Raw genomic sequence first — 285808 nt, forward strand, 5'->3', positions numbered from 1 at the left:
CCTGTACCCGTGAAAATCTACGAAAGCAAATATCTCACCTCTACGGGGAGGAAACCTTCCAGCTGACAAGAACCTACGAGAAACTAGAAGTCCGAAGAGCCACCATCTTATGTGATCTCTTGTTCCTACGCAACTGCCGAGACAACAACTTAATTCCCACATGCTTCCAACTTAAATTCCATTCTAAAACCCCAGCTACCGAAAGGATCCTGAAACGAACTGAACTATCCCTAATCAGAAACGAACTACACAAGAAAAGATACCTACTAAACCAAACCAACAAAGATCTGCTCACTCTTCACCTCAAACTCTGTAACAAAATCCACCCTGCACTCTGGGACAAATGCAAACAACTAGCCGTCTGGAGAGCTGAAACGGAGACCTCACATAAGACAGACACACACACCAACAAACTCCACAAACTAGAGAAACGCCAGAAGCCCAGCCACCCTCCACAACAACCCATGAAACAAACAGTACATAACATATCAGACAGGATCCTCACCACAACTGAAACCAAAGTACTCTCCAAAGGTTTCAACTTTGCAGTCGCCCCGAGACGCATCCCCACGGAAAACATCATATGCGGAGTCGAAGCTAGCCTAACCAAAATCAACCCAGATGAAGCCAATATAATCAGACTTGAAGTCACCAACATCCTCTGCTCCAGCAAACCACCCAGAAGCAATTTACACAAAGAAGAACAGAAAGCACTCACCAACCTGAGGAAAGACAACAACATAATCATTCTCCCAGCAGACAAAGGTAATGCCACTGTTGTGATGAACACATCGGACTACCAAGCAAAACTATCAAACCTACTCCAAGATCCTACCTACCAACCTATAAAAACAGATCCCACCACCTATCTGGAAAAAACCACCAAATCCAAAATAAAAGCCTCTCCTATCAGTGAAGAAATCCAGCTAAGAATCATCCCCAGAGAAAAATCATCCAGATGCCCCAAACTCTACGGCCTCCCCAAGATACACAAAGAAGGAACACCACTCAGACCAATAGTCAGCTCCATAGGCTCACCTCTACAAAATCTCGCTAAATTTCTCGCCAAGCAACTTCAGCCCTATGCAGAATCCATCTCTTCACACGTTCCAAACTCCTTCCAGTTCATAGAAACAATAAAGAAGCAAAACCTACATCCTAATGACCTACTTGTGAGCTTCGATGTTGTATCTCTCTTCACACAAGTGCCCATTAATGAAGCCTTGACAGCCATTCAAAACAAATACAATCCCCCCGAATACATCTTGGACCTGACCAACCACTGCCTAACCAACACGTACTTCATCCACAATGGACAAAGATACAAACAGATAGAAGGAGCACCTATGGGATCACCCCTCTCACCGGTCATCGCAAACCTGTACATGGAACACTTTGAAACCAATGCTTTAGACAAGTCAGAACACAAACCCAAACTTTGGCTCAGATATGTTGACGACACCTTTGTAATTTGGCCACACGGGAAGGAAAAACTGGATAGCTTCCTCACACATCTCAACAGCCTACACCCCAAAATACAATTCACTATGGAAATAGAAGCCAACAACCAACTTCCCTTCCTTGACGTCCTAATCTACAAAAAACCTGATGGCTCCCTAGGACACACTATCTACCGGAAAAAAACACACACCAACCGCTACTTACATGCACAATCACACCACCACCCTGCACAAATAAACTCCGTAGCCAAGACTCTCATCTCCAGAACCAAACGCCTGGCTGACAAAGACCACTTGACAACTGAGTTACAGAATCTCTCAAATGTGTTAATTGCCAATGGATACCAGCAAAACAGGGTTACGAAGCTAATCCAAAAAGAAACACCCCCCAAAAACCAAGACACAGAAGAAAACAATGGCATGGCCCTCCTTCCTTATATCAAGGGCACTACAGATAAAATTAGCAAAATCCTCCATAAACACAATATCAAAACAGCCTTTTGCACCAACCAAAAAATAGCCAATATCCTCAGAAACCCCAAGGATAAAATCCAGTTGGAAAACCAAGGGGTCTATGAAATACCCTGCAAAGTCTGCCCAGCCACGTACATTGGACAAACAAACAGACGAATAAATGCACGTATCGCAGAACACAAGAATGCCGTCAAAAAAGAAGAAAAAACTTCCTCTCTTTTCCAACACATGAAAGAAACAGGACACGAAATTAATTTTGCAGATTCCAAATTGCTCTTTAACATGGAACATCACCACAAGAGAATAATCATGGAAGCCATCGAGATAGAGAAACACCCTCACAACATGAACAAGCGTGACGACACATCCCGCTTGCCAGACATCTGGAAATTAGCCCTCCCCACAAAAACTGACACCAGATCCAGAGGCACACAGAACGCTATCACCAATCAACCACACCAGACCCAAACCCAGACCCTCTCCACAGATAAATTACAGACACCATCCAGTAGCCAAACCATGGTGGCACCTCCGGATGCTGCACCCCCCTGCAATCCCTACACAGATCTGGCTGACACAGGCCACAAAACCACAGCTCGCCCCTATACACGAAGCCAAGCCAGAGCACAACTAAGTGCAGTACAGCCATCTTCTCAGAAAAACTCTTCACAAAGTTCAAGAGGTCAAGACACAAAGACTTTAGCAACTAATCCACACCTAATGACCCACCTAAGTGATACTCAGGATATCACTCAAGAAATCACTCAAGATATCCCTCAAGTAATTAAGGAACAAAAGAAGAAAAGGCACACTAGCCTGGGAACTTCCTCTCTGCCCAGAACATTGGAGGCTATACACCACACCCCCTCAACAGTATTTATAGGAACTCAAACACTGAGATCCTGCTCTGTTCCAGTAACAAGAAGCCGAAAGCACCAGCCTGAAGATGACGAGTGAGACCTCGTCGAAACGTCGCCTAGACACCCCAACTTTTACACGGGAAGACACCCGAGGACACCAAAACCTGCATTCCTGTACCCGTGAAAATCTACGAAAGCATATATATATATATATATATATATATATATATATATATATATATATATATATATATATATATATATATATATATATATATAAAAAAGAATGAATCTTAGGTCCAATTTTTCCACATTTTGCATCAGTTCACATTTTTTTATAGTCCTCACAAAAATTCATCAACATTTTATTGAATCTGTCCTAATACACACCATTTTGCATGCCATTTTCCCCAATAAACACATTTTTGCAAAGCAATATCCCTAATATAACACATTTCTGGAAGCTATTTCACCTAATACATGCATTTTTACCCACATTGTACCCAGGTATATGCCTTTCTGTATGTGTTATGTGGCTGGAGAAACGCACTGCGAAATTCAGAGATGCGTGAAATTTAAAGTGTGGCTGTGAATTGGGTGGGTTTGCCTTTAAATTTGGACCGAATCTTATTTCTTTCCCCCAAGGACTTGAGAGCAGCTTGCATGTGGAGGAGAACAAAATGAAGAAGCTGCAGCAGATATAGCCTCAAGGTCACTTTCCTTGGAAGACAAAGGAGAGGCAATTATTAGTGACAAGGAGCTGTGGGTGATTTCCTGCTACTTGTTCAGGAACATAGGAAGCTGCCTTGGACTGAGCCAGACCCTTCAGCCATCTGGCTCAGTATTGCCTGCACTGACTGGCAGCAGCTCCCCAGCAGTTCAGACCAAGAGTCTCTCCCAGCCCTACCTGGAGATGCTGAGGATTGAAACCCGCACTCAAAGGGGACCACCCTTCCCTAAAACTAAGTCAGAACTTAGGAAGCTGCCTTAAACGGAGTCAGAACATTGGTCCATCTAATTCAGCATGGTCTACACTGATTGGCAGCAACACCCCAGGAATTTAATCAGCATAAATTTGCAGCCCTGCCTAGGGATGCAATGATTTGAACCTGGGGCCAGTCATTGAGCTACAGATGCATCCAGTGTGCATAGGAAGCTGCATGATACTGAGTCTGACTGTTGGTCCATCCACCTCTGTCTACACTGGTTGGCAGAGGTTCTCCAGAGGTTCAGGAGGGGAATCATTTTTAGTCCTACCTGGGGACTGAACTGGGAACCATAGAATCCTAGAGTTGTAAGGGAACCCGAGGATCATCTAGTCCAACCCCCTGCAATGCAGGACTATGCAGCTGTCACATACGGGGATCAAACCTGCAACCTTAGTGCTATCAGCACCACTCTCTAACCAGCTGAGCTATCCAGGCTCAAACCTCCTGTGTGCAGAATATGTGCTCTAGTGCTGCACTATGGCCTGCCTGCAAAAAATAGAGTATGCTCCCAGTCCTCATGGTTCTGAAGATAGGGCTGAATTAAATAGAAGCATGGGACTCTGCCTTATACTGAGTCAGGCCAAGGCTCAGCTTTGTCTACATTGCCTGGCCACAGCTTTCCAGGAGTCTTTCCCTCCAGCCCTACTTAGAGACGCCAGGGACTGAACCTGGCCTTTGCCACACGCAAAGCAGTCGCTCTAACGCTAAGCTACAGCCTTTCCTTCGTGACACCAGTCAGAAAACCCACTTGGATAAAGTGCTTTACATCTTACTGAACTCCCCATGATCAAGGGTCTGGAAACCAAGCCATATGAGGAATGGTTGAGGGAATTGGGCACATTATCAAATATCTAAAGGGCTGTCAAGAGGGAACAAGCTTGTTTTCTCCTGCTCCAGAGGAGAATCAGTGGATTCAAAGGAGATTCTGACTAGACATCAATAAGAACTTTTTGGCAGTAAGAGCTGCTCGACAGTGGAATGGACTTCCCTGGAAGGTGGTGGACTCTCCTTCCTTGGAGGTTTATAAGCAGAAGTTGGATGGCCAGCAGTCATGGATGATCTAGCTGAGGTTCCTGCATTTCAGGTGGTTCGGCTAGATGGCCCTTGGGTTCCCTTCCAGCTCTGTGTCTCTATGATTCTTGCCTCCCTCTCCTTGCATTCCAAGCATGAGGGATTAGCCAGCCTGAGCTGAGTAAAATTAATAAATGTTGAGAGAGGGAAAGAGCACAAAGAGGGAAGTCGCGTTGATGGGGAGGAATTCTCAGCTTTCCGCAGCTGGCCTTTACTTGCAAACAATTCATTTAGATTATGAAAGCAAAAAAATTGAGGACAAAACAAGCGAGATTGTTTGCTTCTCAAAGAAAGAATAGAAAAGAAATGGCATTTAGAAGGGAAATTATGTAGGATATCGTCTGCCCCCCTCCCTTCTTCGCCCAGAGTCCTTGGGAGGGGATTCCTGGGACTCAGCAGAAGGAAACATAATTGGATATTAAAATTAGACCAACTGACCAGAGGGGAGGGGGGAGGGAATCTGCAAGGAATTTTTCTTTGTGAGTCCGCTATCAGGAACACAAGGGCAAACTCAAGCATTTCCCCCCTCTGTCTTAGGTTAAGTGACCACTTATGACCTGGGTTCTGCTTCTGAATCTGCCCCAAAGTGCTGGTCTCTGCCAGTGCTGTTGCGCCTGCCCCCAAATCAATGGGATCCATGCTGTGTGGGCAGCATTTTTATATAGCATGGTCACTAGTGTGGGATGTGAAAAACAAAAGCAGTCAAGTGCAACATTCCTAGAGTGAACATGTTTACACATGGGGAAGAATGCTTGTCCAGCCAGCAGGTAAACTTCCTGTTTCCTTCTGGGCTGGGACAGACTTCCTCTGCATGTGACTAGAGGTGGGCATGGCCTCACCTGTGCAGGTAACAACAAAAGCACAGGGCAGGGCAGCCATCTCTCTCTTTTTTTGACTACATGTGTCGAAGAAGCAATATCTGCTTAGCCAAAGATACTCTCTTGGCTTCCAGTCAAGAGAGGACAAAGGGACTATCTCCTTATGAGATAGTTTCCAGGTCTATGTTACTTTTCTAAGCTAAGTCTGCCTTCTGGGATCCAATTGTGAACAGAATGTGAGTGAGTAAATTCTTTTTATACTTTTATAGAGGGCTGTGTCGTGTCTTATTATAGAGGCTTTAGCGAGCCTGAACAAACACATCCGCTGTGAGTTTAAAAAGGGGAATGTTATTCTGCTAAATTGTGAACTTGTTAACACAAGTTGGAAAGGCTATAATCAAACAATATATCCTCTCCTGCATCCCTGAACATTCCCAAAATTAGGTGACACTGGATGCTTCTGGGTGGAGCTAGGAGTTTCCTGTTGCCATTCTGTTCTTTTTTAAAGAAGTTACACATGTTGCAAAAGTTATATAATTTCACCACAGTGAACAGCGAGACAAATAACATCATTCATGGCAGAAGATTAACTGCAGAGGAATGGAAACAGTGCTGCCTGTGAGGAATACAAAAAGGAACAGGAAGCAATGCCTTCTTACAACCCCAGGGCTAATTCCTGTCTCCTTCCATAAAACGTGATGGTGATGGGGTTATGGCCATCTCTGTAAAGTTGGATCCTTCATGATGTAATTGCTCTTGGAATGGCTCCCCATATGGCCAGTCCCATCCCCTGGGCTATATTATCTATGTGTATGCCCCCTGCAGTGCAGACACCCATGTGCATGACAGGAGCTGAAGCCAATAATTGATTCTGGCAATTGAAAGTGACTAAGGAAAGGTTGGGGAGGGCAGGAGGTTGCTGGGCTGCCACCCTTAAGGCCACGGCACTTTGCTTCCACCAGACATCCTCAGTCACCTTGAACTCCCAGATGCTTTGGGCATGAGTTCTGTGAATAGAGTCTGTTAAGGTTTCTTGTTATGGTAGTTCCCGCCCTCCATTTGGGCCTGAGTGCTCTGTGTGCCCATTCAAAGATTATGAGGTCTGCAAGCAGTGATTTAAGCCACGAAGCGACAAATTGTGTAGGATCACTCTCTTTCACTCTATCTTCAAAAGAACGCAAATGTCCTATTTTTTATTTTCTGCATCTATATTTTCTTTTTCTAATCTCTGATCTTTTTGTCATGGATTGGGCTTATTTCTTTTGTTGCTGTAGTTGTTTCTGTTAAAGAGTCAAGCCTCGTGTTACGTGATGTGAGTTTCGTTTCCATTGGAAGCATTAGTTATTTCCAAGTGTTTGTTTTTTTACTAAATTCCTTTATGGTTTATTCTTACACTGCAGATTCTTCTTTTAAGATGTTACCATTTTCTTGCTCCAACGAGGAAGAGACCTCTTCTGAGGGCAGCGCCATCTTGGCTGCAGCCTGCATTAGTGACCTTGTTGAAGTGAGCCTTCTCTCTTTTATGTTCAGCTGTTCTGAATCCCTTTGCATTCCCCTTTCCTTTCTTCGAGGTTTTGGGTTTTTTTAGACAGCAGGGATTTTTTCCTCCAAGCTGTTTTCCTAGGCCTTGGAGCAGAGCTTAGAGTTTAACTTTTGGCGTGAGTTGATGGTTCTGCGACAATCTGAATTGACAGCAGCGAGCATAGAATGACAAATGTGTCAGTCTTCTTCCTCTGGGCTCCTTTTGGAAACCAGCTGGGTCAAGGCACAAATAGCTGCAGCAGAAGCGGGGAGCGGCAGGGCAGAGTTTTGACACCTTCTGGAGCTCCTCGCATTGCAGAATGCCAGGCTTAGTATGCCAGGCCAGCAGAGCAAGCCAAATCTGTGATTGGTGCTGACACCTGAATTTGAGCGGTGAGGTGAAGCAAGGCTGGACACAAAAAAAATCATAATTATCATCTGTGAAAGGATCAGATATTTCAATAGATGAAGCTTTGATGACTCTGAGGAACAGCATGAGAGACCAAATCCCCCAGCCTGACCTGAAGGAGCTGAAGTGAATATTTGCCAGCCTTTGAAAATTGACTGGACTGTTTAGTTTTGTCGAATGTGACATTTCAAACTCAGTTTCCCATTTTGAATGTGAAACGTGTATCTCAAAATTTGAAAACTGAGTGTTTGGGACTCGTTGGCATCTTTGGCTTTCCATGATTTTTGCAATTGACACATTATAATATCACCAAGGCAACTATCTGTAAACAACAATAAACGTCCATAAAAACGGCAAAAGTAGTTTCTTTCCCAAATAGGTTTTATCTTAAACAATTGCAAACGCAGTAAATAAAGAGTTCCATTGTAATATATCAGTGGTTCAGTGCTCAATTCTTCTCTTTCCAAAATAGATTTTATCTTGATCAATTGAAAACACAGTAATAAAGAGTCCATTTGTGATATACCAGTGGTTCAGTGCTCAGAAGTCATTCCGGTAATCAGAGGTTTCGTCGCTAAAGAGCTTAGACATCGAGCTGTCAAAATCAATTGTAACAGAATTGTACTGAATTAACAATTAGAGTAAGGAAAATTAAAATTAAAAATACTTTGAGAATGCATAATTAAGACATACCTTTGTAGTGAATAATATGTAAGAGAAGACAGCATGTAAATGACTTAAAGCAGGGGTATATCTACTGTACAAGAATAAAGGTGAGACAATAACTAGTCTATTCGCACATACATGGTTAATACCCCCAGTCCCACTAATACAAAAAGATCTGTATAGAAACTTACCTGTCCCCATCTGCATGTTTCCATTGGGAGGAGCATAGAAAGAGGACGATGTCCTTCAGTTTGTTAAACCTCCTTAGGAAACATGGGTAGGGCTCACAAATTTAAAGACATAGTGGCGAAAAGTCCACAATTACAGCTGCATGTAATTGCATTAATCCTGCGAACTCTAATGTTGAATTTAATCCATGTGGAACTAGTGGATTGAGTTTATAAAAATACTTGGGTTCCATGTGGGAAAGTAATCTGGACACATTAACACCAGTTAATGAGTGAGTTGAAGATATGTGCTTTACAACAAAGAAGTGAAAGTCATCAGAAGTGTGGTTTTGTTCAATGAAGTGTTCAACCGGTGGAGCCTCTCTGATTTTGCTTCTAATGCGGAATCAGTGTTCTAAAATAAGAGTCTTAACAGGGCAGGTGGGCACCAATGTATATCAACTGACAAGTGCATTCGATTGAATAAATCCCATTTCTGGTGCCACAGTAAGTGTACCCATTCGATTTCAGAATTGTGGAGCTGTTAGGGACATGATAAGAGGCAGTTTCAATAACTTGGTTACAGGCTAAACAGCCTCCACACTTTGTCCCAGTGGCAGATGAGAAATTTTCTGTGGTCTTTTAAAATCACTGTGAACCAGAAAATCTTTTAAATTGCGGGGTCTGCAGAACCCTATCAAGGGAGGGAGATCACAACCCACAATGTGAGATACAGTGCCCCAGAATCTGTTTATGATTTGTCTTACCTCCATCATCCTAAAAAAGAACTTTATATTCCCACTGGTTTCGAAAAGGAGAGATTGAAACAGGTTTGGCACTGCTTTTAAAAGCAATGGGGCAAGACTGTGGCAGGATTCTCCCCATTGTGTTCTTGGTGGAATGAAAGCAGCTCCCACAATTCTGACTGTAAGGGCTGCCGGACAGTGGAACGAATTCCCTCGGAAAGTGACAGACTCTCCTTCATTGGAGACTTTTAAAAAGAGGTTTGGTGGCCATCTGCCAGAGATTCTTTAGCTGCAACTCCTGCATTATATTCCAGCGTTGGACTGTGTGACCCTTGGAGTCCCTTCCAACTCTGCAATTCTGTGATTGTAAGATACAGCAAAGGGTGTTGAGCTAGCAGGCGGGCGAGTGTTAATACTAATGCACACCCAAGGAATAAAATGCAACAGTTGCACAACAGCGCAATCCGTTGCACCACAATGCTACCAGCAACCAACTTGTGTATTCTTTTGTGCAACAGCACCCCACTGTCACAAAATATTTCCTCAGCACAACAAGTAGACTGCTAAGTGACTTGAACTGTCTGGGATACAACCCAAGCTGCGCAGGAAGGATGGTGAGGGAAAGGTCCTCTGGGTATGGCATTGTTTTCTTGACTGACCTAAGCCGTGTCCCCAGAGCCAGGTCATGGCAAAGCAAAGCAAAATCCTTGCTATTGTACCCTGCCACAAATTACGGGCTGCAGGTGATCTCAGCCTCCCTCCCCTTTCTGTTAGGAAAAAGGCTCTTCGGTGGTGAATCTTTCATAGCCTTAGCAAGCCCCAGCAGCTGCGGTTGCCATGGCAACTGGCAGAGGCCTGCAGGGTGCCAGCGAGCCTTGTTGCACAGAATCAGTGGCAGACAGCTTCAACTCTGGATCTGGGAGGGGGGATGAGATGGGGAGGCAAGGAAGTACAGGAACTCCACTACTATGGCAAGATAATACATCTCCTCTCACCTTGCAAGGCTGAAATGTGCCAGCCTCAGAACCCTTCCTTGACTCAAACGCTCCCAAACTTGATGTCCAGACCACAGACTGGTTTGTAAGGGCAAATGGGGCAATACACCACCCGTCTCAGTTTGCCCTCAGCCAGCCAACACCTGCCTGCCTTCTGGCAGTACAACCAGCCCAGGATGTAGCTATGGCTGTCCTTTCCCACTGGCCACATTCACACCATAGTACAGTGGTACCTCGGGTTAAGAACTTAATTTGTTCTGGAGGTCCGGTCTTAACCTGAAACTGTTCTTAACCTGAGGAACCACTTTAGCTAATGGGGCCTCCCGCTACCGCTGTGTGATTTCTGTTCTCATCCTGAAGCAAAGTTCTTAGCCTGAGGTACTATTTCTGGGTTTGCGGAGTCTGTAACCTGAAGCGTCTGTAACCCGAAGCACCACTGTACCTTTATTCCAACGGAGGCTCTGCCATAGGCGCCAACTCTCAGAGGCCCAGCTCTTTCCTCCCCCCCCCAATATTTTTGGGGGGCAGAGCATGCCAAGTGCATAGCCAAGCATGGCTTGGCTTCAGTGGCCAGCTCCTCCTCCTCCTGCCACGTAAGGGAAAGACAGGGAAGCAGGCCCAGCCAGTGGCAGCAGGAGGAGGAGGAGGCTGAGGAGGTGGCTTAGTACCAGAAAGAAGCTGCCAACCATTGAAGGAGCTCTGTTGCCACGTCTGACTGATGTTTTGATGTCTCCTGCATGATATTGCCCCTCCCCAATCTCTCTCGCAGGTTGGTTCCTTTGCTTTTTGCTCATCTAAACAAGGGATGAGGAACCAGTGGCCCTCTGGACTCCAGCTTCCATCAGCCTCAGCCAACATAGCCAAAGGTCAGGGATGATGGGAGCTGTGGTCCCAGCCCTGATCTAAACCCAGACCCTCCAACATTTCTCCAGTGAAATAGGACGCCCTATTCCGTAGTAGTGTTGTTGTTGCTGCTGCTGCCCCACCCATCTGACTGGGCTGCCCCAGCCACTCTGGGTGGCTTCCACCACATATAAAACCATAATAAAACATTAAACATCAGGGGGGGGTCCTATACAGAGTTGCCTTCAGATGTCTTCTAAAGGTTGCATTGTTTCTTATCTCCTTGACTTCGGGGGGGGGCACATAACTCCATACCCTCCAACATTTCTCTGATGAAAATAGGGACATCCTAAGGTGGTGCTGTGGGTTAAACCACTGAGCCTAGGACTTGCTGATCAGAAGGTCGGTGGTTCGAATCCCCGCGACGGGGTGAGCTCCTGTTGTTTGGTCTTAGCTCCTGCCAACCTAGCAGTTCAAAAGCACGTCAAAGTGCAAGTAGATAAATAGGTACCGCTCCGGCGGGAAGGTAAACGGCATTTCCGTGCACTGCTCTGGTTTGCCAGAAGCAGCTTAGTCATGCTGGCCACATGACCCAGAAGCTGTATGCTGGTTCCCTCGGCCAATAAAGCAAGATGAGCGCCGCAACCCCAGAGTGGGTCACGACTGGACCTAATGGTCAGGGGTCCCTTTACCTTTAAGGAAAAGTGAGACATTCTGGAATCAAATCAGAAACCGGGACAGCTTCTGTTAATCAGGGACTGTTCTTGGAAAATAGGGACACAGAGGGTCTGTAAACCCAGTAATGTCTATGCTATCTGGCTGTGGCTTCCCAGGGTCTTTTATTCCACTTGCTACCTGATCCATTTAACTAGAGATGCCAATGGTTCGACTCCATATAAGACAGGTCCTTATATTCTCATGTTCCTATCCGATTGGTCTACTTCCGGAAATCTACTCCCAACAGCTGTTCTCAATCTGGATAGAATCTTTCTTCTGTCTTTCTTCCTCTTGGTGCTTGAAGCAGAATATCAGAACGCTTCCTTTGCTCTCCCCACCCACCCACTGCCCCACAGCCTAATTAACTTTCTCCATCTGTCTCCAGAGGGGCTGCCTCTTTGGTCAGGCTTCTAAATAATTGACTTTTCATCGGCTAGGCAAGGACGCAGTCAAGATCAGCAGCTGGCTTCATCTTAGCTGCCTCAGCCAAAAGTCACCATAAAGTCATTTTCGACATTTATGCTCCAGACTACAGGTCAGGTGTGCATTCATTTTCTGCTGCCATTGTATTAATGACTGTGCATTTATTTGGGCATTGCTCCTGCTGTTGCGTGTGTGTGTGTTATAATATATAACTTATATATTCTGCACACAGTCATATTTTATAGCTCAGTTGATTAGAGCATGGTGATGACAATGCCAAGGTTGCAGGTTCGATCCCCTGTAATGGACAGTTGCATATTCCTGCATTGCAGGGGGTTGGACTAGATGATCCTCAGGGTCCCTTCCAATGCTATGATGGTCATAGAATGGTTGGGAGTGTCCCAAAGAGCCATTTAATCTAAGCCCCTGCAATGCAGGAATCACAGCTAAAGAACCTCTGGCCAAATGGGCTACATGACCATTAGGGTCCTTTCCAGCTATACAACTCTATGATTCTGTGATCCAGTGAAATATGTTACTCATGGAATCCTTACTAACTGTACAGCTTTAAGTGAGCTTATCATAAGACCTCGAAGAAAATATCTTGATATTTATAACTAAAACAAATCTTTTTAGAAATGTTAAAAGGTAAAGGGACCCCTGACCATTAGGTCCAGTCGTGACCGACTCTGGGGTTGCGGCGCTCATCTCACTTTATTGGCCGAAGGAGCCGGCATACAGCTTCTGGTTCAAGTGGCCAGCATGACTAAGCTGCTTCTGGCGAACCACAGCAGCACACGGAAACACCGCTTACCTTCCTGCCAGAGCGGTACCTATTTATCTACTTGCACTATGATGTGCACTATGATGTGCTAGGTTGGCAGGAGCTGGGACCGAACAACAGGAGCTCACCCCGTCGCGGGGATTCGAACCGCCAACCTTCTGATCAGCAAGTCCTAGGCTCTGTGGTTTAACCCACAGCGCCACCTGCGTCCCCTTTAGAAATGTTACTACCCTCCAAAATGAAAACAACAATTTTTCTCCCAGGGAATCTGAATGAAACAAGCCAAATTTGTACTTGTCTAATTTTAGTTGACATTTAGTTCCGTTGCTTTTCTTAGGTTGCTGTTCCTTTGTGTTATGGAAGTGTATGTTCTTGCGTTCCTAAATACTTTTTAATTTAAAAAATCAGGTCTATGATGGATGGGCAGCGCCAGCCTCAAACAGTAGGGGAGATAAGGATCCGTCCTGGGCAGATTATGTGCTCCCCCCGCCCCCCCGCTGTTATATATAGAAATCCAAAGCTGAGTTTCTGATTCCAACAAAAGTTGCCTCCCTTTGAGCCGAGCAAATCCCCGCAGTGGCTCCTGCATGGTTTGGAGAAACTGATGGATGTCGGAGATGATGAAATGACCAGCAGGCCGTGGCAAAAGGTTGCCTCTCTGCAGATGCGACCGTGACCGGAAGACAGAGGCCCATTGATTCTGCCGCATGAAAGCGGTGCTGTTATCGCTCCCAGCCAGAGCTGCGCAGGGCGAGAGGAAGGGAAGAGCAGCGAGATGGGATCAGAGACTCGGAGCCCCGAAATAGATGAGGTCAGAGGAATAAATGAAGAGCAGCGGGTGTGTGGCGGGCGGGCGAGAGAGAACAAAGGCCACCTGAAAGGGGCGAGAGGCGAAAGAGGCGCATCTAAGGCTCTCATCGGAAGCCTGCCTTGGCGAGGCTTCGGAAGAGATTTCCTCTACCTCTGTGGATTTTAAAGTGGAGCTCTAATTGGGCTCTGTGCACCTGCTGCCAGTCCTCCTCCCCGGGCTGAGCAGCGTCCCTCGCTCTTTCTTGCCTTCTCCTTTAGCTCTTCCAGTCTCCCAATAAGGCTTTAATGAAATCTGCCCTTAATTAAATCCAGGCTCATTTGCATAATTACTAGGAAATTGAAATTAGCCTGGCGACGTGGCTGGAATGCATTCTGTGTCCATCTCTTGACCCTGATGTGTGTGTGTGTGTGTGTGAGAGAGAGAGAGAGAGAGAGAGAGAGAGAGAGAGAGAGAGACTGTCAGATTCAGCCATATAAAAGGATGACACTGAGAAGAGATTTTCCCACAACACACCTAGGAATTCCTGCTCTTATGAGAGAAACCTTGGAGGGGAACTAATGTAGCATAGTGGCTAAAATTGTGGTCAAGGGATATCCTGGTAAGGGTTGGACCCAGGGTTGGGAAATCCTTCTGCCAAGTTCTGCTTAGTCAGTTGTCCACCTGGTGCCATCCTACTTGGATGGACATTTCCAGATGATGATGCTCTTCAGCCCCATGGTGCCTTCGGTGTGGGCTCCTCAGGCTCTGATTTTATCCCCTATGCTGCTTAACATGAAAGCACTGAGTGGGGTTATGTGGAGTTTTGGAGTCCATTGTCAGCAATATGCTGATGACACACAGCTCTACTTCTCCTTTACATCTGCAGGCAAGGCAGTGGAAGTGCTGGACCAGTGTCTTGCCTCGGTAACAGACTGGATGGGAGCCAATAAACTGAAGCTCAATCAGATAAGACTGAGACACTGTTAGTGGGTGGTTCCCTAGATAAGGTGGATGGGAGGTTGTCTGCTCTTGATGGGGTTGTCCTCCCTCTGAAGGAGCGGGTACGCAGCTTGGGGGGGACTTCTGCAACCTTTGTTGTCAATTGAGGCTCAGGTGGCCTCAGTGGCGTAGAGTGCCTTCCATCCGGTTTGGCTGGTGACCCAGCTGCACCCTATTATGACAAGGATGACTTAACTTCTGTCATCTATGCTCTGGTAACCTCTAGGTCAGATTATTGCAACGCGTTATTTGTAGCACTACCTGTGAAGAGGTCCAGAAACTTCAGCTGGTGTAGAATTTAGGGGCTGGGTTGCTCACTGAGGCAAGACGATTTGAGCATATTGCACCAATCCAAAGCTGCCAATCAGTTTCTGGGCCCAATTTAAGGTGCTGGTTTTGACCTGTAAGGATCCAATTTGCTCCCTAAATGCAGGGGAGTTGAGCTGCCCCTTCCACAGCTCTTTTCCAATTCAGATTGATCCTAAGCTGTTCCTTCCTTCCTTCCTTCCTTCCTTCTCTCTCTCTCTCTCTCTCTCTCTCTCTCTCTCTCTCTCTCTCTCTCTCTCTCTCTCTCGCCTCCCTCTCCATCTTCTTGATTGGAGTCCCAAAGAGAGCACCCAGCATTATTACCTGCCATTCATTAAGATCCTTTTGGCCTAATCCCTGAATCAAATGGGGATCACGGAGAGCTTGCTTCTCCCTTGCCCTTTCTGCAGGGCTTGCATAACATGTATGGAATGAGATTTGGAAATGTGAGAGGAGGCCAATGTTGCAAGTTTGTACTGCCCCTCCCATCCTGCTTGGGCTCAGAATTCATGCAGTCTCTCCCCTTAACACTGATCCACAATTGCTCCAGTGAGCCCATCTCTAGGTCTCCCGTGTTGGTTCAGGCTGGTGGTTTTGCTGTGCCTCCGCTCTGTGTTCGCCTGCAGTGTCGCCTGAGGCCTCTGGCAGCTCCCGGTAGAATTGGCTCAGCTGTCGCAGGGCCAGGCATGGATCAAGGAAAACACGGCATGCATATTCATGAGGAGCCGTGTCAGAAGCCTGGCACACACCCTCCCCTGCTGGGTCTGTGTTGCTGAGTCTCCCGGGATCCAGCCTTTACAGAGTGCACATCAAAGCCCTCTCTCTGTGCAGGCCGTGGGCAGCACTTCATGCTGGAATGCAGCCCCCCATCACTACACCCCCAGGCATGCTCAAAGCTCCTTGGAAGCCAACATCCTTTGACCTGGAAAACAGCCTTCTCCTTCCAGCTGTGTAAACGGTCAGGCTGAAACCGGTAGACAGGGAACTTGCTTCAGACCTGGGCCATATTCACACCATACATACCCGTGATGCCACTTTTAACAGTCACATTGTTCCCTACAAAGGCTTCTGGGAGCTGTAGTTTGTGAAGGTTGCTGAGAGTTTATAGGGGACCCTTATTCCCCTCCCAGAATTTAGGGAGAGCGATTGATTGTTAAACTAGAGATGGATTTAGGGCAGCGCAACTGGTTCTTCTGCACTGGGTGCCTAGGGGACACCGCAGGGAGTCCCAACTATGACCTAGTGAATTGAGCAGAATGTGTCAAAAAGTGAAAATCCAGACACTTTTGCCCAAAGTTGTTGAGCGTTCTTTGCAAAATCTCAAAAAATAAATAAATTGCTGTCTTTGAGCTATTTTTGAGAAAATTCGGAAAACTCTGTCTTCCAATATGGCTGGACATATGGCAACCCCATTTAAAGTGCAGTCAAACCAACAATTCATGTTTTGCTAGATAGGCGCATGATAGGAGCTGAAGCTCACAGTGTTTTCCTGTAAAGTTGCTAAATATGTGAGAGATACTCCCACTGTGCCCTGACAGGAGGTGGGCATAACTATGTATTCTCCTACCTGCCTGGGCACACCCTCTTCCTCTTTCCACTCTGCCAGCAATGTGAGAACATCTGGATATCCGATCTCCAAGCTCAGACTACCTTTGAAGCTAAACCTAATTATGTGTTTGCAACTGAATTACCATGTTAAGCCTGCCTGAACAAAGCTGTTGCATCTGCTACTCTTCAACAGGCGTTCTGGGTGAGTAAAGAGGACATTCCCAACATAGGGAGCCAGACCATAGATCCATCTAACTCAGTATTGTCTACACTGGCCGGCAGCAGCAACCCCGGGTTGCAGAGGAGGCTCTTTCCCAGCCCTACCTGGAGATGCCTAGGATTGAACTTGGGACCTTGCATGCAGGGCAGATGCCCTGTCACTGAACTACAGCATTTCACATTGGCATTAGTGCTGGGGAACAGAATAGCCCAAATCTTCTCCCCTATGCCACCATCTTTCCACCCTCTTGCATGCACGAAGATAGACAGGTCCATGTTTTTACCCCCTTTTTATTTTTTAGCAATTGTCCGCAATATAGAATTAATTAAATAACATTTAAAAACCTCCTTTTCACAAGTCAAGAGAATTCCAGAATATTTACAAACGTTTGTTCCGCGCTGTCGCGTGTGTGTGTGATGGTGAATGTTTCTTTGCTCCATTTTTAAAATCTTTTCTCTTTCTCCTCTGGGAAGGAGTGGAAGAAGTTGCCTATCCGGGGTGTGTGTGTGAGAGAGAAAGAATATGTAAGCCCCACGTTGGCACATAACCTTGATGGTGGCTTGGCAACACCCCTTCCCTCTCCTTTGCAGGAGTACACTATAAGAACGGCGCTTACACATCCGACCAGTTCACAATGCTAAGTCACAAACACAACCACGTAAGGCAGTGAAGCTTCCCCAAAGGTGTGGTTTTTCCAAACAACAGAATAGTCCTTGAAAAGGGCTACCATCACCCCATCCCAGAGGAGGGCTGGCCATGAGGCAAGGTGAAGGGGTGGAGTCTGGGCATGGTTTAGGGAAGCTTTTAATGTTTAATAGGTTATTGTATTTTAGTGTTTTGTTGGAAGCCGCCCAGAGTAGCTGGGGGGACCCAGCCAGATGGGCGGGGTATAAATAATTAATTATTATTGTTATTATAAAGAGTGGCATTGTGGGAAGCAGATGGAGCACATTAAAGAGGCTGGGCCGGCCCTACCATTAGCGCCTGCCATCTCGGCTGGACCTAAGTCATGGTTTTTGCTTAGTGTTATGTCTGAACCATGGTCTTTGTACAAAAAAGCCATGAACTATAACCAAAGTTTGCTCTTGGCTTGCACCTCATGATCTGACTGAGCAAAACAAACCATGATCCTGGGTTCTGATGTACGGTTAAGCGAAACCATGGCTTAGCTCTGTGTAGGGTGGCAGCAGATAGGGATGGGGAAATCAGTCAGTTTTGGTTTCTCTTTTGCTATCTCCTTTTCCCAGCCTTAAGTTCAGTTTTCCACATCCGTTTACAATTTATTAATTTATTTTTCAAGCCTTCGTGAAAATTAATTGGCACTTTAGTGCAGATTTCTTCTCACATACGTTTTGTGTGTACTATTCTGCCTAAGATATGCGTTTTATTTTATTGCAAATCAATTTTGCTTACTATACAGTGCAATCACATCTTACCAGCATCTAACTCATGTGCAATTTCAACCCTTTGTGGGTGATTCCTACATTACAGGAGATTGGACTAAATGACCCTTGGGGTCCCTTCCAAATCTACAGTTCTATGAAGGGAGGCTGGTTGAAATTGCATGAGTTAAATCGAAGCAATGGGGATAACTTAAAAGCTCTTTTTGTGTGGAGATGCTATGCATGGGAAGAGCTTTAAAGCTCTCCTCCTTGCTTGGGGGGCAGCTCAGTACATCAACTCTGGGATGCTCTCGTGAGGCCATCCCAGCTCCTGCGAGATCTCACAGAAGCACACCTGTAGTCAATGTGCTGAGCGCCTCTTGCCTCAACAAGACAGAGAGCTTAAAACCTTTTGGGAGGCCAGATCTGCTTGGGGTTTCTTGGCACAAAAAGAGCTTCTAGGCTGCCTCATACTTGTTTATCTCTCTCTCCCTCCAGCTATGGGTTGGTTGTACCCTTGGAACTGAACCCTGGCATAAATTGCCATCGTACTGCAATGCATTTTTGCATGTTCTTTACACTAGTACATGCATTTATATGCACACATTGGCCTGCTATATGCATTATCCACACACATTACTTGGCTGGAGAACAACAGAGCACAATTGGGAGAGGTGTGAATTTTGAAGAACGGATGTGTTTCCGTTTACATATTATTTCAGAAACCGAATTAAGCAAGTTCACGTCTAAATGCAAACTGATCAAATTTCTTCCCATCGCCTTTCAACCATAGCAAAGCTTGACTATAGCTTAAAGCAATGTAGGAACCAATCCAACAGCTCTCTGGAATAGGGTCCCTTTTCTTATGAAGAGCAACAACCAAATGCTAAATGCCACTCCCCCATATGATTTTGGTATCTTCCTTTTGGGGGAAAAGCCTTTTCTCCAGAACTGAAGGAGCCTCATCAGAATCACACATTTGGGGAAGTTTCACTGCCTCAATGCTACAACAGGAAATCACCATTATCTTAAATGTGTTTTCTTCTTTTAAAAAATAAAAAGCATAGTATTTTCCATAACACACCCATCTTCCACATGAGGTGTTTTTTTTTGTTTGCTTTCCAAAAAATTATTACCATTGTAATGTTTTTGTTTTAAATTAAAAGAAAGAAAGCTTTCCTTCTCAATTGCGACAAAAACTGAGGTAATGCATGTTTGACACGGGGAGGGGAAAACCTCTTATATGGTGAGGGGAACAAGTCCAAAAGTGGACGGGCAACAGAAGGGAAAACAAAGACCAAGAACAAGGATAATGGAAAACATGTCACACTCGCGCGCGCCCAACAGACCCCATTCCCAACATCCCCAACCTTCCCCCTCAATTCCCCCCCTCAAAACAATTCGAAAAATAAAAATAAACCAAAACAAGGTCTATATGGTGTTCTTAATCCTTATCTACATTATTGCACAAAAGATCAAGGACAATTGGAACCTAAGGCAAAAAGGAGACGTTGCGGCTAATATCTAAAAATTCTGTGCAATGCCTATTTCTAAAAAAAGTCTAGCCTCGGCTGCCACTCCACACAGAGACAAGATGGCGGCAGTGACGCCAAGGAGAAAGGGAGGGGAAACAGCTGCGCCCACTCGGGAAGTCAAGACATACGGATTAACAAGCGGGGACTACGAATTGGCGAAGAGAGGAGTGGCGGGGTGTGCCAGGTCACACCGAAGGAGGTCAGGAATCGCCTGGTGCACCCCCAACACGCAGAGCTTGCCTGAAAGGAGGCAGCGGTAAAGGCAGTTAAAGTGGTGTCTCTCACATACATGCTCTTCCACTCTCCCACAACCCTGGTCAGGGTCTGGGCTAGAGGGTGGAGCCACGGTAAGGTTGCGCTTGGTCACCTCAGGCTGCTGTGTTATCCGGAGCTTACAGACAACTGGGGTTGTGGGACGAACGGGAGTCGGCACTGATGACACAGAAAGTGCACCCTTGCCTTTTTCACACACACACACACACACACACACACACACACACACACAATCTGGTTAAATACCAGCTGCTGGGCAGTGCCCCCTCGAGTTGGGAAGGGGTGGGGAAGTGGTGGCGGGCAGCCACTTTTGAGATTTTGTAAACTGCTTGTTGCTTCGGAAATAGCGTTTTAGCCCTTTGTGTGGAAAGGATGGAACCCTGGGGAGATTGAGACACACACAAGACACACCCGGCAGGCCCGCAGTCTGGCTCGGAGGAGAGATGAGTGTGTACAACTCAGCTCAGCCCAGGGCCATTCTCACCTAGGTTGGGAAATGGAAGGCGAGGCAAGCGGATGGGGACGAAGGAAGGAGACGCAACAACAGACTTGGCTTTATCAGAGAGACACTGCAAAAGGCCTGCCTTCCTCTCCAGAGTTGACCCTCCCCAAAGGAACAGCACCAAGGGGTGACTACCATGACTTCTGGGAGCAAGGCCTCCCCACAGCTCAAGGGGTTCAAGTCGACAGCAAAGGGAGGTCAGTGTTGGTCTAAGCCCTTGGTGAAAGGAGGGCATCTTGTCGCTAGGAGCCCCGTTGTGGAAAGGTCAAAAATCCTTGCCATTTGCCTCCTAAGCCCTAGTTGAATTGAAAACAGATCCACTCCTCTGTGACTTGCCACAACGCACAGGCACGGCCTTTGGTCTTCATTCTCAACTGATTTCCCTACCCAATTGCAACCAATGGGTTATGGGGACATTTTGCCATGGGCAATGTTGTTTTAGCACAGTCTACACTTCAGTCATACTGCGATGACCCCCCCCCAAAAAACCCTCCCTACTTTTCTTCCCCACACCCTACCCTGTCCCAAAGAATATATCTGTACCAGAATCCTGATTATAAAGTCAGCCCAGAGAGATGGGCAGTATGAACTGGCAGCCCTTGGTGTCATCTGAGGGTCTCCATTAGGCACAGGGCATTGCTCCCTCTAGGATGGGCTCTAGTCCTGGCTCCTGTAATGTTTAGATGTCCATGTTTTCCAGCATACTAGAATCCTAAGCCGTTGTTCCAACTCGGGTTTTATATAGGATTCTTCTCTTTATATAAAAGCTAGGCCAGTTAGAAAACCATAAACGAGTTTAGCAGGCCTCAGTTCAAGAGCTTCTTTGATACTCAATACATTCTTATGAAGCCACCCAGTCTTACAGTTCCCTAGGGGTATACCCTACATACCCTGAAACTTTCTGCCCAATTGCTCCTTATTGGACTGGTGTTCAACAAGACCAGGGGTGGGCAAGTTGTGGCCTTGGGGCCACATGGGAATCTTGGCCCAATTTCACATGGGTGGAGGTGTAAGATGATGACAGAAAGAGAGAGGAAATGAGAGAGCAAAGGGGGCAGAAGAAAGAGAGGAAGAGGATGGTAAAAAGAGAGAAAAGAGAGCAGCAGAAAGAAAAGGTGGAAGAGAGATAAAAAGGAGGTGACTGAAAAAAGAAAGACAGGGAGCAACAGAAAGAGAGGGAAAAGGAGATGGTAGAAAGAAAGATAGGGTAGCCATATTCACCTTTGGCCTGGCCCTGCCTGATTTTGACTCCTGTTCCACCCACTTTCAAGGTGTGTCTCCCCCCACCTCAATAGAAGGAATGCAGTTCTTGACAAGGAAAAAGATTGCCCACCCCTGAACTAGAGAGCCCTATCTGAGCTGTGAACTCCCAGTGCGCTGCAGGAAGAAGCTTGTGCTCCCACACAGAGCGCCCTTCCCCTCACACGGGCACCTCTTGCAGTGCGCATGCCTGGTTGTGATCACAGGCGGGCGGTGGCCGCACAAAATGGCTTCCCCTCTGTCCTCCCCATCATTCGGCCCAAGCACCCAAGCCTTTTCCTCAGGGGCGGTGGCCACGTGGCCAACAGTGAACAACTGACCCGAACATCCAGACTGTAGAGACACATTTACATACAGCCACACACACACACGTTGACACAGGAAACACTTGCTACATCAGTGGCACCAATGGCATCACTGTGATATCTCTGTGGTCCCCGGATTGCCCTGACTCTGCACTTTGCTCACACCTGGGGGGTTAGCGCCAGTCAGAAATAAAAACGACTCTCCCCGCCACTTCCTCAGGAAGTGATATATTAGCTGTGCTACGTGTCGGTCTCAGCTGGGATCCCTGTCCCGCCCCCCTTGCTATTGGAATTGGAAGCTGGATCCAGTATAAGTGCCAATTGAACAGACAGCCCTCCCCCAGCACACTGAGCTCACCAGCCTCTTTTTCTGGGAGTTTGTTCTGACTTCACCCCCTGGCAACCAGGCATAGGGGCGCTGTAAGCCAGTTGATGCCCAGCAAAGAGGCTCCAGATGACTTAAATAACCAGCCCCAGCCTCTTTGCTTACCACCAACTCTATCCCAGCAGGCCCAGAAAGAAACTGCTTGCCAGATCAATGGGGCTCTTCTGCCCCCACTTCTGCCCCTCCACCCCAACCCAATCCATTATTATTATTATTTTCATCGCAAGGATCCCCACTCAGAAAGCATCTCAACACTACTCCTGATGGGCAAAAAAGGAAAGCCACCAGCCAACTGGATTTCCCTCCCCTCCCTTCAGAGACAAAGTCCCGATTCCCTCAGATGTTCATCCTTGAGGTGCTATGGGCTCCGTCTTCTCCTGCCACCAACTCAGCAGTCCCTTAATCCAGCCCTCAGCTCCTAGTCTTCAAGTGAATGAGGAGAGAAGGCCTTTCTTCTCCTGTGGCCTCAGACAACCATGGACATCCTTAGGATTACTGAGGAAAACGGAAAGCCACATTTTCTATCCTCTTTCCCCACCACCCCTGTTTTTCGTTGTTGTTGTTTTTTTGCTTCAAAAGACATGGATCCCGGTCCCCAAAATGGATTCCGTTCGCACGCAGCCTGTCCCAGAGCAGGAGAGGGCATTGCAGTGCTGACATCTGAACTGCAGGCCGTGAGGCACCGAGGGGCCTGCCACGCCCTCGTCAGACGCAGATCTCGATGGCTGTGGCCAGGACCATCTGGCCTTTGCCTTTGTCCTGCCGCCCATCAGTCCTGCTTCCCGCCCCAGGAGAAGGGAGGCCAGACTCTGAGGCAGACAACCGGGAGACGCTGCCTTCTGTCAGGATGGTCCTCTTGAGGGGGGTCGGGGTGCAAGTGCTGGGCGTCTCGTGGCGGTGAGGGCCGGCTGAGAGCTTGTCGCCGGTGTGCTTGCGGGAGCGGTAGGAGGGCCGGCGCCGCACCTCCGACATCAGGTCGTACTTGATGAAGAAGAAGACCTCCTTCACAGGGCAGCGCTTCTCCGGGTCCAGGGCCAGCAAGCGCTGAAACATCCGCAGCGCGTTGTCCGTGAAGCGGCGCCACTGGGAGGGCAGCCCCGCCAGGCGCCCCTTTTGCCACCTCACAAACTCCTCAAAGAAGGTGTCCGAGGCTGAGGCTGCCTCCCAGGGGAAGTTGCCCGTCAGCACGCAGAAGATGAGCACCCCGAAAGCCCATACGTCAATGCTGGTGTCCACGGTGAAGCCCTCGGCCCGGCCGGCCTGGCACACCTCGGGCGCCGTGTACGGGATGGTCCCGCTGATGCGCTTCACCCGGCACCCCACTTTGCGTGTCATGCCGAAATCGGCCAGCTTGACACGCCGGCAGTCGCGGTCGAAGAGGAGGACGTTTTCCGGCTTGATGTCCCGGTGGACTAAGTTTTTGCTGTGCATGTAATCTAAGGCCAGGCCAAGCTGCTGCACACAGCGCTTCACCATGTCCTCAGGAAGCCCCACCTGCAGGTAGAGAGAGAGAGATACCATCAGCTAGGAAAGGGCAGCTGGAAACGCTAGGAATGAACATGGCCTCCCAAGAACACTCAACGACTCTAAAGGCTCCATTTCCTGTTGTTATCAAAGTGAGCCTTGGCAACTCGGGGAATGACCAACGATTCTCCTGAAGCTGATCTCAGTGCTCAAGTCAGGATATAAGGGTTCAGGCAATTCCTGGGATCGAATGTGAAACCACTCTGAGAATTGCAGCTCAACTCCTTTAACAAACTATAGCTCCCAGAATTCTTAGAGGGAAGCCATGCCTGTTTAATGCGGTATCATAGAGCTTTAGATGTATGGGTTGAATGTGGCCTGAGGGACCCAAACAGCCAAAAAGCCAGTGGAACTGAGGCCTAGTTACCTGTGGCGGAATGATGTCAAAGAGGTCTCCGCCAGGTGCATATTCCTGGGCGAACACATAACAGTCCTCCGTCTCAAAGACCACATCAAAGACCTTGATGATAAAGGGGCTCGAGGAGAGTGTATTGGTAATGCTGAACTCCCTCAGGAAGTTCTTCAGCTTCGTCTTGTTCTTGTTGACAAACTTCAGCGCCATCTTGGTGCCTGTAAATGGGGAGGGAGAAGTGGGAGGAAGGACGGAGAATGCTCAGAATGTCACACTTTGACTTACGAAAGCAGAACAAAATGATTTCAGAGTTTACCGCCTTGATGGAGCAATCGTGCTAACTGGAAAGGAACTTTTGATGGGGCTGAAGGTTCCCCACAGGTTGTGGCATGTGTTATGGTCAATCCCTGAGAGAGGACAGGGTGAATTGGATTGAGGGTGCATAGAGTCTAGACCAGGCTTCCTCAAACTTGGCCGTCTAGATGTTTTTGGCCTACAACTCCCATGATCCCTAGCTAGTAGGATCAGTGGTCAGGGATGATGGGAATTGTAGTCTCAAAAACATCTGAAGGGCTGAGTTTGAGGAAACATGATTTAGACAGCTGTACAAAGGTAATGTTTAGATTCACTGCTCTGCTCACATTTGACTCTGGCCCCACCACTGGAATGTGCCCCCTGGAATATTGCCCAGAAGGGAATGTGGCCCTCAGGCTGCTTTAAATGAAACATACAGGTGGAAGAGGTAATTGCTTCAGGAGCCAGGTATCTCAGGAGTACATAAGGCAGGTATGGGGAATGTGTGGTCCTGCAGATGTTGCTACAAACCCCATCATCCCTGGTCAATGACCAACCTGATGGGAGCTGCAGATCAGCAACACCTGGAGGGACAATGGTCCCTCACACCTGACCTAAGGCATGGGTGTCCTCTAGCTTGGACTCTACCAGCAGAGGGCACTGCTAGGCTCACCTGTGCTCTTGTGGGAAACAAGGTCCACCTTGCCGTAGGTCCCTTTTCCCAGCTCGCGGATGAGGTCATAGTGTTTGTTGATGTCCGTGCCGGACAGCGTGCGGATGGCCAGTGACTGCATGTCCTCCGTGATGAGGGGGACCCCACAGCAAGCCAGCTTGCGTGTCGGTTCCTGCTCAATAGAGCCCGCACTCATGGTCACACTGGAAGACAGAAAAGGAAAGGCATTGGTCAACCATCACGCCTTCCTAATACCTTCTGGGATGCAGGAGTCGAGTCTGTGGCATCCATCCAAAACCCAGGCTGCGATTCTCTTTTCCCCTCTACTTTCACTCAGAAACCATGAACTCTGAAATATCACAATTCTGCAAATGCCAATGTTAACATGCAAGTTAATGAAATAACATTTGGGAAACCGGAGTTCAGAACCACGGCAGTTCAGATGCTCATGTAGGTTTTGTACATCCGCGCCTGGTTCAAGCTGAAAGGTGAGTGAGGACACAGAAAACTGGTCCCAGTTGTTATAGAAACTACTGAATGGGGTTTTAGATATGTATACCAAAGCCACAGCTAGTTAAATATACAAGTGTGGGTGTCAGGCTAGCATTGCTGTAATTATTATAAAGTACAAATACAGAATATCCACGGCAAATACTCTTAAAATAGTATATCACCTTCCCTGCCTCCTGGTTTTGTTTTTTTTTTAATCTGCTGCACGTATATCAGATGTGGGGGATTTTTGGCCCTCTAGATGCTGCTGAACTCATCCAAATTGTGGCCATCGGTACATATTGCTGGAGCGAGTTTCATAGTTTTTAACTATGCGCTGCATGCAGAAGTACTTTCTTTTCTCCTGAATCTTTCAACATACAGATGCATTAGATGTCCGTGAGTTCTAGAGTTATTGGAGAAAGAGGAAAACTTTTCTCTATCATTCCACTCCCCCCCCCCAATCTGGCATAATGCATACATTTTGTGCCAGATCCATGCGCAAACGCTGCTTCAGAGAAGCATAAGGGGAGGGATATGGATAGTCTGGAAGTAGCAGGAGACAATTTGCACTTTTCTGAGCGGAACTCCCCTCCCCCTCCCAAAAGGCATCATTAGCCATTCCCCTTTCAGGATACAGTGCAGAAGCGCCATACATCTCCCTGCTCTAGATACATCAGCCCTCATGATGTCACCTACTGCAAACAGCACTGCCTGCCTCTCCCTGCAGATTTTGCCTTGGCGGCTCCCCGCCCCCCAACCTGCAAGGCTCGCCACCTAAAAATTCAAGAGGGTCTAGCTTGATATGAGTGAAGTGGGATCTGAGGTTAGTCCCATTGTGCCTCCCTCTGAGTGGAAGCATAGTGCAAGCGGGAGCCCTGCAACAAAATGTTGCAGTGTGGAGCCCACCCGGTCATAGTTCCGCCAGCTCCATTCCATTCTCTACTCCCCATTTCCCCTTTTCCTTCCCTCCAGCAGCTTCTCCATGCCCACAGAGCGCACTCACTTCCCAATGGGCTGTTTGCAGCCCCTCCATATTGGTTCTCCTCCCCTCTTACAATTTGGGTTGTGTTTTCTTTTGGGGTCAGCGAATGGACGCGCCGATGCTCAATCCCAGCCATATACAATTCATTGGTTCCTCCCAGTCATATGAATGGGGAGCTCTTCTGTCCCCGGGACATTTAGAAATAACGTCTCGGTGTGAGCAAGGAAACGGTCCATCCAGACATGGAGTTGGGTCTCTCTGGTCACTTTATATCTACGCCTCCCATTGCCCACCAGCCTTGTCTGGCCATTGAGTTTACACTGAGCTATTCTGGGAAGACTTGCTAATTAAGCAGATATAGATTTATATAGGTACTAGGCCTTTGTTGTACTGCTTTCAATGCCTATTTAAAAACTTGGGCAAGCATACCCAGACACATAATTCTATCATGTACATTTATTTTTAAAATCTGGCCCTGCTTGACAAGGATCCTTATCTGAGATGCAGCAACTAGGCCTATACATTGCATTCCCAAGTCAGCTGCACCTAGATGTTTGGATCGGGGCACAATGACAATTACATTCCGGCATCCTCCCCAAGCCCACTTCATCCCATACCATGAATTGGGATAAATAGGGTGGCGAACCCAGGACTCTGCTGCATAATTCATTCCGTTGATTCATTATTATTACTTTCTTCCTCCAGCTCAGACTAAAATTGCTGTGTTTAACTGCTTCTCATTGACTAAACGATCACCCCCCCGCCCCCCGCTTCCTCGCTCTGTTGTCTGTGGCAGGTATTTATAGGCAGTCGCTATGTCTCCCTCTGGTAACAGCCGCTTCTCTCCTCAAAAGACCTCGCATCCCTCTTAGGGGACGGGGCAGTGACCCAAGGCTAGAGAATGCATGCTCTGCACGGCCAAAGTCCTGGGTTCGATACCAGGTATTGCCACCTGAGATAAAGGCACAGTTAGCAGACCCTAACTGTGGCCAAGACCCTAGACACCTGCCAGAGGAGATGATAATGGGATTGACAGACAGAGTACCAGAACACAGGGACCTGACTTTTTCTGAGCCAGACCAAATGGCCACCTACCTCAGTACAGTGGTACCTCAGGTTAAGTACTTAATTCATTCTGGAGGTCCGTTCTTAACCTGAAACTGTTCTTAACCTGAAGCACCACTTTAGCTAATGGGGCCTCCTGCTGCCGCCGCGCCGCCAGAGCACAATTTCTGTTCTCATCCTGAAGCAAAGTTCTTAACCCGAGGTAATATTTCTGGGTTAGAGAAGTCTGTAACCTGAAGCGTATGTAACCTGAAGTGTATGTAACCCGAGGTACCACTGTACTTGCACTTTGATGTGCTTTCGAACTGCTAGGTTGGCAGGAGCAGGGACTGAACAACTGGAGCTCACCCTGTCGCAGGGATTTGAACCGCCGACCTTCTGATCGGCAAGTCCTAGGCTCTGTGGTTTAACCCACAGCGCCACCTGTGTCCCTAGTGGCGTCTGCAACCTGAGGTACCACTGTACTGCCCTACACCAGAGGAGCGGGGCCTTTCTTTGGTTCCACAGATAGGTTAGGTTGAGAGGCAGCGACTGGCCCTCGGTCACTCAGTGAGCTTCATGGCTGAGTGGAAATTTGAACCCGGGTCTCCTGAGTCCTGGATCCAACCTTCGAACCATGAAACCTGTCCCAATTCAACAGGGAAAGATCTGCATTTCTGGTATCCACCCCTGCTGAAACACTGTCCCCTTGAGGACATATTTAAAAGGCGGACAGAAAATCCGCACATGCTAATTTATATGTATAGATGCAAATCACGGCCAACTTCCAGAAAAGCTGCCCTGTAACTACTTTGGGTGGAATTATGATGGAAACAGGATGGGAAATTGCCAGTGTTTGATTATTCATCCCATGTCTGGAAACAAAGTCAATCCAGCGCATCTGGTCAGTATGAGATGCTGTTATTGCTTTCTGTCCTCAAACGATAAGTGATTGATTACGGGTCTTCCTTCCCCCCTCCCCCCATGGCATTATTTGCTTTGCACTGAAACGAATGGGATGGTATTACATCACGACAATGCAATTTACATGCTTTAGGTGGTTAATTATGTAGGGGATATAATTTTGCCATGGCAGACAGCAAGACGGATAACATATTTGGGGGCGGAAGATGAACTGCCGCGGAACAGAGACACTGCTGCATGTGATGAATACAGGGAAGGAGACAAAACAATGCTTTCTTACATCCCTACCTGTAAACAATGTTTAAAAGGGGGGTAGGAAGTTTGTGACCTGGGGCAGAATACACCCCTTAGTAACACCCGTGCTTTTAGGAGATGCCTTTAAAAAAACAACTATTGGGTGTAAGTTTCTACAATTGTTATTTTTCAAGTTTCAAAGCAACATTAGCAATGGGAAGCTCACTTTTCTTTTTACAGCAAATAATAATAATAATAATAATAATAATAATAATAATAATAATAATAAATTATTTATACCCCGCCCATCTGGCTGAGTTTCCCCAGCCACTCTGGGTGGCTCCCAATCAAGTATTAAAAACAATACAGCGTTAAATATTAAAAACTTCCCTGAACAGGGCTGCCTTCAGATGTCTTTTAAAGATAGGATAGCTACTTATTTCCTTCACATGTGAAGGGAGGGTGTTCCACAGGTTGGGCGCCACTACCAAGAAGGCTCTCTGTCTGATTCCCTGTAACCTTATTTCTCGCAATGAGGGAACCGCCAGAAGGCCCTTGGCGCTGGATCTCAGTGTCCGGACTGAACGATGGGGGTGGAGACGCTCCTTCAGAGCAAACCTCTGGCGAACACCTGTCCATGTATCTTAAAGTAACTAAGCCTTGGTACATGCAACTGCAGCAATCACATCTTATTCCCCTGTCTATCCCACCTCCACTTCCATCTCCTTCCTCTGCTGTCTCCTCTATGTCTATTTCTAGATTGTAAACCCCTTGGGGGAAGGGCGTGGCCTTCTCATTCTCTGCTAAGCATCATGCGCGTTGACACTGCTGAACAAATTAATCAGCACTATCCTCTCGATTCCTGCATACATGAATGTCAGCGCAGAACTGTGAACGCCAAGGCTTTGTCGGTGCATAACCTCCAATACACATGACCCTGTGAGCTAGGTTCATTTTGAATTCTTAAGTATGGATTGTGTCCAACTGAGTTCTACTCAGAGTAAGCCCATTAGAATCAATGGACCTCTATGCATTTGGCGGTATTCAGCTAAATACTGGTGCTCAGGCAAAGATGGATGCCAGCACCACAGGACTTCCCCCCTCTCTTCTTCCTTAAAGGGTTCCAAACCACCCAGAAATCTGCTCTGGAGGATTGGGAGAACCCCCAGGGGGACAGATTCATAGAATTAGAGAATTGTAGAGTGGTAGGGACCCCAAGGGTCATTTAGACCAGCCCCCTACAATGAAGGAATCTTTCACTTAACGTGAAAACCACGTCAAAACCACGACCCTGAGATTAAGATTCTCATGCTCTACTGACTGAGCTATCCATTTATATTAGGAAGAACGTTCCATTGCACAAGGAGAAATTGTTGCACTGATGGAACATACCTCTTAGAGCTACGCTGAATACAACCCACTGGACACAATCATGCTTTTCTTGCATTTCTTTTCCAAAATGACAAACTTGTTGCTTTTGCTTTAAATCACAGCAGGATTTTTGCAAAAGAAATCAGGAACGCAACACTTCACAGGAGGACTGGTGTTAACAGCTTCCATGTTGTTCTGTGCAGCTTTAAGGAAGAAACCAATGGTGCAGTAATCTGAATGTTACATGTGCACACGATTGTCCTTATTTCTGTTGCTGGAATATTGGACAGTATGTCACTTCTGATGGCTGCCCCGTGTTTCCAATGGTGAGACGTCCTGCCCTCCGGCAATGTCTACCCCAGCCAATTTTCACTTGATTGCTTCGATACAGCGCTGTTCAATCTTGTTGGCAAGTCTGTGCTTCAAGGCGAGTTCAACTTATCGAGACAATGTACCACTCCGGCAAGAACTACAGGTCACAGGCAGACACATCCCACTGGGGAGTAATGCGCACAGTTGCGCAATTAAGCCCCTACGCAGCCCCTGCCATTTTTTGCATAATACGTTTTTGAGGACAGATTTGATTCCGACGGTACTACCCTACCAGTTCTCTGGCTGCACATAGAGAACAGTGGCTTCTGTCGGTTATCAGAGAGCATCAAGATTCTGCCAAAAGCAACGCAATCTTCATTGGAAGCTGAAGTTCATACAGCAGTAACATGGGTGGGAGAGCATAAAAACATGAGACAAACCCTGCTGCTGGGTCAGACCAAGGGCCGATCTAGTCCAGCATCCTGTTCTCACAGTGGCCGGTGGGAAGTCGGCAAACAGGACTCGAGTACAGTTAGTATTAGTAATAATAATAATAATAATAATAATAATAATAATAATAATAATAATAAATAATAAAATTTTATTTATATCCCGCCCTCCCCAGCCAAAGCCGGGCTCAGAGCGGCTAACAACAATAAAAATAACACAGTTTACATAAAATCACAACCAATTAATTGAAATACACTCTAAAAATCAATTCATTCTAAAATCAATTCAAAATCAAATTAATGGCAAGCATTGGGCTAGAGTTCTGTGAGGATTGCCAAAGGAGGGGGTCAGGCTGTGCCTTGGCCAAAGGCCTGTGGAACAGCTCTGTCTTGCAGGCCCTGCGGAAAGATGTCAAGTCCCGCAGGGCCCTAGTCTCTTGTGACAGAGCGTTCCACCAGATTGGGGCCACGGCTGAAATGGCTCTGGTTGAGGCCAGCCATTGACAGCCTCATCCTCCATGAATTGGCCTGATCTTCTTTCGAAGCCATCACTGCCTACTGTGGGACTTAGTGCCACAGTTTAACTGTGCAATGTGTGTCTTTGCTCTGTGCCGAATCATCCAACATTCAGCTTCATTTAACAACCATGAGTTCCAGTGTTATGGGAGACAAGAAGTGTTCGAAATTAGCCAGGCGCCAGGCACACTTTGCACCTGGCTATCAGCCACTAGAAAGGGACGCAGGTAGCGCTGTGGGTTAAACCACAGAGCCTAGGACTTTCTGATCAGAAGGTCAGCGGTTTGAATCCCCGCGACGGGGTGAGCTCCCGTTGCTCGGTCCCTGCTCCTGCCAACCTAGCAGTTCAAAAGCACGTCAAAGTGCAAGTAGATAAATAGGTACCACTCTGGCGGGAAGGCAAACGGTGTTTCGTGCGCTGCTCTGGTTCACCAGAAGCAGCTTAGTCATGCTGGCCACATCACCCGGAAGCTGTATGCCGGCTCCCTCGGCCAATAAAGCGAGATGAGCGCCGCAACCCCAGAGTCATCCACGACTGAACCTAATGGTCAGGGGTCCCTTTACCTTTACCTTTATCAGCCACTAGGACCAAGTGAAGATGCCTGGGCGCCAGGATGGTGCCTGATGTCTCCACCATCTGGAGGTGCATGCCTGGGGATCACTGGATCTTGACTGTTTCCACACACAAATACCACATCCTGTAGAATTCTATCGGCTATCAAAATGAATTTCAGGACCCAAAATGCTTTTTCTGTGCAGCCAGAACAGGAACATTACAGTTAATGGTTGTAGCTTGTCTTCACTTACCCCACCCCACTGCCCTGTTCACAATTGTGAAGAATATTCTTACATTATGAATGGTCTGTGTCACCACTAAGAAAACAGAAGTAGGAATAGGCCAATATATAAACAGACTGCCGCAGAATCAAGTTACTTTTCATCTTTAAGTTCTCCACGGTCTTAACCCAGCTCAAGGTTGCCATCTGAACTAGCCAGATGTTTAACTGATAATCAATCTCAAGTCAGTCCATCATTTGAAAAATAAGATTTTAGATCCATCTGGTCCAAGAATGACAAGAAGACATTATATTTTGGCAAGTGTAACCTTGGTTTAAGGAGCCATTTGGCGCCTAGCTTATATACTGTACAGTGGACGTTCGGGTTACGAATGTGATTTGTGTGGGATGCACATTCACAACCCACAGCATTCGCAACCTGCAGTGGTGCGTCTGTGCGGGTTGTGATTCTGCGCTTCTGTGCATGCACGACCCCCGAAACCCAGAAGTAACCCGTTCCGGTACTTCCAGGTTTCGGCGGGTCCATAACCTGAAAAAAACGCAACCTAAAGCGACTGTAACCCAAGGTATGACTGTATCTGTGTTTCTAACAGTGGAGACAAGCTCTTCTCTAGCCAGTTTCCCCATACCACACATTGTTTAATATGCCACTAGGGACACAGGTGGCGCTGTGGGTTAAACCACAGAGCCTAGGACTTGCCAACCAGAAGGTCGGCGGTTCAAATCCCTGCGACAGGGTGAGCTCCAGTTGTTCAGTCCCTGCTCCTGACAACCTAGCAGTTCGAAAGCACATCAAAGTGCAAGTACAGTGGTACCTCGGGTTACATACGCTTCAGGTTGCATACGCTTCAGGTTACAGACTCCGCTAACCCAGAAATAGTGCTTCAGGTTAAGAACTTTGCTTCAGGATGAGAACAGAAATCGTGCTCCGGCTGTATCCGGTTAGTTATCAACTAACAGCACCTTCCCAATCCTTCTACAGCAGCCTTGGCATGATAAAATGTGTGCAGGAAGCAGCTCTTACTCTCCACGCAAGCTGTAAAACCAGATGATTTATTTCCTTAGCATGGGGATGCTGCACACTTCAGCTCTGCAGTTGCCCCAAGCCCTGGGTGCATCCGCTCTGCCAATAAGTAATTGGCAGCTCATTAGCAGCTCATTGCAAATGCTGGAGGCCACGTGATCAGGCTTTGTGCCCTCAGGGCAGGGAGGGCCAGAGAGTTTGCACATCATTTGCTAAGTCCAGCCGGCCTCTTGAAAGAAACAGGGGGAAAATTACAGTGCAGGGAACAACCACCCCATTATTACGTGGCAGAACATAGAATAGAATCATAGCTGGTGTTAACACAGAAATCAATACCATTAGCCCACAAGAGGGTAGACAAGGGAAAAGGTTTGTTTATGGGAGCAGGGGCTCCAGAATTTGTTAGAAGGCACGCCTCTCTCCCCACATCAAACCTCTCAGGTGAAAATGTGCATAAACATCACCTAGGAGGAGCCTTCTGGGTGCGCAGTGGGGTTGTGTGTTTGATAGGGGCTGCATTGGTGGCAATGGTGAAACGTGATCAATTGCCCAGTCAAATGATAGCCAAGTATTTAAACCATTAACTGATTAGAACAGCAACAAAGAAAATGAAGCTACTTTAAAAAGAGGGGGGATACAGCTCATTGGTAGAGATTCTGATCTGCATGCACACAAAGACCCAGGTTCTGTCCCCAGCATCTCCAGGTAAGGGCTGGGAAACTAGTCTCTGCCCCAAAGCCTAGAGAGCCGCTGCCAGTCAGAGCAGGCAATAGAGACCTAGATGTACCAATCATCTGATTCAGGATAAGGGAACTTCCTCCATTCCTAAAGGGAAGGACCACAGCTCAGTGGCAAAGCATCTGCAGAAAGTCCCAGGTTCAATCTTGGCATCTCCAGGTTTGACTGGGAATGTCCCCCATCTGAGCCTTGGAGTTGCTTCCAGTTAGTGTGGGCAAAATTGAGTTGGATGGGCCACTGGTCTGACTCAGGATAAGGCAGCTTCCTATATTGCTAAAGGGAGGGGGTTGTAGCTCAGTGATAGAGCACCTGTTTGGCATTCAGAAGGTCCCAAGTCCGGTATCTTTAGGTAGAGCTAGGAGAGACCCCTGCTTGAGATCCTGGAGTGTCGCTGCCCATCAGTGTAGATGGACCTGATTCTGTATCGGCAGCTTGCATTTCCTTCTGCCATGGAAGCCAAGGCAGTGCACTTGAAGGTCTCAGGGAGTCAGTCGCCCATCCAGACATGGGCAAGACTCATACCTGCATGGCTTCAGCAAAGTGAGTGGCCTCTTGTGTCCTCATACAATCCCTAAAACCAGGTAATCCCAAAGTCCAATCTCAACAAAGCACAGAGCTGGGGTGGATGAAAGTCCAACGGATATGGGTTCAGCCCTGACTCATTGGCACTCATCCAGGCATAGCTCCTTCCTTTTTCCTTGCCAGGGCTCCGTCCCAGAAAACAGAAAAGAAGAGAGTGCCCCTTGGCATATGCAGAGTATCTTTCACCAGCGAGTGATCTCAGCCATCCCTCCCAAGTTTAGTTTGTGCAAGACACGTGGCTTTCCTAGATCCCTCCCTGGAAAGCACAAGCTTTCAGTGACCCACTGGGCAAAGTTCCCATAGATCCTGCAGATATTCCACTCCAGGTGCACAAGCTGCTCTCTGCTGGCTCTCAGCACTGGGAGAGTTTCGCCCAGCCAGCTCTGGGACTTAGCAGAGCACCTGCCCATTTGGAAAAGCCAACTGTCCAAGGTGCTACTTCATTAACAGGCTTCAGGCAAGAGCATCCTACATCATTGCCTTGACTGGGCTTGCTTTGGTTTAAAGGCTGGAACGGCACCAGGGAACATGGATGTTGCTCTCTGAAGGCACCATCAAAGCGGGTCTACTACTGTTCTGCCTGAGCTGTGAAACAGAGGGTGCCAGGTTCAGATCTGATCTCTGCTATGCTCTTAGGCAAGACTCTCTCTCTCTTAGCCAGGGATGGAGAACCAATGGCCCTCCAGATGTTGTTGGCAAGGGGTGATGGGAGTTGTAGTCCAGCAATATCTGGGAGGCTGCCTTCTACGGCTTTCTTATATCCGTTGTTTGACGTGCTGTTTTATAGGTATATTTTAAACCTTTGCTTTACAGTGGTACCTCGGGTTACATACGCTTCAGGTTACAGACGCTTCAGGTTACACACTCCGCTAACCCAGAAATAGTACCTCGGGTTAAGAACTTTGCTTCAGGATGAGAACAGAAATTGTGCTCTGGCAGCGTGGCAGCAGCAGGAGGCCCCATTAGCTAAAGTGGTGCTTCACGTTAAGAACAGTTTCAGGTTAAGAACGTACCTCCGAATGAATTAAGTACTTAACCCGAGGTCCCACTATATTTCCTTTTGGTAGCAATCTTTGTACACTGCTGTCCAGACTCTGAGGCTGAAGTGGAAGCTGGAGAGGAGGAGGCCAGGAGACAGGAATTTGGCCTACTGCCAAAGCATTCAGGGAGACTCCCCCTTCTGCTGCAACCACCTCCCTTCCCCTCTGGTCTCCCAGAATATGCAGAGAAAGGAAAAGAGCAGAGGAGAGATTGGTTGGGCACAGATGGGGGGGAGACGACCCCAGAGAGGAGAGGACTTAAGCAGCTGTGTGAAGGCAGGGACCTTCAGTCCTCACAACTGGCTCATTGGGGCAAGACCTACTGGGGAGAGTTGCAGGGATCAATAGCCCTGCACTGTTTTGGTTTCTTGGAATAGAGTTATCTTCACAGTTTTTATTGCTGAGCTACACCTGACACACACACAAACAAAGGCAAACGAACCCCTACAAAATATCAACCTTAATGACCACATCAAGCTCTGGCTTGCCACAGCCGAAGAGAGGCATCCCTGTTGAAACCAGGCAAGAGGAGAGGGTGATGTGGCCAATTAACTGATTAGAAATGGAGGAGGATAAAAACTCATCCACTCATAATTACAGGAGCATAGCAACCCGGTCACTCTGACAGAGTACAGGCAGCCGGCTCCCACCTTGATCAACGTACAACGCTGTCTTTGCTTGAATCCAGAGTTCCAGAATACTTCTCACCGCACTGGCCACAGGGAGGGTGTTACTGTTCCATGCAAAGAACAGGCTCTCTAGTGGTATGCTTCTTGGTCTGACTTGCACTCTGGGGTCTCAGGTAAAGGCAGTTTCCCATCACTGCTGCCTGCAGTTTATTGCCTTTAGATGATGGGGGTTGAATCAGAAACATGGAAACCAACACTGACACATAAACGGAGCACTGTGCATTTTGGAAAGTTCTTTGTCTGTTTTCCATGCATTTGGGTACCTCTTAAGAGGCCATCACCAAATTTTGCACAACGGTTCTGGAGACCAAGCAGCAGGTTTTCATCTATGTTTAATTGCAATCGGGCACCATTTTGAATCAAGATGGCTGTCTGAGCTTTTCAAAGTGGCACTTATCTGAAAGCCTGGTTTCAAAAAGGCACTGCTTTTTTTGGGGGGGGGGTTGTTTCTTCAACTGCCAGGGCACTTTTCGCTAGCAGAACATAGAAAAAATAGGATCCAACAGCAAATAGAATATTTTAGTCATATCCTGCTTCTACGGCGATCTCTAGAGCCAGCCCCAGACATTTCATGAGGCAAAGGCCAGGATGGCAACCCTGCCTCCTCCAATTCTATGTGCAGAAATTGGCCAACTGGGCAGTTGAAATCTGGCAACAGGACTGCATCCTCCAAGCACCTGAGGCAAGAAAGCCTGCCCAGGATCTGCTGCCTGAGGCAGCTGCCTCACTCCATCTAATGGTAGGGCCAGTGATTTGTATTCTGTAGGTCACTTTGAGCTTGTCTGGTGTTAAGTGACTCAAACACAATCAATCAAGATGAAAATCTGTGTCCCCTTTTTGGGTGTTGTGTAGGCAACCACCATACTTGATACATACCCAGGGTATATTTTTTTAGGTAGACAGCTACGTTCTACTCCGAGTTGACCCAATGAAGTTAATGAACCTAGTGATATCCATTAATTTCAGTGGGTTTGCTTTGAGTAAGACTACAACCATTTGACCTCCTTTTCTGCACTGTGATAGTGGCTACCCTATTCAACACACACTGAGGGAATATTGCTTCACATGTAACTGATTTTATGTTGCTTATTGCATTTTTATATCGCCACCTCTCTGTGGAACTTCAGTGGCATGCATTCAAAGCAAAAGTGACAACCGGGAAAGGACAGGAGATAAGCCCCCTCCCTTGCAATTAATTTGAAGGGAAACGCTGTGGTTTATTACACCCGTCACATCTGGCATGTTAACGCATTCAATTTGCACGCCGGCTATCTGTACCCAGGATACCAGGGATCTCACGGAGCGCAGCAGCCTTTGCTTATAGACGGCCAAGCATTCTGCATACCAATTTCCCAGGGTGCATTGCTGCCTCTGCTCATCCCAAACCATGGCAACCCTGCACCTCTTGCCCAGTGGTTACCAGGGTTACCAGTTATCCAGTCTCCTTTGAACGGACTTCATTGAAAGGCATCTCCTCAAAGGCAAAGAGTGTCTTATCGTCCCTTTTTCCTCAGCCCTGCCCTCTTTCTCTTCAAATCTCTAAAAGCAAGCCCACCCTATTACACACGTTCTCTGCTCCTTTTCCCTTGCCTGGGATTCCAGAATTCCCAGTGTTTGCACAGCAACTTCTTAAAAAAAACAACACCCAATGTGCTTCTGGCTGCCTTCCAGACTTCACTTTTCTCCAGCGCTGCTTAATGATAATTTATGTTGCTTTGTCGGTAGCTCACTCACTTCATTCTTGAGCCCCTTCAGGATTCTCCCTGCCAAACACCGGCTGGCGCTGATGATTTATTACAGTTTATTTATATTAATCGCTGCACCACATTTTTTTAATTGCTGTTCTGTTTATGTATATTCATATATGGCTCCACCCCTTCTCTGACATAGTTCCTCTTTGGTGATCATCTACACTTTATTATTTATTTAATGATATTATTAATATTATTGCCATCATTATCATCACTGCTACCAATATGTTGTTATATACCATCTATGTACTGCACTTCAAAAGAGTCATTGCTCTCTTCTACATGACTGTCCTCTGGGGATTTGAAGTGTGCTACCACTTCTGTCTTCTCCAGCCCAAATATTCCCACTTCTTCTGACCATTCCTCGTATCTCTGACCATATTTGCGGCACTCCTTTGAACCTGTTCCAGAGAACATCATATGTCTGCAGATCATGCCCTGGGACCTATATATCCCCTTGCAGTAAAGAAAAAATACCCTAAACACAGGAAAATATAAAATATCTGGAGCAAAGACTCTCCATTATCACTGGTGGTCTACCTCGGATAGCAACCTTACTGTGCATTTTGAAAAACTGGGGCACTACCTGGGCTTAAGTCTCCCTGGATAAATCACTAAAAAATTGTCCAGTAGCACCTCTGAGACCAGGACGCAGGTGGCGCTGTGGGTTAAAGCCTCAGTGCCTAGGACTTGTCGATCGAAAGGTCGGCGGTTCGAATCCCTGCGGCGGGGTGCGCTCCCGCTGCTCGGTCCCAGCGCCTGCCAACCTAGCAGTTCGAAAGCACCTCCGGGTGCAAGTAGATAAATAGGGACCGCTTACCAGCGGGAAGGTAAACGGCGTTTCCGTGTGCAGCTCTGGCTCGCCAGAGCAGCGATGTCACACTGGCCATGTGACCCGGAAGTGTCTCCGGACAGCGCTGGCCCCTGGCCTCTTAAGTGAGATGGGCGCACAACCCCAGAGTCTGTCAAGACTGGCCCTTTCGGGCAGGGGTGCCTTTACCTTTACCTTACCTCTGAGACCAACTAAGTTTGTTCTGGGTATAAGCTTTCATGTGCATGCACAGTTCTTCAGATACACTGAAACATGGATAAATCACTGTCCATTCTGGGAATACCGCCAGTGAATCAGGAGATGCACAGAGGGTCACTTGCAATTAGGTAAATGTAAAGGGACCCCTGACCATTAGGTCCAGTCGTGGCCGACTCTGGGGTTGTGGCGCTCATCTCGCTTTATTGGCCGAGGGAGCTGGCATACAGCTTCCAGATCATGTGGCCAGCATGACTAAGCCACTTCTGGCGAACCAGAGCAGCGCATGGAAACGCTGTTTACCGGTACCTATTTGTCTACAGTATTTGCACTTTGACATGCTTTCGAACTGCTAGGTTGGCAGGAGCAGGGACTGAGCAACGGGAGCTCACCCCATCACGGGGATTCGAACTACCGACCTTCTAATCAGCAAGTCCTAGGCTCTCTGGTTTAACCCACAGCGCCACCAATCATATAATTGGAGGGAACCCAAGGGGTAATCTAGTTCAACCCCCCTGTAACTGTAGGCAGATGTGCTCTGCATGGGCAATGGTGGCTGGTCAACCAGGGCTAGTGGGGAACGGCCCCACCAAGCTCAGCCTGCTCTCAGCCAGATCCCCTCCTGCCTGCCTCCTTGAACACAACTAGTCCAGGGGGAATCAATGGCTGTCGGCTTCCTCCTCCTCCTCCTCCTCTATGTTGCCTTTGCAGAACTCAGCGATTGAATTCATAATTTTGCCACCTGAGGTGCAGAATCCCAATGCTGCCTTGGTCCCAAAGCTAATTAATGACTCCCCCCCCCCCCGCCAAGCAACATGGCACAGTTTCCTTCCATTCCAGCAGGGCTTGTTGCAACGCAGGAAAACTCCCCAAGGATCAGACACCTTAACCACCCTGCTGCGGTCCTTACAGCCCATTGCCGGAAGCGCCCGCCTCCCTCTGCCTCGCGGGTGGGTTGCCTCTGGGACTCCAGCCTCAGCTCAAGGCATGGTCAGATGGAATTACATCTCCCCTCTGCTTGCTTTTCAAGAACGCACTGATGGCCGACAGAACAGAATATCCCACCTGAAAGTAAATCCCCTCTTTTTGGCTGTATTGATGGCTTCAGCTAAATCCAGCTCTGCCACACAGTTGGGAACAATGGCCAATTAACTCTTCCGTCCCTCACAGCATCTCTTCCCTTCTGCCTTCTTGCCGGCTCTGCGGGTGGCCGATATCAGGTCCATCTAGCTCAATGCTGTCCACACTGACCGACAGTGGCTTTGCATGGTTTCAAATGAGGAACATTCCCAACCCAACTTGGAGATGCCAGGAACTGAGCCCAGGACTTTCCGCATGCAACGAGGATGCCCTACCACAGAGCTAAAGCCCAAAGACATAGGAACATAGGAAGCTGCCTTGCGCTGATCTAGTCCATTGAGCTCAGTACTGCCTACACGACCTGGCAGCAGCTTTCCTGGATTTCAACAGGGAGCCTTTCTCAGTCGTGCTGGAAGTTGGACCAGGGGCTTTCTGCCTGCAAAGTGGATGCTATAACACTGAGCTACCACCCTTCTTTCAAAACCTAGAATCACCATAGAAAGTTCCTGCATACTGAGTCAGGCCACTGGCCCATCTAGCTCAGTACTGCCAACACTGGCTGGCAGCAGCTCTCAAGTTTCACACAGGAGGACATTCTCAGCTGACATGGAGGTACCACAAAGCAGACGCTCTATCACTAAGCTATGGCTCTTCATTCCAAGCTTTGCCACCAACTCATCTTCCTCCTCCCACCCTCCCTTTGCTGCCACAGACTGTTTGTTTTCCTTCTTGACCTTTCCTTTCCCCCATCCATCACCTTCCCCCTTCCCTACAAGCAATCTAAGCAAGTCAAGAGTCACCTCCATTCGGAGCCTCCAGTCCTTAGTGGCAGAGCAAATCATCACCATAAGCTGCCCTCCCAGGTCCCCCGGCGCTGTGCAGAGACCAGAGATATCCAAGAATTCCAGAAAAAAATGGAGACAGGAGTGGAAATCGCCAATGTTTGCTTATTCGTCCCACATCCAGAATGGAAATCAATCCAATGGATATGGTCAGTATTTGCTGTTGTTGCTTTCAGTCGACAAGCAATATGCCATTGAGAGTGCCCAGCCCCCTCCCATTGGCATTGTGTTTGCTTTGCAATGGAATGAATTGGAAGGAATAACGTAACTACGTGATTAATTCAATAAATTATGTAAGTTATGTAATTTCACCACAGCAAGCAGTGAGACAAATTGTGGGTTTTTTGGCAGAAGACGAGCTGCGGTGGAATGGAAGCAGTGCTGCATGTGATGAATACAGACCGTTGCTGAAAATGATGTGTTTTTACATCCCTAAAAGAGATTAAATTCAAAAAGAACATTGGCAGCAGGTGTAGTGGAGGTGAGGGCTGGGAGCCATGTCCCCACAAAAGCCAACTTCCAAGCTTTACTCCCACCAATTTCCCCTCTCACCAGGGGTCCTGTCTGTGGAGCATTGTTCTGATCTGTTTGCAGTGAGATCAGACAGAGGTGGGCTATTTAAAGTGCATTCATTCTGAGACATTTGCAGTGTCAAGGAGCTGTCGAGAGAGCCAGGTCATCCACAGGGCAGGCACACACACGCAATTAGCTTTTTCTTAGCAGAACATAGCAACACAGTAGTCCTCTGATTCATCATATTCCAGCCAAGACGCTGCTGAAACTGAACACTAGCCCCCATCCTTCCCTCTCTAGCCTCTCTTTCTGGTTCCTTCCCAAGCAGATGGGACTGTCCTGCTGCTATGTAGCAGGGGTAACCTCTGTCTGAGTCTGCGCTCACACTGAGACTCTCTCTCAGCCTCTAACCTTGTCCTGGAGTGGAAGGCCCTGACCCCTCCCACTTTCTCCTTGGCAGACTGCTCTTCAGCATCCCACCATCAGGATCTGGGATCTAAGTCGTTGTCTTCTGTGCCCTTCCTGGGGGGCTCTTGGGCGGGTGGCCCTCACCACTCTTCCTCATCCAGCCAGTCCCTAACATGCAGGGAGGTTTAGTGACCAGGGTTGGTGCTAAGGGCTCCTCTGAATCTGGCACACTGGCCCCGGGTACCAAGGTACTACAAAGTGCACAAAAAAATGAGCAATTGAAATGTGCTTGAAAACAGACCAGAAACCAGGGACCCAAATGCCCGGGATTTACACACAACTGGTCCAGCTCAAAAATTGCCAATTTCCAGGGTTTGATGGGTTGGTGGTTTTTTTTTCTAGATGCTTGTCAACTTTGGCTGGAAAAAGCTTGACCTACAGAAATTAAAACCACTTCATTAAAATCATGGGTCATCCAGGCCCTAAATTGGAAATGCCTCCCCTCCCCTCGCCCCACTCCATGCTTTGTTTTGCTTCTGAAAGAGACCTTCAATCTGTGCCTCCTGCCCACTTTCCCCAAGATAGTGTTGTATCTCCCCCTGGATAGATATATGTGTAATTTGGATATGTTCTGCAATAGATTGCATTAAAGCAGAACAGAACAGCTGGTGGATCTTTTCCACCTGCAGACAGTGATGTGATCCAGGGACCCAGATTCCCTAACCACTGGCACATACCTGATACCTAAGTTTCCAAGCGCCCCCCTCCCTCTGCTTCCAAACCTTGGGGAGAAGTATTGCTAAAATGACCAACTTTTTAAAAACAAAAATCGCTGGCCCACAATTCAAGCCGTGTTGCACAGCTGGGCCTAATCACTCTTAAAATTTTCCCCCACAATCCTCTAGGGCAGCGTTTCTCAACCTTGGGTCCCCAGATGTTGTTGGACTACAACTCCCATCATCCCTGAACTCTGGCCTTGCTAGCTAGGGATGATGGGAGTTGTAGGCCAAAAACATCTGGGGACCCAAGGTTGAGAAAGGCTGCTCTAAGGCAACGTAGGAAACTAAAATGGTGGCTGGACTCAATTGTTCAGTGTTGCCTGACACCAGTAGGTCGGCCCATGGGTGAAGGAGGGAGCGGCTTTGCCAAGGGCACCCTCAAACCTGAAGCCACCTCTGCTGACTCCAGTCAAGAGAAATTAACCAACAAACTCTGTCAGCTTCAGCATTTCCCATCTCTCCTCTCAAAACTGCAGGGCGGTGGGCTGCCAGGGGGCTGGAAGTTGATCCCACCTCCGTCAAATGTAGACTTTTCCCAGTTCTCATGCACACAAACCCATTTGTACTTGCGGTTTTGCAGGTATATTGTGAGAGACTGAGGGAAACCCAATTAAGTCAGTCATGAAACTGCGACAGGAAGAAAATAGGACTGGATTGCGCAGTGCTGGGGGGGGGTGTTATCCGAGCAATAAAGGTCTGGAAAGTGCATTATGTCTACAGAAGCGCAGCATTTGGGCAATTCTGAAAATGAGCATGCAAATGAGCCTTTAAACTCTGCCTCCTCAGTCTCTCAGCAGCTTCAGTCCTAAAACACACACCGGGAGTAAACGTCTTTTGATGCAGCGGGGATTATTACTCCTGAATAAAGACAGAGAAGATTAGAATGTACATGGGCCCATCTGTGCCACACATTTACAGTGTGCGTGATCCTATGCATCTCTCTGTTGTTTTTCCAGTGCAGGCTGCTAAAGACGGTCCTCTATCAACAAGCCTAAATGGAGATCTTTATCCCAGCTGGGAACTGTATTGGATTTGAATTGATTTCCTGTATGTGCTCTTGTTGTTTCAAACTGTTTTTATATATGCAATTGTTCTGTTTTCATATAGGTTTCTATTATATTGCAAGCTGAGCTTGAACCCCGGGAAGAACAAGTCTCTGTGGGAAGATGATTCCTGTGTCCAGAGGGTAGGTCAGTTGCCTGCACTGGGTGAAACTGCAGAAGGTACACCACACTTTGAGATACTGCTGGGTCTATCTTTGGGATTAGAACTCTTAAATCCAAACTTTTTTCAAAGAGGGCCAGATTTGATGAAGTGAAGGGCCGTGGGGGCCGACCAAAGGGCCAACCGAAGTTGTTGACCTTTTTATAGGACTGAAGTTATTGAGGTTTTTTATGATTTTACCCCAAAGTTGTTGAGCTTTTTGTAGGATTGAAGTTGTTAAGGTTTTTTTTAAGGATTTTACCCCAGTACATAAACTGCCGCAGGGGCAGGATTCAACCAACTGGTAGGCTGGATTAGGCCCCCCAAATGGACTTTGGAGGACATGCCTGCTCTAAGTGTTCTCAGTGGCTAGGAGGACCTTTTCCCAGCTTTGTCTAATACGCCAGCCATAGCCAAATCTGAACCGGAATCGCTTGGTCACCATAAACTGCTGGATCAGGCCAATGGCCCACCTAGTCCAACGCCCTGTTCCCAGAGTGGCCAACCAGATGCCCGTGGGAGACTGGCAAGGAGGACCAAGCACAAGAGCATTCTCCCTTCCTGTGGCTTCCAGCAGCTGGCATTACTGCCTTCAATTATGGAGGCAGGAGAACATAGTCATCATGGCTAGTTACCATGAATAGCCTTACCCTCCATGAATTTGTCCATCCTCTTCTAAAGCCATCTCAAGTTGGTGGGCATCTCTGCCTCCTCTGGGAGTGAGTTGCATAGCTGAACTTTCTTTTATCTCTGTCCTGAATCTTCCAACATTCACAACCACTGCATGATGACAAGTTCCAGTGTCATGAGAGAGGGAGAAAAGCTTTTCTTCATCCACTTTCTCAATGCCAGGCATAATTTTATAAACTTCTATCATGTCACCTCTTATTTAAAGTTTCTCTATGCTTAAAAAAGTCCCAAACGCTGCAGCCTTTCTTCATTGGAGAGTTGCTCCATTCCCTTCGTCCTTGTGGGTGTTGGGACCCGTGCTTTTTAACTTGTTCATAAACAATCTAGCAAGGGCTGAGCTCAGTGGCGTAGCATGGGTTGTCAGCACCCGGGGCAAGGCAAGTAATGTGCGCCCCCTAACCCGTGTATTTTAGCAGAGGGCAGAGAGCTGCGAGTGCGAGTGCGCACCCCCCCAGATGTTGCGGCCGGCCCCCCTGCACCCCCCACGCTACGCCACTGGCTGAGCTGGCCAGTTTACTGATTATACTAAATGGTTCGTTACTAAATTCTAATGAACATGGCCTTTAAGGGCCATTAATTTCAACGGGTTTACTTTGAGTAAAACTTAGTTGAATGCTGCTGAGTGGCATTTATCTTGGAGTAAACATGCATAAAAGGTAAAGGGAACCCTGACCATTAGGTCCAGTCACGGATGACTCTGGAGTTTGCAGCACTCATCTCGCTTTATTGGCCGAGGGAGCTGGCGTACAGTTTCCAGGTCATGTGGCCAGCATGACTAAGCCACTTCTAGCGAACCAGAGCAGCGCACGGAGACACCATTTACCTTCCCGTCGGAGTGGTACCTATTTATCTACTTGCACTTTGATGTGCTTTCGAACTGCTAAGTTGGCAGGAGCAGGGACCAAGCAATGGGAGCTCACCCCATCGCGGGGATTTGAACCACCGACCTTCCGATCGGCAAGCCCAAGGCTCAGTGGTTTAACCCACAGTGCCACCCGCGTCCCTAAACATGCATAGGGCTGGGCTATAATTCAGTGAATCTGCAAACTACCAAACTTTGATAGAGATGTCCTTGTTGAGATAAGAAAACGAAGCTTATAAAAGGTAATAATTTAATAAGCTTCCACTCACATCACGTGGGGGGGGGGGGAGAAAAACAGCTCGGGTATTTTCTGCCTCATCCCCCTTTACAGGATAACACACCAGAGCAGAAGAGCTTCAAGTAAAAAGCTCCCCTGGGAGTTGTAGTTCAAAACATCTGGAATGCGCCAGGTTGGCAAAAGCTGATTCAAAGCATTGGGGGACTGATTCACTAATTAATTGAATGGTTGCTTACTAACTGTAAAAAAAAAAAAGTGGGTGAAAGCAGGAGGAGATCTGCATGAAATTTAGAAAGAAGGACCATAATTTAAACAGAAATGCAATTGACCTTGCTATATTAAGTCCCATCAGGAAAAAAGGCAGGGTATAAATAAATACATGATGATGATGATTAGGAAAGTCTGCAACCCGATGATCAATGTGCCTGCACTTTCTCCTGTCCCACTCAGATGCTGCTAACTGCCGATGGGAATCTTGTTTTTTCAATTAATTCTTATTCACATTTAACAAGGATACAAAAATACAAACGAAATGGAAGAAAACACAAAATAGCAGTCTAATTAAAAATGAGTTTCTGGCAGTGCGATAAAACCAAAGGTATTACTGAAGTATATGAGGTGAGGGGCATGATTCACTTCCATACATCAACACAGCCTCTCTGAATATGATTTAAAACATACCTAAGAACCTAAGAACATACCTAAGAAACTAGATCAATCTAGTTTGGCACCCTGTTCTCACAAGGGTCACCCAGATGTCTGCAGGAAACCTTCAAGCTGGACCCAAGCACAGGAGCCCTCTAGCCTCTCTGTGGCTTCCAGCAACTGGAATCCAGAATCATTGCTGCTTCCAGCCATGAAGGTAGAACATAGCCATTCCAGCTAGTAGCCAATCACAGCCTTATCCTCCAAGAATTTGTCTGATTCTCTTTTAAAGTTATCCAAGTTGGTGAATGACTGACCTACGTTTCGTCAGCCCAGAACATTGATAGACATCTTCAAAGCCCCTCCTGCTTTCCTTTCTGATGGTTCTATATCTCCAAACCAAACTTGGGCTGGACCAGCCCATGCCCACCCAACTAAGGCAACATTACAGACCTAATTGTTAAGTTGTTCTGTGTTGGAAGTATCAGGGTGCAACTCAGCTTGCACCGTGGGCTGATGCATCTAGATGAGAGAGAGGAACCTCCAAGCTTCCAAGACTGTCCTTCTCATGTTGACCCGCTGATCTTCCTTCAGTGTTAGACTGACATTCCTAGGGTTGCTGACCTCACTTCCTACTCGCCTTCCTCCTCTTTCTCTATGCCTCCCTCATGAAATCACAGACATACTTGGAGCTCTCGTCGCTTGAGATGCAAGAGCAAGCATGGCTTACTGCATCTCCCCCTTAGCTGTATAGATTTACAGATCTTTCCTATTAAATATGTATTTCCAATAATTAATATTAGCTTTGTTATTGTCCTAAGCCCAGAGCCTCAGTGTGATTGTACCCAAGGTCAAGTCTGCTTCACCAACAGAGATTCTGTATTCAGTTCAGGCTGCATTCACACAGCAGTTCGTACCTCAACGTTTCTCTAACTGTTGATTTCCACATTATATTCGAGATTTGACAAAACAAAAGCCACTTCTGGAAAGCGAATGGAATATAGTTCATGTTAATGCTCATTTCCATGTTATTTGATTCCACAATAAATCCACTTATAGCACCCCTGACCAGGAAAATCATGGGAGCAAAGTGACAAAATTTGGGGCAATATATCAGCGTACAGTTCTTTCCTGCTGTTTCCATGGGGGGGGGAGGGAATCATAGGGGAACAGAAGAAGGCATGTGCAGAAAGTGTGTGTTGTGGTATCGGCGCAGAAAGCATCAGTGTTGTCCAATGACATTCATTGTTGTGTCACACCATGCCCACTGGTGTGAATGAAGTTTGGCACAACGTGCGACTATATCGGTCAAAAGGCCGCTGCAGTGTGAAGGAAGCATTAAGAAAGGGGGCAAAAGCGGAAGCATGATAACCAGCAAAACTAAGGCAATTTCCCCACATCCGAATGCAGGCTCAGCTTCTGCAGTGAATTTCGCTCTTTCCTTCTCAAACCACCCTGAGCTCCTGGGACGGGCTAGATTCCAGAATGAAATAAATGTATATTCCCATCTTCACCATGACTCCATAGCTGAGTTCACTTTGGATAGAACTGAGCTGAAAGAAGCCATGAAAGGTAATGGCAGAAATCAGAGCCCTGAAGTCCCAAGAGCCCTGGAGGGCAATTAACTTTTCTAATGGAGACTGCAAAGCCAAAGCACAGCTGCTGCTTTTGCCCAGGAAATGATACTACTGAGCCTTATAGGTGTGTGCGCGGTCACCCTTGCTCAGAACTCTAGCACAACAGCTGACATTGAGGGAAAGGAGACAAAGGACTCCTAGAATTTGCATCGGTTTCTCTTCGAGAAAATGCAGCTTTGGGCTGTATTTGCCCGGTTCTGTGATCTGTGTTGTAACTTAGTGTGCTGATCTTTTGTGTTTCTGGATTTTATGCTGGGTTGGGTTTTGTTTTAAGCTTTATCGTTTTAAGATTTATTGCATCCTTCTTAGAACCTGATTTTGCACAACACCTAGAGAACTTGTTTTATGATGCGTCAGACAAATTGGAGAGAAAAAACAGTCCTGAAAGGGCACCAGGAGCTGCCTGGACTAGAGCAAAGGGCTCCCAGTTGTGTGCAGGGCTGCCCACAAAGTGAGACACTTTGGGGTTGGGGCATCTTCAAGGAAATGGGTTTCCAAGGCACTGAAGTGACTCTGCCTCCCCAGGCTGGCTATCTCACCGACAAGAAGGGCTATATAAAGACTTCCTGTTCAGAATGAGACCTTTTCTTATTCTAACTCCTTTGCTTGGCTTCAGCCTGCAGCTTAACTCCCATCATCCCTGAGGATAGGCCATGAGGGCTGGTACTCCTGCAATTTGGAGTCCAATAACACTTACAAGGTCACAGGTTCCCCAAGCTTGGCCAAGACAGATCTTTGTTCTGATCCAGAATGTAAGACTTCTTTTTACATTCAATCCACTTAGTGTGCTTTACAAACACAATTAAGGTTTTGAAAAGCCAATACAATATTGTAAGTCGCTTTGAGTGGCTTTGTTAATAAAGCAACTATGTTTAATAAATACTAAACTAATAATAACAGTACACACTTATCGGAGGATAAATCCCCTTGAACTCAATGGCTTCTAGTAAGCGTGCATAAAATTGTGCGGCAAATTGCTTTTTGAATTCCCCAACGCAGATCGTCCATGTATTAAATTCTCCAAGTTTTCACGCTCTTTGAAAACGATACCTTTTATTTATTTATTTTAGTGCGGAAGATGCTGTTTCTCTGGCAGAAAGTGTGGATGCTCTAATTTCCTGTGACCAAACACACCCAAGAGTGATTGGCAACAGCTAATGCCTATCTTTAAGAGACCAGCTAATAACCGGAAGCCAGGCTTCCAACCAGATCTTTCAAATTAAATAGTCACATTTCTAGGGAATAGAATCTGTGTTAAAAATAGCTGCTTCCTGGTTTACAAACCACATCAACAACAGTCACACATTTTGCATTGCGTGTGGTTGTGTGTGTGTTTAATGAAACTGGGCTAGGTGCAGAAGAGTGGTCACTACTTCTGCACAACATTCATACACAACGGTGCCAGGGTGGGGGAACCTCAGGTCTGCAAGTCAAATGCGGCCCCCAGTCTCTTTATCTGGCCCTTGGAATTCTCTCCAGGCTACACCCTTCACTGGCCCTGCTTCACAGCCTCCTTGGGAGTTTTTTCCTGGCTGAAGGGTGTATTAACATGCCTCTAGTTTGCTTGGATAGAGGATAGGGGTGGGTTCAAACACCAGCCTACTATACACAGCTAAAATTCACATTCGTTGCTCCACCCACTTTTGCCTCTGGCCCTGCCCTCCCCTGGAGTGTGGCCCCTGGAAGTTTGCCCAGAAGGGAATGTGGCCCTCTGGCTGATAAAGTCCCCCGCCCCTGACTGACCTGGCTGGTTTAGCAAAGTGGGTAAGAGCATTATCTAAGAACCCAGAACCCCCTGGATCAAATTTCAACTCAGCTGTGAACACCCATCATCCCTTGACCATTAGCGATGCTGGCTTGGGTTGATGGGATTTGGAGTCCAGCAATATCTGGACTATCTCTGCTCTATCAGCACAAGAGGTAATAATTCTGCTGAAGTTACCCAGGTCTGAGTCCATGGGAGACCACCATTGAGTCCTGCCTTAATTGAAAGGCGGACAATAAATTAAACAAATATAACGTATAAATCGGAGATTGTGCTAGACTACCTTAAAAGAGCATTGTAAAGGTTACTAAGATACGATAAGCGAAGCCTCTTTATGGATGCTATATATCTGAAGTACCAATGGTTCCACCCATCATTAATACTGGCAAAGCAAATTAATTTACCCAGGTGTCTTCTGGGCATGTAAAAATTAAATTGGGCCTTGTGGATTAATTATGGATGACACTTCTAGTTGGAAGACTTCAGGGCCCCAGCATGTGAAGTTGACACTAGATAGGTCTGATCCTGGCTCATCCCTCCATGGCAGATACAGCCCCCCCCCCACCCGTGCAAGGCTGTAGCTAGGGGGTGGTGAGGTGGGCGCCTGCCAGGGGCGCAGACAGGGAGGGGGCGCAAAATCCACTAAAAATATGTCTATAGTTAAAAATACTGTATTGATTATTGCCTCATAAGAAAGGGTTTTTAATAGAGGGTAAATTGAATGGGTGAAGAGAGGGGGTTGGAAGAGAGGTGAAAAAGAAGAGCTAATTTGTCCGTGGCTAGGGGGCATAATGGGACACGGGTGGCACTGTGGGTTAAACCACAGAGCCTAGGACTTGCCGATCAGAAAGTCAGAGGTTCGAATCCCCACGACGGGATGAGCTCCCGTTGCTCAGTCCCTGCTCCTGCCAACCTAGCAGTTCAAAAGCATGTCAAAGTGCAAGTAGATAAATAGGTACCACTCCGGCGGGAAGGGAAACAGCGTTTCCATGCACTACACTGGTTTGCCAGAAGCGGCTTAGTCATGCTGGCCACATGACCCGGAAGCGGTACACCGGCTCCCTTGGCCAATAAAGCGAGATGAGCGCCGCAACCCCAGAGTCGGTCACGACTAGACCTAATGGTCAGGGGTCCCTTTACCTTTTTTTAGGGGCCACAATCTGAATGGTTCTGCCAGGGACGCAAGATCACCTAGCTACAGCTTTGCCCCTGTGCCATGAAGGAGCCGGGCCAGGCAGAGCAGCGAAGTAGACTCTGAGGCACCTAGATCTGGGCACCTGTTCAGTGAAATCTTTGGGGCCTGAGGCCTCTGTGTTGCCCTATATCCTCTTTCCCTTCAGATGGGGCTGGTGCCAGCCTTTGGGGGTTCTGGTACCGTGCTGAAACCACCCCCGGGTGGGGGTAGAGATCCCCCTGGACTACAGAACTATGAAAACAATAAAACTCCAATTCAAAAGCAGCAGCACTGCTAAAAAGAATCAGGAGGGTGGGTGGGCAGTGGGGTGGCAAACAGCAGGGTGACCCTAATGCCTGCCCTGGGTAACTGCTGGTGTTGGGCCTGACTTCAGAGCCATGTTGGGTATCTGGCAATTTCAATTAATACCCCAAATGGGTCGCCAAACCCCAGACACCTCCCCTGCCCGCTAACCCAGGGTGAAAAATCTCATCCTACCTAAATTCACCAGCAACTTTGCTGTAGAGTATTATGATAAGGGATGAAGCCATTTGTGATGGATGTCAACAACTGCTCTTTATGCTATTGAGAAATTGCAGAATAACGTATGCAAAACAAGAGGGATCTCTTGTTGTGCTGAATTTACATAATTGATACCAGTTGAAGATTCCTCCCCCCACCCCACCCCTTTTTAAAAAGCATATACACACAGCCACGCAAGCAGGTCATTGTTGTGAAATGGGTGCTCTTGGAAAGACTGCAGGACATCCCAGAGTGCGCCTTGAGTTCGAATAGTGCAGTGGCCTATAACCCTTGGCTCTCGTTGTGTTCTTTGCAGTCACCTAACCTCAGTCTACAAACGGGTGCGGCACAATGTCTCCACGACTTGCAGAGGATACAAAGAAAACTGGCACAAGCCAGCACTATGCCAACCTGTATATAATGTATAAAATGGGTGTATAAAATGGGTGTGGACAGAGGGAAGGTTTCCTTCCTCTCTCATAATACTGGAACCCACCGGGGTTATCCAAAGAAGCTGAAGATTTAGCACAGACAAAAGGATGGACTTCACCACGCAATGCACAATTAAAAGAACACTTTTGCTCCCACTAGATGTAGACTAGTGATGACTACCAACTTGGATGGCTTTAAAAGAGGATCAGATAAAATTTATTCAGGATAATGGCTACTAGCCATGAAAACGATGTTCTCTTTCCACAATTTGAGGCAGCATCCCAATTGCTGCAAATCACAAGAGAGGAGAGTGCTGTTGCAACCAGGTTCTGCTGGTTGGCTTCCAATTGAGGCTTCTGGTTGACCCCTGTTGAGAACATTATGATGGTCAAGGTGGGCCTTGGGCCAGATCCAGCCGCCAGGGTCTTCTTAGGTTCATAACTTTGCCAGCATCAATGTAGGAAGGGGTGAAGCAGAAGGCCCCAGGCTCAATCCCCACTATCTCCAGTTGCAAAGGAAGACAACTGGTGATGGGATAGAGCTCAGTCTGAGAATTTGGAGAGGCTGCCTGCCTGCATAGACAACACATGGCTAGACGGACAAAGTCTAAGAAAGAGAGCTTCTTTTAGTAAACAGCGAGGCTATAAAAACCCACTTCTCTTAACCAACATCAATATAAACAATGATGGAACTTGCAATAGGCCAAGACGTTATGCTACTTATATATTTATTTTACTGATTGCATTTGTATTCCACCAAGGAGCTCAAGGTGGTGTACCTGGTTGTTTCCCCACCCTTTCCGTTTAATCCCCACAACAGTCCTGTGAGGTAAATTAAGCTGAGAAGCAGTGACTGACCCATTGTCACCCAGTGAGTTTCATGGATGGGTGGGGATTTGAACCCTGGTCTCCCTGTTGCTAACCCAACCCTCTAACGACGACAACAACAACACTGATCACAGAGGAAAAATAGATAAATGGTGCTTCTGAACATTGCTATTTTGGGGTGAGATGCAATCACATTCCGGGAAATGTGGAATTCAAGCCAATTTGGTACTCTTGCACAACAAACTGCCCTTCCCCATCCCCCATGCACGCAACTGGTCTTTTTGCAATAAGGAAAGTGGTAGGGACATACGCTGGAAATTGAGGGATAACACTTGCTTGATGAAACACTGTGTAACCTCCCTGCAAACAAATCAAAATAAAGACTCGGTAAATAGCTGACACCACCCCAAAAACTTTATGCAAACCAATCAGGAGGAATGCTCAACCAAAAAGGTTGTCTGGAAGTGACCAAATGATACAACATACAGCTAATATATACGGATCCCATCATTTCCGGGAATCCATTTCTCTCTTTGGAACCAGAAAGCAGTCGACAGCCATTTATCACACAAAGAAAACAGTGGAAGAGAAGTCAAATCCAAGATGCTGGCAGCTCCAAGAAATGGGGAGAAGAGCCCTGGAGCTTTGCTACTGTGTTAAAACAACACACAAAATCTTGCAGCACCTTGCAACCCCTGTCACATGATGGAGGCAGGAGAGCAAAGAACTCTGGGAGGTAGGCACAGCCCCCTTAATTTTTTTCGAATTCGCCAAGCAGCATCAGACATTGAACATATCTGGAAAGAAAAACTCTACACAACTGCCTACCTACCTCCCGGCTGAGTTCAAATAACCAAAGGAAGAATTAACAATAATAATGCATCATGGAACCGAAGTAGAGAAGGAACTGCAGACCTCAGTACAGTGGTACCTCGGGTTACATACGCTTCAAGTTACATACGCTTCAGGTTACACACTCCACTAAGCCAGAAATAGTGCTTCAGGTTAAGAATTTTGCTTCAGGATAAAAACAGAAATTGGGCTCCGGCGGCATGGCGGCAGCAGGAGGCCCCATTAGCTAAAGTGGTGCTTCAGGTTAAGAACAGTTCCAGGTTAAGTACGGACCCCCGGAACGAATTAAGTACTTAACCTGCGGTACCACTGTACTAGGGATGGGCCCCAATTGTGTCCTCAGAACCTATCAAATCTACACTTCAGGTAAAACCAATTTGATACGGTTACTGAGGACCTGAATGGGTTGGGTTATGACCCTCACCCTGAGATGGAGGCAGATTTTATCACAGCAGAACATTCTGGGCAGTGCAGTCCACATTGTGAGAGGCAACTGGGTGGTGGATTCTAGTCTGCGGAAGCTTGTGCCATATTGTCCTTAAGGTACCACAAGGTTTTGCTCCCTCAAAGGAACAGAGCTACCCTTCTCAACTGTATTATTATTACCATCTATTTGCAAAAATTTCTATACCGCCAATGTTTTTAAAAATGGATCACAGTGGTGAACAGCAGAAGATCAACAATAAAATGGCACTAATAAAAGAAATGCAAAATGCACGACAAGTTCATACAAAGCTGGATCACTCCTCAGGGAAAAGCCTGGGTAAACAGATGAGTTTTAAGCAGGCGCCTAAATGCCAATACTTTAGTGCCTGCCTGCTGTCAATCAGGAATACATTCCAAAAGGCAGGGGCCACCACACTAAGGGCCCTGGTCTTAGTGGAAATAAGACGGACAAACAGCACTGCTAAGAGTGCCTCTCTGCTGCCAGGAACTTAGAAAGAGATAGCTCTGTTTGACATCATACTGTGTTCCAAGCCTTCAGGAATGGGTTGAAAATATGGGCAGTGGGTCTGGGGGGGTGTCCTCAGATCTTACCCCTCCACCAGATCCAAGCTAAACCTGTCCATGCAGACAAGAACCAGAAGAAAAACTGCAGGACAGGATTGCATCTTATCAGCCTGGTCATCACCAGCAGCACCACTGGAGCTGCCACTGCCCTTTCGGTCACCGGCAAATGAATCTTTCCAATAAAGCAACATGTTGGGCTTTGCCCCCCCCAAAACTTTCTACCTTGAGAGATCCACAGTCTTTTCCCCCAGACCCGTCTGCAAAGGAATGTTGTTGTGCTGCAGAGGATTCTGGGGCATGTTTGAAGATGCACACCAAGTTCATGGAGGGCAACCTTCAGCAAGCAAGGACCCTCCAGAGGTTTTGGACTACAACTCCCATCAAGCCTCAGCCAGTGCATGTTGGGAGTTGTAGTCCAAAATATCTGGAGGGTGCCCGGGTGCTGGAGGTCAATGTAGGGTTCTGGGCAGGTCTCCCTGGCCCCATCATTTCCCCACTGAAAACCCAGGACATACCCAATGGCCCTCTGTGCATTGCAGAAGGCTGAACATGATGGACAGACTACCTTCCAGAGCTACCGTATTTCCCAGGAATGGGTTAGAAAGCCATTGCAATAAAGCACTGGTTTGGAGCAGGGAGTGCAGCCCAGCAGAATAGAGCATCTTCTTCCCCTGCAATGGTCCCAGGTTCAGTCCTCAGCACCCCCAGGTAGGTAGGGAGGTGAGCCCCTTGTCTGAAATTCTGGACATACTGAGCCAAGTAGACCAGTGGTCTGACTCTGTGTATGGCACTTTCCTATGAACAAACAAACACTCCACAGTAAAGGCAGGGAGTAACCAAGGGGAATGTTTTACATCTTAAATTAGTACCACCTCTCCTTCCAGGCCCTTCTGCATATTCAGAGAGGGAGAGAGATCTGGTGAAAAGGATGCTACAGAACCATAATCTCTTTCTCTCTCTCTCTCTCTCACACACACACACACACACGCAGTACATCCATCCTACCACACACTGGCCACTCCCTGTCTGCTTCAGCAACGACCCCAAATAGGTGGGGTTGGAATGGGCAGAACACAGCAGGGAGGCTTCTCAAGAGCCCATTGAGAAAAAGAAAGCCTCGATTCCCTCCCCACCACCCACCTTGCCTTGCCATCTCTCTCTCTTCCCTCCCCCCTTACGGGGTGGAGGTGGGGAGAGAGGAAGAAGGTGCACGCCAGACAAAGCCATGTGCATGAATGCATGCGTGTGTGCTGGTGCGCGCGCGCGCGGGGAAATGCTGGTTACGGGGCTTACCTTCTGCAGATCCCCGAGCTGGGGTGTGTATGTGTGTTTGTGTGTGTGTGTGAGAGAGAGAGAGAGAGAGAGAGCGCAAACGAGAAGGGGTTTGTCGTTGTTGTCCTGCATTACAGACGCTCAATATAGTGTGTAGAGGCGGGAGGGTAGGGGGTGTTTTCCAAGCAACGCAGACTATATAAGCTGAGCCCCTCCTTAACAGAGCCCCAGCCCCATATTCAGATAGGGGTGTGTGTCTGCTTTCCCCGGAGAGATCCAACCTCTCCCCATACATACATGCACACGCACACACTTTTTGCACTTGCGGTGGTGCTGGCGGGGTGTTCACAAAGTACATGCTGACCTTGCGCTAGAAGAATCGCCACCTCCCCGCACCCGCACCTTGCCCGCCTGCTCTCGCCATCCCCGCCTGGCTTGCAGCGGGGATGATCCTGGCATCGCCTTTCCTGCCGCTGCAGGTGGAAAGTAGCAATGGGAGGAGGGGCGGCGCACGGGGTGTCGCGGGGGGGGGGCTTCATTGTTCTCAGCGGCGCTTTGTGTTAAAGGCGCCCAAGCGAAACCTCGCCTGGCTGGCGCGCTCGCCTCCCCTCCCCACCGCGCCCCCTCCCCCCCTCCAGCACCCGAGTCACCTCTCCCAACCCAAGGGGGGAGGGGGAGGTAGACCGAGAGACGTCTTCCTCCTCGCGCACGCTCCTAACCCCCCAACCCAATCGCACGCGCCCCCTCCCCAAACTACCTCCTCCCCTTGCATCTATGCAAGAGGGAGACCCACCCCACTCCAGTTCTCCCCCAACAAACCCCCTTTCCATCTCACCTGTCTTGATCCCCCACACACATGCAACCCCCCTAAAACCAAGACCCCTCCACAGTCGCTTCCAAGCGTGGGGGAAGGGGTCCAGAGCTCCGACCCCCCCCCAATACATCACATTCCCGCGATGCCCCAATCCTGCTTCTTTCCCCCAAGAATCCAGAGCCGGACCCACCTGCCTGGGCGCGGGCTCTTGCCCTCATGTCCTCGCAGACGCGGCGGCTGTGTCGCGGGCTGCCGCTCGCTCGCTCCTCCCTCCGGATCGCGCCGGGCCCTGGGAGAGCGGCGCGCTCAAGGCAGGCGCCCGAGGGGGCTCGCCGCCCGCCGCGGCCGCCTTACTACTGCGCCGCAGCCTCTTGCTGCTGCTGCTGCTGGCCACCGGCGGCGGCGGCGGCGGCTGCTGCTGCTGCTGGGGCGAGACGGGAGCGGCTCTGCAGCACGGGCGGCGAGCACCGGCGGAGACGGCTGCAGCAGCGACAGCCCGCTGCCTTCAGCTGCAGCCCCATGGTCGCCAGCGCCGCTTGCAGCCCGCGGAGCAGGCAGGCATCGTGGCGAGGAAGAAGCAGCGCCTTCCACCCAGCCCAGCCGCGCGCTCCTTCCCCGCCTGGATGGGTGGATGGACGCGAGCCCGCCCTGTGGCTGCTCCCTTTTGTTCTGCGCCTCTCTGGAATGAAGGTCTGTGTGTGGATCTTCTCCTCGCCTGCCTGGAGAGCGGGCAGGGTCTCCCCGGCGCTTCCGCGCTTCGCTCTGTGTGTGCAGCCTGCCTGCCTGCTTGCTCTGCCTGCTTTGGCGAAGCCGCCGCGGCTCCGCCGGGTCCTAAAGCTCCTCGGGTTCCGCCGCTCTTCCTTTCACCCATTTCTGTCTTGTTTTCTAGGTCAAGCCCGAGCTGCTGCGACCGCTTTGAGCGGCTGCCAAAAGGTTGAAAGGAAGAAGCGTCGGGCTTTAAGGATCAGGGTTAATCTGGTTGCTTTGATATATATATATACATATGACTGGATGCTGTTGTTGGTCTTTCTTTCTCTCCGCTTCTAGGGGGCGGGTGTTCCTGAAGCCTCGCAAGGGATTTCTTCTACACGTTTGCGTCTCACTTGTGAATGCGGCGGACGCGGGGGGGGGGGGGGAGAAAAAGGCCTCTTAAAAATACCGGACATGCTGCTTTGACATTTGGGGAACTGAAGTGGATTGTGGGTGCAGAAAATTGGGGTGCGGGTGAAACACTTCTCGTAGAGGATATTCTGGAATTTGTGGAGTGCAGTGGCGTAGCGTGGGGGGTGCAGGGGGTGCACCGGGCGCAACATCTGGGGGGGCGCCCGCTCGCACTCGCAGCTCTCTGCCCCCTGCTAAAATCCACGGGTTAGGGGGCGCAAATTACTTGCCTTGCCCCGGGTGCTGACAACCCACGCTACGCCACTGGTGGAGTGGGGGAGATTTCAGACATATCAGCACAGACGCAAACTGCCCTCTGCTGGATTTGGGAAAATGTGCCTTGGAAAGGGTCGTCCAAAGTTGCGAGTCCTCATGGCTAAAGAGAAAACTTAGGGACCAACCGAGCTGGACTTTCTTTATACTGTACTGTATCTGAATTCCAGCAGCTGTTAAAGGCTAGTCAATGCCAGCGACACCCCCCCCCCCTTCATTTTGACAATCCTACTTCGTCATTGAGCTGTGTGTGTTTGTCTTGAATTGATGTTTATTTTTCTTGGCTGCAATTGGGAAGGGGGTTGGGCAGACCTTGGTCCTGTTGATATGGAAAATATTATCCTTAAGCATTGCCGCATCAACTCTCTTGCCTCTTCCATATGCAGTGGTACCTCGGGTTAAGTACAGTGGTGCCTCGCAAGACGAAATTAATTCGTTCCGCAAGTTCTTTCGTCTTGCGAGTTGAAAATTAATTAATGCGTTCCTATGGAAACCGCCTTCAGACCAGGTCCGGGGACAGTCTGTCCCCCGACCTCTTCTGAAGGCTGGGGGGGGGGGGCGGACAAGGGCTTTTCTTCCCATCCTCAGCATTTTAAAAAAACCCCGGGACAGCAGAGGACTTCTCCGCTGGCCCGAGGTTTTTTAAAATGCTGGCGGGCGGCAGCGAAGGCAGCCCCGGGGCGATTTAAGACAGTCCCGGGAAGGCAGGCAGGGGGGAGCAAAGACTTTTGCCCCCCACCCACCTTCAGAAGAGGTCCTGGACCTCTTCTGAAGGCAGGCGGGGGGCAAAAGTCTTTGCTCCCCCCGCCTGCCTTCAAAAGCCGTCCGGGATAGCGGGAAGCGCTTCCCTGCTATCCCGGACCGCTTTTAAATGCTTTTAAATGCTGGCAGTGGGGAGCAAAACCTTTCGCCCCCGCCGGCCTTCCTGGACCTCTTCTGAAGTCCGGAGGGGGGGGAAAGGCTTTGCTCCCCACCGCCAGCATTTAAAAGAGGTCCCCGGATATTTCCCTACAGGCTTTCGTCTTGCGAAGCAAGCCCATAGGGAAAATCGTCTAGCGAAGCGACGCAAAAACCGAAAAACCCTTTCGTCTTGCGGGTTTTTCGTCTTGCGAGGCATTCGTCTTGCGGGGCACCACTGTACTTAATTCGTTCCGGAGGTCTGTACTTAACCTGAAACTATTCTTAGCCTGAAGCATCACTTTAGCTAATGGGGCCTCCCGCTGCTGCTGTGCCGCCAGAGCACAATTTCTGTTTTCATCCTGAAGCAAAGTTCTTAACCTGAAGCACTATTTCTGGGTTAGCAGAGTCTGTAACCTGAAGCGTCTGTAACCTGAGGTACCACTGTACTCTCTTTCTCTCCTCGCCCTTCTTTTGTACACTTGTTAAATGATGCATCCAGTCATTCCCGCCTTCTGATTCTTCTCTTTTTGGACCACAGACGCCCCTGTGCTTGAAAACAGGACCTGAGCCCAAAAGCAGCCTCCCCAGTTGTGATTCCCAGCAACTTGGCATTCTGAGGCACTGTTGCTCCCACGGTAGAAGTAGCCATGGACAACCATTCCCTGCATGAATTTGGATAATCCTCTTTTAAAGCCAGCCAACAGTAGTGCTATATCTGCAGGGCTTAGCTGTCATGGCCAATAGCCTCTGATGCTAACATCACCTGAAAGGTGAGCTCCCGGAAAACTCGTTCAAGGATATTGCCGATCTGGAGAAGGTGAAGAAAAGGGCAACCCAGATGACCAGGGGGCTGGAGCGACTCCCCTACGAACACAGGTTACAATATTTAAAACCAAATGTTGGAAGACTCGGGACAGACAAAAGGAAGGACTTCTTCATATAGTAAAATGAAGGAATTTGCTACCCTAAGGCCACACATGAACCAGCATTCATCATCTGTATATAATTTTATTAAGTTTTCTCTTTAAAATACTCATTTTACATCCTTAAGATATCAATGACTTCCCATTCTCTTTCTATGGTTCATTTTAACATATCATAAATCCCTGCATATTTTACAAAAACTATACCATTCAGTATTCCATTATTGCACCCATCAAAGCTTGTTTACACTGTTGAATTTATCTTAACACTGCCAGCGTTTTCAGCTGTACACAACTATTTCCCATATATTCAATAAACGTTTTCCAATCTTCTTTAAACATATGTTCTTCTCGTTCTTATTGTTAAGTCTGTGAGTTGTGCATAGGCACAACCAGCATTCATCATCTGAGGTCCTTCTCCTTGCACCATCTCCAAGACAGGTGTGAAAGTTGGCAACATAAGAATGGCCTTCTCAGTGGTGGCTCCCCATTTATGGAATGGTCTCTCCAGGGAGGCACTCCTGGCACCATCACTGCCTACTTTTAGGTGACAGGCAGGCTCTCGGCCCTTAAGCTTGGAGAGATTTAGATATTGTGCCCTCCTTCAGTGGGTGGGATTTGTTACGCTGCTTTTTAAGTATGGCAGTTTTTTAAGCTTCTTTTTTAGTTGTATACTGGTTTAATTTTTCTATTATATTTTGAGTGAGTTCACTTTTTGTAAAAAAAAAAAGTGTCTAATAAGTGCAATCAATAAAAAAAATGTGATGATGATCTTTGGAGGAAGGACCATGGCTCAGTGGGTAGAGCACTCAACTTTGCATGCAGAAGCTCCCCAGTTCAATCCCTGGTCAGAGAGATCCCTGCCTGAAATCCCAGACAGCTGCTGCCGGTCAGTGTAGACAATACTGAGTTAGATGGACCAATGGTTAGACTCAATATAAGGCAGCTTCCTAAATTCCACCAATCTGAATGATTTTTAAAAGGCATTATGTAGATTCCTGTAGGATCAGGGCTCTACCCTGACTTTTGGCACCTGATTTTTTTAAGGACCCATGCTATTCTTTGCATTGTGAATCATTTTAATTTAATTAAATCTTATGTTATATATTGATGCAACCAGCCATGGGACCGTATGGTAAAGGGCGGGTAATACATTTAGATGATGACGATTAACCACAAGCTGCCTCTAGGATGAGAAACACGATACCTCTGAATATCAGTCTGGGGCTCATGAGCAGGAGAGGGCTATTCCAGACTGGAACACTGCAATGTGCTGTACATGGGGACGTGCTTGAAGACAACTCAGAAACTTCAGCTGGTCCAAAATACAGTATCCAGATTACTGGCTGGGGTTTTGTTTAGATCTCACATAAACCTGCACTGGTAGCCGATGCATTTCTGGGCCCAGTTCAAGGTGCTTACATTAGTGTTCCAAAGCCCTAAAAAAAGCTCAGTTGGTAGACTTAATCTCAGAGTTGTGGGAATCGAACGTTCTTGCATTGCAGGGAGTTGGGCTAGAGGACAGTAGTGGTCACTTCCAATTCTAGAATTCCATGAGTCTATTCTATGAGAAAAACCCTGATGTTGGGAAAGATGGGGGGCACGAGGAGAAGGGGACGACAGAGGACGAGATGGTTGGACAGTGTTCTCGAAGCCACCAGCATGAGTTTGACCAAACTGCGGGAGGCAGTGGAAGACAGGAATGCCTAGCGTGCTCTGGTCCATGGGGTCACGAAGAGTTGGACATGACTAAACAATTAAACAACAACAACAACGAGTCTATGGGCAACCTAGGTCCCCAATACCTGAAAAATTGCCCTCCTTCCCTCCTTGGGTACTAAGATTGGCAGAGGGGCTGGCTCTGGGTAGTTCTTCCAAGCTCAAGTTCAAGGGTGTTAGGCCTGGGAGAGGGCATCCTCTGTGGGAGATCCTAAGCTGTGGAACTCCCCAATCTGGCATCTTCATTAGACAGCTTTCAGGAAATGCTGAAGACACACCTCTTTCCCCTGGCTTTTGACATCTGTGATGTATATTTTTAGGACCCACCTTATTGTAAATTGTTTTCAACTGTGTTTAACATTGTGTTTTAATTGTTGTAAAAACCGGCCCTGCGACCTTAAGGGCAAAGGGCCAGTAAACAACAAGACAGACAGACTGACAGACAGACAGACAGATAGATAGAACTCCTGTTTTGCTTGTGGGCTTCTGCCTATAGGCATCTAATTGGCCAGAATGCTAGAAAAGAGAGTCCTTTGGACTCAGCAGGGATCTTCTTATGTTCAACTGAGGGGGAGGGAACAAATTTTCTCAAGAGATTACAAGTAAATAAATGCAGAATGCAATCCAGCTCCATTTAAAATCAATTGGAGTATTAACTCCTGACTTCATGGTAAGGTGGCTTAAATCTAGATTAAAAACCTATTAAAAGACCATTTAAAAACTATCTGCTCATCATCCACCCCCACAAAATTCTTTCCGGAATAGAAAAACCTTGCATCGCTTGACAAAGGCATACACTGTCCTACACACACACACACAAACACACACACACACACTCCACCCCCCCTCCTCTTTTGTGGGTTTCTTTAGCTCTCTTTCAAGCAGCTGGAATGCAGCCAAAAGGCTCTTAAAGAGACAGGAGCGCTCAAACACTGGGCTGGGCTTTTGGGGGTGCACAGCGAACGTATGTATGTTTGTAGCACTCCAAAAGTCAAAAATCTGTTCTCTTTTAGCACTGATACGGGGAATCTTCAGGCTTGTGGGATCATCTGCTTTGTTTTTTGCGAGAATCCTGAGCTCCACCAATTAAACAGAGGCTGGGTTAGGGAACACAGTCAAGAGCAAATGATAGCTAGGAGACAGAGCAAGTTACCTACCGAAACTGTCTTCTACCTTCCACCCCACCATTGGAATGCAGCCCCCAGAAGGTTCACCAAGTCAGAATCTGGCCCTGGGGTTAAATAGGTTTCCCCCATGTCTGCACCAAGCCATGGTTTACTTAAGTTTTATTTAACCATGGTTTAAAGTGACACATGAACTCAAGCTGCAGGCTGTCCTTTGATTCCTTTCTCTACAGTGAGATGACAACCTCCTTAGTCAAGGAGTGTCTGCCTGCATAAATGCTATCGTACAGCGGTTCTCAACCTGTGGGTCCCCAGGTGTTGTTGGACTACAAGTCCCATCATCCTGAGCTCTGGCCTTGCTAGCTAGGGGTGATGGGAGTTGTGGTTCAACAACATCTGGGGACCCACAGGTTGAGAAAGGCTGGAACTTTAAAACATGTTACTTCTCCCACAAAAAAAATCATGGGAACTGTAATTTATCCTTCACAGAGCTATGGTTTCCGACATCCTTAACAAACTACAATCCCCAGGATTCTTTGGGGGAAGAAATCATGTGCTAGAAATGTATTGTGTTTATACAGCCTGTGGAGGTGGAAGAAGAATCTCCCTTTCAGGTAGTTCCTAGTAATTGTGGACTGCTTATAATTTCCCAAAGAACAGAGATGCTTGGCAACCACCCAGTGCTGTCTCCTGCTTTACCTAAGAATCCATTTAACTATCTCCTTTCCAAACATCTATTCTCACAACTGTACACCCCAGCTTCCCTGATATATTAATTTAAAGGAAGAGGAGAGATCGATGTAAGTGTGGCACTTTACAAAGATCAGGTACGATATCTGCCTGTCCTAAAGCGGTGACCGTCTAAAATGGACCTTAACAAAGAATTGCAAACCGTATCTGTGGTGCTTTTTAAAATTAAGGGTGTGTGTGTGTTGAGGAGGATTTCCATCTGGACCACAGGGCATGGGGAACTTTAACTCCTTCTTTCCCCCATCACAGATCCACCACAAATCACCTGCTTTAAGCTGCCTTTAGCTAGTGGAAGATGGTGATGAATTTGGAACTTTTCAAGGGGCTGGTAGCTTCTTTGGGGGAAGTTACCCTTACAAACCACAATGACTGTGCTTATTAAAAAAAAAAACAACATAGCAGGCAGGAGGGCAACAAAAATTGACCTCCCCATCAAAACCTTCTGGTTTCTTTTTTAAAAAATAAAAACAACAAACACAGTTGTGTTTGTAATGATATCATTAGCACCAGTGTAGTGCAGTGATTGAGTGGCAGACAAGGACCTGGGAGACCAGGGTTCAAATCCCACACTCAATCACAAAGATCATTTGGGTGGTCATGGGCCAGTCTCTCAGCCTAATCTACCTATTTGCCTACCTACCTCAGAGGGTTGTTGTGAAGATAAAAATGGGTAGGGGAGGAAAGAACCAAACACACCAGCTTGAGCTCCTTGTAATAAAGAAATGAAAAAAAATGTCTAGTTTGACCCTTAGAATTCTTTATTTTATGTAACAAAATTTATCTACCACTTGATTGTAAGGAAACTTCTAAGTGGTTTACTAAAAATAAATAAACTAAAACATTAAAGCCCTAAACGGCCTCGGCCCAGTATACCTGAAGGAGCGTCTCCACCCCCATCGTTCTGCCTGGACACTGAGGTCCAGGGCCGAGGGCCTTCTGGCGGTTCCCTCGCTGCAAGAAGCCAAGTTACAGGGAACCAGGCAGAGGGCCTTCTCGATAGTGGCGCCCGCCCTGTGGAACGCCCTCCCACCAGATGTCAAAGAGAACAACAACTATCAGACTTTTAGAAGACATCCGAAGGCAGTCCTCTTTAGGGAAGTTCTTAACGTTTAATGTTTTATTGTGTTTTTAATGTTCTGTTGGAAGCAGGGTATAAATAAATTATTATTATCATTATTATTATTATTATTAACATTATTGATAGAAACCAATTAAAAATGGTATTTAAAGACATTCAAAAGGTGATTAAAACCAACAGTAGCTAAAAAGAATTTAAAACTCATGTCCACATCCTACATAGCTGGATAGGCTTGCCTGAACCAAAATGTTTTAAGCAGGAAAAAGAATACTGTGAAGAAGGTCTGATGTCAACAGAGCTGCCTGATGTCAACGTATTGCTTCTTTCTTTGTTCATGTGTTCATATGATTTTAATAAACTCATTTCAGCAATATTGAACATAGTACCCTGTCACATTACCCACCAAGAAACACGTACCTTGCCTAAAGGTAAGCAGCATTCATCATGCCCTGACTAATTTGAGCCACCCTCCCACCCTAGCTTAGTGTTGTCTGCACTGACTGCCAGTGTATCTCCGGGGGTTTCCCCAAGCCTGCTGGAAATGCCAAGGATTCAACATGGGGCCTTCTGCATGCAAAGCACATGCTCTACTACTAACCTGACCTTCGCTTAGGACTGGAAAAATTGGAAGCTGAAATTGACAGATTCGCTCATCTCTAATCACAGGGAAGTCTTGTGGAAACCATGGATGCCACTGATTTCAAGGAGACTTTTTAGCTAGATCAGATTCAGTCTCTGGCATTGAATTTGAATTTGTTCCCAGAATTCTCCTCAGCAAATATTGATGTTGAATTTTCTCCAGGTAGTCTCTGAATACAACTTTTGCCAAAAGTCTGGAATCTCCGTTTCGCATCCAGTGATATCTGATCTCACTCTTTCTAAAACTTGACATTTCATTTTAATGTTTTCCATCGGCAGCATTTAATCACTGGCCTGTTTTGTTTTTGCCAGCTGATACCTTATGATATTTACGATGCTTGCCCAAATCAGAGAACGAAGAGATTCTGGGAAGAGTGAATCGGCTTGGGATTTTGAAGCCAAAATTTCACAAAGTACAGATTCAACTATTGAATTCAGAATATCAAGGGCAAATTGCAAATGCTTGTGAATATCCACTCCAGATCTTAGGCCTCCTCCAGATGTCCTTTTCATTGTGCACTTGTGATGATTTGCGTTCGTGTTGGTATCAGCGTGGTCACATGTGCTTTCAGTTTCGTTTGTGTCTGCAAAGGTTTTGCAGTAGTAATACTGATTTATTCCTAGTCAGTGCAGATCCTGTAACTTCCTGCTGAAATCCCAGAACATTTTATACCACGGAGATTCTGGTATCTTTTTGCCCTGCTTTTGCTGAGCTATAACACGCCATCCTCAGGACAGCACTAACGTGGTAGGCGAGGAGGAACCATCTCAAAACAAGCTCAAGCAGAAGACGTCCACTACTAATGCTTTATTATTCTGTCCAGGGCCCTTAGACAAGCAATCCTTGGGCAGTTCAGATGTTGCTGTCTCACTACCAGGGAGGGGTGGCAGGGAGAGAGGGACAGAAGGAGTCAGTTAACAGCCATTCCCATTCAAAGAGTATTGTGGCTGGCTTGGTCATGAGGTTTGCACGTGTTATGGGAATGCAAGATAGGGAATGCTCAGGACTTACTCAAAGAACAGGACTTGTGCAAAGAGGCAGATGGAGGAGAAGAAGCAAACTGCCTTATACCCAGCCAATCTATGTGTCCATCACTCTTATTGCCTGCTCTGTCTGTCACATACCCTCCAACATTTCTCTGATGAAAATAAGGACAGTCTATTCCATAACGATGACAACAACAATTTGATTATTTATACCCTGCCCATCTGACTGAGCTGCCCTAGCCACGCTGGGCGGCTTCTAACATATGTAAAAACATAATAAAACATTAAATATTTTTTAAAAAAACTTCCCTATACAGGGCTGCCTTCAGATGTCTTCTGAAGGTTGTATAGTTACTTATCTCCTTGGCTCAGGGGGTCACATAACTCCATACCCTCCAACATTTCTCCAATGAAAATAGGGACGTCCTAAGGAAAAGTGAGAGCTGGACCATAAAGAAGGCTGATCGCTGAAGAATTGATGCTTTAGAATTATGGTGCTGGAGGAGACTCTTGAGAGTCCCATGGACTGCAAGAAGATCAGGCCTCTCCATTCTGAAGGAAATCAGCCCTGAGTACTTACTAGAAGGACAGATCGTGAAGCTGAGGCTCCAATACTTTGGCCACCTCATGAGAAGACTCCCTGGAAAAGACCCTGATGTTGGGAAAGATGGAGGGCGCAAGGAGAAGGGGGCGACAGAGGATGAGATGGTTGGACAGTGTTCTCAAAGCTACAAACATGAGTTTGACCAAACTGCGGGAGGCAGTGGAAGACAGGAGTGCCTGGCGTGCTCTGGTCCATGGGGTCACGAAGAGTCAGACACGACTAAACGACTAAACAACAAACAACAACAACAAGGAAAAGTGGGACATTCTGGGATCAAATCAGAAACAGGGATGGCTTCTGAAAATCTGAGATTGTCCCTGGAAAACAGGGACACTTGGAGGGTCTGCTGTCAGAGGCTTTTCCTGGTTTTTATTTTTTTAAACTGGAGATTCTGGGAATTGAACCAGACACCTTTAGTTTGCAAAGCAGCTGCTCTGCCACTGAGCTACGTCCCTTCCCAGAGCACTTTAAAGCACAAGGTACAAGATAAGCCTTGTTATTATATAATCATTCTCTTCTCCAAGCTGCCTATGATTCAAACCATTCCAACTCCCTGTCTCCCCTTCCCTTCCCATCTCTCTATTTAAAGCTCTCATCTTGTCTCTTTTTAGGTCAGGTAGGATGAGTAACGGTAAGGAAGGCTGCTGGAGGTAAAGGTGGTTTCATGATTCAAGCACATGCACCTGGCACACTGGTTTCATCGAAGGATATGCCTGTCACCCAAGTCAGAACAGCTGCCCCTTGGGCTCACAATGGTCTGTCACAGGAACAGAAGAGGCTGTCTTTCAGAGTCAAGCCATCTAGCTCAGACGTGGGGAACCTTTGGCCTGCCAGATGTGGCTGAACTACCACTCCCATCAGCCCGGCAAATAGCCAGGGATAATGGAAGCTGTAGCTCAGCAACACCTGGAGGACCAAAGGTTCCCCACACCTGGCCAACAGCAATATTGTCTGCCTTGGGCAGCTGCTTTCCACACTTTCAGGCAGGAGTATCTCCCAGCATGACCTGGAGATGTCAGGGATTGAACCTGGGACTTTTTGCCTGCCAGAAAAGAGGTTCTGTGGTCTGTCAAAAAATAGCCTTCCACTCCTCGTGGTTGTGAATTAAGGGCAGAAGCAAATGGAGACATAGGAAGCTGCCCTGTACAGAGTCAGACCATTGGTCCATCTAGCTCAGTGTCATCTACACTGACCACCAGCAGATCTCTGGGGTTTTTGAGTTTCCTCAGCTATTTCCCTTCCAGAGCTACAATTTACAGAGCGGTTTAATAATCATAGAATCATAGAGTTGGAAGAGACCACAAGGGCCATCGAGTCCAACCCCCTGCCAAGCAGGAAACACCATCAGAGCACTCCTGACATATGGTTGTCAAGCCTCTGCTTAAAGACCTCCAAAGAAGGAGACTCCACCACACTCCTTGGCAGCAAATTCCACTGTCGAACAGCTCTTACTGTCAGGAAGTTCTTCCTAATGTTTAGGTGGAATCTTCTTTCTTGTAGTTTGGATCCATTGCTCCATGTCCGCTTCTCTGGAGCAGCAGAAAACAACCTTTCTCCCTCCTCTAATGTGACATCCTTTTATATATTTGAACATGGCTATCACATCACCCCTTAACCTCCTCTTCTCCAGGCTAAACATGCCCAGCTCCCTTAGCCATTCCTCATAAGGCATCGTTTCCAGGCCTTTGACCATTTTGGTTGCCCTCCTCTGGACATGTTCCAGTTTGTCAGTGTCCTTCTTGAAAGGACACTGAAATCAACTTGAAATCAACCCCTCATTCCCAGGGAACTCTGGGAATTGTAACTCGGTGAGGGGAATAGAGGGGTCTTCTGACAACTCTCGGTACTCTTAACAAACTACAGCTCCCAGGATTCTTTGGGGGAAGCCATGACTGTTAAAAGTGGCAAAGGAGTGAGGATGAATTGTAAGTTCACATATTTTGCAGTTTCCAAAACTATACAAGAACCAAAAGACAGCCATCCTTTGAAATCCACACACCTCCAAATTTGGCAATGCACTTCTCCAGCGATGTAATGTGTACCAAAATGAATATGCTAAGGTAAATTGCATGTGCAAACGCATATATTCCTGAAAAGGATGTACAAAGATGTGATACTGACATTCAGGACGGTATTACATTACGGTGTAGAGGCCAGCAGGGTGCATAGCTGTCAAGGTTTTCCTTTTTTTAAGGGAAATTCCCTTATTCCAAATAGGATTCCTCGCAAGAAAAGGGAAAAGTTGACAGCTATGGATGGTGTAGTGCAAACGCGGCCCTCCAGATGTTTTGGGACTGCAATTCCCATCACCCTTGACCACTGGGCCTGTTAGCTAGGGATGATGGGAGTTGTAGTCCCAAAACATCTGGAGGGCCAAGTTTGCCTATGCTTGATCTAGTCCAACCCACTGCAGTGCAGGAGCCTTTTTGCCCAATGTGGGGCTCAAACCCACAACATTAATTGCTCTGCCTCCTTTTGCCTCTGGCCCCCAGGAGGTTGCCCAGAAAGGAATGTGGTTAGGCTGAAAAAGATTCCCCATTCCTATGAAATATGAATTGAAGCAAGTCCTGGATGGCTAGCCAAAGTAGAAGGGTGGAACGAGTGGAATTTCCTCTTCCCCACAGCAGCTTCCCCAAGCCAATTTGCTCCTTCTCCAGCAGGCTCCTTTTACACTCGTTCTTTTCCTTTTCTTTACAACATTGGGAGATCTGATCATGGATCTCCCACAGCCTGTGAAGCTTGGGTCTCTGTGTAGATTCTGAAGGGGTGAATGCCAATAAGAGCCTTCTGTCACCAAAAACAGTCTCCTTCAACCATCGCTCTGCTAGGAAACTTAGATCTCTCTCTCTCTCTCTCTCTCTCTCTCTCTCTCTCTCTCTCTCTCTCTCTCTCTCTCTCCCTTTCCTAAATCAGCCTCACAATAATGCATCCGACAGCATGTACCTTCCACGTGCAACAACACTTCTCACTGCTTGTTTCATGGCTTCAGATTATTTTTAGCACTAATAATAGCCACATTCAGAAATTTATGTTACTCAGAACTGCTAAGGGGGTTCACAGCTTTGGAACATGGAAAATATTTATAGAGCATGTTTTCCTGGCACATGGAAGGTGGGTTTGGTGTGTGTGTTTTATGAAAAGGGAAAAACTTGTGGAATCGAGTAACGCGGTCCAGGATTTCCCCTTGGCTGTTAAAGTGGCATAAGAGTTCTTGAAATGTATGGTATGGCCACTGTCTTGTGCTGGATGGTGTTAAGATTCCAGAATCCTTAAACCAAGGAAGAATGTGCCAACAAGCTCTTCCTCACTGGGGAGCTGTCCATGGTACCAATCTTATTTTTAAAAATATATACCAGGGACCCATTTTCTTTTGCTGACAAAGAAGATCAAACCTATCCATTCTGAAGGAAATCAGCCCTGAGTGCTCACTGTAGGGACAGATCCTGAAGCTGAGGCTCCAATACTTTGGCCATCTCATGAGAAGAGAAGACTCCCTGGAAAAGACCCTGATGTTGGGAAAGATGGAGGGCACAAGGAGAAGGGGACAACAGAGGACGAGATGGTTGGACAGTGTTTGCGAAGCTACCAACATGAGTTTGACCAAACTGCAGGAGGCAGTGGAAGACAGGAGTGCCTGGTGTGCTCTGCTCCATGGGGTCACGAAGAGTCGGACATGACTTAACGACTAAACAACAACAACAAAAGGAAACGTGGATCTTTATCTTTCTCTTTCTCTCTAATGGGAAGCCTTCCAATGTTGTTGGACTCACTCTTGGTTGGCTCATCATTCTACAGAAAGACACACACAGAGGTTTGGTTTTGTGTTGGTGCTTCCTGTTGTGGACTACCGGTGACTCCTTGTTACTGCTTACAACAGTGCAAGCCTGGGACATGCATAATTCACTCATACAACCCATTACCTGATATTATAATCAGCACCAGCATCCATGATTTGGACAGCTTATGATAAGAAATGCACACCCCTTCCCTCCCCACCACCACCTCAGAAAATCAGAGCCACCAGTCATTCTTATACCCTGTCAGGTTTACTTTCAGGATATGTAAGAATATATTGCTCTTAATGGGCACCTTTCTCCAATCTAAAATTGTTGCCACTTATTTGTATGGCCTTAACACTGGCATAGGACACAGTTGGCGCTGTGGGTTAAACCACAGAGCCTAGCACTTGCCGATCAGAAGGCCGGCGGTTTGAATCCCTGTGATGGGGTGAGCTCCTGTTGCTCGGTCCCAGCTCCTGCCAACCTAGCAGTTCGAAAGCACGTCAAAGTGCAAGTAGATAAATAGGTACCGCTCCGGCAGGAAGGTAAACGGCGTTTCTGTGCATGGATCTGGTTCGCCAGAAGCGGCTTAGTCATGCTGGCCACATGACCCGGAAGCTGTATGCCGGCTCCCTCGGCCAGTAAAGCGAGATGAGCACAACAACCCCAGAGTCGGCCACAACTGCACCTAATGGTCAGGGGTCCCTTTACCTTTAACACTGGCCTAGATCTCATGGAGGAATGCCTGACGTATGCTGCTTCAAACAGCAGAAAGGGTGCTCAGATAGCTGAACACTCGTCTGCACAAAGAATTCTTGTCCCTAGAAAGCTAGCATGCCAGGGAGATTTTTATGCACGCTTTGCATTCGTATGTATATTTTTATATGCATTACAAGGCTGGGGACTCGCTTGGTGTCTTCATTGTGTATTTTTTGGTGCCAGACAAAAACATTCCTCTCCTCCTGGGCCATAACTAAGTCAGCAGTCTATGGCCTTTAAAACTGTCTTGGTGTGTTTGTGTTATTAGTTTGTTATTATGGTTTTTTGTGTGTTTTTATACTGTAAATCACCCCGTGGTCCTTGGACGAAGGGTAGTATATAAATTTAATAAATACAAAATAAAATAAAAATAAAATGCCTTATATCCCTGCCTGATCACTGAGATCTTGGGGAGAGTCTCTCTTAGTGTTCCCCCATAGTTCAGATGCATAACTCACATTCTCCAAAAGCTGTGCATTCGCTGTTTCTCTGGGAGTCCCTCCCAGCTGAGATGAGACAGGGCCCCTCCCTGCTAAACTTGAGGTTTGTGGCAAAGACCTTTCCATTTCAGCAGGCATTTTCAGGAAGTTTTCTGTTTCTGTGATTAATTTTAATTGCTCTTATCCATTGTATGCTTTTTCATTTTTATGCACCCCGCTTAGAAACTTCGGTAATTGAGCAGTATATGAATAGCTTTAATAAAACTGTCTCACATCTGTCACCCAAGGAATCTTCTTTGGGAGAAACACCTTCACAAAGGACGATCCCTGTTGCAGAATCTGAGGCTGAAGTGCCCTCTAGTGACTATTTTGCCTTATTGTAGGAAAGCAATAAATAACAAAGGAAAGCTTGAAGCCTTCTGTCCAAACATCACAGAGGACATCGGCCACATCCACTGCAAACATTTAAAGTGCTTGTGTACTGCCATAGCTTCCCCCAAATCCCGGGAACTGCAGTGCTAAGAGTTGTTAGGAAACCCTTTTTCAGTTCACAGAGCTACAATTTCAAAAGATCCTTGAGAAGGAGAGGGATTGATGGTTAAACCACTCTGGGAAATGCACACTATAATCTCAGGCCAAATCTGCATCACAGCTGAAAATACGCATTTTCCAAATCCATTTGGTCTGCTAAAGCACTCTGTGGTTCCACACCTCTCCAATTGTTTTCACCGTTTCCACATATTGTTGTACAAGAACCGCATGCTCTACCTGTTTATATTTCAGTCATGTTGTTGCTCATTTTTTAAATTTACAACCCATCCAATGACCCTTCATTAGCAGCCCAAAAACATGGGCTGTGCTTGCTTCCCTTAGCCCGTTTCCAGGGTCATTATTAGATTGCTACTACACTCCAACTTAATTCATTATTTCTTTTATTTCTTTATTAGATTTCTATACCACCCTTCATGGTAAGATCTCAGCACGGTTTGCGGAATAAAATAAAAACTTCATTTCCTCATCTAGCTAACAATCAGCATCACAAGCAAACGTTAAAGTAATTGCCCTTAGAACAACCAGTAATGTTACAAACAAATAAAGGAAAATCCAGTCTGTGTTCCTCGGTCTCAGGCACTGCTACTCAGAGGTAAGCTCCACTATGTGCAAAGGGACATCTCTGCCTTGCCTGTGGCAGGCAGATGTTTGGGCAGAGTCCTTAGTCTGAATCCCTGGGGAGCTGCTGCCAGCCAGTGTAGACAATACTGAGCTAGATGGACCACTCAGAATAGTGAAGAGTTGTAAGTGGGTGGTAGGGCATCTGCTTTGCGTGCAGCAGTTCCCAAGTTTAATCTCCTGGTAGGGCTAAGAGCGGACGTGGGTGGCGCTGTGGGTTAAACCACAGAGCCTAGGACTTGCCGATTGGAAGGTCAGTGGTTCGAATCCCTGTGACGGGGTGAGCTCCCATTGCTTGGTCCCTGCTTCTGCCAACCTAGCAGTTTGAAAGCACCTCAAAGTGCAACTAGATAAATAAGTACCGCTCTGGTGGGAAGGTAAACAGCGTTTCCGTGCACTGCTCTAGTTCACCAGAAGCAGCTTCGTCATGCTGGCCACATGACCCGGAAGCTGTACACCGGTTCCCTCGGCCAATAAAGCGAGATGAGCGCTGCAACCCCAGAATCAGCCATGACTGGACCTAATGGTCAGGGGTCCCTTTACCTTTTTAGGGCTAAGAGAGGCTTCACTTGAAACCCTGGGGTGCAGCTGCCAGTCAGTGTGGACAATACTGAGCTAGATGGGCCCATGGTCTGACTCTGCAGGTTCCTAGGGTTCCTACATAAGGTAACCGGGTCAACCTCTGGAGTCTCTAGTTGAAAAGACCCTGGAAACGCCAAGGGGGCATGGAAGCTGCATTACACCAGGAAAGACTCTTTGTCCATCTGGCTCCATAATGCCTATGCCAATTGGCAGCTGTTCTCTGGCAGAGGTCCTTGCTTCCATCACCTACGTGTGTGTGATTTCAGCCACGGTTTGATAAGGAGGCAAACGGAGACATGCAGATTTGGGGATAGCTTTGAGAGCAGCAGCCTGGCCAAGGTCCCATCAGTGTGTCCCAAAATGGAAACGGTTCAATGTGCCAATGTGTGTCTCTCCACCCCCCTCCAACCTGACTTCTGCAGGAAGGGAGGTATTAGCACTCCCTAACTATTTCTGGACTCTGAAGTGATACTTGCCTTCCCCGGCTTCCTCCCGCACCCTGCTTGCTAATGTGTTTCAGAGCTAATAAGCAAAGGGGGAGCCAAGGAAACAGCTGCCGCCACTGCCGTGTGCCTTGCGAGGGTGGCAGGAGAAGAGCACATTCCCAGCTGGGGTCAGATCGCAGCCAGACCCCCCCCCCCACCTTTGCCCAGCCTGCTGTGTCCGCTCTGGCTAGTCCTTCTAGACCAGCTGGCATTTTCTAAGTGGGATGGCCAGCCAAACATTGGAAGCCACCTTATACTGAGTCAGATGATTGGTTTGCCAGTTCAGTATTGTCTGCACTAATGGCAGTGCCTGTCAAGGCTTTCAGGCAGGGGATATCATAAGAACATAAGAAAAGCCGGCTGGATCAGGCCAATGGCCCATCTGGTCCAGCATCCTGTTCTCACAGTAGCAAACCAGATTCCTGTGGGAAACTCTCAGCGGCACAGCATGGGGTTCCCACAAGGGGTGGTTGCTCTGGGCAGATGATGGTTAGGGACGCAAAATTTCAACACCCAGTGCTGCCTCAATACAGCCACATGCTTCTGTCACTGGGCTCCATTGAAAACGGCTCACCCATGTGAACCAGGAAACAGCTTCTCCAGACAATGGAACAGCTCTTCTTTTCTTATTTCTGCAACTGTGATCTCCTGGGTGATGCGGATGCCATTAGGTAGTAGAATGTACATGTGTACAGTGGCACCTTGGGTTACAGACGCTTCAGGTTACAGACTCCGCTAACCCAGAAATAGTACCTCAGGTTAAGAACTTTGCTTCAGGATGAGAACAGAAATCGTGTGGTGGCAGCGGGAGGCCCCATTAGCTAAAGTGGTACCTCAGGTTAAGAACAGTTTCAGGTTAAGAACGGACCTCTCTCTCATGACCCTCCCCATGGCCCCGGCACTGGCAACCCATGCTACACCACTGGAAACTCTCAAAGAGGAGTCGAGCACAAGAGTCCTCTTGTGGTTTTCAGCAACTGGTTTTAAGAAGTATTACTGTCTCTGACCATGGAGGCAGAGCATACCCATCATGCCTAGTAGCCGCTGATAGCCTTATCCACCATTAATTAGTCCAATCCTCTTTTAGAAACCATTCAAATTGGTGGGCATCAATGTCTCTCTGGTTGCAAAGCTCCACAGTTTAACTCTGCATGATGAAGTCATTTATTTTGTCTGTACTGAATCTTTCAACATTCAGCTTCACTGGGTGGCCACAAGTTCTAGTTTGTAAGAAAAACTTTTCTCTTTTGACTTTCTCTACGCTGTGCATAATCTTATAAATGTCTCTCATATCCACTCTTATTTAGTTTTTCTCTAAATTAGAAAGCCCCAAATGCTGCAACTTTTCCTCATAGGGGAGGCTCTTTTCAGTTGATGGACAGGGAAGGGTTAAAATGATAGAGTTCCAAAATAGCATTGCTTTCTATATTTGCAGATGAAGCACAAAATCTTAGAGACAAAGACTTAATTGTGCATCTTATAACTGCAGCACATCTTGCTGTTGCTAGAGACTGGAGGACATTAAACATGAACCTATATGAAGTCTGGGAATTAATTTTGATGGGAAAGTTAACATGAAATATACTCAGAGTCGCAAAGTGATTTCATGCTCTTTATTCAGCTCATAGTGGTGAGGAGGAATGAATGAATGTCCCCTCAGAGTATCTGCTTTATATACATTATTTACACAATGGGCTGCACATGATTGGCTAATTCCGGAATTCTACTGTAAGCCAATCAGGTTGTGGATTCACTTCTATCTGGAGCATGATTGGGTGGTTCCTGCTAACCAATCATACTGCTGCATTGTTCTAGGACCAATCAGACTGCTGCCTTTTGGAGCCTATTGTTCTAGGACCAATCAGACTGCTGCCTTTTGGAGCCTATTGTTCTAGGACCAATCAGACTGCTGCAGTTTGGATCCTATTCGACTCAGTACATAACACCCCTCCCCTCTAAGTTCCAGTCCTGCCCGGGAGGTCGCATTCATAGTCCTCAAGGTATGCCGGCGGCCTACGTGTGCGTTGCGGCCTGTGGTGTTCCCTGGTCCGGGGTTCAGGTTCTGGCTCGTGTTCCATGGATGCTGGCTGTGATGGGGCTGTTTGGTCCGGCGCAACCGGCTCGCTCAGTCGTGGTTCTGGTTCCGGTGTCCTTTCGGCCTCACGGGTCCTCTCTGTATTTACTGATTCTGCCTCTCCTGCTTGCCCCTGCTGCTCTATGGGCCTCACTGCCCCACTGTTCCCTTGGGACTCCTCTGACCTGTCCTCCTCCTCCTGGTTTTCTCCCGGGAATCGTCGCCGTATCTGGTCGCAGTGGCGGCGCCAGCATTGCCCCCCATCTGTTAGCACCTCGTACGACACGGGGCCAGTGACCCTGGTGACTGTGGCTCATAGTGGTGAGGAGGAATGAATGAATGTCCCCTCAGAGTATCTGCTTTATATACATTATTTACACAATGGGCTGCACATGATTGGCTAATTCCGGAATTCTACTATAAGCCAATCAGGTTGTGGATTCACTTCTATCTGGAGCATGATTGGGTGGTTCCTGCTAACCAATCATACTGCTGCATTGTTCTAGGACCAATCAGACTGCTGCCTTTTGGAGCCTATTGTTCTAGGACCAATCAGACTGCTGCCTTTTGGAGCCTATTGTTCTAGGACCAATCAGACTGCTGCAGTTTGGATCCTATTCGACTCAGTACATAACATAACAGAAAGGGCACGTGAAAGAAAACAACGTGAGAAACTACATAACTTTTACATAATGTGGTCCTCCTTTATTATATATGCATCAAAGAAAGAACATGCATTTAAACCACCTAAGACACATGGGAGCATGTGGAATGATATTTTTTAAATCAACAACTGTAGAAATAATTTTTCATTTGATTATATTACTAATGTAATTACCTGGACGTAGTTGGGGTTGTTTGGGGGGGGGGTTAGGGGAAAACTGTATTTTATTGCTTGTATTTGATTATATGTTGTTCTTATATTCAACTATATATATATATATATATATATATATATATATATATATATATATGCTTTCGTAGATTTTCACGGGTACAGGAATGCAGGTTTTGGTGTCCTCGGGTGTCTTCCCGTGTAAAAGTTGGGGTGTCTAGGCGACGTTTCGACGAGGTCTCACTCGTCATCTTCAGGCTGGTGCTTTCGGCTTCTTGTTACTGGAACAGAGCAGGATCTCAGTGTTTGAGTTCCTATAAATACTGTTGAGGGGGTGTGGTGTATAGCCTCCAATGTTCTGGGCAGAGAGGAAGTTCCCAGGCTAGTGTGCCTTTTCTTCTTTTGTTCCTTAATTACTTGAGGGATATCTTGAGTGATTTCTTGAGTGATATCCTGAGTACCACTTAGGTGGGTCATTAGGTGTGGATTAGTTGCTAAAGTCTTTGTGTCTTGACCTCTTGAACTTTGTGAAGAGTTTTTCTGAGAAGATGGCTGTACTGCACTTAGTTGTGCTCTGGCTTGGCTTCGTGTATAGGGGCGAGCTGTGGTTTTGTGGCCTGTGTCAGCCAGATCTGTGTAGGGATTGCAGGGGGGTGCAGCATCCGGAGGTGCCACCATGGTTTGGCTACTGGATGGTGTCTGTAATTTATCTGTGGAGAGGGTCTGGGTTTGGGTCTGGTGTGGTTGATTGGTGATAGCGTTCTGTGTGCCTCTGGATCTGGTGTCAGTTTTTGTGGGGAGGGCTAATTTCCAGATGTCTGGCAAGCGGGATGTGTCGTCACGCTTGTTCATGTTGTGAGGGTGTTTCTCTATATATAGTTGGTTGGTTCTGTTCCACAAATGAGGCCAGGTAATTAATTTGGAGTTTGTTAGGGAGTGGCATGACAGCTGCTTATTAATCTTGAGAGTTTGAGGTGGGTGGGTTGGATGGATGGAAGGAAGGAAGAAATGAAAAGCAGGCACAACTGGACAGGATAGAGTTGCCACATCCGTCCCATCCCTCAGATTTCCACTTGGAATACTTAATAGAAGGAATTTTGTCTGGTGGGTTGGCATGCTAGGAGGAGTTCTGAAAGGTCAGATGGCTACCAAGTCTGAGTTTTCTGGCTGCGTTTGTTTTGTCCTGCGAGTATAGGGTTTCTCCACCACCGCTCCTTGTAAGAGCGAACTCAGTGGGTGAGTGCCAATGGAAGTGAAGTCAAAACAGGGGCACGAAGAAACAAGAGAGAGGTCTCAGCAGGCTCAGGGGAACCTAGGAGTTTGCAGAAGAACCAATAACCCACTTCTTTTAAGAAGCCTAAGAGGGAATGGTACTCTGCTTCAAAAAAACCCAACCCAAAGCAGTCAGATGACAACTGAGCATGCTCAGTAGCAATGGAATATTGAGTGTGACTTGGAAAAGAAAAATAGAAAACCAGGGAGTCAGGTGGGGGATAGATGTTCTTTTCACCAGTGCATGCATTTTTTAATGTATGCCTTAGTTTGCTACATGCATTTCTTGGTATACATTTTTTCACTACCTTGCATTTCCACAGCATGTGCAAACCTCATGGTAAAACCAACCACAATATTCTCCAAGCCACAGCAAATACATCTGGGCTCCTTAACAAGGGGTTAGCCCTGCTCCTCCATTATGAATGGGGGGGGATAGATTCTGTTCACATTTAAAGGGGAACAGACCTAATTTGCACTTTCCAAACTGATATGCAAACCAAAAGTCATCTACCCTTTGACATGCTCACTTCTCCAAAGTTTGCAATGCAGTTCTCCAGCCAAAGTAACTGTACAGAAATGCATAGACTGGGGTAAAGTGCCCATAAAATGCAGATAAGTTATTTGCAAAAAAATGCACATATGAGGCGAAATTGTACATATGAATGTGGATACAGTGGTACCTTGGTTCTCAAACACCTTGGTACTCAAACAACTTGGAACCCAAACACTGCAAATCTGGAAGTAAGTGTACTGGTTTGCAAACTTTTTTCAGAAGCCGAACATGCTCCGTTTTGAGATTTACGCTTCCAATTTGAGTGCAACATTTCTGTTTTGAGTGTTACGCTGAGGTCTGTCTGTTTTTGCTATTTATTTTGCATTTTTGCTTGGGCTGCTTTTTGTTTTGTTTTTGTGACTGTCTGGAACCCATTTCAGCTACTGATTGATTGATTGTGTGACTGCAGTACATTGTTGATTGCTTTGGTTTTATGGATCAATGGTCTCGTTAGATAGTAAAATTCATGTTAAATTGCTGTTTTAGGGGTTGTTTTTAACAGTCTGGAACACATTAATTCATTTTGCATTACTTTCTATGGGAAAACGTGCCTTGGTTTTAGAACGCTTCAGTTTTGGAATGGACTTCCGGAACGGATTAAGTTTGAGAACCAAGGTACCACTGTATATCTGGAGAAAGGCACATTAAAACGTTGGTGAGTGGCTTGTTTCTGATGAAAAAAAGAATTTGCAAACCGATGTGGAAATGTGAAGAGCTGAGTTTAAGATTGAAAAAATGAGAAAGCAGAATGGCAGCATTTCACCCTTGCAAATTGCACCCATGTCCTTTTGATACATTCAGTGGAGACCTGCACCATGTCCTTTTGATACATTCAGTGGAGACCTTCCCACCGGAGTGGTACCTATTTATCTACTTGTACTTTGACGTGCTTTCAAACTGCTAGGTTGGCAGAAGCTGGGACCGAACAACAGGAGCTCACCCCGTCATGGGGATTTGAACTGCCGACCATCTGATTGGCAAGTCCTAGGCTCTGTGGTTTAACCCACAGTGCCACCCATGCCCATTAACCTGAAGGAGCTTACTCTGAGCATCGGAAACAGCCCCTGGCTCCTAAACATGAACCTGCCCCCATTGTTGAGTCTGGCTCTTGCCCAGATCATTCCCCTTGACCTCCTCCACCCCCTTGACATCCATCTGCAGCCTTTATGTCAGTGAATAATGTATGGCTGAGAGATGCTTTAATTACCCTGTGGAGCCGCAGGATGGGACAGAGGAATAAGAAGGGAGACCGCAGAGCCAGGATGCTCTGGGATGGCTATCTATAGCCCATGCAGTTCACCTTCATTATATGTGTTGGGAGCGCAGCAAGGAAGGCAATAAATAGCACAAATGGATAACTGCCCCTTTGCCCACTGCAGGTTGGACTCTGGCCCGCAGGGAGGGAGGAGAGGAGCCAGCACAGCCGAGCTCTGCCAGTGCTTGTCCCCTGGTGAGAAGGACAAACTGCAAAGCTGCATCCTTTGCGGAAGGGCCCTGACTCAGAGGGAGAGATCTGCATTGCACCCAGAAAGTCCCTGGTTCGATCCCCAGTAGGGAAGGGAGGAAAATCCAGTGCAGTTCACATTTAAAGACAAACTGTGCACTTTTTGCACTTTCCTGAAGAATGCACAAACGGAAGCAAAATTCAGACGTCTCTGGATTTTGCAAGGCAACAAAGCTATGTGCGTACAGTGGTATCTCTGGTTACGTACTTAATTTGTTTTGGAGGTCCGTTCTTAACCTGAAACTGTTCTTAACCTGAAGCAGCACTTTAGCTAATGGGGCCTCCTGCTGCCGCCGCGCCACCAAAGCACGATTTCTGTTCTCATCCTGAAGCAAAGTTCTTAACCCGAGGTACTATTTCTGGGTTAGTGGAGTCTGTAACCTGAAGCGTATGTAACCCGAGGTACCACTGTACAGTAATGCATATACTAGAGTAAAGTGCGCATGGAAAGTGTATATATTGGTAGCAATGGCCTACAAAATGCCTGATATTAGGAAGAAATGCTTCACAGAACTGTATATATTAGGCCAAGTAGCATATAGATATGTGTTTATTAAGGGAAATTTGCACCAAGCTGCTGATTAATTTTCAGGCGTACTTTTTATTTACTTATTGCAAACTGATCTGGAAATGTGGAGAACCGGCTGGGAAAACAGGTAACTGGGAGAAACTGGAACTGCCGTATTCACCCATCCCTAATCCCTGGAATCTTCTGGAAGGGCTGCGAAACATACCCTCTTGGAAACCTAGAGAGCTGCTGCCAGCCAGTGTGGTCAATACTGATCTATCTAGATGGATAGAGTGTCTGGCTTAGCATGAGACAGCTTCCTATATTCCTTTGACTAGCAGTGGGGAAATCTCCAGAGCTTGTCCCCTGGGGGAAGAGAAGGACCAGTCTACTCACCCCTGCATCCCATCAGTGATAGATTTTATATATGCTAAGATGCAAAGTAGCCTGAGAGGCAGCTATGATCTCCAAAGGTTCAGAGCTGTCAGTTATTATTATTATTATTATTATTATTATTATTATTATTATTATTATTATTTCATTAAAGGTATATACAATTTCACCGAAAAAACAACAACCCTAAAAGTAGTTTACAAAAAGAATAAAACAATGAAATGATCAATAAAATAGAGTTTGAAACAGTCATTTGAAACATTTTTTAAATAATTAAATCAACAATAAACTAAAACCCAGATTTAACACATGCCAGCGTTCTACATGTCTGGATAGGCTTGCCTTTAAAAAAAAATGTTTTCAGCGGAAAAGAGTGCAGGGAAGGAATCTGCCTGATGTCAATCAGCAGGGAGTTCCAAAGGGTGCAGCCATATTGGAAGATCAGTTTCTTACAAATGCAGAAGGAGTGTTATGCATAGCTGTCAAGTGTCCCTTATTTGAAGGGACAGTCCCTTATTCCAGCGCCATGTCGCACTGCTGTCCCTTATTGATGGATGTCCCTTAAATGTCCCTTAAATTTCAAAGGAAGCAGCTCCGGCCAGGGAGGAGGGAGGCTCCAACTGTGTTGCTTGGCTGTGTTGCTCACCCAATAGAAAGTCTAAGAACGACTGGGGGGTGGAGCTTGCATGCCTTGTGTGTGGCTAGTTAATGCAAGCTGAGAGGTTTTTTGAATGCTGGACGCCATTTTGTTGCACGTGCTGCTGCAAACTTTGCAGTGCAAAGCCAGGCCGGGGAGCCATCTTAAGTTGAGGCTGCTTAGGCCTTGTGGTGCATGTGATTCAGATTCTAGTCAGTTGAACCTCTGGTTACAAAGTTGGTTGGACAGTGTTCTCGAAGCTACCAGCATGAGTTTGACCAGACTGCAGGAGGGCAGGAAGACTGGAGTGCCTGGAACAGGTGAGGCTGCAGGTCCCTTATTTTGGCTGCTGGTCCCTTATTTTCAAGGCTGCTGGTCCCTTATTTTCAAATCTGTAAGTTGACGACAACTATGGTGTTATGTGGTATCTGTAACAGGGCCACTTCCACAGACTGAAGAGGTCAAGGAGGCATATTTAGGGTAATGCCTAGTTGCAGCTACGCCTTCTATGTTTCTTTGCCTCCCTTAAATCTCTACCATTGTCTCTCTCTTTCCAACTAGAAAGCTAACTGCAAAGATTAAGCAAGGATTTTTAAAACAACAAGGGGATTGATAGTTCAGAGACACCTGCTGGCAGATTTTCAAACAGCTGGTTTACTTCTCCTTAGAAGGTTCATTTGAATCAAGCACCTCTTCTCATCCACGCCCCCGCCTCAATCAGGCTCATTTAAAAAGCAAGACGTCTCCATGATCTCAGGTCATAACTCAGGGTGAACAGCAGACATGAGAAAGCAGAAAGCTAGCAGCTGGGGGGGGCAGCAGGGCACCAAGATAATTTTAGACACTGGATTTAATAGCTGTACAGCTAGGGAGGGAAGGATCTGTCGTTTTCAGTGTGTCTCGGCTTCTCATTTCCCCAATCTGCAATTCGGTTTATCATGATTCCACATCAGTTTGAAATGTGTTGGGGGGTTTTAAGTCCACGTGAAAATTTATCAGCATTTTAGCACAAATTTCTCCTAGTATACACACTTTTGTATGAAACTTTGCCTAATACAAAGCACGATTCCCTAATACATTTTGTGTGCTGTTTTAAGCAACGCAATATTTTTAATACACACTTTCCCCTAAATTTTGCATTTTTTGTACACGTTACTTAGCTAGAGAACTGTACCGCAAATTCTGAAAAGCATGAATTTCACAGGATGGCTGAGTTTCAGTTTTGGTACTGCCTCAGAAATGTGAAGCCAGTTGAATGTCTTCCCCAGTCCTGCTACAGCAGGCTCACAACCCAAAAGACACAGCACACAAGGTAGGAACTGGGGGGAACCAATACTAAAAGTTAAATAGCTCTTATGATGATCATGATCTTATGAAGTATTGTCCTAGAATTTGTGGTATGGGGTGAAATGTTTGACGAAGGACTGTAGTTCCGTGGCACAGTGCGTAGGCTTTACATGAGGGAAGTTCCAGGTCCAATTGCTGCCAGCTCCACGTACTAAGGATGGGGAAAAATCTTATCTGCAACCCAGGAGTGCTGCTGCCCGTCAATGTGTACCTAGCCCTGAGGCGGCCAACCTGATGCCCTCTAAGTTCTGGTAGACTACAATATCCCTGGGGCTGATGAAAGCTAGAGTCTAGCAACACCTGGAGGAGTAGCACATTGTTTACCCTGATCTAGCCTATTCCCTGAGGTGCTAGTTTTCTATGTGCAGGGAGTTTCCCTCCTTTAGATAGGTGACATGGACATTCCATCACATAAGCTTTCATTTGCTGTCTGATGTGATGCTGCTTGACCACCTTGGAGCACCCCACAGATCCTGACAACTACGCCATAATAACGACAGTGCAAGTAAAGATATCCGCTTGTGACCAGGCGGTTCCTTGATTTCCCCTCTCCATAAAAGGATGGTGTTGGTGGGGAACCAACATCATTAGGCCTCGAGACATAATGATGTTTTGATCAATAACTGGCGTACGCCAAGAAAGGGACAATTAATAATTAATTTATATGGCACTTTCAATTTCAGAAGTACTTTGCAATCTTCAGCTCGCCCAATATACGAGACAGGTGGCTGCTATTTTGAGGCAAGTTGCTCAGGCTGTGGCTCATTCCAGGACAAATACTCTTAACACTGGCCCTGAAATAATCCAGTAAATTGGGATTGCTTCTTAGGGGTGATATCAGATGCTTGCTCATTCTGATTTTTTATACAGCACATAAACTGCCTTCATTATTGGTCTCATCCACTCAATCTGCCAGAGTTTGTCTTTGCATGCAGGGGAAGTCACCAACACACTAAGGGTTTAAGACCCATCGGCTACCCTCACCTAGTTTAGCCGGCCAGTTGAAGCCATTCCTGGGTGCAGCTGCTGTTGCAAGTTGACAGCTTCTGGGAGCCACAGGTGAGAGTTGAGTGCAAGGTGAGAACCAAAGGTGGACAAACTGTGGGAGGTAATCCACTGCGAGCAGTCAAGTACAACATTCCTAGTAATGCTAGAGAAGACATGTGAGGGAATGTTTGGTCCAGCCAGACGAAACTTCCTGTTCCTCCTAGCTAGAGCATCCTTCCTTTGCATGTGACTAAAGGTGGGCATGACCTTACCTGTCCAGGTAACAAAAGGACGAGTCACACAGCACACCTCTCTCTTTTTCACTTCCTTCTACGTTTGACCAGCTTTTAGCTAGGACTGCTCTGCTAGCTCTCAGCCAGCAGAAGCACTGGGATTCCCCCCCCCCCATATGGGGTAGATCCACATGTACATATTTGTAACTAAGCCTGCCTTCATGGATCCAACTGTGGACTGATGTAAGTAAACTTCTTTTATTGACTTTGAATAAGATTGTGGTGTCTTTATTCTTTTAAGAGGGACTCAAGGGAACTTACCAGGAATGTACAATTCAATCTCAGACAGATTGAATTGTATAATAGTGAGAAGCTTACACAAGCCTGCAACCAGCTACCTGCTGTGCATGCAAAAAGGGGAATGTAAACTCTGCTAAGTAAAGGAACTTGCTAGCGCAAGTTAGGAAGGATATTAATAAACAATTATATCCTCTCCTGCCACCCTGAACATTCCCACACAAACTACCCCAGAAGGAGCACAATGTGTCCCCCAACCATAGCTGTCAACTTTTCCCCCTTTTTTAAGGGAAATGCCCTTATTCCAAATAGGATTCCTCAGAAGAAAAGGGAAAAGTTGACTGCTATGCTCCCAACAGAAGTCCTAACGCTCCCCTAACACCTCATACACATAAATGAGACTTTTTGCCTCAATATGCAGCAACACCCTGGGATGTGTTTGGTTTTTTTTTCAGGAATTACAGTTGCAGGATTCCAACCCAGAGAGAGCCATCTCCAAATACGGATGGTACTCGGGGTCTTTCTCTGAAGACGGATTGCACTGTTATTGCGGTGGGGAGGCTCCAAATAATGCAAGGGAGAGGGGAGTGAGCCTCAAATGTAGGGGTCTCGATAAAGTGGCAGCAGGAGAAGCAGTTAATGGGCAATGAAAAGGGGTAGCCCTGCCACGGGGAATGGTGGAGAGCTTCCTTGGCCCACCCCCACCCCCCCACTTTCCTGCGGCAATCTCCGGCAGCCTGGGAAGAGCAGACCCGACCAGCGACAGCCTGCTCAGACATATGCTTCTGATCACACTTTTCCGTCATTGCCGGCTGGCGTGCTGGGTCAGGCACAAGTCCCAGGTCCCAGCAGGGAAGGCCTGCGATGAGAGAGGCAGGCACGATGGCTGGCTCTCCAAACTGCGGAGGAAAGGTAGAGCCCACCTTCCAAATGCAGGGGCGCCCCCAGAATGCAGCACTTGCCCTAGGATCTGACTGGCGTGGGAGGGTCAAGTCAGCAGGCAGTTTTCTGTTTCAAGGACTGTCCAGTCCAAGTCCAGCTTAAAATATGAGGTTTTTAGAGAGGATGAGAGGCCTTGAAGTCGCCTGCCCACACCTGGGCAACAGACTGAGCAAGCTGCCCACAGCTTTCCTAATCACAACAGGGATAAAAGTATAGCAGTTCTTTCTACATGTGCAAGGCATGTGCAAGTTTTATGGGAATCTATTCTTCCTTTTGCCCATTGTTGGTGAGGCATTTCCTCTTTTGGGGAAAAGGGGCAGGTTCCGCAGCATTTTAATGAGAATTTCCCCTCATACAGTAGTACCTTGGGTTAAGTACTTAATCCGTTCCGGAGGTCCGTTCATAACCTGAAACTATTCTTAACCTGAAGCACTACTTTAGCTAATGGGGCCTCCTGCTGCTGCCACGCTGCCAGAGCACAGTTTATGTTCTCATCATGAAGCAAAGTTCTTAACCTGAGGTACTATTTCTGGGTTAGCGGAGTCTGTAACCTGAAGCATATGTAACCTGAGGTACCACTGTATACACATCCATGTGCACTATTTTGCCCAATATACATATTTCTGCAAAGCGATTTCCTTCAATGTGTCTCTGTGTTATTTTCCCTAGGATATGCATTTTTATTGCACATCTTCACCTTGTATGCTAATTTTCCTATATATTCCTTGGCTCGCATGGCTGGCGAACTCCATTGCAAAATTTGGGGTAGGGCACGTTTTGAAGGAAGCCTGTGTTTCAGTTTGCGTATTGTTTTGGAAAGTGGAAATGTCGAGTCACAATTGGATGCTTTGATTGGATGTGTATATTTAGATTTGGGATTTAACTGTAAACTGTGGAAATGAAAAAATAAAATATTTAAAAATAAGTGTGAGCTGAGTCTGATTTCTCCTCTGCCCCTAGTCTGCGGGCCACATTCCCTTCTGGGCATCTTCCGGGGGGGGTGGGGGGGGTATGCTAGACCTGCGCAGAAATAGGAGGGAAAGTAGGCATAGCAATCAATGTAAGTGTTTCCTTTGTACAGAAGGCTAGTATATAAATGCACACACAAACAGCCTCCCATGCATCTTTTTCTGCAAGTAAAGTTCTGATTAAATTGTGGGCCTCAACAGGGTTTTATTTCCCATTTTTTGCACCCAGTTGCTTCAAGCTGCACAATATTATTATCTGTAATAGATTTCTCTATCTTTCATCCAGACAAGCAAGAAACATTATCAGAGTCCAGAGGCACATTCCAGCCAGGCAAAGCGACGCCAGTGAGGGGTGTAACTGCAGAGAGTCTGGAGGCTCAATAGAGGGGTCTGGGGGGCTGTATTTGGCCCTCAGCCAGACGTTCCCATCCCTGTGTTACATTAGACCAGGGATAGGCAACCTAAGGCCCGGGAGCTGGATGTGGCCCAATCACCTTCTCAATCCAGCCTGCAGGCGGTCCAGGAATCAGCGTGTTTTTACATGAGTAGAATGTGTCATTTTATTTAAAATGCATCTCTGGGTTATTTGTGGGGCATATTCTTTTTTTCCCCCTTCCAAAATGTACTCCAGCCCCCCTCATGGTCTGAGGGATGGTGGACCAGCCCACGGCTGAAAAAGGTTGCTGACCCCTGCATTAGACCAATTAAAAGACACACAGACAACCAATTCCTGGGTAGCTCAGTCAGTAGAGTATGAGACTCTGAATCTCAGGGTTGTTGGTTCGATCACCACGTTGGGCAAAAGATTCCTGCATTGCAGGGGGTTGGACCAGATGACCCTCATAGTCCTTTCCAACTGTACAATGCTATTGTTTTGAATTGTTTGCAGGGAGGCTAGACAACGCTGCATCAAAGCGAGTGTCACCCCACACTTTCCATTGCATTTCCTGTCTTTTGGGGAAGTGGGTTTGTTGCACAAGAGCACCGGACAAACTGTAAATTCCACAACCTGAGTTTGCCGGTGTGTGACGGACTCCCATCCTTAAAATAGTGGCCTTCTGGAACCACCCACAGTGCCACTCTCCTCCAGCGCTTTGCACTTTGCAGATTCAGTCAGCCGGAGCCTCTGTTGTAGTACACAGAGCAGGACACACACACACACACACACACACACACACACACACACACACACACACTAATCGCTGGAATGGATCAGGGGAGCTTTGCCTAGTTGCTGGCCATGAACTGCTGCCCTGGGATTAGGAATTAGTTCAATACGTGCCAGGATCCAGGTTCTACAGTGAGAAAAGAGGTCTTTAGCCTATCAAAGGCGGTCCCGTAAGGTCAGAGGCCACGGTCTGGTTGTTTCAGTTCAAGATCCCTGGCAGGTCCTTCTCGCATTGCCTCTAGAATAATTTTGCATGGGAGTTGTGTGGAGGCTGCCAGATGATGGTTCCTTGCTAGCAGCCCCTCCCCTCCCAGTGGCTGCCAGCAGAACTCAGGCTAGGTTGTCAACTGACCAGAAACTGGTCTACTCCTGTGCCTTTAATAGCAGCTTCACAAGCAGAAATCCATAAAGGAAGCTTACCCCCAGCCTGGAGCAGAGCGTTATCAACTACTACTGCCTATCAGCTGCTATTATTAAAGGAACAGGAAGACCAGAACCTAGAAGGTTTGCAGGGAGAAGAAGTCTGGCTGGCCATTGGCAACCCAGAGTTTTTACCCTTTTATCTCTGCTGCTGAGTTGGTCCTTCTCAGTCTTGTGATTCCCCCTTCTTTGCAGTGCTTCCATTACTTTTTTGGGGGGGAATAGGGGGCCCTTAATCCATACCCGGGACGCGGGTGGAGCTGTGGGTTAAACCACAGAGCCCAGGGCTTGCCAATCAGAAGGTCGGCAGTTCGAATCCCTGTGATGGGGTGAGCTCCCATTGCTTGGTCTCTGCTCCTGCCAACCTAGCAGTTTGAAAGCACATCAAAAGTGCAAGTAGATAAATAGGTACCGCTCCGGTAGGAAGGTAAACGGCATTTCCGTGCGCTGCTCTGGTTCTCCAGAAGCAGCTTAGTCATGATGGCCACATGACCCGGAAGATGAGTGCCGCAACCCCAGAGTCGGCCACGACTGGACCTAATGGTCAGGGGTCCTTTACCTTTAATCCATACCCACCCCACAACACTATCCCCACCACCCTGCAATTTTAAGAAAATAGTGTCTCTTCGATGTAGCCTTCCAAAAAATGGTTGCTAGAGTCTGGCACAAAAAGGTAATTCCCAGGAAACCCAAGCACTCCTCCGTAGATTTGAAGGTAAAAGAGGCATCTTGGACTCCTGAAACAAGGACTGCCAAAAAAACCCCAAACAGCTGGGAAGGGCTTGTGGGGAAGGGATGAGATCCTGGCTCCCTTGCAGAGCATCTGCACTGTGGGTGGTTCCAGAAGGACACTATTTTAAGGGTGGGAGTGAGCCGGGAGGAGACCCTGGCTGTGTTGCAGATCATCTGCTTTGCACGCAGAAAGTCCTAAAATCAATTCATGGCATCTCCATGCAGGGCTGGGCGAGACCTCTGCCTGGAGGCCTGGAGAGCCACTTCCTGTCAGTGTAGAGAGTGCAGAGTTGGGTGGACCCAGGACCCCAATATGGGAGTGTTGCTCCAACTCAGTACAAGGCAGCTTTCTGCAGGAAGGAGCTGTAGCTCAGTGGGAAAGAACCTGCGTCGCGTGCAGAAGGTCACGAGTTCAATCCCCTGTGGCATCTCCAGATGGACTGGGAGCTGAAACCCTGGAAAGCTGCTGCCAGTCAGTGTAGACAACACTGAGGTAGAAGGACCAATGGTCTGACTCAGCCTAAGCCCAGCTTCCTACGTTTCAGATTCCGCCATGTTTCTAAAAGCAAGGGTGTTTTACAAATTGACACCTCTCTGAAATGAATTTCAAGGCTGGTTTGCACAACTATTTTTAGACGGAGAGGCGTCTGCGACACAGATATTGTTTGCTTGTTTTTCTCCTGTTGGGGGCACAGGTAGGGGTTGCCACCAATTCTTTCCTCTTCGAGGGGCCTTGCTCCTGTGTTTCTTCAGTACGGCTGACACCCAGAAATGTCGCAAGAGATGCTCCCAGGGGCCCCAACAACCCTGTGTCGGGAAAAGCCTCTCCTTATTCAACACACAGGAGCAGAGAGCAAGTAAAGAGTAAAAGTTAAGGCGGCACTCCTACTCTTGTGTCAATAACTGAGCATTGTTTAACCACCTCCATTAAAGGTGAGTTGTGCCATGATGAATGGGCATCTGGATGAGAAGTGAGTTTCCTGGGGTAGAAAAATGCCACAAAGTCCACAATGGATTTTTTTTTCATGCTTTACAGCTCAGCTGAGTTCAAGAGCCACATGGGCTTGTATGCTTTTCCTACTCAGAGTAGACCTCTTGGAATCAATTGGCAAGCCTAACCTGAGGTTTTTTTTCCATTTCCGTGGGTCTACTCTGAATTGGATACAACCTGATATTACCTTTGGCATTGAGTGAGCGTACTTGGAGACAAAATGGGGAGGAAGAGAACCAGGGATGTCACCATCTTGAACTCCTTGGGGTGGAATATAACTGCAGTATATAAGGAAATAACCAATGCTATTTCACTAGAAAAAGAGGTGCCAGAACTCACCATGAATGCCTCCCTCGTTCTTTTATAATGGCAGTGGGGCCCACCCGAGAGGAACTGAGTTCTGGTGAGTTGCAGCTAAAGCAAAGCCCTGTAAATAACCTTTGAGGGTTCATTTGCTGGGTTCGCAACCTTGGGAGAGATGTATAAGCACAGCATGCGAAGCAGAGAGTCCACACAGCGCCTCTGTGGCGCAGGTGGTCTTGCATGCAGAAGGTTCTGGGTTCAATCCCCGGTATCGGCAGTTTAAGGGCCAGGGAGGTGGTACTGGGAAAGAACTCTACCCAAGACCCTGGAGGGCCACCGCTGGCAATTCTGAGCATCGTGGACCCACAGGGCTGTATCCAAAGTTAGTCCTACTCACAGCAGCCCCATTGAAATTAATGGGCATGACATCGCCTGGATCTGTTGATTTCCATGGGTGTGCCTCTTGAGTAAAAGTTGGCTGGAGGTGACTCATAGGCTAACCTACTATAAAAACAACTTCCTCTGTGTAATCTTCCTAGTGTGGAATAGGAGCTGAGAGATTCCTGCATTGCAGGGGGTTGGACTAGATGACCCCTGGGTCCCTTCCGATTCTAGGATTCTAGGATCCCCACCTGGCCATGAAGCTCACTGTGTGACCTTGGGCCAGTCACTGCCTCTCAGCCTAGCCTACCTCACAGGGTTGTTGCCGGGATTAATTGAGGAAGGGGAGAACCATGTACTCCACCTTGAACCTCTGGGAGAAAAAGATGTGATATAAATGCAATAGATACCTAACTAATACCTAACTATGCATGCTGACGTTTTTGCTCACGCCAGAAACAAGTCTGGTTTCAGCATCAGAACTCAGTCCTAAGAAAGCAGAGTAGCAACAGTGTGCCCAGGCATGTGCAAAGGGCCTCTTCTTGACCGGTGGGATGATCAGAACTATCCCGCAAACATCAGGGTCCCATGTCAGAACGCATGCTTTCCAGTTAGGGTTGAGCCCCTGGGACCTATATAAATACGCAGCCTTGACTACTATGGGACACAGGACATCCCTAGACTGCTTTGCCTCCCGCGCACATCCCGACACCTGCCCATCATGCAGGGAAGTCCCCTCTGACCCACCTGTTCACTTGCAAGGGCTGCAGCTCCTCCTTCTGAAAGCAGGCGAAGCAGAAGGAATCCATCTCCCCGAGGATGCAAGGAAGGGGGCGAACCAACTCCAGTCCAGTGCTAGCATCTCTCTTTCCACGGGACGGGGCTGCTCTCTGCTGTCCCAGCCCAGTTGCTGAGAGGAAGCATCTCAGCCCTTGGTCTCTCTCATGACCCGCCTCTCCTTCCAGCTTGCAAAGGCTGGGAGCTGGACCAGGAACCTCCAGGGCCAAAGAGGTGGGCGGTGGTGTTTTGCGACCTAAGCAAGGGGTCTCATCAATCTCAGGTCTTAACAGGCTCCCTGACAGGCAGTGAGACCAAAGCAGGCTTTCACACCTTCTTTCTCAAAGGGTTGACCATCTCCTGCCATGCTTGGTTCTCCCCGTCTCACCATGGGTTGTCCTTTCAGCCCACCTTGTAGCTTCTATAGACCCCAAGTCTGCTCAACAGGAGTGTAGGCCTCAGTAGATTCCTCTCCACTCAGGACCCTCTTTGTCAAACCTTGCCTGCACCTCTCTCTTTGGCTGTGGACCACCAGACCTCTGAGCAGGCATGGGCGAGGAAGGCAGAGAAGTTCTCAGGCTTCGAGTGAGGAGTTTTGCAAGACAGGAGATGTTCCCTTCTGGCCAGGACCAACACCAGGTGTCCTTTCCCAGGAGCAGGTGCAAGGTAGTCTTGACTGTACGTCCCAGTTGTTGGTGGCGGCGATGCTCCTCTGAAAGTGCCGTCGCTCTTCTGGAAGGGACAGGAGGTCAGTCCTGGGCTGGCCAGATTGCCGTCATGGACCACGAAACCTGGCATTCAAAGCATCCCAGCGCAACGAGAGAAGCTCTCTCTTCCAGGCACCATCTGCGTGGACGTCACCAGCTGCAGCAGTTCAGATCTGTGGGACAGGAGAAGGAGTTGGTGGCAGCAAGTTGTATGGAAAGATATGTGTGTGCATGAGAGAGAGAGAGAGAGAGAGAGAGAGAGAGAGAGAGAGAGAGAGAGAGAGAGAGGGAAGGCGAGCAGTGTTCCTCCTTGACAGTTCATTCAGGCTGCGCAGCCAAGGAGACCGGGAGAGCAGCCCAGGCTGGCCAAGCGCACACAGCCTCTCTCGCCCCAGGAATAAAAACTTATGGGTCCGCCAAAGAGACCCAGTTCCGCAGGGCTTGTCTCGTTGACAGAGCAGCCGGCTCCCTCTGACAGATAAAGCAGTGTGGGTATTAATAGCTCAAGATTCACGCGGAGAGGCTGGCGGGTTAACTCTTGTGCTGCCAGCAACCCAGCCTCCTCCGTCTACAGGTTCTCTAGGACCAAACGGCTACTGGAGCTCATGTGCTCAAGAACAGGCTCTCTCAGTATCCAGGAGGTGTCGGGTGGAAGGTTGCCACTGTCTCATTTGGATTGGGGTTTCTTTTTTGCTTTTCAACTGCCCATGCTCCTGCACCTTCAACAAAACCCTAATGGCAAAAAAACCCTAATTCCTGTGCTCTGGGCTATGCTTCAAACTGCAGAAGAGCGGGAGCAGTTTTGAAAGTTGGCAGCCCAAAGGGGAGGTAGAAGGCCCCTGAAGAGGGCCAGCAGCTCCCTGCCAAAGCTTGCACTGATTTTCAAAGATGGGGATCAATGGGGAAGCCGTTCCTCTCTCCCTACCTTTCCCCTTAACTATTGTGCATTAAAGTAGGTTAAATCAATACCGCATCTCGTTTATTCTCTGTTTTGTATTATTTTGCTGCTAGGTCGGCTGGCAGCAGAATCCCTAGTGTGAATCAGATCTCCTGAGCCCCAGTGCAGTCCTTTTATTCAGAGGCAAGATGGGTGTACCCCACTAAGTCTTTGAGGACACACACTGCCAGCCAATCCCTTAATAGCAGGGAATGTCAGAATATGGACATGCAGCACAGACCCATATGTCTGTTTAATCTTGGAGCCCAGGGAGAGGGACAGGCAGAAACCTGCAGATGCATAAGTTGAGTCGTGCTAGGAAAGAAGGAGAAATTGGATTCGGGTCTCACTTGAAACTGAATATATCAAATCTGCACCTTCCGAAATAATATGCGAACTGAAACACGGTTACCCATAAAAAAAAATCGCACTTACCCAAATTTCACTATGCAAGTTCGCCAACCAGCCAATGTTTACAAGAACAGGAAAACATGAATAAAAATGAATGTACCAGTGAAAATCATGCACAACAATGCATTATATTAGGGGGAATGGCTTGCAAAGTGCACATTAGGCAAAACTGCACATAGAAATGCACACATTTTGTGTTCAGAAATTTGCACAAAAGTGCTGATGAATATTTGTGAGGTTCTTTATAATAAATAAATAAAGTGCAAATGTCTGCAAAAGGTGGGGAACAGGATTTAAGATTGGAAAAATGTTAGAAATTGAGAGAACTGAAATGGACAGATCCTTCTGTCCCTAAGTATCCCTATGTCCTGTTCTTGACAGCCTCGGGCTTTGGCCTCTTCTCATTCTCCAGTGTTGCAGTACAGCCCTCTTGTGTCTGTAATATATTCTGCAACATCATGCAAATCCTTGCCTGTGCCTTCGTCATGTGAAGAAGCTGCTCTGTGTATTACTGGATACACTTTTTAATTCAGCAGAGCACAGGAGCAGCATACTTCCCCTGGCCACCCTAGTTGTTGGACCAAGAAGTGTGTGGAAAGTAGTTTATAAAGGATTTCACGCGTCCTTCATAGCAAGTTTGCACTCCTGCAGTGCAGGAATCTCAACTGAAGAATCCCTGAGAGATGGCCATCCAACCTCTGCTTAAAAAACCTTCAGTGAAGGAGACCCCACCACCTTCAGAGGAAATCTGCTCCACCGTTGAACAGCTCTTACTGTCAGAAAGTTCCCCCTGAGGTTAGTTGGAATCGCCTTTCTTGTAATTTGAATCCATTGCTTCTGATGTTTCTCATGCAGACCCTGCTCATCACAGCAGACCATTGGTCCACTGGCCTCGTTCTGGTCTCCTCTGACTAGAAATAGCATACTAGGGTCTTGGAGAAGGGGGCTTTCTTTCCCCAAGGTTGCTACTTGAGATGCTTCAGGTGGAGAAGGCTAGAACTGAACATGGGAACCTTCTGCATGAGAAAAATGTACCCCACCACCAAGTTCTAGCCCATCCCCAAGTGCTTCTCAGCGGAGTCAGTCCATACATTCAGCTGCTGTTCTCCAAGTGAGCACAGTCAACGGAGCACTGTTCATTCTGCATATGTGTGAACTAGTCATTACAATAATTAAATTCAGTGCCTAAGCTGCATTGTCACACAAGTCATCTTTCACACACCTGGAATTCACACCTGCTTGCAAGGGAAGGATGCCAAAAATATTTATGTGGTCTGGCTCAAGCAATGCTAAGAAACATTTTTTTACTTTCACGACAACCCTGTGAGGTGGGCTAGGCAGGAAGCAGATTGAGGCCACCATAGTGGAGCAAGGATTTGAATCGAGGTCTCACCGATTAAAATCCACCACACACTAACCAATACATGAGACATTCCCTTCCTACCATTTAAGAGAGAAGGCTACAATTTTGTGGGACTCAATGAGGATTCAGATTGGGCTTGGTTGAGTGGTCTGGACTCACGCTGCTGTTCTATGATGAAGCCTGGAGCAAATGAAGCTGGCTCAGACATCTTTTTCATTTATTTGCTCAGTCTCTGTGTGTCTATGATGTCCTCAGAAAGCCTTTCCTAACCTCTAGATGGAGAGCTATTGCCTTGTGCCTGGGGGAGGGCACAGAATTTAGGTGCCAGCCTGAAAGAGTTGGAGACTGTGTCAGCAACAGAGAAGAGATCCTGCTATGATGCTGTGGTCTGCTAAAAACAAACTGGGAGAAACTTCCAAATGTTATTTTTTTTGACCATTCGTTGAGGGAAAACCAACCAACCTTCTTCATTAGGCAAATTGCAGCAGTGGGGGGGGGGGGGGATTTGGATCAGAAAAAAATGGCACATGGGATGGGTTAACCAGACGGCCCCAAAAGTGCATTTGGCTCTTTTAAAAAACCTCTCAGCCAGTGTTGACTTGTGCCCACTGGGACTGGTAAGTCAGAAGGCAGGGAGCCCAACAGTAGGGGGAGCCACAACTAATGGCAGGCAGAGCCAAATACAGTGGTACCTCAGGTTACATACGCTTCAGGTTAGAGACTCCGCTAACCCAGAAATAGTGCTTCAGGTTAAGAACTTTGCTTCAGGATGAGAACAGAAATTGTGCTCTGGCGGCGTGGCAGCAGCAGGAGGCCCCATTAGTTAAAGTGGTGCTTCAGGTTAAGAACAGTTTCAGGTTAAGTACAGACCTCCGGAACGAATTAAGTACTTAACCCGAGGTACCACTGTAGTTCCCCATAGTCTTCCCTGCTGAGTTCTACCAGGGCAAAACAGAGACTGAGGAGAGCCAACTCCTGGGCTGGTTGTAAGCAAGAAGACAGGAGAGTAGGGGTTGACTGAGGACAGACTGAGGTGGGTGGGGCAGCGCCCCATTGCCCCAATACACCAGCCTCTGCTGCTCTCAGCAGATCAATCCCAGCTTTCCATCTGCCCTGTCTTCTGTGTTCCTTAGTAAGCAGTGGGCCCTTGATGGCTCCCAAAGGATGGAAGCTGCACATCTGACTCTTCTTCTTTTTTAACGGACTCATTTAGATTGGCATAGGAACATGCACACTGGCATAGGAATGTGTACACAGAACTACTAATGCAGACTTTAGGGGAGTTGCACGGAATTCTTCTGTGTGGAAAAAAACTAGTGTGGCCTCAGGGTGAGCAGCCTGCGCTGCCCGTAGAGGAAGCCTCAACTTGACAGTTTTGACGTCCTTACCTGTAGGTAGGCTGAGAGTGTCGTGGCCATGACCTTGCGTTCTGGGGCACAGAGAGCAGCGGGTGGTGGGCACAGGTTCCTGGCTTTCCCCCCAGCTCGGGGCTTTGTCATTTCTCCTTCTGAATTATTTAGTGTTCCTCAATTTGAAATGCATCTCCCCAGCCTAGCCCTGGCCCCGCTAATGGGAAAAATCAATCGCTTATTAATTTATGGGGGCCAGGAGGTTTTCGAATGCAGCTCATAAAGAGCAGTTGGCCGGACGGCATGATCCACTGGGACAGTGATGGGATGTCGCTGCTGTTCTGGAGGGAACCTGAGCAGGCCAGAAGGGAAGTAACCCAAGGTGATGCGCAATGGGTACATTCCTCCTTTCCCTAGCCAGCATTGTGTCCTGCAAAAGGTCCAGAGGTAAACATGTACAATCTGCACATCATTCCGGGTCCTGTCTCTGGTAGGAGTCCTACCTCTGCTACCTAAGACATAAGAAGTGCCCTGCTGCATTAGCATCCTGTTCTCACAGTGGTCATCCACATGCCGATGGGAAGCTTAAGACCTGGACACAACAGTACCCTCTCCCAATTTTGATTCCCAGTCACAGGTATTCAGAGGCATCCTGCCTCCAACAGTGGTGGTAGAACATAAATCCAGCAGTGGTGGTCAAATCCAAAGCTGACACCCGCACCTGACATCATGGACAAGCAGCTAGGGTCCAGCACCATAAGATGCTTACAGGGTCCAAACTCTGAGTCTGGCCCAAATGCCAGTTTCCCTTCAGAGGAGGATGTTTAGATCACAACATCCTTAGTTGAGGGGGAGGGGAGATAGCCCTTCTTCTCAGGTATTTCTTAGCCATTCAGAGGACTCATTCTTGTCACCATTCAGCCAATGTCCCTGACAAAAGGGAGGTCATACAGTCATTCTGCTAGAACTATGAAGGCCATCTCTGTCTCCATCATCCTGTATAATAAAAATGTAAGGCTGTCGACATGCTGCAGTTCATATTGCCACCAATAGGTGGCCACACCAAGTCCAGCATGACGCAGGGGGCCCAGACGAGTTGTTTAAAGGAAGGGGGAAAGCACTTCACTCTGTGGTCCATGCACCTACCTCACCCATCCCAGGTTGAACATGGCTGCATGGGTGGGAGGCATTAAAAAAAAATTAAAAATGCTTTCTCAAATGCATATCCCCTCCTTTAAAAGGGGTTGAGGTGAGCTGTAAGGGGAAGGGCTCAGGGCAAGCTATAAAGGAATGGGTGAGGTGTAAAGGAAGAGGATTTTGAGCAGGTGTAGAGGTATGGGGAAGGAGGGTTGGCAAAGGGGTTGACAGGTTGGTGTGTGGAGGAGCAGGGGCAGTAGCCCCTAACCTTGCAATATATACATGGTGGCCTTAGGCAAGTCACTCTCAGTCTCCCTGTCTGCAAAATGGGGGTAATCAGACCTGCTTTACAGGAGTATTGTAAAAATGACTAAGTTAATGGGATGTGCAGCTCTCTGAAGATGGAAGCATGTGATATACAGTGGTACCTCGGGTTAAGAACTTAATTTGTTCTGGAGATCTGTTCTTAACCTGAAACTGTTCTTAACCTGAAGCACCACTTTAGCTAGTGGGGCCTCCTGCTGCTGCCGCACCACCAGAGCACGATTTCTGTTCTCATCCTGAAGCAAAGTTCTTAACCTGAGGTAATATTTCTGGGCTAGCGGAGTCTGTAACCTGAAGCATACGTAACCTGAAGCGTATGTACCCTGAGGTACCACTGTAAATCTATAAAAAGAGGACCTGTTTCCATTCAGTGGAACCCAACTTTTAAAAGTTTTCTTTAGGGGTTGAGTAAGACATTTAAGTACGCTCAGAATAGCATTCCTTTTGGCCCCAGTGTTTGCATTCAACCACTTAGATCGGTTTTCTCTGCAGACGCCTCCCAGGGCCCTCCTAGACGGTAAGATCATCCCCATTAGTGGAAGGCCTTTCAAGGCCTTGATGTTCTCAAATGATATTGAAATTCTCCGGAGCGTATAGAACAAAACAACAAACTCTCAGAATGGAACAATTGTTTTTTCCCCTGCAGCTTGGAACAGGTTCCAAAAGAACAAACCTCTGGGCAGCCTTGGGGCTGTGTGATGGGCAGAGAAAATGGTATTATCTGGACAAATGGGATCAGGACGGGCTCTGATGCTGGTGAAATTTAAGTCCAGTATCTCAGTTGTTCTACTTCTTCGTAAGCATCTGGCTTGGAGGGGAATCAAAGCATCCCCTGCAAATTCAGAACCATGAATTTGCATCCAGATGTGTGCAGTGAGTAGAATTGCTGTTAGGATTGCCAGCTGACTAGATACAAACTTGTTCTGATCTGCTCCTGCACTTTTTGCAGCAGATTGACCTGCGGGGATCAGCCAAGGAAGTTTTTCATAGCATTTCATTTTGTAGAAAGCCACTTTGAGTCTCCTTGGAGAAATAGGTAGAATGAAAAATTTTAAAATCTAATAAATTATACTCTCTCCTGATCAAGATCAAGCTGCTGATCAGGCTTTTTAAAAATGGCAGACTTTGTGTGACATCAGTGTGCTGTGTTGAAAAGAAAGCTATGAACTGTCCCAGCAAGGCCTGGTTTCACATCCCCATTGTCAGGTGCGAGCTAACATTAAATCACAACATGCAAGTTGGAGTTGGACTAGGCAGCCTTTCAGAATGGAGGATGACCTCAAAAAGAGGACTGTCCTCTATAAAATACAACACTTAGGGTTGTACGTCATTCCAAAACAACATACCAACTGAACCACAGCCATTCTTTGAAGTTTGACCTTCTCTGGATTTTATGTTGCAGCCACATAATGAGTACAAAAATGCATATTCAAAGGTGTGCATTAAAATGCACATGTTAGTGAAAATAACATGCAAAAAATGCACTTTATTAGGAAAGGCTGCTTTGCAAAAAACAAAAAAACAAAAAGAAAACCCTGTACATTATGCAAAATTCACACAGAAATGTGCATATCAGGAGAAATCTGCAGTAAAACACTGATTAAATTTCACAAAAACTTGCCTGACAAACAAAAAACACGTTGAAAACTGATGTGCAAATGTGAGGAACTGAATTTAAGACTGGAGAAACCAAGACGTGACAGATCAGCTCATCCCTATCAGGCCCCACTACCCCAATCCTGAAACTTCGCCTACTTGATGCAGCCTAAGCTCAATGTAAGGGGCTCAATCTCCAGGCCCAGCCCAGGCTGCTGCAGGCAGTACAAACACACATCCACAAAAAGAAATGTTAAAAATTTAATGTGTCAGCTAATGGGGTGCAGAGAGAGAGAGAGAGAGAGAGAGAGAGAGAGAGAGAGAGAGAGAGAGAGAGAGAGAGAGAGAGAGAGAGAGAGAGAATCTACTGACAAACATCAGGGCTCTTGGGATTCCCCCTAATGAGTTCCAGGAAGCGATAGATGGCTAACCCAAAAGGCACCATATAGTTGCTGGTAGCAAGGAACTTGGAAGCAGCGTCCTTGTTCTCTGGGGACATCAGGCCCGCCATGCATCAATGATATTTCATAAACATAGCCTGAGTCACTCCTAAAACCACAGCAGTTCTGGGAAAACCGAGAGTCCTGGAAGAATCACATTGCCGGGTGTCCAGATCCGAGACCTTTCTTTGGCTTTGCCCATGCTTAATTTCTCCCCCTCCCCGTCCCTTTCCTTCGGTGTAAATACAATATAGAACTCAATAAAAACCCATTAGCTTGATCACAGCCTCAGAGAAATTGCAAGGTTTTAATAGTCGGGTGGCTGATTTTGCCTGGTTCTTGGCTTTGAGCCAGCGTATTTCATGCACTGTCACTTAAATAATTTGGGATATTCCCTCCCCCCCCCCCAATGCTAAGTTTCTAGGCCATCTCACAGAGCACTGCTGGGGGTGGGGCACCACTTGTGGCAGGAATTTCAGCAGGGATGGTGGGATTGGTTGAATGTGGCTGGGGCTAAGTGTAATTTAAGAAGAGGGTGGCAGGGAGGTAGATAAGAACAGGAGACCTCTTCTGGATCAGACCAAGGTTTTATCTAGTCTAGAAGAGAAGAAACTGTGGTCTTCTGGATGTTAGAATCATAGAATCATGGAGTTGGAAGTGATCCCTAGGGATTCCATGCAGGAATATTTTGCCCAATGTGATCTAAGTCTAAGAGTCTCATGCTCTACCAGCTGAGCTATGGACTCCAACTCCCATCAGACCCAGGAAGTATGGACCGTGGTCAGGGATGATGGGAATTATAATCCAGCAATATTTGGAGTAAGGGCATAAATTCCCCATCCCTGATTTAGTCCTGGATTTTCTAACAGCGGCTTACAAACAGAGTGTAAAGGCAACAATCTAGGGTAGTCCTGGGTCCTACTGTACAGGACTGAAAGCAACAACAACAGTGAATACTGCCTGTGAGTTTGCTGGGTTCTGTTGCATTCTGGAAATAGGAAGAATAAGCAAAAATGGGCAATTTCTGTTCCCACTTACTTCTGTTATATCATCAGAATTATCTGACATCCTTAACTTGAAAGTTGCATACTTAGATGAGAAATTTAATTTATAAAAAAAATTAGTGAGCAAGCTTTTGAGTTCCACAGAACTCTTTTATCTGGCAGTAAGTTAAACCAAGCAGGTGGAGGGGAAGCTAGGAGTGATGTGGTTGTTCCTCAACTTCTAATAATCTGGAGCTGGGATGCAGGATGAGTATGCAGACATATTTGCACCATACTTTCAAGGTAAGAGGCAGGTTTAAGATGCATCCAGACCGCTGGGAGAAAGAAAGAGAGAAAGAAAGAACAAAGGAACATAAGATGAGCCTCCTGGATCAGGCCAATGGCTTGATTTAGTCCAGTGTCCTGTTCTCACTGTGGCCAAACAGTTGTCTCAATGGGAAGCAAGCAGGAAGGACGTGAAGGCAACAGTGCCCACTAGAGATTCCCAGCAAGTGGTATTACTATGTCCAGCCATGGAGGCAAAGCATAGCCATCATGTCTGGTAGCCATTGATAGCTTTGTCCTCCATGAATTTGTCCAGTCCTCTTTTAAAGCCACCCAAGTTGGTTGTCACCCCTGCCTCCGGTGAGAGTGGGAAAGAGTTCCATAGTTCACAAAATTGATGGCTCCCCATTTGTTTTAGAATATTAAATCTCATAATTGCTCACTTTGTTCCAAAGCCCTCATTGAAACACACAAGTCCCAGTACAGAGATCCCATCAGATCAGAATAAAATATTTATGTATGCTACAACAGCTGCTCGGATGTTGTTAGCCCAGAGGTGGAAGGAAGAGACAACCCCAACTAAAGACGAATGGCAAATCAATCTGATGGACTATGCCAAGATGGCAAAACTATCTGGGAAGCTCAGGAATCAAGAAGACAAGAATTTTATTTTTTTTAAAGGAGGGGGAAATGTTTATTATGTACATAAAAATCATTTTAAACGGGTCAAAACATTAAGAGGATTTTAATTACACTTGTATGGTAACAGAAAATACAGATAATCTAGAAATATGAAAAATTGGAGAAGTATTGATATGCGGTTGAAAATAGAATTAATAGGACCCATGAATAGGATGGGGGAGGGAGTCAAGAGATTCACAGTAATCTCAATATATGGAATGTTTATGTTATTATGTTGTAACTTTATTTTCTCCTTTGTTCTTTTTCTTTAATTCTTTTTCTTTTTGAAAATCAATAAAAACCATATTAAAACAAAAAAAGAAACACACAAGTCCCTAGAGAGATGAAAATAAAGAGTAACTTGTATTATATTACCAACACTAGGGGATAACGCTTACGTGGTGCATGATGTTAGAAGTCAAGAGGTGCAAGGAGTGTTCTGCTCACCTTGTGCAGTAGGCTAGAGTCTACACATGCACACTCATAGGCCACCTTCTATGTTCCATTCATCCTGATAGGCAAGAGGCATGGTGGGAGGCCAAGGACGCATTGCAACTAGGCAATAATACTCAAGGAGGATGCAAGGCAGGGTTGAGGAGAGTCCAGGTGGGGGGGGGGACAGACAGAGAGGCTAGAGGTTACACATCTCTGGGTTACACAGTTGATTCTGCAATCTCTGCATCTTGCCTTGGTGGTGCAGGACAGACCTGGTGCCTTGCACCAGATGAGAGGGAGGTCAGGGATCAAGGAGAAGCAGTTCATCACCCCTAATGGTGAAGCTCAGAACTCGGATCTGATACCACTTTGATTAAAAATAGCAAGGAAGTGATGTTCCCAGGCTCCATTTGAATCGCTTGCCAATCAAAGGTTGCTCTACATCTGACAGCCACATTTAACCAGTTTCCAAAACAAGACAGAGCTCTTTGATTTAATGGCGTGTTCCTTCAAGCAAAACCATAAGTGCCTTTGATGACGGGACTTCTTATAATTCAATGTGTGTGTGTATAATCCCTCTTCAATTCAATAAGATCTTTAATTGGCAAGTCAGAAATTATCTACTTTGATCCCCCCGGCTGCTCTTTGTTAACCCTATTCTTAGCTTCTTGATGCACTCAAGATTGAATCAAATGGCACCGCTTGAGTTTTCTTTATGAGATTTGGATTGAAGTGGGGGGGGGGGTTTAAGCGTTACGACCGATTTGTTGATAAATTGTGTGTATTCATCATGTAAAGAGATACAAGAAAACCTAAATCTAGTACACACATCTCATTAGGAATATTGCGAAGCAACTAACTGCATACGTATGTTAGGGGTGTAAGAGGGCATCGTTTTCCATTCCCACGGGAAACCTGCAAGCAGCTATAAGCGCAACTGCAGTGTCCCCACTTATTGTCTCTGACTGTGGAGGTGGAACCCAGCCATTGTGGCTAATATCTTACATTGGCCCAGAGTGCCTGCTCTTAGTGGGCTCTCAGGGGCCATTGTGGGAACTCTAACATGATGGGTGACTTTCCAGAACAGGTCTCTACCACCAGATAAGCCTACGGCCAGGAAATTGGGGGGGGGGGGCAAACAGATGTCAGTATCAACACTATTCTGCCCAGAGACACAGAGGAGATCCTGCCCCTTTCCCAAAAGCTGATCAGATCAAAGCTAAAGACAGCTTCGCACTCCTGCAAGTTTTATACCCTATTTGCATATTAATCCATTTAACTAAATTTGAGCTGCTGGAGAGCTCAGAAACAGATTTGGAAAGACTTTATAGATTTATAATTCTAGCTTCTTAGGGGATTAGAAAAAGTTAACTCTTCATGGGACCCACAGAAGACACATCGGATGTTTTTCCATCCTAGATCATCGGCACAGGAAGCCCCTATGTACAAACTATGCAGTGCATACAGTGAAGGGCTATGGGTTAAGGTGGATGAATTTAAATTAAGGCAATGCAAATAATTTATTTAAATCATCAAGGGGGGTGGGAGGGATTTCATCAATGGCCTGCATCAAACCAAGTTCAACTCAGAGTAGACCCATTGAGATCAGTGAACCTAAGATAGTCATGTCCATCCATTCCAATGGGCAAACTCGAAATACAGTGGTACCTCGGGTTATATACGCTTCAGGTTACAGACTCCGCTAACCCAGAAATAGTACCTCGGGTTAAGAACTTTGCTTCAGGATGAGAACAGAAATCGTGCTCTGGCGGTGCGGCAGCAGCGGGAGGCCCTATTAGCTAAAGTGGTGCTTCAGGTTAAGAACAGTTTCAGGTTAAGAATGGCCCTCTGGAACGAATTAAGTGCTTAACCCGAGGTACCACTGTATGATTAACCCAGAATACAGCCTGTTGAGTTCAATCAAGTTTCCTTTTCTAAAATTCTTGTTATTTCCTAAGCAAGCAGGTATACTAACTGGTTGCTCTAACCATTTTAATGCATTGCTTTTCAATTTAAATAAAGCCTTTATGTAGTTTGGAATGGGGGTAGCCAACCTTTGGGGGCTAGTGGGCACATTTGGAATGTTGAGAAAATGCTGTGCGTGCATCAGCTATACAATGGCAGTTGTGGGACATGCTGCCTAACAAAATGGCTGTTATGGGGCTATGGCACAACACAAAGCGACTGCCACATCTAGAAGAAAAGAAAAAGTGTCCGGAACACAAATTGGTCTCTTCCCACTGGAATGGCTGTTTCTCTCATCATCCCTGGAGGTGTTGGGTTATATTCAAATAAGTCCTGCTCAGAGTAGACCTATTAAAATCAATGTACCTAAGTTAGTCATCTCCATTAACTTCAGGGTTCTACCCCCTGATCAATACCCCAGCCCTCTTACAAGTAGTACCAGCCCTACCCAAAAAACATACTCCTAGTAAGAAGAGTCTTAGGCATTCCCTCTGTTTTTACAACTTGTTTTGCTGTTGTTTTTCCAGTTGCATTTGTTAGCTGTGACTTGGTGTACAATTTGCATGCATGATTTATTCCATTCAAATAACATGAAAAATAAGTCCTTTTATTCTGATCAGTCACTCACATGCAGGCTGTTCGTTGAATGGGCACCGATGATGTCATTTTTGTGTGAAGATTAACATAAGACTGCCTGCACAGCTCAGCACAGTCAGGTTTTAGAAGATGAGCCTAAAGCGGTTTTCGTGCAGACTCTGCTATGGTATTTTCAGTGCCTGCCAAAAAAATTGTTTTACCCAGGCTTGTTATAATTTCAGTTCAGAATTTTTATGTCATTTTATTATTGTGTTTGCTCACTGCCCTGAAATCTTCCTCTTAATGGAGAATTCAGGTGTTGAGTGGCCACAGGACTGTCATCAAAATTAAGCAACTAAGAAACAAGAAGGGGATATCAGTGTGAATATTCCCCATAGCTTTTAGTAATGTATTATTTGAAATTTTTGAGATTTTTTGTGGTGTTTTATGGTTATAATTTGTATTTTATTGTACATTTGGGGTGTGCCTTACAAACCACATTTTCTTGAAAAGTGGTACATACATTTATTAAATAATGAATGTATAGCATAACAAGGGATGAATTCAATGTTGCACTGTTACTAATATTCCACCAGAGCAAGCATTTTTGCATGCCTGACAGAACAACCTCCTTGTTCCTCCTCCATGTGCTGTTTTGGGGTTTCTCCAGACCCCTCCCAAGTCATTTTGGGGGCACAAGAGGAGGGGAGGAGTCCTGTTGCACTAGCAGAGATCCTTGCATAGGCTTCTACTAGTGGCACTAGTTAGTTGAATTTCGCTGTAAATTTATTAAATAAGCATTCTCAGGGGAACCTCAATATTTGCAGCACTGCAGCCTTAAAAAAATTTTTGGAGGGGGGAATCCAGTGAGAACATGCTCACTAGCCATGGAATGTAGAATGGGAAAGAAAACTGGAATAGTGGGGAAAGGCTGGAATGCCCAGCTTGGAGGCACTGGCTGGCTGCACAAATGTCTGCTGTGTGTGTGAAATTCTGCCATACATGCTCAAGAACAATGATGGGGCAATGATGCATTCAGGACTGCAGGGAAATGCCCATTTTTAGACCATTTCTCTTAATATTCTGCAAAGGTAAGGCCTGAAACCTACTAGTGGTTCCCCACACATCCAATAAAGACCAAACTAAGGCACGGATGACAGTGGTACAGAGGCACTGATGACGGTGATATGGCATTTTTCTTCCAGCAGAGGGTACTGTTTGCATACTACATAAGAAGAGGAGCTCTACAATGCATGAGGCTAAAGACCTTGGAAGGCCAGCATCCTGTCCTCGCAGTGGCTGACCAGATCACCATAGGAAGCCCCCAAACAGGACCTGGGTGCAACAGCACTCTGCCCATCTGTGATTCCCAGCAATTGGTATTCAGAGGCATACAGTCTCTGTCAGTGGGGGTCGAAGCATAGGTATTGTGGTTTGTAGCTACGGATAACCTCATCTTCCGTTAATTTAGAGAATAGTCTTTTAAGGCACCCACGTTGGTGGCCATCACTACACTGTGTGGGAGCAAATTCCATAGTTTAACTATGCACTGCGTGCAGGAATACATTATTTCGTCTGCCCTGAGTCTTCCAGGGTTCAGCTTCTTGGATTTCTCCGAGTTTTAGTACTACAAGGGAAAGCGGGGATTTATCTCTCTCTCTCTACACTAGACACAGTAAAGGTGAAGTCAGTAGTAAAAAAGTAAAAATCTAACATGTATTTTTTGTTTTGGGGTTGTGGTTGTTTTGGAAAGGACAGACATTTAATCATGTCAGCTCCCAGGGCAGTATAGGTCACAGACTATCTCAGGGTCAAAATAAATATGATTATAAAGACCTTTTGTTGCATACACACCATGCCTTTTAAAGTATATGGCTTCTCCCCAAAAATATTGGGATCTGTTGTTTGTTAAGAGTACTGGGAATTGTAGCTCAGTGAAGGGTAAACTAGCGTTCCCACCAGGATTCTTTGGGAGAAGTTCATTAGCAGAGAGTTCAGTGGTCTACTCTTGAGTAGGACTAGCATTGGCTAATGCCACAGACCTGTTTTATTTCTCCACACGCAAACACTTAAGAAAATCAAATCTGTCAGAGCAGAGGCATCTCCTTTGGGTTGGGGGGTTGGCAGTAAGAAGCGAGGCAGGTTGGTGGTTGGTGGAAAGAAGCTCTTTCTCCGCCTTTATTGTTTCTGAGGAAGAGCTTCTTGCTGTGCCCTCCAGGCAGCAGGTTAAAAGGGTTAATTTATTGGTAGGAGGAGGCGACAAACCACTTTCGCCTCTCCCTCCGCGCACGCGCGTATGCGGCGCCTTGGCTGCTTGAGGGTTTTGCCGAGCGCGCGCGCCGTGGCGTCACCACCCTGCCCTTCCGGGATTGGTCGGTGACGCGGGCCCGCTCCGCCGCGCGCGCGCGCCTGTCAGGATCCGCCCCTCGCGGGTCGCTTCCTGTTACGTCACAGAAGGAAGGCCGAGGTCGGCGCGGGCTGGGTGGGAAGAGAGAGTTTGTGGTCGCGGGGCCGTGCGCGAGGTGGGCGGGGCCGTGGGCGGGGCGTCAGCAGCAGTAGCAGCGTTGGTTGGTGGCGGTGGTTCCCCTCCCCCAACCCCAGAGACTGAGAGGAAGGAGGAGGAGGAGGGAGGAGGAGGAGGAAAACCCACCCGGAGATAAAGGAGGGCGAGCGCTCTGAGGAAGGCTCGGCGTCGACTTGCACAGGGGCTGTGGGAGCTGAAGGGAGGAGGGGGCTAGGAAAGGGGGCGACGGTGGGACAGGCAGGCCCCACCAGGCAGGAAGGCCCCACTTCCTTCCCAAGAGGCACCCAACGCAAGAGGCACCCAAGAAGAGATAGGCAGCACCAAGCACAGGCCCTCAGACCTTCCCCCCTCTGAAAGGATCCTCCTTTTCATTCCCACCCAGAAAATACACGGCGTGTAGGCCTCTGCTTGCACAGGAGTGTCTGTCTGGGAGATCTCTCGTTTTTAAACCCATTGCATAAATACCCTGCTCTGAAGACCTTCTTTTTAGAAAACGGGGAAGTTAGGGGTGGTTTTTTAAAAAATATTTCTACTAGCTACTGCTCTCCGATGGGTTCCTGAAGCCAAAGGCAGGGAGCGAAAAAATAGGGTAGGGTGGGTGATTTCTTCCCACTCTCCCATTTTTAATTTTTTTTACCCTAATGGAGGAAGATGGTCCTCCTAGGAAGCTACCTCTTGGACCATGACATGAGCTAGGGGAGGGGAAGAAGCCAAGCTCTCAAGAGCCCAAATCATCCCAGACGCCTCCCCAGCCACAATGGTAAGTTTTAAATTTAGTATATTGGGTTGTTTCTGATAGTGTGATCATGTGTGATATCTTGTTATGTGTGATACACTGCTATATGTGTCACATGTGCTATACTGTCATATGTGTATCTTGGAAGTATGCTTGGCATATATTGTGCATTTCAAGTGTTCAGAACATTTTGTCTCAATTCTTTTTTTAAAGAAAGTGGTATCCTCATTGTAAAGATTTGGAGGGTGTGGTGCTTAGGCCTAGAGATAGATTTGCCTAAGGCTGCATGTTATCTCATCTTAGCCATCAGTATTAGTAACAATTCTGAGTGGATGCTTTGCTGATGGATGTCTTTCCAAGTATGTTAAAGGAATTTAAAAGCATTCCAATAAGATGTTGTTGTTGGAAGGTACCTGGGTACCTGCAGTTAAGTTGTGTTTCAAAGGACTGGCTTCAGGGCCTAATAGTGTGCTAACAAAGCATATTGGACATTGGTGAACTTTGCAATTTAGGATTCTGATATTATTCCCTGTCAGCTGTCATAGGTAGCTGGTTGTCATCAAGGAAAAGTGCTTCATGCAGAGCCAGGGCCTTAAGGAGAAGTATAAGTTCATGCATCTGCAGAGCTGCAGAAACCCTTCTGGAAATGAAATAAAATGAAATAAAGGGGTGACATGTGGAAATGGACTCACTATCTAAACTGCAGTCTTAAGACCTCTAATCTTGCAGTTGTATTGGCCTGTTTGGAGACAAGTCTGTTGAGGGTTTGGGAAGTTTTCTATGTTGAAGACTGAAAATCCATGTTTTGATTTTCATGGTTTTCAACTTATCATCTGACTGGAAGCTGTCCTAGGTAAATGTACATTGCCTCATATACTCAAGAACACAGCTTTCAAGCATCTTGCCACTGAAGTTGGCATGTAGGTGGTTTGACTAACTAAGCCAGGCATAGGCAAACTCAGCCCTCCAGATGTTTTGTTATAGTCCCAAAACATCTGGAGGGCCGAGTTTGCCTATGCCTGAACTAAGCTTTCAATGCTGCCTTTGTGTGTCTCTAGAGATACTTGCACAGAGAATAGTAAATGTTGAGTTTGTGAGGTCTATAAATTTGCATTGCTGTGGTGTGTTCTACCTTGGCCACCACATGGTTGTTCTATCAGTTGGGCATGGGTTAATTGAATTGCTCATTTGTTCATTAAAAGTATCTTCTGCCCATTCAAAGGAGCCCAGGGAAGCAAACATGTCAATACTAAAGCAATAAGTTAAAACCTCAAAAAATGCGGAACTACCATCAAGAACGCCATTACATGGGTCACCACCAATGTGGCCTCCTCTGGTTGATACTGGAAAATACACTCTTTTTAGTACTTGGGTCCTGAGCCATTTAGGGCTTTGTTTGCTAGTACTAATATGTCGAATTGCACCCAGTCATTCACTGATGGACAGTGTAGTGCTCCAAGGATTAGTGGTCCCACTGGTCTACTCCACTTAACAGTATAGCAGCCACATTCTTCACTAGCTGTAGTCTCTGGACTGCGAAGATAGTAAAACAGTGGTCCTCCAGGTGGAAGGTCACCAGAACATGAACAGTTGAGGCCAGGCCATCCCAATCTGTTAAGCGGATGAGAGGAATTTGCATCAAAAGAATTTTTTTAATGCAAGCAAGTAACCAACCCTTCATATAAGCTAGTAGAGGCATGGATGTAGTAATAAGAGTTGGAGAGGCTCTGCAGCAAATGATGCTATTGTGTGTCATTTGAAAAATGGATGACACATTTTTCAATGACTTCTTCAGACCTGGCCTCAAATGTTTAGGTGCCTTTGGACTACTGGGTGCCTTGAATGTTTACAGTCATATCATTCTCCCTCTTATTTAAGCATTCTATCCAAGAGAAATGTCCATGTATACACGAACATTCCTCCACCAAACACACCCCACTCTTATATAAATTGGATGGCTTAATCATTGCACTTCTGTGCATGAGACTCAAAGCTCGAATTGTTCATTGCCGCTTTATTTCCTGTTCTCTTTGAGCAATTTGAGTCATACTGGCTTTATCTATTGAATTCTTTTCTCCAAGTTGTAAGTGAGAGGAGGAGCATGCTGTGTCTTTAGTATAATTCTCCAGCAGAGTGCTGTTTTGATCATTGACCAAAGAGCGTTTTGCTGCTATAAAGGCCACTGGTTAGGACCATCTTCCATAGGAAAGAAGCATGTATGGTTAAAGCACTTGCTGGTACAGGTAGTGTTTTGATGATGGTGGTGACAATTGGGGGTCCACAAACGTTGACTGGTCTTGGTAGCCAACCAAAAGTTTTTGGTCTTCAGGACTCTCACATTAAGGGTATGGTCTTGTTGCTGACCTCACATGGTGCATCTGAATGCACCATGAAGAGAGTGGTATGCCTTTGAAGGTCCAGTACCAAAACCCAAGTGCCAGGTATACTATTAACTTTGGGGAGGGAGATGGAGGGAGAATTATCACTAGAAGGTGAGCACAACTGTGGGAATGTTTCCAGTCCCTCTCTCCATTTCCAAGGTTGGGAGGAAGCTTGGGGGCTCATCAGAGGGCAGCAGAGCGCTTGCCATGGCAAGCGGAATTGTGAAACCCTGATATTGTTGATGGCAACAATAGCATTTGCAGAGCACTGAGCAGGGTATTTAGAGTGCTTGCATTATTGCAGAAGCCTAGGGTGGTATACAAAAGGATTATCCCAGTTTACAACAGCCCTCTCAGGTTAGGATGTGAGATAAAGGCTCTCCAAGCCCCGCACTGAATTTCATGACAGAGAGGAAATTTTTACCTGGGCCCCATTAGATCATGTTATCGCAATAATCCTTATATATAGGTCAATGGAGAGGAAGCAGGGATAAAAGGTCGATAGGTTGCCTAAAGACACCCATAAGGTTCATAGCAGAGAAGAGACTAGAATTGATGACTTCTTTGTGTATAGTTCATTGTATGGTTAGCACCTGTGGTACCCTAGCTCTAAAAGTTTTAATTAAAGCTATTTATTTATAATGAAATTTTATGTCTCACCTTTATAAGCATGTGCCACTCAAAAGTTTCTGTGGAATGTAGGGGACGAAAAGGTCTTGGGTGTGGGATAAGTTATTGAACAGGCTCATGTACAGGAGAGCAATCACTTCTTCCCATAAGTTATGTCATACCCAAGTTATTTCCTGCTTCTCATGCCACTTTCCCCTGTAACGAATGTTAACATCGAAGGTCCACAAACACATTCACCTATTAGACTAGCAGGGTTTGAAATTAGCAGGACGCCAGGCGCATTTCGTGCCTAAAGATTCTCCATTTGCGAGCACCTCAAAAGGTCTGGGTGCCATTTTTTTGCACCTGGCTGACTGAAATGTATGTGCTTTGAAGCCCTGAAGTGTATGTTAAGGATAGGCAGTATGTTAAACAATGAAGAGTAGAGTGTTTTGAAAACTGAAGCATGATACCAATATTTTTATTGTAAACACCAAATTAAACATGTATTAATAATTTCTGTTAAAAATGTGATATTAGCAATGTGCCACTTACGTGAATTGTGTAGTAGTTCATGCTTATCAGAATAAATAAAAAGAAAGCGTTACTGGACCCTCCCCCCAATGGCAACTAAGCATTCTGTTTTGGCACCCACAACCCAAATCCCATGAGCCATTTGGCTCCTAGCTTTTCTATCCCAGTTTCTAACACTGTAGTCAAGGTAACCTGGTGAGGGAAATATCAAGGAGAATTCCTATACTACTACTGAACTGAGAAGGATGGAGAATCTCCCTGACGATTTCCTAAGCCTTGCAAATACTTTGAGAGCCGCGAGACTTTTCTCTGATTGCTGGAATGTCTATACTCAGCACAATGGGCATGAACTGTCACCTTTTTGCAGTTCAGCATTGTGGAAGAAGGAAGAACCCCGCTCCTTCCCTCCCCACAACTTGCAATGGACCTTGAGCAGCTTCCATACAAGCCACTTCAGGGGGTGCAGGATCAGGGCAAGCAGAAATGTGGCCAACTACCAAGGCCAGTCAAAATTGATGGGCCCCTGATTAAAATGTGTGTGCAAAACCAGATTTGAAGTTTTCATCTCAGACAGGTGCTCAGCGTTTTTCTTCAGGCTTTTTCTCACTGAACATGTCTGACTATTGAAGTGACGGATGTGTATCTTCCACCCACTTCCTCAAATGTAGCTTAAGAATCTACATAGGGAGAAATAGTGGAACAAGCAGACTGAACTGAGGAAACATATTGGGTGTATTTTGTGTACTGTGTGTAATGAGAGGGCACTGCTCTTCTCCATTACAGCTTCACTATGACACACATCTAAAACCACTGGAGTCTGTTATTTCAGTATTTCTCCTCTCTGCTATCAAAGACAGCATTCCTGCTTGTCCAAGTAATTTAATACAACCTCCATGCAATTCTTTGTTTTCGGTCCCCACTTTGTCATTGATCTTTCTGGTAAGAAGTCTATTATGTCTGTCTTGTTCAAGTTCTATGTTGTTTGCCACTGATTTAGAAAGGTAGTTGGGCTCTGGCATGTGTCAACTGGGGAAATATCCCTAAGTGGAGGTGGTGAAGGATGTCTTTAATGTCTGTTAATATTTGTTTTCTATTAGCTGGCTGGATAACCTTTTGAGTGTGCTGTATTTACCAGGAGCAGTGTGAAGAATGCTGTTCTAACTATCCTGAGAAACCCCAGAAGAGAGCTGGGTTCAGTTTACGTCCCCTGGTGTGATTGTCAATTAAGAACTTGACCCAGAACATTTGAGTACTTGTCAAAGCACTGCCCTAACAACTAATTACCTGTGCTGTGATATGCTCATATGCCTGCATAAGAAACCTGATTCCCTCAATCTTCTCAAATCTGGCCAGACTGACATTAGCACCTTTCTTTAGTGGAGGGCACTCCACTAAAGCTGGATGCACTCTTGATTTATTTTGACCTGATCTGACTACTTGAGTATCCCAGGGGGGTGGCCAGAGGCCACATTTTGTGGCTACCTTGCTAAAGCTAATCATATGTGAGTCTGGTTTCTGCCTGAAACCCTTGAGTTCATCACGGGGGTGTGGAGGGAGCAAAAGAAGAATGTAATAAGACAGGTATCTTCAATCTTTTCAGACCCACTTTTAACCCCAACATTCATTTGGGGGCCCTTTTAAAAAATATTTCATCATATATTTGCATGATGGTAGTGCTCCTGCTGTGACCTACCTTTGATCAGACCATGATCCTCCAGTTGAAGATTAGTGTACGTACACCCCCCACCCCCGCTTCCACGTCACTTCTAAGTAAACCTGGGTCTCTCTTTTAAAAAAAGCAACCTTTGCTCCATTGCTTAAAAGGAAGATATTATGTGTTTGTAAAAACACAGTGCATCAGGCCCACCCTTTCTCTCCCCGCCCCCAATTCTTGTTTGCTTCTCATTTTGAATACCATTATTTTTATCAGAATAAATCATGCCAATTTATGCAGACTTGTTCAGAGAAAGCTGGCTAATTCAAGAGCACCTAAATCTATATTTCAAGCCATGTTAAGAAACCTCACACTGACAGGCAGTCTAAACTTGTGGAATTGTTTGCTACCTATCAGAATGACTCAAGGTGAGAACCTAACAAGTACAGGAGCTAAAATGTCAGATTTGGATAAATTCTCATCTAGCTGCAAAGCATGCTAAGCTGGCCCTACTAAAACAGAGTGTGACTTCCTTATAGTTTTGGCTTCATCTGAAAATAAGCCAGAATTGTGAATTACTCTGCTGAAAAGTGCTGTAAAATTTATTTCAGGATCTGCGAGAGATTATAACATGAGGCGGAAGATGTGGTTAGATTAGGCTGTAAATGATTACCATGCACACATCAAATATGTTAAATCAGTGGTTCTTAAAGGGTGTGACAGCGCAACCACACTGGTGTGGCAGGCAGGAGAGGATGGCAGGAAGAATCAAGGGCATTCAAAGAAACATTTAAACATTTTGTTGTAATATAGTATAGTACAGTGTCAAAATTATATATATATTTCAACCAGAAGCAGTACCCACGCCTCACTTCAAGCGGCTATTCTTCTGCAGTTCTCCACAATATATTGTTGTGAACAAGGATTTTCAAGTTTGACAACTATGGAAGACCAGAAAAGAGAAAGGCTTATTTGTGTTGATGAGGTGAAAGCTTGTTTGTCTTACATTAGACCTAATATAAATGAGATTACCCAACATAAAGCAAGCTTACACCTTTGTATTTTGGATAAAAATTTAAAGGACCCCTGGACGGTTAAGTCAAAGGTGACTATGGGGGGCAGCGCTCATCTAGCTTCAGGCTGAGGGAGCCAGCATTTGTTCGCAGACAGATTTCTGCGTCATGTGGCCAGCATGACAAAACCGCTTCTGCTGCAATGGGACACCATGACAAGTGCCAGAGCACACAGAAATGCCGTTTACCTTCCTGCCATAGCGGTACCTATTTATCTACTTGCACTGGCGTGTTTTCAAACTGCTAGGTTGGCAGGAGCTGGGACAGAGCAACGGGAGCTCACATCATCACGGGGATTCGAATCATCAACCTTCTGATTGGCAAGCCCAAGAGGCTCAGTGGTTTAGACCGCTACCCATAGTTGCCTTTGACGGGACTAAACCTAGGCTTGCCATATTTCAAAAAGTAAAACAGCCCCCAAATTTTTGAGCTTTGTGGTGTATATGATGCCACGCAAAAATAGGTTTATTGAGGTTGAAGGTGGCGTGAGGAGAAAACGGCAGTTGGGCTGAAGGGAGAGGAAGGGGATGGGGAGGGCAACTAACAGGTGTGTGCACAGAGAGAGAGACTGGCCCCACGTGCTGCCCACCATCCACCCTCAACAACACACTCTCTTCTCTTGGCTGCCCCCCTTCTGTCATTGGTGCCCTTCTAGGCAGCCTCAGAGACAGAGAGAAACTAGTTCGGGGCTGTGCAGTGCATTAGAGCTTCAACGAAAATGCTTGTTTCCCTTGGCCTTAAGTGTTTCATGTGGTTAAGCATTTGGTCAGGATTTGCCATATTTACCTCTCATATATTGTTGCAATCAATATTCTGTTTTGAGCTGCTGATTGAAGACAAATGAGGTTAACAGCTTGTGCTCATAATGTTACAGCTTTTAAAAATATCCCATTTCCAAGCACATGCTCCAACAGAAGCAAGGTTGAATTCATTAGTCCCAGTGTTTGGGGGCGCAGGGAGTACTTCACTACAGTGTTCACAACTCCCATTGCTCTAGGCACATTTTGTGACAGGGAGTTTGATTAGCGTGAGCAGTTTCTGAGCGATTTCAGATTAAAACTGCAGAGTGGAAGGAAAGGAAGACCTTTTTCTGCCTCCCCACTTCCAGCTACTCTCTGAAGACTGGAGAAGAGACCCTATTAGGAATATTAAGAGGGGGTGGGCAGGGGGATGACTAGACCATGTGAAAAATGAACATAATGTTTAGCTGCAGTTCATTCATTTTCAGTTTTGTATTCTTGTTATAAAAAAGCATGCCCGGACATTCCGTTGTTTCGCCGATAATCTAGGTTGAAGGTGCCATTTAGCTCATTTTTTAACACTGCTTCACTATTCTTTAGACATAGCAGCTGAAATCTAAAAAATGAATTTCTTTTGTGTTCTAAAGATCTGGCTGGGAACCCAGCCCACTGGAGTATAGGAATTATTAAAAAATTCCCAAATCTTCTTGCTTCCTCTTCCAGAGAGCCTTTTATTTTGAATTATACACTGATGGAATTAAAACACATCCTTTTTGTAAATGTTTGTCAGTGCACATGGGATTCAGAGTTGAATACATCTGGAATTGCGGGTAGAATTGCAGCATGGCTGAGATTCCCATTTTACAGATAAGAAAAGTGGAGAAGAAGGAACAGTTTGAGCCATGGCAAGCTAGGAAAGACCCCAGTTTCCCAGAATTGCTCAGCATTGTGTCTACGAAGGCCAGAATAGGGTTCAGAAGGTAACCTTTGAAGGTGTACCTGGTCCTTGTCTGCTGCTGCAGGGGGATACAGTACTTGGCAATAGGTTATCTTTTGTTGTTGTTGACCTCTTTTCTTATCCTGAGTTAGACAACTGGTCAATTAATTCAGTATTGTCTACAGTGAATGGCAGCAGCTTTCTAGGGTTTCAGACAGGGGTCCCTCCCAACCCTACTTAGAGATGCTGGAGGTGGAACCTGGGACCTTTCCCTTCTGGCGTTGGATTTTGGATCCCAGTGCAAGTCAAAGGAGTACAGAATAGCTGTTCTGAGCATTCTGGCCAAGCATGGAGCCGGGAAAGATTTTTTAAAAAAAACATTTTCGAAAATATTTGTGTGTAATAGCATACAAAGTAGCTTAGAGAACTGAAGAAAAAGTATGCTAGAAAATCTTGTGTACAGTTCTGCTTTTGCATCTGCTGTCAAAAATGTGATTAAAGAATAACTTAGAGTCCTTAGAGCGTATAAACGCAGGATTGGTTTTGACAACCGTCCATTCTTTATCGTTATTAGAATAACCTTCTCTCAACAAACATTCTTAAGGGATAGGTTTCTATTTTAAGCTTATGAAGAGAATATGAAAATGCAGTATTCTGTTGCTAAGATACAAACTGCAGTGTGTAAGCCTGTCTAAATGTAGCTTTTGTAAAGGTGTTTCTGAGTTCAGAACTGGTTAAGTATATTTTTCCTTACCACCACTTTCCATTGGAAATTGAGGAGATCCAGTTGTAACAGGGTGGATACTCTAGAAATGCAGTTTTGTATGTTAAAAGCGAAAAATATTTTTCAGGCATAGTCTTGGAAAGCTCCCTAGAACAGTTGCGATGCTGGATTCCTTGAGCTCTGGCTGCCTGCTTTTGTCATTTAATACTGAATATGCAACAATAGTTAGGCTTCATTCTCTGTGTAACATTTTAAAAGCAAATTCTTACCTGTTGTAACAATACTTTGGCTATCTTATTCATTTATAGCTATTAGTAAAATGACTAGGCTGTGTACACACTGTAACTTAGAGCACATTCAAAGCACATTTCTCCCCTCAAAGAATTCTGGGCAATGTGGTTTGTTAAGAGTTGCTGAGAATTGTAGCTCTTTGAGGGGTAAACTACAGTGCCCACAATTCTTTTTAGGGGGGGGACATGTGATTTGAATGCACCGTATCTCGGTTCCTGAACATAATCTTCTTGCACTCAGCGGAAGCTGCATCACACGTTCGGGTTCCAAAAAACATTCAAAAATGGAAGCATTTACTTCCAGGTTTTCGGCGTTTGGCTTCCGAAATGTTTGGCAACGGGGGCGTTTGGGAACTGTGGTACCACTGTACTTTAAAGGTGTATGTTGTGCATGCAGCCTTAGGCCCTGTTAGATTATCTGGTTTGAGCTCACCTTACTCATCCCTTCCTCTCTTGTGTGCAAATTCCCCTGCCCTCTTCTTCCTAGGTATGCTCAATCTTGATCTGTAAACCCTGGCTTTGGTACTTAAACAGAGCTTTTGTTCCATTAAGGGCTCTGTGTACTCTGCCTCCAAACTTCCAAATTCTGTGAAAAGAATGCCCAAATATGCTTGTAAACACAAAACTTAAATAGATCTACGCTGCATAATTCTGCTCACAAGATGGAGGAGGGTTTGTGTTTTTTTAAATTTTTTTGTGAGGAGAATGTTTGGGGTGGGAGAACATGAGAAGAAAGGTAGAAGGAGTGTTTAGGTCCAACATAGGTAGCCTGATAGATTAATTAAAGGGAAAAACCCTAGAGCAATATTAGGTTGAACTAGGGGAACCTAATGTTAACACTGTTCTTGAAATGTCATTGTTAGGCATCAGAAGAGGCCTCGCTGCGAGCTTTGGAGAGTCTAATGACAGAGTTTTTCCACAATTGCACTACTAATGAAAGGAAGCGTGAGATTGGTAAGCTCAGTATTATTCCCACATTCTCCAACCTCAATACCAAATGGCTTTGGCTAGGCATGGCACCTGAAAGGATGGCAACAGGTTTCATAGTTAAAATCTGTGGGTTTTATCCAGATAAGATATTCTCTGAGTAGTTCTACCATTGGATGCAACCCAGTGTATATTTTTTATATGTCCACTTCATTTCATATTTCACTGCATGCTTAAAGCTCCTTGAATGCAACCAAAGCTTTCAGAAACACATAGGCCTCCCTTGACTGGAGGGCAGATGTCATTTGGATGATCAAAGTACTAATATCTGTGCTTAAGTGCTTGATCAAGCCTTTCTTAGAGGCCCCCCAAAACCTGCATGAATGAATAGATGTGTTACAATGCCTCTTGAGCTGTGAATTAGTGAACCACTCAGAAGGAATTGTTACTACTTCAGGCAAGTAGATAATGGCATTTCCTACATGATGTGCTGTCATATAGGTGGGGGTCTCCAACATGGAACCCATGGGCATCACTGTGCCCTCAGATACCCTCTCTCTGACACTGCCAAGACCCCCCTCTCGCTCCCAGTCTTTAATTTTGTTTTGTATTATCTTTTTGGAGAAAATGACTCTTGAGGAGACTGACTTGTTTGGGGGGTTTACTCTTCTGAATATTCCCAGTTGTTGTTCTGTGAAATTAGGATGTTATGGTGCCAACAACAACTTTTTAGATTTCTAGATGTGTCCCTGGGCCCCCAAAGGCCAGGTACCCCTGCCATATAGACTCTGTGCCTTGTTTTACTTAATAGATGCGCAAGCAGAAGTGCACAAATGGAATTCAGAAAGTATGTGTGAGTTATTTAGCTTCTTGTGGAACTGCAAAACTGCAAGTTCTTACTGTCTCCCACTTGCTGCCACCTCCTGCATCCATTTCAGCATGGGAATAGTCTGCATACCACAATATGCCCCCTCTTTCAAAAGAAATTTTCTCTGCTGGGAGGCATGAGCTATTCAGAGCCATTATCTTTAGGTATCCAGTCATTGGAAGGGTGATTCAAATCTGACGTGAACCATAATGAGAACTTATTATCCTTCCCTTGACTCCCTTTGGATAAGTTGTTTTGAGTCAAATTTAGATGCAGAGGTTGACCCACCTCTTTAAACGTGCAGTTGGCTCAATCATGTGTAAAGCAGGAGTTCTAATTTTAAGAATGAAAGGGGTACACGAGGAGGAGGGGTTGTTGAAATTGCTCCCCCTCCCTCCACAGGTTAGCTCACCCCCACAATCTTGTCTTCCAGAAGTAGCAGAAATGAACCCGGCTTAAGCAGTGGACATGGAGAGAAATTAGTACCCCTTCCCTATGTCTTCCTTTGTTCTCAAAACAGAATGCACACAGGACACACACCCTTTCCTTGCTTGGCATGTGATCAGGTCAGGGCTGCAATTAAAGAGACTGGTCTTACAGCACCATCATGTCTAGTGTGATCCTTGGACCTGCCAGACTCCCGTGTCTGTTACCTATTCAGAAGCCCATTGTTTCCTTTAGAAAGCTGCTTGGCTTTCCCTGCTTTCCGCCATTGGATGATAAACACATAGAGCTAGCAGTCCTGAGCTTCCTTACTTTTATGTTCAAGAAGGTACTACATTTTGTAGCTCAGGTTGCCCCAAAGTCCAATTGCATAATAACCTGTGAGCCCTTCCCTGCCCCCTGTGTAAGGTGGAATTTATTTGGAACAGGCTATTGAATTGCCAAATGACTTGAAATTCTATGAATTTTAACACATTTTTTTCGGGTTTTTTAAACCAGAGGAGCTCCTGAACAACTTTGCCCAGCAGATTGGCGCCTGGAGATTCTGCCTCTATTTCCTGTCGAGCACAAGAAATGACTATGTAATGATGTACAGTTTGACAGTGTTTGAGGTAAGGTACTAGGCAAGAATAAACTTGTTCAAAGCATGCCTCTTATGAGTTCTGTTTCACTCAGTTAACTCTGTTGTGTTAATAATTCGAGCTGGTCTAGGGGTATGGATAGCCTTGGGTCCCCAGATGGTATTGGACTATAACTCCCATGAGCCCCAGCCAGCATGGTTGCGGATGATAGGTACTATAGTCCAGTAACATCTGGGGACCTAAGGTTGTGAAAGGCTGCCTTAGATTATTCTTCCATTATACCGTCAGATTGTTTGCTGTGTTTAATGACAACTTTTTGCACTATGAGTATTTCCCATTCCATACAGAGCAGCAGAGATGATGAGTTTGAATTGATTCTTGTAACCCTGATTTAAAGATAGCAAATGTTGGTCACCTGTTATTCTTACAGATGGGTTTTCCTTTTGGCAGTCAGATTTCCATTATCTTGTTTATTTTTTGCATTTTATGAGATAATTCCCAAGAATTTCAGTCTAGCCTTAGTATTAATGATCACCATTAAATATATCCCCTGTTTTTTGTTAGCTGTCTTGAAAGGTTAAATATTTTCTCCTCTGGCCATGAACAGGGACATGCTTTGGGTGCTAATTAGTAGGGTTACGATTTCCCCTCTATACTAGTTGGGAATACATCGTTCAATTGTCAGCACATATTTTACTGTTTAATTCCATTACTAAGTAAATATTCTGAAGCAGATTTCCAGACAGTCAGCATTTTCCTAGATTTGGTATTATGCCCTCTAGGTTTAATATCATGACTGTCAGCTCTTAACAGTAGCCGTAAGCAAGATATTTCAAAGATTCCAAGTTTAGTACAAAATGACACCTCACTTTCTTTTGTTCTTCCCACAGAACCTGATTAACAAGATGTGGCTTGGGGTTCCATCACAAGATAAAATGGAGATTCGCAGCTGCCTGCCCAAGCTTCTTTTGACTCACCACAAAACTCTGCCTTACTTCATTAGGAACAAACTTTGCAAAGTCATTGTGGATATTGGCCGGCAAGACTGGCCAATGTTCTACCATGACTTCTTTACAAACATCTTACAGGTAAGGCACTCCATAGAAAATCCTTGACTGAAGTCGGCTTTCTTGAGCATGTCCAAATGAAAAAATTGAGAGAGGGAATGATGGCCTAATATGTTAGTACATTTTCAGTTTTCTTGTTGAAGGGAAACCAAAGGATAAAATTGTGATGTTTCCTAAAAATCCTTTCATTTTGTTAAAGCCTAGCTTTTGTTAAAGCCTAGCTTTTGTTAAAGCCTAGCTACATGAATATATCATCTTCAGCAACACAGCTGTCTAAAATCTGCTAACTTTTAGTTCAAGTATAAGCTGGTTAAGAGAGCATGCTATGAACCCAAGTGCCATAGCTAAAATTTTCGTTTAGCCATGCTCTTATTTGAATAATCTCACCATCTCTCTACTTCAGTGTGCTATCTGTAATATGCATATATAGTGGTACCTCAGGTTAAGTACTTAATTCATTCCGGAGGTCCGTACTTAACCTGAAACTGTTCTTAACCTGAAGCACCACTTTAGCTAATGGGGCCGCCGCGCCGCCGGAACACGATTTCTGTTCTCATCCTGAAGCAAAGTTCTTAACCCGAAGCACTATTTCTGGGTTAGCGGAGTCTGTAACCTGAAGCGTATGTAACCCGAGGTACCACTGTAATAAACTAGTCTACCTTTCAAAGTTACTGTTAGAATTATGTGATATATACTGCCCTCAGAAAACAGCATTTTATAAATGCATGTTGTATTATTAGAATTGCCATGTCACAGGGAGCTAGTATTTTCAAGTAAATGATTAAAAATCTGTACTATTGCTTAGACTGGCTTCACACATTGCTTATTCTGGTGTGGCAGTCCATCTCCATGCCAGGAAAAGCAGGTATTGTGTTATGTGTGAACAGTCTTGCCATTGTCTGTCAACTTTGCGTAGCCATTACACATAATGGATGTCGCCCAAGCAAAAAAGTCTCATTATTGGTGCCACTTACATGTTACAACAGAGTGCATCTCTGGAGGACCAATTCCTGTATCATGCTGGTACCATTTTTTTTTTTTTTTTTTTTTTTGCTTTCTTTTCTCTCACATTCAATATTCTAGGTAATTTTTGCCCTTCTGTTTACTACAACGAATATATAGCTCTGCCTTTGCCACTTTGTCTTTCCACTGATGTCTTTGGGACTAGAAGATGGCATGTAGAAGCTTTCCTGTTCAAAAACACTGTAGAGATAAGATGTCTGCATTCTAAGGCTAAATTTATTGCCCCCCTCTTTAGAACTCTAGTTCATCTACCAAATTCAAAGAAGCTGTTGTCTGCTAATACTTAAATCTGACTTTCCTAACAGTTGATCCAATCCCCTGTGACAACTCCACTTGGGCTGATCATGCTGAAGACAACATCGGAAGAGTTGGCATGTCCACGGGAGGACCTCAGCATAGCAAGGAAGGAAGAGCTGCGCAAACTGCTCCTGGAGCAGGTTCAGACTGTCCTTGGGCTTCTCACAGGTTAGTGGAAATGACAGACGTGGTGGTGGAGGGAGCAGCATCCTTGTATTAAAGCAGTACAAAATAGGAGACCCTGATGAGACAATGGTCATAACTTCCTCTGACATAAGAATACAGCAGAACTATTAATTCTCGTGACGCCTAAGCAAACGATATGGAGCTCTCTGCTGCATGGCATGTACTGAGTTCCTCCGTCAGTCTTGGAACAATGCTTTCCTTGGGTGCAGGAGCAGCCTTAGTTTACATGAAACTGTTACTTAATGTGGTATAATGGGAACTCTCATGCAATTGCTGGGGATTTTGCTCTTCTTTTCTGATAGGTATTTTGGAAAGCATCTGGGATAAGTACAGTGTCACTGCTGCCACTCCACCACCATCTCCAACTTCGGGAGAAAGTGGTAAGGTTTGAACTAATCCTTAATGATTTTTAAACTGTGGATTAAGACCTAGCTACGTGGGAAGAACTATGAGGTGTTGTCCATTAAAGAAAAGAAATTCATTTCTCAAGCTGTAGGGGAGCTGCTGCAGTACAACACCTTTTTATACTGTGGACCATATTGAGAAGTGTCCATGGTGTGCAGTCATTGCCCTAGTTCCTAGCTGGAAAGGAACCTTATTGTAAATTCCTTTCTTATGATCCAGGGCTTCTGACACTTACCCAACAATGTGGCAAGGAGCCACGCTGCAGTGGCACTCTGGCTGCTTGGGCAATGTTGTAATGAACCCTTCTGATGACATGCATTCATTCATCTCGTTCTTGGCAAATGTGCCACTCATAATGCTTATGAGTGTGTGCCAGAATATGGCAATTTATACTTGCTCACTTCAAAAAAATGAGAGGAGTAGTACAACTTAGTTGATGTAACTAAAAAAACCTAATCTTGCTGAATAAATTCAGTCCGGACTAATTCATGATTTAAATGGGGAGAAGCTCAGTAGGCTTCCCTGCATACTTAGTTAAACCTCAGCATAAGTTTCAAACAGAAAAAGGGAATGGATGCTCAGAATATATGCACCTGGAAAAAGATTCTTAATCAAGGGACTTCAGTATGCAGCTGTGGACTGCCAAATGTCATGAAGATTGAAAAACACTGGGAAGTTTGGGAACCTCAGTCTGATCCTCAGCACATACATGCTTCTGAGCAGCTTGCTGTAAGCTACAGCTGAGACTTCAGTCTGTGAAATAGTGGGTGGAAAGTCAGAAATGATAAAACATAGCGTCTAAAAATGTGAGCGGGGAGTTGAGATGTCCCTGATTCAAATTTTGCCTCAACTAGAACCTTGACTAGCTGGATGTTACGCAACCCCACCACCACCCACATGTATTCTGAAATTTAGGAATGCTAATACTGGTCTAGTTTAGTGTTGTTAGGATCACCAAGAGAAAATATGTGAACTGCTTTGAACAGTCAAGTGTGCTGTATGAATGTTAGGAGACTGGCTTCCTATGATCAGTGAAGCTCATTGCGTGATCTTGGACCAGCTACTATCCCTTTGTTTCACCTACCCCACAGGGATGCGGCTGGAGGCAAAAACAAGTCTGTTAGAATAAAGGACAGGGTTGTCCTATAACAATTTCAAGTGAGAGAAGTATTAATGATAATGCTGATGTTTCCATTTATCATTTCTCTACACTAGCTTGTTGTTGAAGAATACTTTTCCAATTTTATACATGTGTGATTGGTGGGTGGGTGTGGGTGTGTCAAACATATTTATTTGTAAAATGTCGCCATGAGCTCCATGGAGGAAGGATGGGATAAAAATATAGTAGGTGGTGGTAGATCCTGACCACAGTTTACCAGATCTGTATTTCCTGGTTTGTGTGCCAAAATGGCCAAAAGCTCTGCACCAAAAAGAGCTTGGTTCTGATCCATGTGAATTCTGCAAAGTAGACTTGGTTTCGATCTTCCCTTCCCCAGGTGACCTTTTAAGTAGCTTGTTGCAGAGTCCCAGCACAGCCAAACTATTGAACCAGCCAATCCCCGTCCTTGACACAGAGAGCGAGTACATTTGTTCCCTGGCATTGGAGTGCCTAGCCCACCTCTTCAGCTGGATCCCTCTGTCTACGAGCATCACCCCTTCCCTCCTCACCACCATATTCCATTTTGCCCGCTTTGGCTGCGACACCCGAGCCAGGAAGATGTCCTCCCTCAATGGCAGCAACCAGAACTCTGTCTTGAATCAAGAACGTGGCCGGCTTGGGGTGCTTGCCATGTCTTGCATCAATGAACTGATGTCAAAGAACTGTGTGCCTGTGGAGTTTGAGGAATACTTGCTGCGGATGTTCCAGCAGACGTTTTACCTCTTGCAGAAGATCACCAAGGAGAACAATGCCCATACGGTGAAGAGTCGGCTGGAGGAACTGGACGAGAGGTAAGGGAGAGCCAGCCCAGGCAAATCGATATTGTTGATCTTTTCTGTTTACTGCAAGACGGTCTTTACTGACTTCTTGTCATGCATGGTGTGTCTAATCACCTTTTTTCAGAGTCCTGTGACGAAGAAGGAAGGGTGGGCAGGTAGGTGTGACCAGGTACGTTGGCTGTGGGAGGCTGACGTTGCAAAGCGACTGCGGTGTTTGTATTCCTTTTTCCTCCCCCCCCCTGCCCCCGTTCATTACAGTTTGGCTGCAGGTCTGAGGTTGTGCAAGATTTGAATTTGCCTTCATTCGGTTGTTGCTGAAAGCAGCCAAAGAGACATAGTGAGGTAAAAGGGTCTTCCTTTTCTATCTGGCCTCTTCTGTCAAATTCCAAATGGATGGGGATGCTAATTGTAGACATGAAATCACGCAGAACCATTAGAGGTTTTAAAGTAACTTGGGAGAGCTGCAGTGGCTTCTGCTATTGAAGAAGCTATATAAAAGAAGTTGGTTTATTTTTCTGTTCCTTTAAATATGTATAGATTTACTGGTACTCTTTTTAAACCAGAGACTAGTAACCTTGGGTCAATCCACACTATACATTTAAAGCACATTCCATGCATATTTAAAGCACTTGACTCCCCCCAAAGTATTCTGGGAACTGCAGATCCCAGGATCCTCTGGGTAAAGCCATGTGTTTTAGATGAGTGCTGAATGTGTATTAAATGTATGCTGTGGGATCTGCCCTTAGGGAAGTCAAGTTAGTTTGTTTTTAAAACAGAAATGTACTGAGAAAACTTTGGGCTGCTTTTGTCAACGACTTTTGACAATAAAGCAAAAATACCTTGGCTTTCTAGAGGAGCTGCTGAAGTAGATACTGGCAGAGATGGTTATAGGATTCAGCACTCCTTGTGCTTCAGATTGCTGCCAGATCAAGGGATCTGTTGGTGCAACTGACAATAACATTTGTTTCTACAAATGAATGTTTCTGGAAGGCTAACGTCAAAAACAAGAAGTAGCGGTGTTATAAGTCAGCACTAGTCTGACTTTTCTTAGACTTTGAGCACCTGGAGGGCATCCAGCCTAGTCAGACCTTATCCAATTCCTGGTTTTTTCTACACCCACTCACCTCAATCTTTTACCTAATATCTTCCTTCTTTCCCAGTAGACACTTCTGCTTCAAAGGAGAGGGCATAATATGTAAAACATCTTCTAGGTCCTGCATGTCACTAGTAACCATGCTGTGCTGTTCTGTTTTTAAATGAGGGTTAACTGAACTGAGTATTAAATTTGTGAGCAGCAAATCAAATGTGAGCAGGCCTCTCAAAATTCCTTCATATTTGGGAGGAAAGTCTTCCTATTGTGACTTTCTGGCCTACTTTTTCCTCATTCACTACATAAAAGTCTACCTGCCCATTTCTTCTTACCACTACCACCACCCAGCACTCTATATTTCAGGAGCAGGTCAGACTTTGCCCAATCCTGGTATAGAGAGCTGCTGTGAATTGGCCCTTCTGAGTTAAAATGACGATTCTAAGTTTGAATTCTTTTGGTGGCCTGAAGGAATCCATTTCCCTCACATCTGATACTTGGAGGGTCACAGTACTGGTCTATATTTTGAGGACGATTTTAGGATCACCAGGATAATCGACACAAAGCAAGTTGAGCATGTGAAAGCAATGTTCGGCAAATAACAATTATTATAATTTTGTCTCTCTTTCAGAGGCACTTAAGGTACAAAACAGAAGATGTTAAGACAACCAGTAAATTTGTCCAGGGTCTCAGTGTGTGCTGTGTACAAAGGAACTCTCAAGTTCTGTGGCGGGCGGGGGGGGGGGGGACTTGAGTGTGTATCTCTGTTTTGCAATGTTCTTTTAATAAGCTTCCGCTCCCCCAAGAACTGGAGGGTTTTGCAGCTGTGTGATTGTTCTGCCTTCAGGTGGGGACCTGACTTGAACAGTAATGGGGTACCAGCAGCCCTCCAAATGTTTTTGGGCTCCAACTCCCATCAACCCCAGCTACCAGGGCCTATGGGGGCAGGAATCTCTGGACTATAAAGTTTTTGGGGAAGAGAACAGCTTTGTTCTTCGCTGCCAAAGCCTTGTGCTCTTTCATAAATCAATACCTTAATAGTAGAAGATATTAGTTGTGCTATAGATGGATCCACTGGGATCATTTGGTTTTCAGAAGCACCACCCCTTTCCCCCATCCATCATTCCCTATCAAGACCAGCTCTGAAAGTCCTTCTGGTTTCAACATTGGCATGCTGTGTGGCATAGCAGGCTGTGGCTTGAGATGCACAACTATGTTTCAGCTAACATAGGTGACAGTGGGATTTCTTAGCAGAAGGTTTGAGTTGGTATTTTGACAAAAGCCAAAGTTGCTGTTGATGAGAGAATCTCTTTCTTGCTATGTTTCAGGTAATAATGGAATGAAGGGTTTCCTGCCGTGTAGGTAATTTCTGTAGGGATTTAATTTAATTGTTTTTAAAATGGCTGCAAAATGTGTTATTTAATGAAAGAGGTATGAAGTAAATTTAAATGTTTCAGTGCTGCTGTTGCTTCTGTCAGTATTCAGGTTGACTTGATCAGGTTTTCTCTCGTCTTTCCCTTGTAGTTACATAGAGAAGTTTACTGACTTTCTGCGCCTCTTTGTGAGTGTCCACTTGAGGAGGATCGAGTCCTACTCCCAGTTTCCCGTGGTTGAATTCCTTGCATTGCTGTTCAAGTACACGTTTCATCAGGTACAACCCTGGCATGTCTCTTCTCCTTAATCCAGCTTTGTTTAGAGTTGATTATCCTATAAGGTTTCACGTGAAAACACTCTGTCAGGTTTTTACTGCATTCGAATTGAAATGTTACTCTTGCATTGCAAAATAGCAGCAATCCTGGTCTCCAGATTGACCACTGAAAGCCCTGGGTGCATATTTCAGTGATTTCCTGGCATGCCTGGAAATATTCTATTGGGTACCACACAGCACAGAGGTCTTGACCGAGATCAAATCTCAGTAGCTGTTTTGGTTTCCAGGAAAACAAAAATATGGAGCCAATGAGCAAATGAGACAGTATTTAGTTTTGATTAAGAAATGTACCTTTTATTTGGACCAGCTTTTCTTTCAAATGCAGGATACAAGCATTTGAATCTCTCAGGCTTGTTCAAAGATAAGGAGTGCGTAATGAGATGCTTCTGTGCCAAAATATGGTGTTTGCGTATCTTGTTTTGTCTCTGCATTGTGGTTGTTTTCCAGCTCCAGGGTACAGTAAGAGAATTTAAAACAGAACCTAAATAAAAAAAGAACATATGCATTACTCCCTCTTCAAACCCCAAGGGGTTCTCGGAGCAGCTGGTCATGAAAATAAGAATGAAAAGACCTAACAAAATTGGGACCTAAAAACTTAATCAGGGTGGTTTAACAATCAATCCCTCTTCCAGGGAATTGTAGCTCTGGCAGGGGAATAGGAGTCTCCAAACAATTCCCAGCACCCTTAACTAGTTCACAGAATTCTTTGGGGAAGCCATGACTGTTTAAAGTGGTATGATTCTGCTTTTAATGTATGGTGTGAATGTGGTCTAAGGTGACATTAGGAGGAAGGCAAGGAAGAGAAGCTCCGTTGTCTATCAAGTGGCTATTACAATTCTCTCTCCATATCCACTTTGTGCTACTGTTAAAAATTGTCTGTTGACTTCCATGTTTCAGCCTACCCATGAAGGTTACTTCTCCTGCTTAGACATCTGGACTCTCTTCTTGGACTACTTAACCAGTAAGATAAAGAGTCGTCTGGCAGATAAAGAAGCAGTTCTCAACAGGTAAGCAAGATTAGCAGCGCAGTGGAAGATCCCTTGCTCATCTGTATCACAACTTTTCCTGCTGCTTCCTTCCTTCACTGGGCATCATTTTGAAGGCTACAAAGGGTGTGGTGTTTTTTTTAAAGGCTTGTCCTTTTTCTAGCAACTTGGAATATAATCCTCTGGCTGCTCTTGCTCTGCGCAGAGGCATTCAGGATTGCAGCGGAAAAGGCCAGCTTTATTTTTCCTTGCTGTTCTCACAGAGTCCATTTGGGTGCACTGCACTGGGCACAGTGGAGAGAAGCTTGCCTTCAGATATGTTTCTAAGCTAGAAAGGAAAACCTGATCTACCAAACTTGCAGCAGAATGATGTGCCAGAATGGACTGTACCATGTCCGGGGGGGGGGGGTTAATTTGAATACTCTCCCACATATATAAGTTGTTATTGTTTTATTGCACCATAAAGTTAAAAATCAAACAGGCATTCAAGGAATATTAGTTCTGTCTAAGACTAGCTTTCTAGTTTTAGACCTTTTCCCCCACATAGGATCATTCAGAAAAAGTAACACCTCTCCTCATGTCCCATTCTATATGAAAAGGGGTAATCCGTTTTGCTGCTTTGTACAGCTGTGTATGGAGACCTTATATAGTGGGAAGTGAAACGCTCCTTAACAGTTTCAGCCCAAGTCTCACTGGCTTGGATTAAGGAGACTGGCAGCCAGAAAGGATTAGTTGCTCACAGAGGGAGTTCCAAACCTTGGTTTGCTACTTGAAAGAATGAATGCAAGAAGAGGGAAGTTGCATCATTATTTCTGGACGTGTTTCTTTTTAATGCAACTCTTACAGCTGTCATAGGGACAGGAAGTTGTAGAGCTGTCATAGGGGCAGGAAGTGTTTACCTGTAAGCGTAAGCGTGCTTACACCACAGGAACAGCATTTGAGGCTTCCTGTCCGTTGTAGTTTAAGCCTCTTCCAAGCAGAGCCTCATGTACAAATCACCTAGTCTGGGTGCTCCTACCAGCCTCCCAGTTCAGTTGACTTCCTGGCCTACCCTATTCCTTGCTCAGACTCTCCGCGTGCTTAAGATAGAGAGCTCATTCAATGTCATCGTTTGTCCCTTGAAATGGTCTGCAGGAAAGGATTTGGGAGCACACCTTGGGTTTGCATGCTCAGTCCCCTCAGTGGAGGAGGAAACAAATGACCCAAAAGGGAAATGTGGGTTCGAATACAGGATCTTGGGGTTTAAATCTCCCCAGACTGCATGTTCAAATAACCACAGGATCTCTCCTTCAGTAGTTCATTTCTCACCACACTGAGAAGAGCATGAGAGCGTGTAAGATAAGCTGTCAGCAGACTCCCTCAAAGCGGGGGGGGGGGGGGAGAGAAATACATTTTTAGCTTGCTCACTTGTCTTTTGCATATGCTGGAGGGAGCTTTTTCTCAATGCGTTTTTCTTACGAAAGAATAGTGGGACAGCAAGTACTTCCTGCAACTTGCTATGTCACTGCTGGGGCTGATGTCACTCAGCGGTGTGTTGCTTTTTTCTTTTGGTTTTGCAATTGGGGAGCTTCGTGAGAAAATAGGCTGAGTTCTGCATTTGTTCAGGCAGTAAACACCACATTTCTAAGAAGAACAGTCTTAAAAATGAAGCCATACCTGGAAATGTTGTAACGGTATTTGCGGTTTTGTAGGAAAGGGCATCAGTTCCTTGTGCATGATTGGGGTTCTGGGCATTTAAAAATACAGAATGTATATCTGTATTTGGGTCCTGCACTAGGAAAAGCAGACTTCTGCAACCTGTATAAGTTAAGCAAGTCAAACCAATTTTCATAGTATTTATTTGCATAACATATTCTGGTCGTGGGGAAGAGTGGAGAGCATTGTTAAGAAACTAATAATCCAGTTCAGCTTCTGCCTCTTGAGATTTCATTGACGCACTTTCCAAGCATATCTTTGAAGCCCCCAAGGACTAAAGTTTTGCTTGGTTTTAACAAGAAAAGCTAAACATCTCAAGGTGATAAATATTTAATGTGAGTATGGTGATAAATCTCAAGTTACAGGGAATACTATTATTTTGAAAGTTAAACCAGCAGCATTGCACACTCACAACTGGAGTTTGACCTAAAAACATAGATTCTCTCCCCCTGGAATATACAAGCAAACTTTCACTGCGTATTACTCCTTTCTTAAAGGTAGGTGTGTGTGTGTGTGCGTGCATGTGCTTTCTTTTACCCTTTTGAAAGTGTCCAGGCCTGTGACTGTGCAGGTTGAACTAGCCTTGTGGAAAACAGGCGTGAAAATGTAGCCTGGATTTGAAATGGAAATTAGAATGACAAATAAAAGAGAGAAACAATGTATATGGACGTAGCACAGTGAATCTTAGACTTTAAGATGGTATCAGAAGCATGAAGACTATGTGCAGAAGAATAAAGACAGAGAAAATGAACAGATGATATATTAGGGCAGCTTGCCCACTCTAGTACAGCCCAGGTGCTGATGGACTAAAACTCCCATCATCTCTGACGATTGGCCATCGTGGCCGGTCTGAAACATCTGGAGCACAGTTGGTTAGGGGAGGTAGCACCAGGGTATGTACACACTTAGCAATCAGATTTGATTATGCATAACGGAATTCCTTTCTGAGTAGCTCAATTGTCCTCTTATTTAAATGAAACGTTGCTTTCTGCCAAGGCCTCAGTGAGAACTTCCTCTTTTGTACTTCGTTTAGCAATGACTTATCTTGAATAAGGATGTGGTGTCAGACCAAATGGTGCTAAAGCTCATTTTCCATATATTCCATATATTGTCAACTCTACTAGAATGAACAGAATTCAACTAGGTGTGGCTTAAAGTGGACTCACTGGTATTAGTGGTTATGACTTAGTTCCATTAATTTTAGTAGCTCTGAGTAAAACTTAGCTGAACATCACCCCATAATTACTATTATTTTGCAACCCTTTTTTAAAAAAACAAAGAAACCATTTTTTCAGATGTCTCATCTCAGATGCGTGCCATGCCTTTTTCTCTTTAAGTAACGTTGGTATAACTTTCCATGGACTACCATTTCCTTCCATCATAATGGTTCCAAATTTGATTGGGGTTTTCCTTTTGCTCTTTCCCAGGTACGAAGATGCCCTGGTTCTCCTGCTGACAGAAGTATTAAATCGGATACAGTTCAGGTACAACCAGGCCCAGTTGGAAGAGCTGGATGACGAGACGCTGGATGATGATGTAAGAAGCAGAAGACTGTAGACTTTAGAATCATAATAACTGAGAAAGTAGAAAGCATTATGCTTCCATTGCATATTATGGAATCTGAAGGCATGTGCAGAATAACATAGCTGAAATCTTTGAGGCTAACAGGACTTTTCACCACCTCCAATGTCTTGTGCCTTATGATTTCAAGCCTGGGAAGTGTGGTGTGGGGGGTTATGAACCTTTTTTTCAGGTGTGCCAGGTTTTTTAATTTTTTACCTGCATATTTGTTTTTAAGTTGTCAGAGTGATCCAAAATGGCATTTCTTCACCCATAGCATGAACTGGAATTGCCCACTCTAACCACTTAGCATTCTGTCGCCTCATTTTTCTATTTGTGGAAAATCTGTTCCAACAGCCCCAGTGCAAAGGCAAATAAAACAGCTGATCATGGTATTTCTTTCTCACAGCAACAGACAGAGTGGCAGCGGTACCTACGCCAGAGCTTGGAAGTAGTGGCCAAAGTAATGGAGCTCCTGCCAACGCATGCCTTTTCGACCCTGGTAAGTGGGGAGTGTGAACTTTACTCTCACTGTCCTTCAGAGTTTCAGATCCATGCCATTGTTACTTCAGAGACCTGCTTTTGATGTGAGGTGTAGCAGGAATTCCAGCTGGTTAGAAGAATTGCCTGTTTGCGGTCTTCACTCCATTGAGTTCACCGAAAGCCTGACCCCAAGGTTCTGTTGACCTGATATAAACATGCCCGATACGTAGATGGTGGTGGGAAAAGATGTTTGAGTTTGAGGATTGTGGTCCTTCTGACCTAGAATGGAGGCTCAAATAATAATAGTAATATTAACTTTAGAAATAAATAAAATACCCAGTACACATGACTCACTTGCAAAGTTTCTTTCATACACAAAAGGCATTCGCTTAACTTCAAGCAGTGCTTCAGTCATTCACCTTTTCAAGGAATCTTAAAATCAATTGGCAAGCATAAAGTGAAAGTGTTTGGTGGAAATTGTGTTCCTGTGTGCAGGGGTGGCTTAACCTTTTTCTGACTAGGGTCCACTTTGAGGGTTGGCCACTCCTTTAACAGTGACATGCTGGCATGCGCATGTCACGAGATCATACACGTTCACATGGGCACACTTCCACCTTGGGTTCCAGTTCGAGACTGGATATCTGTTTTCTCACCTCCTTGGCAGAAATCACATCTTGTGCATCCTCTCTGCGGCTGTTGCCACAAGGAGCATGCCAAGTTAGTAGTAGTATGAGATGGCTCTGCTAAACTTTTGCCCGCTAGGAGGTAGGCTTTGAGTTCATAGACCTAGCTGGAACAACTATGCGGTTTAAATCCTGCCACATGACATTGACTCCTGGGATGGCAGCCAAGGCATCTGATCATTTCCCTCTGTCTCCCATCTTGCTTCCCTGTTGCAAAGCTGTGACATACCTGCCGGCTAGTAACACAGCATGCCATCTCCTTGTCTGGTGGTGCTAGATTAGCACTTAGAATTCCTTGGTGTGAGATTGACACTTCTGGCAGGGATTCCCTGCTCATCTCTTGGTGCTTTCCAGTTTGGGGACACTCAGTGCTGCAGTTTGCCAACAGGTGGTACATTATTAAACCTATATTGCAAATGAATATCTAGCAGCATGGTGTGTGTTTAAAGGCTTGCAGTCCAGGGCGGGGGGGGGGGTGGCTGTGAGGATTTTCACATTTTAGGAGCTGGTGTTGCTGCTTCTGTCTTTCAGCTCTTCATCCTCTGACCCTTGACCTGTACATTAGCAGAACAGTAGCTATAAATGATCAATGTGACAAACCACATGTAGTGCTACATGCATTGTTGAGGGAAGTTTACAAAAGACTGGAGACAGGTTAAACCCCTCCCTTCCTGGCCAAGATTAGCATGTGACATTGTATGCCTTGTTTGCCATTACATCTGGGTTTAAAAAAATACTAAGCTGGGGGAGGCAGATTTCAGTGGAACTGGATCGTACCACTATCCTGCTACCCACCCATCCCCCGGCAACATTGCAATATTTAACCTGAGGGTGTGGGAGTCACATTAGTACCTATAGGAACAATTTCTAAGAGCAGTGTAGAGCAGTTTATGGCAGGAATGTGACTGGAGAAGGAAGGGTTTAACCTCCCTTTCTCATGTACAGTTTTTCCGGCAAAAAATGGAAGGTGTGAGGAGTGATGTCTTAATACTGTCTTTAAAAACACAGGCATTGTTGCTAATGATATATTTAGTGCCACATAGTTTTGACCATAGGATGCTGTTCTATAAATCTGACCCAGCTCTCCCTTCACCATAAATTGTCTAGGGAACCTTAAAAGCAAGCTGCACTCTCAGCATAAGTCCTCCCATTATGATGGTGGTGATTACAGGCAGGTTATCATTATGGAATTGTTCGTGGTTATTTCCCTCCTGTTGCTAAGGCTGACACTGTTTATGTTAATCTGCTTTATTTTGTGTATTCTTATGTGTCACTGTTGTATATATGCTACCTTGGCAGCCACTGCGTAAAGGTGGGACAAAAAATGGGAACAGTGACTTACCTTTACCAGTGCTTGCCTATCTTCATAGACATCCCCAGTAACGTATGTGAAGCCCATGGGGCACTTGAATGCCGGGTAAAGGCAATGGAGGATGTTACTGTTGACCGCTGGGACCCATGCAGTTCTGCAAACATGTATTTAAGAGCATTCTGGATCCTGTTGCAGACCATTAGTAAGCAAGTCCTGTTTTGGAAAAGCTTCTTTCCCAGGGGAATCGTTTTCCTGCAGTGTCCCATTGACATCATTTTTTCATTGTAAGGCTGTGATACTGAACTCCCAAACTTTTATTTTCCCTGTCCATGAAGGTTTAGGTGACAGATGAATTGTGCTTAGGTCCAGATTCTAAACAGCAGGGAACCATACATGGTTACTATAGTAACCTTGTAAGTTATGCTTGTTTTCTTCTTCTCAGTTTCCAGTTCTCCAGGAAAATCTAGATGTATATCTGGGACTCCAACAATTCATAGTCAATTCAGGAACAGGTAAGGCAAATTACCAGTGTTTGAAATCTCATGTGTGTGTGTGTGTGCTGTTTGTGTTGCTATAATATTGGGCTGATCACTGAGCTGGCATTCTTTAACGTGGGAAAACTGCTTTAAGTATGTGCACGTTCATTCTGACATAAACAGCAATTTATACTGGCAAAAATATCCCAGTAGCTAAAATTTGCTTACTCTGTATGGTGTCTAACTATATTATTCTGCATTATATAGAGGTTAATACATTCTACCTGTTGTAAATTCCTTTTTGGCTTACAGAAATATGACTTTTATATGCACTTTTTTAAAAAAGTGTCTTAACTTGTGCATTATAAAACTTGTCTCAAGTGAGGTTTTTTCATGGGGGGTGGGGCGCAATGTATTTTATATCATGCCCTTTAATAAAATTCCATATAATAATACAGTTTGGCTAAACACCTTGTATGACACCTAAGTAGTTTTATTTCTGAAGTGTCTCGATCGAAGTAAACTTTCAAATACAGGTATAACTAACAAGGCAGTAAAACTGAAGCAGCATATAACAGTTAACAGACTGTAAAACATTTTTAAAAAAAGATTACAAAGGCTTATGAAAATAATTAAAAGGACCTTTTCCTGGAACCAAAATAACAAAAATGATTCCAGGTCAGCCTCTTTAGGGTGAGGCTGTTGGGGTGCCACCACTGGGAAAGCCCTCTGCCTGCCAACCAACCACCTCTCCTCAGATGGTGAGGGTATTCTGTGGAAGGCCTTCTGCTGAACATGTTAAGGTACAGAAAGGTATATTTGGAGATGGGCTGCTTTTTGGATCCTTAGATGTTCAAGGTCAAACTGACAGTTTGAATTTGGGCCGGCAACAGACCAAGAACCTCTGAAACTAATGCAGGAGAGGCCTGAGAGAAGATTAGAACACCCAGACAAGTTAGGAATCTGGCTGCCACATTCTGCACAGACTGAAAGGCAGCCCTGTGTAGAGCGTTTTACCGTAGTCTAGGCATGTTCAAGGTCAAAATGGCTGGTAACCGCCCACAACAGGCACGCCAACTCCTAGGGGCTGGGGCAGTTTCGACTCCTTCCCCACCAAAGTATATCTGCTGCTGAAGAGCACACCCACAAGAAAACACACTGGGATTTAGTACTTCCAGTTAAATAGCAGGAGTCAAAGCAATCTTACTTTTGTGGCCAGAGGTGCCATCTTCTTAAGAGGATTGAGGGTGCCGGTGTCTGTTAAGAAGATGGCACCTCTGGCCACAAAATTAAGATTGCTTTGACTCCTGTTAAACTGGAAGTACTAAATCCCAGTGTGTTTTCTTGTGGGTGTGCTCTTCAGCAGCGGATATTAGAAACACGCAGCTTCTCTATGTTGCAGTTGTCTAGAGCCCACCCCCTTGAACCAATCAGGATTTTCTATCTCCAATTAAACTTCTGCTGTCTGGGTCCCTGTTGTTGCTTGTGTGATAAAGCGGGGCCACCCTGTTCTGAAAAATATATTAGCCTTTTGGGAGGACAAGAGCTGCAAATAATTAGTAAAGATTAAAACCCCAATGTCCTCTTTAACAATGCCCCTTTCTAAGCTGCCTAATTTAGCAATCTTGCTTGCATTCGGTGCTTGAACTGTGACCTGCAAGACAGCTAATGCAGAGCAAATGCATGTAATGTAATTACGGTAAATGTTTCATTTCCTGGCAAGCTATCTGCATAATTAGATTTCTCCTATGAGTGCCTTGTGTGTTACAAGGTTATGGCTTCGGACAATCTTTGTATTTGAATTCTATGAAGAGTTTGTGCAGGAGACAGCCATTTCTTTAAATCACCTTAATGGGCAGTAATTTGTCCCTATTAGCAGAAGCACTTGCATTCCGGTTTCTCCTTGCATTTTTATTCCCACTGGCTCATGCTGTCCTTTCAGGTCACAGGCTGAACATCACTGCAGAGAACGACTGTCGGCGCTTACACTGCTCCTTGCGCGACCTCAGCTCCTTGCTCCAAGCGGTTGGTCGGTTAGCCGAGTACTTCACGGGGGACATGTTTGCCGCGAGGTTCAGCGATGCTCATACTGTAGTGGAGAGGTAGGCAGCGTGACCCTCTTGTAGAGTTGGATTCTGGGACAGGCCTGCTCATAGCTGCTGGCATTTCAGCTCCAGCCGCTGTCTGTCTTTATGATATGCCTTTTGTAGGTCTTTACGTGCAGTCCTAAGAGAATCCTGCTGTTCTTTATGCTGCCAAATGCCAAGGTGACTCCTGAGCAGTTTACACACACTGCTTAAAAATGCTAATGATTAAGCAGCATATAAATGCAGTTAAATAGATAAAATAAATAAATAAAACATGGAAATCAATAGCACAGCTTTGTTAAAATGCTGAAAATTTTTAAAAATCCACCATAATTCAAATACACTATAAAGCAATCCCATTATAGCACCAAAATATAAACACCAGTGATTACAATATGCAGCCGTGATTGTGGGTGTTGTGCTTCCAATGGGGAAAATAGAAAGAAGCTTTATACCAAATCAGGCCACTGGTCTGTCTTGCTCAGTATTGCCTTCACTGACTGGCAGTGACAGTGGAAGTGGTAAGACAGGCATGCAAGCCTCTTACCTGTGGGCCAAAGCAGGCAAGGCTCCTGATTTGACCCAGAAAGCCCTACTTCCTCATCTGTCCCACACTGATGTGATATGACCTCAGGCAAAGCCAGCTGCAAAGGACTAATGAGCCAGAAAGTTCACCTCTGGTTGTTTATCTGCAACTGGGATTTGCATCTGGCACCTTTGTAAATTTGCTGTGAAATGCAATCCAAGGTAAATCTGTACCTGCAGCAAGCAATATTTACATTCAGCACTAAACGCAGGTATGCCGGGTTTGGTCCTGCCCACCTGTCAAAGTCACCGACAGCAGATGGGGATGCCATGATGTTGCCCACCTGTCAGATCCAGCCCCCCACCCCTCCAGTAGAACATACCACTTGTAAGGTTTGGCAGGCTGGATGAGGGTTAGAACTTTCCATATCAGATGTCTTCAGATTCCTTATTTGTTCTGAAGGACTGTATCCAAAAAGGATGGCCTACTTTGCCTTTGAATAGCTCAAAGTAGCTAACAACAAGAAGCTGGAAAAAAATAAACATTTGTAAAAACAAACCCAGAAGCTTTTCTTTTGGGAATTATAGGAACACAACTACCTAAACTGCATAGAAACTTATTCATGTATGCTACTACGGTGGCAAGAATGTTACTCGCCCCAAAATGGAAAGAAGCAGAAGTCCCAGCAAAGGAAGAAGGGGTAGAAAAATGGCGAAACTTACCGGAAGAATAAGAAATCAAGATAACAAACTTTTTATAAAAGAATGGAAGTGGTTTATTGAATATTTACAGATAAATTGTAAACAGATAAGAACATTGGCAGGATTAGTGTAATAACCTGCAGTTTCATAAGAGTATATATTTAAAGTAGATGAATAAATGAGCAGATTAAGTTAATTTGGATATGCAGAAGATATTTTTAAAAAATTAAGGAACAGCAGAAAGAGGGGAAAGGAAGTCAAGTTTTGAAATGTTAAAATGATTGTATTAGTGAAATATATAAACCTGAAAATCATTTTTTTTAATTGCTAAAAGCAATTGAACACAACCTCAGGCCCCAGAATGTCTTCCACCAGCATTACTTACAAATGGGCAAAATGGGACACACGTTCCCTTCCTTTCCCTTCTGTGCATAGATTCTGTGCATCCAACCTAAAGCAGGGTTTATGTTCAAAGATAGCAGAGGATCCTGTATATTATTGAATCCCACTTTTCCTCATTTCCTTGCCTCTTATCTCCTCCCACAGACTGGTCAAGGTAACTCTATATGGGTCCCAGATTAAACTCTACAATATTGAAACTGCTGTGCCATCTGTCCTGAAACCTGACCTTATTGATGTGTGAGTATGATATAATAATAAAAAATGCAGTGTTGGAAAGTGTTTTAGAAATGCTCACTTGAAGTCTGGTTCCTTACTGAAGCCGAAAGACATGTTTTGTTCCTATGCAAGGGAACTCTGTAGAGTTCTTCACCCTGCAGTCGTTGATAGTGATGGGGGTTGTGAAAGATCTTTCCTGCACAGGAAATCAGAGGGACCCAGCAGAGTCTGAATGACCACAGCCCAGCCCCACCAGACGTCCCTTCCCAGCTGGCGATCCTCCTTATCCAAGGCTAAACAATGTGCCCAAAGTTTTCCTTCTCCATGTCCTGTGGGAGGGAGTTGCACGGTCAGAGTGCCACTGTGGTCTGTGCAGCTTCTGTAGCAGCTTGTCAACAGTCCTTTTAATAGATTATGGCATTGCTAGGAATGTCAGATGTTTTCACTCCTTGACTCCATAGGCCCAGCTCATGTGTCTCATATCCTTTCCTCTGTGTTGCTCACTCCCTCATGATACAACTGCCCTAGCCAAATGATGTCATGGACTGCTATGACCTGAGCCCAGCCAACCAGTTTTGCAGAGCCCGCATGATGTAGTGGTTAAAGCAGCCTTTCTCAGCCTTGGGTTGACTAGTGGTCAGGGATGATGGGAGTTGTAGTCCAACAACATCTGGGGACCCAGGTTGAGAAAGGCTGGATTAGCATGTTAGACCTAGGAAGCCAGGGTTCAAATCAGATACACAACTGGAAATGAGTAGACCTGAAGCTTATTGGTCTTGTGTACTTCTATTCCCTTCAGCTTGCATTTGAGATTCTGTCTCTCTGTTTCTCTAGGCATGCACAATCCCTTGCAGCCCTGCAGGCTTACTGTCACTGGCTAGCACAGTTCTACAGTGAAGTTCATCGGCAAAACCCCACACAATTTGTCTCCCTCGTCTCTACTGCCCTGGAAGCAATCACTCCACTAATCAGTTCTAAGGTACCATGCATGACCCAGAGGCATCAGCCATTGTGTACAAAACCAAGCCTTGAAACTATCCCTCTTTTGTTGGGCAAGGTGGCCATTCTTGTGCAGGGGACGTAAATTATTGGTCAATGTGTATAAGGGGAAGCTGCCTCATTTGAACTGTCAGTAGTGAACTGCTGCTGGGTTGAGCTACCATTTTGCAGCAGTATGAGCTTCCCTTTCTTGGGTGGAAGGTGATCTTTCAAAGAGAGCGCTCAGGAGAACAAAAGACTAGAAATCACCATTCAAAAAAACAGAACCGGAGCATGAGAACTTTGCCTCCAGCCTGGTTCTCCTCTGTCCATCCTGTGCTGTTTGGAGCAGTGGTTGAGCTGCAGTCCTCTCCAAAACTTTTCAGGTTGGCTTCTGGCTGCTCCTGTCTTTTGTCTTCCTTGTCACCAATTGGGGAGGCTGGCTTAGCTTTTTGATAAATGGCTCTCCCTCAGAACTCCTGAGAGGTCTTAAACTTCTTGCTGCCTCTTGTAATCATGGGCTGAAAGAGCAGCGTAAGCAGTATTCTGGCTAGGTTATTGTTATTGCTGGTTGGCTCCCCATTCATAAGCTATTGAAGAGGTTCCAGAAGACCAGTGCATGTCCTTCAGCTGCCCCTCCGTGGAGTAGTAGCCACAACAAACCTGTTCACTCTTATGTACCGTTTCTGAATCTTCTGGATCAAACCCTTCTGTTGATTCAGTTACAAAAGAGACTGAAGATCTCTGTCCTCCTGCCCCCCCCCCCCTGCTCAGGTACAAGAGAAGTTACTGTTGTCCTCCTGCCACCTGCTCGTCTCCTTGGCCACCACAGTACGGCCCGTGTTTCTTATCAGCATCCCAGCTGTCCAGAAAATGTTCAACAGGATCACAGATACTTCTGCTCAGCGCCTCCCTGATAAGGTACGGTGGGACTTAGTGAGGGAGCTGCCATTGTATTGGCTTGGATAGTGGAGCAACCCCACTGCACGTCCGTTGACTGTAGATGGTTCAGACACAAGAAGTAATTCTGGGTAGCTTAGAAGTGGCCTGCTTCCAATCTCACAGCTGCTTCCAATAAAGAGAGGGGAGAGGAGCAGCATGCATATGAACCACGCACGTGTGTTTTGCTTAGAGCCAGTGTGGTGTAGTGGTTAAGAGCGGTAGACTCGTAATCTGGTGAGCCGGATTCGCTTCCCCGCTCCTTCACCTGCAGCTGCTGGGTGATCTTGGGCTAGTCACACTTCTCTGAAGTATCTCAGTCTCACTCAAAGAGTGTTTGTTGTGGGGGAGGAAAGGAAAGGAGATTGTTAGCCGCTTTGAGACTCCTTAGGGTAGTGATAAAATGGGATATCAAATCCAAACTCCTCTTCTTTTTCGTGCTCAGTAAGCCTGTTGACTCTAAGCTCTTTGGCTCTGCTCTTGGCATGTCTGTGCAGTGTAGTGTCTAGGCAACCCCATCTAAATGGTTGGACACCAGCATCCTTTTCCCTTTCAGAGCTGCTGATTGTGTTTCCTCAGCTCCTCCTCCTCTCTCTCCCTCCTTACCTCTTTTCTTTTCTTTTTGTTTGATCTCTCTTATTCTCCGCAGGCTCAGATACTCGTGTGCCGAGCGCTCTCAAATATCCTGCTGCTGCCATGGCCAAACCTCCCAGAAAGTGAACAGCAGTGGGCCATTCGCTCGAATAACCATGCTAGCCTAATCTCCGCCCTTACCAGGGATTACCGCAGCCTGAAATCCAGTGCCATCTTGCCCCAGAGGAAAATACAGCAGGACGATAGTAAGTTCCCCCAGTACAGGCCTTGTTAGCAACGGCAGAGTAACTGCTAGCACAGTCGGAACAGAAGGATCAGTAAACCTCTCTGACATTCTGGCCAAAGTATTCACATAGCAGCTTTGCATAACTGATGTCTCAGTTCCCAATGGTCCATTGGCAATTAACCCTTACTTATAGCTGTGAGTAACATTGAGATCTTGAAGTCCCCCTAAGCCCAGGAGAGGTTGCTATCAGTTTTGTTTCCCTTCCAGCTGGTCCTTCTGGGGAAAATAAGGGGATTGGTGCTGGGGGTTGCGAGGTTTAGACAAATGCATCTCTCGTACTCTGTAAAGTGTTGTGTTCACTAATGGTACTATATAAATACAGTCATCCCCCCACTTGTATGTGACTTTGTATACATGTGGCACCAGGCAGTCAATTCCTAACCTGAAATGGCAAGAGACAGCTGGAAAGTCCTTGTGGCTTGCAAGGAAACATTCCTCAGAGCCTGAAAAGGATGTCAGTGAGCCAAAAGTCCAGGAAAAAAATACTCCAAGGGCTCCAAAATGGCATGTGGGAGCTCTCGCTGATGCTATGCTACCCCTTCAACAGCTGTTTGGCAGGAAGCAGTGTGTACTGCAGCGGCTCCCCACTTACCCAAACCCAATGAGGGAGACCTTGTGCAGCACTTCAATTAAGGTTTTAAATCCTAATTCAACCTGTGGTTGGTGGTGGAGGGGGAGAAGGAAAGGATTTAGGCACTTTTGCAAGCGCATGTTTAATCAGGGGTTTAAAGCCTAATTAAACACTTGATCGGTGTGGGGAGGGAATAAGGAGGCAATGTCTCTACCGCCATCATTTCCGCCTCCCTTTTCCACCAACCAGCTGCTTCCTTGTTTGGCAGCCCTGGATCACTTCAGATGGATCCAACCTGGAGCAGTTTGGGGCTGCCTAGACAAATCCTGGATTGGCCCAATTTGGTTTGGGATCCTGTATTTGCCCAGACAGGCTGCACAACTCTGGTGATTATGCTGCATCTCTTCAGAGACAGGACAGACTGACCCATTCTCAGTAGAAGCTGTTTAGGAGGAGGCAAGGACAGCGTAGGGAATCTTACAGAGATGCACCTCTGGGATGGGTGTCTTGGGAATTTCCCATGGAAAACCTAGCCATTTTCTCACAGCAAATGGTTTGGGAATTTCAGGCTACCACCTCTTAACTTTTATCTATTTTCACCACCACTGGTGCCCTGGGCTGATGGTTTGAATGTCCTCTCTTGATTTTGCAGCCAAGACAGTTATCCATCAGACTCTCAGCGTCTTGGAAGATATCGTGGAAAGCATCTCTGGGGAAGCCACCAAGTCCCGCCAGCTCTGCTACCAGTCACTACAGGAGTCTGTGCAGGTCTCGCTAGCCCTCTTCCCAGCTTTCATTCATCAGTCAGGTATAACCACAGGGCAGCCTTTCCAGGTGTGGGTCATTCAGGAGCTCTCACCTGTACATGGCAAGCAGTCCCATCGGGCTGCCATGGTCGTACAGGCGCTGCCGGCGCCACATTAATTCCTGCCCCCCCTACCCACACCCACACTTGTGTTGAGAATATTATGCTGATTAATGCCAAATTAATGTTATGCAGTAACAAAAATACAAATACAACGCTTCATTACAATAGCAATCAAAAATTCTGTCATTTCAAACATATGACCATCAAATAAATAGCTTGATTTATCTGTATGTTGTAATATTTAAAAATGATAATAAAACAAGCTATTGATTGTTAAAACGGATCAATTAAGGACAAATAAACATTCCATTACAATCATATATCAGCACCAAGCTAAGCAGCAACCACTGCATGGCAGTACTATACCAAATGGTACAAAAAACTAAAAAGTGTATAAAATGTTTCATAGTGGCTGAGCAAGTTAATTGCTGTCACACAAAACCTCGCATCCAACCCTAAACTGTGGTCCAACATTGGTGCTAAAAATCAACCTAGAGCAAGGGTGTGAGCCCGCAAGAGGAGCAAAGCATCTAAAATCACAAATACCTGTAAACATGACAAAAATTTGACTGTCAATGTCAAAGTGAGTAATGGGTGTGAGCCCTCCCTGAGTTCAGTATGACTTCTTTTTGAGTAGGTGCACAACTGTAACACTAAGTATGGTTGTTCGCTAGAGCTTACTGTTCATTTCAAGTATTTGTTTTATTTTATTGGTTTTTTATTTTCTATATGTATATAGGCCACCCTCTAACAGAGTTTAGGGTCAGGTGTCAGAGATTTTTTTTTTTTTACAGTCCTGCATTTCCGCAGACAGCCACTAGAGTTCAATCTAAACCATTCTGTGCACTAATCCAGTGCCTTGCCATTGACTGTGGGGCTGTACAGTGGTACCTTGGGTTACATACGCTTCAGGCTACATACGCTTCAGGTTACAGACTCGACTAACTCAGAAATAGTGCTTCAGGTTAAGAACTTGGCTTCAGGATGAGAACAGAAATCGTGCTCCGGCGGCACGTCAGCAGCAGCAGGAGGCCCCATTAGCTAAAGTGCTTCAGGTTAAGAACAGTTTCAGGTTAAGTACGGACCTCTGGAACGAATTAAGTACTTAACCCGAGGTACCACTGTACATGCTATTACACTGATAACACTCAGAGCCTTGTCACCAGGTGCTTAGCTGTCCATTTCTCGAACCTGCTGGTTGAGGGCTAAGATGTCAAGCCTTTGACATTAGCTGTGCAGTGGGTGCCAGGGGAGGATTCACTTTGCCAGTCCAGTGTCAAATAGCAAAGGTGGCTCCTGCCCAAGAACAGTCACATGTCAAAACAATGCTTTTTTTGTTAACGCTTTCCTTTTTGGCTCCTCCGCCTTCCCATTTCCAGATGTGACAGATGAAATGCTGAGCTTCTTCCTCACCCTCTTTCAAGGGCTGAGGGTGCAGATGGGTGTGCCTTTCACCGAGCAGGTCATACAGACGTTCCTCAACATGTTCACCAGGTAACCCACTCAACTTTCTGCCGCTAATCTTTTGCTGCTGTTTCTTTGACACAGAACATGAATATGTAATAATAGGATGGAGCTCGCTTTTGAGACTGGTATGTAGCTCAGATTTCAGAGGGGACGGGGAAGTCTCTATGCATTTACTGCCTGTAAACAAATGCTCTACAGCTAGACCCAAGTCTTCCTGAAAGCTTAATTGTTTTTTTGTGTTGTGCCCTTAGAGAGCAGCTGGCCGAGAGCATCCTCCATGACGGGAGCACCGGGTGCCGAGTGGTAGAGAAATTTCTGAGGATCCTTCAGGTGGTGGTGCAAGAGCCAGGCCAAGTCTTCAAGCCTTTCTTACCCAACATCATCTCACTCTGCATGGAGCAAGTCTACCCAATCGTTGCGGAGGTAGGGCCATCCTGGGGCTGGGCGAGAGACAGAAGGGGATGGGGCAAGGCAGAAGCTCTTGCAGGGTCCGAATCATGGGACAGCAGTGGAGCCATACCCCTGAGAAGCCCTTAGGGCTTCTCTGTAACAGATGTACACCGCTTGGTGGTTTGCAGTCAGATGCACAAATAGACTCCTTTAAAAAGGATCCATTTTTCAGGCACTGCCAAGTGATCTGTCCTCGGGTGCTTTGTTCACACATGGTGAGACCAATGGCAGGGAGGAGGTAGGCAGCAGCCAAACTATCCGCGGGAATTAAAATTGTCAGGAAAGCAATGGCACTGTTTATTATTTTGCTTCCCTGTGGAAAGAAGAGGACTGAATACTGCATGGAAATAAGCTGCCTTTAAACTTTCATTGGGTGGAATATGGATTGAAAATCAGATGGTCATCTTACTTTCTTTAAAATTTTATTTTCGAGAGGGCCAGTGCTTAAAGGGTGTGCAACTGCAGCACTAACCCATGACTGCTGCCTTCTTCTGCTGCATAGCAAACGCCTCCCTCTCTGACCATCCGCCTTGGGCTGTGCTGGTAATGAGAGCCGTTCTGGCGATGGGCGTGTGGTGACTTCCTGCGTGCTTTCCCTTTGTCCCCAAGCGATCCTCTCCCGATGTGAAAGCTGAACTGTTTGAGCTGCTTTTCCGGGTCCTTCATCACAACTGGCGGTACTTTTTCAAGTCCAGCATTCTGGCGAGTGTCCAGAGAGGCGTAGCTGACGAGCAGATGGAGAACGAAGCACAGTTCAGCGCCATTATGCAGGTGAGTGAGTCAGCTGGTGTTGTCGCTTCCTTGCTTGTGAGGGCCCAGATGCTTCTGGCTGGCAACTGTAGGAAACGGGTAACACTGCGAAATGGGGCTCTGTTCCAATACAGCAAAATAGTTAAAACGGCTTACCGGCTGCAAGAACACAACAGTCCCTGGCTTTCCCATGAGTCCAAGTGCTGTCCTGACACATTAAGGGAAGGACCTACTTGATTTGCATTGTGTTCTTTGTACACTTTGAAGGCTCAAGACCTTTTCGAAAGAGGCAGTGCTTAGTACAACTGCATATTTTAACTTTGCGAGTTCATAGAGGTGTGGAGGATGGTGATGTGATTGGAACGGCCTGTGTTATTTTAAGAAAAGCGAGTTACCTCCTTGGTCTGGATGTTCACGCAAATCTCTAGCATCTGCTTTACCAAGTAGCTATTGTGGAGGCCTCACCTGAACCCTGGAGTTACTCACTGAACCCACTGGAGAAGTTTCTTCTCCATACACTGTTGTTCCTTCTGTACCCACACTTGTTCCTAATCCTGTTGTCTACTGAGAGCCTGTTAGTTGTTTGGGGCCATTCCAGGCAACTCCTCTGCTCAGGTTCCCTTCTCATTCCAAGTGCTGAGCACTGGTAATTTGTAAGCAGAAGATTGCTAAAGAGCTGACAGCTCAGTAGTGGCTGACTTTAGCCAAGTGCTTCTGGCTGTTGGCCTTCCAGTTGGCTCATGCTCTTTGGGAGAGGCGCTTCTGCTTCGTGCTCTCTGAATGTTCTGCATGGCCCAGGATGTCTGCATCCTGCTGGGGAGTTGTCTGCTTGCTGCTGCCGCCATGGTCAAAGTCCAGTCTCTAGTCTATTTGGCCATTCTCAAATTCTTGTTTAACTCCCTGAGAAGTAGGAAAAGCTCCTTGCCTGGCCCTGTTTCCTTCAAAGCCTCAGTCTGTGTTTGGAGGAGGGCCACTGAATCCCAACCATTCCTGCTTCATTTCATAACCTGATGCGAGACAGTCTCAAGGAAGTGAGATTTTACAACAAGAAAACATCCCTGACACATCGCTATCCAATATAGAGGTAGCCGGTCTTGGAGCCGTCCAGATGTGGTCGAACTAAGACTCTTCCTCTCATCAGCCGCAACCAGTGTGGCCAATGGGCAGGGATGATGGAGGGTAGACAATATCAGATTCCTTGTCACTGGTCCAACGGCTATTCAAAGAGCTTCTAGTTTTTGGTTACTTCCTTCAATGTCTGTTGTCCTGATAGGCTTTTTTCCCTGTTCTATAGGCATTTGGCCAATCCTTCCTGCAGCCTGACATACACCTTTTTAAACAGAACTTGTTCTATTTGGAGACTCTGAACACAAAGCAGAAGCTGTATCACAAGGTAAGTTCCCTGCTTTCTAATGGATACAACAGTACATTCTGTATCTTGCTTACACAAAGCTCTGGCAGAAGAGGGACAGTTCAGAAGGCTAGCAACTCTGGTTCTTCCTGCTTTATTGCCCCCTAGTGGTCCATACACTCGGGTGCTCTCCTCGCTGGAGTTGCTGTTGCTTACGTGTTGGAAGAGCATAGGCCTGGCTTGTGTCATAAATTAAATTGGCCAGTGCAGAGAGGAACAAGAATTTCGCTCAGGCAGAACAAGGAAACTAATTCTCCTTCAACTTGGAGAGGGAAACGGCAACAGCTTTTTTCTAATGCCTGTGTTGAATGCGCTGCTCCCAAAACCACTGCCCAAAATGCCCAGTGGCGGGTGGCTTGCAGAGGATCAGGTACATTGAATGAGCATGTCAGAGACCCAGGAAAACTGGACCCCTCGACATACTGTAGGGATTGTGGCAGGACTCCTTGTCATTGTTTAATCATAGCAGATTTACCCACATTTTCATTGTGAGTGCCACATTATTACAAGAGCTAACCGTTTTAAATGTTGTGCAAGCTTGCTAGGGCAGGTGTGTTCAGCTGGTGGAGTGGTGAATGCCAAGTTGCCAGGGGTTTTCACTTACCTCTGCATCCATGGAGGTGAATGAACCCTGCACTGGACCCTGGAGGTGTGGCATAATTCAGCTGCCATGAGCCACTGAAACAAGGCCTATCAGGTGGTCCTTTGCAGAGCACCTCGCAGCTTCACTGATCCCCCAGAGCTGCTGTTTTTCTGAGCACCTCAGGAGCTTGCTGAACACCCTTGTTCTCTTTCCCTACAGAAGATCTTCCGGACAGCCATGCTTTTCCAGTTTGTGAATGTCCTGCTTCAGGTACTGGTCCATAAATCACACGACCTCTTGCAAGAGGAAATTGGCATAGCCATCTACAACATGGCCTCCGTGGACTTTGATAGCTTCTACTCGGCCTTTCTCCCGGGGTTCTTGGCCAGCTGCGATGGTGTGGACACCAACCAGAAAAACGTGCTTGGAAGGAACTTCAAAATGGACAGGGTGAGGCTGGCTTGGAGCTTTCAGGTGGGGTTGTTCTGTACGGACAGACTGACAACATACACCCCCGTGTCCCAAATAGAACTTCCTTGAACTATGATGTTTTATTATTGAATGAGAACATAAGAAGGACCCTGAAACTGAATCAGACCAAAGTGGTTCAGCATCTAGCTCAGCATCATCTTACCATAGCCTACCTTAACAAGCCACAGTTCCCAGGGTCCTTTGGGGGAAGCCATGATTATTTAAGGTGTTAGGTCCCATTTGCACTACACATTTAAAGAGGTCTCAAAGAGGAAGGGAAGCTCTCAGAGTAATGGCTGGTTCGGGACTGTGTGTCCCGTCAGACTGCACCTTCTCGTGGCTTCATGCAGAGAGTTTCTCCTGCCTGAAACCCTGGAAAGCTGCTGCCAGCCAGTGCAAACAGTACTGAGCAAAATGGGTCAACAGCCTGATTGTGGATATAAGGCAGCTTCTGGGGGGTGACATTGCTTTTGTTCCGGGGCTGCTCACTACAAAGGTTTCTATTTCCCTTAAAACCTGGCTCTTCCTTCATAAGACGTCATGGTGACATTTCAGGCTGTCTCACACCCACACAACCTAGTAGAAATTAGCTGAATAAAATGGCCCCAGATTGTTGAAAACAGAGCCAGGAGATATTTGGAAGTGTTTGGGCAAGGTCGGTGCCATTGCATACCCTAGTGTCAACACTCCTTTGGGGCAAAGAACTGGAAGGATTGGTTAATCTTGTTGTTGCTGTTGTTGTTGTCCTAACCGTTGGCTATCTCTTCTCTCCCATGTCTCCCCACCACCCCTTTTCCAGGACCTGCCCTCATTTACGCAGAACGTGCACAGGCTGGTCAACGACCTGCGCTACTACAGACTCTGCAACGACAGTTTGCCCCCTGGGACCGTGAAGCTATAGTTCTTGGCACCGACTCTGGTTTGAATCCCTGTCGTGAGCGGACCTGTGCTCCTCGTGTTGCCGCTGCCTCCGCTCCCCGGTCTCACCAGGCCGGCTGGATACAGAAGCACCTCCCCCGTGGGCCCCCATGCCTGGGAGAGTTGCACGCTGTGCCCCCACCCTTATCCATTCCCCTTCCAGCTCCTCCTCGCAGCTGAGCTGTGGCGGCAGCTCTGTGTCCTACAGGGTGTCTCGAGGCCCACCTGCAGGCTGTTCCTCTATAGCTGGATGTTTTTGTCTTAATACTGTGGCATTTGCAGATTTGCAGGTTCCGGTGACTGGTCTTGTGCATCAATCATGAGGCAGAAACGCCAAAGACTACTTCAGATGTTCCCACCTTCACATCATTCCACCTGCCTCCCTCCCCTCCTGCACCTGGCTGTTGGGGAGGGGAACATCCCATCAACTTTTTGTTTTTAATTGCCTTGAAGCCTCCCCTGCCATCAGTGGGGAGACAGACGGACAGACAGACAGACAGAGCTCTGTTTTCGTGGGGTTTTTTTAAAGAAAAGTTTTTTCTCATCATTCCATTGTGATACTAAAATGTGCTTAATGGAAATAAAAAAAGTGCTTACTTTGTTGTTTTAGACGAGCTTGAGATCTATTTAGGTATCTTCAGGGCCTTTCGGGAAGTCTTGGGCTGGAAGGGATCCCTAATGGTTATCTAGTCCAACCCCCTGCAATGCAGGTGTCTCTGCTAGAGCATACCTGACAGATGGCCACCCAGCCCCTGCTTACAGCCTCCCAAGGGAGTCCATCCCACTGTCAAACAGCTCCTACTGTTAGAAAGTTCTTCCTGATGTTGAGTCAGAATCTCCTTTCTTGTCACTTGAAGCCATTGGTTCGAGTCCTACCCTCCAGAGCAGGAGAAAACAAGCTTGCTCCATCTTCCATGTGACAGCCCTTTGGATATTTGAAGATGGCATTCATATCTCCTCTCAGTCTCCTCTTTGCTTGGCTAAACATACCCAATTCCCTCAACTGTTCCTTGGTTTCCAGATCATCTTGGTTGCCCTCCTCTACACAGCTTGTCAACGTCCTTTTTAAATTGTGGCGCCCAGAACTGGACACAGTATTCCAGGTGTGGTCTGACCAAGGCAGAACAGAGCAGGACTATTACTTCCCTTAATCTGGACCCCATACTTCTGTTGCCTAGAGTAGCATTAGCTTTTCTTTTTCTTTTCTTTTTTTTGCTGCTGCATCACCCCTCTTGACTCATGTTCAGCTTGTGCAGGCGGTTCTGTGCACATTCCTGAAGAGTGATTTCTATGGGTTGCTACATGACTTTCAGTGATAGTTAATGATGCTTCTCTAGGGTTTTTCATATCTGCTCAGAGCCTGCTTTTCCAAGGGACTCATGATGGCATTACATGGACTACCTTATTATTCACAACAAGCTTTTGAGGTAAGTTAGGCGAGCGACTGACCTCAGGTGGGCCCTAGTGAACTCTAGCTTTTGTGTGCACCTTAATCTAGCACCTAGTCCCACTCCCACATTTTAATTATTGCATTATGCTGGCCCTTTAATCTTTAGAAAAACATATCAATAACTGTATGAGAGCCTGCTATTGTGCTTCACCGAATTGCAGGCACATGGTCTGAGCAGATTCGCCAGCAGAATGGCATGAACTTGTGGACACTTGCACTCTTGCCTGTTGACCTTGTTTTCAAGAGGGTGAACTGTGTAGAGATACCTGGAACCTCTTCAGATATCCCAGTCTTTCCTTGCCCATTGTACTTGGTGGCTTGCTGGGTCTTCATTTCATTCAAGGTGTTTCTATACTGCTTTTGAGGCTAGCACTCCCAAAAGAGGCTTGCGTGAGAGAAGCATCAATTAAAACATTGCATTAAAACAGATGGCGCTGTTTAGAGGAGGCTGGATTTTCTGCTTCCACCACCACCCCTGGCCAGAATGGTTCTTCAAAATCCACTTTGGCGACTATCGTCGGAGGGAGGAGCCATGGCTGGGAGCTGGATGATGACACATTACAAATTCTGCCTGCTAATTTTTTGTCTTGTTTGATTTCGGCCACAGTGACACTCCGCCTGTCCCTGGCCTGCTCCAGGGGTCAGCATCTTGTGAAAGCATCGGTCACAATACTGTTTACCCAGAGTGAAAGCGCATGTTTTCTCTGTCCAGATCAATGGGTCAACGGTCATAGTTTTGGAAGATGCTCAAATCTTGCTGCTAAGAACAACTGGTTGTCCCATTTCCCCAGAGCATGTACTCTTCCAATGTGAAGCTTGCTTGATTTTAGGAACATAGGAAGCTCTGGTTCATTGGTCCACCTAGCTCAGTAGTGCCTACACTGATGGGCATCTGCTCTCCAGGGTTTCAGATAGGTAGCCCTACCTGGAGATGCTGAGGATCTTGAACCTGGGACCTTCTGCATTCAAAGCAGATGATCTGCAACAATAGTCTTTCTTCCATCATGGTGTTCAGGGAGTCATCTGACTAGGAACTGACCAAACCCTAAGACTCATTTAGCTTCCAGCGCAGTTGCTACATCATATGCTTTCAAACGATAGCCATGGCCTGATAGCCTTCAAGCAGGCAAGTGCACTGGCTTCTTTCCCATAAACTGGGAATTTCAGTGCTTGAGGCTCTTCAGAAGTGAGCAACCCCACCACAACTCCTCTTCATGAATGCCATTTGGAGGTTTGCACATGAGGCACAAGAGTTGGCAGGTTGGTTTCCAAAAGCCATTGCAGTTCAGTTGATGCTAGCCAGGTCTTTTGGGACAGAACGTTGTGGATTCAAATCAAAGGGTTCATGGGCGAGGTGGACTTTTAAGGAGGGATCTGAAAGGGGAGGCTGTCTTGTGGACCTTTTGGGGTGAAGAGTTCCAGGCATGAGGAGTAGCAAGGGAGCAAGGGAGTCCCGTGAAATGTGACCATATGTGGTCAGATGAGTGAATATTGGTAGAGTTGGAAGAGAAAAGGTGAACTGGTTGGGTTTTTTTTGGCAGAAAGGGGGGCAAAACTCAGCTGCTTTAAAAATCAAGAGTGGTTATCTGAGTCCACCTGCATTTAGTTGAACCAAATGCATGTCTAGTTTGCTCTCAAAAGCTCGTAGTATTGAAGGTTCCAATGCCCCTCTATACAACCTACTGGTGCCCTAGTGCTCATCACATGGTTCCTTCTTGGTGCCCAGTCTAAACCTGTCCATGACATTTAAAAGGTTGATGGATCCAGGTGGCACAACATCTGGAGAATCAGAGGTTAGGATTGGGAACCAGAAGAGAACTAAGCAGGACTCGTTCAGTTGTGCAGAGAGCAGGTGGGGTAAGGGAAAAACAACCCTCTGTCCTTGATGTTTCTGCCAATATTTTTCTTGGGTCACTGTTCTGGGAGCTACGAACTTCCAGCAGGTAGAACAGCACTGTTTGTCTTCTGAATTGGAGCCAGTTCAGGGTTGTTGGAACAACAGGGGTGGGATGGGGACAAGTATGAAGATGGTCCTAGACAACATAGCTCCTGCTTATGAAAAAAAGCACTTGCGATTTTAATACATGGTGGGCATCCAGATGACTTCTGAGCAAGGAATGGTAAATGAAATGCCCTCGCCCTGCCCCCCCCCCCACTGGAGGTCTCCCATTGGGACCTAGGCTTAAGTCCAGCATTTGATTTCCCCTGCACAGATTCTCCATCTGGCTGGTGGCTGGAGCAGCGTCTGGCAACCCCTGCAGGGCCTCATTTGGCCCAGGGGCTGGTAGTTGCCTCTCTGTGTTTTAGGGAAATATTTCAGCCAATTTGGTTCAAGTCCAGGGAGAAATATAGAACTGAATGTTGTGATCAGGCAGCACCTTTCACCACTTAAAGGATGGAAAGCTAATGAAGAAAGCACCTGGGAAAGCCAGTGATGCCAGCTACATAATGGTTTGTTTTGTCAAGGGAAAATAGCTTGTTCTTGGACACAACCTCAGCTTAAAGGGCAAAGTTTCTCTAAAGTCTCTAAATTATATTTTTTCACAAGTTGCGAGTATTTGGCTGCAGCTGCACTGACAGAAGGGAGGCTGGCCCCTCTCCAAACGGGCCTCGTGTTTCCTCTTAATCTCCTCTAATTAGATGTTCTGTATATTATCTGCAAGATCGCCAACAGCACCCATGAACCCAGCCTCCCTCCCTGTTCATCACTGGATGACGATCCGCTCTCAGGATGAGGGAGACACTGCTAAAGGCAGAGGCTTTTTTTATACATATAAAAATCTTCACTGAAAGTAGCAATTGGCCACACAGATTTTTGAGGCCACAACTTGCACAAAAATCAATTGGCCCTTCAAGTCCCTCATCAATGTTCAAGTGCTCCACAGGGAAAGCCTGTGAACTACTGTTCTAATACTCCAAGCATGTTCTGAAGGAGAGCAGTATATCTTAGTGTTATAAAGACCAATGTTAATTATTTGCTACAGGAACCCATCCCATAAACTAAGAACGTTTCAACTGTGTGAGAGGGCAAGTCCCATAGCCCATCGCTTCATCCCTTTAGTAACTTCTTGTTGCTGTTTGTTTTCATATCAGCCTTTGTCAACAGGGTGCCCTCTGGACTAGAAATCCCATCAGCCACAGCCAGCGTGGGAGCTGCAGCAAGAAACACCTGCGCGGGTGCCAAATTGCTGGAGGCTGGCGTTAGAGTGCGCTTTACAAAATAGAGCATCACTCCCTGCTGCTAGGAGCTTACAATCTAATCCTGGGGAACGGAGGGGGGGTGGGGCAGGCAAGGTGCATCCAGTTATTTCAGTGAGGTGTGCTGGCCTCTGGGACATATTTTTATTGCCTAGGTTCGGCAGTTTAGTCGCTGGGATTTATTGGGTTGATGCGTGTTGCAGCTAATGTGGAAGTATTTGAATAACCCCCGTTAAAGTACAGTACCCACTTAGTACTTTAGCGAGAACAAAGTACCCGATTAGTAGATGGTCAAATGGTCTGAGCCGGCTTCATAAAACAACTTCCTATTCCCCTTTTGCTGTTTGAGAAACGGCATTCCTGCCTAGGAGCATTCAACCAGCTTTTCTCTCTCTCTCCCCGCCCGCCTTCCCTGATCCTTCCTTGCCGGCGGAAGCAGCTACGGACGGCGCCCCCAGATCAGCAAATGCGCCCACCCTCGTGGTCTCTGCTCGTCTGGCCCATCAGCAACGGGCGCCCCCGGCTTCCGGAGCCGAAAGTTGCTGCAAACCCTGTTAGCAGACGAGGCGGCCGATTAAAGCGCGCCGCCCGCCCCCGGGGTGGGGCTGGTGGTGGGGGGCTGCGGGTCTCTTTAAGGGGGCCGCCCCCCTGTAACATGATCCTCCTCGTTCCCACGCCTCCCCCCCCCCGGGGGCCGCCTCGCTCGGCCTGGCCTGGGGGCGGACCGGCGGGTGGGGTGGGGGAGCGGCGGCCCCGCCGCCGGGCTCTCTCCCACCCCCAAGCCCTCGTCTATAAACCCGGCCGGGCCGGCCCCCTTCTGCCGGGCGAGCCGCCATGGGCTTCCTGCAGCGCTGCGTGGGCCGGAGCTGCCGCCTGTTGCTGCCGTCGGGGCAGCGGGGCGCGGGCAGCCTCGGGGCGTGGGGGGCTCTGCCTTGCGATCGCCTCCCCGGGGGGCGGCTGTACAGCGCGGGTGAGTTGCGGGGCGAAGTTGCGGGGTGAGAGATCGCCTCCGCTCTTTTCCTTCCGGCGAGGGGGCTGCAGAACTCGTGCCGCGAAGCCCCTCTCCGCCCCGGGATGGGCGCGCAACTTGCGCCCTCGCCGCGTGGTGGCTCCGGCGGGCAAATCCGAGTTAGGCAAAGTCGGGCCAGGCCCTTCCACCCACCCACCTACCCCGACTCTCTGCAGTCCGCAACCCTTCCCGTTCCCATCGTCCCTGACCATTGGCCGATCCGGAGTCCTGCATGGTCCTATCTCTCCATCAGGCGTTACTCCTGGAGAGACACAGCAGGGCATTCCCTGGTTGCGCACAACTTTGAGGAGTTGGGTATCCTAAGACTTGTACCCCTTGGCATTCTTTCTTTGCTTACCCACCCAAGCTAGTCCTTGCTAGCTTGGCATGGGGGGCTGTTACGAAATCTGGCTTGGCATTTCCTTGGGCTGTGCAAACTAGAGGGGGGATGGTCTGTTCCAAGTGCATCCTAGAGTCATAGTTGGAAGGGATCATGAGGATCATCTAGTCCAACTCCCTGCAATTCAGGAATCTTTCTGAATTCTTCTGTTGGCACAGCTTGGCATCTTCTGGGGTGCATCTACAGGTGCCTTAGGAAGAGCTGTAGCTTAAGGTGAAGTTCCCTCTGACTTGAAACGGTGAAGAGCTGGGAGTTCCAGCCCTATTTTTCCATGCCCCTGTGTTGACAGTGACTCCCAGGGTGGTGGTCAGATGCTGCTCATGTTCCCTTTTTTAGCATGCAAACTAGTAAAAAAGATAAAGGTAAAGGACCCCTGGATGGTTAATTCCAGTCAGTGGGGTGCAGCGCTCATCTCTCTTTCAGGCTGAGATGGTTTTACCATGCAAACTAGTATCCACACACCAGGTGGGAAGAAAATCTAGCTGTGGGCAGTGATAATTCCTAAACCCTCTTCTTGATACACTGGCAAGCAGGGCTGACCAGAGGTCAACATTGCCAGGCCCACACTTCTGTATTCAAAGATCCTCAAAGGGTTACATACGCTTCAAGTTGCATACGCTTCAGGTTACAGACTCTGCTAACTCAGAAATAGTGCTTCAGGTTAAGAACTTTGCTTCAGGATGAGAACAGAAATTGTGCTCTGGCAGCATGGCGGCAGCGGGAGGCCCCATTAGCTAAAGCGGTGCTTCAGGTTAAGAACAGTTTCAGGTTAAGAGCGGACCTCTGGAACGAATTAAGTATTTAACCCGAAGTACCACTGTACATAAATTGCCAACTTGGGGGTTCAACCTTCATATCTAGCTGTTTGTCTCACCCCGCCCTTGCTTTCAAGAAGTGTGCTGGAGAATGCTGGCACTCTACTTGGCGATGATTCAATTGTTCCCAATAAAGGTGGCCCCCTGCTTTTGCTTTTGGGTCTCTCATCCCCAGAGAGCACCATAACTGACCTACGTATTGGAAGAAGATTGCTGCTACTTTTTCTTCTCGCTGGAAAACAGAGCCCTTGAATTACATCACATTCTCCTTGGGGGGGGGGGCAGCTCCCTTTCTTCCCCCAGTTTGCTACATGTTAAAGGAGCTTGGTTAGAGGTCAATGGACTCTTCTGGCCTGCCATACAGGACTGTTGTAAGGATTGCACAGTCAGTGTATGTGACTTCCCAAGAAGGAGACAATTCGGCTTATTATAGCAAATTCCCCAGAAGAGATTCCTGGCAGTGGCGTCCTCAGAGACTAATTAGCAGATTCATTGTGACATAAAGCTTTTGTGGGCCAGTCGACCCCACTGCGTCAACTGCAGCTGCTGGGATTCCTGGCGCAGAGGGCAGATTTCGCTTTAAATGTAATGTCTTATATTTAATGTATAGGAGGTGCTTGGAGCATTTACCTGCATGATATGACTGCTAAGTATTATTAGCTTAAAAGTTGCCCATTTCCCTCCCTGCTGGTGTCTGCTGCTTCTGTGCCTTGAGGCTGGAGTCCCATCCACCTGATTTTAGGTAGGTGCCCAGTGACTAATCAGCCTGCTTGCTTTGCAGTGCTGTCGCTCTCCTCCTGCAGGAAGCAAAGCCCTCTGGGAAAGGGGCATCCACTGCCCCACTGGGCATCAAAGCCTTTTTGCTGTATTCCCAAAATTTTGCAGGAGAGGGAGCATCTAGTGGGGGGGGAAAGGGTGAGCTTTCCTTTGCCCCTCCAATACTGCTTCCTTACTCCCTTCACTTTTAGGGATCTTCAGTTTGATTTGCCAGCCATCGTGCCTACAAAACAACCCGGCATCTCTATACAGGCAAATACTTTAAAAAAGCAAAAATTGTAAAACAGCAACATTAGTTTTACAGCTTGCAGTCTATTATCTGAGGGTCAGAGTAACCGCGACACATTTTGCTACTGCCAGAGCAAATTTGGCTGCTTTCTGTGTGTTTATCACAATTTCTACCATATTCTATTTTTTACTACTTTGGCTAAATGGAGGGGGAACTGCTGCAGAACTCATTCAGAAATAGAACAGTGTTCTAATGTATATTATCCTCAGCCGATGACAAATTCAGCCATAGCCCTAGAAAGGTGGAAATTGTAGTGAAATTTAGTGCCATCTCAAAATTAGGGCATTATGATGAATCACTGAGATCTGGTGCCCTATCATCTTAAACTTAGGACTCCAAAAGGTTTGAATTGAAGCCCAGGGAAACAATCTACAGAAAACCAGGGGGGATAGGGAGGATGAAAGAGTACCCTGAAAAGAGGGCTGGCTGGCTCCTGCAACACTGAACAGGAGCCCTGTATGCTGCAACTCTTTGTTGCAGTTCTCACTCATCACAACCACAAGGGCTCCCAAGATCTCTGGCTCTAACCACCCTTTCTTTGCCCAATAGGTGTCCCTGGGCTGCAGGAACGCACACTGATCGCTGTGAAGCCAGATGGGGTGCAGAGGAGGCTGGTGGGGGATGTGATCAGACGCTTTGAAAAACGTGGATTCAAGCTTGTGGGTCTCAAGTTGCTCCAGGTACGCTCATTGGGTGCTGAAATGAGGGCAATCAAGGCTTGCCAAGCGCTCAGGAAACATTGGGGTAGGTTATAATAATAATAATTTATTATTTATACCCTGCCTATCTGGCTGAGTTTCCCCAGCCACTCTGGGCAGCTTCCAATCGAGTGTTAAAAACAATACAGCATTAAATATTTAAAACTTCCCTTCAGATGTGTTTTAAAGAGAAGATAGCTGCTTATTTCCTTCACATCTGAAGGGAGGGCGTTCCACAGGGCGGGTGCCACTACTGAGAAGGCCCTCTGTCTGGTTCCCTGTATCCTCACTTCTCACAGTGAGGGAACCACCAGAAGGCCCTCAGAACTGGACCTCAGTGTCCGGACTGAACGATGAGGGTGGAGGCGCTGCTTCAGGTATACAGGACCGAGGCCGTTTAGGGCTTTAAAGGTCAGCACCAACACGTTGAATTGGAGCGCTCCTTCCTGTTTCTGTAGGGATCAGCGAATAAGAGGAGAGTTATCCATGACCCACAGCCTTGCTCCGGGGTTGTGTGGGGAGGGAAGTTTCAATCCCTCCTGGGGATGTAAATGTTAATGTTGTAATCAGCCACCTTCAACGAGGTAGACGACACGGACAGGTAGCCCTTCCTCAAGGTGCACCTCTGGGGCAAGGGGTTCACGAACCCACAAAATCCCGCATCCCTTGGACCCAGAGATAGCGACCCATGCCAACACAGGGGATTGTTCTTCAGGGTCTCGTAAGTGGGAGGCTCTGCCCATTTGAACGTCAGATGCACCTTTGTTTTGGCAGGCCAATGAAGGCATTCTGGCAGAACACTACCACGAACTGCGCCGGAAGCCGTTCTATCATGAGCTGATCAAGTACATGACTTCGGGGCCTGTGGTGGCCATGGTAAGATGGTCTCTCTTCCCCATCCCCTCTCACCAATACCCAGTGGCCCATCTAGTCCAGCATCCTCTTCACATCGGCCAACCAGAAGCCCCAATGGGAAGCAGACAAATGGGACCTCTGGGTGCAATAGCAGTTTCCCCTCTGGTGATGCACAGCAAATGGCCTTCGAATGCACGCTGCCTCTGATAGAGGAAGGAGAACATTTAGCCATTGTGCAGGGGCAGATCTACTGTGAAACTTACGAAGCTTAAACTCCCGGGCCCTAATCCCAGAGGGGTCCCAGAAGCGACTTTAGTCCATGTTGCTTGCAACGTTTTATATCGCAGCAGTGACACTGTACAGCAGTTTCAATCCAAATCTGAGATGTAATAGTTAATTGCTTTTCACGTTTTGATCTGTTGTGGAACAGCCCCATCAAAGAAGATTATGGGTTGCCCCCGTGACAATTCAATCTCCAGGACCGCAGAAATGTAGGTCCAGCACTATCACTGTGGGATACAAATGCAAATCTGAGTACTGCTCTTGTATCTTGGATAGGGGAAGAACTGTTTTGCATAGGTATTAGGCATAAGGGTGAAGGGAAGCTCCTGTGTACTTCAACAGAAGATCCCACCCCCGCTGCAAATTGCCAGGTTGGGCCCTGTGGTCCAAACCAGGCCCATAGCCGGCTGTAATTCATTAAAGCGCACCCCCTGCCCCATCCTTCTAAGCACCCCTTCCGTATCAGGCGCTCTGTGATGTTGGTTGGGGGAGCACCTCTGTAAGGTACTGATAGAGACATATTGCCTTGTTTAGCTGTTAGCAGGAATGTCAGAACCACTGGTCTTTGCCCTTTTTTCTATGGTGTCCTGTTTCAGGTCTGGGAAGGTTACAACGTTGTCAAAACCTCCAGGGCTATGGTGGGGGAGACAAATCCCGCAGAAGCCAAGGCAGGCACCGTCCGGGGAGACTTCAGCGTCCACGTCAGCAGGTATGAGTGGGACCAAAATAGCAGGAAATACAGGAAGTTCTGCACAGAGTGAGACCATGAGTCCATCTAGCTCTGTATTGTTTGCACAGACTGGCAGTGGCTGTCCAGGTTTTTTGGGCAGGAAGTCTCTCTCAGCTCTTGCTGGAGATGCTGGGGTTGGGATCTGGGATGTTCTACCTGTGAGGCAGGTGCTCTGTCACTGAGCTCTGACCAGGCCGGTCTTGACTTGCTGGTGCTTCTAGGTTCAAACTTTGACACGAGTCTCTGGCCTGGTTACACATGAAGAATACAAAACGCCGACTCTTTTGGTTAAGTCCCATTTCCTGGTCTGGTGAATCATTCGTTTAAGTATGCTGCAGAATAGTTCTTCCTGCCATTATGTAGTCATCTGAGAGGGCCAGCATGGAAAATGAGCTTTCTGGGTCAAACGAAACCATGTATGAATAATAGGGGAACAGTGTTTATATGAACCAATCAAGATGTTGAAATGAGTTCCTACACATTAAGTTGCGTGATCTTTCTTTGCTTTCTCATTTTTCCATTCTATTATAAATGACATTGCATTTCACTTTTCTATGTGTGTGCTTAAAAATCCTCTTCCCTTAGTTTGTGATCTGTTTACAGATAGGTAGCCGTGTTGGTCTGCCATAGTCAAAACAAAAAAATTTCCTTCCAGTAGCACCTTAAAGACCAACTAAGTTAGTTCTTGGTATGAGCTTTCGTGTGCATGCACACTTCTTCTGAAGAAGTGTGCATGCACACGAAAGCTCATACCAAGAACTAACTTAGTTGGTCTTTAAGGTGCTACTGGAAGGAATTTTTTTTGTTTGTGATCTGTATTTATTACTGCCTACATTTACAGTGGAATAAAAATGGCCGAATGGCCTATGCTAGCTGGAACTACAGATTCGGGGGGGGGGTGTTTTGGGAATCAAATTTTAATTTTCCCTTGTGTTTTTAAAAATGTCCTTGCTAACAGAAATCTAGCAGAGCAAGAGTAAACTGGGCTGAACCTTCGTTTCCCGATGTGCTCGTTCTTTCCTTGTTTTTGTTTGAGTGAGCGTTCTAAAAGTCCTTCTTCATGCCTGAAACAGGCATTAGATACTAGATTGCCCCCTGGAAAGAGTTCTTGGTCCCCCTCATCCATCTACAACCTATTTGGGGGAAGTAGTTTATAACAGTTAAAATGGATATAAAATTGGGTGGTTGTAGGATAGGACCTTAACCTACGATATGCCCTTATTGTGAGGTTTCCCCCGAAAACAGGAACGTTGTCCACGCCAGCGACTCCCTGGAGACGGCCCAGAGAGAGATCAGCCTTTGGTTTCGAAGCAACGAGCTGATAGACTGGGATTGTTGCGATCAGAAAATCCTGTATGAACACTGAGGACCTGGCTTGGTTTACACCCCAGCACGGGGCCTACTACCTCTGCCCTTGGACTGCCTTTCTGAAGCGATCCATGTTCCAGCCTGTGTACTGCAGGCTTTGATGGGGAGTGTTTGGAGGAGGGCGGGATTATTGCACTTCAACCACTTTGGCTTTCCTTGGGAGGGGGCAAGGAGCAGGCACCCCTTTGCACAGGCCACACCTTGCTCTCTGCCACGTGCACCACTGTGCTACTTGATTGGAGAGATTTACATCCGTGGCAGAAAAGTCATGGAATTACGGGTCTCACATTAAAAAACCCCAGACTATTTCTACAAACCGGATTCTGTTCTTTGTGCCTGGAAATTGGAAGTCAGTGTTTGGGCCTGCCATCAACCCTTTCTCTGTTTGCATCTCTACATTAATGAAGCTAGGCCATTTTGCTCCTGTTTTTAAGGTGATGTGTGAGTGGCCACCTGATTGGGAATGGACAGCCTTGTAAGAGAAGAATGCAGGAAAATATGATTTAGGTAAAGATGGTGTCTTTTGCACCTCAACACCGCAGGAACTAGGTGATGATGCATCACCTAGCAGATTGCCTCGTCCGATATATGCCCCATTTACCACTTCAATATGCCCAACTGGTACAGGTTACACACATACCTGTTCTGCATTGGTAAGAAATCAATCTTTTTAACACGGCAGCAGCTAAACTTTGAAACTCTCTGTCTGTTGACATCAGGCAGGCATCTTTGCTGTACTCTTTCCAGCACCTGCTATAAACATTGTTTAGGTAAGGCTATCCAGACATGTCAATGTATGTTTCAGTCTGGTTTTTAGCCTCTTGTCGATCGTAATTAATGTTTTAAAGATGTCTTTTTACCCTTTTTTTTAAGTTGATCATTTCATTATTTTATTCTTTCTGTAAAAACTGTGTTGAGGGTTTGTTTGGTTTTTTACAGTCAAGTTGTATATCAACTTTATGAAATAAAAACAAGCATCACCACAAAAGGCTCCCAAACCAAACCGAAGGACACAGATTCACATGCAATTTGCATTTGCTAATTAGTTTGTGCACAATGGAGAAATAAGTCCTATACTTTAAATAGGAAAGCTCTCAGCACAGTGGGGAGGACTGTAACCCTGTGTCCCTGCTTAGCCTTTCCTTCACGTGCTTAAATGTCGATTGGCACCTTCAAGGACCTTATGGTTCTGTTTGTTTTACTACAGTCCTTCAAACAGAAGACTGTCCTCTCTAAAGGAGGGTTTGTGGGTACCCTAGTTGTGCTGGAGAAAACTATGACCTTGGCCCTACCTGTGAGTCTTGTAACTCATTCCTATTTACATTAATTGTCACAGGGAGAGAAGGCAGAAATGTTGCTTCTGTTTGGGTCAGAGCAATAAAGGGCACATCGCAGCAGAAAAGCACCTAGATTCCAGAGGCTTTGCTAGCTTTTGCGTTGGATAACTTGGTGAATTGCAACAGAAAAACTTGAATAAGGGCTGCTGTTTTCCCAAGCAGGAGTTTAACAGACTTAGGTGATTTTGTTTGAGCTTCCATCTGGTGCAAGGACCAGAATGACACAAATCTTACTGAGTTTTTATTCAAGCCGACATTCCTTGCCTCGTGAAAACGTGTGTAAGGGCCTCTTTTGTTGGGGATCTGGCATCCTAAGACATTCGCACAAGGCAAGTTGCTAGCCATGTGAAGATCTTAAAGCCCGGAGGAACTGCTGCCTTGTGGTTAGTGGTGAACTTTAGCATAGATTCTGAGGGGCGATGAACCTGGCCCAATTCTCTGGAGCAAACCATACGCTTTTGTGGGCAGAAGGTAAATAGCTGCCCAATCTTAGGCACATTTGCTCTTTGAAGTCAGTCCCACTGTCTGCAATGGGGGCTTCTTCCCATATAAAGACCACAGGACTGCAATGTACACATCTCTAAAACAGTTGTTTTTTTAAGCAACTTGAGGGCACTTAGATTTTCCCACCGCAGGAGAGAAAACTATATGCCTAAGCAATGCAAAAGATTGAAAGCTAGGGCCCACATGTAGACAGGGTAGCTTGCATGAATGTTAATAATCTGCTCTGCTCCACTGCTACTTTCTCCTCCTAGCAACAGGACATTAGTCTGCTCTCCAGTTCTTTGGGTCCTTGAAGATGGGGAATTCAAGTTACTTTGGTTGCCAAGTGATTAGTCTTGATGCCTTGGAAATCTCAGCATGCTGTCTGCTCCTGTGTGGCTGCTGCAACTGGCTGCTTTTAGGGAATAACAATTCCCTTCCCTATCCAGCTAAGCAAGAGGCCTGCTCACAGTTCAAGGATGCATTCCAGCCAGGCAAAAAGCACTCAAGGGCCCAGCACAGAATCACCAGGCATGTGAGCTGGAAAGAGTTTGGGCCACATTTAGCCCCTAAGCCTGTGCTTCCACACTCCTGTCTTACTTCCACCCCAACATGCAGAGGCTTTGGGGTAATTTGGGAATGGTTGAGGGACTTGGGTATGTTCAGCATGGAGAAGACTGAGCGGTTGGCCACCTTCAAAGATCTGAAGGGCCGTAACACGGAGGATGGAGCAGGCTTGCTTTCCGCTGCTCCAGCGGGGAGGGCCCAAACAAATTGATTCAAATGGCAAGAAGGGAGATTCCAATGAAGCATTAGGAAGAACTTGCTGACAGCAAGAGCTATCTGTGAGAGTGGAACTAACCCCCTTGGACGACAGTGGATTTTCCTTGGTTGAACTCCCAGGTATCCAGAAATGAAAAACGTTTTGGAAGTCCCAAATGGAGGAACAGCACCTTCCTACCAAATAGCTCATAGGAAACGGAGCATTTTCAGTGACTTCCGGGAGCAACTGAATGTCACGTGTTCCTTGGAAAAGAAATACAGAAAGGGATTAAGGAGGAAGAAATGAATTGGGCAGCTTGAATTTATAGTATCCTGGACAACTAGAACTGCAGATCCGCACTCATGTGGGACACTGCGACATTCTGCTGCAGCTCCCATTTGTGGTATAGCCCTGCCCTGAACATTTGTTGTAAAGATGACTAAAGTGGTGCTCTGAAGAATGCCATGTTTTTCTTCATGTGCCCAGGGTATCTATTGCATTAGTCCACAGAAAGATTTCCCCATTCCTAGGTCCTTCCTTCCCATTTTTGCAACATCTGTAATTAAACTTACTCCTGTCTCTTCAGTTGGTTGACAGTAAAGACAGGGCTGAGTTGCTCATGGAAATTTCAAGCATTAAGGGTTACACCAAAACAGACTGTTCACTCCGAGCCACAAAGATAAGCTTTTAATGTGAATAAGACTGGCAAGAGAAGAGCGTTTTACTTACATCTTTGTTACTTAGACCAATATCCCTCAAAGGCAAACAAAGGTGCTGTTAAGGATCAAACTGCTCATACTAAACATAAAAACCCCACAGAGGGATGAATTCCTAATATTTTATACACTCAATACGATATGCCTAGCTGGCTTCTCACTGTGTCCTCTGACTTCCCAGAGGGCAACACATTCTAGGTCTGAGCATGCCCAGATATTACCTGTCCCAATGGGCAACTGTAGGTCTGAATCCGATTTCCCCAAAGGAAACACATCTGCTCCTTCTGCTGGCTCATTAGTTCTCCTGGTAGTCACTCACAAACACACAAAAGGCTGAGAGAACACACTCAACCAGTCCTCTTGGGGGGGGGGGGTAGGTAGAATTCAGCAGTGAGAATAAAACGGAAAAGAAACTTAATTAAACATGCATTGATGAACACAATTCTGCAGCACAAAAAAAGAAAAAGGAGTTGGAGGGAAAAAGAGGCACACAGGAATTGGTCAGTAAGCTACTAGATAATTATACAAATCAAAAATCAAAAACTCCTAGTACCCTGGACACCACTCTCTGCAGCAGCACCTTGACTGTTTTCCGCTGCTATCAGCAGTTATTAAAAGAACCTGAAGTACATGACTATGATTATGGCCCTCTACCTCTTTGACACACCCCTACCAGCTGTGTTTCAGGTTGTCACCGCAAATGCAGTCTTGGCAGCATTGCAATCTGCTTAACTGCCGCCAACAAGAATAGTGCATCTTGCTCCCCCACCCCACCCCTCTGTAACTGCAGAATCAATCTAGATGTGGGAGGAGTTTGTCCCACGACAGAGCTCCCCATGCCAGGTCCTCATCTGCCAAATTGGTAGAGTCATTCTGTGTTATTGTGAACACTGCTCTTAATGGAATCGCTCTAACGTGCCTTCCGGTTTGAGGCTGCAGTGTGAGGAATCCCACCCCACTTACACCAGGACCTCTCCATCAGGGAACAACATTATTTATATTCAGTGGGATCAATACTGGCAACCTGGAAATTAGGAAGCAGACACAGAAAAATGAAGTCCCGAAGTGCAAAATTCACACTGATGAGTTGCATAACTTGACAAAATAATCCAATTAACATCCATTTAAATTTTAAATGCTGTGCTACTTTCACCAAGCTCTAAATACAACTACTACAACAAAAAAGAAGAAGAGATATTGTGCCATGTTGTACAGCTGTCCCAAAACAACTTTATTAAGCTAGGCTGTGGTGTAGGTTACTTTTGACCAATCTGGCTTGTTCATATTTAGCGAAGTCTTGGATATCAGAAACATTACATGAACCTGCCATATTTAGAAAGGGGGGTGGGGAGTGCCAGCGCTGCTGAGGTTCTTTAGTATGTTATGAACTCAAGTCTGCAATAGAAAGGCAAGTGATGTTTTAACATAGGCAGGTGGAGCATGAGTTTTTACAGCACGTTATGATCCCGCCACCCCCACATCTTCTGCCTGCTTCTGCTGCATTCTGCTTAAGTCGCTAAACTGCACTGAAGACCAGCGACTGAGTTTGTTTCTTTCAATTAAAAGACAAAAGTCTCAAGTCAACAGTATAGGAAACTGTCACACTACTGGCTTTGCTACCTGCAGAAACAATAGAAATTCAGAACTACAAAAGATGTGCTGTATTCAGTTAATATAAATGAGAAAAATCTGGGCTGTGTAGAACATTTCTCAAGACTATATATACAGTACAATACAGATCGCGTCCGGAGTTCAGATCTCGCCGGCTTCCCTCTCTTCAGATCTCTTAGGGTGAGATTTGCCATTCGTGCTTTCGTGTCGCCGTTCAGAAGAGCTCTTCTCTTTCTTGTCTCTTTCCCGTGATTTCTCCCTTGAAGACCGATCTCTAGAGGATCTGGAGAGGAAACCAGAGCATACTGTAGGGCTCTAGAATGGAAAGTGCGTGTGTGTCTGTGAAAACATTTCAGACCAGAAAAGGGAACTCTGGACTTGGCCTACCAATTCTCCTTTCTGGACCACGGGCAGAAAGACAGCCCAGATGGGCAGGAAGAGCCACCCTCCAGGGTTGGTAGACATTAAGCACAGGGTGAGGTACTACCTAAATCCAGAGTCAAGGTCAAGCACTAGATGCAGAGGTTCATAAGCTGAAATCTACAAGCTGCAATCAGGTTGCCCATGGAAAGACTATAGAAGAGTTAACAATATCGCAGAACAGCAGAGTGGGACGGGACCACAAGGGTCTCCAAGTCCAACCCCCTGCAGCTACAGGGATCTTTTGCCCAATGTGGGGTTCAAATCCACAACCCTGAGATTAACCAGTCTCATGTTCTACCAACTGAGCTATATATCTGTGCACAGCCCTTTTTGCTGGAAACAAAAAATGAGAAGCAATGCTATTTTGATCAAGACTAGACTGTCAAACAGGCAAAGGGCCAATATTTTCATAATATGGTGCTGGTGCAATCAACCCCTCCCCCCCCCCAAATCAATCCATTGAAGAAGGGTCCTGAATGGCCTGTCTACTCTTAAGTCCAAACACAGGACGAATGCTGACCTGAGGAAAAAGCTGACAAGCTCTCCAATCAACATCACTCACAGAAGCAGCATGCCCACCCCATTTGAAAGATACAGGACTATGGTTAGAAAAAGACAAATTAGGCATATGCTTTGATTTCTAAAAGAAAAAATGGTGTTTCTTAAGTGGTCTGCCAGGAGCCCTGATTATTTTCAAATGGACTGTGGAGAATGTGCAATAGAGCTGAAGCCTGCTGGATCAGGTGTGCTAGGAAGCTCCCTGCAGGGAACTCTAAATGTACCAGATGACTGGGATGCACATGGTGCTTTGAACTCCCGGCTTTGAGACTTCAAAGCACTGGGCAACCTGTGATGTCAGGTGACTGACAGGTGTGCAGCCTCACCTGCCTCTTAAATTTGGCCCACAAGGTTAGATTCTGATAAGCCAAAAAGGTTCCATGCCCCAGATTCAGGGAATGGACCACAATGGCTCACTCTAGGATGAGATTAGTCAATCAAATTCCAGGCTTAGCAACATAGAGGAATAAACTCAGTGCAATGACTGCTGGGCCCATCTGCCCAGGACCAGAGAAGTAAACAATACAAGTTTGCAATAAAATGGATTTTGTTCAGTTATTTTTTTGTTCAGTCAAGCCTAGAAATTCAACAATGACATCAATATTAAACAAGGCTCCTTCCTATGCTTCTACACTGTCAAAATATCTTCTTTTTGCTTCAGGGAGTTCCCCTGCTTCCCTCTTGGCTAGTAACCAATTTCTTTTGACAACTTGGTTTTTATACATCTCTCACACATATCTACTCCTGTTTTATCCCACAGTTCATCCTATACTTAGATATTTCCTTCCTTCAACTGTGCCATACACCCTGAAGCCAGCACAATGCAGGGTTAAGTCATTTGCCCTGTTTCCTGTTTCCCCCTCCCTCCCACCAAATCCCAGTTTACACAAGTGCTTTACAAGTACGACTTGTTCAGCTGTGAGGGTGTTTTATTTTAAATTTATGGTTTTTTCTGCTTTACTGTCTTGGGCTTCTCTGGGAGGAACAGTGGGATAGAGATTGATTGATCCAACCAACAAACCTGACACAATGCCCATCGCTATCAGATTTGATGTGAAAACGGGGAGGTGACATATTGCCAGCCCTTTAATTAGCCGCTCTTTATGGTGTGAGACTCAGCAAGTGCCCAGTGATACTAGCCCCTGATGAGAGCCCCAATTGCTACAGTCACCATCTGTGAAAAAAGGAATCGTAACAGAGAGCCACTCTTGTACAGCGGTGGGCTTAGAAATGAGGTTAAGAACCCTGAGGCTGGATGAAGCTGGTGGCCCATCTACTCCAGCATGTTGTTCTCACAATGGCCAGTCAGATGTTTATGGGAAGCCCACTAGCAAGACCTGAGCACAACAGCCACCTTTCCCCACTTGTATTTCCAAGCAACTGGCGTTCAGAGACATACTGTCTCTGACAGTGACCTGTGAAGGTGATCTTGGCACACCATTCTACAGAGGGAGTCCCACCCACCATATGCATATGTGCATACACTCTCACTCTCTATTTGTCATGCCTAATTTACTGCGGGACACAGGTGGCACTGTGGGTTAAACCACAGAGCCTAGGACTTGCCGATCAGAAGGTGGACGGTTCGAATCCCCACAACGGGGTGAGCTCCCGTTGCTCGGTCCCTGCTCCTGCCAACCTAGCAGTTTGAAAGCACATCAAAGTGCAAGTAGATAAATAGGTACCACTCTGGCGGGAAGGGAAACGGCGTTTCCGTGCGCTGCTCTGGTTCGCCAGCAGCGGCTTAGTCATGCTGGCCACATGACCCAGAAGCTGTACGCCGGCTCCCTTGGCCAATAAAGCGAGATGAGCGCCGCAACCCCAGAGTCGGTTACGACTGGACTTAACGGTCAGGGGTCCCTTTACCTAATTTACTGCACCTCATAGGGTCACTGTGCACCTTAAAAGCACCTCCTGTCTCACTGGAAGAATGGCAGAACATAAATGTATGAAATAAATTAAAGTTGTTACCTGGGATAGGGACTACCGTAACTACCCAAACGCTAAGCATGACAAAAGTGATCAGATAAAGGGGTGGGGGACCTGCATACACACAGCGGCTTATAAAAATTCAAAGCTGCAATGTGGATGCCAACTTTGTCAGATAAGAAGCAGAAGCCTTTCAGTCTTTAAAGCAAAAACCAACTAAGGATAGCTACAAATTAGGCTCTAAGCTTCTACCAAGCTGAGAAAGACAATCAGCAACTCAAACACAAACACAGCTTTATTTTACAGGGAGTTTCTCTACAGTGGACTTGGTTAACAGAATTGGGGGGGGTGTCAATATCAGTTCTCCTACAATGCTTTTATTATTCTATGCTACACCAACACACTATAAAGCTTTTTATTTATTAATTAAATTTATTAGTCACAGGTTTGCCACAGCAACTCAAAACAACTTAAGAGTAGTTGGAAGTGTTGCCATCTAAAGGATAAACAATGCAAAAGCAGAAGATGGAAATAGCCCAAACATCCGCAAATTATTCAACTCTTTACCCAACACAGTCTCTTATGTATCATTTTACATCTTCTTGAAGCTTCAGTATCTATTGTTGAGATGTTGACTTTTTAGGGATGGCAACATATCAAAGTATGATTTCTATTTTAGAAGAAATAAAACACTTCATTTTCTTTTGAGACTTCTTGTGCCTTCTCATTTTTAATTTTTAACTGTTCCAGAAAACATGACTGATACAGTTCCTCCCCGCCAAGGGAACACTTTGAGATGGGCTATTGTACATTTGGGTTTTCTGAAGCATTCCCTTACCTGCTCTTTAGCAATAGTAATTACAGGGTCTTCCTCATTTCCTAATTGTCCAAACTTCTTTTCTTTATTGTTCATGTTCAAGACAGATTTAAAAAATGAATTTAGTATCTCAACCATGAGTCAATAATTTCCACATACCCCATTTCTAGAAAACCTACTTTCCATTTCCCTTCATAGAGCAGAGAACTGTAAATGCTCATCTACTGTTGACATTATCAATCCAGTGAACATGGTGAACAGAGACTAGGTTTCCCCAGGCTACCTGCAGTACTGCTATGGATTACCAGCAGCTGGAAGTTACTAGGTACACCTGTATGTCAGGAGGCCACTTGGTTAACATGCTTGCATGCAGTAGATCTGAACTGAAGTGCTTCCTGTTAAGCTTCTCCAAGGATCAGAACTACAGTATTTTTAAAGAAGTAGAATCCAGTTAACCATGTGGTGGAGCAATTCTGAAGGATTTATAGCAAATCTGGGAGCACTTCTGGCCATGCAGCATGTTACTGCCCCTGTTCACATCAAGCCTACCTCCCTAATAGTAATCCTGGGTTATTGTTTACCCTCAAAGCAATTAAAGCACAGTGTGCCAGGCCACCAAAACCCACACAGCACCTGAGAGATCAGCGCTAGGGATTTGGGCCTCTCTCAAGTAGAAATGTATGTGCCTGTCTCAAATCCAGTAGATCCTACCATTCCAAACAAACATTCTGGGTCTGAGAGAATTCTCTCTGCTACTTACAGAAGAACTAGCATGCTTTTGAGCAGATGCAAGTGTTGCAAAGAAGTAGGGAAGCCTTCTCAGGTGATGTGCAGTCACCCTTGCAGGTCTAGTCCACAAGAAATCTAGTGAGTCCCAAATGGCTTTTGGAGCTCATGGACAACATCTACACACCCTACCTTCTAGGATGACAATGGGAGAAAGCAGCACATGCCTTCAACTTCATTCCCTGCTTATTTGTATCTTGTGAACCAGCTCTCTTCAACCCCACCCCATCGCAGCCTTGGGAAGGAGTTTGAACCAATCCCTATTTTCTCACTGTTTCTCCAATAGTCAGCTGAACTTGTTTCTCACGGCTAAACTACAAGTCAAAAAGCCTTTCCCCAAGAGGTTACAAAAGCCCAAGCCCCTACTTGTGTTTTGAACTCCTGTCTCTGGATCCCCGCCGGTGGCCTCGGCTATGGCTGCCGGAACGGCTGCGGTGGCGCCTGTGCCTCTCTCGTTCCCGGGACTTGGAGCGGGACTTTCGCTTCTCACGGGAAATGGACCTTGAACGTCTTCGCCTCCGCTCTCGAGAGCGAGACCTGCAAGAACCAGGAGAAGCAGTATAAAACCCAGAGATATAGAGAATTTGACACAAACAGCTGCTGGATTTCCCCACTGCTGAATTTGGAAAGAAATTCAATTTCAAGTTTTTATTACATTCAGGGTTCTTCCTCCATTTTATCCTTACAAGAACCCTGTTAGGTAGGTTATGGCTGAGAAAGTGACTTGCTCAATGCCACCCAATGAGTTTAATGACCAGCAGGGAAGAAATTGAACCTGGGCTAATACTGTTAAATCTGACCAGTGTTGTAGGACTGCAACACCCTACATAAAAATATGCTTGTCTTAATGCATAAATGAAAAAAGACATACCGTATTTTAAGCCCTATAGGACACACTTTTTCCCCTCCAAAAATGAAGGGGGAATCTGGGTGCGTCCTATGGGGTGAATGCAGGCTTTCGCTGAAGCTTGGAGAGCGAGAGGGGTTGGTGCGCACCAACCCCTCTCGCTCTCCAGGCTTCAGGAACACATCCATAGCCTAGGCAGCCCTGCGGGAGGTCCCCGCAGGGCTCCCCACGCTGCGGATAGCAGCCTGCCGCCCGGCACATGGGGCACCCTGAAGCAGAGCGCCCTGCGTACCGGACAGACATCCGCAGCGTGGGGAGCCCTGCAGGAGTTCCCCGCAGGGCTCCCCATGCTGTGGATAGCAGCCTGTCACCCGGCGGGCAGAGCGCCCTGAAGCAGAGCGCCCTGAAGCAGAGCGCCCTGAAGCAGAGCGCCCTGAAGCAGAGCGCCCTGAAGCAGAGCGCCCTGAAGCAGAGCGCCCTGAAGCAGAGCGCCCCTCGCACCGGGCAGACATCGGCCAGCCCCACAATCTCGGGGGACAGCAGGGAGGCGCAGCGCTGCCATCCCGCTGTTCCTCGACCTGGTTCGGTTTCCCCGACCTGCTTTTGGGGGGGGGGAATAAAGAAAAAAAATATCCTTTATTCCCCCCCCAAAAAAACTAGGTGCATCTTATGGGACGAAAAATACGGTACCTTGCAGAACACCAATACCTTCAGATTTGAATAAAAATATTTTGAACAGGCTTCCTCAACCCCTTATGCTGTCCAGAACATTTAGCAATGTCTGATTTGCCAATCACATTTAAGATTAATAAACAGCTAAAATGCTTCTATATAAGAGTGACTCGCTGATTAAGCATTAATTCCAGTAATTTTAGGACCTTGTATGCTTCCTAACACAATAGCATTCAGTACTTTCATTTCACTCACTGTCCTAGAACATCTCTTGATGACTTAATACAAGTGGATTAATCCTTTGTGCATTTAGTTCAAGCAAGCTACTACTGTACTTGTGATTAAGTTGACCTCTTTTATATTTCATTACTGCAGAACAGTTTCTTCCTCTTCTGCACATTTAGTACTCCCTCAGTTTCCAGTTCCTCCACAGAACCATGCTGAAAAGGCAGCCTTTACATCACCTCTGCCCAGATTATGCACTTCTTCCCCAAGAGCCTGGGCACTTCCTAGTTGAGGAAGATGCAAAGCTTCCATTTCAGATGTGATAATGTGGAGAAGGTGGTGTTTCATGCTCCTGAACAGCTACAGCATATTCAAGGCAATTCTCGGCAAAGATGTATCAGCAATTCTTCCACTTTTACTCTCAGCCACAAGGAGCATGTTCTCCCAGGGTCTCAGCAGCTACAATGGTTTCCTACAAAAATCCAGGCAAAATTAAAGGGGTTGGCTTTCTCTTAGAGTCTAAACGGCTTTGGTTAAACATGAGACCACTCTCTTGAGACTGCCAACCTAACATCCATACAGAAAGAATGGTTGCATGAAAAGGCCTTTAAGTATGTATTGAAAATGCTGTAAGGACTTTAAGGCAAGTCTGTATCAAGTGGAGCAATCCAATATTTTAAACCTTTCAAATAATTGTGGTTTACCCACCCTAAATACACTTTCTTGAAACCACAGTAGGGACTGGTCAAGCAAGCAATTGCTACAAACTGGAAAAGGCACCAGGGTTTTTCCTCCTCTGGTCCAATGATCAAACAGAATGGCAGAAAGAGAAAGAACTGCAAAGGGATGCCAGTCACCTTCCCCAGAATGAAGAACCATCATTACTAACTTAAAACACTCACCTTCTGCGATCTCTGTTTCTGGATCCAGACCTAGCAAAAAACAACATTTGTTTCAAGCAAGTTAATGATTGACGGAGTTGTTGGAAACTTTCAAATGGACAAATATTCTTTTAGAGCAAAATAACACTTAGGAAAAGAATTCTAAATATCAGGAATTAAAGGCATGGATGATAAATATGTTAAAGCTGAATCAGAAAAACGGCTATGAAACAATTACATAGGGTGGCTATTTGATAAAGCAAGGCAGGTTTAATCACCTTTTTCAGGGCAAAAACCCTAGCTGTTCGGACAGTTGTGTCATTTGCTGCTTGCCTGCAGGGCCTGCTAGTTTTCCCCAAGCAGCAACACGCCCATTTCTCCCTCTCTGCCCCCTTCCAAAGCCCACACCTGACATTTTCTCCTGACTTGAGGGGAAGCAACCAGAATATATGGCCCTGACGTGCCATGCACTGCCCACAATCCAAGTGTGACTAATGCCCGCTCTTTGCCACACCATTTCTTTGAGATCTTCACACAGCAGATCTTCACACAGCACCACAACCTTCCACTGCAAATACTTCCTAGAGTTCACTCACCGTTGACCCGTTCTCTCCTCTCGCTCTCTTTCTTCTCTCCGTCTCAACCGGTCCTGATTCCTCTTCTCCTGTTTCTCTGCCACAGTTTTCTATGATAAAGATAGGAAACCTTGTTAAACGCGGCAGCGTGCTACAACACAAGTCTGACAAAAAAAGCACAAGTTAATTCATCCTCTACCAGGATGGTTCTCCAATGGCTTGAGCACGAGACGGACAATGCTCCAAGTGCACAAGAGCATACTGCTCATGTAACCACATTTCACAGGAGCCATGAAGCAGGGCTACAGTCCCCCCTCAGGGCATCTGTACAGCAGAGATTGAACTATGGCCTTCTGCATCCAAAGCAGCTACCCCACGCCAGAGTTCTCACCCGCAACTGGTCCAGCTTCTCACGAATCTGAATGAAGCCCAAGTGCAATTTGCCTCCAAAGTGATCAGCAAGTCGGCGATCGTTATCATGGAGACCAAGGTATGCAGAGCAGACCTCACAGACACGCAGCTTCTGTTGCTGGAAACTGGATGCAGGCATAGAATTACGGTATTCCTCCTATGGAAGATCAGACAGCTGAGTATTAATACTTCCACAGTGCTTATCTCTTATGTTTTCATCTCTCCACCCTAAACAATTTCTCCCAGCTTATTAACACTGTACTCCTACCCTAGGGACACAGGTGGCACTGTGGTCTAAGCCACTGAGCCTAGGGCTTGCCGATCGGAAGGTCGGCGGTTTGAATCCTCACGAAGGGGTGAGCTCCTGTTGCTCGGTCCCAGCTCCTGCCAACCCAGCAGTTCAAAAGCATGTCAAAGTGCAAGTAGATAAATAGGTACTGCTCCAGCGGGAAGGTAAACAGCGTTTCCGTGTGCTGCTCTGGTTTCGCCAGAAGCGGCTTAGTCATGCTGGCCACATGACCCGGAAAAACTGTCTGTGGACAAACGTCGGCTTCCTCGGCCAGTAAAGTGAGATAAGCGCCGCAACCCCAGAGTCGTTTGTGACTGGACTTAACTGTCAGGGGTCCCTTACCTTTACTTTTTTTACCTACCCCAATATACTAGAAATAGTAGACACTATCTGACCTACAGCTCAGTTAATCCTGCACATATTGTGTTAGGACGCTAACACACCTTTACATAGAAGGATTTACATATGAAGTCACGAGGAAATGTTCAGAAATACTCAGAAGCTGTCATTTCAAACAAGAAAGAAAGCAATTAGTCATCAGTATTTCCTCACCTAGTTTTGCTTTGAGACAACTCCACATTTTGCTTTAGTATGGCGCATTTTTGCAGCTAGAGCAGACTAAATAAAAAACGAATTGTAACTTTTATACAAAACATTATCAATAAGAAGACAGCAAAGCAAACCTCTGCTTCTTTCTTTTTTGCTCGGACTTTTTCGACTTCCATCAGTATCTTCTGAGATTCATCCACATTCCCTTCAGCCCCCAGCTGCTCGGCTTTAGCCAGAAGTTTGCCAATGTCTTCATTTAGTTCATGCACCTTTTCTGCCTGGAGAGGAGAGATGGTGTTTAGTGATCAAGGGAATACATTACATCTTTGGCGTCTGACTTTGGTCTGGACACACAAGGAATTTAATGGCCCCTCCAGCTGTTTGGGGACTACAATTCCCATCATCCCTGACCACTGGTCCTGTTAGCTAGGGATGATGGGAGTTGCAGTCCCAAAACAGCTGGAGGGCCAAGGTTGGACATCACTGGTCTAAGGGAAAAGTTGTGTGAAAGATTCAAGGGAAAATGGGGAATGAGGTATTCCCTTCTAATGCAGTAAACTGGCTTGAAGCCTGTTTCCTTTGGCTTTGCAATGCATTTCAAGCTACCTTGAGCACCTTTTGGAAGAAAGGCAGAACGCATACTGAAACAAAAATGAACCGCTTATTTGTTTATTAATTTATAAAGTGCTTAAGGAGGCAAGTGCCTCATCCAAGTAATCTTTTAAGGTAAGCTAACTCTATCCCTGGGGCTGATAGTGAATTTGTGATTGAAATATCACTGCAGCACCAGCCTTCATTACTCTGACCTTTGAATTTTCAATACCCACCCCATCCTTGTGATGTCAATGTTTTAAAATGTTTATAATACTGTGTTTTAAATTGATGTAACCCACCCTGGGATCTTACAGTGAAGGCCAGTTAAAGAACCTAAGGGCTGGTGGAGGAGGGACAGAACAAAGCCCAGCAAAGAAACCAAGGCAGCTGCTAAAGGACAGCAGCCTCCACTTCCTCCTCTGCAGCACAGAAATGCAGATGCTCCTGCAGTTCTCTGATCCTCCTTTTCCAGCCCCCATCAGGCTAGTAATATTTATTTATTACATGCTGGTAAGTGTTGCGGGCTTATTTATAAGGCTACGGAAATTTTTTACGTTTTATATCGCACCTTGACATGAGCTTCAAGGCAGCTTGAACGAAGGACCACCCAACTTAAAGAGCTCATGCATTTAACCTTTACGGTAGGACCAGCTTCTCACGTAGATGCCGACTGAAGTGTCTGGGAACATCTGGGGATGCAGCATTACTGAAGCTGGGCAAGTATGAATCTAATTGGTCCAGTAAATCAGAGGCGACTGGGAGCCCTATGTAACAAGAGAATAGGATGGCAACTGCTGATACAGCCTGTGAGAAAGGAGGCTGCCACACATGATTTTGCCCGACTGAAGTACCTTTGCAGCCACTTCAGCACTGATCTCTTCCTGTGTTTCTGCAAGTCGTTTCTTTGCCAGTTCAGTTCTTCTGTCACACTCAGCAATGAAGGATTCCAAGTGGTCCATTGCCTACAGATGTACAAACAAACAAAGCTGACACACATATAGGAAAGGTGTACGCACAAAACGTTACTTCAATATTCTTTTCCCTGTTGGAAGAGATGCCCCAAGATGAACACGATCCTCTTGTTGGTATTTCAGATCAAAATTGATAGTGACAGTAAGGGGCAGATGAAAGCAACTGATGGTGAGGTGGGAACAAGAGATGTTTCTTCAGGATAAAAGCAGAGGTGTGTTTAGAAAACCCATTTCTTCAGAGCACAAAGCAATATCCTAATGCTATTGTGATACATCAAATTATTAAACCCTAGCAGTGATGCTAGTTTGTTTAGTTTTATATAACAAACACCAATAATGGCAAAATGGCAACAAAGACATTTTTAGGTAGAAGTTTAAAATAACTGAAATACTATTTACACTGCTCTTATAATAGAATTCTTAGGTACAGCAGAGGATATATTGAGCTGGATTCCTCAGAAGAAAGAGTATAGGGCAACTCTGTTCAGTTAAGCATGTACTGGATACGACTGATGGGACCTGTAGTCCAGATCATCTGGAGGGCACCTGGTTGACAAATGCTGCTTTAAAGCAGTGTTTCCCAACCTTTGGTTTCCAGCTGTTTTTGGACTACAATTCCTATCACCCCTGACCGCTGGTCTTGCTAGCTAGTGATGATGGGAGTAGTAGTCCAAAAACAGCTGGAGACCCAAGGTTGGGAAACACTGCTTTAAAGAGCTACAAGCTAGATTTAGCTCAGTAGTATTGATTACATGATCAGTGGGCTCCACTCTGATCTTGGAGTGCAGGCCTCAGTGACTGCACCTGTTTCGGTCAGAGCAGCAGCACATCACATTATCAACAATAATAATATATGCCTATAAAAATAAACACTACATAGTCTGCAAATTAACCTGCAATACTTTTATGGGCTTGTTGCATTGGGATTATTTGGAGCCAGTGCCCAGCATGACAACTTTGCTCTGAAGAGAAACCCTAGACACTTTGTGTCTAGTAACAAACTGCTCATTAAAATCTAAAGCGCAATGTTCTAAGTCTCCATCTGACAACCACTAGCTGTAGCTGCATAGTTCAGAAATCACTGTTTTGTGAATGGTATAGAAAACTTCTGCTAACTTTTGCAGGAAGCTTACAGCGGGAAGTGTCACAAGATTAGCGAGAATATCAGACTTACTGTTGCCCAATCTGATACCAGCATTTCATTACTAGAAAAAAACACAAAGCACTTACGTCCAACTCAAAGAACAGGTCCCTCTCTTTACTTGCGATTTCATAATCTGCTCTTAGTGCCAAATCATGAATTTTTGTACACTCTCCAAGGTCCATGCGCTGTTGAGAAGGGGGAAAAGAAGACAAAACAACCTGAGATCTTTACATTCATGCAGAAATATGATTAGGTTTAGAGGAATGCATGAGCTAGGTTTGGAAAAGTGAAAAAAGTAACTACCTTATACATGTTCATTGTGAGTCAGATGACATTAATATATATGGGTTGTATCCGACTAAGTTTTACTTAAAAGTATACATCATAATTAATGAAAGTTAGTCATGTTCATTCATTTCAATGGGTCTACTCTGAGTACAAATGGCACTAGATACAGCCCTGCAGCTTTAAAATAATATACTTATTTAAAAGGGTTTTGTATTCTTTTTAACCATTTAAAATTCATTTGGTGTACTCCATTGTGGGCCAATTATGCACTTCTGAAACACGCCAATTCAAAGATTCTGCCATTTCAAATAGAAGGCTGAATTATATTCTGCTATATGTATTAATGCTCTGTGTATTTTTTGCTGAAGGTTGAGTTACTGCTGATCCACATTTTATATGAAATTGTCACAAATAAAAGGGACACACATTACTAAGAGAACTTCTTACTGCTTTTCCTTATGATGTCCCCTTTCACATCAGCTGACTGGATATATTTGAATTCTGCTGCCCAGGTAACTACTTGACAGCTGCCCATAACAGATGAGTTTAAGGGCTCAACTTAGCTACCTCAATTTCATAACCAGAACACTTAAGTGTGCATGTGGAGTTTTTCATAATGTTTAAGTAACGTCACACAGAATTCCACTGTACTCCAAAGTACTGTACAGTGGTACCTCGGGTTACATACGCTTCAGGTTACATACACTTCAGGTTACAGACTCAGAAATAGAAACAGACTCAGAAATAGTACCTCGGGTTAAGAACTTTGCTTCAGGATGAGAACAGAAATCGTGCTCCAGCGGCGGGGGAAGGCCCCATTAGCTAAAGTGGTGCTTCAGGTTAAGAACAGTTTCAGGTTAAGAACGGACCTCCAGAATGAATTAAGTACTTAACCCGAGGTACCACTTTATTATGATCCTGATTATTAGAGAAATGGGAGGTTGCCAGCTTGACACCACTTGGGTTTTTTGAGTTTGTATACATAGCTAAACAGAATGATTCCACACAGGATTTAACTGTTAAACCATATATTCTGTAGCACCATCAGGAAGGGTACTTACCGTTCCTGCTAAAATATCATGAGGGCAACAATCCAGAAGGTGGCTCTTGCAGACTCGTTCATCTGTGAACTTCACCCTTTGCCTCGTTTCATCTCCTGAAATTCATGTTTGATTATAAATATGAAAAAAAAAAACATTTAAAATGCTAAGCAAGGTAAACTGTGGTAAGTTTCTATTTCGCCTCATTATGCAGATAAAAATACTTCACGAACCCCAGAACTGCTTGAAGAACTACAAAGACATTAAGTCGCAGAATATTCATTTTTCTTTCACAGCTGAGAATCGAAGCAAGTATAGCATTTACTGTCACATGCACCACTTACTAAGAATGGTGCTGACCACAAGAATGCCCGTAGCCAGACATCTATGTAAAATGACAGTAGAGTCAGCCAAGGATCCAGACCGCAAAGAATTTTCTTCTGCATGGAGAAGGGTCTGGAGATATCAAAACCTGTGCTCTCTGAACACCATGAACAAAACAGATCAACACCTGGGAATTTAAATAAGCAGCCATTTATTAATTCACTGTCTTTTCAGTTAGTGCTGCTGCCTTGTACTGTTAACAAGCAATGAGGTGCCACAGGGCCACCAGACGTATTTTGGTATTGACCTGAAGAGTATAATTTGTTTTGCCCCTCCCCTTTCCCGCCCTCAGAAAACATTTTTACATTTGGGAGCCACTTAAAAACAAGCAAAACCAACAAAAAAAGGGAAGTTAGTTAATACACACTGCGAGCTCCAACATATACTATACCCATCTGCCTTCTTCAAGACCTCAGCTGCAGAATTTTTATGCCCGCTGTTGAAAAGTTTTAAAGGAAAAGTTTTCTTGCCCACACCTGCAGTAAGGAAGTCAGGGGAATGATACATAAAAAGTAAAGGCAAAGTGGTAATGGTATGTGACAATTGTTTTTTAAAAGCTAGTCTGTGTATGACTATAGATCAGGATTTGCAAGCATCCAGGATTAATGTTGTGTCTACTAAAAATGTATTTTTTCCCTTTCTTTCTTTTCTAAGCTACACTTTTAAAGTTACTTGTGAAAAAAGCAGCAAACACTTTTTTTGTTATAACAGCTTTAAAAATTGGTTGTGACTCACGGCTCGATGAACATGAGGCTTTTCTGCAACTCCCTTGCAGATTGATGTAGGCAGGCAAAGATACACTGAACCTTTATAAATAAAATAGAGGGGCCACAATTGTTCAGTTTGTATGAAATAAAATTATGGGAAGCAATTCAAAAGCAACTCAAATACACAAAGAAAGAACGAGCACTTATTCATTTACGAAACAAAGTGCAAAAAGTTATCTGCAGAGTTCTGCAAATGTGCCAGATAGTTGCCGATTCAAGTAAGGAAGCAGATACAAACCTTGACAGGAATGCACAGCTTTTCAAGGGAATGTCCTGGGGCTAGCACTAAAGTCCCGTTTCCATACAGAACAGGCCTAACTTCGTGCTTTTATTCACGAAGCATTACCTCTACAGGCGAGTCTACAAAAGAAAAGCCTCACCACATAAGACCAGAAAAAGTCAGGCTTTCAGCTCATGATACAGAGCTAAAACCAACAAATCTGGCATTTAAAGCCTTATGTTTCAGGCAGCTTTAAGTGTCCGAGTTATGGGATTTAATGTAATATGTATTCCTTGCCAATGCTTTCCAAGAGTGCCCTCGAAATGTACTGAACACACTAGATCCTAACTTACTCTGAAACAGCTGAAACCTTATACCATCTGTAGCAGTGTTTTAGGCTACTGAGCAGATGTTTCCAGGAATTAGATGTTACGTCAAGAACTATGCCACCAGCTTTGGTGGGCATTTGGACTGGCACACCTTGAAGGCATGATAATGCAGGTGCTGGGGACTCGGCTACCCTGCTTAGGCACCTTCGTCCAAGCGCTGTGCTTGGTGACGCTCACCACCCACATTGCCATGACCGACAATCACTACACTGGCCAACTTGCCACACAGCCAAACTTTAAACTGGCCTGACAGGTTTGACTTCCGGCCAGTTAGCACCCAGCTGTCTTTTGCTATAAACTCTCCATATGGCTCAGCAGCAACATTGGCTCAGGCCAATGCTCCCATCTACTCCTTCAAACATCCAGTTTCCAAACTGCCCCATGGCAAACCTACAAGGAGGCCACAAAGGCAGGGAGCCCTCACCCCTCCCTAAAACATACACAAGCACTTCTGGTTTTAAGAGGTAGACTTCTGCTGGACTTGGAAGCTCCACTTACCTATCCTGGCTAACTGAAAGAAGCAATTCAAAGTTGCCCCTCATTTTAGATGCCCATCAGCCAAAAACGTCCTTCTTATCCCCTTATCATATAATCCTAGGATAATCCCAAAGCCCCTCTCTCACAAATATGAGCAGGGAGGGGCTTTTCCTAGCAGGGTACAACGCAAAGGCTCAAGCCAAGGACGTGTGAAATAAAACGCGCGTGGCGATTGGGGGGGGCGGTCGGGCAAGAGCGCCTCTGAGCATATGCTGAGCGCCCACTCATCCCTGGCCTCCCAGAAACGGAACCCCTCAAACCTTATGGATTTATTAAGAAGAGAAAGAGCCGCTGCCTCTTTCAGGGGATGGAAAGCCTCAGTTTGCAGGGGAAGCGAGGCACTGCTGTGGGTGGGCCTCTGAGGCGAGGCCCCGCCGATGGACACCGGAGGCGGCGGCGGGTCGCCTCCTCAGCGCTCCGCCACTGCAGGGGCCCCCAAAGGCTCTGTCCGCGCCAGGCCCGAGGCGCTCGCTCGCTTCCTTCCTGCAGGCCCCCGCCTCGCCCGCCCCTACTCACCGTCCCGGGCCGTGCCCATCAGCTGGTCGAGCAGCGCCCGCATCTGGGCCTGGGCCGACATGGCGGCGGCGGCGGCGGCAGCTACGAGGTGAGCCGAGAGCGCGGCGGAGGGGAAGGGGGGGGCTGGCGTCTCCTTGGAAACCAGGGGAGCGCGGCGGGGTGGGGGGAGTGGAACAACGGCGCGAGCCCAGGCCGCGGAGACCGACCCTAGCGCGGCCTCTCACTCGCTACAGCCTGCGCAGGGCACGATGGGAAGTGGGGGAAGGGGGAAGCCGAGGCGGAGGCGGCCGCCGTCTTATTCGCTTTCCTCCTCCAACCGCCAGCGCGAAAGGCACTCTGGGGGTTGTAGTCCCTAGCCGCAGCCCGCAGTGCACGCTGGTTGCTGCAGTTCGGTTCTGAGCGGAGCCTGGACTCGCCGCCAGCTCGTTGGTTTTGATTATATCTTCAGTGTTTTTGATTTTTGTTGGTATTTTTAATATGAACATGTTATATTTATATTTTTGTGTTTTTATTTTTTAAATTTATATCCTGGCCTTCTTCCCAAAGGACTGTTTTGTGCAGACTACTTTTTTTATGGTTAACCTGCATATAAACGTGGTCCGAGTAAAATAAATAATGTTCATTTTAAACATGCAGGGCAGTGCACTCCGAGATTTGAACACAAGGCCTCGTTGCACCTTGTCGACTTGAAGGAAAGTCCCTGTGTAAGACAATCAATCAATCAATCATTTATTGTATTTGACTAAAAGCCATTGCAAATCCAGTTACAGAACCAGCAAGTCCAATAAAACGTATTAAGAAAGATCCAGAAATAACAATTTGCAATCAATCAAATTAATGAATCCCCCGCAAAATCTATAGCGTTGTCTTTTATGTGATTAGCGCAGATACTTACAGCGGCTTACAAGACTATCGTGCATTCATTCTGCCAGGGTTTCATTTCAGCCTGGACATCTTACCAGGACTTCCCCTGCCTCCCTTCTCTCTGTAACAGGACACGTCTCCTACTTAACAGAAGACAGTCACGGAGGACAGCCCTCTGGTGGGTCATTACACCATACAGCACAAGGCAAAAGAGAGAGAAATGGATCCTGCAATGTATGTTTGGATTAAAGGTGAGCCACGGTCTGAAAAGGACTGCTGGGCTACTTGAAGGCATCCTCTATGAATAAGATAAAAGAACCACTAGAAGGGAGAGCAGGAGGAATCTTTAATTTGCAAGCTCCTGGGCAATTGACTGAATAAGCACCGCAGTCTCGTGGGTGGCTATAGGGTCCCCACTATGGCAAGGCGTATTGTATATCTAGTTACATTGCCTCTATAGTAATTGTATCTAAAGTTGCATCTGTACATATATGGTAAATCAGCACATGCACTTGCAAATCGGCATCCTCTTTTTTGATGAAGCGTTTTCTCGTTTCTCTTCAATGCAAAAGTGGTCTCCCTACTTGCAAAAAGCTTCCAAATGTGCCAAACCTTCTCCTTGTGAGTATTTTAAAAGATTGTAATTGAATTTGGGGCATGCTTCATTCCCCTTCTCTCCCCACCGCTCCACCCCCCTTAACCTGGGCTTGATGAACTGCATCGAGCTGTAGCAGTATCTCAGACAGCATAGGTGACAGTAATCCAGGGATGTGCATCTCTGCTTCTAGACAGCAGAGGGCATTGACACCCTTATTCTATTCTGGACACGTCAACAGCCTCTTTCTGCAAAAGAAAAATGAACAGAAGAAAGAACAGAGTGACTTGTAGCATCTTAAAGACTAAGGATGGCACAAGCTTCCATGCAGCACCTTGGGGATTTATTACAGCACGAGCTTTTGCAGTCTAGAGAGCCCACTTCACCAAACAGAAGTCCTATCCTCAGTTGGCTTCCATTTGTCTGTCTACCTATCTATCTCCTTTGAAATCTTACTGTTATGGTGGCTTTGAGTGGCCTGGGGACCAACATATTCTGCGAAGGATTTCGCCATGTTGCCATTTTTAGTACTGGATTTATGTCAATTGATTCTATTGCACAGTAAATGGCATGTTTGTCTTACACAAGCAGCTAAAAGGTCTTGTTGACAGGCAATGAAATTTTATTTCTTTGTCTGTTTAAAAGCATTTCTAAGCCAATTAATTAAAAAAAACACTCCGATGCGATATACAAAAACTTTTCTTTTTCTACAAGAGCACTTTCAATTATATATATATATATATGTACATGTAATCCACACTTTCATAAAAATATATCACGGTGGTTTACAACATACAAGATTATAATAAAAAACCAGTAAAAGTATCTGTTAAAAAAACCCCAACAACAGTAAAAACGACAATAAAACTTCAGTAAATACTGGCGGGTTAAAAAGAAAAACGATTGTATTGTGAAGGCCTGCCTAAGCAATACAGTTTTCAGATGACACCTGAGAGATGGCAGGTACAATTCCTGCCAAACCTCTAGAGGCAGGGAGTTCCACAGGGCAGGACCTGCCACAATAAATGCTTGGTCGGGGCCAACCAAAACAGAGGGGCAAGTGGGGAGCCGCCAGCAGTTCCCCACCAAAAGCTGTCAGTGATCAGGATGGTGCATAAGGGAAGCTGCCTACGTTGAGTCAGGCAACAGGTCCATCTAGCTCAGTGTTGCCTGCACTGAATGGCAGTGGCTGTCCAGAAATTCAGGGAGGAGTCCCAGCGCTACCTGGAGACAGCAAGGATTGAACCTGGGACCTTCTGCATGCAAAGCAGTTGCTCTACTGCTAAGCTGTGGCCCTACCTCTACAGAAATGTATGGTATGGATCTGAAACAAACCATATTTTCCAGAGTAAAAGGGATCCCCATGAAATGCTCAGGGAAACAGGGAGAGCAAAACATCCGATCCTGAACTTTCTGATAGTAAGAGCAGTTTGACAGTGGAACAGACTCCTGCAATAGGTTGTGGACTCACCTTCCATGGAGGTTTTTAAGCAGAGATTGGGTGGGTCTCTGACATGGATGCTTTAGCCGAGATTCCTGTGATTCTTTAAGCAAGCTCCGCCACATCCTCAGGCACCCATCCCAGAGACCAGCGCACTAACTCTTTGCTCTTACGGTCCCGGTGAATACAGGCACGCCAAACGTTTTCCACCTACTGCTCCTTCTAATGGGCAGAGTTGTGCTGGAGTGCTTGTGGGGTTAATGGTGGGTGTCATATTATTGCAGCTCGTTTGGAGTGCTGACATATTGGAGCTATTGATTTTTCCTCCACTCTTGCATGGAGACCAAGAAGAGGGCCCAGAATCCTCCTATAGGGATCAGGGAGCTGCAGCCCCTGACCCACAGCCACCCCGACTGCTGCTGCTTCCAGAAGCGACTGTGATAAGGCAGAAGCTGGCTCCGCAGAAAGGTGAACGGTGTTTATGTTTTGTTTTTTTAATGAGAAAACCCGAGGCCTCGCCACGGAAGCATATGCCCAGACAGATGCTCTGTGGCCCCATATTGCGCTGTCAAAACTCTCTTTATTAGTTGGAGGAATGGCGGCGCGGAGTGGCTGTCTTTTAACAGGGGGAAGGAGAGAAGCTGTTCTCAGTGAGTTGGGTACACAGCTAACGCTCTTGCCACCTTTCCCTTTGCCATTTGTCAGCCAACCCACCCACCAAGAGCGGGACTACAGCTCCCCAAGGGCGGCGAAACCCAAGACGGTGAAGGCAGGTGCCCTTTCAAAAAGGGGAGCATGATTCCCCATCATCCTAGTCCTCTTTAAAAAATAAATAAAAATTATTAACAATTTCAATATAGCAACATATCAAAGCATCTCATATTCATCATTTCCCCATTTCCCCCCACCTCCCCATCAAACCTTCCCTCCCTCCCACCAAGACTTCCCTCAGCTCCTCTCTCTGATTTCTCAACTCATATTGTTCTCTGCATACTGTACAATTGTATAAATCCTTATATTATCTATCCACTACATTAGCAATCAAAAGATTTGTGTATGTTTATTCAAAACCTGCCAAGGAGTCCAGTTCGTTTTGCTGTCTTTTTAAATAATATGTGGAAAAGTTCCCATTCTTCTTTAAAGGTACAGTTATCTTTATCTCTCAGTTTGTATGTCAATCTAGCCATTTCTGCATAGTTCATCAATTTCTCTTGCCACTGTTTTTTTGTTGGGGTTTCCCTCATTCTTCCATCCTTGTGCTATCAAGACTCTTGCCGCCGCTGCTGCTGCTGCATACATAAATAAATTCTTTGTTTTCCTTGGCAGGTCTTGTCCTACAATCTCTAACAAAAATGCTTCTGGTTTTTATTATTATTATTATTATTATTTTACAAATGTCATTTTAAACATTTTCTTCAATTCATTATATATCATTTCCCAATTTTTTTTTACATTTTTTAAAAACTTTACATTCCCACCACATATGATTTTATTATTACCCTAGTCCACTTGAGGCACTGGAATCTAAGCACAGTTTGTTAAGGGTGCTGGGAACTGTAGTTCCTTGGAGAGATAATCTGCAGCTCCCAGGATTCTCCCAGGAGGGAGCCATGTCCTTTAATTGTGGTTTAAAGTATGGTGTGTATTCTGCTTCAGATGAGGGGCAATTATGTCTTTCTTTTTCTCTGCCTGCCTGCCTGCTTGTCTGTCTGTCTGTCTGTCTGTCTGTCTGTCTGTCTCTCGCACGGTCTCTAACCATGTTTTCTCAATTGCGGGCCTTTTCCTATGTCCCATACAAGTGAATGGAGCAAGGTGTCCAGTACAGTGGTACCTCGGGTTACAGACGCTTCAGGTTACAGACGCTTCAGGTTACAGACTCCGCTAACCCAGAAATATTACCTCGGGTTAAGAACTTTGCTTCAGGATGAGAACAGAAATCGTGCTCTGGCAGCGCAGTGGCAGCAGGAGGCCCCATTAGCTAGCATGGTGCTTCAGGTTAAGAACAGTTTCAGGTTAAGAACAGACCCCCGGAACGAATTATGTACTTAACCCGAGGTAATATTTCTGGGTTAGCGGAGTCTGTAACCTGAAGCGTCTGTAACTTGAAGCGTCACATAAGGCAGCTGCTTCAGGTGATGGACGCAGGATGCAATTATGTCCCTACCATACACCCCACCCAAGTGCCCCAAAGCTAGCTGTAGTTCTCTCCACATTTGTCCTAAGAGGAGGAGGAGGAGGAGGAGGCAGCCACAGTGACGTCAGAGGAGCATATTGAAGGGGTGATGACTGGCTTGGCTTATCAGTTGCCGCTCCGATCTGTCTGTGTATCTAAACATGTTTGTCAAGCCAGCAAATGGGCTAGATAGTGGCTATTGAGGCAGGAGGGCTGCCAGCGCGAATGTTTGGAGAAGTCATAAGTGCTCCCATGTGGGTCCGGGTCCTTGCATGTCGCTTGTGCAAAGGGCACTTGCGAAAGGCACAAGTTCCAGGCACAAGGGACCAGCAAGGGAAGAGAGAAGGTAGGGGGAGCCACCTTCCAGTCTGTGCAGCAAAAGAACCCCTGGAATTTAAAATGCTGCACCTTCTTTTACCTTGCCGTTAGGGTTTAGATTCCAGGGTGGGAGCAGTGTCTGTAAACAAAGAAAGAAAGAAACATGAAGACAGTGATGATGAACAATCAATCAATCAAACCATAGTAAGAGTGTGGCTTTGCAAGACACAAACTGTATAAAGCAGTGGCCCCCAAATTCTGCCCTCTGGACCACTTGCCCATTGCTGAGGGTCTTGGCTTTCATTATTTCCCTACCTGCTGTTGCATGCCACCCCAATCTCCAGGGGTTTGTGTTTCCTTTTGGAAATGAGGCACAGTGGAGACTGTGGTATCTTTAGGATATATGGTTCATTTACACATATATACAATCTGATTCTGCGATGGAGGGCTTCATGGAGCTAGCATCCCAAATGGGTCTTGTTTCTCCCATTGCCACAGCTTTGGATTCGAACGCAAATCAGCCAAGGTTCTCTCTCTCTGCCTTAGCAGCCTGCAACTTTTGCCTCCAACCTCTAGCTCAGGTAACTCTGCTCTCAAACTCAGGCTTTTCCTTCTAACTATCTTGAGAGCTGGAGGAGGGGCCCCACCCATTTGGCATCTGACACAGAGCCCCCTTTCCTCTGTTCTCTTAATAGCCCATCACACAGGATGCTCAAATAGCTTTTAACACTTGCTGGTGTGATAGGAATTCTATGGTCTTAGATATATGGTAATGTTCATAAGTTTACCAACCAAGCACGTACATAGATCAGCACAGGAAGGCCAACCTGGAACCATTTTCATTCCTAAACTGAGTAAATGTTTTCTCTGCAAGGTCAAAATGGGAAACCTCCCATTGTCTTTTCCTCACAAATCCTGTCTTAAGGACACATTTAAGATATGAATAGGGTGTGAGCCTGTGACCTGACCCAGGTCTAAGTATTTATCACTACAAAAGAATGGCCAGGCTCCCCAGGCAATCTAATCAAGTAACCTGCCAGACAGGAGGAAAAACAATATTCAAATTTCTGTTTTAGACCGCCTTTTCTGTGATGTAGATATACAACACTGGGTTCAGGGATTAGAAGTCTGGTACCCACAAACTCATAACACTGTTGTAGCAATTGTAAGGTGTAGTTGATGTATGCTCTTTAACTCTATTTTTGAATTTGCTTCTTTTGTGGTGGTACAGTTTGCGTTCCGCAGAGTTCTGATCTGTAATATAATAAAACTCAAGATAAGTGTCTGCTGGATCAGGCCAGTGGTCCATCTGGTTCAGCATCCCAGTGGCGTAGCGTGGGTTGTCAGCACCCAGGGCAAGGCAAGTAATTTGCGCCCCCTAACCCTAACCCCCAGATGTTGCACCCGGTGCGGCTGGCCCACCCTGCACCCCCTGCACCCCCCACGCTACGCCACTGCAGCACCCTGCTCTCACAGTGGCTAACTGGATGCCTGTAGGAAACCAGCAAGCAGGATTCGAAACCAGAGCCCTTTCTCCTCCCGTGGCTTCCAGCAACTAGTACCCAGAAGCATCACTTCCTCCAGCTGTGGAAGCAGCCCATAGCCATCACATCTGGTAGCCACTGATAGCCCTCTCCTGCATGAATTTGTCTAATCGTCTTTTAAAGCCATCCTGCCTCCTGTGGAAGTGAGTTCCACAGTTTAACTCGGCAATAGAAGAAGCAATAAAAGATACAGTGACAAACCAATGTGTATTTCTAATGCGAACATGCAGCAGACCCTCTGAATGAAGTGTGTGCACCACCAATGAGCCACAAACCACAGTCTGGGAACCCCTGGCTTAGAAGGGTCTGCAGATCAGTGTAAGGAGTGCTTCTGTGGGTTTATATATTTTGCCCACCAGGCAGCCCTGAGGCCACATACAGCCAGGAGTAGCCCCAGACATTTTGCTGTTAGAAAAGGAGTACAGTGGTACCTCGGGTTACATACGCTTCAGGTTACAGACTCCGCTAACCCAGAAATAGTGCTTCAGGTTAAGAACTTTGTTTCAGGATGAGAACAGAAATTGCGCTCCGGCGGTGCAGCGGCAGCAGGAGGCCCCATTAGCTAAAGTGGTGCTTCAGGTTAAGAACAGTTTCAGGTTAAGTACGGAGCTCCGGAACGAACGAAGTACTTAACCCGAGGTACCACTGTATAAAAAAGGGGCATATGTTAGAATTGTTTTTGTTTCTTAAAGGAGCCCTGGCCTTTTCTTCACCCTAATGAAGCCCATCCCTAATGGGTTGAAGATAATGGCTTCGACAGCCTGCCTCACCTCCCGTTCTAATTGATTTATGGGCACCAATTTGTATGGTAAATCACAGGAAGCAACGTAATAATTTGATTTATGAAGCCTGCAGAATAGCCTTGCAACTGAGGGGTGGTAGGAGAGGTGCTGACTGGAGGGAGGGCATTTAGGCCTCATCAATAAATGAGAAAATGCACCCCAAACCATGAAAAAGAAGGTACAGGTATGTATAGTTACAACTATTGGTTTAAGGGTAACTATAATAATTATTTTATTTATATTTTACAAGTATGAAACCAGCTACGAAGTCCATACAAAGTGCCCCATAAAAAATAATTCAAACAAAACAATTTAAAAAACCCATAATTAGAACTATAATAAGATAAAAGAAGCCCGTTGGAAAGCATAATACTTCAAGCAGTTAAAAGAGCAGCAGAAACAGTTGTTGGGGCAGGAAGTTGAAGCTCAGAGGAAAGCTTGCCTAAATACTGTAGGCGGGTCTTCAAGGAATGCCAATAGGGATGCAAACTGATGTGGAAATCAACCTAAGCTCAGAACAATGAATCTGACCGATTTGCCCCGGTCGCCAGTTAGTTACCTTCCTCTTCTGGCTTGGCATCTTACTATTTGCACAGGCGTTGTCGGATAAGCGTTACTTGCTTCTGGAGATGATGCCTACTCCTGGAGTCAAAATACCATGAAATTTAATTTTATGCCTATTTGACGAGGCTCGATTTCGTCTCCAAATCAACACTGGAGATAAGAAGTCCTCTGTCAACGTGTGCTGGGAGCCGGGGAGGAGGTGAGGTTTGCCAGCTGTGGCAGCAGACCTAATAGGGGGACCGGCAGGAATAACACTCGAAAATCCCCCAGGAAGTCAACCATTAAGGTGAGCCCTATCTCCCCGTCCTCCCAGGCTCCTTGTCTACAGTGTTCTCCCGTTGCCGGGCATTAAAGCAAACCAGAGTTTTGTTTACCGAGTCTACGATTACAATACAGCCGCCAAATATTTGCTAGTCCCCAGTTTCGCAGTGCCACTATAAATACTTCAGCCCCAGGTGGAAGGGCTGAGAGTTGGCAGAGGAGAAGTGTGGGGCTGAGCTGCAGTGGACAGGTAAGTGGAGAGACGGGGGAGAGAAGACCTTGCAAGGGGAATGGCTGTAGCTCAGGGGTAAAGCACCTTCTTTGCGTGTAGGTCCCAGGTCCAGTCCCCAGTATCTCCAGGTAGGGCTGGGGAAAAGACTTCCTCTCTGAAACACTAGAGATCTGCTGCTGCTGCCAGCCCGTGTAAGGCCATACAGGGTTAGATGGTCTGACTTAGTATAAGGAAACTTCCTAAGCTTGAAGGAAGAGCTGTAAGTCAATGGTAGGGCATCTGCTTTGCATGCAGTAGGTCCCAGGTAGGGCTAAGAAAGCCTGAAACTCTGGAAAGCTGCTGCCAGTCAGTGTAGACACAACTGAGATAGATGGACCAGTGATTTGACTCAGTCTCAGTATAAGACAGCTCTCCGTGTTTGGGGAAACAGCAGTAGCTCAGTGGCAGATCTCAGATTCAGTTTCCAGCATCTCCAGGTAAGGTGGGGGGGAGACCCCTGCCTGAAACGCTGGAGAGCTGCTGCCGGTCAGTGTAGCCATTACTGGGCTAGATGGACCAATTGTGCGATTTAATATGAAGTGGCTTCCTATGTCCTCTTTTCAACTGCCACAAACTATGAAGCCATCTGTGTACGTGGTCTGCACATGCACAAGAATGAGACCATTTTGTGACTTATTACACCTGTGGCCTGTCTTTTATCCGAGAAGCTCAAGGCACATACCTGGCAATACCCTCCTCCCACCTGCATTTTATCCTCACCACAATCCTGTGGGGTAGGCTAGCCCAATAAATATCAATTGGCTCAAGGTTACCCACCAAGCTTCATGGCTAGATAGGGATTTGAACCTGGTTTCCCCCGTCCTAGGACACAGGGCCTGTAAGACAGAGTTGTTCCACCTGGCCTTTGGCTTGGAACCAGCCTGATTCCCTCCCCCTCTTTCCTTTTCCTTCTGTGATGGAACCCCTATTTGGGGACTTCCCTGGCTTTTCTGGCCCACGTAGGACCAGTCTGGATAGTTGGCCTTGGTTTGACGTTTTCTCCACCCAAACAGTTTTTGATCTGGGCGCCCACTGAAATGAGGCTGCAATTTAAGTAGTATTTTAATCTTGTTTTTAAGTTGTATTTTAATCAATTGTTTTTATACCTGATGTTAGCCACCCTGAGCCCAGTCTTGGCCGGGGAGGGCGGGGTATAAATAAATAAATAAATAAATAAATAATTAGGACCCCTCCCCAGGAGGCAGTAAAGGCCACCGATTTCTGGAGGCTATCAATCAATAAATTCTATGATTCTATGATGACTATGTTCTGCCTCCATGAATGGAGGCAGCAGTGCTTCTGAATACCAGTTCCAGGAAACCACAGGAGGGGATAGTGTTGCTTGAGGGTTTCCCACAGGTATTTGGGTGGTCACTGTGAGAACAGGATATTGTACTAGACGGGTAACTGGCCCGATCCAGCAAGCTTGTCCTATGTTCTTATTTTGGAGCACATAAGCCAGGCATTAGAATGAGGACATTAAGCATAATGATAGAATTCTGAGCTGATACCACTTAGCCACACATACTTGCTGTCTAGAGTGTATACAGATGATGTCCTATTTTGAAAGCTCTTCCGCATCTATAGCTCCCTGCATGAAGCACGCTAGCAGACCATGGGGAAAGGGTAGCTCAGGGATGAAAACTTCCAGTATTCTTGGATTACAACAGCTCACATCGCAATCATTGGCCGTGTTGGCTCAGGGTGATGGGAGTGAAGGAGCAGGGGCTGCAAGCTCCCTGTCCTTCATCTATCCCGTTCCCTAACAGGCGAGCTTTCTGCATGCATGGAGCTTTTGATGTGGGGGAGTTTAAAATAAAAATGGCATACACCCTACATGCAATTTGAAGTTAAACAGTCAGTTTGGAATAAGTTCCACGCTTCTAAGATGCCGTTGGGGACCAAGGACCCCACCCATGTGAAAGGGGCAGATAAGTGATAGAAGGTGGTGATTTAAAGAGAATTAGAATAGGTATCACCTCAGCAAGGAAGGGACAACTGTGACCAGGTGGCCTATGTGCTTGCACTGGTCTGCTGTCCAGATGCTCATTGTTGGCAGATGAGTTTAAGCTCCTCCTCCGTTTCCTTTTATCATTAAAAAGAACAACAACTTTGAAGTCATTTTTCTATTATTATTATTATTATTATTATTATTATTATTATTATTATTATTATTATTACTATTATTTCCTGTTAATTCAATACACCCTCCCTGGCTGGCCCAGTTTCACAAACACTCAAACCAGCTGCTTTTGCCTGGCTGGAATGTGCCCTGGAAGTCTGATAATGCCTCGTTTGCATGGAAGATGTAAAGGACTGTGCCAGTGCATGAAGAAATTAGCCAGCGTGGTGTAGTGGTTAAAGTGTTGGACCTTGGAGACCACGGTTCACAATCCCACTCATCTACGAAGCTCACTGCATGACCTAGGGCCAGTCACTGCCTCTCAGCCTAACCTACCTCACAGGGCTGTTGTGGAGATTAAACGGGGAGGGAGAGAGCCATGTATGCCGCCTGGAGCTCCTCAGGGAGAAATGGTGGGATGTAAATATAATGAATGAATGAGTGTACATTTGTGGCTTTTGCTTCTGGCCTTGCCCACATGTGACCCCGAGAAGATTGTCTAGAAGGAAATATGGCCCTCAGACTGGAAGGTTTTCCCCAACCCCTGTTTTACAGTTTCTGGAAGCCACAGAGCATACCCAGTAGGCCCTGGGCTGTTGCGGGGAGGGGAGGGGAGTTCTGATTTGTTTTTTGTTTTTTTGGACCCCCCTTTTTTTAAATTACAGTGTACTAATTATTACTAGTGGGTGCTCCAGGAATATGTTAATACCTCCTCCTAATTTCTCAGTGGGTCCAGTTCTGTCAGCACTCACCACTCAAGTTCTCTGTTAGAGGATGATAATAACCACAAAAGATAGCTATACTGTGCATTCCCTCTCCTTGGCAGACACCTGACGCTTTGTTCTCCTCGCTGTTTGTTTAGTCCAGATTCAACCACTTGTACAGCGTGGAGATAGGAGCGGGGGAAATGGCCGCTGGGGTTATACAAAGCCTAAGCAAATTTAAGCTGCCCACAGCATTCCGGAATTCGTTCCTATCCACCACAACCTGCCAGGAAATGATTTTCCAAGACTTATCGGAGGAAGAGGAGGAGGAGGAAATGGAGGCAGACGAGGAAGAGGAGGAGGAAGAGGAGGAGGAGGAAGAGAGGGAGGATATGGAAACAGTAGGCAATTCTGCAGGTTGCAGTCCAGACAGAGGCTGTGCCGACTCCAGCTTGAGCAACACAGAGGTGACGCTGCAGCTCCTTCGGTTCGCTGAGCGAATCAGCGATGACATCCAGAGATATTTCGGCCGGAAGAGCAAAGAGGAAGGGTCAGAGTCCTGCAACATCTACGAGGACCGCCGCTCCCCTCAGCTGTCAGGGCAGGTTCTGTACTATGCTGACCTAGTCAGGATTTCCCAGATTGGGGAAGAAGACGACAGCAGTGACCTCCCTGACCCCTCGAAGCCCCCAGCACAGCTGGAGAGGCAGCTGTGGAGATCTGTCTGCAGCAAAGAGGATGCAGAGAAGATGGGTCCTCTGGCCGAGCTCTTTGAATATGCCCTGGTCAGGTGCGTCAAGCAGCGAGCCTCTTCTGAGAACAGGAAGCTTAGGCTGGAGAGGAAGTATGGCCACATCGCCCCCATGCATGGCAGGAAGTTGCCCCAGTCCTTCTGGAAAGAGCCGTCCCTCAGCCCTGTCTGTATACTCAATGGCAACCCTCCAGATTTCAGTGACCTGCTGGCCAACTGGACTTCTGAAACCTGCCAGGAGGACCTGAATCCCAGCCGAGAGCATCCTAGCGAAGCAAACCGGAGGGTGGTGGACACTGACCATTTTGGTGGTCTATGAGGGTTCAGAAGCGTTGCAACATCTTAATTCTTCTCACATGGGCTCCGGCCTTTTTCCTATTGCAGGGTCCATTAGCCCTGTGCCCACCATGGCTCCCATGAATATCCCCTCAAAAATTGACAATGCATAAGATCGGGGGTGGGAGCAATGTCTGCACCATTTTGTGTTCCTGTCTCTTTTTCTACTCTTTCAATAGTGGCAGCCATTTTCTTTTATGCCATGCCCCCTGTTTCGGCCATTTTCTCTCATGCCACACACACACCCGCCATTTTGTGTTATACCACCCACCCCCAGCACTATCTCGAAATGTCATTATCTTTCCACTGGCCCCCAAAATGTCACCAACCTCTGACCTATTGGAGACCTGGGAGTCTCCCTTCTCTCTTGCTCAACTTGTATAATTGTAAATAAACATTGCAGGGGGCAGGGATGTGACTCTCCTTCAATACTTTCCCCTTACAAGGGAACTGACTCTTTCTGTCCATTCTAGGTCTAGGGGAGGAGGGGTGGCAAGCTCACAACTGGACCCAGTCTGTGGTGGCTCTGGAGGCAGAAGCCTTTTGGGATGGATTGAATGCAGCAATGGGGAACTTGTGGCCCTCCAAATGTTGCTGGACCATCATCCCTGGCTGCTGGGAGTTGGAGTCCCGCATTATCTGCAAGGGCACAGGCTTCACCTCAAGTCCATTTGTACCAGGTGTGCCAACTCTAGGGGGTGGAGGTGTAAGGATGGGAGTTGAGAGCTGTGTGTGCCACCTTGAACACTTTGTAGGAAAGGTGCTTTGGAAAAGTAATAATAAATATATGCATAAAGCAATACTGGCCTGTTTTACAGGGTTGTTATAAAAGGGTATGAAAGAAGATACAGAGAATCTATGAAATACTGATGTATTTCATCAGTTCTAAGGGCTGAATCCAACTAAGTCCTAAAATCAATGGGCTTAGGGGATCGAACTAGATGACGCTTGGTGCCCTTCCAACTGTAGGACTGCCACACTGGGATTTCAAAGGCGGAATTGATATCCAGGGTGAAAGGTGGTGCTTTGTCCTTAATCTTAAAGAAATCAAGAGGAAAATCACCTTTTGGGGGTGTTTTTGTTTTTTAATAAAATCTCAACAACTTTGGGGGTTTCCTTGAAACTCAACAACAATTTTGGGGTCTTCTGGGGTTTTTTTCAGGGTATCCTAGTTTTTACCTTTTGAAGGAACCCTATCCAACTGTACACTTATATAGTTCTCATTTGGTCATATCGATTAATTTCAACGGACCTACTCTGAGGAGGGTGAACAATGGTTTTTACCCTAAGTTTTTTTAAAATATTATTATTATTAATAATAATAAGCCAGTTTCCATATGTGCAATGGAGAGGGCTATGTGAAGTAGTGATTTTGAAATCCAGATGACATCAGGAAGGGTGTCTGTATGCGTGTGTGCAATAAATGGTGCAATGATAGGAGTGTCTGGAGAGTGAAGTCATTTGTCTTCTGCTAAGCAAACCTGTCCTGTCTGCACAAAAAGAGACTCTTATCTGCTTCTTCCATGCCTTCTTTGTAGGCCAATCAATCAATTCTTTTACTAGAAAAGGAGGCAACCTGATCGATCTTCACATCTATTTAAGTGCCCAGGATGTCCAGTGGAGGCCAGCCCATTAGGGCAAATGGGGCAATGCCCCCACCAACCTGCCTGCCCTCACCCACCTAATTTGCACTTACACAGACCAAACTGCAGCCACCCTTTGAAATCTTCACTTTTCCACATTTTTGCAATGCAATTCTCCAGCCAAGTAATGTGCACAAAAATGCATACACTATAGGGCAAAAGTGTATATAGAAATGCAATATGTTAGTGAAAATGAAATACAAAAACGCAACACATTGGAGGAAATGAGCAAAAATTGGTATATTGAGCAAAAATGCATCCAAAAAGCGACGGTTAGAATCATAGAACTGTAAAGTTGGAAAGAACACCAAGGGTCATCTAGATTCTAGAACAACTCCCTACAATGCAGGAATCACAGCTAAAGGATCCCTGACAGAAAATTATCCAACCTCTGTTTAAAAACCTTCAATGAAAGAGATCCTGCCACCTTCTAAGGTAGTCCCTTCCACTGTTGAACAGCTCTTACTGTCAGTAAGTTCTTCCTAGGAGTAACTTGCAGGGAAATACAGTGGTACCACAGGTTACAGACGCTTTAGGTTACAGATGCTTCAGGTTACAGACTCCACTAACCCAGAAATAATACCTCGGGTTAAGAACTTTGCTTCAGGATGAGAAGAGAAATTGCATGGTGGTGGTGCTGTGGCAGCGGGAGGCCCCATTAGCTAAAGTGGTACCCCAGGTTAAGAACAGTTTCAGGTTAAGAACGGACCTCCAGAACGAATTAAGGTCTTAACCCGAAGTACCACCGTACTGACAAATTTTTATGAGGACTTTAAAAAATATATCTGCAAACCAGTGTGGAGAACTAAGCTGGAAAAGACTGGAAAAATGAGAAGCAAAAATTGACAGATTTGCCTATCCCTTCTCTGAGCCTATTCCAAATCTGGGGATTTGCTTTCAGTCCCAGAACTGAACTGAATTCACAGTCCTTTCACCCAAGCAGCCATTCCATGTTGACTTCCTTCATTTCCACGTCATTTGGGTAGAAAATGTAATTTTGTTCTTCCTATTGTTAAACAAAATGGAGTCGCAGAACCTTGCCATCTGACTGCAGATTGACCAGAGATCTCATTTAGACCCCAGTTTTACATCTGTTCTAAAAAGTGCTTCAACATAATAAAAGAGGAAGGCAGGCACCCCTCCCCAGCCCTTCTCTACACCTCCTCCCGACAAACTACACCATGGCAGCCTGGAATAAGTTTTGGAGGGATACAGCAAGAGCCAAAATGCTGGATAGCTGTTTGCTAGGTCTCCAGGGGCAGCGGTTGTGTGGAAATTGCTATGTACTAAGCTTGGATCCTAGAAAAATAGGCAAGTAGGATCCTAAAGGTAAAGGTAAAGGTACCCCTGCCCGTACGGGCCAGTCTTGACAGACTCTGGGGTTGTGCGCCCATCTCACTTAAGAGGCCAGGGGCCAGCGCTGTCCAGAGACACTTCCGGGTCACGTGGCCAGCGTGACATCGCTGCTCTGGCGAGCCAGAGCCGCACACGGAAACACCGTTTACCTTCCCGCTGGTAAGCGGTCCCTATTTATCTACTTGCACCCGGAGGTGCTTTCGAACTGCTAGGTTGGCAGGCGCTAGGACCGAGCAGCGGGAGCGCACCCCACCGCAGGGATTCGAACCGCCGACCTTTCGATCGGCAAGTCCTAGGCGCTGAGGCTTTAACCCACAGCGCCACCTGCGTCCCTAGGATCCTAGAATGCAACAACTGATTGGCTTGCAGGAGAAGTCCAATCAGGCTCCAGGAGGAGGTTAATCAGCCTATTAGGCTGGTAGGATCCTAGAATGCAACAACTAATTGGCCTGCAGGAAAAGACCAATCAGGCTCCAGGAGGGAAGCAGAATCAGCCAATCAGACGGGACTCATTGTGTAAATAATGTATATAAAAGCCTGAGGTTTGGGGGGGGGCAATTAAATTCACTGTTTTACAAGCTGCAATAAAGAGCAAGAATTCACTACAGGACTCAGAGTATATTTCAGAAATGAAGCTAGTTAATATAGCTGCATGCTAAAATCAACTCTCAAAACAAGCTAATAATAATTAAACAGGAAACCAAATGATGGCGATAACTATTATTAGACCATTTTCAGTTAAAAATAACAACGAAGTCACAGTATATAAAATACCACAGAATTATTATTTTTTGTTAAATAAAAAGAAAAGATCAAAGCAGCAAAGTTCCATAGCTTATCAAATTACAAAATGTACAAATGTGCCTGGTCACCCAGTCCAGGTCCAATAACTAATCCACAATTCAGCTCTCCCAGTAATAAGGTAAAGGACCTCTGGATGGTTAAGTCCAGTCAAATGTGACTATCGGGTTGTGGTGCTCATCTCACTTTCAGGCCAAGGGAGCCAGCGTTTGTCCACAGACAGCTTTCCGGGTCATGTGGCCAACATGACTAAACCGCTTCTGGTGCAATGGAAACCAGAGCACATGGAAACACCGTTTGCCTTACTGCCGTGGCGGTACCTATTTATATACTTGCACTGGCATGCTTTCAAACTGCTAGGTTAGCAGGAGCTAGGACAAAGCAATGGGAGCTCACCCCGTCGCGGGGATTTGAACAATCAGCCTTCTGATTGGCAAACCCAGAGGCTCAGTGGTTTAGACCAGGCACCCCCAAACTCGGCCCTCCAGATGTTTTGGGACTACAATTCCCATCATCCCTGACCACTGGTCCTGTTAGCTAGGGATGATGGGAGTTGTAGTATCAAAACATCTGGAGGTCCTAGTTTGGGGGTGCCTGGTTTAGACCACAGCGCCACCCACATCCCTAAGTTCCCCCAGTATATGACAGACAAAGGTATACTGGATCTGGAGACTCTGCTTTGCTATTGTGGCTAATAAGCTCCCTCCAAGAATTGGGTCACATCCACACAATACATTTCAAGCCCTATTGTGCCACTTCCCCTAAAAGAATCCTGGGAACTGTAACTTACTTTCTCAAAGTGCTAGAGTTCCCAGCATCCTTAACAAACTGCAGGTTCCGGGATTATTTGGGGGAAGCCATGTGCTTTAAATTATCTTTTAAAGCCATTTGAGCCAGTCATCACATCTTGAGGCTGCTGCTTCCATAGTTGACAATGGACACGATAAGGAAAATCCTCGGCTTGTTCTGAATGGCTGTCTATCTCTGCATTCACTTCCTACCGGATCAATCCTCTGGGGCAGCATGCTACGCCTTTAAAGATATGCTGTTAGCATGCAAAACTCTCCACTGCTCTCTTGTGGTTACTGGTATAATAGACCTCGCTATCAGGCAGAGACAGTTCACAAACAAGTTTCCAGCTTCTCCCAGGGCCAGAACCAAAATGGTAAAGTTTCCCCCCCCCCTGGAATGTCCCCCTAGGACCAAGGCATTTTCCCACTTAAGATGAATAGGAAAGGCAGCTTAATGTTGTCCAAGGACAAGATGGTACCCTCCATGCAGTATACCAAGGGTGGGGAACCTGTTTCAGCCCCCTTCTGCATAATAATAATAATAATAATAATAATAATAACAATAATAATTTATTATTTGTACCCCACCCATCTGGCTGGGTTTCCCCAGCCACTCTGGGTGGCTTCCAACAAAGATTAATAATACATTAAAATGTTGTGGCATCTGAATATAGACTGCATTTTTAATCAAGACTTATATTGGCTTATATCTTGATCAGGTTCCTAAATTAAATGGGCTTAGATTTTTCAAAATGTTTCATGCCAGGCAGAAAAAACCTTGGCAAGAGGTTTTTTCCTAAGACAAGAGGGCCCCATTGATTAATAGAAGAAAAACAATTCTCAAAGTCATAAAAAGGGAGAATTACATATGCTGCCCCAAGGCTGAAAAAACACTATTAAGAATGGGTAAATAAGTAAAATGATACCAATGGGCCTCACGTTAAACCTTGAGCTGAATTCTCTAAGGCCAGGAGCAAATGAAAAAAAAAAAACATTTAGCTGACAGAAAAAGGAGAACATTTTTAGGAAATCTTCTAAAGCTGTTTCTTTCTTAAACTGAGAGAGTTAAAAAGGGCAATAAAATGTTGGGGAAAGGCAACTGGCTTGGCTGGAGAAGAAGCTTCTTTCTACTTTATTTTTAGGCTGGAAAGGGGGGTGAAAGGAGGGGTGTAAACTAAAGAGGCTTCTTTTAAAAGCTGTTTTTTACTGAGTTCCTTCCTTTTTACTTTGAGAAGCTTTATTCTTTTAAGAGGCTACCTATGATAATGTATGAAATATATTAGCTTAAATATATTGGCTTAAATGTAATTATGCAAAGGATTTAAGGAATGCTAGATTCTTATTTGATATGGTTGTAAGAGTTGTATTTATCCTGAAATTAAGTCAGCCACCAGCCTAGCCCCCCTGCCAGACAGAAGACGCCATCCAAGCACTCTTGATATATAGTTGTCAGGCATTTGTTTAGAAACCTTAAATGAAGGAAATCTTTCAATGTTGATGTGAACTCAAGATCCTTGACATCTGTTGAACATAAAAATGTAAGATTAAACATTTGTTTTAGAAGGCAATAGGGCAAGAGGTGAGCTGGTAATTAAGATTCCATGTAAGATATATTATTACTTATATGTCATATATATAGCTCTTTGTCTCCCTTATAAGGGCAAGGAAATGGGTGTATCTTTTGTGGGTGTATCTTTTGTGATTGGTTCTACCAAACAGCCAATAGGAATTCCAACCAGGCTGATTGGACAGAGGCAGCCACAGGAGGAGCAAAGGGGGCTGGATTAAGGGAATATAAGTGCTGGCCAGAATGGCAGGAGGCCAGGCCAGAGCTTGGTAACCATATACCACTGTGCCTCTCATTTATTTGTCTGACAAATAAATTAATATTTTAATTTCTCTATTGCTGCGTTGAATATTTCATTCCAGCTAAGCGTTAACCACAAGCAGAGGTGCTACATTTTATGGTGCCCTGTGACTCGGATAAGTGGTCTGCTGGAACGCAGCCCCTTCGCCCTACTGGGCAGGGTACAAGAGAGAGGACAACTGCTTACCCAAAGCGCGCACTGGTAAATTTTTCCAGGGGGAACGCAGAAGACTCGTCTGTCTGATACCCTGCTCACTGGCGGCGACGGACCGGGGGAAACAGGGAACCAACCAAGGGTAAGTGCACAAAGGGATTTTTGGCCCTCCAATTAATTAGGAGGAAGAGAAGTCTTGATCAAACTTCTGCGTCTCAGTAAGGGGAAACTGAGTACGCTAGGTGGTTGGGTACATCAGATGGTGGTCTGGTGGAGGAAAAGGGAAAATTGGGAGGTAGAGTGTGGTGAAGTATCCAGCGCATTGTATGTGTGAGAAAGTACAGAGCAATCTGTAGCTGACCTGAGTGTGGAGTGGGCAGTACTTCGGTTCCTAGTAAGGCGACTTCACTAGGCAAGGAAACCCACAAAGCGTGTCTGTGAGTGACTGAGTGGATACTTCACAGGGCCATACAATGGGAGTTGGGGGTTCAAAGGGGGAAAATACACCTCTTGAGTGTATGTTAAATAATTTTAAGAAAGCCTTCTCAGGGGCATATGGAGTCAAAATGACGCCAGAGCGCTTGAGAACGTTATGTGAACTAGAATGGCCAAAACAAAGTACTGGATGGCCATCCCAGGGAACCTTTGATATAAATTTAGTAAGCAAACTTTGGACTGATATCGCCAAAGAAACTGGAGGGTGCCCAGAACAATTTCCATATATAGATTCCTGGCTGAGCACATTAAATAAAAATCCTCCATGGATAAGGGAATGCAAAGTCCAACGATGCAAATTATTGGCTGTAAAAGCTGAAGCTAGGAAAGGAATCTTGCCAAATAAACTTAAACCCATTTTTGAGGGACCAGAGGAAGAGGTGCTTCCACCTCCCCCCTATGCTCCACATCGAAGGGAGCCTAATCCAAACACTCCACCAGTTGTAACCCCGAGGCAAGAAAGTGGAATGAATAATGGGGGTGGAGTCACAGAGCTTGATTCCTTGATAGATTATGATAAATATCTTCAGGAGGCATTGGAGTCCTATAATAAAGCCCAAGCAGAAGTGGTTATTCCACCTGTGACTCCTAATAGACCTCCATCTACAGTCTCCTTTAGTGGAACAACTGATTGCCCACCCCAAACCCCTGTACATCCAAGTCCCAGAGAAATATTACAGAAGTTACAGGGAGACCTTAATCGGTCAGCAAGCAATACAGCCAGGCGTATAAAGCTGCTAAAAGAACGCCTTGGAACAGATACCATCCCTTATGATTTGAGGCCCCTAGAGCAAAGTGAAGAGAAAGGTCACGTAGTAGCCCCTCTTAGAAGAGTATTTGATGCACTTGAGGAGCCTGCGCTGGTTAACGGGCAACCCGGACCACGGCCACCTCGAACTTCGACCCTGCAGTACATTCCATTCACAACTACAGATCTGATGAATTGGAAAACACACACCCCATCTTTTGCAGAAAAACCTCAGGCTATGATGGACTTGGTGACTTCAATAGTAAATACTCATAGCCCTACTTGGACAGATTGTCGCCAGCTCCTAAATACTCTTTTCACCACTGAGGAAAGGAGAGACATAATTGAAAAGGCACAGATATATTTGCGTGAGCAGGCCAGAGTGGGAAATATTTTTAATATTGACCGTCATCTCCAAGACAACTTTCCCTTGGAAGATCCTAATTGGGATCCAAACAATGCAATTCACCTGACCAGACTTACCACCTACCGCCAGACGCTTGTGCAAGGTATCCGCAGGGCATGTCAGAAGCCCACTAATATGTCTAAAGTTTCAGAAGTAGAACAGAAACCAAATGAGAGTCCGGGAGACTTTTTAGAGAGGCTGCAGGAAGCCTATCGTATATGGACACCTTTTGACCCTGAAGCCCCTGAAAACAGTAGAATGATTACTGCTACATTTGTGGCCCAGTGCGCTTCTGATATTCGTAAGAAAATTCAGAAATCAGAAGGATGGGAAGGGATGCTGATGAGCCAAATTATGGCCATTGCACGCCGAGTTTATCGGAATAGGGATGAGGCTGAGAAACAAGAGAAGAAGAAGTGGCAGAAGGAAAAGATGGTGATGCTAGCCACAGCAGTGAAGCAAGACCACCGCCCCTTAAATGGAGGGAGAGGGCGAGGAAGGAATCCACCATTGGGAAGGAATCAATGTGCAAATTGCAAGAAGGAGGGTCACTGGAAGCGGGAGTGTCCTGAACCCTTGAGGTTGGAAGAAGTACGCCCAGGCCCAGGCCCAGGCCCAGGCTCCGGCCCAAGAAACCAGGGACGGGGACGGGGAATGATCCGAGATGGAAGATATCAGAGACCAGGACAGGGACGGAGTAGAGACAATTTCATTGGACTGGCAGAAGAGGATTTTACCCAAGACTAGGAACGACCGGACTCCATAAAGTTAGGCTTCCAGGAGCCCACGGTCACGATTCAATTAGGGAGCCATTTAATAGACTTTATGATTGATACTGGGGCTGAATACTCAGTACTCCCAGAACTATTGCAGAAAAAGGCATCCAAAAGTGTAATCATTAAAAGTGCCACTGGACAGTCAGCTAAGAGGTCTTTCCTCCAACCTTTGGAATGCCAGATTGCGGGACATCGTTTAACCCATCAGTTTTTGTATATACCTGAGTGTCCAATACCTCTCTTAGGCAGAGATATGCTGTCCAAATTGCAGGCCCAAATCACCTTCACTCCTCGAGGTCCAGAAATGAAACTGCCATCAAAAGCAGCAGGAATAATTACCCTCTCAGTACCTAAGGAACAATCATGGCGCCTAATGTCAGCCTTGCAAGTCCAACCCACATTGGATACAGAATTAAACAAGCTCCTCCGAACTCTACAGGTGCCACCAGGAGTATGGGCCGAAAATAGCCCACCAGGAATGGCTAAGAATATAGCTCCAATTGTAGTAACCCTAAAACCTATGGCTACCCCTGTATCTGTAAAGCAATATCCCTTACCCCGGCGAGCAGCAGAGGGCATCCAGAAACATTTGGACCGCCTATTAAAATATGGTCTGCTTAAGCCTTGCCAATCAGAATGGAACACACCCCTTTTGCCTGTTCGAAAACCTGGGACAGATGAATACAGGCCAGTGCAGGACTTGAGGCTCGTAAACCAGGCTATCGAGACCTTGCACCCAAATGTACCAAACCCATATACCTTGCTGAGTTTGATCCCACCAGAAGCAACATTTTTTACTGTATTGGACTTGAAAGATGCATTCTTCTGTTGCCGGCTGGCACCACAGAGCCAACCTATATTTGCCTTCCAGTGGGAAGACCCTTTAACAGGAACAAAAGGCCAGCTAACCTGGACAAGATTGCCCCAAGGATTCAAAAATTCCCCAACTTTATTTGGCACTGCCTTGGCGAGGGATCTAACAAGTTACCCCTCAATACCGGGAGAAAAGGTAGTTCTGCAATATGTAGATGACCTTATATTAGCGGCAAAGGATTTTGATACCTGTAAAGAAGGGACAGAGGAACTGCTCCACTTGCTCTGGGAAGCTGGCTACCGAGTTTCCCAGAAAAAGGCACAGTTATGTTTAGAAAAGGTCAAATATTTGGGCTTTGACATCTCACACCAACAACGAGCATTGAGACCAGAGAGGAAAGAAGCTATTTGCCTTATCAAGGAACCTACCACAAGAAAACAACTTAGAGGATTCCTGGGAACAGCAGGGTTTTGTAGACTATGGATACCTGATTTCAGCAGTCTGGCCAAGCCCTTACATGAAAGCACTCGAGGTGCAGAAAAGGACCCATTCGTATGGGGACCTGAGCAGAAACAAGCCTTTTTAGTTATCAAACAACGACTTATGGAGGCACCAGCCCTTGGATTGCCTAATTCGGAAAAACCCTTTCAGCTGTATGTACATGAACAGAATGGGATTGCAGCGGCAGTCCTGACCCAGAGACTAGGAAGTTGGAACCGTCCAGTAGCTTATTTGTCCAAACAATTGGACTCAGTAGCAAAAGGATGGCCTCCATGCCTAAGGGCAGTAGCGGCCACTGCAAGCCTTGTCAAAGAAGCTGATAAATTTACCTTTGGCCAGACGATGTATGTGAATGTACCTCATGCTGTTCTGACACTCATGGAATATAAGGGTAGTTATTGGCTAACGAACCCAAGGATGGCTAGATACCAAGGCCTATTGTGTGAAAATCCCAGGATTCATCTACGAGTAGTGAATATGCTCAATCCAGCGACTTTGCTGCCCCTACCAGAGGTAGATGATGAAGAATCACATGATTGTCTCCAAATAATGGATGAAGTTTATTCCAGTAGACCTGATCTGAAAGATGAGCCATTGAAAAATCCAGATGTTGTATATTATACGGATGGTAGCAGTTACCTGCATGAAGGTGCCAGACGAGCAGGATATGCTGTGGTCACCAATGAGGAAGTTGTGGAAGCTGAAGCTTTGCCTGCTGGCACCTCAGCACAAAAAGCTGAACTTATAGGCTTAACTAGAGCTCTGCAGTTGGCAGCTGGATGTAAGGCAAACATCTATACTGATTCTAAATATGCCTTCTTAACCCTGCATGCACATGGAGCTCTATGGAAAGAAAGAGGTCTAATCGGAGCCCACGGGAAGGCCTTGAAATATGGACCTGAAGTAGAAATCCTGTTAGAAGCAGTATGGGCTCCAGAACAGATTGCTGTAATGCACTGCAAAGGTCATGGACGAGGAAGGGATCCAATAACCAGAGGAAATCATGCTGCTGACAAAGCAGCCCGAGAGGCAGCCCAAAAGCCTGTGGGAGGATTTATAGCAGCCCTCATACCAGAGGTAGTTCCAGAAGAAGTTAAACCTCACTATACCCCAGAAGAGAGGAAGTGGGCTGAACAGGAAGGAGCGGTTGTGAAGGACGGTTGGATGATCCTGCCGGACAATAGGATTTATGTACCTCATCATCTAGCAGGCACAATTGTAAGAAATTATCATGAATCTACTCACCTTGGCGGTACTGCAACCAGAGAGAGTCTCAGTCGGAAGTTGTATATTATTAACCTATCACAATTAGCAACTTGCATTTCACAGAAATGTGTTCTTTGTGCTAAAAACAATCCCAGGCAGGGACCGGTACAACCTCCTGGAATTCAGCATGTGGGATACGTCCCCATGGAAAGCCTAATTGTGGACTTCACAGAGCTGGTCCCTTCTAAGGGATTCAAGTATCTCCTTGTGTTTGTAGATACTCTTACCGGATGGGTTGAAGCTTTTCCCACCCGAACTGAAAAGGCACGAGAGGTAACTAAGAGACTCCTCACTGAATTGATCCCGAGGTTTGGATTACCTAGATGCATTGGAAGTGATAATGGGCCAGCGTTCATTGATCAAGTAGTACAAGAAGTATGTCGAGTCCTACAAGTAAAATGGAGACTGCATGCAGCATATAGGCCTCAGAGTTCAGGGAAAACTGAAAGAATGAATCGGACTCTGAAAACCCAATTGGCAAAATTAACCCAGGAAACGGGATTGGGATGGGTAGATGTGTTACCCATAACACTGTTTCGTGTTCGGTGTGCACCCACAAAAAGACTTAAGTTGTCACCTTTTGAGCTCCTGTATGGGAGACCGCCCTCCTTTGTTCAGGATATTCCAGCTGACCTTAAACAAATAGGAGACCATGTGACACAGGGACAAGTGCAATCTCTCTCCCGTGTTTTTGTTTCTCTTAACAGGTGGGCCCTCGAACGCACGCCGTGCAGCATTGCTGAGCCGATTCATCAGTTCCAGGCTGGCGATAGCGTATGGGTGAAAGAGTGGAAACGCGATCCACTTGCACCTAAATGGCGTGGACCTTACACCGTCTTGCTCTCTACTCCAACAGCGGTGAAGGTAGCTGAGGTGACCCCCTGGATTCATCACTCTCGTTTGAAGAAGTCCGAAGGCAGTTGGACATGCAAAGGTGACCCCTCTAATCCTTTAAAACTAACTCTCTCCAAAAACCCCTGTATCTAGCCCTACCGGAAACGGGCTAGGTCACGGGCAACATTTGACGACCGGCCTGCTGCAGCCACAACCTGGAAGCTGGCTGACCTGCGCACGCCTGAAGCTTGAGGAGCGTCTAAACCAGCGATTGTGAACGGGAAGATTCTCTTATACAATCGATTGACTGCCCCCTTGTGGAACAATTATAAGTGATATTACTCATTGGGGATCCTCGGGATATATGTTTTGGTCTTGGTGGTTCCCCATTTCTGTCATTGGGGGAATTATATTGGGGCTAATAATTATTTGCTATCACAATAAGGTAATCTTTTGTGGAAGGAATGCATATGCTAGACATCAACATGATTTCATTATTAATCCTGATCCCTTGGGAAGGGGAAGGGTCCATGAATCTGACCAAATTTGCTAAATATGGATTCCGCCATGACCACAATATGTGGGTAGGCTTAGCTGAGATGGTAGCCAATGTTGCAAATAGGACTAATTGCCTTGTTTGCTCTCTTGGGCCAGATGATTCAGAGGGAGGTATGCCCTTATTACCAATACCATTAAGTGCCATTGGTATGGTAAGCGAAATGCCACACCAAACAGAAGTACAGAATTTCCCCGGATGGAACTCAACTAAACCAATACGAGTTATACCTGTGCAAGGGGAAATCTGTGTGCATAAATCATCAGATGCAGCTGATCCTACCATGATAGGCTCTTCTCATTGTCACTATACTTGGGATTATATTAAGAATAGTCAAACCTGGGCAAACGGTACTACGTATCGAACTCGGAATACCTTGCCCTGTGCACCTCCTTTTATTCATGCATGGAAAGTGGTGTGGAACATAACTGTGACAGAAAAAGGCAATCTAACATACTGCACTGTGAACTCTCTACCCCTTTTGATATTTCGCCTTATGCACTCCACGTACCAAAAACCTCAGACCCGATGGTTGTGGTGGATATGTGGAGAATGGGCATACAAGAAACTCCCTTCCAAATGGAGTGGGACTTGTTTCTTGGGTTGGGTATTACCACCAATGTGGATTATGCCCACTAGTTCGGCCAAGCGTACACGAAGAAACGCTGATATTTCTCATATAGCAGGAGGAAGTACCCAAAGTTGGAGCGGTACTGATGATTGGCCGCCAGAGCGCATTATAGCCTATTATGATCCTGCCTCCTGGAATCCTGGTGAGCTCATACAAGGGGCACGGGATCCTATTTATAATCTAAATAGAATAATTCGATTGCAAGCAGTAGTGGAACTTGTAACCAATGCAACGGCCCAGAGTTTGAGACTTATTGCACAACAGTTGGATGAAAGTAGAGCCGCCATTTTGCAGCTGAAAATGGGAATGGATTATGTACTTGCCAGGCAGGGAGGCTTATGTGGAGTCTTGAACTTGACAGGGAATGCCTGTTGCTTTAACATTTCAGATAATGGTGAGGCAATCCGTGTGTTGGCTACAAAGATGGAGAATATAGCACATGTCCCAGTACAAACATGGGAAGGATGGGATATGGGATGGCTCACCAATTGGTTACCTAATGTCACAGGACTCAAAGGGATACTATTGTCTTGCTTGTTTTTCTTGACAGTAGTGGTAATGGTTTTATGTATGATGCCATGTATCATTTCATGTTTTAGAAGTACAATTAGCAAGATGGTTTCAAATGAAACTCTACCTCATATCATGGCCCTATACAGAGCTTTACCTCAGGAATATGATGAAGGTCAAGCTATCAAGGACACTTGGGATGAAGGTCCTTGAGCTTGAAAGGGGGGAATGTGGCATCTGAATATAGACTGCATTTTTAATCAAGACTTATATTGGCTTATATCTTGATCAGGTTCCTAAATTAAATGGGCTTAGATTTTTCAAAATGTTTCATGCCAGGCAGAAAAAACCTTGGCAAGAGGTTTTTTCCTAAGACAAGAGGGCCCCATTGATTAATAGAAGAAAAACAATTCTCAAAGTCATAAAAAGGGAGAATTACATATGCTGCCCCAAGGCTGAAAAAACACTATTAAGAATGGGTAAATAAGTAAAATGATACCAATGGGCCTCACGTTAAACCTTGAGCTGAATTCTCTAAGGCCAGGAGCAAATGAAAAAAAAAACATTTAGCTGACAGAAAAAGGAGAACATTTTTAGGAAATCTTCTAAAGCTGTTTCTTTCTTAAACTGAGAGAGTTAAAAAGGGCAATAAAATGTTGGGGAAAGGCAACTGGCTTGGCTGGAGAAGAAGCTTCTTTCTACTTTATTTTTAGGCTGGAAAGGGGGGTGAAAGGAGGGGTGTAAACTAAAGAGGCTTCTTTTAAAAGCTGTTTTTTACTGAGTTCCTTCCTTTTTACTTTGAGAAGCTTTATTCTTTTAAGAGGCTACCTATGATAATGTATGAAATATATTAGCTTAAATATATTGGCTTAAATGTAATTATGCAAAGGATTTAAGGAATGCTAGATTCTTATTTGATATGGTTGTAAGAGTTGTATTTATCCTGAAATTAAGTCAGCCACCAGCCTAGCCCCCCTGCCAGACAGAAGACGCCATCCAAGCACTCTTGATATATAGTTGTCAGGCATTTGTTTAGAAACCTTAAATGAAGGAAATCTTTCAATGTTGATGTGAACTCAAGATCCTTGACATCTGTTGAACATAAAAATGTAAGATTAAACATTTGTTTTAGAAGGCAATAGGGCAAGAGGTGAGCTGGTAATTAAGATTCCATGTAAGATATATTATTACTTATATGTCATATATATAGCTCTTTGTCTCCCTTATAAGGGCAAGGAAATGGGTGTATCTTTTGTGGGTGTATCTTTTGTGATTGGTTCTACCAAACAGCCAATAGGAATTCCAACCAGGCTGATTGGACAGAGGCAGCCACAGGAGGAGCAAAGGGGGCTGGATTAAGGGAATATAAGTGCTGGCCAGAATGGCAGGAGGCCAGGCCAGAGCTTGGTAACCATATACCACTGTGCCTCTCATTTATTTGTCTGACAAATAAATTAATATTTTAATTTCTCTATTGCTGCGTTGAATATTTCATTCCAGCTAAGCGTTAACCACAAGCAGAGGTGCTACAATGTCACACATTAAAAAATTCCCTGAACAGAGCTGCCTTCAGGTGTCTTCTAAATGTCAGGTAGTTGTTTATCTCTTTGACATCTGATGGGAGGGCGTTCCGCAGGGAGGGTGCCACTACCGAGAAGTCCCTCTGCCTGGTTCCCTGTAGTCTGCTTCTCGCAGTGAGGGAACTGCCAGAAGGCCCTCAGTGCTGGACCTCAGCATCCCAGCAGAACGATGGGGGTGGAGACCCTCCTTCCTCTGGGGGCCACATGCTAGGGTCAACAGGACCAAAGTCAGAAGTGGGAAGAGCAACAAATGCAAATTTTACTTCAACATCGTCCACTCCACTTGAAAGCAGCAGTCTGGCTTAGCCGGTGCAGAGCAGCCACTATGGCAAATTGACACATGCACCTCTGTCCACTCAGTGATGCTTAAAGCAGCTGCTAAACTCTACCTATTGGTAGAGCTGGCCTCTATTTTGTGTGGTTTAATGCATCTGTCATATTTTTATTTTATTTTTTGCTGTTTTTATTGTCCATTCCTTTGGAGAAATTGCATAGATTGGTAAAATAGTCGCCATCGTAATAATAATAATTTGTCAGCTAAGGCAGAAAAGCCCATACGTCCCTCTCCCTGGCAGTAAAAAGCCAGAGAAAGAAACAACAATAATAAAGTAATAAATGAAATAACCAAAATTTTGCTGGCACATAAAAATCAGGTGTTTGAGGTGGCCGCCTCACTCTGACCAGTGGTAGAGCCGTCCCCGCTTGAAGTCATGTCAGAGAGAAGACTACTTTCAGAGGCTTCTGAGTGGATGAACTTTACAGCAGATTTTGTATTGTGGCTCAGATCTGTCTGTCTACCATTGTGCCACCATCACTGGTACCCAAAACAAATAAGCAGTCTAGACCCTTCTGCTCATAAGGGATTGTGTACGGTGAGAGATCCTAGGGGTCAGGTTGTATTTACCTATCTTGAACTGTGATAAGTGTTCTTGCTTACTGTCCTGCATCAGTCCTTTGTCTGGCTGTTATGTAGCCTACAGTGCAAAAGGTTACAACCATTGGCCACTTTTTGGTCTCTGATGTTGCCCACCCCTGGCATATATGGCCCCCCCACCCCATTTGGTGATGAAGAACCTCAGGCTGTAAAAGTTTTCCCACCCCCTGCACAAACTCATTCATGGTTCCTTGCACATTGTTTGAAGGCTACCTAGACCTTTAAATGAATATTGCATCATAAACGAATGGGATGAAACCCACCTAAGTAGAAATGGAAAGGAGATATTTCTTCCCACCAGGATGAAAAAAATGGTACTACAGTGGTACCTCAGGTTAAGTACTTCATTCTGGAGGTCCGTTCTTAACCTGAAACTGTTCTTAACCTGAAGCACCACTTTAGCTAATGGGGCCTCCCGCTGCTGCCGTGCCGCCGGAGCACGATTTCTGTTCTCATCCTGAAGCAAAGTTCTTAACCTGAAGCACTATTTCTGGGTTAGCAGAGTCTGTAACCTGAAGCGTATGTAACCTGAGGTACCACTGTAGTGCCAAATTTAGCATATGGCACACATTCTTTCCTTTTTTTAAAATCATTTTTATTAAATTTTCCACTTTAACAATCCAATCAAATCACATTAAATATTCCAAATTATACATATACATATCAAATAATCCAAATGTTCTGCCAAATTATAATTTTTTAATAGGACTTCCCATGCTTCAAGTTTGGAGGGTTCTGATCGTCTCATACTTCTACTGCTTTTCATAGTTCCCACAAGTGAGTTAAAACTAGCAGTGATGTGTTTCTGGTAGATCTTATGTCTATGATTCCCCTCTATAAGTGGCACGCATTCAAGACTGCTGGATTATAACAAGGAATTGGCCAAGGCCTCCTCCAATCAAATAATAATCACAAATAACACTGAGTCTCTCATTTGCTCCACCTTGTTAACAAGGTGAAAGCCACACCCGTTAGCAACCTGAGTTGATAGCAACCCTTTCCTACGTAGGCAAGATCAATGGGCAAATACATCGTCTTTCAGATACACTCCTTTTTGCTTTCATCCGGGTTTTCTCCTCTTGCAGCTGAAGCTCCAAACCCTCCATCACCAACACTTGGACCGCATGGACTTTGGGAATGAGACTGAGAGCAGCCGTCTTACTACCTTCCGAGAGCAAGTTCAGCGCCTCAGCAATGAAAACGTAAGTGTTTGGTTTCAAACAAGTCTTCTGCTGCCTTCCTGCTCCCCATAGCCTCCACCTTTTCCCACCTGGTGCCTTAGAATCAGAGACTCATAGAATTGAAGAATTGGAAGGGACCTCAAGGGTCATCTAGACCAACCCTCTGCAAATCATGAATCACAGCTAAAAAGCACCCATGACAGATGGTCATCCAACCTCTGAGATGGCTATTGAACCTCTTTAGTCCTTGTTGGACTACAACTTATTATTATTATTATTCAATATCATTATTTATTATGTAATATTTATTATTATTTCTCTATTTACTCATAAACATTGCTCAAAGTGCTTATAAACACAGTAGAAATAATAATAATAATAATAATAATAATAATAATAATAATAATAATAATAATACAAAATGCAATATATTAGGGGAAATGGGGTTGTTGTGGGGTTTTTTTTTAAAAAAGTGTATATTAGGCAAACGGCACACAAAAATGTATTTATTAGGACAATTTGGTACTAAAATACGGATGAATTTTCATGAGGACTCCCCGCCCCCCCCAAACAAACTGATAAGGAAATTGAATTTAATATTTGGAATATGGGGAAATGAGATAAATTGAATTGGACCAATTTGCCTGTGCCTAGTCTGAATTCCGCGGGCTGAATATGTTTTCCTCCCATTCATGCAGGTTCAGCTGCAAGACAGGAATGAGAGGCTCTGCGCCAAACTTGGGGAGCTGCAGGAGAAAATGGGGCAGGTGGCTGGCTCCAAAACCGACTTGTCATCAAGACTGGTACATAGTGAAGAGGAGAAACTCAAGGTGAGGCATAGGGCAAGGTCCCTGCTGCACAGAGACAATTAATAACACTTTGCTTCTCTCCCGATTACATCCAGTTGTTCAAAATGCTTCACACATGGTGCCTTGGTCATGGTTATGGCAGCCTTGCGAGGTAGATCAGGCTTTCTTTGTAAATCCGGGGTGAGAAAACAGTGACTCTCAGACCCTAAATGCTGTGATTTTTTAATTTTATTTTTTTATTGTATTTACACACTGCTTTTCATCCCCAAGGAGGGCAGCAAACAAAAATCCTAGTTAAAAACAAAAAAACCCCTAAAAATTCTAAAACAGATAGAAACACTCTAAAAATAATTCCAAAAACATCTAAAAGCAGTGCAGACAGGGGTGGACTTTTGTAATATGGTGCCCTGAGCGAGGACAAAATTTGGTGTCTGTCCCTAAATATTTCTTATTTTCACAATAATTCCCTTTGGAACAGAGTTTATTAAAAGTGCCCTTCCCCTTCTCACTTCCCATTACAGTCATACCTTGGATTCAATACGCTTCAGGTTGAGCCCTTTTGGGTTGCGTTCTGCGGCGACCCGGAAGTAACAGAGCATGTTACTTCCGGGTTTCGTCGCTCGCGCAGGCGCAGATGGTCAAAATGACGTCACACGCATGCACGGAAGCAGCTAATCACAACCCGCACATGTGCAGTCGCAGGTTGCATTCGCTTCAGGATGCGAACGGGGCTCTGGAACGGACCCCGTTCGCATCCTGAGGTACCACTGTACGTGCATGCTCTTGCGCATGCTGGTTTGAATCCATTTTTAAGCATCTCCGAATGTTCTTATGTTCCTGTCCTCTCAGATTTCCAAGGACTTCATTGATTTCCAGATTGAGACCAACAAAATGAGAGAGCGTCACGAAGCAGAAAACTTTGAACTGAAGAATCTGGTAATTGACATAACTTTTTGTCATGTTTATTCATTTCCATGGGCCTACGTTAAGTGAAAGTTCGTGGACTCCCAACCCATCGTTTTCTTTATCGTCTCACCGCGTGACAGTGCTCGAGATTCTTTGCAGAACCGGGGACAAGGCTTAGTAGAACCAGATGCAGAAACTGGGAAGAGCTATAGTAGTCCAGGGTCACAGGGGATTGAAGACTTGTTACCATTTCTGCAGCAGCTTCCTAAAGCCATCCAATCAGCATGACAGGGGAGCTTTTTAGCCTATGAAAAGGAGCCTTCTCACCCTTTGTGCTGATTGCAGCCAATCAGAGGGAAAGGTGGTGGGTCCGCCACTGAGGATTGGCTCCAAGGGTCACTCTGAAGAGCAGGGCTGGCCCAGAATGGCCCACTGGGGTTGGCTAAGAGGGACAGGGCAGGTAGGGCATCCAGGAATGCTGCCAGTCAGTGTAGACTAAACTGGGCATGATGGATCAATGGTCTGATTCAACATAAGGCAGCTTCCTAGACAATCCTGTTCACATTTATTCTAAAGACCCCTCAAATTCTCTCCCCCCCCCAAAAAGTCTTTAGAACATAAGTAATATAGATCTTGCTCTGCTCTAGAAAGTACAAGTTCAGTGATAGGGAGTCTCAACTGATTGATAGACAATTGTTACATAAAACAGGACGGGAAATAACGGTCCTTGAGTATGTATATATATTTCTTACGCCAGAGTATCTTTTCCAAAAGAGAAATATCTAGCTGCAGGATGGAAACCAGATATGGCTGGATATGTGAATATTATAAAATGAATCTGCATTTGTTTCAGTATATTTATCTTTAAATATAAAAGCCACACAAAATCTGCCATCGTCATCTTCATTTAATTTATACATCGCTGAATTCCCAAAATGGCCTCTGAGTGGTTTCTAAATGTAAAACCAATTGCAAAAACCCCCCAGCTATGCTGAGCATCAAAGGCAATGATCTTTACAAATCTCCCCTCTCCCCAAGACTTGTTATGACAGTTGCATACATTTCCCTCGCTGTAATTTGCTTTCCCAGATCCTGACCCTTGAGAGCCGCATTCTGGAGGTGGAGCTCCATGATGAGAAGACCACTGGGGAGCGCGACGCCTTACAAGAGCGCTTGAGTGCCCTAGAGACCAACCGCAAGGAGCTGGCAGACGAATATCTTGTTCTGAAGAGCAATTATCTTGCACTGGGCAAGGAACACGAACAGGAAGTATGGGCCGTTCATCTTCCATGGAAACCATCCTTGTGCAAGCTAGATGGTTTGGACTACAACTCCCATCATCCATGGTTGGGCCATGCTAGGAGCTGAAGTCCAAAAACATCCAACGGGCACTACGTGATAATGGTTGTATAGGCTGTAAAGGTTTTATACACCCAAAACAGCTCCTTGAACTTCCAAGACGTAGAAATTGAAAACTGGTCAGCACGTAATAGTTGGCTTCCAAGCCAAGGGTTGGCCTGCACCTCCATAACACACTTACCTGCTTTGCTTTGTAGGTCGCTAAGAATGAAGAGCTTAGCAGAGAGTTGCTGAACTTGGCCAATGCCCGAGGCAACAGCCCCAAGTCCCAAGCTCAAACCAACCAGGGTTCTGTGGAGTTGGAAAGGGTGAGAGCCTTGGTCCACCGTCTCTCTGCCCGCAAAGTGAAGGTATGCATTTGTGGCCACCTAAGGGACTCTCCATATCCTTTCTATTGTGTGTTCATGATAGCATGCAATCCTGCTGTCCTTGCTGTTTGTCGCTGCAAGAACAGAGTCCTGCACTAGATGGAGCTTTGGCCTGATGCAGCTGGATCTTCTGATGCTCTTATCTCTTTCGTATGCAGAAATCTAATGCATGCTGTCTTCTGTGTCTTCTTGCCATAGCCAGAAGAGGTGGTGGCTTCCGAAGAGGAACGGCGGAAACTGGAAAGAAGTGTGAGTGTGCGGTGGTGATTGTGCTGTGCTCTGAAGACAGGGGCGAGGGAGGGACGCCAGGCAAAGCATTTTGGTGCCTGATAGAAATTCAAATCAGTTTGCTCCTGCAGCCAATTGGAAGCCGTGCCTTGGTTTTTGAACGGTTCCAGGAGTCGAACAGACTCCCGGAACAGATTAAGTTCAACAACCAAGGTACTACTGTACATTAGAAAAGAAATCTGCACCTAAATTCTCTGGAATTTTCATGAGGACTTTTAAAATGAGTGAGTGAGTGAGTGAGTGAGTGAGTGAGTGAGTGATTGTTATTGTTAAGTGGAAATGTGCAGAACTGAGCTTTAGATTTGGACAGCAGTGGAGCATATGGCTGCGCTGCCCAGGGAGGGTGAGCTCCCGAAGGGGGTGTAGTGTGGAGGGTGCCCTCCCAGGCACGGGATAGCCACTCGGGTGCACAGATCGGTGTGCGCGCACTGCAACCGGGGTCGGAGCGAGCCACCGATGGCAGACATTCAGCGCTCCGCCCACCGCGACTCCCAAGCCTCCCCCAGCTGTCAAAACAAAGGGGGGAGGGGGGAGGCACAGCCAAATGTCACCCCCCCCCCAGCGAAGACACCCAGGGTGACTTGCCTCCACCGCATCCTCCTTCCTCTGCCCCTGGATTTGGATTTAAAAAAATTCTCCCCCTCTCACGACACTACAATTCATGGTCATCCAGTGAAGCTGAAGGTTGAAAGATTCAGAAAGAGATTTTCAAAAAGTCTTTCTTCACAAAGTGCATGGTTAAACTCTGGAACTTGGTCCCACAGGAGGCAGTGCTGGTCATCGACTTAGGTAAAGGTAAAGGGACCCCTGACCATTAGGTCCAGTCATGGCCGACTCTGGGGTTGCGGCGCTCATCTCGTTTTATTGGCCGCGGGAGCCGGCGTACAGCTTCCGGGTCATGTGGCTAGCATTACTAAGCCACTTCTGGCGAACCAGAGCAGTGCACGGAAACGCCGTTTACCTTCCCGCCAGAGCAGTACCTATTTATCTACTTGCACTTTGATGTGCTTTCGAATTGCTAGGTGGGCAGGAGCAGGGACCGAGCAACGGGAGCTCACCCCGTCGCGGGGATTCAAACTGCCAACCTTCTGATCGGCAAGTCCTAGGCTCTGTAGTTTAACCCACAGCGCCACCAGCGTCCTTGGTCATCGGCTTAGATGGCTTTAAAAGAGGATAGGACAAATTTGTAAAGGACAAAGGCTATCAGTGGATACTAGTCATGATAGCTCTGCTCTGCCTCCAGTTGGAAGCAGTAATGCTTCTGAATACCGTGGTGCCTTGAGTTACAGACACTTCAGGTTACAGGCGCTTCAGGTTACAGACTCTGCTAACCCAGAAACAGTACCTCGGATTAAGAACTTTGCTTCAGGATGAGAACAGAAATCGTGTGGCGGCAGCGGGAGGCCCCATTAGCTAAAGTGGTACCTCAGGTTAAGAACAGTTTCAGGTAAAATACAGACCTCCAGAACGAATTAAGTTCTTAACCCGAGGTACCACTGTACCAGTTGCTTGAAACAACAGAAAGGAAGAGTGCTTTCGCACTCAGCTCCTGCTTGAGAGTTTCCTACAAGCATCTGGCTGGCCACTGGAAGAACAGGATGCTGAATTGGATGGACCATTGGCTTGATCCAGCAGCTCTCTCTTCTTATCTTCTCAATATGTAACTAACTGCTTCTTCTGTTCTTCTCCCACCTCCAAGCTTTTGGGAAACCAGGATCACATCACTGCCCAGATTGAAAAGATGAAAGAAATGTACAACTCACAGCAGCAGAAGTTAGAGGAGAGAGTGTGAGTACGAGCACCCAGCCCAGTGGCGTAGCGTGGGTTGTCAGCACCCAGGGCAAGGCAAGTAATTTGCACCCCCTAACCCGTGGATTTGCGCCCCCTAACCCTAACCCCCAGATGTTGCGCCCGGTGCGGCCGGCCCCCTGCACCCCCCACGCTACGCCACTGACCCAGCCTAACCCCCCATCCACCCCCGAACGAATCAGAGGGTTATATTCACTGCAAACTGGCATTGGTATTCTGCCGCACGGCTCCTTGTCTCTGCAGGGTGACCCAGGGCAAGGAGCTGCAGGAGGCCAAGAAGGCAATCCGGAACACGCAGCACAAGCTGGCGGAACAGTCGGTGGTAAGGAAACCTTGGAAGTCACAGCTGAACTACACCGTCAGCAGGATTTATGGATCACTAGGGATGGGGGAGAAGTTCCATTCACATTTAAAGGCCTGTCGACCTAATTTGCACTTTCTGAAACAATATGCCAGCCAAAACACTTCTCCACATTTTGCAATGCTGTTCTCCAGCCAAGTAATGTGTATGAAGAATGCAAATATTTAGGCAAAGTGTGTGCATATTGTTGAAAATAACATAAAAGAATGCATTCTCTTGGGGAACATTGTTTTGCAAAAATGTGCCAGTTGAGTAAAATTGCATGTATACGTTTGGAGAAATTTGCGCTGAAAGGCTGATGGATTTTCATGAGGGTTAAAAAAAATAATCACAAATATAGGTGGAAATGTGGAGAGCTGAAGACTGGAAAAAAGGAGAAACAAAAATTGAAAGATTTGCCCATCTATATGAACTCCTACAATCTTTAAATTCTGAAGAGGCTATTGAAGCTTGGGAGCCTAAAAGCAGTTTCTCGCAACATCCTCAGATGCATAGTTAATACAACGAAGTTGCTTGCCAAATGCCAATGAGATCCAGAGGGAAGGTGCTGTCGCACTGAAGGATCGATTCCTTACAAGTGCGGAACGGACTTCTAGTTTACAAAATGGGCTCTTAATTTACAGATTGCAGGTGTGATGCTTTTGGACAGGTGATCTGCCAGTAGCTTGCGCCACTTCAGATTGTGGGTGGCAGATTTAATGCTCCTTGACATCAGAAACTTATTCCACATGCAGTGCAACGTCGTGTACACATATGGAAAACATCTAAAGCCAGTATAATAACAAATTCAGGAAACAGAGTAACAAATGAAAAATGAGATGATCCAAATTTAGATGCTTGCGCCTTCCTTGTCCTCTTGCCTTCTCATTCACAAATCCCCCTCCCTCAAGGGATGGATTAATCTGTCACTTTTGACTTCTCTCAATTTCTCATTTTGTCCCAACCTTAAGTTCAGTTTGCCACATTTCCTCATCAGTTTTTGATTTATCTGTTTTTAAATAGGCCTTGTGAAAATCCCCCAGCATTGCAGGACACTGTTTTCTAATATACTCATGTTCTGTTCTTATTTATTAATTTATATGATGCTTGATTGCCAAAGGAAGCTTCTAAGCAGTTTGCATAATATTAAAACTAATTTACACAAACTTTAAAATGCAAACACCCATAATAATTACACTGTCTATACAATCAAACGACCCCATTAAAACATAAACATCCCTAATGAAAATCTACTATAGATTTTTGGGAATTTGTTTGTTTGCTGTGCATTGGGATACCTCTTAGGACGCCGTAAGGAAATTTTGTATGATGGTTCCTGAGAGCAAGGAGCAGGTTTTCATCTAGGTTTGGATACAACTAGATGCCAAGATGGCAGACAGAACCGCTCAAAACTGAATTGACTTTTTTGGTTTCATATTATTCCCGAACAACACTAGGCACTGAAAGACCTACATTGGCTCCCAGTATGTTTCCGAGCACAATTCAAAGTGTTGGTGCTGACCTTTAAAGCCCTAAACGGCCTCGGTCCAGTATACCTGAAGAAGCGTCTCCACCCCCATCATTCTGCCCGGACGCTGAGGTCCAGCGCCGAGGGCCTTCTGGCGGTTCCCTCATTGTGAGAAGCAAAGCTACAGGGAACCAGGCAGAGGGCCTTCTCGGTAGTGGCGCCCACCCTGTGGAACGCCCTTCCAGCAGATGTCAAAGCGATAAACAACTACCTGACATTCAGAAGACATCTTAAGGCAGCCCTGTTCAGGGAAGTTTTTAAAGTGTGATTTTACTGTATTTTTGGTTTTTATGGAAGCCGCCCAGAGTGGCTGGGGAGGCCCAGCCAGATGGGCGGGGTATAAATAATAAATTATTATTATTATTATTATTATTATTATTATTATTATTATTATATTAGTACATAATAAAACAATCCATTCAAACAACAACACAGCAGTTGAAACAGGAGGCTCAAGTCAAGAGAACACCTGTGTAAATAGGTGCAACCTCAAAAGCCGGCAGAATGCCAATACAGATGATGGCATCTCATATTTCAACAAGATTGTGTGCCATTTTGCCCGCAGGTATTACTCTCGTCCCAAAGCCAGCTCCAAGAAGTGGAGGCAGAGAATTCCCGGCTTCAGCTGCAGCTGAAGGAACTGAATGAGGAGTACAGGTCGCGGCTCCTTCAGTACATCACAGACCTGGCGGTGAGCAGTTCCCTTTGGGGTGGGTGGGTGGCAGATGTGCCAGAGCCTGGATCTTCTTCACCAAATCCCAGAGCAGCTGGTGGTGGTCCAAGCAGACAGTACTGGGCTTTGATAGCCAAACCATCTGACCCGGCCTAAGGAAGTTTCCTGACTTCCAATCCCAGCCAGGACAGTGGCAGAATTATGGAGCTTGGAAGAGGGCAAGCCCGGACCAGGAAATCAGGAAGAGACAATGGGAAACCTTTCCTGTGCCTGGATTCTTTAGGGTCACTGGAGACTGGATTCCTCACAACACTTTAGTGTACTCCCATTCCCAGTTTCAAAATAAATGGGCCATGAATAGGGAACCCTCAGGTCTGGAGGAGCCAATGGTCTCTCTATCTGCCTCCAAAGCCACAGCCCTTACCAGCTCTGCTGTGCACCTTCTTTGAGTGCTTTTGCCTGGCTGGAATGTGTCCATGAACCCTGAATTTGCATGTGTTGCTCCACCCACTTCTGCCTCTGGTCCCGCCCACCAGGGTCATGTGTCATCTGGAAGGTTGTCCAGAAGGGACTATGGCATTTGGTCTGAAAAAAGATTCCCCACTCCTGTACTGAGCTAGCATATGAGACTATCTCTGTGTGTCTGTGTTCCAAGGAGCACATTGACAGCAAGTCAGTTGCCGCTGCAGCAAAAGGAACCAGCAAAAGCACCTTCAAACCGGCTCACATGAAGCGCTTCGTAGATGGCATGCTGCAGGACATCCGGGCTTCGTACAAGTCTAGGGAGGAACAGCTGGCCAAAGCCACTCGCGGCTACAAGAAACGCCTGCAGAACTTGGTCAAGAGGCACGAGGGCCTGCTCATTGCGTACAGGTAGGGGAGAGGCCATGTTGCAAGGCAGCAATCCTGCTAGCGCCGGCAGCTATTCCTGCAGTGGCCATGGCACAGGCAAATCCCCTAGTGCCAGTGGTTAAATCCTACCCCCCGGTAAGAGGCAACCCCCTAGTGCAGAAAGTTAGCCAGTAGAATCCAGACACCAATTGTCAGTAAAACAGGATCTTTACTTAGGCACTGAAAGGCCAGTGTGACACAACCTCAACCAGCAAGTAGTTGAGGTTTGGCATACCAAATATGAGAACAGCACATGCGTTTATAGTTACCAGCAAAGGGACAGTTCTGTCTATAAATGGCAATATTTCCTTCTACTAAAGTCTACTGGGTTTCATTGTGAGACATCAAAACTCTTCTCTTCTCCTCCCTCCTGCTTCCTTATAGCAATATCTCCTGCAAACGTGTCATTCCGTCCTTCTCTCATGTTCTCTTTAAACACAACCTTCACATTCCAACCTTCTCGCGCACATTTCAACTTCCATTCTATAATCAATATTATAGTGTCTGGAACTGAGGGAGTCCCCAAGTGCTGGCAGTTAAATCCTACGCTCCATCCTTTTCGGTGCTTGCTGAAGAGCCGATTCATCAGTTCATCTCAATGCACATGGAAGCTGTCTTTGATGCGTCTGATGAAGTGGGCTCTCTGGCTTATGCAAACGTACAATGAAACTTGTTGAGGACTTTAAGGTGGTGCGTGCATGCGCACATGTGCTGCATATCACTGTGAATATGTGGTTAGCAAATCCACTTCTTTGCCAAGCCTAAGGGCTGATCTGTAACCCCTCTGTTTGCAGGATGCAGCGCGAACAGATTCGGTCGCTGGGCAGCCACGATCTGGATCCTGGCCCAGCAGAACACCATTTCACCATCACAGACGCCGAGCTGCTGACAAGCACCTCTCAGGAGCTGAACCGGCTGCGGGAGGATAAAGCCAGCTTGGAGGGCCAACTGCATGAACTGCAGATGAAGGTGAACAGGGGTGGACTTTGTTGCCTGGATGCTGGGCCCTTTTAATGGAGGAGCCTCTCTGTTTGGCCCTTGGGCCCTGGCCACGCCCTCTTTCCCCAGGCCACACCCACTCACCAGCCCTGCAGTATTACACCTTTGAAATATACTCGGAGTCAAGAGTGGATTTCATGCTCTTTATTCAGCTCATAGTGGTGAGGAGGAATGGAAGTTTCCCCCACAATATCTGCTTTATGTACATTGTTTACACAATGGGCTGCACGTGATTGGCTAATTCCAGGATTCTCCTGTAGGCCAATCAGGTTGTGGGTTCACTTCCACCTGGAGCTGGATTGGGTGGCTCCTGCGGACCAATCATACTGCTGCATTGTTCTAGGACCAATCAGACTGCTGCATTCTGAATCCTATTTGTTCTAGGACCAATCAGACTGCTGCATTTTGGATCCTATTTAACTCAGTACATAATAACCTTCCTTCCCCACCACTGTCTGTCCCTGAACTCTGATAAAGCCCGTTGCTTGTATGGAGAAGGATGGGTGAGTTTGTTTAGAAACTAGCCCTCTGTACAAAGGTGACATTGATATTCATGGTTCTGCCGCTCAGTGGCATGTGGCCCTAGGAAGGTTGTGCAGAAGAGAATGTGGCCCTTAGGCTGAAAAAGACTCCACACCCCCAAAATGGAAGTTTTGATCAAATCCATCACCTTTCCCCCTGCTTTTCCCTTACAGGTAAAGTTAAGTCAAAATGCTGGCTCAGGGACATCACCTCCGCAGTAAGTACTGTTTCTTACTGTACATCAGGGCTGGGGAATATGCAACCCTCCAAATATTCTTGGATTCCATCAACGTTGCACCACATTGACATAGCATAATACCACAACCACACATCCACATCATGAAACATAACATAGTAGCACAAAACACCACATCCGCACATTGAAACATAATACCACACCCACATAGTGTAATGGACTGGTATGCTGAGATGCAGGCGAGAGAAATTCACTTCCTTTCTCCTGAGTTTACAGCAGCTAACTTGACCTCTAGAGGGAGATCTTGCAGCCCTAAACAAATTTCTACGTTAACCGGCACACAATGCATTCCTCGGTTCATACCATCCTTTCTATACAGTCAGAACTCCCCGAACATCAAATGTGACCTATATTTTGCTTATGCAGTCCCCGGACAGGCTACGAAGAACTTTCCCACGGCTTGCCTGCATACTTCCTCGCAATTAGATCACCTATCCTCACGATTTAAGCCACCCCAGTGAAATAAGTGGATTTACCCAGATGCATAGTAATGGAATTTGCAAATACATAAATGGAAGAGTTGCATTCCAGGGCTTCTGTCCCTCCCTTTCTCACCAGCCAGAGCCCATTGTTTTACAGAATGCTTTGCCTCGTGCAATATGTGGGGCTGCTAACGTGACTTTGTATTTGCTCATCTGACCATCTTGGGGGGGGGGCGGGAGAGATAGTTCTACTAGGGGCAGCCAACATGGCTCCATCCAGATATTGCTGGACTCCCAGCACCCATCCACCCTGTGACCATGAGCCACACTGGCTAGGGCAGATGGCAGCTGGAGTGCAGCAACATCTGTAGGGCACCATGTTAGCTACTCCTGAGGGTCTGGGCAAGAGATAGAGCAGCATTTGCCAACCTGGTGCCCTCCAGATGGACATCTCATGCTGATATCCAGTCCTCTAGTTCTCATTTGTCTTTTTAAGGCATGATACTTGATTGCGAATTACTTGTGGCCTGCAGGAAACATTCTTAATTTCATACCATACTGGTGCCCCTTCCAGATATTTTGGGCTACAATTCCCATCACTCCAGTTTGGACATGCTGGCTGTGGATAATGGGTGTTGTACGCCAAAAACATGGAAGCCGACCAGTCACATGAAGAAATGGATGGCTTGCTGACAGGGCTCTTTCCAGTTCCCTTTTGCTCCTTTTTCTTTTCAGCACGCTGGACGAAGCGGGCTGGGCTGAGCTCCGGAAACAACTACGAGAGTTCACTCAAACCACACAGGTAAAACATTCTGGTAACACAGTAAGGCCAATAGTGTCAAATACACACGTGTGTGTGTGTGTGTGTGTGTGTGTGTGTGTATGAGAGTGAGAGAGAGAGAGAGAGAGATCATATTCCATATTCATATTCTGCTGGATCAGTTCAATGACCCATCTAGTCCAGCATATAACAATTTGTACCCTGCCCATCTGACTGGGTTGTCAATTCTCACGGTGGCCAACCAGATGCTTATGGGAAGCCTGCAGGACTTAAAACTCAATTTAAGTTATGCATGCAATAAGGATTAAGTATGGATTTCAATTCACACCTGCTCTTTCTTTCCCCTTTTCAAGTAACTTGAAATACCCCATCCATTATGAACGGAACATATTTTCAAATAAAAACTCCCCCTTGAAACCACAGAGATATGTTGGTGTAAAGGCCAGGTGATGGTTCCTGAATCTAGACCTGAAGGGCATGGGTAGGCAAACTAAGGTCCAGGGGCTGGATCTGGCCCAATCACCTTCTAAATCCAGCCTGCGGACGGTCTGGTAATCAGCATGTTTTTATATGAGTCGAATGTGTGCTTTTATTTAAAATGCATCTCTGGGTTATTTGTGGGGCATAGGAATTTGTTCATCCCCCCCAATATATATATATATAGTCCAGCCCCCGCTGAAAAAGTTTGCTGACCCCTGCTGAAGGGGGTGTTTGGCAGTCTGGGTCTCTGTATGAAAGGGGGTGCTGTTCTATTCATCTGCCAAAAGCACAAGGCCACAAAGCACAGCTGAGCGGCAGAACATCTACTTTGCATCTGGGGGGCTCCACACTGGCTCCCTCTGTTTTATAGGACAGAGTGGTTTTGGTACCGTCCTTTTTACTTCATTATCATTTATTAATTTTTATACTGCTTAATGCCATACCAGGCATCCGAGCAGTTCAAAAGTATAAAAACAAACCATAGAAGCATTAAACTATAAGAATCCATAATTTAAACACACAGTAAAACAATCCCATTAAGAAAAATATCCATAATCAGAGCAGGCAATTGAACAATCCCATTAAAGCAGCAAAGTGATTAAAAACAAGAGGCAGTGATATCAAGGGAGCGCCTGTGTAAAAAGGGGCATCTTCAAAAGCCAGCAGACTGCCAATGCAGATGGGTTTCTCTCATATATAAAGCAGGGAGTGCTGTTTCATTGTTTTAAACTCTGTGAGCTGCCTTAAAAACATATGGGTGGAAAAGTGGCCTATACAAATAACATTAAAATCTGCCCGTCTACCCATCCTTTTTTTTGGTCCTTCCTGCCTCTATGGTTGCCTTCTCCCAACCACAGGAGGATCTCGAAAAGGAAAGGAGTCAGCTGCTGACACGGGCGATGGTGGCAGAAGAGCAGGTAGCCGAACTGCAGGAGTATGTGGATAAACACCTTGTAAGGTGAGAGGTCTTTTCACCTGGGTGAGGCTTTAACTGTCAAAATCTTTCATAGGGCTCTCCCGCCAGCTCATGTCTCATAATCATACCACTTCAACATTTTCACAAAGCAGGAATGGGCAATCTTTTTACAGCCCCATGGCTGCCTTCCCAGTCACAGCTTCCCCATCCTTGTTCTGGGTGTTGAGTCTCTTCATCAGCTCCCCTCAGTGCCAAGTTTCCTGAACTGAGGCATCCAGCCTGGTGAATCAGTAATATAGGGCTAGCCAGGCCCTTATTGGTTCCTCCAATCACCTGACCCCACTGGGCTGAAAAACAGCAGTACCATCTCCCCCATTGCCTTACACAGCTTGGGCTGGAGGAGGAAACTAGAGGCAATTAAGTTGGGATATAAATGACATAGCCCAGGAAACCTCCTGGTCATGAGAACCAGGTGGCCTTGGTCAGCCAATGTCTTCCTACTTCTCCCACACATAAGCCTACTCTGCTCTCACAGTCCCTTGCTACCAAAGGAAGCCACATGGAAGCTCATTACTCAGGCGGTTCCATCCACCTTAGGTATCTGAATTAGGTACCCAGCAGAACTGGGTTAATGCCATTTTCACTCTGCTGTTGTGCTGCAGGTACAAGCAGGAGATCTTGAGGCTAAGGAAACTTCTGGGAATAGACAGCCACGAAGAACTAATTGCCGGAGCTTCTAACCCTCTGGCAACTTCAAAACCCAAGAGGAATTTCAGTAACGAAATGTAGTGTCTTGACACCCAAGCTATGGGAAGAAAAGGCTTTGTAGCATCCTCAAGGAGGACGGGCACCTTGGCCTGAACAGCAGGTGGATTGCAATGGTTGTGTATACTTCCATCCCACAGAAGAGACTCCAGGAAGCAAGTGGCTCAATGAAGGCCTTTCAGCAACCATTTTTGTCTTTCGTTTTTTAAAAAATCCTGTCCTTTGTCTAAGAGGCTCAGAGCTGTTCTTCCACCCATATGCTACCCCCAAATTATCTTCGGAACAACCCCAGGAGGTAGGCTAGGATGAGAAACCGTGCCTGTCGTCCACCGATAACCATGGTGGAGCAAGGATTTGAACTCTAGTCTGAGACACTCAATTCGCAATGTCTTGTGAGCTCTTACATTCCAAATGCATTTGTTTCTTCTTTCAGTATTTCCATTGCATTCTCTCTCCCTTCTGTCTTACTCTCACCAGCTTTCATTCTGACATTCAGATGCTTATTATCGTGTTCCAGTGAAATGGTTAATGAAGTAAGCCAGCTTTACGTCTGAACTTGAAAATTTGGTTTGTTTAGTAACCTTGGTTGGAATAAAACCACGAACCATGGTTCAAATGACAGCCTTTGAAAGCGAAACTAAACTCAGCTGAAATCCCCACCCCACCCCGGTTATATGGAAATTACATGTAACACTAAGCCATGATTTAGAGTAGTTTGCAAACCATACCACCATGTGTAGAAACCTGAAGTTGTACCATGTTAGTAAAATATATCGCTATCTGGTACATTAATCCTCAGCATCCCGAGGATCACAGTTCTCTTTATTTCTCAACCAAAGCTCCAAGCTGAGGCATGACATGGGTTTGCTACCCCAATAAGATCTTAGCAGCCCACTGGACCACACACTGAGATGAGTAAAAAAAATAAGTGCTGTGAAAGTTCATTACAAATAAATAAATAAATATACACACTACTCCACAATGAAGAGACAAACCTGTCCCATCCTGCGGCAAAGGTTCTAATGAGTTTCCAGAATTAGCAGGATTCGGGGGAGGAGTTACGGAAACCATGTGACTTCCCTTGACAAATCATCTCATTGTTCCTGCCTGCTTCCCTCCCACACCCCAGTGCTTATAAAGGGCTGTCAAGGCCAGCAATTGGAAAGAAGCAGATTTCACTCTCTGAGCCACTGGAAACAGCCCTTGTCCGTCTTGCAAAGGTGCCTGCTTGTTTCCTAGAGCAGTGTTTCCCAACCTTGGGCCTCCAGCTGTTTTTGGACTACAACTCCCATCATCCCTAGCTAGCAAGACCAGTGGTCAGGAATGATGGGAATTGTAGTTCAAAAACAGCTGGAGGCCCAAGGTTGGGAAACACTGTCCTAGAGGACACGTTCTTATACCGGGCTTCCCTCTGGTCTGTCCTGCTCGGACTGCCGTACAGTCTTGATATCGTAGGCCCAGGCTCGGTTCAAACCTTCCCCAGCCATGCTGGTGGGTGTCCAGTTGGGGAGGGGGAAGCGTCCAGCCACTACACGGGCCTCATCCGGAAGTTCCACAAGCAGCTTCCTTTCCAGAAGTTGCAACTGAGAAAAGGGAAGAAAAATGCCTGGGTTATTACACACACACACACACACACACACACCCCACTGCACTTAATTGTATGGAAACCTCTAACTGGTTTTTTAAAAAAATAAAAATACAATTATCAAGAAAATATAGTTTTAAGCAGGTGTTTAAAAACATTCTAAGGAGAATTAAAATCAACAGAACTTTAAAAAGAGATTAAAACACATGTCAACATTCTGCATGGCTGGATAAGCTTGCCTAAACAAAAATGTTTTATGCAGGTGCCAAAAAGAGTACAGTGAAAGCACCTGCCTGATGTCAACATGCAGGGAGTTCCAAAGTTCCTTGTAACAGTGCCAGCTCTGCAGGTCAATGTTGAGTTGGCATATACGGTGTAAGATGATTCTGCAAGTAATCTGGTCCCAAGCTGCTATGGGCTTTATATATGAATAGTAATAGTAAATAAATATGCTTACCACGCTAGGTGCCAAGAACACAGTGACATTCTTACAATCTGACAGATCCACCTTTAAGAGAGAGAACCAAGACTATTGGTTAACTTGATCCAATGTCTGAAGCCCAGCTTCAATCCCTAGCACCCAGCCTAATACCTACAATTAAAAATATCCCTATCCTGGCCTAAAAACTACCTGCCAGCCGGACTTTGCAGCCTAGCTCATGAAGAGGCTGACGAACACCGGCAGCCAATGTGTCGCGTGTCCTCTCACTACCCCCAGATTATCTGTGCAATTTCATGGAGCCTCTTGCCTCACCTTCCAAAGATCGTCCCGACAGTAAGAAACTTTTCCATAGCAGCCGGCCTTCCAGGCACGATAGCTTGAAAGTCGTAAGAGCCATGGATTGAGCTCATAGCCAACAGCGGGTCTGAAACCTTGCTTGTAAGCCTCTAGCACCTGGAAGCACAGCCAAGGCACTTATTTTATTGACTGCATTTGTGATCCTTAGAAACACAGGAGAGCTGCCTTGCCCCAGATTATTATTTTTGGGACTCTAGCCTTGATCAAGCATTTCTTCAGAAGCTAACACCATCTGTGAAGTTTACTTAAATCACTAATAGCTGGAGGGCTAAAGGTTCCCTAGTCCTGTTCTACTCTTCCCTTTGGATCCAAATTCTTATATATTGTAGTTCTTTCAAGTGGGCCACCTAGCTTCATGGAACATGCCACCATCAAGAAACAAGCTCGCTGCTCTTACAATTCTGCCATCGCCTGACCCTAAATCCACCATCTTCCCAGAGCGTCCTTTCAGCAGTGACATCACATTCTCCACTTGATTGGCATTTGCTGGGACATACGGCACCTGGATGAGGAGGAGAGAGAGAGGCAAGCTCTGAGTTGGAAAGGGCCACAGAGTTCCGGGGTAGGGAATATACATGGAATCCTAAAGACTCTAAAACAGTCTTTGTCAGTGCTATTTTTCTAGAAAAAGTGGTGCTGGAACTCACAATAAACACCGCCTTTGTCCTCTTATAATGACAATGGTGCCCACCTGAGAGGTGTCGGGACTGAGTTCCGATTAATTCCAGCTGAAAAAATGCCCTGGTCTTTGTGAACCTGGTGTTTTCTGGATGTGTTAGACTACAACTCTCATCAGCGTTATATAATGCTGGGACTGATGGCAGCACAGCCTTGCTAGCGCCATGGGGGGCTCATGGGTGAACCAGACCTTGGAAGAGGGAGCAGCTGACTTGACGTGACTATCTTGTGTTGAGCCAAATCAATTATCTGCCTACTCAAATAGATAGGCAAAAGGACACCCAATTATTTGGGGGAGAGAATATTTTGACATTTCTCTGGATGTCAACAAAGGGTTGGGGAACTTTTGGCCCTTCAGGGGTCGTTGGATTACAATTCTCATCTGTGACCATTGCTAATACTGGCAGCGGTTGTTGGGAGTCCAACATCATCTGGAAGGCCACAGGTTCCCCATTGCTGCCTTAAAATAAGGAAGCCAACATGATACTCTTCAGATGTTGGTGGACTACAGCTCCCATCAGCCATGGTGGTTGGGGCTGATGGCAACTGAAGAGCATCACATCAGGGTATAGCATCTGGAAGGCACCCTGATACAGATTGTAATTAAGCATTTCTGAAGGAGCATCTCCACCCCCATCGTTCACCCGGACACTGAGATCCAGCACAGAGGGCCTTCTGGCAGTTCCCTCATTGCAAGAAGTGAGGTTACAGGGAACTAGACAGAGGGCCTTCTCGGTAGTGGTGCCCACCCTGTGGAACACCCTCCCTTCAGATGTCAAGGAAATAAGCAGCTATCCTATCTTTAAAAGACATCTGAAGGCAGTCCTGTTCAGGGAAGTTTTTAATATTTAATGCTGTACTGTTTTTAACATTTGATTGGGAGCCACCCAGAGTGGCTGGGGAAACTCAGCCAGATGGGCGGGGTATAAATAATAAATTCTTATTCTTATTTCAAATATCTGGCCATCAGAATCAAATCCATGAATCATCTTCAGTGTGTTTGTGCTTTTTTAAAATGTCCAAAGACCCTTCTTTGTCTCATAAGGGAGAGTCCTGCCTGAAGAAGTTCCCTCCCAACACAATAATCATGTGCCAGTTAACTGTGCTGCTTTCCCCTCAAATGTCACAGCAAATCACCTGCTATGTACCTGTAATTTTAAAGGCACTTTGCGGAATCCTGGCATGAGAATTCCTGCCCACACAACATAGGCGGTCAAGCCAGTGCCTGCTGCAATTTGCAAGAGGTCCCAGACATCCACAGGCTTTCCGTGCAACTCAGCTGCCAATTCTTCAGCATCCTCAGGATCCATGTCTGCAAGGGGGAAACATAAGAACCACCTGTATCAGGCCAAAGACCATCTATTCCAGCATCCTGTTCTCACAATAGCTAACCAGATGTGTCTGGGAAGCCAGGACACAGGAACTGAGTGCAACAGCCCTCCCTCCACTTGTGATTCAGAGACATAATCCAGGCATATGGAGAGAGAAGGTAGTCCTCATGGCCAGAAGCCATTGATAGCCCTATCTTCCATGAATTTATCTAATCATCTTTCAAAGCAATCCAAATTAGTGGTCCTCACTACGTCTGGTGGCAACAAACCCTATACTTTAACCATGTGGTGCAAAGAAGCTTTGTTGGCTGCCCTTAAATTCTAGTATTATGAGGGGGAGAAACATTTCTCCATATCCTTTCTCCACACTGTGCATAATTTGACACACCTCTCTCATGTCTCCTCTTACTTGCCATTTCTTGCTAAAAAAACCACAATGCTGTAACCTCATGGGGGTGTTGCTCCACTGCTTTTTCTCATTTACATCGATCTTTTTTTTTTAAAAAAAACACAACCCATGGTAGCTTACATAGTTAATTTCTTTTTAAAAAATCACAATTCAGAAGAAAACATGTAAACACACACACCAGCATAACATATAAGCCAGTAGAATGTCACTGCCTTGAATAATAAAAATTAAAAGCCTTGAATGATAAAAATGGTCTTTAGAGCCCATTTAAATGCAGGAGGAAGTTTGGCAAAGTTCTACCATTGTGGGTTCATCAACACCAAGGAAGGTTCTGCCTCCAATATCTTCCATTCTGATCTTTACTCATAGCTCACTCGGCTCACTAGCCCAGAGGCAAAACTACAACAAACCATAGAGTGTGTTTCATATGTATACTAGAAGCATATACTAGTGCAGTATTATAGCATATTCTATGGGGCACCACGCCAAAAGGCCAGGGGAAACAGAATAACAAATACCAGTGATGTGTGCTTTCAGGAAAAGTTGGAACTAGGAAATTTTTTGGTTTTGTGAGATTCAAATAAAGTGCATGGTGTTGTTTAAATGTGAAATTCAAACAAATTCAAAGCCTTATGTGGAAATTTATTTTATTGAAAAACTTGTATAATACAGTATTGCAAAATGTGGTAAGTTCAGTAGCACACTCTTCCCTGATATTACTAAAACTTTAAGAAAAGCGGTGAAAACAACAATAAAAAATTATTAGTGTTAGCATGCCTGAAATATTAATGCTTTCTAGGACGAGTCAAATTGATCGTGTTGATTTTAGATTAAAGTTGCAATTTTATACACATTTACCTGGCAGCAAGTTCTATTGAACTCAGTAGAACTTCCTTCTGAATAGATATGTATAGATTGCACAGTTAATTAGTAATGTATCCATTTCATTTGCTGAATCTGATCTGTAATCACTCACTAGATTATATATACTTTCCTGGGAGGAAGTCCCATTGAACTCAGGGAGGCTTACTGCCAAGCAGGAATGCATAGGTCTGCACTGTAGGTTATGAGTTAATTTACAAAACAATAGCATTTCTAAAAATGGACGTTTTCCCCACTGAAAAACATAACAATGCAGACCTTTCCAGTCCACGTTACTACTGAATGCCTTTTTAAATCAATCAGAAAAGCAGTATGAGGCAAAAGACAGATGATCGGTTGGGGAATCCTGAAGTCTTGAAAACATTATTTGGGAGAAGAGGGCATTGACCCTGTTTCTGTTTCTCAGCATTACCAAATTTAGCAATTTTAACATTAGAATGTCAACCTTTGCATCAACCTTAAAGCTCCAGCTGCAAAGTGCTGCTATTTAAAAATCTTCTCTCCTCCACCCTCTTCTTCATTACAATTCAATCAATCAACTTTCATTTGTTACCATACGCTACAGAACCGCGGGTGGGGGGGGGGGGCGGACCGGCGGTAGTGTAGCACAGTGGTTATAGAGTTCCAGACTAGGAATAGGGATACCCAGGCTTGCATCTTCCTCGCCAGCCCGCCGGGTGACCTTGAGCCGCTCAACCTTTATCAATTTAACCCAATCCGAGGATGAAGTGGCCAGGGGGCAAAAGCAATGTCCGCTGCACTGAGATCCTTGAACGCGAGGCGGGATGTGTAAGAAGAAAAGGCAGGAAGAACGAGAGCAGTGCCTCTGAGAATGGACAGAATGCACCTCCCTCCCTCCCCACGGAGCAGCTTTAAATAAATTTCGCTAAATAAATAAGTCAACTGGGATCAAGAGACAGGGCAAGTTTCTACGGGAGGGACAGGAAAGCATTGCTCTCCAGCTGCGATCTCGCTCTTTTGTTTCTTTCTAGGCACCAACAAGCCGGCGTTTGGAGCAGAAGACCACCTCCTCTCATCCCCCGCCCCGTATGAGCATAGCACGAAGGCGCCCACTTTACCTATCCCGGAAGCCTGGTCCGCCCAAGTCTCCGTCAGTCCGTTCGTTAGGATGCTCCGTGTGGAAACAGGCACTCGAGACACATTAAGTTCCGCTAAGGAGAAAGGGGCAGGGATCTCCCTCCGCTGCTGCAACCTTCGCGCTATCCATTTAAACACTATGAGGGCCCTTTCAACGGTCATGGCTTCCCCCCCCCCAAGAATTCTGTAGTTTGTTAAGGGTGCTGAGAGCTGTTAGGAGGTCCCTAGCCTCCCCCCCAATGCTAAAGTTTCCAGAGTCATGCCCTCTTCACAGGGAACTGTGGGAATTGTAGCTCTTTGCGGGGAACAAGGTTCCCTTAACAACTCAGTACCCATAAAGGTAAAGGAGCCCTGGACAGTGAAGTCCAGTCAAAGGCGACTATGGGGTTGTGGCGCTCATCTCGCTTTCAGGCCAAGGGAGCCGGTGCTGGTCCACAGACCGCTTTCTGGGTCATGTGGCCAGCATGACTAAACTGCTTCTGGCACAATGGGACACCATGACAGAAACCAGAGCGCACGGAAATGCCGTTTACCTTCCGACTGCAGCGGTACCTATTTATTTGCACTGGCATGCTTTTGAACTGCTAGGTTGGCAGGAACTGGAGCAACAGGATCTCACCCCGACACGGGGATTCGAACCACCAACCTTCTGATTGGCAAGCCCAAGAGGCTCACTGGCTTAGACCACAGCACCACCTGCATCCCTCAGTACCCTTAACAAACATTAGCTCCTAGAATTCTTGCGGGGGAGGGGCAGCCATGGCTGAATGGAGAGCTATAAATTGATGGCGTGACCTGCGTTGAATTGTTAAAGATACCAGCAGATGTAACACAAGGCAGGGTTCTATCATACCTTTAATATGTGTGTATAATAGTGCCATCATGGCAGGACTTTTATGGCAGAAGGCTAGGAACTCAGCAGCATGAGCAGAAGGGAACACAACCACTCCACCCTGCACAAGGCTAGCTCAACCCCTTTTGAAGTAAGTGAAGTTTCACAGGTTACCATTTAAAGCGCATATGGGGATCCTGAGACCCTCAAGATATTGCTGGACTGCTGCAACACCCTTCAGGCTGAGAAGGAGTGGTCCCCTCTAGGAGCTTTGTGGTTGGGGCGGGGACCGGGGTTCAAATGTTCTCTCAGTCATGAAACTCACTGCCAGTCACCAGCTCACAGACTAACCTGCTTCATGGGGTCATTGTGAGGATAAAAGTTGGGTCATGCATGACATAAGGTGGGATATCAACATAAAAATAAATAACTAGCAATGGTGGGGAATAATGGGAGCAACAACATATGGAGGGCCACAGGTTCCTCACTCTTGATTTAAAGAGATGGAGTGGGACAATAAGACGAATGAGTCCAGAGTCTGAAAACATCTCAGTCTTGATGTATGCAGATGATTGACCTCAAAAATCTCTTGGAGGTGTTCAGTACATACTATAAACGTCTGGCATCTTCCCTTCAATATTCCAAATATTATCTAAATTATACCATGTATTAACTTCTACCATTCCCTAACTCTAGCAGTTATGGGTGCCCTTGCCCTCCAACTCTATTACCCCAGAACTGTAACAGTATATTAAAAGAATTGCTACTATGCTGGTGGAGCATTTTCTTGCACTGTGCTATATGGAATTGGGTAATAACCAACTCTGGAAAGAAGCTTGTCAAGATGTTTTAGACTATTATTATTTCCTAGACCTGAGCTCTGCATTGACCTTGAATAAGTGTCATCTAAGGAATTGGCTCTTCTGGATAGAATGCAAAAGGGACTTCCAACTACAGTGGTACCTTGGGTTAAGTACTTAATTCGTTCCAGAGGCCTGTTCTTAACCTGAAACTGTTCTTAACCTGAAGCACCGCTTTAGCTAATGGGGCCTCCCGCTGCCGCCACACTGCCGGAGCACAATTTCGGTTCTCATCCTGAAGCAAAGTTCTTAACCTGAAGCACTATTTCTGGGTTAGCGGAGTCTGTAACCTGAAGCGTATGTAACCTGAAGCGTATGTAACCCGAGGTACCACTGTAATTAGAAACACCAAAACGTCCCCTTGTTATGCACTCCTAATAATGGAGCATTATAGAGATGGTTATCTGACCAAACTCTCACCAGTTTCCCTAAGAAATGCCTTTATTGAGCTGCAGTCTTGGATTGCCACTATAGCAAGGTCCTGTGCAGAGGTGGATTTTGTATTTGTGTCAACCTCACGTGAAAGACATCACTCTCTTAGCCTGTCACGTATATAAAGACTCATGTGTCCCTTAACTACTCTCTACACCCTTAACAAACCAGAGTTTCCAGGATTTTTAAGGGGAAGTCATGACTCTTAAAGTGGTATAAAAAGCACTTAAAATGTATGGTGTGGACATGGCCTCAGTTCTATGACTCTGCAGTTCTAATAGCACCCCAATACACAGCCTTACCCTTGTACAGCACACTTTTGCTAGCATCCCCACCAAGAGAGGTAGTCACCCAGGATCTTTCTGCTGCCCATACTGGTTGGTCTTCTCTCCTGGCGGTCACTTCATTACCCTTGAAGCCCAGGCAATGCTGGACTTTAATACTGCCATGTTTTAGAACATGTCTCGCAGAAAGAAGGGGGGGGGGCAAGAGGGAAGATTAGACACAAGTCTCTGAGAGGGGTGAAAAACCGGGGGGAAGGAAAGTTTGTATAAATAACGGCCTCCACCCGACTCGTGGCTTTTGGCGTCGTACGTCCGGCTCAGGAGGGAAATGTGATCCTGCTGGACAGATAACTTCAGAGGGAGGGAAACATCCATCATCTGACAGCCCATTAAACAGATCGCCCCAGTGTGAAACCAGCCCTCCTCCACCTCCTTAAACCAACAGCTCCCTAGACCTCTACTGCCCAAATAAACATTGGGGTCCGGGAAAGCCGGGTGGGGGTGGTCACAGACAGGGATAAAGGCCAATAGCACACTGTAGTGTGTCACTTCTATACAGACTATTCCTGTCTTCATTGGTTTCTGGTTGTTGGAGCATATACGTAGCTCCTTTCGTCTACAGTGGTACCTCGGGTTAAGTACTTAATTCATTCTGGAGGTCCATTCTTAACCTGAAACTGTTCTTAACCTGAAGCACTACTTTAGCTAAAGGGCCTCCTGCCGCCGCGCCGCCAGAGCACGGTTTCTGTTCTCATCCTGAAGCAAAGTTCTTAACCCGAGGTACTATTTCTGGGTTAGCGGAGTCTGTAACCTGAAGCGTCTGTAACCTGAAGCGTCTGTAACCCGAGGTACCACTGTACTTGTAAAAGTTAGTTGCAAATGCACACCTCTCGGTTTTCTGGAATGCGGGAGCAAAACTTCACCTCGATACACAAGACGAGCCTGGCTGCTGCATAATGCCAAACGCCCCTCTAATCTAGCAACCTTTTCTCACAGGACCAACTAGACGACCCAGTGGGAAGTCTGAGCTCAACAGCAGTCTCTGAGGTGCCTTGCCCCCAACAGTGGAGGGAGAGCATAGCCATCATGGTAAGTAGCTTGCAAATGAGTCTTAGGAATATAAGAAGAGCCCTGCTGGATCTGGCCATTGGCCCATCTGGTTTAGCATCCTGTTCTCACTGTGGCGAGCCTGGCTGCTGGATCAGGCCAAAGCCCCGGGTAGCCCAGCTCTCAACCCTACTGTGGCCAAAGAGGGGAGTATGGGAAGCCCGTAAGCAGGAACTGAGTGCTACAGCATTCTCTATGAAACACATCCATATTTTAAAGAAAACACAGTTGCACTTCTTTGAATTTTGCAATGCAGCTCTCCAGCCAAGTAATGTGTACAAAGATGATGATGATTGAAAGTAAGATTAAAAAATCATTAGGGGAAACTGCTTTGAAAAATGAGTATTAGGCACACAAAAATGAGTATATTAGGTGACATTCACATTAAAATGGTGATAAATTGTCATGATTTTATTTTAAAAAATCAAACTGATGTGAAAATGTGGAAAACTGAACTGAAGAGTGGAAAAATGAGAAACTGAAATAAATATTTCCTATTAGCAGTCCAATTTGTGGCAATGTGTTCCCAATCTGCCTTTTCACACATTGTCTTCACTGGAAGGAAGGGAAAATATAAATTTAATTAATTAATGCTGATGATGCACACGTAAGATGAGAGCATCACGGACGAGGGGCAGACAAATTTGGAGAAATAAGATATCGCTTCATGGAATTTTCCACCTCAAATGCACGGTGATTTATGAATAACTGAACTTGATTAACAACATTACCCCTTGCTTCTCCTTTCCTAAAATTGTTTTCATAAGCTGTTTTCTTTCCCTTGATAATAATTTTGTATGATCTTGATCTTGCATTCTGTTGACGGACCAGCTTTGCTTATTGCTTTATGTTGTTCGTTTGTCTCTTTACAGAAATTAATAAATATGTACAATTTAAAAAAAGGGCAAAGACGATGATGTATGTATGATGATGCAGTGTGTGTTTTTAGGACCTGCCTTATTTTTATGGTTGCGAGTTGTTCGTTGTTGTTCTATTAATGCCGCAACTCAGTCTGGGGCATTAGGGTGAAGGGTGGGAAACAAGCAAACAAACAAATGCACGTCTAAACTATTTTTCAGCTCATGCTCTCAAGGTAGTTTTCACAATCAATCTCATTGAACAAAAACAACATCTCACTTAACACCCTCCCCCACTATAAAATGACGCAACCAAACTATATAAAGCATCTGTAAAACAGAAGAAAAAGTGGGGACAGAGCCTGTTGCTGAGGATGTGTGTGGGTTCCTCCCACGCACACACACACACACGCACAGAGCACTGATCCAATCCTTGCTGTGGAGGGCTTCATGTCTTTGGTCTGCTGAGGAATGCGGGGCTTACAAGCAAATCCGCTGGGAAACTGCTGGCGTGGTGAATGGGAATGGGGCTGTGGAACTGAAAGCTGCAGGGCATTAACATTCCTCAGCTGCTGCTGCTGCTGCTGCTGCTCCTCTGCTTTTTTAATTATTTTTATTTGAAAGTTGCCTTCTCTCCCCCCCCCCTCAAAACCTCACAACCCTCTCCCTTCCCCCTCTCACCCAATGCCTCCAAAGGAAATTGGCTTGACTTTAAAGCATGTAGGGAGAGGGAGAAGAAGAAGAAAAAACCCGCCCCCTCCACCAGAGCTTTCCATTGTAAAACTCTAGACTGGCTGACTAGCTTTGCTCTTTTATTCAAAACAGATTCCGAAAATGGGGACGAAAGCCTTGGAAAAATAATGTCACTTTCTCTGCCCGGAGGAAAGCACTTTGCAGGCTGGTGGTGATTCTGGCTCACGAGACCACAGACCTTGCTCCTTGCCAAGGATGCTTTGGACCAATGCTGATGTAACTTCCCTCCTATACACACACAGAGGGGGGGGGGATCATTCATTTTTAGTTTTTATCTCCAGGTAGGATTGGGAGAGAACGCTGTCTGAAATCCTGGACAGCTGCTGCCAGTCATTGTCAACAACACTAAGCTAGATAGACCAACGGGATGCCAAAAGGACTGTAGCTCAGTGGTGGAGCATCTGCTTTGCATGCAGAAGGTCCCAGGTTCAGTTCCCCAGATCTCCCAGTTGGGTTAAAAGAGATCCCAGTCTGAAGTATTTAGAGTGGCTGACCAGTCAGTGTCAAAAATACTGAGCGAGAGAGGCCCATGGACTGACCATATAAATGGTAGCTCCCATGTTCCTATGTCTACCTTATACAGTGGTACGTCGGGTTACATACGCTTTAGGTTACAGACTCCGCTAACCCAGAAATAGTACCTCAGGTTAAGAATTTTGCTTCGGGATGAGAACAGAAATCGTGTTCTGGTGGCGCGGTGGCAGCGGGAGTCTCCATTAGCTAAAGTGGTGCTTCAGGTTAAGAACAGTTTCAGGTTAAGAATGTACCTCCGGAATGAATTAAGTACGTAACCCGAGGTACCACTGTACAGCAAATTTTTCCACAGATCTGCCTCCTGATCCTTTTAACAAATAACTGTGAGCTATTGTTGTTGTCCTAAGCCCTTGCTTCTCCATCTGATTGAGCGGACAGGGCAGGACATAGGAAGCTGCCTTTTATAGAGTCAGAAAATTAGTCCACCCAGTTCAATATTGTCTACCCTGACTGGCAGCAGCTGTCCAGGGCTTCAGACAGGTAACATTCCCAGCCCTACCTGGAGATGCTGTGGATTGAACCTAGGACTTTCTGCATTTAGAGTGGACATTTTACCACTGAGCTACGGCCTGCCTCCTAAATGAAGGTAAACTGTGTTACATTCTGGCAAAGTGGATTAACAGCAGTGACCTGTCTTTCTACACATGTTCACAAACACACCCCTCTCTATCCTCCCTCCAGGCAAGCAAGAAGCATTGCAGTGGACACTTGGGTTGCGAACGTGATCCATGTGGGATGCATGTTCGCAACCCACAGTATTCGCAACCCACAGTGGCGTGTCTGCGCACATGTGGGTTGCGATTCGGCGCTTCTGCGCATGCGCAAAGCACAATTTAGTGTTTCTGCGCATGCGTGATTGCCGAAACCCAGAAGTCACCGGTTCCGGTATGTCCGGGTTTTGGCGGTCCATATCCCAAAAAAACTCAACCTGAAGCATCTGTAGTCCGAAGTATGACTGTATAAGGTTTGAAGGAGGCATTCATGCCAGGCAAAAGCAGGCTCTGAGCAGTTGTAGCCTGGAGAAGTGTCCTTGAGGCTAGACAAAGAGTCATGACGTGGCTACATTTGGGCCTAGGGTTCTCCATCTCTTGCTGTAGCATTTTTATGCAATATGTACATCATGGGCAACGATGCCACACCACCTTCAGAAATGATGGGCAAAGCCCAAGAGAGAGATGTGCCTGATTTGGGTTTTTGGTAAGGGGTCAGAGGCGATGAGCTTGCCCTGATGAAGACCCTTTCGTTGCCTATGAATCTGTGAATTGTAAATGAATCTGTGACTCCCACTCTAGCAAAAAGAGAGAGTGCTGGGGGTGGGGTGCATAGCTGTCAAATTCCCCCCTTTTTTAAGGGAAATTCCCTTATTCCGAACAGAATTCCTCGCAAGAAAAGGGAAAAGTTGACAGCTATGGTGGGGAGGGGATCTCTGCAGTTGGTGGGAGAGGGAGCCCAAGAAGGGGCGGGTTGCAAGGAAGAAAAGAGACAGTTATGATGTGGCAGAATCTCTACCCCTCCCCCTTTTGGAAAAAAATTGCCCCTTTCCCCTAATTGACTCATTGTTGTGCCTTCTCTTATGTTTGGCCCAATTGTGGGTGGGCACATTGTCTCCTAAATGAAGGGGAAGAGCAGCTAGCAAAGCCCGGCTTCCACCCCCTCCATGCGTGCTCTCTCTCTCTCTCTCACACACACACACAACTTCCCTCCTTCCCTCCCACCCCCCACCCCCTTCTTTCCTCTCCCCAGGGCTCCCCACTGTCTTCCCACACGCTGCAACTTTCCCACAGATATACCCTCATTCCCAAGCCTGTTTTTATTAACAGGGGAAACTAAGCTGAGCATCTGAATGTAACACGGTGCGGACAGCCACAACAGGTGGTGCCGTTTTCAGATGCAGTGGAGAGAAAGGAACAGGCACACACAGAGGCTGACGCAAGGGAATGAGCCGGGAGGGTGGGTGGGTGTGCAAATCTTGCAAGAGCAAGATGGAATCGTGAAAGAGGATTCCAAGGCAGGGTTTCGCACTCACTTTACAAACACGAACCAATCGTACAATATATGAAGAAAAACTCAGTTGTCCTCAGAAATCTGCACTTCTCTGAATTTTGCAATGCGGCTCTCCAGACAAGTAATGTGTACAAAAATGAATATGCTAAGTAAGATATACATTAAAACGCATGTATCTTAGTGAAAATAACATACTAAAGTGTATTATATTAGGGAAGATTGCTTGTTGAAACGTGTGCACCAGCAGAAGTTTGCACTAAAATGGTGAGATATTGTGAGCACTGGAACAAAATGCAAACGGATGTTGAATTGTGGAGAACGGAGGGCTGGGAAAATGAGAAATGGTCAGAAATTGTTAAGTTCACCCATTCTCTAGCCATTTTTGCTCATGGGAGGAAAAGGTGAATTTGGAATCCTCAGACTTTGTTCTGGGAGCAAATGTTGCAGGACAGACTCTTGGAAGAAGAGTAAGAGATGGGACTTTGGGCACTCACTTTACAAACACAAACCAGCCACACAAACAGGACAGGAGATGTACAATGATCTCAGTTCACATATTTGACATGTAAAAAATGAACTATATCATGAGCCTTGGAGGAGCCCCATAGTTTGCAGAAGTGCAATAAATCCTAAGTGAGAGTAAAACAGACAAAACAGTCCAATGAAGACTGAGCATGCAGAGCTATCTTGGAATACTGTTGGTGTGGTGGGCAGACTGAAAATAATAGAAGGAGAGGGAATGGAATGGCATATCCTGAAAGAGGGCATGGCCAAATACTTCACACTGCAACATTGTGTTGCACATTCCTCTATGACAGAGGTAAATGGATTTCAGGATTGCAGGGATTAACTTTGTTTTTTTACTAGGCTGCCAATAGCCCACTGACCAGAGCCAGGTGAAAAAGAGTGGTTCAGAGGGAGGAAGGATCGAGCTCAAAAATGGTGACTCAGGCCTGGAGCCAGTCATCACCTCCTCCCTGTGAGATAGACATTGAGTCATATACAAGAACAGTCTTCTCCAACATAGTGCCCTTCAGATGTTTTGAACTACAGCTCCCATCAGGCCCCAGTCATGCGTACATGATAGGAGTTGTACTCCAAAACATTGGGACTGCACCAGTTTATCAATAGGTGTACAAGTACATCTGAGTTGTTGTTGTTATTTAATCGCTTCCCATGAGGCTTCCTGAAGCAATGTGCAATGAAATATTACATATAAAACTGCTACCTATGTAAAATATTTTTTTTTAAAAAACCTACATATATAAAAACAAGCTTAAATAATAAACAAACAAACAAATATAAAAACAGTTTTAATCCAACAACAGCACATGTATAAAATCAATTAAAATCCATGACAGATACCAACTGGGATAAAGATTTGGGAAGGCTTGTTGTAAGAAGAATCTCTTTAGCAGGTACCGAAAAGACAATAGGGAAGTCACCCTGTCTGATACACAGTGGGAGGGAGTTCCAAAGGGTAGGTACTGCCACATGAAAGGCCCGATTCCAACATTGTGCAGAATGCACTTGATTGGATGGTATCTGTGGGATGCTCTCTCCTGGGCATTGCGGGGGGAGGAGGGAGAATCTCAGTGGTAAATAGATGGGTGGAAAGGGTTAAGCACCCCTCCTCTCTTGTTTCTACTTCAAGTGATCCCTTCTGAAAAAAGGTGGTTAGGAGAACCAGAGCCCTTCTAGACCCTTTCTCTTTTGGGTGGATTCAAGCACATAATGGCAAATCCAGGTTGCACAATGAAAGTTGGGAGGTCTTGTGCTTTCTGTCCCCCCCCCCCCCCGCCGCAAGATCTGAGTTTTGGCAAAAGGGAAAGCAATGGGAAAATGCACTGGAAAGTGTGGAATAACACTTAGAATAAGAGAATTGTAGAGTTGGAAGGGAACCCTAGGGTCATCTAGTCCATCCCTGGATCAGCTGCCAAAGGATGCCATTCCAGGGCCTCTGTATGCTCCTATACCCACTTGCTTTGACACAACACTGTTTACCTCCCCACAAACAAATAAGAGAGAATGCCCAAGAAACAGATTTACTCATCAGGTTTAAACCACACGCTTGCATAGCGCTTGCAGTTATGTGTGGACCCTATGTGGTACAAAATTTTCAGCTGGAAAAGTGGTGTAGTTAGAAAGTAGGGGGCGGGGGAAAGCTTTCTCTTTCTTTTTTGCTTGAAAGTCCCTTAGTTCTCCTGCACACCCCCCCCCAGCTCATTGCTTTTCCTTTCTATGCTCACCCGCATTTTTGTGTCGGTAAAAGACAACTACGAGCCAAGAAAGAGAGGCTGCCAAAACAGAATGTGTGTTTCTTTTCTTTTCCATTGCTTACGCATGGGAACCAAATATTTGGTTCCTTCTTGGAATCAGACTCTCTCTCTTTCTCTTGTACACACACTCACACATTAAAACTCACTCTGAAATCTAGACAATTGCACAACTGGGATTGCAAGCATCTGTAACACTGATCTCAAGGAGGAGGAGATGTAGTATGGAACATAATGGTGTGTGGGTTTTTTTAAAAAACAAAAAACAAAACAACCCTGATAAAGAAACATATGGATTTTCTCATCCCAGTCAATTTGTGTATTTGAGTTGTATATGAGGCTGCTTATTTATAAATACTATCATTCTACTGATTTGATGAAATGTTAACACACTGGGGAATGGTGCCCTGATAAAGCAGAGAGGAGGCAGGGGTTGTGCTAGCTGGACCATAGGGAACTGTGGTTGCAATTCCAGTTTTTCTGCTGGCTCCTAATTTGGCCTTGATCAACAATATCTACAAGGCTATCCTGTGTTTGTTTAATTGGAAGTAAGTCCCACTGTTTTCAATAAGTGTGCATAACAGAGGAGGGGGATCACTGCTGCAATCCGGGGCCACATTCCCTGCAGGGTAATGTACCGGGGGCACATTCTGGCAGTGGGTGGGGCCAGAGTGGGTTGTGGGAGGAGCCACACACAAAAAAGTTCATGAATCTGGAATATAGAGTACCCTGCTTCATTTTTCATTATGGCTAGCTCAGAATTCCCATTCCTAAGCAGGTCTGCTCAGAGGCCCACAGGGTCTGATGGGGTTGCTCTCAAACGAGAATTAAAGAGAGGTGGGTTTTTAAGTACAGTTTACAAGCACCACTACTGTTCTAAAAAGAAAGAGAACGCGGTTCTTTTCTAACTTTAATGTGCTACATACACCACAACCCCACCACCAATTTCTTCTTGGACTATTGGAGGGTAAAACCTTGCGCCCCCCAAAGACATGCAACCGTGAAAAAAGGTTTGAAAATCCAAAGAAAACCCCACATAAATTTATTTTCATCATACAACACATGACCCCTCACAGTTGCCCTGAGACTACCTTGAAGCAAGGTGTGGGGAGGCATGTTTAAAAAGCCAGGAGAGGAAGAAAAGAACAGGAAACAAGGAACTTTGGAGGGCTGGACAAATGAGGCAGCTTCTGGGGGTGCTGAAGTCTGCATAAAACAAGACTGGGGCTCATGTGTGGTCCCCAGGCTCAGGATTATCCATCTGTGAAGCATAAGAATGCAGCCTGACAGTGCAATCCACATAACTCTTAACACGGTGCCTTTCTGCTTAATTTGTTGGCTTGTCAGTTTAGAGGAAAGGTGAGTAAGAGTTGACATGATGGGCATCTATCTGGTTAGCCACTATTAAGAACAGAATGCTGAACAATTGGCCTTTGATCTGATGCAGCAGATTTCTTAATATCCATCCATCCATAAGAAGAGCCTGCTGGATCAGGCAGAAGGTCCATTGTCACAATGACCATCCAAACACCTGCGAGAACCTAAGCAGAATCTGAGAGCAACAGCGCTCTCCCCTCCTCTGGTTCCAAACAATGTGTATTCAGAAGCATTGCTGCCTCTGACAGTGGAGGGGGAACACAGCTATTGTGGCTAGTGGCTACTGATACCTCTACCCTCCATGAATTTGTTTAACCTTCTTTTAAAGCCACTGCCTTGTGGGAGTGAGTTCCACAGATGCCTTCCAAAACAGTACTTTCTTTTTCAGCATTCAGCTCCAAGGGATGCCCCAGTTCTTGTTCTCTTCAGAGAGAGGGGAATAACTTTCCTCTTCCCAGTCTACTTTTTCCCACACCACCAGTAATTTTGTAGACCTGTCTATCATGAGCCCTCTTACTCACCTTTTCTCTAAACTAAAAATCCAGAAAGTTGTAACATTTCATCAGATAGAGAGAAATACATACCGGTACATACATACAGTTTCAGATAGATTTATAGATTTATTTTTTTAAAAAAGGCTGAGAACCATTGGGAAGCCGTGACAAAGGGTTACACTAATGTAAACAATCTGGAAGTTGGGCATATCCAAATCAGTCAGCCATGGCGGCTTCTCCAATTTTATGGTTCTCGCTGGCAGGTGCAGCCAATTAGCCTAATAGCAAGCAGAAAATCAGAGAGAGAGAGAGAGAGAGAGAGAGAGAGAGAGAGAGAGAGAGAGAGAGAGAGAAAAGGCTGGGGGAATATACAGAGGAAAAATAAAGAGGCAAAGGGAAAGAGAGGAAAACTGCAAGATGAAGGCATGGAAAGACAGGAAGATGTTTTACAGGCAGAGGGGTTGCATCCGACTCTCCTTGCTCCCACCGTACATGTGTGTTCACTACAACTTCTGAAAGAGTGCACAGACTGCATGGTATACACATGATGGGAGGCCCTGCTTTTTCCAGGTTTTCCAAATGCGCAGCCTAAGCAACCTGTATTGCACACATGGAGGTTCCTTCCGAAGCTATATGCTGAATGGGTTTAGCGGGCAAGCCTAAGGCAGCAGCCACGATCCAGCTCCATCCTCTATGGCATCATCCTAATGTGTGAATGATCCCAGAGGGCTGGCAACTGATCAGGAAAAAGAAAACCCTATCCTGGTTAGGGATGGGCAAATGCGTCAGTTTTGGTCTCTCTCTGTTTCTCGTTTTCCCCATCTTAGATTCATTTCTCCACACTTCCACATCAGTTTGCAATTTTTAAAAAAACTTCATGAAAATTCATCAGCATTTTGGTGCAAATTTCTCTTAATAAACATATTTTTAACTGACTAATCTAAATATTTTTGTAAGCAATTTCCTTTAGCATAACACATTTTTATATGCTATTTTCACAAATACGTGCACTTTTATGCATACCTGAGTATATTCATTTTTGTACACATTACTTGGCGGGAGTACAGCATTGCAAAATTCAGACAAATGCAAATTTCAAACGATGGTTGCATTTCAGTTGCTGCATTGCTGTGGGAAGCGCAGTTTTAGTAGGTTTGCCTTTCAATGCAGGTTGAATGAAGTTTCTTCCCCATCCCACCTTTCGGCCTGTCATGCAAGTTTATGAAAGACACAGGAGCCCTGCCAGAATGGAAGGTGGCAATGTGAGCTTGATTCAAATCCTCAGTAAGGAAATAGACAGGAAGAACAACCCAAAATTCACAAGAGACGCTATGCAAGTCACTGAAATGGAAGAAACAAATAACTTTGGAAGCTTGCAGCAGGGGCAGGAAGAGGTTCTTTATTTCCTTGGGTGGGGGGACATGGGAAACCTGCTTCTATTCTTATATTTGCTGCAGGCAGCGCTTATAAAGTTAAATCTCTTGTATCTGTATTTACTTCTGGTAAGCAGAGATACAGCAGTACCAGTGAGGTGTTCCAGAGAAACAGAACACTCAGAAGAAAATATCAACATTAGACTACTAGCAGAAAAAACAAGGATGGGTGTATTAAAGAATTTTCCCTGCTTTCTATGCTCTGAATACCCATTGGGTGTGAGAAAGGGGCATGTGTGTCTTGGGAATGTGCCTACATCCTCTCACAGTGGCTACCTAGCTGAAAACAGCAGGAGAAATGTATCAGTGGGGACTTAGTGTTGACAGAAAACTTCACCTGTTTTATTTCTGCCTGTTGCGCTGCTGTTTAACGGTATAAGCAGCCCGCTGGGGGTGGATACATGTGTGCAGTGGCAAACGAAGAATGTAGTTTAGGCTCCAAGCCTGAAGCACCTATTATTTAACTAAGCAGGTGCGCCTGGGAGTAGCAGGCATCCCCCAGAGATGGTCTGTGCTAATGAGAGTGGTGTTTTTTTTAATAGAAAGCCTTCAATAAAAGCTGATTCTCTCTAACCTCCCTCCCCACCCCACCCCACCCCAAATCTCAGGACTTTTTCTCAGAGGCTGTAAAGCAGCAGTGAATGTAAAGAATTTGTCGCTATGCACTGCTAAGTTCTGCCTTCCCCAGCTGTCAGAGGCTCAGCCAGCCACTGGAAAAGCTGTGGGGGCCCAAACAGATGCACAGAGTTGGGGGGTGGCAGGAGGAAATGCGGACATGGAGGGATGGCAGACTGCGCCAAGAGAAGCTGGCCTCCAGCAGAATAGCTGTATTGCAGCCCAATTCTGCACATTTACTCTGAAGTCTGACTCCTCCAGTTTCAATGCACCAGTACACTCATGCTGATTTCCTTCTGGAGCTTTTGCTATAGTGTTGACTCTTTTATTTTATTTTTGGGATTTGTACCCTATCCTTTACAAGAGCCTTTCCCAACCTGGTGCCCTCCAGATGTTTTACACAACACCCACCAGCCGCAGCCAGCATGGTTGCTGGTTGGGGTAGTGGGAGTTATCCATCAAAGCTTTGCTGACGCCACAGATGTGCTCATCGCTGACATGAAATCTGTTTTCCGGATTTCAGAGGGTGATGCATTTTAACAGCTAATATTTAAAATAATCTTTGGTGGGGCCTACTCACATGAAACTTCACTGATGCAACAGTGCTGCACAAATCCTAGGGATAGCAGTTTATAAATGCTTTAACATAAAATATTAAATTGGAAATAAGTGAGAGTGAGATAGCTCAGTTGGTAGAGCATGAGACTCTCAGTCTCAGGGTCATGGGTTTGAGCCCCATGTTGGGCAAAAAGATCAGTTGGACTAGATGATCCTTGTGGTCCCTTCCAGCTCTGTAAATCTATGAAGTCCAACTGAGGCAACAGGACTTGTGCTCCCAATGAAGTGTGCACAGGACTGCAATCTGAGGCTTCCTCACTACTGCAGTAGAAACCTTTTGTTGTCATTATATTGTCCAGGATGACAGGAAAGATACCCATCCTCTATTATCCAGTGAACCCATAGCTTATAATTGTCAATCTGATTTGCATACCTATTTGGATATATGGACTGCCTATATTAGTTCATTTGTTTAAATTAAAATTGATGGAATACTCCTATTGTTAATGTTAGCAGGCAATGTTTATAACTTTATTCATTCCTTCTTCTATTATATTTGCAGTCTTTTAAAAAAAATAAACCTGTACTATTCTGTAATTTATTATAATATAAAACAAATATTTATATTTTGTTAGTGAACAATTTTACGAATAGAATATATAGAATATATTGTAATTCCTGAAATTGCTCACTGCCACAATAAAAACCTTTTGTACAATTAGATTATATATTTGGTTGAATTAAATCAGGGTTTTCCCCAGGTTTTCAGTATTGACCCCCCTGGGGTCATTGGGACTGTGCAGGGAGTAAATAAAGACCTTGGGGTGAAAAAAGTCCTAGGGAGGGAAAAGATGTTAATGAGTTATAATGTGAAAAAATTGAATTGGGAACTCTGAGCCTCAGAAACAAGGGTTATGTGCGGAGTGCGCATCTCTTGCCACCAGGGAACCTCTGTGTTTAATAAGATGATTCCACAATGCAACAGTATTCCTTTTTAACATTTTATGATTCCTGGTCACAGTGCTCAATATTGATTACATGCCAGTATTTCTTGATTTTAATTCATTTATGTTCCTAAGACTCTTGGTCAACAGCAACTTTATAATCTCCTCAAGGGGGCCAATGAACTCAAGCATTTTGGGGGACGGGGACCTAATTTAAAAGGCATTGCGTAAAGGCTTACTTTGTTTACTCAACCACCTTAAAAACAAACATACCCCGCTGTACCCCCACTCTTCCTCCAGCCCATGTCGGAGTGTATATTAACCTATGCCCTCGAAACACCTGCCGTCCTGTCCTTTATTGTACGGGAGGCCTAGTCTTAATTTTCTTGTTGAGCGCTTGGCTGGGAAGGATTACTTCACAACCAAAGTTCGTGGAGTTCAAGGGCCGGGGCCCTCAGGGACGCCTGAGAGCGATCTTTTGCCATTCGCTCTGCCTGCCAGCTCGACGCGGCAGCCCTCAGGAATTCCCCCAGCTGCTGTTTTATTTCAGATAAGCCCCTCATGGCACTGCTGTCCGTCCCCCCTCCATCCGCCTCTTCTGCAGACCTTGTACATCTACAATAGAGGGGCAAGAGAAGGAATCATCAGCACCGCCAAAGGCTTATTCTTCATCCCATAGGCCTCGAGCCCTTTTCACTGGTGGAGCGGCATTAAAGACTCCAGTTCTCTTCGCTTTTGTCATTCCCTCCTTTGTAATGGAGTGATTCACAAATTCAGGCTTTTATCTCCCTGGAAAAAAAGGGGGGAAGCAGTGGGGGAAGGAGGAAGAAAAAAATGGTGGTGGGGGGTTGCAAGAGGAAAGTGAAAGGCTACAATGAAGAGGGGAAAATGGCGGGAAATGTCTCCTCAGAGGTCCCATTGTGTGCCTTTGCCGTGTTACAAGGGTAAACACACTAATCATGTGTGAGAAGGAGGCCTTGGGCCCCGGTGGGGAATTCACTGAAAAGCTGCACATTCTTCACCGTTGTGGTTTTTCTTTTTTCTTTTCCTCCCCCCAGAGCTTTGGGAAAAATCATGCACCAGAATAGAGTTTTTCTTCTTTGCCTTCCCTTCTCCTGATTTGCCCGAGAGCTCTTGAGTGCAGAAAAGAGCTTGGCCTATTGAGCTAGCCAGGCATTTTCATTACATGCATGGTTGTGAGTGACTGCGCTGGGGAAACACCCCACAGGATTTCTTCACAGCTTTCTGGGATTCGAGAAAGGATCCCTGCAGCCCCTCACAACGGCCGCCTCTCCTGTGGCGTGTTCTTATGTGAGGGCTGCCATGTGGGAGCTGCTAGAAATGGTTTGGCATAGCCAAGAACGCCACACTGCAGGGCAGAATGATAGCACATTTCCCATTATTATACATCCATAGGTAATAGAGCTCCTGTTTAAAGCAGGGACAGTCCTGAGTTTGTAACTTCTGTCCTTGCTTCACACACATGCTGATTTGGTTTCTCTGTCTCCAGTGAGCAATTTTTAAAATGTTGGCTACTTGGCACAGGTATAGGTTATGGTGGAAGAAGAGCAAGCTGAATCTTTGTGTGTGTGTGTGAGTGAGTGTGACAGAGAGAATGGTGTGCCTATGAGAAAGTGAATGGGTGTGTGTGTGAATGTGGTATGTATGTACATAGGCACATAAGGAAGCTGCCTTATTATGGTCCATCTATGTCAACACTGGTATCCAGGTGGGGTGGCGCTGTCAGTTAAACCACAGAGCCTAGGACTTGCCGATCAGAAGGTCGGCGGTTCGAATCCCCGCGACGGGGTGAGCTCCCATTGCTTCGTGCCTGCTCCTGCCAACCTAGCAGTTCGAAAGCACATCAAAGTGCAAGTAGATAAATAGGTGGGAAGTCACTCCAGTGAGAAGGTAAACGGCGCTTCTGTGTGCTGCTCTGGTTCACCAGAAGCTGCTTAGTCGTGCTGGCCACATGATCTGGAAGCTGTACGCTGGCTCCCTTGGCCAATAAAGCAAGATGAGCGCTGCAACCCCAGAGTCGGTCACGACTGGACCTAATGGTCAGGGGTCCCTTTACCTTTACCATTATGTCAACACTAAGGTAGCAGCTCTCCAGGCTTTCAGACAGATGTCTGCCTCAGTCTGGAGATGCCATGGATTGAACCTGGGACCATCTTCATGCAAAGGATGTGCCCTTCAACTGAGCTGTGGCCCTTTTTGTGATAATGTGCTTTGGCCTTATCCACTTTAGCCCCACCTACCATCACTTGACCACTTTTCCCCAGGAAAAACGCTGTCTTCATGGAGGGGAAAGTGTTCTACAGCCTAGTTCGGAAGTTCCCATCTTTCAGGTTTCAGCCCATTCCTTGGCACCTGCAAGTTATATCTCTTGGTGAGACACAGGTGCATCTTGGGTCTACTGTGCATGCATAGGGATGTGCATACGTGAACACTAAGGTGCCAAGGATTGCATCACCTGCCATTTCACATTCTGCCATCCTCAAGCTTCATTCTGAAAGTTCAAAAGGACAAAATGATGCCTGTTACAAGCTCTCCTCCCTGAGCTGGATCCCTCCTTCCACAAGACTCTTGGTCATTCCACTCTTGGTCCTCCTTGAGTAACTGATCTTAAAGAGATTGCATAATATGCCATGTTCTTGGGCACGAACCCCACTGCTCCAGCATCTCATGTAGTCAGAGGAGTGACTCCAAAGTGGTGACAGGGTTGTACGTTATGTGCATATGTCCTAAAGCAGTGCTCTTCAATCTTGGTAACCCAGAAATTGTTGAACTAACCTTGATGGCTATGTTCTGCCTCTGTTGTTGGGAGCAGTATCCCTCTGAATACCGTTTGTCAAGGACCACAAGTGGGGAGATGGCTGTTGCACTCAGGTCCTGCTTCCATATTTTTGTCCATTGTGAGAACAGGATGCTGGACTAGATGGGCCATTGGCCTGATCCAGCAAGGTTTTTCTTATGCTCTTGTGGACAGTGACTCTCATCATGCCCAGTCAACGTAGCCAATGGTCAAGGAGGATGACAATTGTAGTTCAACAACATACTGTATGTGGACCAAAGGTTGAAGTATACTGCTCTAGAACCACTGCTGTGGGAAGTCCACAACACACAACACACATGTCCAACAGCAGCTTGGAAGTGCTTCACACCATCACAGTCACATTTAAGACAGAATGGAAGTGACAATGAAGAGAGAGACACGTGACTTTTTGATTCAGCCACTGATAAGTCAAAGGCTGGTTGTGCCATGTCAAGAAAACAAACTTTGTTTGTGCAAACAGATCATTCATTGCTCATGTTGCTTCTCTTGCTCACTCTCTGTTCTCTCCCATTGTGACAGGAGCTGACACACTGTTTTTCATCCTGCTGAGGAAATATTAATTTGGACGTGTCCCTTGAGGGGCATGTTTTCTTTTTGATACAGGTTTACTGAATTCTGTGCCAAGGTACCAAGGTTCATGAGGTTCTGTATAGCAAATAATTAAGCCAGTATGGTTGAGTTACAGCAGGAGCCCAGCAGAAGTCCTTGATAGAAATACACCTAAGCTGCACTACAGCCATGTTGCTTGTACCGTCTGTTAGTGTGGAAATACTCATATTACTGGAAAAACACTCCTGTTAACATTAATGTGAGGCAGGGGGAAATTGGCAGGCGAGTGAGAATGGGTTGTAGCCTACTAACATTTATTTAGAGTATACCTACTGGAATTCAGAGATCCATGCTACTCATGTTCATTCATTTCAATAGGTCTACTCAGAATAGGAATAACATTGGATACAAACCAGTGTCCTGAACTGGGCTCCACCTGGCCTCACCTGGGGACTGCATTCAGCTAGCAGGCTGGATCTTTATCCACACACACAACTGTGGACCAATTTCACATAGGCAAAAGCACAGGACTTTGCAAGCCCTGATGATCAGCTGATGAGCAAGGCCTGCAAATGTCATATGTAATGATAGGTGTAGGGCAGTTAGGCATGAATTACCCAAAACAGTCAGGGGAGGGGGTCGAATGAGGTCCATGGGCTGCAGGTTCCCCATTGTTTCAAGTAGAAGGCTGTCCTTTGTAAAGTAAACCGCATGACCACGCTAAAATGGAATAGTTCTCTGGATTACCACTGATGGGGCTGTACATAATTCTCTGCATCATCACTGGGCAGAACTCCAGGAAATGACCGTGTTGTGGTGTAATCGTTCATATGAAGAGCAGTTGATGTTTCTGTGTGTTTGGTTTGAGCTGCCTTGCTTTTTGATTTGGAGTCTACAGCCTACCTTGAGATCTCTTTCATTTGTTCTCATTTCCTCCGGTTTGGTTTGGCCATCCTTTGCTTTCTTTTTCTTTTCTTTTTCAAATAAGTCTTTCTATAGCACTGAAATTGGCTGCAGCCCAAACACCGCTCTGGAATGAGAGAGATGTGGGGAAGTGGGAGGGGGAGCTTGAATCTGACACAGGACAGAGGGCAGCAAAAACAACAAAGAAAAAAAATTGACATGGGGGAAAGAGAAGAATAAATGTTTCGCTTTGGCAGAAAAGGCTATCTGATTTGGCCAAAAAAGCCCTCGTTAAATCAAAACAAGATATTTTTCTCCTGGGCAGAAACCCCACCGGATGTGCACAGTATTAAATGCAATAATTTAAATGAGAGGAATGCATTGGGGAGGAGAGCCAAAATCTATGTTGTTTCATGAGCTGTTTTCTCTTTCCGCCTTTTTCCTTCCTCTTTGCTTTCTGCCATTCTCTCCCCTATGCACCCAGGGCAATTTGTCTGTGTGTTTCTAGTGTGATATGAGACTTTTCTTGCTTAAACTGCAAACACTTTTCCATGGTACAGTCGTAACTTGGAAGTCAAACGGAATCTGTTCGGGAAGTCCATTCGACTTTCAACATATTCGGAAACCAGAGCACGGCTTCTGATTGGCTGTAGAAGCGTCCTGCAGCCAATCGGGAGCCGCGCCGGACGTTCGGCTTCCGAAAATTGTTTGAAAACCAGAACACTCACTTCCGGGTTTCAATCATTCGGGAGCCGATTTGTTCGGGAGCTAAGGCGTTTGGGATCCAAGATATGACTGTATAACTATTGACAGTGGCAGGAGAGTGTGGCAAGGTGAGACCTAAAGAGGGACATTCTGGCCTGTAGTCTCTATGGTGCAAGACGACAACTATAGGAATATGGTTAGCAGCCATACACCAAATCAGACCATTGGTCCATCTAGCTCAGTACTGTCCACACTGACTGGCAGCAGCTCTCTAGGGTTTCAGGCAGGGGACATTCCCAGCCCTACCTGGAGATGCTGAGTATTGAACCTGAGACCTTTAGCATGCTCAATCACTGAGCTATGGCTCTTCCCCCTCTAGCTCACCTTGCTGTGTGAGCTGAAGTCTCACATAACCAAAACAGTATATGTGTCGATTTGTCTTAGGCTGTTATGGTACTGATAGAGGCTTCCTACAGACTGTCAGTATTTGGCAGGAGGGATTCAAGGGCATATGTTGTTATCCGCCCTGAGAGCTAAAGGGTGGTCTAAAAATTAAATAAATAAATAAATAAATAATACAGTATACCAGAGCCTGAGGGTCACAATCAAAGCCATACACTTTTAAGCATATTTGAAGCACATGGCTTTCCCCAAAGAATCCTGGTAACTCTTTTGTTAAGGGTCTTGAGAATTGAAGCTCTGTGGAGGAAACGAGAGTTCCCAGGATTCTTTGGCAGAAGTCGTGATCTAAGTTTTGCACATTGAATGTGGATTAAAATGTTGTCACCCGAGAGCAACAAATCCACTTTAAACAAACAAACAAACAAACACCCCACACACTCACTAGACTTTTGTGCTTTGGAAAGTGATGGGGGAAATTGCATTAAAAACTATGGAACAAACAAATAGCTAATGGGAAGCCATATATTTGGGCTCATCCACACTTACCTTTGCTCTGTGTTTCTGGGCACAGGTCCGGGCTTTCCATGTCTGCATTTTACCACTGAATCAGAGAAAATGTCAATTTGATTTTCCACGGATTCATATTTGCTCTGATTCAGTGGTAAAAACATGCTTTTTCCTTAGGAAAGCTCTAGGCATGGGCATAGCCAACATTTTTTTGGGGGGGAAGGGGCAGGACTTTTGTTAGTGGGGGCAGAATCAACATGATTGATCAGTTAGTTGAGTATTTCTATTGTTTTACTTGAGGTGGGGGCTATGCCCATGACTCCAGGGGAAAAAAATAAAAAACACCCCCCCTGCTCAGACCTGGATCTGTGCCTAGAAAACACAGAGCAAGTGTTAAGTGTGGAGGAGCCCTATGTGTACTGTATATTAGGATAAATCATCATTAAAAAGCTGGTGAATTTTTGTGAGACCTTAAAAAAAAAAATCCAATCTTGATGTGAAAATGTGGAGACCTGAAGACTGGGAGGGAAAGAAGAAACTGAGAGGAACTGAAATTGACAGGTTCACCCACCCCAACTCTATCCATGAGAGTGAGGGACTGACTGGTGCTTTCGGGGGGACCCGGACCATGGTGTGTGAAAAATAAAAATGAAAAATCTTCCAATGCCCCAGTAGAGAAAGGATCGGTGGGCTGAGGAAATGACTCATCAGGAAGGAAGCAGGAAGACCCCTTTGGGGAACGGCCCATGAGCTGCTAGCTTTTTGTGTTTTGGGATATAGGGACTGTCTGGCTGTGTTGAAAGGAGCCCAGTGGGCAGGGAACAGTGCCGCTGTCCACCTCCGGGCCTTTTCCCAACTCTCTCTAGTCATGCTCAGAGAAGCTACAGGCTAATGCAAAGGGAGAGGGGGAGCCACAAATAAAGGCAGGGGGAATTCATTATTAGAGATGAAGGGCGGAGGGAACAACAAGGAGAAAGGACGGATGGGAATTTGGGAGCATGTAAGCATCGAAGCCAGGTCTCTTATGTTTGGCTGGGAAAATCATGTTTAACAAGCCCGCACAATGAGGCCTTGTGGGCTTGAGGCGTATGACAGAAATAAGGCCTGACAGCATCTAGGGTGGGAGCCTCTCGGGCCTCCTTCTCTCGCCTGCCCCTCCTCCAACAAAGCTTTTTCAGCCGTGCAGCCCGCTGCCGCCCACCACTGACAGCCCCAGCACCTCCCTGTTCCCACACACTTCTTCTCCAGCTCCGCGGCTGCTCAGGCTGCCGGCTCCAAATGAGTGAAGATGCAGAGCAAGAATTACCCAAGTAGCACATTTTAGGGTGACGCCTCTTGACTGCTGCAAAGGCTTCATAAGGACATATGAAGAGCCTTCTGGATCAGGGCCATTGGCAGCATCCTGGTCTCACAGTAGCTGAAACCTGTGGGAAACCAGCACATGAGCACTCTCCCCTCCTGTGGTTTCCAGCAACTGAAGCATTACTGCCTCCAACTGTGGGGGCATAGCATACCCAGTGTGGCTGGTAGCCATTGATGGCTCTCTCCTCCATGATTTTTCTATCCTTTGAAAAGCCATCTGGGTTGGTGGCCATGACTGTCTCCTGTGGGAACGAGTTCCATGTGGTCCATAGTGTCCCCAGATTTGCTCTGGGTGGTTGGGGGAACCCCAAGAACAAATTTAGGAGACCTGCAGGGGGACGGGAAGGGGACAAAGTTCCATTGTGGATAGTGGAAGTCATTGTTGGCTCACAGCACCACTCAGCGCTATACAGCATACAGTCCAGGGCATGTATTAGGAGAAAGGATGCATAAAAATGAATATATTCATGACAATATTAATACAAAAGTGTGTACAGTGGTACCTCAGGTTACATACGCTTCAGGTTACATACACTTCAGGTTACAGGCTCCGCTAACCCAGAAATATTACCTTGGGTTAAGAACTTTGCTTCAGGATGAGAACAGAAATTGTGCAACGGCAGCAGGAGGCCCCATTAGCTAAAGTGGTGCTTCAGGTTAAGAACAGTTTCAGGTTAAGAACAGACCTCCAGAACAAATTAAGTTCTTAACCCGAGGTACCACTGTATTAGGGGAAAGTTTGTGCCAAAATGTGTACACGAGTCAAAGCTGCATACAAATGTGTTTATTTGGAGAAACATGCACTAAAATGCTGATGGATTCTCATAAGGAGTTAGTTAAAAGAAAAAGAAAAATGCAAATTGCTGCAGAATTTAAGACTGGAAAGATGAGAAATTGAGAGAACCAAAATTGACTGATCCATTCATCCATTCCTAGTTGTGGGTATCTTTCCAACAGAGGTCCCCAGAATCAGTTAGTGCCAGGGAAGACCCAACTTCAGATCCCCTCCCCGCTGTGAAACTCATGGTGTGACCTTGGGCTGGTCACACTGTCTCAGTCCAACCTACCTTGCAGGATTGTAGTGAATATAAAACCATATACCACCTTAGCAGCACTGGAGGAAGAACAAGATATATATGCAATTTGTTGTGGTTGGTTATTAATGAAATTAGTTGTTGTCACTATTGTTACGATTTCTGTTTTGAGTCTTGAGCTGACCCCCTCAGAAGGCACTGCCAAGGCCTTCTTTGGCTCTGAAGTGGGTGCAACCATTGCCCACCTCTGCATGCTATGCTCTGCCACTTCAAACCTATTCTGCCCAAGGACCTCTTTCCCTTCCTGGGGCCACATGCAAGTGGTAGGCGGGGCCAGAAACAAAAGTGGGTGGGGCAACACATGCTAATTTTACCTTTGCACAGTCGACGAGTTTCTACACAGACTGGCATGTCCCGCTTTCCATCTTCCATCCAGACCAGCAAGAGCTCAAGGCCACATTTCAGCCAGGAAAATACACTGAGGGTGTGAAACAGGGCCAGAGAAGGGCAGGATAGAAGTCTAGAGCAGGCTTCCTCAACCTCGGCCCTCCAGATGTTTTTGGCCTACAACTCCCATGATCCCTAGCTAGCAGGACCAGTGGTCAGGGATGATGGGAATTGTAGTCTCAAAACATCTGGAGGGCCGAGGTTTGAGGAAGCCTGGTCTAGAGGCCCACATTTGGCCCCCCAGGCCTGAGGTTCCCGACCCCTGCTTCTACAACAAGCGCTTTGGCCAATGGAGGAAAACACTTGAAGCAACAGAGCTCTGTGTCCCAATACTTCCATTCTCATCGCTCACTGAGTTGCACTTCTGGGAAACTCGTCAAAGGTGGCAACTGGTCAGTTATTATACGTGTGTGTACTTATGTGTGCAATGCGCAACTCATTGGGATTTTCCGCCTCAGGTGCCAAAATCAATGCTCCGGCCTTGTCCTTCGCTACTGCACATTCCAGAGCTTGTTAAATTATTCGAGCTCGTTTGACCGCTGCTGTTTCGGCTGCTTCCCTAGACAAATAATTATCTAGCTGACCATCCTCCAGCTCTTTCGAGTGCTCCGTTCATTTTGTTTGAAGACTGCCAAGGGGCAAAAGAATAAACCCAGCCAGGGAGAGAAATCACCACAGATCAGGCATTACTAAGAAGCATTTTTAATGTACCCTCCCAGCCCCAAGACAAATGGAAGATTAAAAAAGAACAAATAATGGAAAAGAAATCCCACCATTACAAGCTACATAGAGTCAGATTTGTCTCTCTTGACCTGTACACAGACATGAATATGTACAAAAACTATATTTAAAATATTACAGATCTTCTCAGCATTTTGTTTTGCTTTTGGTCTAAAAATTACTACAGACGGCCCAAATGCATCTGGCAGTGTCTCTCTGACTGTGGTGATTCACTTTATATTAACATTTCACTTTTTAAAAGAAAAGAAAATGAAAGAAACCACACATACACATAAACCTTACAATAGAATTTAGATTTAAAAAACAAAATCTCAAATTTGGTATCGTTATAACTTTAGTGCACATGATACTCCTTCAATCCTCACTTGTAAAAATAATAATAATAATAATTACTGGACTGAAAACTAGTTTTAAGGGTTTACCTAAACTGAGATTTCCAGTGGTTTAATTTAAACTGGATTAATAAAACTGATTTAAGGTGGTTTGTAGACAGGCTAATTTCTGAAGCTTAAATTCTTTTGCTTGCTTGTTTGTTTTGCGTTTTCTGAACCTATATTTTTAAATTTGTTTTTATTAAGTTTTCAAACATGTAAGAACAAACAAGCAAAAGAAAAAAATGACACATATAAAAAACCCACACCTCAACAAGGCGGGGGTCCAACAACATCTGGAGAGAGGCAGGGGGTCCACCCCTAGGTTAGGGACAGGGATTTAAATTTTCTTGCCAGGAAAAAGCTGCAACAATACCTGGGGTTGGGTCCTTAACACCTGAGCTCATCATTGAAGCTGGGTTAGAAATCCATATCCAATGGACTAGATTATCTAGATTTGGAATTCATAGGGGCAGAGAAACATGAAAGGTTGATTGTAATAGGGTTGGGGAACCTGTAGCCCTGCAGGATTTGGGTGTACCTACAAGTTCATCGTCCCTCAACACTGGCCATGCTGTCTACAAATGATGGGAGTTTAGCAACATATGCAGGGCCCACAAGTTGCCTGCCTTTGAACTATAGCCATATCTGTGGCATCTCAAGTGTTATGCTGATTCAGGCTTTTTTTAAAAAAAGGTGTGCACTGAGCAAAGCACGCCAGCAGGAATGAAGGATCCAGGATCCACAATTCAATCAGCTAGGAAAATTCCATGTTGCGATCCAATGGAGCCTGATCCTCCAGAGCCAGCGCAGGAAGAGAGGGGCCAGGCATGCCCGCAATATATCCTGGCCCTGGGCGTGGGGTTAAGCGCTGCCATTGGGCGGTTGGTCCTGTGCCCTGGGGAACACCCTCCAAATTCCTGCCACCACTGGCTGATTTAGCAGCAGGAAATGATCCGGCCTGCCATTCACCAGTTCACATGGAGGTCTGAAGCCCACCTGCAGAACCGCCTGCCCAAGAAGGGGCAAACGGACTTCTCACCTCTACTGCTTGCTCACTTTGTCTTCCTACCTGATGTCTTCTGCCACGTTTGATTGAATGAAGGTGTGCCAAAGGAAAACCAAGACTGTACTTTTTCAAAAGGGAATCTCATTCCTGTTATATTTTTGGTCACTGACCGAGATGTAATCCTGGTGTTTCTCTTGTCAAGGAAGCCGCAGAAGGGAGAGACAGACGAGGTCGCTTTGCAGGCTTCCTTAGCTCATCTAGAAACTGGGAAGGAGGCAAGAGCAGCGAATGAAGTGTCTCCTTGTCTGTGATGCTATTTCCTGTTAGGAGGGATGGTAATGCATATGCGATCCATAGGCAATAGCAATAGGGGTTTGCTGGGGGGAGGGGCAGAACTCAGGAAGGGCATCATGCACTTATTTTTAGGTGTGGGTTTGATTTGGCGCTCCAGTAAATAATAGGATCAAGAAGTCCTGAGCAAGACAACATTTCCCACACTGGGAGAGTCTCAATTCCCTTTATGCAATTTGTGGCATGTTCCAATCTAACCAGAGAGCAGCTCAGTCACCCTTTCGCTTGGCCTACAATTCCTCCCTTTGCTGGAGAGACCCAATGAGAAAGTTATGGGTAGGGCCATCAGTCTCATACAGGAAAGAAAAGAGCTTGTTCCCCCTGGGTTCAAAAGACAGCTCTTGTCTCCCACTGTTAAGCCAGGAAATGCCATTTCCAGCATGGTCACGGTGTGGTTTGTTTGTGTGGATCCTGCCCTCTTGGCAAAATCGACTCCTGCCACCCACTTCCCATCAACAAATCAGTCCAAGGAGACTTCGCAGGGGTTTTCGTGAGCTTGGCGAGCACCCTCATAGATGTGGCGGAAGTCTTTGTAGCGAGGAGCGCAGCTGAGCCAAGCCTCCCCAAAATGCAGCCACCCAGTGAACAGGAAGCTGCCAGGTCCCGGCTTCACCCCACACCGCAGCAGAGTACGGATGCTGCCCGTGGATTTCCCATATTTGCCAACCGGTTGGAACAAGGCAAACTTCTGGCGGTGGATCCGGGTGGCACTGACGCTGATGATGGATTCTTGCGACTCCATGTCATTGGAGACTGTCCGGATATTGCCACGGATGACTGCAGGGGTGGAGAAAACAGAAACGTTTGTTTGTTTTAAATATATATACTGCAGTTTTACAAAACACACACACACAGAGTAAAAACAGCAAATTAAATCCAAATGGACGGCAGTTTAAAGACTAAAAATAGCACAGTCAATGAGATATATCAATACAATGTCAACAATTACTTACAGAGCAGCGACACACTGATAAAACCCAACTGTGTGTATGTGTGTGTGTGAAATCCTACAAACCACAGATGTGCACACACACATGGACGTAATCAAGGGGGAGCAGGGAGGCAGCTGCCCCCCAAATCAAGTAAAACAATAGAAATACTTAACTAACTAATCACATCAGTTCTGCCCCCCCCAAAGTCATGGCCCCCCCCACAAAAATCCTGGCTACGTCCATATGCACACATCATGCATCTAAAGCACATTTAAAGCACATCCCCCTCCCAAAAAATCCTGAGAACTGTAGTTCACCCCTCAACAGTAAGCTTGGGTGGATCCAGAGGCAAAGAGTGGATTGAGCAGGTGATGTGGCCCTTATTTTTGTACAATAGGCTGCACTCCAGCGCTGCAAAAGTCAGATGTTTTGACACACAGCTCTCTCTGTCTTCTACTCAGGAAGCAAGAGGCTTTGCCACAGTTCAAGGACATATTCTGGCTAGGCAAAAGCACTTGAGGTGGTCATGGAGCAGGGGTGGCGAGCGTGGCTTGGAGAGATCTCTGAGGCCCAGACAGAGTTGCCTGGAGGGCCCCACTTGGCCCCAGGCCCCGATATTGGTCCCCCATCCCTGCTTTAGGCAAACAGCAAAACTTACTTGTTTTGGCATGTATTTGACCACAAAAAAATCAGTTATTTTAGTTTGGCTTTGCTTGCTTGGCTTTTATGTATTTGCTGGCATTTCTAAATCAATGCTCTACTTTATTGCTGTCGGGCTTGTTTTATTATTTTTATTTTTCTCAGCCACACTGGCGGTCCCCGCACTGAAAGGCAGCATGGAAACAAAACCAAATCAATCAACAGAAGTGTTTCTGTAGTGGCACCCAGCTCCAAGGCTACAGCTGAGTATAACTGGTCAGATCTAGCCAATTATGGAGAGGAATCCAGCTATTAGCCTGCTTGCACGCAGGTGCCTTTGGCTTCCTCCAAATCAGCAAGAATTAGCCCCTCCGAGATCATTCTGACAGGCTCGTGATCTGATCCGGCGTGGCAAATCCCCTTGTTCTCCTGTTTGACTTCCTGGTTGCCATGGGAACTTTGGAGTGGGCAGCCAGCGGACCCCCTGACCCTCTTCTCCTATTGTTTAGGGTTGCAAATCTGGAGGTTAGCAGAGCGTGCGGGGCAATAATTGGCAACTGCCCACTGAGCCGGACAGCCTTGAGTGTGCAGGCATTTAAAGGGGAGAATGGAAAGGCCACATCGTCCCAGCTGGGGAGCGAGTTGCTCTGTGGGGGCAGCTCTGGCTGCTGGTGCCTCAGCCCGGACTGGCAGGCAGGCAGCTCCTGGTTAGCTACTTAAGCAGCATTCAGGGACAGAGTTCCAGAAGGGCAGACTTTAGCTTTCACAGCTGCACATGCATTATTAAGAGTGATTTCTATGGCATTTTTTCCCATGTAAAAGGAAAAGGCAAAAGAGAGAGCCGTGCAATTAACAGTTCTTAGGTCTGGGTCCCTGGGTAACATTAGGCAAGTAAATCACAATCACAGGGTTGGTTGCAATGGTGAATGCAATAAGGATTGCTAAGCAAATTGGGCAGTCCAGAAGTCTGAAATCCTGAGCGGCTGCTACCAGTCAGTGTGGGCAATACTGAGCTAGATGGACCAATGACTCAGTATAAGGCAGCTTCAATTTACGATGCTGAAGAGAGGAGCGGAAAACTTGATGTTGAGGAAGATGTACTCACCAAAATCACTAGTGCAAACGGCCATCAGAATCTCAGTGTTGTTACACGGACGGCAGCTCCCTGCATCTTCCAAAGAGAAAAAAAGAAACAGTCACTCAAACTGAGTTCATGCCAATTGTTCTTCTTTAGAGAAGGGATGTGGAGAATGAGGGGAGGCAGAAGTTAAAGCGTAGAAAGGCATCGTGAAAAGTTTGCTTCATCTATGGAGGGGAAGGAGAAATAGCAGTCCAGGGCATGTTTGGGCCAGGTGATTTCCACTTGAAAATATGGAAAGTGGCTGGTACACTCTATTCATCTTTGACACTAGGGACTCAGCCTCTGTGGCTAGAGGCATCATTTATCAGCTGTGACTGGTACAATATCATCAACTGCTCCTGGACTGGGAAAACTTGGCCACAGCAGTTCATGCACTGGTTACTTCAAGACTGGATTCCTGCAATGAGCTCTATGTGGGGCTTCTCTGCTGAGCAGGAAGAGCTGGGAAAGATTCCCGGACCAAATGCCTTGAAAGCCACTGCCAGACAATATGTGAGGAACCAGTGCCCCTCCTGAAGTTGTTGAATTGCAATTCCCATCATCGCTGGCTGTTGACCATTCAGACTGACTCCCATCAAGATCTGGAGGGCCACAGTTTCCTCATCCTTGATCAGGAGGGGTGTTGTGGCTAGAGAGTTGGGCTAAAAGCTGGGAGATGAGGCTTTCACAGTTACTCAGCCCTGAAGCTCAATGGGTGACCTTGGGCCAGTCTCTGCCTCTCAGCCTAACCTGCCTCACAGGGTTGTTGCGAGTTTTCAAACTCTTCATGTATTAAATGTCAAGTTGGCCTATGCAGAGGTGGGGTGTTTTTTAAACCTAAATTCTATAAACAAAATTAACTCAACATAAATTCTCACTTTCCATAACTGGATATAGACAGACAGATCGATATGAAACATAAAAAACCCTAAACTAAAAGGTTTAGCTTTAAGCTTCCCCTTCTACGCCTAGTGTTTAATGGAAAGAATATACTTAATAAGAGTTAAGATTTACAGCCAAACAAAATAGAAATTTTGGCATTATGAGCACCACGCTCCAACTAATTGGTCTTCTTAGGTTTAAGTACCTGCAGAAGGTTGCTTGAAACTAGTCAGCTTCTTAGTCTAATCTACCTCACAGGGTTGGATAAAATGGGGGAAGGGAGAACCATGTGTACCGCCCTGAACTCCTTGAAGGAGAAGGCGGGATAGAAATGTAATAAACAAATAGGCCTGACAAAATGGCCTGGCTTGGTAGAAGGCAGACTCCTATTCTCCTAAGATGCTCTCTGGTCACAATCCCATTGGCATTAGAGAGCTAAGCTGGTAGGGCTCAAGTGTGCCTAACTCTGGCCCTAGGTGCCAACATTTCTCAAGACAAAGCCTAGTAAAGCCTTTTTAAAGCCATTCCCCAGTTGGGGAGAATGCCTAGGGTTGCTATGGTAACCATGTTCAGGCCTTATCTGAGATGCAGCTGAACGTCTTGGCGGGTGACTCCGCTACGAGCTGCCGCACACTGGACTTTTGTTAGCTCATAGATGAGGCCGATTAGATGTTCCTTCTTCGGCCTTGTGTTTTCGATTGCTGAGCACACTCCGGACGGCTTGGGTTACTTGCCCACCTCCTCCCCTTGCTGTGAGGGAGGCCCACACAGCATTCGGAGTCCTTGAAATGCAACAACAGCAAAAGGAGTTTCCGCTTTCCTAAGCCTGGGAAGCAAATTAAGACTGTTTCCACGTTTGGTTTGCAAATGCTCTAGCATCAGGGTGCCTCAGAGCATGTGCAGAGTTCCTTTACCCCAAGTAGGGAAAGACTTCTTCTTTTTTTAAAAGGATATATGAGTCATAGTACTCTGACCATTTATAGAAAGCTGTTGCTTTGTGAAAGGAACGCTTTCTTGCCTGCCTGGAGAAAGCCCAGTGTGCTGTTTGAGCCTGGAATTGCTGAACCAACTCTTGGATTGGGCTATGGCACTGCGCAAGGGAATGAGCCACATCCATTGTCCCACAGACTTTTGACCCTGGCCCCACCCAGCACTGAAATGTGGCCCCTGGAAAGTTGACCACGAGGGAATGCAGCCCCAGGGCTGAAAAAGCTTCTTCACACAGGCTAAAAAGGACACCATTCTAATCAGGACATAAATTTTCTGGTTGTGTGGCAACCTTATTTCCACACCAAGGAAAAAGCAAACAGCCCCAGCTACATGCACTCTTTCTTTCCAGCAGGACCTATAATAGCCCTGAAGGTAATGTTTCTTCCTTATTTATTTTGTTTAATTTTACATTTATAGCCTCCTTTTCCTTCAAGGAGCTCAAGGCAACCCTGTGTGCTAGGTTAGGCTGAGAGGCAATGACTAGCCCAGCGAGCTTCATAGCTGAGTGGGGATTTGAACCCAGGTCTCCCAGGCTCTAGTTCAGCACTCTAATCACTACACCACAGTGGCTCATGATCCTATGCATGTGCCACTTGTAGCACAATAGGCATAAGAATATGATGCAAATATTCATCTGTTCCAGGATTCAGTTCCTAGCAATATCCAGGGAAATGATTCTGGAAAGCTGAGAAATAGAGCTTGAGAGCACTGAGCCTCCCTTGATCTTTTCTTCCCTGAATGGGGATGGGGGATGAATTCAATTCAGTTCATGTTCAAAGGTAATGTACATTTTCCAAAACAATATGCAAACCGAAACGCATCTATCTTTCAAAACGGGAGCTTCTCCAAATTTTGCAATGCATTTCCCCAGCCAAATAATGTGCGCAAAAATGCACATACTGGGGTAAAGCATGCATAAAATGCATATATTAGTGGAAATAATATAGAGAAATGCATTATATTAGGGGAAATTGGTTTGCAAAGATGTGTATATTAGGGCAGATTGCATAGTAAATGTGCATATTAGGAGAACTTCATGGATGGGAACTAAAAAAAAAGCTTATGTAGAAATAATAGAATTGTAGAGTTGGAAGTGACCATGAACATCATTTAGTCCAAACCCCTGTAATGCAGGAATCGTTTGCCCAACATGGGGCTTAAACCCGTGACCCTGAGATTAAGAGTCACATGCTTTAGCAGCTGAGCTAAAATGGGAGGAATTGTACTGGAAAAGTGAGAAACTGAGAAAGCCTGCAATTGACATATTTGTCTATCCCTACCTCCTAAGTGTCAACTTCAGATTTCAAAGGATCCTGGGCAAAATATCCTGAGTGAATTTTGACCTACAAAGTCTTATACAGGGGGACCCCTAGGTGAGCCTACCTGGCCCCTGAGATCATCATCCAAAGCTCTTCCCTGCAAGCCAGGCACAGAGTGTGGTGTCAAGAGAAAGAGCCTCCACTGCAGTAAGCCCTTCTGTATGGAATGCTCTCCCTAGGGAGGCCTGCCTGGCCCCAAACTTAGCATCACTGCAGCGCCAGGCAAATATATATTTCCTTTCCTGGGGATTGTTGGCAGCACCAATGCTATTACATTTTATTATATTCTTTTAAATATGTTTTTGAATATTTATTTCTGTATTTTCCACTTACTTGTATATTGCTTCAAGACCTTTTAGCGAGAAGCAATATACACATTTAATAAACCTAAAACTAAAACCTTGCCCCTCCTTGCCAGTGTCACTATCACTGCCCATTGGCTTGCTATCTTCTTCTGGGCCAAATGTGCATTACTGCAAGGCAGAGGGAAAGAGCCAGCTAAGAGGATGCTGGTCCTATTCCCTTGCCTTTTTCACTGCTCATTTGGCAGAAGGCAGGTGAACAGCCAGCAACAGGGAGGAATGCTGATTATGCTGACCCTGGCCCTCTCCCGAATCTTGTATTCAGAGGAATACCATCTTTCACAGAATCAAAGAGTTGGAAGGGACCACAAGGGTCATCTAGTCCAACCTTCTGCAATGCAGGAACCCTTTGCCCAATCTGGGGTTCTAACCCACAACCCTGAGATTAAAAGTCTCATGCTTTGAATGTGGGGGTTCCATAAGTAAAGGTTAAGGAACTATACCAAACTGCTCTACTTCAGAGTTGTTTGTCCTTCAACTTATATTCCTCTTGAAGAAAAGCAGAACCAATTTTGAGTTTGGGGGTCCCAAGGTCCAAGGAACTGGGTGAATTGAGTGCCCCCCAGCAGCAGAACTTCCTTGGTCTATGTTAGATTTCTGAAAATGGGCATATACCTACTGCCCTGTAATCCTACCCTGATCTGGAAGCGGGAGAGAAGAAGTGTCCCTCTGACATTTCCCTGTACAGTTTTATGAAAGGGGGGGGGTCACATTTATTTTAAGCTGAATCCACAATTATGTCATGCTTAAGGAGGCTTAACTCTGTTTTGGCATGATGGCTAAATTGACAAAGTTACAGCCCCCTGCACCATGGAAATGGAAGTGGTGAGATGGTAAAACAACAGTAAACCATGGGTTGCCTATATGTTTGGAAGCTCAAACCATGGTTTGGGTTCTAAACCACGCTTAGTGCAAGCCATGATTTGGCACGGCTGAATGGACTCTTGGTCTTGCACAAGAACCTCTCCATGCTCACATGTGGAGAAGATGGTTGTTTCTGGGTTTGATAAGCTAGAAGATAAAAGCTTGAGAAAATACTACCACGGATGCATCACAAATGTTCCCTTCAAACCCAGCCATGAAAGCCAAAAGAACTTTACCTTCCATGCTGAGGTTTCTGGACGGCCACGAGAAGCGGGAGTTCCAGTCACCCCGCAGCTCGTAGCGGAAGGCAGCAATCCGGCGGCTGATGTCCTGGTGCAAGGTGGACTGGAGGAACAGGGCAACCTTCTCCTTGGGCAGCCAGCTAAAACAGCGCACCTTGGGCTGCAAGGTAGCGTCGGCCTCCGAGAGGAGGAGCTCCAAGACACCGTCCCTCTCCAAGTAAATCTGAGCTCCTCGGAAGCTGTTGGAGGACTTGATGCAGGCTGTCACCCGCCTGGGGTTTTCTCTGCCGGTGGTGCCTGTGGGAAGGCGGGGGAAAAGGCTCAGGCGCAAGGCTCCCGCTGGGTACAACCACTCCAGGGATCCCTCAGCACAGTGCAAGGAGATCTGTTCCACGCTGCCCGATTCCTGCGACAGACCACTGCAAGGGATAGCGGAATGGAGTTAGTATAACAAGGAAGCCGGGGCAGTTTCGTCTCTTCCCAAGAAAGTCAGGACATACATCAGTCAGGTAAAGGGACCCCTGACCATTAGGTCCAATTGTGACCGACTCTGGGGTTGCGGCGCCCATCTCGCTTTATTGGCCGAGGGAGCCGGCGTACAGCTTCCGGGTCATGTGACCAGCATGACTAAGCCGCTTCTGGCGAACCAGAGCAGCGCACGGAAATGCCGTTTACCTTCCCGCCAGAGCAGTACCTATTTATCTACTTTGACGTGCTTTCGAACTGCTAGGTTGGCAGGAGCAGGGACCGAGCAACGGGAGCTCACCCCGTCGCGGGGATTTGAACTGCCGACCTTCTGAGTCCTAGGCTCTGTGGTTTAACCCACAGCGCCACTGGTGTTCCACATCAGTCAGGTAGAAGGCAATAACTAGTTTCGTAAGAATATCAGTAAAGAGAGGCAAGTTAGGGCTGAGAAGGGGTTTGAAAGGGTGTGAGAGGTGAGACATTGGAGAACAGAGCTGTGTGTACTACATAGCACCCTCCCAAGCTAGTCTGCTGCTCTCAGGTGTGAAAAATGTCTACCCATCACCAATGGCCAGTGCAGTGGACCAGGGTCAGCCCACCCATGAGGCACACTGGAGCAGCCTCCAGACAGCTGAGGGGGTGCCGCTGCTGTGCCACATGCTCCATTCCAGCCTCTTTTTAATCCCTGGGCTGCCTCCAGGCAATGGTGCCCCCAGAGAGGAGGAAGAGGCAGGGCAGTGGCTTTTCCAGTTTTTCCTGGAGCGACCAAACATCCTGGGCTGTCCTGCAGTGGTGTATGGCATGGAGTGGCAACACCAGCATCTGGTCCATTGCTGTAAGAAAAAAAGATTTATTGGGCCACCCCTGACTATTGCTGCTGTTCTCCAGCACCTAACTAATGTCAGAGCTGGCCCTGGCGGCTGGAGAACTCTCAGGGAGACACAGTGGCCAATAATGAGTCCCATGAGTATTTCTCAACCACATTCTCAGAGCTTGCCTCTGCATCATTAACACCTGTTCAGATTGCCCTTCTCTCCCCAGTTAGAGTTGCCCCTTACTCTTTGTCAAAACAGATGAAATGCATCACAAAAAATGACAAAAGACACAGATTTGTACAAACTCTAAATATGCCAGTGCAAAAGCTTTTTTGTGGTTATCTTCACCGGTACGGAGCAGTGTAACCTCTTTTTTCGCTGACCATGGCAGCCATTTTGTTCTGGCGCTCACAGCATTTTTATCAATATGAGTACTGGCACTTTGTTTTTCACCTCCACCAAAAATGTATGGTCCTAGCGTATATGTAAAAATGAAAATTTAGACATAATCACTCTACTTTAAACAGAACTACATCTCAGCAGAAGGAGGAAGTTGGTGACCTGTTTGGTGGCTTAGGTGCTAAACATTTGTAAATAAGTTGAAGGTTCCTGCCAATCTCCCTTCTTATTGTTATAACACAATGAAGTTTAACTCAGAGGAGATTCAGTTACCCTGAGCCTAAGTTAGACCTGTCCGTTAATCTCCATGGGTTTACTGTGAGTAGGACTAGCATTGGCTAGAGCCCATTATCTGGATTTAGGCCACACAGCAGAGGAAGGGAAGAAATTCCAGTGTCAGGGCTGCATTCACTACTGGAAAACCTTCCAGGGGCCACATGCCAGTGGTGGGAAGGGCCAGAGCCCAAAGCGGGTGGAGCAACATATGTCCACTTCCCTACTGTCCACATGGTGTCACACACTCTTCTCTATCTTGCATCCAGACAAACCAGAGGCATTACCAGAGTATAGGGATGGAGCTCAGCCTCGCAAAACACTCAGGTTGCAACGCAGGAGCCACTGGGGGTGTGGCTTATTAGAAAAGGGCGTGGCCTGGAGAGAGTTCCGAGGGCCAGAGACCTGGAGGGCTGCACTTGGCTGCTGGGCCCAAGGTTCCCCACCCTTGGAACAGAGGACTTTCCCCTGTAAAGTAGGACACCTGGACATCCTATTCCCAATCCATGGACAGAAAAGATGTCTCTTGCAGCACGATGCCGTCCAGATGGTTGAAGACTCTGGAGCGACTTGCCATTTCGCAGCAAAAGTGACTCATCTGCTCTGCAAAGGATCAAGATCACTGAGAAACAGATGCGGCAGCTGTGTCACACACCCGACACGCCCCTCCGAAACCCTGTTATGCTGCCCTCTAGAGGCCCCACAAAAGCAAACGCATTATGCTAGAAGACACAGTGGGCCACTTCTTTATGAATGAAGTCTGAGGGTTCCCCTGTTCATGGACTGCAGTACATGGTTCATTCATATTCATAGAATACTCAGAAAACAGAAGGTTTGTGTAGCCAACTAAGTTTTACTCAGGGTAGACCTATTAAGATGAATGTGCACAAATAAGTCATGCCCACTAATTTATGTGAGTCTTCTCTGAGTAGAACTAACCCACAAGGTTGAATTCTTCAAAGCTCTTGCAATCTAAATTATTCTGCCCTGCAGCTGTGAGTTATTTTCAAAAGGCTGATTTGCCTGCAGATACCTCCCCGCCTCCCATTTTCATCTTGGACATTCTGCAAAGGACACAGGAGGAAGAACAGTTGTCCTACAGGATTAAGGAGAGGAACAAGCACACACACCCTTTTTTTATACTCCCCCCTTCATTTTAAGGCTTAAAAAAGAAGTGGTTGGTACATAGTCTATGACCTCTGGGTCAGATTATACTGGGCAATCTCAATCAATACTGGTTAGTCATCAACCCTGGAAAAATGCAAGTTTCTGAGTTCAATTATTTTCATATAAAAAGACCTATTAAACTATGCCTTCAATAAGATCTAAAGGGTTCAGTGCAATTTGCAAATGTTGCAGAATCCACCCGCAATAAAGCACCAGTCTGCAGGGACCCTCGCTTATCCTGACTCCCCTTCCTCTTATGTTTTCCCTATGTTGCATTTTGGTTCATAAACCCATCAGGATGGAGACTCGTCCGCTTGCACTCCCTAAAAAGTGTAATGCTCAGTGATTTTGTAATAACGATGAAAATAATAATAATAAGACACACAACAACTATCGTCAGCTGTCTGTGGCTCAACAGCTGAATTGATTCAGCTGAGCTGCAGCAGGAACCTTTGCTCTATAAGGTAGCAAGGGCCTGGACTGCCCCACCTCCCCCGGGGAACAGCTGCTAAAAGAGGGGAAACTGAAACAGAGCATTTGCTCACCAAACCCAGCATGGCTTGTTCAGTGAGACTTTTTAAAAAAACCACCAGCTTTCAAAGCTCCCCCACAACCTAACAATGTTGTCATTCTTCCTTGCATTTCCCACAGGATACAACTATACTAAATTACATGGGAAGGAAATAAATTGTGGTGAATTTATGATAATTCCAATGCAAACTGTCAATACATTCTCTGAGTGCATTTCAAGTGCAAGGTTACCATTTAAGCTGAAACGTGCAAAAAACAACAACAAATCTCCAGTATTTCACAGCTCGGCTACTGTATTGCATGCCACAAGGGGCTGCCATACAGACGAGGCTAAACTGGCCAAGCCAGCCATGCTCCAATCTCTGCATTGACCTCTCATGGTCTCTGCTTAATATGATGTCCTGTAAGTGGCCAGACACAGGAGCTGACTCCTTCCCTCCAGCCTACCCCACCATCGCTGCGTCACATTTCAGCATTCCACACAAAGGAAGTATGACGTGTTCTTTTGTTGCTTTTTGAAATTGGGAAGCGCCATAGCTCAGTGGTAGAACCTCTGCTTTGTATGTAGAAGGTATCAGGGCCAATCCCTGTCTGAAACCCTGGAGAGCTGCTGCCCATCAGTCTAGAAAACATCAGCCTAGATCAGGGGTGCCCAAACTATTTTCAAAGAGGGCCAAACAAGTGTGAAGGCCGACCAAAGTTGTTGAGCTTTTTATGATTTCACCCCAAAGTTGTTGAGGTTGTTTTGTTTTTTTTAGGATTGAAGTTTGTAGGATTGAAGGTTTTTTTGTAGAATTTTACCCCAATATGGATTTTGGACATGCCTGGCCTAGATGGACTAGTGGTCTGACTCAGTATAAGACAGCAAAAGTACCCTGCTGCATCAGACCAATGGCTCGTCTAGTCCAACATCCTGTTCTCATGGTGGCCAAACAGATGACTGTGAGACAGCCGCAAGCAACACCCAAGCCCAAGAGCACTGTCCTCTCCTGCAGTTTCCAACAAGTGGCATTCAGACACGTTACTACCTCCAACTGTGGAGGAATCGCATAGCCACCATATTCAGGTATCAGAAACATTTTGAGTCCCACAAGCCACAATAGCTCAGAAGCATTCGGTATAACTCCAGTGTTTTCTCCTCTAGCCAGTGGTGCCATTAGGACAGGACTTTAGGGCAGATGAACATGTGGTGGAATGTTCATCAAAAGTTTGGTAGTTCAGGCCCACCCAGGGATGTCTGTGGGTGGTTAGGGGGCTGGACCAGATGACCCTGGGGGTCCCCTTCCAACTCTACATTTCTATGATTCTATGGTGGGGCCCCAACTCAGCAGAATAAGAAACAGGGCCCTGGAACGCAACAGGGCTGGCTCAACACATTTTGATGGAAGCAAAGGAAAACCCATTACTGGGGGTGGGGCGATAGGGATTTAGGACCATAAATCCCACCGTCTAAAATTACCCAGTTATACCATTGCCTCCAGCCACACAGCTTGTCAAATTATTATTATTTTTTAAAGCAGAGGCTTCGGTCCAGCGCAGCTGTTCTTATGACCCCCTGCCTCTCAATCCAGGCGTGCATGCACTGAAGTGTGGTCAGCATTCTGGACACCAGCACATCAACTAGTGTCACAAACCAGCTTCAATTATAGAAAGGTTGGATATAATATTAAAAAAACAAACTAAGCCATTCTGGTGCCAAATTCAGAAATCTTTATGGATTCGGTTTGCTACTGCAGCACACATTGCAAAAAGGGCTGCCCTATTTAATCGGTTGCTCGGAAAACGAAGAAAAACTTGTAGCACACTAAAATGATGCCTCTAGCTAATCATACAATTGCAGAGTTAGAAGGAACCATGAGGGTTATTTAGTTCAACCCCCTGTAATGCAGGAATCTTTGGCCCAACATGGGGCTCAAACATGCGACCCTGAGATTAACAGTGTCATGCTCCACCAACTGAGCCAATTTAGCAATCCCCAGGCAGAAGTTTTTCTCCTATGTTACAGTACATTTTATTTTGCAGTACTTATAAGATTCAAATGACAAGCACCATCCTAAAAGAGTCCACAAAACCACTCCATCAGTTTCAGCCAGTATAAGTTAGGCGTCCCTAGCAGAAGACCAGAATTATGGTCTGTGCACAAGGATGGTTTAGGGCAATCAATGTTTACTAAGCCAGGAGGAAAGTTAAACTCTCAAATAAGTATGACCTCACTTGTCTTTCTGGTAAACCATTGTCAAAGAACAGTAGGAGATTCCAATACTTCTCTCTCTCTCTTATCCATAAAATATCAGAACAAGTTAGGCTGCAATCCTTTTCCACTGAACTCAGTAAGTCATATTTTTGAGTATGCACATATAGAATTGCACTCCATTTTTTTGGGGGGGTACAATAACCAGCAGCCAAGTCCCATTGTAATTCCATGAAAAACCTAAAATCAATCAGTTAAGGAGGATGCCAAACCAACACCAGGACATGGTTTTGCAACATAAAAGGCCCAGTTAAGGAGACTCATCCCCAGCTCCCTTTGCAAAACCCTGAAGGGAATCTGACCCTGCTCTTTATAAGAAGCTGTGGGTTGTAGCCACTGTTGGTTCTAACTCAGAGTAGACCCCACTGAAGATAATGAGCCTGGCTCACTTAGGCCCATTCATTTCGATGGGTCTACTCTGTGTAGAACTTAGTTGGCTAGACAAGCCCGGGACTCACACCCTGCACTGCTTCCGCATCCAAAATCTAATTTATTTTTCTGCCTGTCTCCTTGAACTGCTGTTGCACCACTGACTCCCTTAATTCTTACCAGGACTTATTCTAACTCTAAGGTTTGAAGAACCTACGTAACCCAGTATTTCGAAGAGAGAAGGAAAAACCTCTGCAGATGAATGAAGGTCAAACAGCATCACTTTTCGACTACACGTTTTGAAGGCAAGAAATTTGTCCGTATTAATACCTACCTCCCCCTCCAGCTACACTGATCTTCTGAGTAATTGCAAAGGGCTGTATGCAGAAGAACTAAGCCCAGGAGCCCCAACGCCAAAGACATCTTAAGGTCTCTAACTCCTGGGCAAAGAAGCAGGAGAGGAGAAGAATCAAATGTAGGGGAACGAATCCTTTTGGAGCACCATCCTGGAATGTGCTGGCGGAGTTAGGAACGCCCGAGTCTCCCCACCATCCATCTCCTCCCTCTGCCGGCTTTCTTCTGGCTCCTCGCAAGGAATCCCCCGCTTTCTCTTCCTTTCTCCTCTTTTTCAGGCTGCAAAATAGCGCGTCCTCGCCCCCGCTCGCTGCGAGAGACGCTGCAATCGGGGGCAAGACAGACCTGGAGAGAGATGGGAAGCTCCCGAGATTCTCATGGTGAGTTTGAAACGGACTATATAAGACGCCCGCAGAGCGCAAGGCAGTTTCAACCCGGGCGGAGGAAAGAGCCGGGAGTGTATGGGGTGGGGGGGTGGGGTGGAGATCCTCTGCGGTTTCCCAATCAAAACCAAGCTGGGAAACTTTCGGCCAATCGGAATGCAGGCAAAGGGGAGGGTGCGATTCTCCGCTAGATTAGCAAGTAGTGGTTCTGAGAACAATGTGATTTCAAAAAAAAGGGGGCGACGGACGGACGGACTCTGAAAATATTTTTCTCCAGATGTGTGGAAGTCCATTGCAGGCAGAGGCAGGCAGGCATTACTTTCAGAGTTTTGAGTGCATTTAAATTAAGTCATCATTTAAATCCCTATAGGATTAGGAGCAATTAGAAGTTGTGAGTTTGGGAATTGCTTTTTCAAAGGAGGCAAAAATATTGTTTCGGAGAGTGAGAAATTCAGGGTTTGTTTTGTTTTGTTTTGTTATTTATAACTAACTTTTCTTTACAAGTTACAAAGTGCAACAGTTCAAGATAAGCGAACAAAATTCCCTCAACATTCCCATCCCCCCCTATATTCACCTCACTCCTCTCCCCCCCCCCCCACTGCTTCTAGATTACTCCCTAGAGAATGTGACCACATAGAATCTTTCATAGAATCAGAGTTGGAAGGGACCACCAGGGTCATCTACTAGTCCAACTCTCTGCAATGCAGAAATCTTTTGCCCCATGTGGGGCTTGAACCCACAACCTTGAGGTTAAGAGTCTCATGCTCTACCAACTGAGCTATCTTATTTAGAGTTGGAAGGCACTGGAGAGTCATCTATCCAACCCTCCTGGTCCTTTCCAGTTCTACAATTCTATGATTATAATTTTTCCCAAGGTTGAGGAGGTGGTTTTTGCCTACATTTGGATGCTGTTGGATACAGTGAGACCCATGTCAGAGACACAGAAGAGCGCACAGCTAAAAACCTCACAAATTACATTTAAAAATCACTTTTTTGGGGGGGGGGGTATTTGAATTTCCAGGTAGCTCCAGTGTGTTTCAAAAGTTTGTGCAAATAAGTCGCTAGGGACTATTTCTCCCAAAGAATCATGGGAACCATAGTTTATTAGGTGTCCTGAGAAGTGTAGCTCTGTGGGGGGGGGGGACTACAATTCCCAAGATTCTTGGCAGAGGGAGTTGTGTGTTTGAAATGTATGTTGGATATGCTTGAAATGTGTGGTGTGGATCTGCTCTCATCAGTTTATTGCATTTCCTGAGTAACAGATCCAGTTCTGAATCAACAATTAGCATTTCACAGTGCAATCTGAACCATGTCTACTCAAAAGTCAAGGCCTGCTGAATTAAATGGGGTTTACTCTTGGGTAAGTGGAGCTCGGATTGCAGCCCAAGTTGCTAATTTGCACTGATCAACTGATTAAAGGCTGCAGCTTGACTTTGCATCCAACTTCCTTCCTCTTTATTTTTTTAACACCACCACCACAACCTTGATTAGGAACCTTATGCTGTGACTACTGACATTCTTTGTAACTAGAGATTTGGCAGGATTAGACCCAAAGGAATTCTTATCCAAGCTTCATTAATGCCAGGCAGTGATGCAATCCAGCCACAGTGCATTTTAAGACTTCTGCAAACATTTAATAAAAGAGAACCCCACCACTGTTCTGCTCCCCACCAAACCGCTGCTGTTATTATTAGCCTGTTCATTAGAACACCATACAAACCCACCACAAGCCTCTTCTATTTATTCCTTCCCCTCCTCCTCTGCTCCAGACACCATTGTCCCCAGGTTTAACAAACCCTCCAATTAATTACATTTCCATCGGAGTGACAGCCCGCCAAAATGTTTGAAATAAACACGGAACAATTGCGATGCAGTGATATAGGCTGAAGAACAAAGCGTCCGGAGGGGGGGTGGAGCAGAATGAAAATGAGGGATTGTAAATTTTGATGGGAGAAAGAGAGGAATGAGGGAGGGGAGGGGGAGGGCAGACCAGAGAGTGCATTTGGGATGCAGCCTGTGAAAAGGGGACAGTGGAACAAGACAATCTGTCGGAATCCATAGAGAATGAATTCAGAGCATAAATAAGTCCTGGCACTGTCAATGTATTAAAGCTCCTATCTGCTGCTAAAGCAACACTTGTGGGGAAGACACTTGCTTTGCATGCAGCAAGGTTCCAGGTTCCATCACTGGCGTCTCCAGGTAGGGCTGTGAAAGACTCCTGTCTGAAACCTTGCAAGCCAGTGTAGACAATGCTGAGGTCAATGGACCAATGGTCTGATTTGCTACGAGGCAGGGTGCTATATATGTTGAATTTTTCCAGTGGGGAAGGGCTGCAGCCCAGTGGCAGAACACCTGCTTGGAATGCAGAAGGTCCCCAAGTTGGATCCCTGGCATGCGCTCTACGTGGGGCTACCTTTGAAGGTGACCCAGAAACTGCAATTAATCCAGAATGTGGCAGCTAGACTGGTGACTGGGAGTGGCCGCCGGGACCACATAACACCGGTCCTGAGAAATCTGCATTGGCTTCCAGTATGTTTCCGAGCACAATTCAAAGTGTTGGTGCTGACCTTTAAAGCCCTAAATGGCCTCGGTCCTGTATACCTGAATGAGCGTCTCCACCCCCATCGTTCAGCCCGGACACTGAGATCCAGCGTCGAGGGCCTTCTGGCGGTTCCCTCATTGCAAGAACTGAGGTTACAGGGAACCAGACAGAGGGCCTTCTTGGTAGTGGCGCCCGCCCTGTGGAACGCCCTCCCTTCAGATGTGAAGGAAATAAGCAGCTATCCTATCTTTAAAAGACATCTGAAGGCAGCCCTGTTCAGGGAAGTTTTTAATATTTAATATTTACTGTTTTTAATACTTGATTGGGAGCCGCCCAGAGTGGCTGGGGAAACTCAGCCAGATGGGCGGGGTATAAATAATAAATTATTATTATTATTATTATTATTATTATTATTATTATTATTATTATTATTTCCAGGAAAGACTGAGGATGGACTCCTGACTGGAGCTGCCAGTCAGTGTAGGCTAACCTGTTTTGGAGCACAACTCTCATCAGCCTTGGCCAGTGTGGGCAGCAGGCAGGGATGATAGGATATCCAGAGGGCACCTGGTTGAGGAAGGCTGCTGTAGCCAATACGGAGCTAGGTGGAGCAATGGTCTGGCTCAGTGCAAGGCAGGTTCCTTCCTCTGTTCCGCTGGTCATTAGAAGAGCATCTGCTTTGCCTGCAGAAGATCTCAGATACATCCTTGACATCTTCAGGTGGGTCGGGGGAAAGACCCCTGCCAGAAACCCTCAGAAGTTGCTGGCGGTCGGTGAAGAAAATGCTGAGCTAGATGGAGCAATGGTCTGACTCAGGTCACATCCACAGGTCTTAACTGTCATGGCTCCCCCCCCCACAAAGAATCCTGGGAACTGTAGTTTGTTAAGGGCGCTGGGAATGGGAGGTCCGTGAAGTCAGCAATGATAACAAACTGCAGTTCCCAGGATTCTGGGTGGGCAGCCAAGACTGCTAAAGGTGGCATAAGAGGGCTTTAAAGGTATGGTGTGGATGTGACCAATGCTGTTCTGCTGGATTTGGGCTTAGGGAGTGATTCATCAGGGACCCAAGCACACCTGATGCACAGATGGAGAAAAATCACTGCTGTTCCAATAAGGAGGAGGAACTGGTGCATCACACAGAGACCACCAGGCAACCTCTTCTGTGGATAGGAGTTTTTGTCTTATATACACAGAGCTGGAGCACATAGAATTGTAGAGTTGGAAGGGACCCTGAGGGTCATCTAGTCCAACCCCCTGTAGTGCAGGAATCTCAGCTAAAGCATCCATGACAGATGGCCATCCAACCTCTAAAAACACCCAAGGAAGGAGAGTCCACAGCTTCTGGAGGGAGACCATTCCACTGGAAGCCACCTTCCAGGTCATTGGCCCATCTAGATCAGCATTACCTGTGGTGCCTGTCCAGGGTTTTCTGCAGGGGTCTTCTGCAGTTCTAACTGGAGATGCCAAGAGCTGAACTTGGCAGCGTGTGCCTATGAAAGAGGTGCTCTGCCATTGGATGGTGGCCCTTCCCAAGGACAAGCAGCTCCTCTCCCTCCTTCCATTGACAAGCCTTTGTGGTTGCTCGCTTGAAGGAAAGGTACTTTTCACAGAGAGCTTGGTTAACCAACACCAAAAAGAAATATTTCTTTTTTTTTAAAAAAAAAGTTTTTTATTCAAAATTAAAACAAGACATATTATATAAAAACATACCATCCTTGTCCCCCCCCATTTTTCCTTCCTCCCCCCATCCCACACAACCCCCACCCCCCGACTTCCCTCGGTTCCAGTCTTTGGTTTCTCTGAGACTGCTGTTTTCTGCATGTTACAAAGTTGTATAGATCCTCAAACTATTTGGCTGATTATTATCAATAAAAAGTTTGTGAATGTTTATTCAAAACCTGCCAAGGAGTCCAGTTCACTTTGTTGCATCTTCAGATACTTTGTAAAGGGTTCCCATTCATCCTTAAAGTCACAGTTATCCTTGTCCCGTAGCTTATATGTCAGTTTTGCCAGTTCTGCATAGTCCATCAATTTTTCTTGCCATGATTCTTTAGTTGGGGTTTCTTCAGTCTTCCATCCTTGTGCTACCAGAACGCTCGTGGCCGTTGTCGCATACATGAATATGTTTTCCAGAAATATTTCAATATATAAATGCATGATAACAAAATATAAAAATGGGAATTTGGTAATAAAAGAGCCGGTTGGAGGACTATGGAGCATGTGGCATGAAAGTGTTGGAGCGCATTTTGGAATGCAAATGCACATTTGGTGGCAAAAGGGAACAAGGGGCATGTGAACCCAAACTGAGAGGTTTCATCGTGAATCATGGGTTTTGTAGTTTTAAGGAGGCCTGGGCAGTCTCTTTTGCATCGTAGGTTTTGTAGTTTTAAAGAGGCCTGAGCCATCTGTTTTGCATCATGGAGCCATACACAATTCTCACACATCTTCATTATTGAATTATTTTATTTCTCATGGCACTGGGTTTGGTTTTGGGTTCAGGCTATGTCTAGCAACCTGGGCTTCTTCTCCCTTTTTTGCCAGAGACAGAGATTCAGCTCTCTCTTTTTTCCTGAGTGAGAGATGTCGAAGGTTCGTGGTGGTCTCTGGGTCACCAAGGTGCTCAGAGAAAGGCGGGTGTGCTTTGCAGAGAAGAACAAGCGGAGGAGTTATTCACCCTTCACGTACTGCACACCCTGGACAAAACACCGTAATATTTGTGCAGTTCTTTGGATGCCTTTGGAGGGAAAGCATCCAAGACTGCTTGTGAACAGGAAAGCAGCCAGGGCTCATTACCATAAAATGAGGGGAGATAAACGAAAAGGCGGCAGAGAGGAGGGGGGGATGGAGGGCAGGAGGCACAAAGTTGGGAGGCCCAATTGTCCTGCCCCCATCAATCACAGCTCCCGCCAGAATTGTGATTAGGAGAGAAGCAGCAAGTTTGCAAAAGGAGGGAGAAAGAGAAAGATCTGGGATTCTAGGCAGTTCGCTGGAGATTAAAGGGCTAGCCGACCCCTGCTCTCCTTTGTTCCGCAAATACTCATAAATCTGGCAGGCTGAAATAAGAGCAGAGCAAGGCATCTACCAGTCTCCCATCTCTTCTGAGCTGCATTGCAAGGGGTGGGGAGTAGGGCAGTGCTGTGTTGGTAAATTCTGAAAAACGGCAGGCACTCTTCATCACAAGGCCCCAGCCACAACTTTTTCCTTTACTATAAATAATTTTGTATTAAGATTTTTTTTTAATATGCCCACACAAACCTAGAATATTTAACTAGACACACACATACCCAATATTACGGTACAACATTGTGCTGAGCCCAAGGTGGGGTTATATTGACCTTGGACTTGGGAAACCAGGGTTCAATGCTCCACTAGGCCATGAAGCACGGGTATGTGTGTGTGTGTGTGTGTGTGGCTTGCGCCAGTCGCAATCCCTCTGCCTAAACTTCTCCTCAGGTTTGTTGTGAGGCTAAAATAAGGAGGGCAGAGGACCATGTCCACTACCCGGAAGAAAGATAGGATGTAAATGGATAGAAATAAGTGATATCTCTTGCACATAAAAACAGCTGGGAGAGTAGACAGTTCCAATTAAGAAGAGCCTGGCTGCTGGATCAGACCAATGGCCCACCTAGTACAGCATCCTGTTTTCATAGTGGCCGACCAGATGCTGCCTAGCGATAGAGACAGCCCTGGTTGCAAAAACAGAATGGATGCTTCCCTGAACATAAAAATTCAAGAAGAACTGGACAAATTAGCATTAATTCCAGAAGTGTATGCTCAATTCTGACCAAACTAAGCCTATGGATGTATATTTTGCTCTAGGAGGCTCTGTTTGGTCAGAATCAAGTATACAGTTCCACATTAAGCCCCATAGAGTCTAAATCTCAGGGAGGGGGTGCCTTGCAAATCATCTTCTAATACATTTTTGATCTTACCAACCAACAATTTTAATTAACCAGTTTTATTACACAATATTATTTTGATCCATTGTCGTAAGGCCCCTAAAAGGCGTGGAGCCCATAGGCACCGTGGTGCCTACTCTGCCTATTTAGTAATCCAGCATTGCAAGTATACACTTCTAAATGTCTTCAAAAGTCCCCTGTCTCCAGCCAGTCTGAGCAGAGTTTGTGTCCACATTTAGGCAACTTGCACAGGATCCAGAATTCATAAATGGGGTGGAATCCATTAGGAGCCTCTAGGCATCCCTTGCCGTGATCTACTGAAAATCTCTCAGAAATTTACTGGTAGATCCTGATCCATCTTCTGTTAGGGAGAGTGGATAAACTCTATTCAGTTCACATTTAAAAGGGAGCTTACCTAATTTGCATTCTCCAAAATAATACGTGGAACTCAACCCAGTTATCCTTCAAAATTCACACTTCTCCAGATTTGGAATGCAGTTCTCCTGCCAAGTAATATGTGCAAAAATGCATAAACTGGGGCGAAGTGTGCATTAAAAATGCCTATATTGGTGGAGATAACATTTAGAACATATTTAGGGACTATCGCATACAGAAACGTCTTTATATTAGGAGCAATTGCATACGAAAGTGTGTATATTAGGACAAATTCACACTAAAACTCTGTTGAATTTTCACGAGGGGATACAACACACACTCAATCCCCCATATATTCAAGCCAATGTGGAAATATGGAGAATGGAGGTTGGGAGGGGGAATTAGAAAGTGAAATTGGCATATTCGTCCATTCTTAGCCTCCCGGTCATCAGTGGCATAATTTCTTCTCTTGGTTCTATTCACTTTCATGATCTTCATTATCTCAGCTCTGGAGGCTCCCTGCAGTGGGGCACTGAGACGGTGGGGGGGTCAGAGTTCAAAAGTCAGGGGTCCCAGGGTTGGAAGCAACACAAGGAGAGGGGCCATCATAGCAGCCTCCTCCCAGCTGGTTATCATAAATGACTGTTAGTCTTGCCTAAGATCAAAGCCCACCATCTTCATAAGGGGTGGAGGGATGTCAGCAGGAAACACTGCCCTCCCCCACCGCAAAACCCCAGTTCCTTTCACTGCCCTGGGGCCAGGCCTGCCACATCTGCACAGTTATGTGCTCTGCTACCCCTTTGTGGGAATAATGTATGATGCCTTTCAAATGGCAGGATAATTGTGCTTTAAAAAGTATTTACATGTTCCACAGATTTTGCCTTTCAGATCCGGAATCCCCTGGACAGCTGGCTTAACGTAAGGTTGCCAACTGATTGGGAAGGGGCCCAGTTTGTTTCTGCTCCTTTAAAAAGGCAGGGGTGGGAAGAAGGTACACCAGGATTTGGGGTGGGTGAATCTTGTCAGTCTTAGTTTTTCCTTTTTCCGGTCTTAAATTCAGTTCTCCACAACAAGTTTTGTTTCAGTCCTAAAATGTTTTGCATTTTAGTGCAAATCTCTCCTAGTATACACATTTTGGTAAAATTCCCCTAATATAATGCATTTCTGTATGTCATTTTCACTAATAAATTACTGTATGGGGAAATTTTACAGCGGTAAATGCCGTTTTGGACACATTCCATGGCTGGAGAACTATGCAGCCGTACCCTGGTTGTCGAACACCCTGGAACTCAGTCGTTTTGGCTCCCAAACGCCACAAACCTGGAAGTGATTGTTCTGGTTTGAGGACATTCTTTTGGAACCCAAACATCCGATGGGGCTTCCATAACTTCTGATTGGCTGCAGGCGCGATTTGGTTTTCAAACCTTTTGGAAGTCGAACAGGCTTCCGGAAAGGATTCTGTTCGACTTCCAAGGTACAACTGTACTGCAAAATTCAGAGAAGTATATGGTATGTTCTTTTCTCTCTTTTTGGTGAGCTGCTTTGAGACCCAGATGAGGTGCAAAGCAGGGTATTTTTTAAAAAAATAATAATTAAATCCATAGCTCCACCCACTTTTCTCTCTGGTCCCGCCCTCAACTGGCCTGTGACCCACTTCTGAAAGGAAGCAAAGGAGATTCCTCAGATTTGACTTCGGTGCTCTCTTCACTTACATCATTACATAGCACTGCTGAATAACCAGCTCTTATGATATGCTCATATGCGGTAGCCCGTGCAGGTTTAAAAGCCAGGAGGGTACTTGCTCTTCTGGAAAATATATACTGTATCAGACACTTCACCAGCCTGGTATTCCCCACCAACTGTATTAGACTACAACTTCTACCTGCCCTAGCCAGCATAGTCTGGGCCGGCAGGAAGTTGTAGCCCAAAACAGCTGGAGCACACCTGCTTGGCAAAGTGCCTGGTGTTGTCTATTGTTATAGCTGATGTGGTGTATTGTTATAGTATATTGTTATTGGTGGGGAGTCAGTATGGATCGTTTGCAGCCCTCAGCAACATTTGACACCCCTAGTGGCCCCTGCACTGCTTTCCCAATGTAAGGAGGTGCTGGGCTTTGCAAAGGAGGTGTGATGGCTGTGACAGGGTCCTAGAGTCCTCCCACATCCTTCCCAAAGCCTGGGTAGCACTTTTCCAAATAAACACACATAATTACAGTATTAAAAACTTAGGGAAATTCAGCAGGAAGTGAGGGGACATGCACTAATTGGAAATGACGGAGTATGACTGCCCTGAAACCTGCAAAACAAATGGTATTGAAAATGCGAGAGCATAACTGCTCCACTACCATCAAGAGCATAAATTCACAAATGGAAAGGGCAACTGAAGGGGTAAGTGTGGCTGGGACTGCATAATAAATGTTCCATCTTCCTCGTCATCAGCAGAGGAAGGCCAGTCTGTTCTAGGGTTGGTTCTTGGAGATTTACAAGCCCCTGAGTGCTGATTTCTGGCATGCTGCCGCCTTTCAAACTCCAGGAATGCCCAGCAGACCTGGCTTGCTTCCGGCATAGCAAAGCTTACTTAACGATGTTGACAAGCTGTTCCTAATTGGCTTCCAACCCTTTGCACCTCGTTAAGATGAAGTGGGGGAATCTCACACCACATGGGCAACTGTTGCTAGGCCTGGGGGTGAAGCTAACAGGTATGTGGTGAGCTGAAACACACACACACACAACCCAAACTAGGATGGATCAGATTGCTAGAGGGCAAAGATAAGAAACAGCCATCTGGGAGACCAGGGTTCAAATCCCCACTCAGCTGTGAAGCACACTTAGAGCCAGTCACTCACTCTCAGCCGCAACTACTTTGCAATAGTTAATATAACTTAGAGTGCACCTGACCATGTTGTGGAAGGCTGAGACCAGGTGAGCTGGGGGCCTGCTGAGTCTGCTGTCTCCATGCTTGCACACCCTCCAGCATTCCTCTGATGAAAATATGGACATTTCTCAGCCCCCCACAACTGACCCTCCCTGGGAAAGGGAAAGGGACCCCTGACCATTAGGTCCAGTCGTGGCCGACTCTGGGGTTGCGGCGCTCATCTTGCTTTACTGGCCGAGGGAGCCGGCATACAGCTTCCAGGTCATGTGGCCAGCATGACTAAGCTGCTTCTGGCAAACCAGAGCAGCGCACTGAAATGCCATTTACCTTCCAGCCTGAGCGGTACCTATTTATCTACTTGCACTTTGACGTGCTGAACTGCTAGGTTGGCAGGAGCAGGGACCAAGCAACGGGAGCTCACCCAGTCGCGGGGATTCGAACCGACAACCTTCTGATCGGCAAGTCCTAGGCTCTGCAGTTTAACCCACAGCATCACTCGCGTCCCAGTGAACCTCCCTGACCCCCCATTCCCCTCTCAAGCAGTTCCTATCAGAAGAAGGTCGAGTGCCGCCACCACCACCTCAACAGGTCACAGCACACATGCCCTGCATTTTAATCCCACCCTTTTCTTAAAGGAGCTCTCTTCCTCCTCATAGGTCAGTTAGGCTGAGAGGCCCACAATCGCCCACTGAGCTTCATAGCCAGGTGTGGATTCGAACCCTTGTCTCCAGGTTCTAGTCGGACATTCTAACCACTAAACCACACTAGCCCTGCATTGAAAGATCTGCATGGCGTGCGGCTTGTCAATCTCCAGCGTCCGTCCAAGAATGGGATGGGGATCTTTCCGCACCTTCTCATTCACACCCCAACGTGCCAAACGCTTGCGGCAGGCCTGCCTCGAGCCTGCGCCTCCTCCGCCTTGAGCTCTCCATCCGGTCTGAATGAGATCAGACACATCTGTAGAGCCTAGAGAGTGGAATGCTCAAACAATGAGGGCATTGCTTTCCCCTGGAGGAGAGGCTCAGCCACCTTCTCACCTACAGAGAAACATCTGCTCCCCGGCTCTTGTGAATGCTGCATTATATATACCCCACAAAGCCATCCACACGCCATCTTCTTGGCATGCAGGCACTTCGTTCCGCTGAGGGGAGAAGAAGCCCCCTTGCTTGTCTTCGGCCTGTAAACAGATGCTGCCTTCCTTGGTGTTACTTGGTGGCCCATTCAGCATCAGCTGCTTGGAGCCTTTGCATTTCCTTGCTGGTGAACCCAAAGTCTCCAGCTGTCCAGGCTCCTTCTAAAAGGCCCCCTCAATCTGATCATGGCAGAACAAACCATCTCCAACATGACTGGATATTGATTGATTGATTGGGCTGCAGTGGGTAGGAATGGGGAAAACCTTTCAGTTTCTCATTTTTCCCAGTCTTCAGATCTCCACATCCGTTAGCAAATTCTTGTTTATTATTATTATCATTTTGTATTCTTTATTGAAAAATAAAAAGTACATAATTACAAGTGCGCAGAGTAAGGTAAGACACAAAAAGAAGAAGAAACTAGTACCTATGTAGAAAACAAAACAGAATCAAAAAAGAAAGAAAGAAAAGGGGGGTGTTATTGTAGTTAACCAGACCTTAACCTAATAAAAGTTCACTAATGTTTAAGTGCAGCTTTCCCCCACTATAAATATTATTCTATGCGGTTTTGCCTAATATGCACAGTTTTGCAAGGATATTTCCCCCCAAATACAGCATTTTAATATGTCTCCTGATTCAGAGGTCCTCAGCAGGAGGTGCTGCCTGCCTAGGTTGGCACAAGAGAAGACCGGTGACGAGAGCAGGAAATGTGGACCAAATAATCATGGGACTCAGCTAAACAGCTGCAAATAAAATGTTTTAAGTAAAGTGCAATATACAAAGGTGACACTAGATGGCGAAAGTGAGCTATGGCAATTCCAATGTATTTTTCAAAACGTTTTTTTAAAAAGCATTGGCACAGCGTTTTTTTAATGTGTGTGTGATGGCCTGGGAATCCGATTCAGAGGCTGAACTGGAGGAATCCCAGCCTGCACAGGAGTCCCCGCCTCCAGGGCCGGCTGAACTGGGGCAGGGCCTTGATTCTGAAGCGCCTGCACCTGTGCCGGATCCTCAGGAGCAGGCACCAGGTGAATCCACTCTGGCTCCAGAGGTGGTTGAGGACTCAGTGCCTACAGGTGAGTCTCCCCCTGGGCCCAGTAACCCTTCAGCCTCTCCTGAACTGCAGAGGCTC

The 285808-nt window shown here is 46.0% G+C and overlaps 8 protein-coding genes and 2 long non-coding RNA genes across 23 annotated transcripts in view; 4 read left to right on the forward strand and 6 right to left on the reverse strand.

Annotated features, from left to right (window-relative positions):
• Nucleotides 1–20463: 20463 nt before the first annotated feature.
• SBK1 (SH3 domain binding kinase 1) lies at nt 20464–91634 on the reverse strand. 3 transcript variants are annotated; one of them, XM_081888048.1, is made up of 4 exons: nt 91498–91634; nt 25292–25494; nt 24340–24542; nt 20464–23942 (listed from the first exon to the last, which is right to left on the reverse strand). In XM_081888048.1, the coding sequence occupies exons 1-4, from the start codon at nt 91557–91559 to the stop codon at nt 23154–23156; spliced, it is 1257 nt and encodes a 418-aa protein (XP_081744174.1). In that variant the 5' UTR covers nt 91560–91634; the 3' UTR covers nt 20464–23153. The 3 variants fall into 3 exon arrangements, with proteins under 3 accessions (XP_081744174.1, XP_081744175.1, XP_081744176.1); XM_081888049.1 differs by lacking the exon at nt 91498–91634 and adding an exon at nt 57020–57169; XM_081888050.1 differs by lacking the exon at nt 91498–91634 and adding an exon at nt 56037–56058.
• A 15557-nt stretch (nt 91635–107191) lies between these two features.
• Nucleotides 107192–149471, forward strand: XPO6 (exportin 6). 2 transcript variants are annotated; one of them, XM_081887959.1, is made up of 26 exons: nt 107192–108000; nt 117782–117872; nt 119656–119768; nt 120629–120826; nt 122134–122293; nt 122614–122691; nt 124605–124666; nt 124779–124809; nt 127070–127103; nt 127266–127392; nt 128347–128456; nt 131558–131666; nt 132100–132192; nt 134611–134680; nt 136587–136746; nt 138505–138597; nt 139411–139555; nt 140329–140475; nt 141143–141332; nt 142597–142752; nt 144192–144306; nt 144531–144702; nt 145339–145500; nt 146774–146872; nt 147693–147923; nt 148744–149471. In XM_081887959.1, exons 1-26 carry the CDS (start codon nt 107998–108000, stop codon nt 148843–148845), a joined length of 3051 nt encoding a protein of 1016 aa, XP_081744085.1. In that variant the 5' UTR covers nt 107192–107997; the 3' UTR covers nt 148846–149471. The 2 variants fall into 2 exon arrangements, with proteins under 2 accessions (XP_081744085.1, XP_081744084.1); XM_081887958.1 differs by lacking the exons at nt 124779–124809; nt 127070–127103 and having other exon boundaries at nt 124213–124666.
• Nucleotides 149472–154324: 4853 nt separating this feature from the next.
• On the forward strand, nt 154325–161049 carry LOC309356558 (nucleoside diphosphate kinase A-like). Its single transcript, XM_081888100.1, has 5 exons — nt 154325–154480; nt 157350–157480; nt 158273–158374; nt 159232–159344; nt 160611–161049. Exons 1-5 carry the CDS (start codon nt 154345–154347, stop codon nt 160729–160731), a joined length of 603 nt encoding a protein of 200 aa, XP_081744226.1. The 5' UTR covers nt 154325–154344; the 3' UTR covers nt 160732–161049.
• A 2939-nt stretch (nt 161050–163988) lies between these two features.
• On the reverse strand, nt 163989–181699 carry LUC7L (LUC7 like). Of its 9 annotated transcripts, none has more exons than XM_081888045.1 (11): nt 181456–181667; nt 179762–179832; nt 178664–178758; nt 177401–177499; nt 176051–176161; nt 174740–174883; nt 173748–173924; nt 173378–173466; nt 172803–172832; nt 170523–170693; nt 163989–165958 (listed from the first exon to the last, which is right to left on the reverse strand). In XM_081888045.1, the coding sequence occupies exons 4-11, from the start codon at nt 177494–177496 to the stop codon at nt 165649–165651; spliced, it is 1128 nt and encodes a 375-aa protein (XP_081744171.1). In that variant the 5' UTR covers nt 177497–177499; nt 178664–178758; nt 179762–179832; nt 181456–181667; the 3' UTR covers nt 163989–165648. The 9 variants fall into 9 exon arrangements, with proteins under 9 accessions (XP_081744171.1, XP_081744165.1, XP_081744167.1 ...); XM_081888039.1 differs by having other exon boundaries at nt 179418–179832; nt 181456–181534; XM_081888041.1 differs by lacking the exon at nt 181456–181667 and adding an exon at nt 179418–179502 and having other exon boundaries at nt 179762–181316.
• A 5696-nt stretch (nt 181700–187395) lies between these two features.
• On the reverse strand, nt 187396–189929 carry LOC309356579. Its single transcript, XR_014162861.1, has 3 exons — nt 189732–189929; nt 187950–188100; nt 187396–187575 (listed from the first exon to the last, which is right to left on the reverse strand). It is a non-coding gene; the product is annotated as an uncharacterized lncRNA (long non-coding RNA).
• Nucleotides 189313–194503, forward strand: PERCC1 (proline and glutamate rich with coiled coil 1). Of its 2 annotated transcripts, none has more exons than XM_081888073.1 (2): nt 189313–189356; nt 193253–194503. In XM_081888073.1, exons 1-2 carry the CDS (start codon nt 189339–189341, stop codon nt 194162–194164), a joined length of 930 nt encoding a protein of 309 aa, XP_081744199.1. In that variant the 5' UTR covers nt 189313–189338; the 3' UTR covers nt 194165–194503. The 2 variants fall into 2 exon arrangements, with proteins under 2 accessions (XP_081744199.1, XP_081744200.1); XM_081888074.1 differs by lacking the exon at nt 189313–189356 and adding an exon at nt 190067–190247.
• A 17322-nt stretch (nt 194504–211825) lies between these two features.
• Nucleotides 211826–226323, forward strand: CCDC78 (coiled-coil domain containing 78). Its single transcript, XM_081888015.1, has 15 exons — nt 211826–212046; nt 212724–212855; nt 213684–213770; nt 214830–215009; nt 215297–215449; nt 215666–215716; nt 217455–217543; nt 217808–217886; nt 219998–220123; nt 220761–220978; nt 221791–221965; nt 222691–222734; nt 223931–223997; nt 225314–225414; nt 226035–226323. The coding sequence occupies exons 1-15, from the start codon at nt 211969–211971 to the stop codon at nt 226159–226161; spliced, it is 1707 nt and encodes a 568-aa protein (XP_081744141.1). The 5' UTR covers nt 211826–211968; the 3' UTR covers nt 226162–226323.
• A 598-nt stretch (nt 226324–226921) lies between these two features.
• Nucleotides 226922–232972, reverse strand: ANTKMT (adenine nucleotide translocase lysine methyltransferase). Its single transcript, XM_081888096.1, has 7 exons — nt 232901–232972; nt 230348–230511; nt 228919–229023; nt 228477–228617; nt 228180–228230; nt 227515–227720; nt 226922–227370 (listed from the first exon to the last, which is right to left on the reverse strand). The coding sequence occupies exons 2-6, from the start codon at nt 230507–230509 to the stop codon at nt 227532–227534; spliced, it is 648 nt and encodes a 215-aa protein (XP_081744222.1). The 5' UTR covers nt 230510–230511; nt 232901–232972; the 3' UTR covers nt 226922–227370; nt 227515–227531.
• Nucleotides 232973–257713: 24741 nt separating this feature from the next.
• METRN (meteorin, glial cell differentiation regulator) lies at nt 257714–273937 on the reverse strand. Of its 2 annotated transcripts, none has more exons than XM_081887360.1 (4): nt 273454–273937; nt 266844–267268; nt 262176–262235; nt 257714–260276 (listed from the first exon to the last, which is right to left on the reverse strand). In XM_081887360.1, the coding sequence occupies exons 1-4, from the start codon at nt 273540–273542 to the stop codon at nt 259960–259962; spliced, it is 891 nt and encodes a 296-aa protein (XP_081743486.1). In that variant the 5' UTR covers nt 273543–273937; the 3' UTR covers nt 257714–259959. The 2 variants fall into 2 exon arrangements, with proteins under 2 accessions (XP_081743486.1, XP_081743485.1); XM_081887359.1 differs by having other exon boundaries at nt 262176–262241; nt 273454–273936.
• Nucleotides 273938–282900: 8963 nt separating this feature from the next.
• LOC309356581 overlaps nt 282901–285808 on the reverse strand; it is a 16806-nt gene continuing 13898 nt past the window's right edge. The window contains exon 3 of the long non-coding RNA XR_014162864.1: nt 282901–282967. This is a non-coding gene — a long non-coding RNA (uncharacterized lncRNA). The remainder of the gene's footprint in view (nt 282968–285808) is intronic.

This window comes from Podarcis melisellensis, assembly GCF_964234715.1.
Source record: "Podarcis melisellensis genome assembly, chromosome: 14".
NCBI classification, from domain to species: Eukaryota; Metazoa; Chordata; class Lepidosauria; order Squamata; family Lacertidae; genus Podarcis; species Podarcis melisellensis.

What these genes read in the sequence shown, in the direction of transcription:
- XPO6 (XM_081887958.1), top strand. An exon ending in CGCATGCCTTTTCGACCCTG is followed by an intron (nt 132,193 to 134,610) that starts GTAAGTGGGGAG and finishes TCTTCTTCTCAG; the next exon opens with TTTCCAGTTCTCCAGGAAAA. An exon ending in AAACCTGACCTTATTGATGT is followed by an intron (nt 138,598 to 139,410) that starts GTGAGTATGATA and finishes CTGTTTCTCTAG; the next exon opens with GCATGCACAATCCCTTGCAG.
- LUC7L (XM_081888038.1), bottom strand. Translation starts at nt 181,516, where the DNA reads ATGTCGGCCCAGGCCCAGATGCGGGCGCTGCTCGACCAGCTGATGGGC. An exon ending in GATGGGCACGGCCCGGGACG is followed by an intron (nt 178,759 to 181,455) that starts GTGAGTAGGGGC and finishes CATGAATTTCAG; the next exon opens with GAGATGAAACGAGGCAAAGG. An exon ending in AGAAACAGAGATCGCAGAAG is followed by an intron (nt 170,694 to 172,802) that starts GTGAGTGTTTTA and finishes TGGTTCTTGCAG; the next exon opens with GTCTCGCTCTCGAGAGCGGA.
- CCDC78 (XM_081888015.1), top strand. Translation starts at nt 211,969, where the DNA reads ATGGACTTTGGGAATGAGACTGAGAGCAGCCGTCTTACTACCTTCCGA. An exon ending in TCTCTGCCCGCAAAGTGAAG is followed by an intron (nt 215,450 to 215,665) that starts GTATGCATTTGT and finishes TTCTTGCCATAG; the next exon opens with CCAGAAGAGGTGGTGGCTTC. An exon ending in GGCCTGCTCATTGCGTACAG is followed by an intron (nt 220,979 to 221,790) that starts GTAGGGGAGAGG and finishes CTCTGTTTGCAG; the next exon opens with GATGCAGCGCGAACAGATTC.
- ANTKMT (XM_081888096.1), bottom strand. Translation starts at nt 230,509, where the DNA reads ATGGATCCTGAGGATGCTGAAGAATTGGCAGCTGAGTTGCACGGAAAG. An exon ending in GGTCAGGCGATGGCAGAATT is followed by an intron (nt 228,618 to 228,918) that starts GTAAGAGCAGCG and finishes CTGTGCTTCCAG; the next exon opens with GTGCTAGAGGCTTACAAGCA. An exon ending in TGTTCTTGGCACCTAGCGTG is followed by an intron (nt 227,721 to 228,179) that starts GTAAGCATATTT and finishes CCCTTTTCTCAG; the next exon opens with TTGCAACTTCTGGAAAGGAA.
- LOC309356558 (XM_081888100.1), top strand. Translation starts at nt 154,345, where the DNA reads ATGGGCTTCCTGCAGCGCTGCGTGGGCCGGAGCTGCCGCCTGTTGCTG. An exon ending in GGGGCGGCTGTACAGCGCGG is followed by an intron (nt 154,481 to 157,349) that starts GTGAGTTGCGGG and finishes TTTGCCCAATAG; the next exon opens with GTGTCCCTGGGCTGCAGGAA. An exon ending in TGGGTCTCAAGTTGCTCCAG is followed by an intron (nt 157,481 to 158,272) that starts GTACGCTCATTG and finishes TTGTTTTGGCAG; the next exon opens with GCCAATGAAGGCATTCTGGC.
- SBK1 (XM_081888048.1), bottom strand. Translation starts at nt 91,559, where the DNA reads ATGGATTCCTTCTGCTTCGCCTGCTTTCAGAAGGAGGAGCTGCAGCCC. An exon ending in CAGCCCTTGCAAGTGAACAG is followed by an intron (nt 25,495 to 91,497) that starts GTGGGTCAGAGG and finishes TCTGTCTTCCAG; the next exon opens with TGTGACCATGAGTGCGGGCT. An exon ending in TGTTTCCCACAAGAGCACAG is followed by an intron (nt 24,543 to 25,291) that starts GTGAGCCTAGCA and finishes CCCCATTTACAG; the next exon opens with GCACCAAGATGGCGCTGAAG.
- METRN (XM_081887359.1), bottom strand. Translation starts at nt 273,542, where the DNA reads ATGTCTTTGGCGTTGGGGCTCCTGGGCTTAGTTCTTCTGCATACAGCC. An exon ending in CAGTGTAGCTGGAGGGGGAG is followed by an intron (nt 267,269 to 273,453) that starts GTAGGTATTAAT and finishes TATCCCTTGCAG; the next exon opens with TGGTCTGTCGCAGGAATCGG. An exon ending in CGTTTGCACTAGTGATTTTG is followed by an intron (nt 260,277 to 262,175) that starts GTGAGTACATCT and finishes CCACCCCTGCAG; the next exon opens with TCATCCGTGGCAATATCCGG.